The 238,158-nt window shown below is 36.9% G+C and overlaps 2 protein-coding genes and 1 pseudogene across 7 annotated transcripts in view; 2 read left to right on the top strand and 1 right to left on the bottom strand.

Moving 5' to 3' along the window:
* Window positions 1-4,880: 4,880 nt before the first annotated feature.
* Window positions 4,881-5,430, top strand: LOC104669073 (annotated as a pseudogene).
* Window positions 5,431-39,576: 34,146 nt separating this feature from the next.
* SYCP1 (synaptonemal complex protein 1) lies at window positions 39,577-165,030 on the bottom strand. Of its 4 annotated transcripts, XR_748928.2 has the most exons (33): window positions 164,815-164,968; window positions 164,267-164,396; window positions 163,184-163,268; window positions 162,628-162,671; window positions 162,406-162,459; window positions 161,193-161,357; window positions 160,107-160,174; window positions 159,127-159,200; window positions 145,190-145,248; window positions 143,919-143,988; window positions 143,243-143,316; window positions 141,846-141,954; window positions 134,540-134,634; window positions 133,856-134,040; window positions 132,492-132,559; window positions 124,626-124,687; window positions 106,598-106,702; window positions 105,402-105,505; window positions 103,877-103,994; window positions 102,989-103,059; window positions 101,898-101,979; window positions 99,180-99,242; window positions 98,957-99,019; window positions 89,990-90,106; window positions 89,468-89,578; window positions 88,231-88,323; window positions 87,285-87,359; window positions 57,506-57,565; window positions 53,485-53,661; window positions 50,140-50,283; window positions 48,731-48,829; window positions 40,161-40,250; window positions 39,577-40,065 (listed from the first exon to the last, which is right to left on the bottom strand). XR_748928.2 is itself a non-coding variant. In XM_010371950.1 (32 exons), exons 2-32 carry the CDS (start codon window positions 164,372-164,374, stop codon window positions 39,928-39,930), a joined length of 2,931 nt encoding a protein of 976 aa, XP_010370252.1. In that variant the 5' UTR covers window positions 164,375-164,399; window positions 164,815-165,030; the 3' UTR covers window positions 39,577-39,927. The 4 variants fall into 4 exon arrangements, 3 of the variants coding, with proteins under 3 accessions (XP_010370252.1, XP_010370251.1, XP_010370253.1); XM_010371950.1 differs by lacking the exon at window positions 48,731-48,829 and having other exon boundaries at window positions 164,267-164,399; window positions 164,815-165,030; XM_010371949.2 differs by lacking the exon at window positions 48,731-48,829 and having other exon boundaries at window positions 164,815-164,999.
* Window positions 165,031-234,984: 69,954 nt separating this feature from the next.
* The window catches only part of SIKE1 (suppressor of IKBKE 1), an 11,342-nt gene continuing 8,168 nt past the window's right edge, over window positions 234,985-238,158 (top strand). Inside the window, exons 1-3 of one of the 3 annotated variants that reach the window (XM_010371952.2) lie at window positions 234,985-235,236; window positions 235,458-235,563; window positions 236,388-236,530. In XM_010371952.2, the coding sequence (XP_010370254.1) occupies window positions 235,066-235,236; window positions 235,458-235,563; window positions 236,388-236,530 (420 nt within the window). In that variant the 5' untranslated portion in view covers window positions 234,985-235,065. The remainder of the gene's footprint in view (window positions 235,237-235,457; window positions 235,564-236,387; window positions 236,531-238,158) is intronic. The other 2 variants (XM_010371953.2, XM_030935718.1) reach the window with 2 other exon arrangements.

Below are 238,158 nucleotides of genomic sequence, written 5' to 3'. Positions count from 1 at the left end.
GTCATCTATAAATGTTAATAGAAATTGCTAACGTCTTCTGTAATAAAATTTTAGTGTTATAAAGTCAGATTGTTATCTAGTTTTCCTTACCCGTATGTCAAAATTAGTTTCTCAAAAAAAAAAAAAAATTAGTTTCTCTATCCCTTAGTATAATATCTTTCTTTTACTTATGTTACTTTATATAACCCCTGGTAATTAGATATTATTTCTCTGGCTGAATAATGTCAGCAGTATTAACCATACTCACAATAACAAGTGTAACCACTTCTCAGCAACTAATGAACAATATGCTGTTAATCTCACCCAAAAATTTTTAACTTTTCTTATCTTTTTTAGCACACCTTTTATTTCTGAAGAAGTTTGCAGTATTATTATATGCAAAAATCAATCAAAAATTTAGTTAGCAAATTAATCAGTGGTAGTCACAGAATAATAAATCCATAATGTAGTTAACGTGTCTCATTACATATGTGTGAGTTTTCCTAGTGTTTAGAATTATCTTCTATTGGGAACAATGGCTATTCATGAACTCATTAATCCATTTGTTCAACAAATCTATGATATTTCCACCTCATTCCAGACACTGCCCTCAAGAAACCCTTTCTTACCAGTTTGGGCTATTCTAGCCCAAAACATGAACCAGGTTTGGTGAACCTCCCCATAGGTAAAGTAAGTAAAGGAATAAGGAGAGGACCAAAATGTGTTTAGGTAAACACATTTTGATTTCAAGGAATTCAAGAGTAGGGAAAAGCTCTTCCCTGCCTGGCACAAGAGGAGGCCTCCCAGTTTCTACTCCAGCACTACCAACAACTGTTCTCATTGGTCAGTGCCCAGACTATTCAGCTTCTCCCGAAAGCCCCACATATTTCTGCTTTCACCCATCAAGGATTAACTGGTATAAGAATTTCTCTTCTACTAAAAACAATTAGAAAACAGGGCAAAATATATGAAACAATTATTCATAGACTTTGGATAATAGGAACGACAAGGCTGATACTGAAAGAAAGGAAACCATTAAGTTAACCCCTATGATTGTCCTAGAAACCTGAAGGCAGTTTCTAGGCTACAGCACAGAGAGGGGCAACCAAACAGAGATGATATTCTTGAGGAATTGTGAAGACACATATAGAAGTTCAGGGAGGCTGAAATGCCTAGAATTTTTAGGACAGAGAAATGAAGAGGAGGGAGCTGCCTAGAAAGAAAAGCTGGAGATCTGAAAGGGGTTTTCACTGAGTCTTTGACTGATGACCAATTTGTATATGATCGGGTTGAAACTATGAAGCCAAGGAAAGATCACTAAAAATCAGGAGGCTGAACAATTCCTAGAGCTTGCTTATATCTAAAAATAGTTTGTGGTTCCATAAGCCAGAGTGGAGAGGTACTATAATACATAATTAGGTAGAGTCCTCAGAAAAGTCATACTTTAAAAGTGAGGATAAATTAACTCTAGAGTTAAGGCTGCTCTGAACCTTCCTGAACAAAGATAAAAAGCAACTTTCAAAAAGATTGAGCGAACCAAGTAACATGAATGTCGGCCAGAATGAAGTTCAATATTCCTTAAAAAAAATACAACAAAATATAACTCATTTATTAAAATGTAAAATTAACAATGTCTAGCTTCCAATAAGAAATTACTAGGCAGGCAAAGAAGTGAAAAATGTGACCCATACCAGAAGGAAAATCAATAAATAGAAACAGGCTCAAAATGGCAGAAATAATGAAATTCAGGGACAAGAACCTTAAAAGAGTTTTACAAACATTTTTAATAGGCTTAAGAATCTAAATGAAAACACGAACATGAGGAAAAGCGAAATAAAAGGTATAATAAAAGACCCAAATGGAACTTCTAGAGATGAAAAATACAGTATCCAAAATGAAAAAAAAGTCACTGAATGAACTGAAAAACAGAGTGGATAGTTCAGAAGGAAATATCAGTACACTTAAAGACAGAACAATAGAAACCATGGTAGCCAGCTTCCAAGATGGTATCAATGATCTTCAATTCCTAGTACTTGTGTCATTGTGTAATACCCACCCATTGTGTCATACCTGGATTTGATATGTCTGTGTGATCTTCAGACTGGAGCAAAAGTGAAGTTACGCCCTAAAGCTGTCATAAAAGACATTTCCTCTTTCATCTTGCTCAGTTGAATCACTTGCTATGAGGGAAGTCAGCTATCAGTTCACAAAAACACTCAAATGACAGCAACTATGGAGCAGTCCAAATGGCAAAGGACAGAGACCTCCTGCCAACAATCAGAACCAACTTATCAACAATGTAAGTGAGCCATCTTGGAAGTAGATCTTCAGCCCTTATTAAGTCTTCAAATAACTGCAATCTTAAGACAATATCTTGACTGCAACTTGATGAGGGACACTACAAGCCAGAACCATTAGCTAAGTCACACCCAAATTCATGATCCACAGAAATCATTTGATGTATATTTATCATTGGTTTAACCTATTAAGTTTTAGAATAATTTGTTGAGCAGCAGCAAATACCTAATTCAGAGACTACTTAAAATGAATAGCACAGGGAAAAAAGTTTTTTAAAAAGCCTTAGTGGAATAATATCAAGCAGAATAAAATATATGTAATTGGAGTCCAGAATAAAAGGTGAGAATTAAAGTGGGGACAAAAAAAAATTTGAAAAAATGTGGCTAAAATATTTCCAAATTTGATGACTATAAAGCCACAAATCCTAGAAGTTCAATAAAACCCAAGTAAAATAAACATTTGAAAAACTATTCTGCTTTTCTCCTCCATGATGGAAGATTAGATGCTTTTCTAGCATCCTTCACCTACTTGGAAGAAGCAAAACAGTGTTTCGAGATTCACACTGTGATCTTTTATTCAAGAAGGAACCTGAGAATTAAACAGAAAAACAAAGGACACTTCAGATCTCAGGAAAGAAAAGGTAGGCAGGCAGGCAGTCTGCACAGCAGCATCTGGCTGAGAAATGTGAGTGAAACCCCAGTACATGAGAAGCCAAGACGGTGTCTTTCTATGAGTTAGTCCGTTCTCTCATTGCTGTAAAAAAGATGTGGGACTGGGTGATTTATAAAGAAAAGAGGTTTAATTGGTTCATGGTTCTGCAGGCTATACAGGAAGTATAGCAGGTTCTGCTTCAGGGGAGGCCTCAGGAAGCTTCCAATCATGGCAGAAATCAAAAGATGAACAAAGTGTCTCACATGGCAGGAGCAGGAGCAAGACAGAGTAAGAGGGGAGATGCTGCACACTTTTAAACAACTAGATCTTATGAGAACTCACTCACTATCACAAGAACAGTGCTGAAAGGATAACGCTAAACCACTCATGAGAAATCCACTCCCATGATCCAACCACATCCCCCCAGGCCCCACCTCCAACACTGGGGACTAGAATTCGACATGAGACTTGGTGGGGGACACGGACCCAAAGCATATCAGTCTACATTCTACCTTTCCACTGGGGAACTGTACCAAAAGCACCTTGTCCCTCCCAAGCCCTGGAGCTAACTGGGGGAAAGGCTTGGATACTGTGAGAAGAAAAGACACTGAGAAATGTCCTAGGCATTTTCTCAAATCTTGGACCCAGTTGGAGGATAGTATTCTCAATTCTGGCTCATCTCAAACTTGGTGGGATAGGGCTACTTAGCAGCAGTGCCTGCCGTGGGCATTAGAGAGTCTTGGGCTGGAGATTGGAGTCCTGGGTCTGGAGTGAGGGAGGAGCTCCCATAGTCGGAACTGAGGAGCAAGTTTGGAGTGTGCTGCAATTATGGGCACTGGAACTGGGCTCTGCCTCTTCATGGGATCAGAGACGGAGGAAATTTTCTGGAGAGCTGTGGTTTTGCACAGGTGGTGACATTTGCAGACATGAACAGCTTTGCAATCTAAAGGCAATCTGCATGCAACTTTACTGAGTGCCCAACCTTGCTCTCTTGGTCAAAATGAGGGATTGAGCACAGCTGGATCTGAGGAGTGAGAGATAAGTGAGTACCACACCCACTCACCTAGTCTAGGAGCTAGTGCCACTCCTCCCTTCCCATGCAAGGAACTTCGTGCTGTGGCTGTTTTTCACTCCTTACCTGGGAACATCCCCAGCCATTTGGCAACTGTCCCCTGGGCTCATCAGAGCAGATACTTGCGCCCACAATTAGGAAGCCTGAGCGCAGGCTGGGCTAGTCCATCTCCAACAGCTTCACCCCCACAACTCCCACTGAGGCTGAGCCTAGAACCCCAACCACTGAGCATCCCACAGCCCAGTCCAATGCCTGGGACACTGGAAAACTTCTCCTGGTAAACAAAGATCAAGATAAACCCAATTGCTGCCACCATAGCCATCTCTTACCTGCAAGTGCCACCTACTGGCCTGGGGGTCAAGCAGCACAACCAAATACAAAATCTGCTGACACAACTGCACAGCAATTGAAAATGAGAGAAGCTTCTTTGGCCCCCACACCTCCAGTTTCTCAGGAGACCATAAGCCTGTGGTCTCAACTGGTACACAACTACTACAGCTGGCATTTGAGAAACCTACCACACTAAGTTTATCTGTAACCAGTCTTTGCCACTGAACACACTCAGAAGCAAAGCAAAATGGCCCTACTCAACATACCTTATAGTCACATCTTCAAGGAAAAATTAAAAAGTTCCATCTGTGGCTGGGGAATTCTTGTGGAGGTCAGAGTGGAAGCAGGTGTGGGAAGCTCCAGCACAAGGAAACATGACTGCCAAAGTGTTTGAGGTCATTAGCAAGTTTGGCCCACCGTTAGATGTTGCAGGAGGTGTGGCGAACTCTGCCTTATATAATGTGGATGCTTGGTGCAGAGTTACTGTCTTTGACCAATTCCATGGAGTACAGAACATTGTGGTAGGGAAAGGAATTCACTTTTTTATCCCATGAGTGTAGAAACCAATTACCTTTGACTGCCATCTCAACAATGTAATGTGCCAGTCATCAGAGGTAGCAAAGATTTACAGAATGTCAACATCACACTCCACATCTTCTTCTGGCCTTTTGCTAGCTAGCTTCCTCACATCTATACCAGCACTGGAAAGGACTATGATGAGCATGTGCTGCCATCCATCACTATAGAAATCCTCAAGTCAGTGGTGGCTCACTTTGATGCTGGAGAACTAATCACACAGAGACAGCTGGTCTCCAGGCAGGTGAGCAATGACCTTAAGGAGTGAGCAGCCACCTTTGGGCTCATCCTGGACAACATGTCGTTGGCATATCAGAGCTTCTGGAAGGAGTTCACAGAAGTGGTGAAAGCCAAACAGGTGACTCAACAGAAAGCAGAGAGGGCCAGATTTTTGGTGGAAAAAGGCTGAGCAGCAGAAAAAGGCAGCCATCATCTCTGCTGAGGGCAACTCCAAAGCAGCCAAGCTGATTGCCAACTCACTGACCACCACAGGGGATGGTTTGATTGAGCTGCACAAGTTGTAAGCCACAGAGGACATCGTGTACCAGCTCTCATGCTCTTGGAACATCACCTACCTGCCAGCAGGCAGCCTGTGCTCCTCTAGCTGCCCCAGTGAGAGCCCACCCTGCCTGCACCTCCATGGGCCAACTGAGTCACAGCCCTGATGATTCTTAACACCACCTTCCTTCTGCCCTGACCCCAGAAATCACAGTGAAATTTCAAGATTGGCTTAAAGTGAAGGAAATAAAAGTAAAATCACTTCGGATCTTAAAAAAAAAAAAAAAAAAAAAAAAGTCCTGTCCAAATAAAAGTAAATGCAAAAATAAGAAATAAGAAATGATTGTTTCTTCAGATGAGAAGAAACAGCATAACAATATTAAAAGTATGAAAAAGTAGGGTGTTATCACACATCTCCCAAAAAATCACACTAACTCTCTAGTAATGGATTCTAACCAAAATGAAAATGAAATATTTGAAATGTCAGATAAAGAATCAAAATATTGATTTTAAAGAAGCTCAGTAAGATTCAGAAGACATCTGAAAACGAATACAAAAAAAAATCAGTTCAGGATATGAATGAGAAATTTACCAAGGAGATAAATATCTTAAAAATAGAACTTCCGGAATTGAAAAATATTGAAGGAATAACAAAATACAATTGAAACTTCCAACAGTAGACTAGAATACACAGAAGAGACAACATCAAAACTTGAAGACAGATTTTTTTAATTAACCCTGTAAAGCAAAAATAAAGAAGCAAGAATAAAAAAGAATAAACAAAGTCTTCAAGAAGTATGGGACTAGGTAAAGTCTCCAAGAAGTATGGGACTACGTAAAGTCTCCAAACATACAAATCATTGGTATTTCAATGGAATACCAATATATAGATTCATGGTATACAATGGAGTCCATGGGAATACCAATGATTTATATGGGAGAATAAAAAGCAAAAAGTTTTAATAACTGATTAAGGGAAATAATTCATGAAAAGTTCCCTAGTCTTGCAAGAGAATTAGACTTTTAGATACAGGAGGCCCAGTAAACACCAGGAAGATACACTGCAAGAAGGACTTCATCATGACATGTTGTCATCAGACAGTTTAAAGTAAACATGAAGAAAAAAAATCCTAAAATCAGCAAGAGAAAAGCATCCAGTCACCTATAAAGAAAACCTTGTCAGACTAACAGTGGAAATTTCAGCAGAAACTTTACAAGCCAGAAGAGATTTCATCTTCAAAGTGCTTTTAAAAACCTACAAATCATGAATTCTGTGTCCTGCCAGAATAAGTTCCACAAATGAAGAGGAAATAAATTCTTTCCAAGACAAGCAAATGCTGAGGGAATTTGTCAGTATTTGGCCAACCCTATAGGAAATGTCCAAAGGAGTTATAAACATGGAAAACAAAAGATTGTTATTCGCCATCATAAAAATTCTTGAAGTATAAAACTCACAGGTCTTATAAAACAATCACATAAAGGAGAAAGAGAAATAAATAAGTGGCAACATGACAGAACTCCACCAAACCACAGATGGGGGTGGTGGGGGAAAGAAACAAAGAATCTACAAAGCAACTAGATAACAATTAATATTATGACAATAATGAAAAATCACATATCAATGTTAACATTAAATATAAATGGATTAAACGAATTACTTAAAAGATATAGATTAACAGAAGGAATAAAAAAACATGAACCAACTATATGCTACTTACAAGAAACCCACCTTCTGGAAAAGACACTTATAGATTGATGGTAAAGGGGTGGAAAAAGATATTCCATGCAAACGGAAACCAAAAGCAAGAAGGAGCAGATATACTTACGTCAGACAAAACAGACATTAAGCCAACAACGGTTAAAAAAAAAAAAGACAAAAGTCATAATATGATAAAGGGATCAATTCAACAAGAGAATATAATGATCACAATACACGTGCATCCAACATTAGAGCCCTAAGATTCATAAAACAAATAATGCTAGACCTAAATAAAGCCACAGACTGCAATACAATAATACCAGGGGATGTCACTACCCCACTCATAGCACTAGACAGATCACTGAGACACAAAACCAACGAAGAAAAACTGGGCTTAAATTGGACTTTGGACTAAATGAACCTGAAAGACATTTATAGAACATTCTACCCCAAAACGGCAGAATAGACATTCTTCTCATCAGTTCAGGGAACATTCTCCAAGACAGGTAATATATAAAGCCACAAAACAGGTTTTAATAAATTTTTAAAAAGTGAAATTATACCAAGTATCTTCTCAGACAACAGTGTAATAAAACTAGAAATCAATGCCAAGAATAGCTCTCAAAAAGATACAAATACATGGAAATTAAACATACTCCTGAATGATCTTTGGGTCAATGACAAAATTAAGATAGAAATTTAAAATTTTTTGAAACAAATGAAAATGGAAACATAACGTATCAAAACTTCTAAGATACAGAAAAAGCAGCACTAAAAGGGAATTTTATAGTGTTAAATGTCTACATCAAAAAAAAAAAAAAGAAAGAAAGATAACAAAGTAACCACCTAACATTGCACCTCAAGTAACTAGGAAAAAAAAGAACAAACCAAACTCGAAGCTAGCAGAAGAAAAGAAATAACAAAAATCAGAGCAGCACTAAATAAAATTAAGAACAAAAGAATACTGAGGATTAATGAAACAAAAAGTTAGTTCTTTAAAAGATAAAGTTGATAAACCATTAGCTAGACTAACCAAGAAAGACAGAGAAGATCCAAGTAAACATAATCAGAAATTTAAAAGAAGGTGCCAAAACTGATACCACATAAATACAAAAGATAATCAGAGATCACTAGGAGCAGCTATATGCTCACAAACTAGAAAACCTAGAGGAAATTGATAAATTCCTGGAAACATACTACCAACCAAGGTTGATTCAGGAAGAAATAGAAATACTGAACAGACCAATAACAAGTAGTGAGACTGAATCAGTAATTTTTAAATCTCCCAAGAAAATAAAAGCCAGTGACCACAGAGATTCACAACAAAATTCTGTAAAACATACAAAGAAGAACTGGTACCAATCCTCCAGATACTCTTTCAAAAAATTGAGGTGAAGGGAATCTTTCCTAACTCATTATATGAATCTGGTATCATCCTAAATACCAAAGCCAGACAAAGATACAACAAAAAAAGAAAACTACAGACCAATATCACCAATGAACATAAATGCAAAAATCCTCAACAAAATACAAGCAAACCACATCCAAAAGTACATCAAAAAGATACTACACTATGATCAGGTGAGATTTATCCCAGAAATGCAAGAATGGTTCAACATATGCAAATCAATAAATGTGACTCACTACATAGACAGAATTAAAAACAAAAACGATATGATCCTCTCAATGGATGCAAAAAAAGCATTTGATAAAATTCAGCATCTCTTAATGATAAAAACCCTCAACAAACTAGGCATTAAAGGAACATACCTTAAAATAATAAAAGCAATATATGACAAACCCACAGCCAATATCATACTGTACAGGTTAAAGTTGAAATCATTTCCTAAGAACTAGAACAAGGAAGGAAAGCCCACTTTCACCACTCCTATTCAACATAGTACTGGAAGTCTTAGAGCAATCAGGCAACAGAAAGAAATAAAAGGCATCCAAATTGGAAAGAAGGAATTCAAATTATCTCTGTTGATGATGTGATCTTACAGCTAGAAAACCCCAGGGACTCCTCCAACAGACTCCCAAATTTGATAAATGAGTTCAGTAAAGTTTCAGGATAAAAAAAATCAATGTACAAAAATCAGTAGCATTTCTGTATAACAATAATGATCAAGCTAAGAATCAAATCAAGAAATCAATTCCATTAACAATAGCAACAACAAAAAAATACCTAGGAATATATTTAACCAGGAAAGTAAAAGCTCTCTGCAAGGAAAACTACAAAACACTGGTAAAGGAAATTATAGATAACACAAACAAATGGAAAAACATCCCATGCTCATGGGTTAAAAGAATCAATATCATTAAAATGACCATACTACCCAAAGCAATCTACAGATTTAATGCAATTGCTATCAAAATATGAATGCAATTTTTAATAGAAAAATACAATCCTAAAATGTATATGGAATCAAAAAAGAACCCATAGCCAAAACATTTCTAAGCAAAAAGAACAAAGCTGGAGGTATCAGATTACCTGACTTTACACTACAAGGCTATAATAACCAAAACAGCATCCTACCGGTATAAAAATAGATGCATAGATAAATGGAACAGAATAGAGAACCCAAAAATACAGCCACATAGTTACAGCCGACTGATCTTTGACAAAGTTGACAAAAACATACATTGAGTAAAGGACACTCTTTTCAATAAATGTTGCTGGGGAAATCGGATTGCCATATGCAAAAGCATAAAACTGGAGCCGCTCCCCTTTCAGCTTATACAAAAATCAACCCAAGATGGGGTTTAAAAATTTAAATGTAAGACCTGAAACTATTAAAATATTAGAAGAAAACATGGGAAAAACTGTTCTGGACACTGACCTAGGCAAAGTATTCACAACAATTACGGCCTCAAAAGCAAATGCAAGAAAAACAAAAATAGACAAATGGGCTTAACTAAAAAGCTTATGCACAATAAAAGAAATAATCAACAGAATAAACAGACAACCTGCAGAATGGAAGAAAATATTTGCAAACCTTTCATCTGACCTGGGACTAATATCCAGAATCTAAAAGGAATTCAAACAACTGAACAACAAAAAAGAAATAGCCCCATTAAAAAGTGGGCAAAGCAGTTAGAACAGCGATCACTTAAAAAGTCAGGAAACAACAGATGCCGGAGAGGATGTGGAAAAATAGGAATGCTTTTATACTGTTGATGGCAGTGTAAATTAGTTCAACCATTGTAGGAGACAGTGTGGCGATTCCTCAAGGATCTAGAACCAGAAATACCATTTGACCCAGCAATCCCATTACTAGGTACATATCCAAAGGATTATAAATCATTCTACTATAAAGACACATGCACACATATGTTTATTACAGCATTGTTCACAATAGCAAAGATTTGGAACCAACCCAAATGCCTATCAATGATAGACTGGATAAAGAAAATGTGGCACATATACACCATGTAATACTATGCAGTCATAAAAAAGGATGAGTACATGTTTTTTACAGGGACTTAGATGAAGCCAGAAACCATCATTCTTAGCAAACTAACACAATAACAAAACCAAACATGGCATGTTCTCACTCATAAGTGGAAGTTGAACAATGGGAACACATGGACACAGCAAGGGGAACATCACACACCAGATTCTGTCGGGGGCTGGGGGGCTAGGGGAGGGATAGCATTAGAAGAAAACTAGCCGGGCGAGGTGGCGGGCGCCTGTAGTCCCAGCTACTCGGGAGGCTGAGGCAGGAGAATGGCGTGAACCCGGGAGGCGGAGCTTGCAGTGAGCTGAGATCCGGCCACTGCACTCCAGCCCGGGCTACAGAGCGAGACTCCGTCTCAAAAAAAAAAAAAAAAGAAATACCTAATGTAGATGATGGGCTGATAAATGCAGCAAATCACCATGGCACGTGTATACCCATGTAACAAACCTGCATGTTCTACATATGTATCCCAGAACTTAAAGTATAATAATTAAAAAAAAAAAAAAAAAAAAGCAAAAGGTGGGCAAAGGACATGAATGGACATTTTTCAAAAGAAGACATACAAATGGCCAACAACCGTGAAAAAAATGCTCAACATCATGAAGCATCAGAGAAATGCAAATTAAAACCACAATGAGATATCATCTTACACTAGTCAGGACAGCTACTATTAAAAAGTTAAAAAATAATAGATGTAATGAGTATGCCTAGAAAAGGGAACACTTATACACTGTTGGTGGGAATGTAAATTAGTGCAACCTCTATGAAAAACAATAGAGATATTGCTCAAATAACTTAAAAAAAAAAAAAAAACTACTATTTGATCCAGCAATCCCACTACCGGGTATCTACCCAAAATAAAAGAAATCATTATATTAAAAAGATACTTACATCTATATGCTTATCACAGCACTATTCACAATAGTAAAGACATGGAATTAACCTAAGTGTCCATCAACAGATGACTGGATAAAGACAATACAGCATTCCATTGTGTGTGTACTCACGCATACACACACAATGGAATACTACTCAGCCATAAAAAAGAATCAAATAAAAATGCTGGCCAAGATGGCCAACTAGAAGTAGCTGGTGTGCACACTCGTGGAGAGAAATAGAAAGCGCAAGAAAATACAGCAAGGGCAGGTAAATACAGCATCTTCAATTGAAACATCCATGTACATGCATTGAGACTCATCAAGGAAACAACTCAACTCACAGAGAATGGAGAAATTCAAGGCAAGACGACCACCTATGTGGGAGCAAAATGGAGCCAGGGGAGCCTCCCCAGCCCAGGGAAGCAGTAAGTGAGTGAGCGACCCTGGGGATCCACACTTTTCCCATGCATCTCTGCAACCCTTGGCTCAGGAGATCCCCTCATGAACATACTCCACCAGGGCCTTCAGTCTGACATGCAGAACTCTGTGGAGTCTCAGCAGAGTAGCTGCTTAGGCACACACAGAACCCTGGGAGCCTTAGATATCTGGGGCTCTTTTTTCCCAGCAAAAAGCAGCTGCAACTCTGGCAAAGCAAGAGGTTACACACACCCCTGCCCCACAGATACCCCTAGGAAAGGGGCTGAATACAGGACGCCAAGCAGTGATGAGATGCAGGCCCTGCTTCCACAGTACCTTGCAGGATAAGACCCACTGGCTTGGGATCCAGCTAGCCACTGGTAGCAGCATTACTTCTCCCTGAGATGGAGCTCCCAGAGGGAGAGGCAGTCCACCATCTTTGCTGTTTCACAGAGTTAACCATTGTTGTCTTCTGTGCAGCCGCCCTACAGAAAAGCGGCCAGACTGCTTTTTAACATGGGTCCCTGACCCTGCTTCTCCTCACTTCGGGGGGCCTGCTGAGCAGGTCTCCAGCCACTGGCTCAGCAGTGTTTTCCATCCAAAGATGGCCGCCATCTTTGCTGTTTGACTGCCTTAGCTATTGTTGCCCTTGAACTCCAAGGAGTCTGCGATGACTAGTGACTGGAGTCATCCTCCAACATAGCACAACTGCCCTACAGAAAAGCAGTCAGACTGCTTATCCACATAGGTACTGAATCCCGTTTCTCTTCAGTGAGCAGAATCTCCCAACCAGGGCCTCCAGCTGCCCCTGCCACTGTTTTCCAGCCGGCAGCAGTTTCAAACCTCGCTTAGACAGAGCTCCCAATAGGAGAGGTAGGCTGCCATCTTTGCTATTTAAGCAATCTTAGCCATTGTTGCCTTCAGGCTTTAGAGAGTTCATAGTGACCAGGAGCTAATGTGACCCCAGCAAAGCACAGCTGTCCTACAGAAGAGCAGCCAGGCTGCTTTTTTACATGTCCCAGATCCTATTCCTCTTGACTAGGTGGGCTCTCCCAACCAGGGTCTCCACCCACCTCCTGCCAGTGTGCTCAGGCTAGCAACAGGTCTGTACCTCCTTAGGACAGAGCTCCCAGAGGGAGGGGAGGCCATTATCTTTGCTGTTTCATAGCCTTCAGTGTTGATACCTTCAGGTACTGGAAAATCTGAGGTGACCAGAGACAAAAGCAGGCTCCCAGCATACCACAGCAGCCCTATGGAAAAGTGGCAAGACTGTTTGTTATGTGGGTCCCTAATCCTGTATCTCCTCACTGGGTGGGTCCTCCCTGTCTGAGACTCCAACCACCCCTCACCAGGGCTATCAAGCCAATATCAGCTCTGCAACAACTTGGGAGACAGTTCCCAGTTGGAGGGGCATGTTGCCATCTTTGCTGTCTCACAGCTCTTGCCATTGTTATCTCTAAGCACTGGAGAGTCCGTGGGGTCCAGGGGCTGGTGCAGATCCCCAGCACAGAACACCAACCTTACGGAAAAGTGGCTGGACTGTTCACACAGGTCCCCGTCCTCACTTCTCACTGGTCAGGACTGCCTGATCTGGGACTCCAGCACAACCACCCTGCCCCTGCCTGACCATTTCAATCGGAAGCAGTCCAGAATTCCTCCAAGGAGGAAATCTCAGCGCCATAATCCCTCTGCAATCATGGTTGCGGTGTTACCACCCTCGCAGTCCTCGGGCTGGGGAAGGAACAAAAGGCCTAGAAACCACGATGGTACATTCAGCACACCACAGCCACCCTGGAGAGAAGTTCACCCCCAACTCTTCACCTCACCAAGCAGGGCCCCCAGCTCATGACCAAAGTATAGTCACCCCACCCACCGCTGAGCATATCTACTGGTAGCGGCCCAGAATTTCTCTGAGCAGAAGCTCCCAGAGGCATCCAACAGCCCCTCTGCCACTGCTACAACAGCAGATCTATCCTTGCTGCCCCTTGGTATTGGGAAGAAACAAAGAGCTACACCTGAGGCTACACCCAAGCTTTTAGCACAATCACCATATAGAGAGGAGATCAGTCTCTTCTCTCAGTGATGCCTTGACTCTCTGCTCCCTGACAGGCAGAGCCCAAGCTCACACCAGCAGGGCAACTGCCCCACTCCATTGGCTGAACACTCCTAGTAACAGCAGCTCTGTGTTTCTCCGTGGTGGAACCACCAGGGGCAATCAAAAGCCTCTCTGCCACTGCCTCTGCAGTGGTACTACCCCTGTTAACCTTGGACTAATGAAGGAGTAACAACCCCGAGTACCTTATCTACATGTCCAACAAGCTGCAATCAACCTAAGGAAAGGAGGCCAGTCTGTCTCCCATGGGTCCTACTCATCCTCACTTTTTATCACCAGGCAGGAAGCCCACAGTTTGGGCCCACAGCACAGACCACCCCCCATCCCAGGCTCTTCACACTGAGCAATTGCTGACCTGCATCTCTCTAGGAGATGAGTAAAAGACTCTCAGCCACAACCACTACTAAGGTCCCTTCTTCTACTGCCTCCAAGTTGTGGAGGAAATATAAACCCTGAAATCACCTTAGAGCTGCAGTGCATAGCCTGCACTGACTGCCTGCAGTGACTGCCAAGCCATGATCTACAGTCAGCACTCAAGTGGAACAGGAGCCCACACTTCCTGAGCATTAAAGGGAGCATGACTGCAACTGTGAGGAAATATAGGAGAGCAGCACAACTCAGCAGGAGCCTACCAACTGACCACTATGTTGAAGCACCACCTGCTAGATCAAACCCCAAAACTTCAACACCAAAAATACCTCACTAACATACCCCCATGTGAAGCCAAAGACAAGAATCAGCTATAAATAAAGACCCTGTACAAAGCCTTGGTCATGTGAAAATGTCCAGAAAAGAAGTCTATTGATTGTACTCAATCTATACCACATTTAAAGGAACACTCACACACAGAGATTTAAAAAAACAATGCAAGAACTCTAGCAACTCAAATGGCCAGAGTGTCTTATGCCCTGTAAACGACCTCACTGGTTTCCCAACAAGGGTTCCTAACCAGGCCAAATTGCCTGAAATGACAGAAAAGGAATTCAGAATGTGGATAGGAATAAAGATCAGCAGGATTCAGGAGAAGAGCAAAACTCAATCCAAGGAAACTAAGAATCACAATAAAATAATGCTGGGGCTGACATATGAAATAGCCAGTATAAAAAGTAACCTAACTGATCTGGTAAAGCTACTGATCTGAAACACACTACAAGTGTTTCACAATGCAATGGCAAGTATTAACAGCAGAATAGACCAAGCTGAAGAAAGAATCTCAGAACGTGAGGACTTGTTTTCTGAAATAAGACAGTCAGACAAAAATAAAGAAAAAAGGAATGAAAATGAATGAACAAAGCCCCTGAGAAACAGGGGATTATGTAAAGAGGCAAAATCTATGAATCACTGGCATACCTAAAAGGGAGGGGAAGAAAGCAAACAACTTGGAAAGTATGTTTCATGATATCATCCATGGAAACTTTCCCAATGTCAATAGAGAGACCAACAGTCAAATTCAGGAAATACAGAAAACTCCTGCAAGGTTCTACACAAGAAGATCATCCCCAACACACATAATTATCAGATTTTTCAAGATTGAAATGAAAGAAAGAATGTTAAAGGCAGCTAAAGATAAAGGGAATCCTATCAGGCAAACAGCATACATCTTAGCAGAAACCCCACAAGCCAGAAGAGACTGAAAGCCAATATTCAACATTCTTAAAGAGAAATATCCTCAACCAATAGTTTTATATCCAGTCAAACCAAGCTTCCTAAGCAAAGGAGAAATAAGATCCTTTTCAGATAATCAAATGCTGAGAGAGTTCATTACTATCAAACCCACCTTACAAGAGATCTTGAAGGGAGCACTAAATATGGAAAAGAAAGACCATTACCAGCCAATAAATAAACACACTTAAGTACACAGACTAGTTGCACTGTAAAGCAACCACACAAAAAAGCTGGCATAATAACCTGCTAACAACATAATGATAAGATCAAATACAGATGTGTCAATATTAACCTTGACTGTAAACAGCCTAAATGTCCCATTTAAAAGGCACAGAGTGGCAAGCTGAATTTAAATAAAAATAAATTTTTTTTAAAAAAAAGCAAGACCCAATGATATGCTGCCTTCAAGAGACCTGTCTTACACACACTAACACCCATAGGCTCAAAATAAAGAGATGGAGGAAAATCAACCAAGAAAATGGAAAACAGAAAAAAGCAGGGGTTGCAATCCTAATTTCAGACAAAACAGACTTTAAACCAACAAAGATCAAAAAGACAAAGAAGCAAATGGAAAACAGAAATAAAGCAGGTATTGCAATCCTAATTTCAGACAAAACAGACTTTAAACCAACAAAGATCAAAAAAGACAAAGAAGCAAATTACATAAGGGTAAAGGATTCAATTCCACAAGAAGACCTAATTAGATATGCACCCAACACAAGATTCCTACAGCAAGTTCTTAGAGACTTACAAGGAGACTTAGACTTCCACACAATAATACTTCACTTACAGTCTTAAACAGAGCATCAAGGCAGAAATTTTAAAAAGATATGCAGGACCTGAACTCAACATTGGACCAAATGGATGTGATAGGCCTCTACAGAACTTTCCACTCAAAAACAACAGAATGTACATTCTTCTCATTGCCACATGGCACATACTCTACAATCAACCACACAGTCAGGCATAAGACAATCCTCAGCAAATGCAAAAGAACTGAAATCATAAAAATAGAAATCAAGACTTTAAAAAAGCTCAAAACCATGCAATTACATAGCTATTAAACAACATGTTTGTGAATAATTTGGAGAGAAATAATGAAATTAAGGCAAAATTAAGAAATTATTTCAAACTAATGAGAACAAAGATGCAACATACCAGAATGTCTGGGACACAGCTAATGCAGTGTTAAGAGGGAAATTTATAGCACTAAATGCCTGTTTCAAAAACGTAGAAAGATCTCAAATTAATAACCTAACATCACAACTAAAAGAACTAGATAAGAAAGAGCAAATGAACCCCAAAGGTAGCAGAAGACAAGAAATAACCAACATTAGAGCTGAGCTGAAGGAGATTGAGACACACAAAAAATTCAAAGGATTGGGAATCCAGGAGTTGGATTTTTAAAAAGATTAATAAGATAGACCACTAGCCAGACTAATAAAGAAAATAGAGAAGATCTAAATAAAGACAATTAGAAATGGCAAAAAGAGGTGTTACCACTGACCCCACAGAAATACAAATAACCATCAGAAACTACTACAAACACAAACTAGAAAACCTAGAAGAGATGAACAAATTGCTGGACACATACACCTTCCCAAGACTGAACCAGGAAGAAATTGATTCCTTGAACAGGCTAATAATTAGCTCCAAAATGGAATCAGTAGTAAATAGTCTGCCAACCAGAAAAAGCCCAGGACCAGACAAATTCACAGCTGATTTCTACCAGATGTACCAAAAAGAGCTGATACCATTCCTACTGAAACAATTCCAGAAAATTGAGGAGAAGGAACTCCTCCCTAACTAATTCTATGAGGCCAGCATCATCCTGATACCAAAATCTGGCAAAGACACACCAAAAAAAAGAAAAATAAAAACTTCAGGCCAATATCCTTGATGTAAAAATTCTCAACAAAATACTTGCTAACTGAATCCAGCAGCACATCACACAGCTAATCCACCACAATCAAGTAAGCTTTAACCCTGGGATACAAGCTTGGTTCAATATATGCAAATCAACGAGTGTGATTCATCACATAAACAGAACATAATCATCTCAATAGATGTAGAAAAGGCTTTTGATAAAATTCAGTATCCGTTCATGTTAAAAACTCTCAATAAACTACATACTGAAGGAACATACCTCAAAATAATAAAAGCCATCTATGACAAAACCATAGCCAAATCGTACTGAATGGGCAAAAGCTGGAAGCATTCCCCTTAAAAACCAGCACAAGATAAGGATGCCTTCTCTCACCACTCTTATTCAATATAGTATTGGAAGTCCTAACCAGAGAAATCAGGCAAGAGAAAGAAATAAACAGAATCCAGACAGAAGGAGAGAAAGTCCAACTATCTCTGTTTGCTGACAGCATAATTCTATATCTAGAAAACCCCATATTCTTTGCCCAAAAGCTCCTTGATCTGATATAACTTCAGCAAAGTTTCAGGATACAAAATCAATGTACAAAGCTCACTAGTATACCTATACACCAACAACAGCCAAGCTGAGAACCATACCAAGAACGCAATCTCATTCACAATTGCCACAAAATGAATAAAATATGTAGGCATACAGCCAATGAAGGAGGTGAAAGATCTCAACAATGAGAATTGCAAAGCACTACTCAAAGAAATCAGAGGTGATACAAACAAATGGAAAAATATTCCATGCCCATGAATAGAAAAAATCAGTATCATTAAAATTGCCCTACTGCCCAAAGCAATTTACAGATCCAGTGCTATTCATATCAAACTACCAATGACATTTTCACCAAACTAGAAAAAACTATTTTAAAATTCTTATGGAACCAAAAAATAGCTCACATAGCCAAGACAATTCTAAGAAAAAATAACAAAGCTGGAGTTATCACATTACACAAGTTCAAACTATGCTATAGGCCTACAATAACCAAAACAGCATAGTAGTGGTACCAAAACAGACACATAGACCAATGGAACAAAATAGGGACCCCAGAAATAAGGCTGCACACCTACAACCATCTGATCTTTGGCAGAGCTGACAAAAACAAGCAATAGGGAAAGACTCCCTATTCAATACATGCTGCTGGGATAACAAGCTAGCCATATGCAGAAGATTGAAACTGAGCCTTTTCCTTATACCATATACAAAAATCAACTCAAGATGGATTAAAGACTAAAATGTAAAACTGAAAACTATAAAAACCCTGAAAAAAAACCTAGGCAATGCCATTCTGGGCATAGAAACTGGCAAAGATTTCATGATGAAGATACCAACAGCAATTGCAACAAAAGCAAAATTTGACAAATGGGATCTAATTAAACTTAAGAGCTTCTGCACAGCAAAAGAAACTATCAACAGAGTAAACAGACAACCTACAGAATGGGAGAAAATATTTGCCAACTATGCATGTGACAAAGGTCTAATATTCAGCAACTATAAAGAACTTAAACAAATTTAGAAGAAAAAGAAACAACCCCATTGAAAAGTGGACAAAGGACATGAACAGACACTTTTCAAAAGAAGACATACATGCAGCCAACAAGCATATGAAGAAAAGCTCAGTATCACTGATCATTAGAGAAATGCAAATCAAAACTACAATACCATCTCACACCAGTCAAAATGGCTATTATTAAAAAGTCAGTGGCTCATGTCCGTAATCCCAGCACTCTGGGAGGCCAAGGCAGAAAGATCACTTGAGCCCAGGAGTTTGAGACCAGCCTGGACAATATATTGAAACAGTGCCTCTACAAAAAGTTAAAAAATTAGCCAGCTATGGTGGCATGTGTCTATAGTCCCAGTTACTTGGGAGGCTGAAGTGGAAGAATCACTTGAGCCTGGGAAGTGGAGGGTGTAGTGAGCACCACTGCATTTCAGCCTGGGTGAGGTGACAGAGTGAGACCCTGTCTCAAAAAAAAAAAAAAAAAAAAAAAAAAGATAAAAAAATAACAGAGGAAAGGGAATGCTTATACACTGTTGATGAGAGTGTAAATTAGTTCAAACTTTGGGGAAAGCAGTGTGGCAGTTCTTCATAGAACTAAGAACAGAGCTACAATTCTACCCACCAATCCCATTACTGGATACATACCCAAAAGAATATAAATTGTTCTACCACATAGGCACATGCAAGTGTATGTTGATTGCAGCACTATTCACAATAGCAAAGACATGGTATCAACCTAAATGCCCATTAATGGCAGATTGGATAAAGAAAATGTGGTACATATAAACAATGAAATACTATGCAGCCATAAAAAGAATGAAATCATGTCTTTTGCAAGAACATGAATGGAAACTAGAGGCCATTATCCTTAGCAAATTAATGCAGGAACAGAAAACCAAATACCACATGTTCTCCCTTATAAATGGGAGCTAAATCATGAGAACACATGGAAACAAAGAGGGAACAACAGATACTGGGGCCTACTTGAGGGTGGAGGATGGGAGGAAGGAGAGGATTAGAAAAAATAACTATCAGGTACTAGTTTTAGTACCTGGGTGATGAAATAACCTGTAAGACAAACCCCTGTGATACAAGTTTACCTACATATCACATGTACACATGTACCCCTGAACTTAAAATGAAAGTTAGGAAGAAAAAAAGAATGAAATCATGTCTTTTGCAGCAACATGGAGGGAACTGAAGGCAATTATCCTAAGTGAAATAACTCAGAGACAGGCAAATACCACATGTTCTCACTTATAAGTGGGAACTAAGTAATGTGTACACATAGACATAGAGTGTGGAATAATAAACATTAGAGGGAGATTTGGAAGAGTGAAAGGGAAGTGAGAAATGAGAAGTTATTTAGTGGGTACTGCTAAATCAAGTTTAGCTTAAAGCTGCCCCCTTACATATTAAGTTTGACCTAAAGGTATCTCTGTACATTGTGAACTATACCCTAAATGGAGTTGTGTACAGACTGCAGTCTACTCTTGTGCCAATCACCAAGTTTTGACTAATCAAAGGGGGCCATTTGTTCAAACCATGTGCAAATAAAACACCAACCTGTAGCCATTCTGGCTATTTCTATACTTCACTTCCATTTTCTATCCATAAATCTTTTACCACATGACTGCACTGGAGTCTCTGAGCCTACTATGGCTCAGGAGACTGCCCAATTCATGAGTCATTCTTTGCTCAATTAAACTCTTCTAAATTTAATTTGGCTAAAGCTTTTCTTTTAAGAGTACAATGTATATATACTCTTTGAGTGATGGTTACACTAAAAGCCCAGACTTCATCAGTATGAAATATACCCTTGAAACAAAACTGTACTTGTACCCCTTACATTTATACAAGTAAAAAACTATTCCAAATTATCATAATCACCTGGCTGAAAATTATTGTTAAGAAAAATCTTAAAGGCAACTAGAGAAAAAGGACACATTAAGTATAGACAAACAGAGGTGATAATTACAGCAAACTTCTCATTAGAAATTATGCAATCCAGAATTCAATAAAAAATCCCCACTTAGAGTGTTGAAAGAGGAAAATCTGTCAACCTAGAAATGTGATTTCCCACCAAAAAAAGCTTTTAACAATGAAGGCAAATTTTTAAGATTAAAACAAAGGTGACAGATTGCATCATCAGCGGATCCGTATTACAAGAAATGTTAAAGGAGGTTCTCTGAGAAAAAAAAAAATAAACGGTAGAAAATGAGATACTACTCAATGAAGAGATGAGTAAATATGTGAGAAAATAAATTTTTTAAAAAATGTTAATATTGGCTAAAGATGACTGAAGTGAAAGAAGCCAGATACAAAAGGTCACATATTCTATGAGTGCATTTATATGACATATGTATAATAGGTAAATGCATGGAGACAAAAAGCTGACTGGTGGTTACCAGAGGCTAGAGAGAGTAGGGAATGGAAAATAACAGCTTAATGAGTACAGAGTTTTCTTTTAGGGTGATAAAAATGTTTTGGAACTAGAGAGAGGTGGTGGTTGCACAACATTGTGAATGTATTAAATGCCACTGAGCTCTTCACTTTAAAATGGTCACTTTTCTTGTGTAAAATTTACCTCACTTTTCTTAAAAAGACAATTGACAGCTTAAAGCAAAATTAATAATAATTATTGTGGTGTTTGTAGAAGTAAATAGTATGTCAAGAATAAAAGAGAGGATAGGAATAAGAAACAGAAATATATTTCTGTAAGTTCCTCACACTATATATTAGTTTGTTCTCACCCTGCTAGAAAGAACTACCTGAGACTTGGTAATTTGTGAAGAAAAGATACTTAATTGACTCATAGTTCCACAGACTGTACCAGAAAGCATGACTGGGAGCCCTCATGAAACCTACAATCATGGCAGAAGGTGAAGGGGAGGCAAGCACCTTCTTCACATGGTGGCAGCAGAGAGAGTGAGAAAGAGAAGAGGTAAGTGCCACACACTATTAAACCATCAAGTCTTGTGAGAACTTACTATCACGCGAACAGCAAGGGGGAATTCCGCCCCCAAAATCCAATTACTTCCCATTAGGTTCCTTCTTTGCTTCAACATGAGATTTGGGTGGGGACATAAATCCAAACCATATCATTCAACCCCTGGCCCCTCCCAAATCTCATGTCCTTCTCACATTTCAAAACCAATTATGCCTTCCCAACAGTCCCCCAAAGTCTTAACTCATGCCAGCATTAACTTGAAAGTCCAAGTCCAAAGTTTCATGTGAGACAAGGCAAGTCTCTTCCACCTATGAACCTGTAAAATAAAAAACAAGTTAGTTACTTCAAGATACATTGGGGGTGTGGCATTGGGTAAATGTTCCCCTTCCAAAAGGGAGAAATTGGCCAAACAAATGGGCTACATGCTCCATGCAAGTCTGAAACTCAGCAGGGCAGCCACTAAATCTTAAAGCTTTGAAATAATCTCATTTGACTCTATGCCTCACATCCAGGACACAGTGATGCAAGCAAGGGGTGGGCACCCATGGCCTTGGGCAGCTCCACCCCATGGCTCTGCACAGGATAGCACTGAGTGTCTTTAGCTTTTCCAGGCACACAGTGCAAGCTGTCAGTGGATCTACCATTCTGGGATCTGGAGGATGGTGGCCCTCTTCTCACAGCTCTGTTATGCAGTGCCCTGGTGAAGACTCTGTATGGGGGTTCCAATCCTACATTTCCTTTCCACATTGCCCTAGTAGAGGTTCTTCATGAGGGCTCCACCCCTGCAACACCACATGGAAGTCACCAAGGCTTGGGGCTTGCACTCTCTGAAGCAATGGCCTGAGCTATACCTTGGCCCCTTTTAGCCATGGCTGGAGCTGGAATGGCTGGGATGCAAGGCACCATATCCTGAGGCTGCAGAGAGCAGCAGGGCCTTATACCTGGCCCAGGAAATGATTTTTCCCTCCTAGGCCTCTGGGGTAATGGGAGGGGCTACCTCAAAAGTCTCTGAAATGCCCCGGAGATATTTCCCCATTGTCTTGACTATTAACATTCAGCTTCTCTTTACTTACTCAAATTCCTACAGCCAGCTTGAGCTTGAATTCCTCTCCAGAAAATGGATTTTTCTATTCCACCAAATGGTCAGGCTGCAAATTTTCCAAACTTTTATGCTCTGCTTCCCTTTTAAATGTAAGTTCCAATTTCAGACCATCTCTTTCTTTATACAAATGAGCATAGGCTATTAGGAGCATCCAGGCCACATTTTCAATGCTTTGCTGCTTATAAATTTATTCTACCAGATAACCTAAATCATCTCTCTCAGGTTCAAACTTACACAGATCTCTAGGGCAGGGCCAAAATGCTGCCAGTCACTTTGCCAAAGCATAGCAAGAGTGACCTTTACTCCAGTTTCTAATAAGTTCCTCATCTCCATTTGAGAAGCCATCCGTCAAGCCTCTGAGACCAAGCTAAGCCATCATATCCCCTGTGACATGCACGTATACATCCAGATGGCCTGAAGCAACTGAAGAACCACAAAAGAAGTGAAAATAGTCAGTTCCCGCCTTAACTGATGACATTCCACCATTGTGATTTGTTCCTGCCCCACCCTAACTGATCAATTGACCTTGTGACATTCCTTCTCCTGGACAATGAGTCTCAGAAGCTCCCCACTGAACACCTTGTAACCCCTACCCCTGCCCACAAGAGAAAAACCCCATTTGACTGTAATTTTTCACTGTCTATCCAAATCCTATAAAACTGCCCCACCCCATCTCCCTTTGCTGACTCCTTTTTTGGACTCAGTCCGCCTGCACCCAGGTGATTAAAAAGCTTTATTGCTCACACAAAACCTGTTTGGTGGTCACTTCACACAGACAAGCATGTTACCCTCAGCCTGGACTGCATTGTCCATATCACTATCAGCATTTTGGTCAAAAGCATTCACCAAATCTCTATGAAGTTCCAAGCTTTCACATATCTTCCTGTCTTCTTCTGAGTCCTCCAAACTGTTCCAACCTCTGCTCATTACCCAATTCCAAAGTCACTTCCACATTTTCAGATGTCTTTATAGTAGTGTCCCACTCTTCTAGTACCAATTTTCTGAATTAGTCCATTCTCACACTGCTAGAAAGAACTACCTGAGAGTGAGTAATTTATGAAGAAAAGAGGTTTAATTCACTTCATTAATTACCTGACCTCCATAAGCCACTACTTTAACTGGAGGACTGCAATGATGTTTTGGGTCCCTTGGAATCAATGTCAGCTCAGAGCCAGTGTCCAGCATTCCCTGTAAGGTCTTTTCCCAATGCACAATTACCCTGGTAAAAGGTTGAAGGTCAGGCTGGGTGCAGTGGCTCACACCTGTAAACCCAGCACTTTGGGAGGCCGAGGCGGGTGGATCACGAGGTCGGGAGTCCAAAACCAGCCTGGCCAACAAGGTGAAACCCCATTTCTACTAAAAATACAAAAATTAGCTGGACGTGGTGGCATGTGCCTGTAATCCTAACTACTCAGGAGGCTAAGGCAGGAGAATTGCTTGAACCAGGACCCAGGAGGTGGAGGTTGCAGTGAGCCGAGATTGTGTCACTGCACTCCAGCCTGGGCTACAGAGTGAGATCCTGACCCCCTCCCCCACCAAAAAAAAAGGGTTGAAGGTCTCCTTGGGGAAGGATGAGAGAAAGATTAACAGCATAAATTGTTAGTAGTATAATGGGGTCCTTCCTCAGGGGTTCTGGGTCTGTAAACTGGTTCAAGTCTGAAAATTGATTGAGGGGTTGTGATTCTCTGTTTTTATAATTCAAATTAGTCTTTTGTCCATTCGACCTGGAAGTTTTCTGCTTATATAAATTAAGGATGTAGTAGGCTTCCTATAAATTTCACTTCTAGCTACACCATGATTAGTTAGCCAATGACAGAGTTCTACATGCATCAGACTATTCTGATTGCTGCTTTGCCTCTGCTGTCCATTATGGTAGCTATGCCCACCTTACCTTTTACAGTCGACTGCCGCCACTTAGCCCCTGCCACTTTGGGATCCAAGTGGGGGTCTAACGTGACTAATCTACTCCAGCATCCCAATCTCCCTAAGCCTTTGGATCCTCTACATTAAACCAAAAGAGATCAGGCATTTCCAGCTTGCTCACAGCGGGCTTTCTTTTAATCCATATTTTAGCTAACCAAGCAAATAAACTATTCGAACCTTTTTCAACTCCCCAAGCTGCAACATTAAATGCAGAATCCCTGCTTAGTGGGCCCAAATCAATAAATTCAGCCTGATTCAATCCTATGTTCCTTTCATCATTATCCCACACCCTTAATATCCATTCCTTTGTCTGTTCTCCAGATTTCTGCTTATATAAATTTAAAAACTGAAGCAGATAATGGAGTTTTAGCTCAGGTCTGACTTACAGTGGGTGCAGTGGGTCCCTGGATTCATCCTGTGGTCATTTCCTCAGTGTCAGTATGCATAATTGGCATAGATATACTTAGCACCTGGCAGAACCCCCACATTGGCTCCCTGATTGGTAGGATGAAAGCTATTATGGTGGTAAGGGCCAAATGGAAGCCATTAGAGCTGCCTCTACCTAGGAAAATAGTAAATCAAAAACAATATCACATCCCTGGAGTGACTGGGGAGATTGGCACCACCCTCAAGGACTTGAAAGATGCAGGGGTGGTGATTCCCACCACACCCCTATTCAACTCTCCTAGTTTGCCTGGGCAGAAGACAGATAAATGTTGGAGAATGACAGTGGATTATCGTAAGCTTAACCAAGTGTTGACTCCAAATGCAGCTGCTGTACCAGATGTAGCTTCATTGCTTGAGCAAATTAACGCATCTCCTGGTACCTGGTATGCAGCCATTGACTTGGCAAATAACTTTTTCTGCATTCCTGTCCATAAGGCCCACCAGAAGCGATTTGTCTTCAGTTAGCAAGGCCAGCAATATACCTTTACTGTCCTACCTCAGGGTATTTAAACTCCAACTTTGTGTCACAATCTTGTTCAGAGAGATCTTGATCACTTTTCCACTCCACAAGATATCACACTGGTCCATTACATTGACGACATTGGGCTGATTGGATCCAGTGAGTAAGAAGTAGCAAACAGACTGGACTTATTGGTGAGATATTTTCATGCCAGAGGATGAGAAATAAACCTGACTGAAATTCAGGGAACTTCTACCTCAGTAAAATTTCTAGGGGTCCAGTGGTATGGAGCCTGTCAAGATATTTCTTCTAAGGTGAAGGATAAGTTGCTGCATTTGGCCCCTCCTACAACCAAGAATGAGGCACAATGCCGAGTGGGCCTATTAGGATTTTGGAGGCAATACGTTCCTCATCTGGGTGTGTTACTCTGGCTCATTTATCAAAGGACTTAAAAGGCTGCCAGTTTTGAGTGGGGTCTAGAACAGAAGAAGGGTCTGCAACAGGTCCAGGCTGCTGTGCAAACTGCTCTGCCACTTGGGCCATATGACCCAGCAGATCCAACGGTGCTTGAGGTGTCAGTGGCAGCAGATAGGGATGATCTTTGGAGCCTTTGGCAGACCCCCAGAAATGAATCACAGCTGAGGCTTCTAGGATTTTGGAGCAAGGCCCTGTCATCTTCTGCAGATAATTACTCTCCTTTTGAGAGACAGCTCTTGGCCTGTTACTGGGCTTTGCTGGAAACTGAACATTTGACTATGGGTCATCAAGTCACCATGCAACCTGAACTGCCTATCATGAATTGTGCTTTTTTACCCATCTAGCCATAGAGTGGGATGTGTGCAGCAGCATTCCATCATCAAATGGAAGTGGTATATACCTGATCAGGCTCGAACAGGTCCTGAAGGCACAAGTAAGTTGCATGAGGAAATGGTTCAAATGCTCATGGTCTCCGCTCCTGCCACCCTGCCTTCTCTCCCCTAGCCTGCATCAATGGTCTCATTGGGAATTCCCTATGATCAGTTGACAGAGGAAGAGAAGACTAGGGCCTGGTTCACAGATGGTTCTGCACGATATGCAGGAACCACCCAAAAGTGGACAGCTGCTGCACTATAGCCCCTTTCCAGGACATCCCTGGAGGACAGCAGTGAAGGGAATTCTTCCCAGTGGGCAGAACTTTGAGCAGCGCACCTGGTTGTGCACTTTGCATGGAAGGAGAAATGGCCAGATGTGCGATTACATACGGATTCATGGGCTGTAGCTAATGGTTTGGCTGGATGGTCAGAGACTTGGAAGAATTATTGGAAAATTGGTGACAAGGAAATTTGGAGAAGATGTATATGGATGGACCTCTCTGAGTGGTCAAAGACTGTGAAGATATTTGTATCCCATGTGAGTGCTCACCAACGGGTGACCTCAGTAGAGGAGGATTTTAATAATCAAATGGATAGGAAGACTCTTTCTGTGGACACCACTCAGCTTCTTTCTCCAGCCACCCCTGTCATTGCCCAATGAGCCCATGAACCAAGTGGCCATGGTGGCAGGGATGAAGATTATGCATGGGCTCAGCAGCATGGACTTCCACTCACCAAGGCTGACCTGGCTACACCCACTGCTGAGTGCCCAATTTGCCAGAAGCAGAGACCAACACTGAGCCCTTGATAAGGCACCATTCTTTGGGGTGATTAGCCAGCTACTTGGTGGCAGATTGATTATGTTGGACCTCTTCCATCATGGAAAGGGCAGCAGTTTGTCCTCACTGGAATAGATACTTACTCTAGAAATGCATTGCCTGTCCTGCACACAATGTTTCTGCCAAGGCTACCATCCATGGGCACAGAGAATGCCTTATCCAGCATCATGGTATTCTACACAGCATTGCCTCTGACCAAGGCACTCACTTTATGGCTAAAGAACTGCAGCAGTGGACTCATGCTTATGGAATTTACTGGTCTTACTATGTTCCCCGTTATCTTTAAGCAGCTGGATTGATACAACGGTGGAATGGGCTTTGGAAGTCACAATTACACCACTAACTGGGTAACAATACTTTGCAGGGCTGAGGCAAAGTTCTCTAGAAGGCTGTGTATACTCTGAATCAGCATCCAATATATGGTACTGTTTCTCCCATAGCCAGAATTCACGGGTCCAGAAATCAAGGGGTAGAAGTGGAAGTGGCACCACTCACCATCACCCCTAGTGACCCACTAGCAAAATTTTTGCTTCCTGTTCCCGCAACATTATGTTCTGCTGGCCTAGAGGTCTTAGATTTCAGAGGGAGGAATGCTGCCACCAGGAGACACAAGAATGATTCCATTAAACTGGAAGTTAAGATTGCCACCTGAACACTTTGGGCTCCTCCTACCTTTAAGTCAACAGCCTAAGAAGGGAGTTAAAGTGTTGGCTGGGGTGATTGACCCAGACTATCAAGAAGAAATCAGTCTACTACTCCACAATGGAGATAAGGAAGAGTATGTCTGGAATACAGGAGATCCCTTAGAGCATCTCTTAGTATTCCCATGCCCTGTGATTAAGGTCAATGGGAAACTACAATAGCCCAATCCAGGCAGGACTACAAAATGGGACAGACCCTTCTGGAATGAAGGTTTGTGTCACTCCACCAGGAAAAAGAAACCATGACCAGCTGAGGTGCTTGCTGAAGGCAAAGGGAATACAGCATAGGTAGTAGAAGAAGGTAGTCATCAATACCAGCTATGACCACATGACCAGTTGCAGAAACGATGACTATAATTGTCATGAGTATTTCCTCCTTCTTTTGTTAAGAACATGTTTGTGCATGTATACACCTGTACTAAGAAAAGATCATTTTATTTCCTTTTTCCTTTATCATGTGACATAAGATTTATTGACTTCATATCAGCATTTAAGTGTTAACTTTATGTAATAGCATTTGGCTTGGGGATTGCACATTTCCCATTGTATGAAGGACAGTATTATGTTAGGCATAATTATGATCTTATTATTGCCTTTATTTGAAGATTATGTGTGATTTCAGGAGATGTGTATGGGTTCAAGTTGACAAGGGGTGGACTTGTGATGGTTGAGTGTCAGGCTGGGCACAGTGGCTCATGCCTATAATCCCAGCACCTTGGGAGGCCGAGGTAGGCAGATCACTGGAGATCAGGAGTTTGAGACCAGCCTGGCCAACATGGTGAAATGCTGTCTCTACTAAAAATACAAATATTATCTGTGCGTGGTGGCGTGTGCCTGTGGTCCCAGCTACTCAGGAGGCTGAGACAGGAGAATCGCTTGAACTCAGTGGGTGGATGTTGCAGTGAGCCGAGATTGCACTACTGCACTCCAGCCTGTGTGACAGAGTGAGACTCTGTCTCAAAAAAAAAAAAAAAAAAAAAAAAAAAAAAAAAAAAAAAATTGTCGACATGGTTGGATTGAAGGATGCCAAGTATCGTTCCTGGGTATGTCTGTGAGGATGTTGCCAAAGGAGATTAACACTCTGGTTGGGCACAATCAAATCAGTTGCAAGTGCAGCCAAAATAAAAGCAGGCAGAAGAATGTGGAAATGGTAGACCGATTTAGTCTTCTAACCTACATCTTTCTTCTGTGCTGGATGTTTCCTGCCCTCAAACATCGGACTCCTCCTTGCTCCTCAGCTTGCAGATGGCCTATTGTGGGACTTCACCTTATGACCATATGAGTCAATACTCCTTAACAAACTCTCCTTTATATATACATCTATCCTATAGTTCTGCCTCTCTAGAGAACCCTGACTAATACATTGACTTTATCAAAGTTGCAAGATACAAAATCACTAGACAAAAATCTCATTACCGACTTCTCCCTGCCACAGGGTATCTGAAGGGTGATACCATGCCACACTCTTAACTTTTTTTGGATCTTGAGACCCAAACTTGAATCTCAAGATCCATGACATGCCAAGTGAACCTGTCATCCTTGGACCCATCTACTTTCTTGACCCATCATGCCCATCTGGCATGTCATATGCTGTAGTTACCTATCACTGGCCAGAGCCTCCCTGTGGTAGCCCTCATGTGTTAATTTGTGGGAACTACAGCCTGCAATCTACAGTTGATCTTTGACAACACAGGTTTGAACTGTATGGGTCCATGTATAGGCAGATATTTTTCCAACCAAACATGGATTGAAAATACATAATTCAGCCAGGCACAGTGGCTTATGCCTGTAATCCTAAAACTTTGGGAGACCGAGGTGGACAGATCACTTGAAGTCAAGGGTTCAAGACCAGCTTGGCCAACATGGTGAAACCCCGTCTCCAGTAGAAATACAAAAATTAGCAGGGCATGGTGGCACATGCTTGTAATCCCAGCTACTCCAGAGGCTGAGGCAGGAGAATCACTTGAACCCGGGAGGTGGAGATTGCAGTGAGCTGAAACCCCGTGACTGCACTCCAGCCTAGGTGACAGAGTGAGACTCCATCAGAAAAGAAAAGAAAAGAAAAGAAAAGAAAAAAGACAAAATACATAATTTGTAGGTTTCTGTATCCCATGAATTCTGCAACAACCACATATACTGAAACTTGTATACATGGGTTTTGCAGGGTGAATTGTGAGGCATGGATTTTTGGTATATCAGCAGGGAACAGAGGGTCCTGGAACCAATTCTCCAGGTATGCCAATATTCCTTTTGTGTTTTTTTTAGAGATGAAGTTTCCATTATGTTACCCAGGATGGTCTCAAACTCTTGGGCTCAGGTGATCCTCCACCTCAGTTTCTGGAGTGGCTCGGACAGTGCTGGGCTCTGTACTTCAATTTTTAAAGAACCTGGGAGAAGCAAGTAGGTAATAATAATGGCCACTTTAAGACACCAACCCAAAAAAAAAAAAAAAAGACACCAATCTGGTAATATGGGTTCTACTGACATTGCAGGTCCTTCCAGGATAGGAAAGGTTTCTGAGGATGGGGAGAGCACCCAGGACCAATTTGTAGCTAGGGAACTTCTGGAGCACCGGTCCTCCTATTTCACTGCCCCTGTTGAATTTTCAGTTTTATATGGTGAATCAAATTCATTACTACGTAACCACAATGGGTTAATGGGGGAACTTTGTTCTATGCAGTTTTCACTTCAGGAACTGAGGATGACAGAGACTTTGTCATCTATAATATCACGAATTGCTGCAACAGAAGAAGAGTGTGATAGAGGGTCTCACACCACAGAAGTAAGTAACACACATCACTTCTACCTAAAATTCATTTGCTAAAACATAGCATCACCAAGGAGGGAGGGAAGTATAATCTTCTCATGTGCCTGGGAGAAGAGTAGATATAAGTGATCAAGGTCTCTACCACATCTTTTAACAGAGAAATAGTGAATTATTATACACCCATGAAATATTATACAGCCACTAAAAAGAATAAACTGCAACCATACCACATGTTTAGAGAGATTTACCAGGTTTTAGAGAGATTTCCCTGACAGTGAGTAAAGCAAGACTCTGAAAAGTATACATATTATCCCATGTTTGTAATTTAACCATAACCAGAAAACCCTATGTATATGTATATATGTGTCAAAATACAACAAACTACTAAATAGATTATAACTATGTCTTTCTGTCATGGAGAAAAATAAGAAAGTTTACACATTAGATTCTTGTCGAGGGTAAAGTTCCCTAAGAGAGGAGAAGTTAGCAGAGGGGGACTCAAGTGTGTGGAGTGGGGAAGAGAGAGGTTGAGGGAGAAAGCAAAAGAAAAAAAAGGAGGGCACTAAGATTTTATATGCTCATATTTATGCATTAGTGTAAATTATGTATATACATACTGAAATTTAGAGTCATTTTTTAAAACTATCCTTTCCTTTTCATTTTTATTGCTTTTATAGGACTCAAATGACTGATCTTTTGAAATTAAATGATCCTTGATCCTTTTGGTTCCCTTCATCTCTAAACTCTGATTTTGTAACTTAAATAATGTTGTCTTATCTGTCTCTTGTTTGTCATTTTGTATTTCTAACCCATGGTTGACCTGTCACTGATGAAAGTTCCTGATGTACTACAATAGCCTGTGGAGTATTAATTATACTGAATTCAGGTTACCTAAATTATCAATAATTTATTTCTAACCTTTATATCAACCAAAGCAACTTGCTCTCTGACATCATTAATTTAAATTTACATGAAGTAAGAAGACATTTTATTACTGTTAGAGTGATAAAGTTATGAATATTTTTCTCAGGACAGGTATTAGATCTAATCCAAAAGTTTGGAACTTAAGCTTTCAGCCTAAGAAATTTTCCCATTGTAATCGAGTACCCCCATTTTCCTAAGAGGTGGTTTAATTTTTTTTCCTCTCTTCTCATTTCCCCTGTTCCCTACTTCCTACTTAGCCCTTTAGAAACACAAATATAACCTTTCATCTCCCACTCACCAGACATTCCCTACAGGGGAAGTTCATGTGTTTGCTCTTAGATGGATCTCTCCTTGAGAGTTGACAGTCAATTTGCAGACCAAAGCATGCCCCTTGCACCCCACTATGGAATTCTCACCTCCAGGAGGTCACCTCAGGAGGGCATGTCAAAAGCATGTCCACTTGGCCACTTTTACAACTTACTTCTTCCCAGGACGGCGCCAGTTCAACTGCCGGATAGATAAGGTACTGAGCTAGCAGGGGGACCCTTGCCCTTACTCATTTCCTCCCTTACCTTATGAAAGTGCCTGATTTCTACTCCCAAAGTGAAGCAGTATGGCAAGACATCTGTTTCAGACCTCCCATTTGTTATTTGGACTCTGTATGCGGCAAGCAACTTACCTGCATTTTGGTTACACCATCTTTTACCTGGACTATTTCAATAGCTGCAATTGCTTTATCCAGTTTCAATTACCCTTAGTTGTCTTCCAAAAGAAAAGTATTTTCCTCAAGTTGGGGGATGGATGACAGAGTTAGGAGACCTTATACTTTATAACCTTTTGTAAAATTTAAATTAAAAAATACTATATTTTTTGTTCCATATGAACTTTAAGATTTTTTTTCTAGTTCTGTGAAGAGTCATGGTGGTATTTTGATAGGAATTGCATTAAATATGTAGACTGCAAAAAAGAGCCCGCATAGCCTAAGCAACACTGAGCAAAAAGAACAAGTCTGGAGGCATCACATTACCCAACTTCAAACTATACTACAAGGTTATAGTCATGAAAAGAGCATGCAACTGGTAATAAAAATAGGCACATAGAACCATGAAACAGAATAGGGAACCCAGAAATAAACCCAAATACTTACACCCAACTGATCATTGACAAAGAAAATAAAAACATAGAGTGGGGAAAGACACCCTATTCAACAGATGATTCTGAGATAATTGGCAAGTCACATGTAGAAGAATGAAACTGGATTCTCATCTCTCACATTATGCAAAAATCAAGTCAAGATGGATCAAAGACCTGAAACCATAATAAGTCTAGAAGATAACATCAAGAAAACCCTTCTAAACATTGGCTTAGGCAGACAGTTCATGAAGAAGAACCCAAAAGCAAATGCAACACAAACAAAGGGAAATAGATGGGACTTAATTAAACTGAAAAGCTTCTGCACAGCAAAAGAAATAATCAGCAGAGTAAACAGACAACCCACAGAGTGGGAGAAAATACTTGCAAACTGTGCATCTGACAAAGGGCTAATATCCAGAATCTACAAGAAACTCAATCAAATCAGCCAGAAAAAAAAGCCAACCTCATCAAAAAGTGGGCTAAGGACATGAATAGCCAGTTCTCAAAAAAAGGTATACAAATGGCCAACAAATGTGAAAAAAATGGTCAACGTTACTAATGATCAAAGAAATGCAAATCAAAACCACAATGTGATACAGCCTCACTCCTACAAGAATGACCATAATAAAACAATCAAAAAACAATAGATATTGGCATGAATATGGTGAAAATGGGGACACTTTTACACTGCTGGTGGGAATGTAAGCTAGTACAATCACTATGGAAAACAGTGTGGAGATTCTTTAAAGAACTAAAAGTAGATCTACCATTTGATCCAGCAATCCCACTACCAGGTACCTACCCAGAGGAAAAGAAGTCATTATAGGAAAAAGACACTTGCACATGCATGTTTATAGCACAATTTACAATCGCAAAAACATGGAACCAGCCCCATGGGATACTATTCAGCCATAAAAAGGAACGAAATAATGGCATTTGCAGAACCTGGATAGAATTGGAGACCATTATTCTAAGTGATGTAACTCAGGAATGAAAAACCAAACATCGTATATTCACACTAACAAGTGGGAGCTAAGCTATGATGACACAAAGGCATAAGAATGATACAATGGATTTTGGGGACTCGTGGGGGAAGGACAGGGAAGGATGAGGGAGAAAAGACTACTCATTGGGTACAGTGTACACTGCTGAGGTGATGGGTGCACCAAAATCTCATAAATCACCACTAAATAATTTATCCATGTAACCAAATACCACCTGTTCCCCAAAGTTTATTGAAATAAAAACATTTTAATACCATATTTAAATAATAAAGTCTGATTTTTTTTGCGTATACTCTATTCCATTTCCCACACCAGAAAATCCAAGCTTTGCAATATAACACATAAAATCCTACATGAAAAGACTATGACTTTGTTCTCCTAACTATTCTTCACTTCATCCTTTATGGTGTGATTTCTTATGTCTTGGTTTTCTCTTATCCTTCTTATACACCTATAGCACTCCAATTTATGTCCAAAACCCAGAAGTCCTTTTCTGATGCCTGCATTTATGTCATGAAATTAACATTCACTTCTCTGTAGCTCTTATGTGTGTGTACTGTCAAATTAATTATAATTGATTCATTCATTTACATATAAAATTTTGCTCCTTGACTGTGAGTCAATGAGAGCAGAGATTGTATCATACAGATAGCCATAGGTCCAATTATTTATTTTCTGCTTTCATGCTCAGCAGGATTTCACACAGGAGAATATTCCCTTCTTCTTGAATCACTTTGTTCTGTAAGCTTCCATCATCCCTTACACTAGGTTTTTCCCTCCTCCAGCAGTCCCTCCTTCTTAGCTTCTTTGTGGCTCTTCCTTTATTGCTTCACTTTCAAATATTCCTTTACCTCAAGGCTTGGTACTAATTCCTTTCTCTTCTATAACTAACATTTATTACTGTAAAAAGAGTGCATTCAGTTATGTACTTTAAATAGAATCTATATGTCAATGATTACTAAATACTCTTCTGGAGAATTCTAGACTCATTTATCCAATGGTCTACTCAATATCTCTACTTGGATATCTAAAATATCTCAAATATTACATATGCCCAAAACCGTACTTCAAAATCAAACTTTGTACCTTCTCTTTCCCTCACTTAATCCTTATCTCCAGAAATCTTTTTGGTTCCATCATCAAAATATACACAGAGTATTATCTCTTACTGAGTCTCACCTCTTTGCCCAGTCTAGTGTGGCTAATATTTGTTTTTTAATAGCCAATAATTTGGCTGAGGCCCCTTCAGGCCGTGTATCTTCTAAAGTTTATGGCCTGCAGACATATTAAATGTTCATTTTTGCTTCAGATAAGGCTTATGCACTATTCACTTAAGATCCAGAACTTGCAACCTGTTTCTGTAAAAACAGTAACTCATGTAAAGATAAGGCTACCATAAGCTATAATGACCTAACAAGTGAAAATTCCTATGTGGCTATTTTCCAGATTAGTGCCACCAAAACCATATCAGAGTATCAATATTGGTATGTTAATTCCTCTGAATGCCACTCTATTTCCTTCTCAAAGTGTCCAGCCTATTCATCAAAATACTGGAACTTGCAAATATTCTTCTGAATTTTTATTTTATTAAACTTATCCCCTCACAACAGGACCACTCTTCCACCTGCCCTATAAAACTTGCAGCATAGAGAAGATCATGTGATTCCTGTAGGAAGCTCCACACTCAAGAGAGAGATAGAGAATAGTGTGTATCCCATATGCCTACTCCTAAACACATCTGATTGATCCTAAATGCATCAGATTAAGTCAATCCCACAAAGTGTGGCTAAAAGGTAGGAAGAGTTTCCTACCAACTTAAAAATAGGTTTTTTCAAAACCTTCTTCCTGTAAAACCTCCAAAATGCATTCAAAGTTTAAAAAGTCATTAGTTAATAATCTTGTAATTAACTTACAAAATTTTCATAATTAAATAATCAAATTACGAATTAGCCAATTGTTCATTAAGACTAGTGGTTTTTAAAGGAGTAGTTTAAAAGTAAAAACAATAACATTAGTTTTAAATTTTTGGGGGGCACTTTATTGTCAAAACTGAACTCTCCAGAGTGCAAAGAAGAGTCAAATGTAGTATACTATAATAATATGCTTTTAGAAAATTTCATTCTAGTTTCCAATATTTAATCTTATTTTTAAATCAGACACTCAACATTTAGGTTGTAAGATTTTACTTATTGTAAGAATCACTAATATGGTATATGTATGTTTTTCTTAAATATGTATTAATGTTTTACTTATTCAACAAATACTGAGTACCTACTATGGGCCAGGCACGATTCTAGCCACTTGGAATACATCAATAAGCAAAGGAAACGAAATTTCCTTTGTGAAGTTTACATTCTTGTGAGGAGAGATAATGAATAATAAACATACCAAATAAGGTATACAGTATGTTAGAAGATATAAGGGAAATAAATGCTAGAGGAAGGAGAGGGGTTATAAGGCAGGAACATACCCAGCATGTTCAAGTAAGAGCAAGGAAGAGCAATCTTCCAAAACTTAGGAGCCTTAACTAACTCATCTTATTTTAACTAAAAGCAAGAAAGAACAATATTTGAAAATTTAAAGACTGTGAACTAATTGTGGCAGACTGGCTAGTTGTTTACCCTTTCCCCAAATCTCCTGAGAGATAACTGGAGCATGGGTCACAGTCTCCCCTGAAGTTAGGTGTGGCTGTATTGACTTGGTTCTAGAAAGTGAAATGTGGGTGGAAGTGCTATATATCTCTTTCATGCCTAGGTCATTAGAAACTTCCCACATGGATCCTCCATGGTGTTTCCCTTTTAGCGTAAACCTGGAAGCCAGCTTCTGAAGATGGCAGAATTAGAAGTTGAAAGGAGCCGGGGTTCCTGAATTACTGCCTAGAGAAATGGTTCTCACTAAACAGAAACATTATGTTGGACCTTAGGTAAGTTAGAAGTAAATGAATAGTTAGCCAGAGCAGCTAGTCTTTTTCTAAATATTCAAAAATATATAGCTTAATAGACTAGTCCTGTTGTAAATATTTAAATCAAAAATACACTAAAGGTATAGATTAATATATTAGTTATTTTAATTTGAGAATATATTTATATTATTTATAATATTTGAAAATATATAGCTTCGAATGTGAAATTTCACATTTTCAAGACCAATAATTCTCCAAAAATGCTTGCTCAGGAGACTTATAAACTTTCAATTAAGAGATCAAAAGCTAGAAATCCCAAGACCATTGCCAGTTAACAGAGTATAGTTGTAGTCACACAAATTAAAGGAGGAACAAAATAATTTCTGTAAAGTTATTGCATTTCCATTTTTTTCTTGGTTAACCTTTCTTACAAACATAATCCATACCATAAGAGGATTCAAATTTTACTTCACTATAGTTATTTACAGATAACTCTAAAACCATTTTTACTCATGTATTCACTGTTTTCATAAAGCCCGTTCACTTTCCTACTCTGAGTCTTTCATACTTACTTTTCTCTCCACAACCTCCAACACTGTCTTCCCTATCCTCATTCTCAGTGCATGATCTTAATTCCAGCTTCACGGAGAAAACTAAAATTATGGAACCAAAACTTCTACAAACTCCCATACACTTACCATCATCTTGTGCCATATACTCTTCCTTTTTTCCTATTGCTATGGCAGAAGTGTCTATTCTCCTACTGAAAGCCCAACAGTTTCAATTATCCACTAAATTCCACCCCTCTTCCCTGTTACAAGACATTCTACAAAAAGTTTCCCTTTCTCTCCCACATCATCATTTTCCCCATTCTGAATCTTCCTCTAATTATTTGGATATGCTATTAATTCTTACATCTTAACAAAAAAACCTGTTAATCCACTTCCCTTTCCAGTAACTTCCCTATTTATCATCTTCTTGTGAAGTACAACTTCTTGAGTTGGTTACACCTGATAGAAATAGCTGTCTCTGCTTACTCTCCCTCTTTTTCCTTTAAACCCTTCCAATCAAGCTCCACTCTAACTAAAACTGACATTAAGATTACCAATGACCTTCATATTAATAACACATTAATCAATTTTACTTCACCTCTGGTTAGCATTTAACACAATTTATCACTCCCTCTTCTTTGAAATACTTTCTTGCTTGGCTTCCAAGAAACCATAGCCTACTTTTTTTACTACCACTCTGGCCAGTCCTTTGATGGCCCCTTCTCATCTCTCTGACCTGTTCTCTTTCCTAGGTACACTCACTCCCATGACTGTTAATGTTCTCATCCAGTGTGGTAGCTTTAAATATGATGTTGACTCCCAAATTTATATCACTAGTCTGGACTTGTCTCTAAGCCTACTTACTATCTCTGTTTGGATGTCTAACAGGTATTTCAAACCTAACATTTGCAAAACTACACTGTTCAGGCCAAAAATATTGCCCATTCTCTTTCTTTCATATTCTACCTATGTCTTCAAAATATATCCAAAAGTTAACTACTTTACTCCTCTGCTGCTCTTGCTCCTGTTTAAGCCATTATCATCTTTCACAGGCATTACTAAAATAATCTCCTGTTTATTTATGTCCCCTTTTCAATCTGTTCTCAATATAGCAGCCAGAAAGATACTGCTAAAACATAAGTCAGATCATGGTTCTTCTTTGCTCAAAATCGTCTACTAATGTCACATCATATTCAGAGAAGCCAAAGTTCTTATAGTGGCCTAAAGTGCTACATAATCTGTCCACTCAAAATCCTCATCCCATTAACTAACTCATCCCATTAGGCCCTGTCTTCCTTCTACTCTTCCTTTTGCTCACTATCCTTCCCAATACTGGGCTCTTTGCTGCTTCCCAGATATGCTAGGCACACTCCCACCTCTGGGCCTTTGTACTTCCTATTCCTTCTGTGAGAAATGTTATTCCCTTAGGTAGCCCCAGATTCAGCCGCTGTTTTAATCTTATCTTCATTCGAAATTCACTTCAGTAAGGGATATCATACCTAAAACGTAGCCTTCTTTATACTCCTTAACACTCTTCCCTGTTTTATTTTTCTTCTTAGCAGTTATCATTAACTAATATAATGTGTTTTTTTTATTTTTTAATTGTCTATTTCCCTCACTAGAATGTAAGCTCTAGGAAAACACAAGTTATTTTTCTGTTTTGTTCACTATTACATCCCCAGTATCTAGAACTGTTTGACTCTTAGTAAACATCAATAAATATTTGCTTAATAAATGTTGTATAAATGAAATATTTCAGGAAGTCATACTGGTATAGCCACTTTTTCCTGCCACTAAAAGCTATTTCTCAATTTCATAAAATAAAAAAGTCAAAGCTGCCTCAAAAGTACAAAACTCCACTACAATGCTCTCAAGACTTTAAAATGAATAATATTACCTTTAATTTACAATGATGAGCTGTTTATACGACCTAACAGAATCAATAAGAAGCACTTATTTGCATCCAAAATATTTTAATAGTAAAGAATAAAGAATGACCCTCAATAATGCATTCCTAGCATTCAAATGCTAACTTTACAAATTTGAAAACTTAGTAAAAACAGTTTTCATGAATACAAGAAAAAGTAACAACAAAATATAATCATCTAATTATCTGAATATAATGAGGTTTTCAGACAATATGTAGTTAACATTTAGGCTAAAAATATAAAGAAACACAAATCATTCACGCAAATATTTTTTAAAAGTCTCAACTTCCAGAAAAAATTTGGCTCTGGCAAATAAGAAGAAAACATTAACTATAAGTTTCATGTTATTAGGCTCCTTAACTACACTGATTCTCTGAAATTAAACAAATAACTTTTCTGCTTCTTTTAGTTTTTTTTTCCTATCCATTTTAGCAATTACAGCCCAACGGTCCTCCCGCATTTTTCTTATAGCTCCAATCTTCAGTGTAGATCCAGGGGTTGTTAGAGATGAAGGGGCCTGAATACAAAATAAAATTTAAAAATCATAACATGTTTAATTTTTTTAAGTGCAGCTTTTGAAATTTGCTTTCTAGAATAAAATTTAAAAGCTACCTTTTTTGGTGTTTTGACACAAAGATGAGAAGCTGGTGGGTTATTTTTCCTATATAGTGTTTTCAATGTCTCTTCTTCTGAAACCATGCTCTTGAAGAAAAATTAAAAAATATGATGTTGGGGTTACCATCATTAATATTATATTATTAACATTTTGTCAACATATCACATGTGAGGAGAACAAAGAGTGGAAAGAGGAAGGATGAAGAAGGGAGAAGGGCAAAGGGAGGAGGAAAGAGAAAGAAGATTATAGAGAGAAGAAAGAAGACCAAACAAAGAAAACAATAACAAAATAAATCAATGGGCCAAGAAATGACCTAGATTTTTATTCTATTAACTATATTACTGAAAGGCTATGTGAAATACAAGACATGTGTAGTGAGTAGCACTTCTCTACTGATTTCTATTTCAGTTTCAGAGTCTTGATAATACCATCTTGTCCTCCTTCCCTGACCCTGTTTATTCAAACTCACACTTATAACTTATAACAAGTATTTATAATTCTATAAAAAATTATAATATTATCTATGATCCAGCAATTCCACTTCTGGATATGTACTCAATAGAATTGAAAGCAGAGTCTTGAAGAGATAATTGTACAACCATGTTCATAGCAGCATTATTCACAATAGTGAAAACATGGAAGCAACCCAAGTATCCATCCATGGATGAATAAATAAGCAAAATGTGGTGTTTACATACAATGGAATATTATTCAGCCTCAAAAAGGAAGAAAATTCTGATATATGCTACAACATAGAAAAACCTTGAGGACATTGTGCTAAATGAAAAAAAAAACTAGTCACAAAAGAACAAATCCTGTATGATTCCACTTATATGAGATACTTAGCATAAGGAAAATCATAGAGACAGAAAGTAAAATGGTGGCTGCCAGGGGCTGGGGGAAGGTGGAATGAAGAGTTATTGTTTAATGGTAGAAGGTTTTAGTTGTAATGAAGAGTTATGGAGATGGATGGTGGTGATGGTTACACAACATTACAAATGTATTTAATAACACTGAACTATATAATTAAAAATGGTTAAGATGGTAAGTTTTATGTGTATTATACCAAAATAACAAATAAAAATTATAATTATAATGTTACTTAATTTACAATTATTGTAATTCTCCCAAATAATGATAGCTAACACTTATTTAGTACTTTCTAGTGCCAGTCTTTATTTTAATTACTTTGCATATTTCAGTTCCTTTTAATCTTTATAACAATTTTATAAAGTAGGTATACTATTATCCCCATTTTACAGGTGAGGAAACTCAGGCACACAAATATTAAGTAATGCACCCTAGATTATATAGCTAGGAAGAGGTGGAAGGAAATTCAAATTCAGGTAATCTGGCTCCAGAATCCATTCTCTTAATGAATATGAAACACAATTTAGTCATGTAAGCAGTCAGTTCACACAATTTTTTCATGCTCATTAAAGCCACATTTAACAAAAACTTCAGAGGCTTCGTGGATGAGGAATTTCAAACAGAGTTTTATAAATCTAAGATTTCAACAGAATTCAATAAATAAGTCATAGAGCTATCTTTACAGATATACTCAGAATCAGTGTGTACCAAGTGACCAACTTAAACAAGATAAATTATCTTTAAAATCATATTGTTAAACTATCATTACAATTTTACTTAGTGGCAGGGTAATTGATTATTCATCATGAATCTCCATATTAAAATTATTAATAAGTTAATCCAATTTAAAACAACAAAACCTTATCATCTGTCCTCATGACTCTTTGTAGCATTCATCTTTTCATGTGTTTATAGGCCTTTTATGTTTCATCTTTGGAGAAATGGCTATTCAAATCTTTTCTCCCCATTTTTCATTTGGGTCTTTTTGTGGTTGTTGAATTGTGGGAGTTCTTTATATATCCTAGATATCAATCCCTTGTCATATATATGATTTTTAAATATTTCCTCTCATTATTTACCTTGTCTTTTCACTTTCTTGATAGTCTCCTTTAATTCACAACCGTTCTTAATTTTGATGCAGTCCAATTTATCTTTTTTTCTTTCATTACCTGTTCTTTCAATGTCATCCATAAAAGTTGCTGCCAAATCCAATGTCATGAAGATTTCGACAGTGTTTTCTTCTACTGTTTTATAGTTGTAGCTCTTAAGTTTAGGTCTTTCATCCATTTTGAGTCATTTTTATATGATATAAAGTAAGAGTCCAACTTAATTCTTTTTACATGCGGACAGTTAGTTTTCCCAGCACCACATGTTGAAAAAATTGTTCTTTCCCCAAGAGTCTTGGCACTCTTTTCAAAAATCAACTGACTGTATATGTGAGGGTTTATCTCTAGGCTCTCTGTTCTATTCCATTGGTCTGTATGTCTGACCTTATACATGTCTGACCTTATACTTGTACTATGCTGTTTTAATCACTAGCTTTGTAGTAAGTTTCAAAGTTGGGAACTGTGAGTCCTCCAACTTTATCCTTATTTTTCAAGATTGTTTTAGCCATTTGGGGCCCTTTGCAATTCCATATTAATTTGAGTATTTTTTCCATTTCTGCAAAAAAGTTGTTGGAATTTTTATAGAAATTGCATTGAATCTGGAGATTTGGGTACTACCGACGTCTTAACAATATTTAGTCTTTCTATCCATAAACATAGGATGTCTTTCCATTTATTTAGGTTTTTCAAAATTTCTCTCACCAGTGTTTTGTAATTTTCAGTGTGCAAGTCTTTCACTTCCTTGGTTAGATTTGTTCCTAAGTATTGAAATTCTTTTAGATGTTATTGTGAATAGAATTGCTTTCTTAATTTCATTTTTGGATTGTTCATTGCTGGTATATAAAAACATAATCAATTTTTGTATGTTGACATTGTACCCTACAACTTTGCTGAATTTATTTATTAGCTCTAATAGCTTTCTTAAAGAGTCTTTGCAATTTTCTATGCATAGGATCACGTCATCTGTAAAGAGAGGCAGTTTTACCTCTTCCCTTCTATCTGAATGCCTTTTACTGCTTTTTCTTTTAGAGTGTCTCTAGTTAGAATTTACAGCACAATGTTGAATAGCAGCAGTGAAAGTGGACACCTTGCCTATTCTTAATCTTAGGGGGTAAGTCTTTCAGTCTTTCAACACTGAGTATGATGTTAGCTGGGGATTTCCATAGATACCCTTGTCATAGTGAGGAATTTTCCCTCTATTCCTAATTTTCTGAGAGGTTTTCTACCATGAAGTGTTGGATTTTGTCAGGTACCTTTTTTTGCATCAGGATGATGATATGGCTATTTTCTCCTTTGCTCTATTAATGTGGTTTATTACATTGCTTTCTTTTCTTATGTTGAACCACCCTGGCATTCCAGGGATAAACTCCACTTGACCATGGCAAATAATTTTTAATATGCTATTGAATTTGATTTGCCAATATTTTGCTGAGTAGTTTTGCATCTAATTCATAAGAGATATTGGTCTGTAATTTTCTTTTCTTGTGGTGTCTTTATCTGCTTTGATATCAGGGTAATTAATGCTGGCCTCATAAAATGAATCAGGAGGTGTTCCCTCTTGAACTTTTTGGAAGAATTTAAGAAGAATTGATGTTAATTATTTTTAAGGTCTCAACATATATGTCAAATTTTTATTCTGAAAAGTTTTACCAATGTATACTCCTCTATCAGTGTATTTGGATTCAAACTTCCAATAATAATAATCACAATTTTAATATTAATGGATCATTTGCTCTGTGCCAGATGATCTGTTAAACATTTTATAAGCATTATTTAGCTTATTCTCACAAAGTCTGTGAGGTGGTTACTAATATTATCTGCATGCAAGGGATGCAGATAAAGAGATGTGTAGGGCAAGATATGGGGGAAGGTGCATGGTGCTTTCATGCCCTCCTTGGGTGTGCCACCCTGCAGGAACCTCCCTGTGATCAGCTATCCAGAAGCTCTAGTGTTAATTCTTTAAATATTTGGTAGAATTTATCAGTGAAGCCAACTAGTCCAGAACTTTTCTTTGTTGAGGTTTTTGATTACCAATTTAAACTCTTTACTTGTTATAGGTCTATCGAGATTTTCTATTTCTTTTTGAGTTCATCTAAGGAATTTGTGGGTTATAAGGAATATTTCCATTTCTTCTGGGTTATCTAATTTATTGGCATACAATTATTTATAGTATTGTCTTTTGATTTATTTTATCTCTGAAAGGTCAGTAGTATCCCCACTTTCATTTTTAATTTTACTCTCTCTCTCTGGCTAAAGGTGTGCCTATTTTGTTGATCTTTTCAAAGAACCAGCTACTTTTGGTTTCACTGACTTTATTGTTTTCTATTCTCTAACTTATCTCTGTTCTAATCTTTATTATTTCCCTCAATCTACTAGGTCTGAGTTTAGTTTGCTCTTTTTTTCTAGTTCTTTATTAAGGTATAAAGTTAGGTTACTGATTTGAGATCTTTCTTAATGTAGACACTTATAACTATAAATTCCCCTCTGAGCACTGTTTTTGCTGTATCCTATAAGTTTAGGTATAATGTGTTGTCCTTTTCATTAATTTCTAAGTATTTTCTAATGTCCCTTGTGATTTCTTCTTTGACCCACTGGTTGGCTAAAAGTGTGTTGTTTAATTTCCACAAATATGTAAATATTCCAGTCTTCCTTATCTTATTGATTTCTAACTGCATCCCATTGTGGTCAAAGAAGATATCTTGTGTAATGTCTATCATTTAAAACCTATTGAGATTTGTGACCTAACATATGATCTATCCTGGGGAATGTCTCATGTGCCCCCGAAAAGAATATGTGTGCTGTTGTTGTTTGGTAGAATGTTCTATACATGTCTGTCAGACCTAATTAGCTTATTGTGTTGTTCAAGTCCTCTATTTCCTTATCTTCTGTCTGGTTGTTCTATTCATTATTGAAAGTGGGTTACTGAAGTGTCCAACAATTATTGTAGAACTGTCTATTTCTCCCTTCGATTCTACGAAGTTTTGCTTCATATATTTAGAAGGTCTGTTATTAGGCATGGACATGTTTAAAATTGTCATATCTTCTTGCTATATTAAACTTTTAATTATTATATAATGTCCTTTGTATCTCTTGCACTTTTTAATTTAAAGTCTATTGTGTCTGATAGTAGTATAGACACTTCAGCTATTTTTTGGTTACTATATGCACAGAATATCTTTTTCCATTCTTTCACGTTTAATCAACTAGTGGCTTTGGATCTAAAATGAGTGTCTTGAAAACAGCATATAGTTGTATCATGTTTTTAAAATATAGTCTGCCAATCTATATCTTTTGATAGGAGAGTATAATCTATTTACATTTAAAGTAATGATCTGTAAGGAAGGACACAGCTCTGGATTTTGCCATTTTTTTTCAATATGTCTTATAGGGTTTTGTTCCTCATTTTCTCCATTACTGACTTATTTTCTGTTTAGGTGATTTTTGTACTTAAACATTCTGATTCCATTCTCATTTCTTTTTGTGTATATTATATAATTTCATTGTAGTTACCATGGAGATTACATTTAAGTTTCTAATGTTATAAGAATTTAATTCAAATTTATACCAACTTGACTTCAATAGCCTATAAAAGCTCTGTTCCTACACAGCTCCATCTTCCCTGTTTTGTTTATGGGGTTTTTTTGTTTGTTTGTTTTGTTTTGATTTTGGTTTTGTTTTTTGGCAGGATCTCATTCTGTCACTCAGGCTGGAGGGCAGTGGTGTGATTATGGCTCACTGCGTCCCTGACCTCCCAGCTCAAATGATCCTCCCACCTCAGCCTCCCAAGTACCTGGGTCTACAGGTGTGCACCACTATGCCTGACCAACTTTCATATTTTTTGTAGAGACAGGGTCTCATTGTGTTACCCAGACTGGTCTCAAACTTCCACCTGCCTCAGCCTCCCAAAATGCTGGGTTTACAGGTGTGAGCCACTGTGCCCAGCCCCTGTTCTGTTATTGATGACACAAACTACATCTTTATACATTGTGTGCCTAGTAACATAGATTAACCATTTATACGCATTTGTCTTTAAAATCATATAGAAAATAAAAACTGAAGTTACAAACCAAAATAACAATACTAGCTTTTATAAATTGCCCATGTATTTACCTTTACTAGAGATATTTATTTATTCATACAGTTTCACTGTCTAACAGCCTTTCCATCTGATGGTTTCCCTTTAGTACTTTTTGAAGAGAAGGTTTAGTGATAACAGACTCTTTTGGCTTTTGTTTATCTGGAAATATCTTAATTTCTACTTCATTTTGAATGACAGTTTTGCTGGATATAAAATTCTCAGTTGATAATTTTGGTCTTTTGCACTTTGAATATATAAATTTGCTGTCTTCTGGCCTCTAACATTTCTGATGAGAAATCAGCTGATAAGTTTGTTGAGAAAAACTTGCATGTAATGAGTTGCATCTCTCTTGCTTTCAAGATTCACTTTTTCTCCCCACGGTTTGATTATAAAATATCTTGATGTGGGCCTACTGGGGTTTGTTGAGCTGCGTGGATTTGTATAATCATGTCTTTCATCAAAATTTGGAAAGTTTTTAGCATTTATTTCTTCATATAACACTCTCTCTCTGTGTGTGTGTGTGTGTGTGTGTGTGTGTGTGTGTGTGTGTGTGTATCTAACCCAACCCCTCTTCTCCCTCTTCTCCCTGTGGAACTCCTACAATGTATATATTGGCCCAGATGATGGTGTCCTACAAGACTCTGAGGCTCTGTTCACTTTTCTTTTCTTTTTTTTTTTTTTTTTTTTTTTTGCCCTTTATCAGACTCAGTAACTTCAATTGTCTACCTTTACGTTCACCAATTCTTTTTTCTACTTACTCAAATCTGCTTTTAAATCCCTCTAGTGGGTTTCTCATTTCAGTTATTGTACTTTCAGTTCCAGAGTTTTTTTCTGGTTCTTTTTACAATTTCTAACTCTCTATCAATATTCTCATTTTATTCATACACAGTTAGAGTTTTGTTTTGTTCTGTTTTGTTTTTTTGTCTTTGTCCATGTCTTCCTTTAGCAATATGAGCTACTTTAAGACAGTTGTTTTGAAGTCTTTGTCTAGTAAGTCCAATGTCTGAGCTTCCTCAAGGATAATTTCTGTTGGTTTGTTTTGTTCCTTTGAATGGATCATATTTTCCTATTTATTTGTATGCCTTATGATTTGTTACTATTGGTTTTTTTTTTGGTTTAAAAAATTTTTAGAGACAGGGTCTCACTCTGTCACCTAGGCTGGAGTGCAGTGACATGATCATAGCTGACTATAACCTTGAACTCCTGGGTTCAAGTGATCCTTCCACCTCAGCCTCCTGTGTAGTTAGACTACAGGCCATGTGCCACCACACCTGGCTAATTTTTTAAATTTTTGTATAGAGAGGGTCTTACTGTTGTCCAACTTAGTCTCAAACTCTTGGCCTCAAGAAATCTTCCTACCTTGGCCTCCCAAAATGGTGAAATTAAAGGCATGAGCTATTGTGCCTGGCCCTTGTTGTTGAAAACTGGACATTTGAATATTATACTTTGGTAACTCTGAAAATAAGATTTTCCCTCTTCCTCAAGATTTCTTACTTTTGTTTGAATTCTGTTTTCTTTTGTCTTACAGTTGAAAGTCTCTCTGTGCCAGGGATCAGCCTGAGATAAAAGCTTATGGTCTTCTCTAGTCTTTTTAAGCCTCTTTCCTTGAACATGTGCAGCAGCTATTCCTTTTTGCTTTGTTTTTGAATATCCTAATCTTTAAACGCCTGGCTTCCCAAAGGGTAAAGATGGAAAAAGAAGAAAGGAAAACAAAAAAAAAAGATATGCTTCGTGTAAATTCCTGGAAGTTGCTTCAGTCAGTAGGGGTTGAAACACTGAACCCTGATGTTTGAAGGCCAAGTCCTATTGCCCCCTCTGGCACCAGCAAGTCACTCAAGGAACACGAGCATGGTTTCCTGACACAGGACTGTAGGCTGGAGAGACTGGTAGCTGCTATCATACTTTAGGCTGAAATCAACGTAAATTAACCGCAATTTACCAGCTGACTTTTCCCCTGGAAGCTATAAACATTCAAATAACACTGCATATTTACAAAATAGTTACTTCAGACAGTTTCTGCCAATAATTTGTTGTCTATGTAGAGAGATGGATTCCTGGCACTTCCTACTCCACCATCTTCCTGAGGTCATGCTCAACAACCCATTTTTAAATCTTAATTTTTATAATTTGAATGTTCAAAATTTAACTACATGAGCTAAGAAAATTACAAAATGACTAATAGGTTCATATAATAATTATAACCACAAAACTCATTGTGAAATGTGTTTTTAGACTAGTTTGAACAATTGTGTGCAATTCTATAATACTGTAATATGTTTATTGTGTTGCAAGTTTGTGATGCTCCTTTTAGAAATGAAATGAAATCATGTTGAATCATTCTGAATCTCAGATCAGCTAGGAAATTGGCCTAAACTCAAACTGCTAGAATAATAGCAGGGATTACAACCCTAGAATGTTCAATTCTAAAGCTTATTTTCTTTCTAATTCTCATTACATTTTTATATATCTGGACTACAGTTTGAATTGGCAGTTATTATTTGCAATGCCTTACATAGGCTATGAAGCCAGACTGTGTTCAAATTTTGGCTCCATGTCTTACTATGTGATCTTGAAAAAAATACTTGGGTGACTCAGTTTCCTCATCTGTAAACTGGAAAGAACAGTATATACTGTGATCTTTTAGTATCCATGGGGGATTGGATCCAGGATGCCTCCATGCATACCAAAATGTGTGGATGTTTATATAAAATGATATAATATTTGCATGTAACCTATGTACTTTCTCCTATATACTTTAATCATCTCTAGGTTACTTATAATACCCCATACAATGTAAACACTATGTAAATAGTTATGTTGTATTCCTTTCTTATTTATATTATTTTCTATTGAATTTTTATTTTTTATTTTTTTCAAATATTTTTGGCCTGTAGTTGGTTGAATACACACATGTAGAACCTGTGAATACAGAAAGCCAACTGTATTTCTAAAGGCTGGAATTGTTATAAGAAATAATTAAAGTAATCTTCATTGTATAAAGTGTTTACAATAGTACCTGGTTCACAGTTTTAACTGTTAAGATGCTAATCATTATCTATAAAACAAAGTGGTTCTGAAGTAGGGACTCTGTAAGTTAACTTCAATAATTAGGGTTTTAAGACTTCAATTACTCATTATTCCAGAAGAAAATGAAAATAGAGGGTCCCAAAGCAGCAGAAAAGCTTGAAGGATCTTCTAGTTATAAATGAGAATAACAAAACAAATGAATTTAACTGGGATTTTGTCATTAAGAATTTTTGGTGCACTGCTCCATTTACTCTGGTATGGTTTACCTTTTTTAAAAAAATTAAATGAATCTAAGCTTAATTATTCTCAATAAACCATTATTATGCCTTCAGAAAATAGTGGTATATGTGAATGGGAGTAATTAGGGATACAAAGTGCTAGAGGAAGTAGTTTGCTTAAATATGTTGTCCTTAATACATTAACTTCTTTAGAGTGATGGAAATGTTATAGTCGTCAACAAATACCTTGATATAAATATCAACCAGTGATGTAAAATGAGCATGTATAATACGCAAAATAGAGGGGATGCCTAAATAACAGATTTGGCTACAGTAAAATATTCACTCAATCTCTCTTTTTAAAAATATAGTAAGAACTCCTTTATGACATTCTGCTGGAAAACAAGACAATGATTAATCATATCATATGCCCATTGTGCTATATCAAGTATTTTCAAAGTGTCAGGTTTTCTGAAATTTACAGGGAAATTATTTGAACCCTAATTTCTCTAAAATGCTGCAAAAGCACAAGGATCTGCATTTTAGCAGAGCTCCACTGTATATCAGTATTGCAATGGTAGGTACTATGTAAATATATTATACATGTATATCAAGGAAAATTGTATACAAATAAGTAATATAAATAAATACTAAATATTACTTGTAAAATTTTTACCAAAAGATCAGTAGTTTCTGAACTATCTGAATTAATATCAAATTCAAAGGCCATTTTTCTCTTTTTATTACTTTCTTCAATGGGTATATTCAGGTTTTCTCTTTGCTGTAGTTTTGGTTTTGTTGGTGTCTTCACTGTATATGCCTATCCAAAAATAAAAAACAATATATTATCATATCAAAATATGCTTTATTAATAAAGGATTTCACAAATAATTTTAAGGCAATTTGAGTCCTTAGCAATCAGAAACTTCCATTATTACTGGCAAGTATATGAGGCAAAAATTTTGAGTAAGAATTAAATCAGATGTTTTTGATACCGTAAGTTGTCTTTCTTCAAAAATTTTATAATGGTAGACTTTCTTTGCCCTTCCTTTAACTTGCTGAAGAAAATAAGAAAGAGAAAGAGTGAAACAGAGAGACAGATATACTTCAGATTCAGCAATCAACAATCTTAGGGGCCTTAATATTTCTAATCATGATCTCAAAAAATAACTGAGTGAGCTTTTCTCACTCCACAAAACTCCTTATTACTTTGTAAGAAAATATGCTTGCTTATTTTTATATTGGTAAAGTGATTCACATTAGTCAATGTTTCACATTCTAATTTTTATAATTTGTAAAAGTATCTTTTAAAAGTAAGGTCAAAAGCCAAGCACAGTGGCCCATGCCTGTAATCCCAACACTTTGAAAGACCAAGGCAGGAAGATTGCTTGAGGCCAGTTCAAGACTAATCTGAGCAACATAGCAAGGCCCCAGCTCTAAAATATTTTTTAATTAAAAAGACACAGCCAGGTATGGTGGCCCATCTCTATAGTCTCAGCTACTCAGGAGGCTGAAGCAGGAGAATTGCTTGAGCCAGTAGTTCAAGGTAGCAGTGGGCCATGATCATGTCACTGTAACCCAGACCAGGACACAGAGCAAAAGCCTGACAAAAAAGACAAAAACAAAGCAAACAAACAAAAAAAGTTAAGGTCAGAGACATCAGCAAAAATGGCAGAGTAATGAGCTCTAAAAATTCACTCCTCCATAAAAAAAACATAAAAATACTGGTAAAAACTTGTCAGAATCAGTTTTTTTCAAGAACTCTGGAAATTAACCAAAGGCTTGCAGCCACCTGGAGAGCGCTTATTCTTTAAAAAAATAAAATAAAATGGTTGAACCTCTTTAGGAACCCCAAACTTTGTGGTGTCTTAACTTCCCCGGTCCCATGCCCTGTTCTAGCTCTATGTTATCCTTAAAGAATAACAGCCCACATTCCTGGTGCAGCCTGGCAGCCACCAGACAGAACAGAACAGAATTGAAGCTCTTTCAAAGCTTTATTCCCAAAGAATTGTCATTATTTGATTTGTCTGGTGGGTCTCTGCAAGATCCCACTTAAAGGCTGATGGCTGATTACATTCAACCTGAGCGCTCACTAGTGAAAAAATGCCTTCTCCTTGGTGTGTGTGTATGTGAAGTAGGGGGTAGAATTTGTCAAAAACAACAACAAGCATTTTAACTTTGCAGCAACATGAAGCAGTGATGAATAGTTGGGACAAACAAAAGACTTACCAAAAACTTTAAAAGAAAAGCTAGGAAATGAAAAACCCATGGGGACTTTGAAAAGCTCTGACATATTCCTGGAAATATAGAGTGCCATACATATGTGTAAGGCTATCTACAGGCTCAAGAAAGTCCTGAAAAGGCCCTAAGTTTTCACCACGGGCTAATCTTGAGATTCTGTACAAGCAAGAATGGGAAGCTAAGGCAGAGTTGTCAACTACCTGGCTGAGTGTTGAAGGCATGCCCTTACACACAGATAATAGAGACTTTTGACAAACATTGGGAAATTTATTGATTCTAGGCATTTAAAGAAATTTCTGTCCAAACATTAGCTAAAAACTAAGCTAATCAAGGAGAGCCTTTAGTGGCACTCACAACAAAAAATACAAACTTTACAGAATTAGTCTAGAAAAGTTACAAAACAAACAATAAGTACAACAAGGAGCAACAACAAATAATGGGAATAAGAGAGAATCTGATTTCCAGAGTTGTTATATTTTAAATGTCCAGTTTTAAACAAAAATTATGAGACATGCAAAGAAAGAAGAAAGTATGGCCCAAATAGAAAAGGAAAAGAACAGACAATAGAAACTGTCCCTGAGGAAGCCTTGACATTGGACTTACTAGACAAAGCTTTAAAGTCAGCTATTTTAAATATATTCAAAGAGTTAAAGAAAATTATATCTAAAGGAATGAAGAAAAGCATGAAAACAACATCTCACTAAATGGAATATCAATAAAGAGAAACAAATTATAAAAAGAACCAGATAGAAATTCTGGAATTAAAAAATGGAATAGCTGAAATGAAAAATTTACTAGAAGGGCTTAATAGCAGATTTGGGCAAGCAGAAGAAAAATCCATGAGCCTGAATATAATTCAACTGATATGGAATAGAAAAAAATAATGAAGAAAAACAAAGTCTCAGAGACTTGCAGACACCATCAAACACACCTGAGAAACTGAGAAGGAAAAGGCATGACATTTAAGCTTAGTGGGATGGAGACAATTGAGATCCTTTTCCTTTCAACTCCCAAGACAAGTGAGGCAGGAACTCCAAGAGCATCTTTATAAAGAATACTAGGAGTGCTTCCAAGGAAGAAAGACTGGCATCTCATTCCCCAGTTAGATACGAACCTAGGCAGCAAATTTGTCTGTCTTTGTATCTAGCTGAGGAGAGGAAAAGGAAACGAGAGAGAGGAAAGAGAGATCAAAGGTAGAGCATCTGCACTGCCATTTAGCATGGCAAAGTTGTATGAATTCCCCATGGATTAAGTGGATGTATGGAAGACATCCAGAATTGGGCCACTTTGCTAGAGGCATCTGCTCCAAGATGACTGCTGAGGACTACAGATGCAAGATGATGTGGGGTAAACAGCAAATGGAACTAGTAACTGTGGTGGTGCTATAAAATGTCAGGTCAGAATCAGATTTCCTGTGTCAGGGCCTTAAACACTGATAAATAACTAGTAAGTTATGAAATTTGCCCACGATGACATTAAGTTGTGGACAGTGATAGAAAAAAAAGAAACAATTTCATATCGAAGGCCAGGCACAGTAACTCACACCTATAATCCCAATACTTTGGAAGACCAAGACAGGAGGATCAGTTAAGGCCAGGAGTTCAAGACCATCCTAGGCAACACAGCAAGATCTTGTCTTTACATTTCATGCTGATACCACAAAAAAATTGAAACTTTCAAGAAACTAGTTATATATGTGTGCGTCACGCCAGGTATATGGTGATAACAGAACTTTATTTATTAAAAAATTACTACTAACTTGGAAAGTTTAGACACAAACCTTTGGTAATGGTGTAGATAAAGTATTTTTGGCAGATGTCCACAGATAGTCTCTTTTATCTTTCGATTTGCCATGATCAACTGATGGGAAATTTCGAGATATAGTTTGTGAAGGAACTGCTTTAGAATCAAATTTCCAGTAAATTTCAGGTGTTTCCAATAAAGATGTCTGGGTTTTCTGCATTGAACAACAAGAGTGAATAAAACCATCACTAAATGTCATTTTAATTATTTATTTCTTTAATTAAAGTGCAGCAACTAGTAGAATTAACAATGAAATATGCAAATTTATCCCCAAATTTATCATTGACTAGATAAGTTTGAATAAATTACAGTTATCTCCTTTGTCGCTTGCCCATTTAAGATGCAAATGTTATCTGCCCCTGCCTGTCTTCACAGAGCCTCTATGAAAACAAATAAGATAGGCCGGGCGCGGTGGCTCAAGCCTGTAATCCCAGCACTTTGGGAGGCCGAGACGGGCGGATCACGAGGTCAGGAGATCGAGACCATCCTGGCTAACACGGTGAAACCCCGTCTCTACTAAAAAATACAAAAAACTAGCTAGGTGAGGTGGCGGGCGCCTGTAGTCCCAGCTACTCGGGAGGCTGAGGCAGGAGAATGGTGTAAACCCGGGAGGCGGAGCTTGCAGTGAGCTGAGATCCGGCCACTGCACTCCAGCCTGGGTGACAGAGCGAGACTCCGTCTCAAAAAAAAAAAAAAAAAAAAAAAAAGATATCTTAGAGGTTGTTATTCTCAGCAAACTAATGAAGGAACAGAAAGCCAAATACCACATGGGCTCATTTATAAGTGGGAGCTAAATCATGAGAACACATGGACACATAGAGGGAGACAACAACACAAACTGGGGCCTATCAGAGCATGCAGGATGGGAGGAGGAAGAGGATCAGGAAAAATAACTAACGGGTATAGTCTTAATACCTGGGTGATAAAATAATCTGTACAACAAACCCCCATGACAGATGTTTACCTATATAATAAATCTGTACATGTACCCCTGAACTTAAAATAAAGTTAAATTTTTAAAAATGAAAACAAATAAGATATCTCAACTCTCTGACCAAAAGTTGAGGATTCGCTTTAAAAAATAAAAAATCTGTACTCCTAGTGGCAAAAAGCCCTAATCTATGGTTCATTACAATAGCCTAAAAGTCAAAAGGAAATCTATTCTAATTTTCATTCATTCTCTTTCATACATTGATACTTCTTTTTCACCTATAAAAATATCAGTCTTTTCCTATCCACCAGCCTACTTTGCCTCCAAAAGCAAGGAGAATAATTATGAAAGTAAAAAATGAGACAAATTTTCAGGGAAAAATACTGAGAAAATGGCTATTTGCTTTAAATCTAAATAAATAAATTGCAAGTTTACTCGAAATACTTGACACTTTTTTCAACTCTATTTCCTCAGTTCTCTTTCACTCTACCTTTGTATACAGCTTCTTTTAGTACCTGACCTAGCTTTCCAGTAAAAGCTGGTAATAGTTGCTTTAGTGGGATTCTACATGAAAATGAAACTCATGCTCATCACTTTCTATTTCACCACTTTCTTTGGTCACCACCATCTCCACGAATACAATTGTGGCAATTACTCATATGAAAGAAACAATAGAGCACACACACACACAAAGGGACTACAAGGACAAAATTTGAAAGCATGGTGGCTAAACTTTCAGTGCGTTTAAATTAGGGTATATGATAAAGAGGCAACTATATGTACTATACAAAAATCATTGAACTAGGAGCCAAGTACATAACATGGTCTTTTCTCCTAGATCTTTCCTATGTTTCCAGATTATTTAAGTAAATCTTCAAGTATCTCCAAGCTTAAATTTATTCATCTATAAATCAAGGGGCTAAATGAGATGGCTTATATCTTTCCTGCCCAGTACTAGTGATCTGTCATTTCATAATCCTTTCTCCAGCAAGTATGAATTTTTTCAGAGTTGCATTTCTGTATCCTTTTCCCTACATATTTATATATCATAGTTGATGACAAAATTTTGATGAAAGCACTTTTTTTTACTGCTGTCTGGATTCATCAGGGGTAAACTTTGGAACCTCCAAAATGTAACTGCTTTCATGGACAAATTGTTCCTCCCTACAAATAGAATGACAATTTAAGGTCACTGCACCACCTTGTGGCCATATCTGGAATTTGACATTTCCCTGGTAGTCTTTTTTGGAAGGATGTAACATTCATAGTTATGCATGTAAACAGAAAATTCACAAATTTCTCTGCTGTATTTTTCAAACAAACGTTTATAAGGCATGTGCTATGTGCCAAGCACTATTTTAAATGTTTTACAAATACCATCTCATTTAATCCTCATAACAACTTTAGGAAATAGGTATTATTATTATCCCTTTATAAATGAGGAAATTGAAACATGAAGAAGTTAAGTAACTTGTCCAAACTCAGAAACGTTTGGTAAATTTAACAAGGCTTATGTTTCAATAGTGTTGGAATAAAGTATAGTAAAAAAAAAAAAAAGCCTAGTTAAATTTCTTCATTTATCATTTTTTTCATTTTGCAACATACATATGGTTCATTTTCCAACATATATATCTAGACTCTCAGATAAAATATATGGCAATTACTAATCCACTTGATAATGGAAACATATAGAATTATACATGAATCAAAACATCTCTATAAGAATGTGATACAAACTTTCATAATATGAACACATTCTAAATTTAGAAAACAATATTGGAGATTAACCAATTTGCTTATATTCATTAGATACTTCCGTAAGTCTATATCTAACCATTCTGGCTAGTTTTATTATGATTATAATTTCTCCAAATATAATGTTTCCAAGTGTCTAGCACAGTGTAGGAAACATACAAAGCACTCAATATTCACTCACAGGTTCAATACATCTTTTCTTTATTCTCTTTTAACCTAAATGTAATAAAATGTAATGAACTGTTCTCAAACTACTCTGAGTGTCATTTCCTTCCAGTTTAACTATAATCGTAGCAACCTCTGTGGGAACTTAGAAGACTATATCACTATATGTAAAGAAAATTCTTAATCATTTTAACCAAAAATTTGCTAAATCAAAATTATTCTGCAACAATCCTATAGTATCAGCTAGGTTAGAAGCTGAGGGGTATTCTTCTTCTCTATGACTGATGTTTCCTTCCATATGCAGGGAGTACTACCAGGGTAACATTCCAAACCTCTTCCTGATTCCTTAGGGGAGAAAAAATTACTTAATGTGATTGGTGAATTTAAAGAAAGGGAGAAGTTGGTCACATACAGCTCAATCTCTTCCTTATTCCTCCTCTTGAGAACTAAAAGAATTACACATAAATTCTGCTCTACTCCTTTATAACCTAAGTTTTACAAGACCAGACGATCGAGTGGGTAGACCTATGCTATTTAAGCTCTACTTGTGACAGTAGATAAATTTTTCTAATTTGGGAGTTCAAGATTAAGAGATCCTCTTGCCTTCAAATATAAACTGCATTCTCCAGTATTTAAAATATTGATCCTTTTTAATAAAGTCTTCAATAATAAAAATATTATTTTTATTCTCCCTTGTTTTTCGCAGTTGGTTTGGAACATGAGGAAAACAGGATGTCATTTGTTATGCCCCCTCAAAACCCAAAATTAGACATAATCTAAATAAGTTTTAGAATTGTTTATGAAAATATTTTGCCTCTAACATTAAAAAAATTTTAAGAAACACAGAAGTACCTAATTAAATTAAAACTATAATAAGAATTGTAGAGAAAAACTGAAATCTTTTTTTCTTCTTTTTTGTTTCTGCATTAGGAAACCTTCTCTAAATCTCCAAATGACAAAAATTTTGAAATTTTTAGCTAAAATGTTTTTGAATTAATAAATAGCAAGAAATAATTTCGGAAATGAAATTGTATGAAATATTTAAAATACTATTGCTATTTTCCCTCTTATAAACAAAAAATCATTTCTAAGTAGATGTTAGAAAATAAATTTGTATTTTAAAACTATGAGAATTATATGCTCTTACCTTGTCTTTTTTTTCTTTAAGAGTAGCTATGTTTTCTTTTGCCTCTCCTTTGAGTTTTTCCTATTAAAAATAAATATCAAGTACAAATAACATAATCATCACCATGATCACAAATGAATATTATCAAAATCTTTTCTAATGAGTATTAACAAAGAAAGATGACTAACCTCTCAATCTTATAAAGTAATAAAAAGAAAAAAAGAAAAGTTAGTTCCTTTCTACAGAGGTATTATTTGGTTTTGACTATCTTTTCCTTTATTCTAATCAGTCTCTAGTGTGTATCTGTAGACTTTTGAATAAGTCTGTTAAAACTCTGAATGTCTACTCTCTAGAGAGTAGATAGTGACATTGTCCAATAACTTATAAATTATATCTGGACATATTGACAACAGTACAGTTGCAATGTAAATTGATGCTGACTTCCTTGTTGCATATATTTCCCACACCTACTGTTGAGGCAGGAGAATAGGGTCTGGGGGCAGGGAACCTAAGACTGATTCACAGACTTCCTAGAACTGAATAAAAAAGAAAACCCCACCTCTCAACACCCAAGTAACAAAAGGATCAGAGGCTACTCCATATGCAATGTCCCCCACTCCCACTCTTTGTTTTCTGTGTTGTAGATGGAAAAATGAAAGTACCTCTGATTGGTTCTGTCCTGCAACTAATCAGACTGGTCACAGACCAAGTCTTCATATGTAACTCTGTAACTTTACTTTAGCCTATGATTGGTCACCTTATGCAACCAATGAGACTGGTTGAAGGTCACTACTTCATTTACATAGGATGTAAACAAAGTAACCAATGGTAAACCACTAGAGGGTATTTAAACCCCAGAAAAACTCTGTAACCAGCACTCTTGAGCAGCTGCTTGAGCCCTTTCCTAGTTCGTGTAGTTTCATTTCAATAAATTTGTGCTTTTCTCTTAAAAAAAAAAAAAAAAAAAAAAAAAAACTCTGAATGTCAGCTTTCTTATTTGTAAAATAAAGTTAATGGAACAAATTACAGAATGAGAGATACGCAGAAGTAACTAAGCTGTGAAAAGTTGCAAAAAGATCTAAAATATTGTGAGCCTTTACAGGTAGAATTAGATTTTTCCATGCATGTTGAGAAAAGGTGCAGTTCAGTTAGACTTTCAATAATGAACAAGTTTTCAACAGGGGATAAGTAGAGACGAGGGGTAAAAGGAAAAACTGAGAAGCAAAAATCATCACATGAATAAATACAGAAAAGAGCACAATACTTAGGAAATAATACGTAACTTTTGCTGAAGAATAGGGTATATGTATAGTCAAGATAAAAACGGAAAGGAGAGCTGTTGTCAGAGCGGAAGGAGTGATGTGCTAATATCACTAGATAGAATTTACTCAGTAAGATAAAAGAAAAGCCTGGCCTACATAAATGAATACATAGGGTGCCTGTAATATGACAACCATCTGAAGAACAAAATTTTTTTTTTTTTTTTTTTTTTTTTTTGAGGCAGAGTCTCGCTCTGTCGCCCAGGCTGGAGTGCAGTGGCCGGATCTCAGCTCACTGCAAGCTCCGCCTCCCGGGTTTACGCCATTCTCTTGCCTCAGCCTCCCGAGTAGCTGGGACTACAGGCGCCCGCCACTTCGCCCGGCTAGTTTTTGTATTTTTAGTAGAGACGGGGTTTCACCGTGTTAGCCAGGATGGTCTCGATCTCCTGACCTCGTGATCCGCCCGTCTCGGCCTCCCAAAGTGCTGGGATTACAGGCTTGAGCCACCGCGCCCGGCCTGAAGAACAAAATTTTTACAACTCCGGGGAGTACTAGATGTCTTAGAAAGTAAAAATCTCCAAGTGTGCAGAACTTTAGGCAGTAAAACTTGCCCTTGATGTCTAGGCCAGTATCTATCCTCACTGAATACCTTGCATACACCATGTTATCTCTCCCACAGCATTGCTCCTAACCACAGAACTCACTTCACTATGAAAGAAGCTGGCTGCAAACTGATGTAATAGTATTTGCTACTGTTCTTATTATGTATCCTATCATCTAGCAATGGTTGATCTTCAGTTATAGTAACAATTGGAGTGTACTCTAAGGGGCTGGCATGCTTGTCTTTTAAGACAAAGTACATTTCCTAAACCAGCAATACCATAATGACTCTCAGAATGTGTATCTTGGCTTCTAGAGGACAGAGAGATAAACCATTGCCCACAACTGCACTGTCTCTGCAATTCTGACTTTTCCTGGTCTGAAGATCTTGGTAAAGTCTGTTCTAATAAAATATATGTTTCCAAGGTGTGAAATAGCTCATACAAGAATGTGCATCTTTAGTGGTAACTAAATAATTCCCTTAGACCAAAGAGACGGCCATACCTCTAAGGTTCCTATTTAATCTGAATAAGTAAAATATGCCTGTAATATGGCCTGGCAAACACAGGGTTGACTTGAGCAACCAGAGCAGATAATGACAGCCTTGTGACCAAATTTTGGATCTAAATAAATTTATCAGCCTATAGCCATTTGAATAAAAAGGAAGCCTGGTACTCTAGTGGAAAAGTTCTGAAATAATATAACACATACTACATCCTTCCTACTATATTATGCACCAAGGATTAAAATATTAAGACATGGGTAATTGCACATCAACTAACTTAATTCTTGGGAATCTATAATGCCACTATTTTTTTCACTAGTCAGAGTGCAAGCATATCAGTGTCAAGCAATAATTAGAATTTTATCAGAGTCTACCTCATCGTGAGCCCATGGAACCATAAACCTATCTTGTGCTCATTTTTTTAGATTCTAAGTATATAGTTTGAATAAACTCAATAAAAGGAATAATCCCCATGTTTGTTCTGACCACAGAGTAAGAGATTTTAAGGTTGAAAGGACCAACTAGAACACTTTGAATCTCTCTCTCCATATCAAGATAGTAAACAAATTTCACATTGCTAGGCAGAGATTAAGGCCCCATTAAATTAATGAAATATACAGGAAAAATGATTTATCATAATCCCCAAAAGCCAACCTATTTTAATTAGAAGTTAAGACGGTCATCTAGTAACAGTTTCCTATACCAATTGGTTTATAGGTAAAGTGGGGATTGTCATATTAACTGAGAACTTGGAAAAAAGTTGCATATAAAAGATGAGCTGAATCTATGTAAATATAAAGCTCAAGTTAAAGAGATACAGGAATCATAGTTAAATAACAGAATATACATTTTTAACAATCTTGACAATGTAGAATAATAAATACTAAAATTGTATATGCAGGGGAATATGAAACAGGAGACAGTATTAGATACACTATTTTAAAATATAAAGGTAATCAATAAACTAATTTAAAAGGCTACATACACCTTCCAAATCAACCAACGTAAGACACACACACACACACTTTAGAGAATAAGAAAGAAAATAAGTATTACTATGTAATGAAAAATAAGATGATAAAAACTTTATTAAAATATATAATCAATGAAGAGTTAATATCTAGAATCTATAAGCAATTCCTACAACTCAACAACAAAAAGTTGGATTAAAATTATTATTAACCCAATTCAAAAATGGGCAAAAGACTTGAATAATTAAACCACCAAAGAAGATATACAATGTCCAATAGGCATATTAAAAATAGTCACCATTGCTAGTCATACAAGAAATGCAAATCATAGCCACATGAGATAATGCCTACACACACTAGGATGGCCACTATCAAATGAACAGGACATAACAAATGCTGATGTGGAGAAATTAGAATCCTTATGCACTGTTGCGTGGGTATGTCAAATGGTACAGTCACTACGGCCAATATAGAGGTTCTCAAAAAATTAATGATACAGTTGCTGTATGATCCAAGAATTCCACTTCTGGAAATATATCCCAAAGAATTCATAGCAAGATCTTAAAGAGATAGTTGCACACTCACTTTCATTACAGGATTATTCACAATAGCAAGAGGTAGAAGCAACCCAAATGTCCATCAAGAGAAAAATAATAAGGAAAATATGGTATATACATATAATAGAATATTATGCAGTCTTTAAAAAGGGCATCCTGTTACATACTACAACATAGATAAACCTTGAAGACATTATGCTAAGTGAAATAAGCCAGTCATGTAAACACAAATACCATATGATTACACTCATATAAAGTATTCAAAATCAGAAACAGAATGTACAAATGCCAAGGACTGGGAGGAAGAGGAAAAGGGAACTCGTGTTGAATGAGTATAGACTTTTAGTTTTACAAGATGGAAAACTACCGAATTCTGTTGCACAAGGTGAATATACTTAACACTGCTGAATGGTACATTTAAAAAGTGTTAAGATGGTGCACTTAATGTTATATGTTTTTTATCACAATAATGAAGTTAAAGCACAAACCATTCAACTTATGCATATCAACATAAAAATGCTAAATAAAATATTGGCCAGCATAATCTAACATTATATTTTAAAAATACATTATGACCAAATAGAGTTTATTACAGAAACATAAGAATAATTCAAAACTGATACATATCACATCAACAAATACAATCAGGAAAACTAACCTATTAGTCAAAAAAAGACTCTCGGGTTACAGATTCAATCAAGGTTAATAAAAAATAGACAAAAACACAGGAGACAAATACAATAAGAAAGTGAGGGTCACAATATGAATACCAGATAAAGCTGATTTGGGGGCAAAAAGACAAAAATAAAGTATACTATTTCCAAAAAAAAAAATGAATTAGTATAAACTTTTATACAACAAATAGTATTCATCAAAATATACAAGGCAAAATTAGTGGAGAATTCAAAAGGAAGAGAAAGATAGTAGTAATAGAACCCTTAACTCCTTTTAGCTCATGATTGATCAAACAGAAAAATTATATAAGAAATTTAAAGTATATATAATTGAAATGCAATAAATCAAACTTCTTGGTAAAGACGGTAAAGTCAGATTACAAAATCTTCCTTCTCCTAAACTAACAACAACAACAAAAAAAAAAAAAGCAAGAGAGGAAGAGAGGAAAAGAAACAAAAGTAGTTAAAAACTGGCAAAAATACATTCAACAACAAAATCATACAATCTCATGCTATAATCTCTAATACTAGTGAGGCTTAGTAAGAGCCACAATATACAATTGTGCTCATTTGACCCCACTCACTGTGGCTCCTCACCCTATTACTACTTGTAGAGTATTGGTGAAAGAAAATGAAAACATATAATAATGAAAGTAAAGGTCACTAATATACCTGAATTTTCTAAGAAGAGATTTGAGGACATAAATAGGCAATCCAGGAAAAAGATGCCTAGAAAATGCATAACAAGTGATCAGTAGGAAAAATCACTTAAGTTTATATTTTGGTCTCTCTCAATTGGAGACAGGAAGCACAACCATAACCATAAAGAATTAGTTATCCTTGCCAATAAACAGAACATACTAGAAATAAAGTCAAAAGATAAACTTCTTGAACAGAAGATTCCCCTATAAGAATACAAAGCACAAAAAGAGACTCACTAAGAGCACCAGGTAAATTTTATCTTTTTCTCTGGGCTCCTCTCATCACCCTGTAAGTGGAATATTCCAAATCATGATATTTATATCTTTGCACTCACAAAGCTGTGCAAGTGACGTAACAGAGCTTGAAAAGACTGGTAAAATGACCAAAATAAATAACCACAGCTTATCCTATCAGACAGTCACACAGGCCCCAGGGCTCTACACTGAGCTGGTAAAAAGATCTGAAGCCTGAGGAAAACATATAACAAGAAAACTACAAAACACTGGACTTAATCTGCACTATGGACCAAAAGGATCTAATAGATATTTATAAATATTTCATCCAACAGTTGCAAAATAAACATTCTTCTCCTAAGCACATGAATCAATCTTAAGGACAGACCACATGCTAGCCGCAAAACAAGTTTTAAACATTCAAAAATGGAAATCACATCAAGTATCTTGTCTGACAACGAAATAAACCAGAAATCAATAACAAAGGGAATTTGGGAAACTATAAAATCACATGGAATTTAAACAATATGCTCCAGAATGACCAGTGGGTCAATGAGGAGATTAAAATGGCAACCAAAAAATTTATTGAAACAAATAATTGGAATAAAACACAACAAAATCTATGGGATACAGCAAAGGCAGTACTAAGAGGGATGTATACAGCTATAACCATCTACATCAAAAAAGAAGAAAAACTTCAAATAACCTAATGATACATCTTAAAGAACTAGAAAAGCATGAGCAAACCAAACCCAAAGTTAGAAGAAGAAAAGAAATAATAAAGATCAGAGTAGAAATAAATGAAATTGAAGAAAATGATGCAAAAGATCAATGAAACAAAAAGTTTATTTTTTTGAAAAGATATACAGAAGGACAAACCGTTAGCCAGACAAACTTTTTTTCTCTCTTTTTTTTAAAGAGAGAAGCCTCAAATAAATAAAATGAGAGTTGGAAAAGGAGACATTACAATCAATACCACAGAAATTCAAAGGATCGCTAGAGGTTACTATGAGGTAAATATATGCCAATAAATTTTAAAACCTAAAAATAAATTAATTCCTAGACACATACAATCTACAAAAATTGAACCATGAAGAAGGTCCAAAACTTGAATAAATCAATAACAACTAGCAAGACCGAAGTTATAATAAAAAGTCTCCCAACGAAGAAAAACCTAGGACCCAATGACTTTACCGCAAAATTTTACCTAACATTTAAAGAAGAATTAATACCACCCCTGCTCAAAGTATTCTGAAAAACAGAGGGGAGGGGGATACTTCCAAATTCATTCTATGAGGCCAGTAGTACCCTTAAACCAAACCCAGACACAAAGACATGTTAAAAAAAGAAAACTAAAGGCCCATATCCCTGATGAGCATTGATGCAAAAATCCTCAAAAAAATATGGGCAAACCAAATTCAACAACACATTAAAAGATCATCATCATGGCTGTGTGATTTATCCCATGGGTGCAAGAATGATTCGACATACACAAATAAATCAGTGTGATATATCATATCAAACCATACGATCATTTCAATGGATGCTGGAAAAGCTTTTGATAAAATTTAACATCCCTTCATGATTAAAAACACTCAAAAAAACTGGGTATAGAAGGAATGTATCTCAACATAATAAAAGCCATATATGACAGACTCACAGCTAGTATCATACTGAATGGGGAAGTACTGAAAGCTGCTAAAGCAAGATCTCAGCCCTACACACTGGAGGTCTGGATATAAATTTGGCTCTGTTGGCTGTTGTGGGAGTACAGAGGGAGTGAAACTGGCCTTGCTGGCTGTGTGGGAGCTGGGTGAGGCCTGTCAATGCCAGCTTTCCCCCTACTTCCCTGGCGACCTGTACAAAGCATCACAGGCAGCCATAATCCCCCTTGGAACTTAACTCCATTGGCCTGAGAACCACTACCCCAACCCTCACAATGGTGGCAGCAAGCCCCGACCAAGTAAAGTCTGAGCTCAGAAACGCCTAACCCTGTCCCTACCTGATGGTCTTTCTCTACCTGACCTAGTAACTGAAGACAAAAGAAATAAACTCATGGGAGCGCTACAGCTCTGCCCATTACCTGAGAAACCCGAATACTTATCCAGGTGATCTTAGGCCAAGCTTGTATCCCTCCACACTACCATAGATGATGCTCTCTTGAAGGCAACACCACGTGGCTGGAGGCCAACCAACTCAAAGCATTACAGCAACTCTTAACAGATCAACTCTACTCCAAGGAAGGGGAAAACAACAGCTAATTCCACCACCTATAACACCCTGGCTAACCAGAGGTCCTGAATCTGTTCACGTCACAACTTCACTGCCAGCATAACCAGCATTTGAGAAAACCAGCACACTAAACAAAACTACAAGCAGGGACTCTCACAGAGTCTACTTCACTGCCCTGCTACCTCCACCAGAGAAGGTGCTGGTAGCCACGGCTGAGAGACCTGAAGACGAATCACAACATAGTACTCTTTGCAGACACTCCCCACTACCAGCCTGGAGCCTGATAGCTCTGCTGGGTAGCTAGGCCCAGAAGAGCAATAACAATCACTGTAGTCATGCTCTCAGGAAGCCCCATCCCTAGGGGAAGCAGGAGAGCACCACATCAAGGGATCATCCCATGGGACAAAAGAATCTGAACAGCAGCCCTTGAGTCCCAGATCTTTCCTCTGACATAGTCCATCCAAATTAGACAAAAAAAAAAAAAAAAAAAAAAAAAAAAAAAAAAAGAACAATTCTGGTAATATGCCAAAACAAGGTTCTATAACACCACCAAAAGATCACACTAGCTCACCAGCAATGGATCAAAACCAAGAAGAAATCTCTGAATTGCCAGAAAAAGAATTCAGAAGATCGATAAGCTACTCAAGGAGGCACCAGAGAAAGGTGAAAACAAACTTAAAGAAACTTAAAAAATAATATAGGATAGGAGTGAAAAAAAAATCTCCAAAGAAATAGATATCATAAAAAAAGAAAATCACAGCTTCTGGAAATGAAAGACACACAGAAATGCAAAATACACTGGAAAGTTTCAACAATAGAACTGAACAAGTAAAGGGAAGAACTATAGAGCTCAAAGACAAGGCTTTCAAATTAATCCAATCCAATAAAGACAAAGAAAAAATGGGGGCAGGGGGCTGGCAAGATGACCAGATAGAACAGCTCTGGTCTGCAGCTGCTAGCGAGACCAACGCAGAAGGTGGGTGATTTCTGCATTTCCAACTGAGATACCCAGTTCATCTCACTGGGACTGCTTAGACAGTGGGTGCAGCCCACAGAGGGCGAGCAGAAGCAGGGTGGGGTGTTGCCTCACCCAGGAAGCACAAGGGACCAGGGAACTCGCTCTCCTAGCCAAGGGAAGCTGTGAGGGACTGTACCATGAGGGATGGTGCTATGCAGCCCAGATACTACACTTTTCTTACGGTTTCTGCAACCTGCAGACCAGGAGATTCTGTTGGGTGCCTACACAACCAGGGCCCTGGGTTTCAAGCACAAAACTGGGTGGGTATTTGGGAACCTAGCTAGCTGAAGGAGTTTTTTTTTTTTTTTTTTTTTTTTTTTTTTTTTTGTACCCCGGTTGCACCTGAAACTCCAATGAGACAGAACTGTTCACTCCCCTGGAAAAGGGGCTGAAGCCAGGGAGCTGAGTAGTCTTGCTCAGCGGATCCCACCCCCATGGAGCTAACAAGCTAAAATTCACTGGCTTGAACAAACTAAAAGCTAAAATTCACTGGCTTGAAATTCTCGCTGCCAAAACAGCAGTCTGAAGTCAACCTGGGATGCTTGAGCTTGTTGGGGGAGGAGGAGGGGAGTTCATCATTACTGAGGCTTCAGCAGGCTGTTTTCCCCGCACAGTGTAAACAAAGCCACTGGGAAGTTCGAACTGAGCAGAGCCCACTGCAGCACAGCAAAGCTGCTATAGCCAGACCGCCTCTCTAGATTCCTCCTCTCTGGGCAAGGCATCTCTGAAAGAAAGGCAGCAGCCCCAGTCAGGGGCTTATAGATAAAACTCCCAGCTCCCTGGAACAAAGCACCTGGGGGAAGGAACACCTGTGGGTGCAGCTTCAGCAGACTTAAATGTTCCTGCCTGACAGCTCTGAAGAGAGCAGAGGATCTCCCAGCACAGTGCTCAGCTCTGCTAAGGGACAGAATGCCTCCTCAAGTGGGTCCCTGAACCCTGTGCCTCCTGTCTGGGAGACACTTCCCAGGAGCTGACAGAAACCTCATATAGGAAAACTGCAGCTGGTATCTGGCAGGTGCCCCTCTGGGATGAAGCTTCCAGAGGATAGAGCAGGCAGCAATATTTGCTGTTCTGCAGCCTCCACTGGTGATACCCAAGTAAACAGGGTCTGGAGTACACCCCCAGCAAACTCCAGCAGACCTACAGAAGAGGTACCTGACTATTAGAAGTAAAACTAGCAAACAGAAAGCAATAGCATCAACATCAACCAAAAGGACGTCCATGTAAAAACCCCAGCTGAAGGTCTCCAACATCAAAGACCAAAAGTAGATAAATTCATGAAGATGAGGAAAAACCAGTGCAAAAAGGCTGAAAATTCAAAAAACCAGAATGCTTCTTGTCCTCCAAATGATCACAACTCCTCACCAGCAAGGAAACAAAACTGGATGGAGAATGAGTTTGATGAATTGACAGAGTAGGCTTCAGATGGTGAGTAATAACAAACTCCTCCAAGCTAAAAAAGCATGTTCTAACCCAATGCAAAGGAGCTAAGAACCTTGATAAAAGGTTACAGGAACTGGTAAATAGAATAACCAGTTTAGAGAATATAAATGACCTGACAGAGCTGAAAAACACAGCATGAGAACTTCATGAAACACACACAAGCATCAATAGCCAAATCAATCAAGAGGAAGAAAGGATATCAGAGACTGAAGATCAACTTAATGAAATAAAGTATGAAGACAAGATTAGAGAAAAAGAATGAAAAGGAACAAAGACTCCAAGAAATATGGGACTATGTGAAAAGACCAAACCAACATTTGTTTGGTGTACCTGAAAGTGACAGGGAGAACAGAACCAAGTTGGAAAACACACTTCAAGATATTATCCAGGAGAAATTCCCCAATCTAGCAAGACAGGCCAACATTCAAATTCAGGAAATACAGAGAACACCACAAAGATACTCCTCAAGAAGAACAACCCTAAGACACATAATTGTCAGATTCACCAAGGTTGAAATGAAGGAAAAAATCTTAAGGGCAGTCAGAGAGAAAGGTCAGGTTATCCACAAAGGGAAGTCCATCACATTAACAGTGGATCTCTCTGCAGAAACCCTACAAGCCAGAAGAGAGTGGGGGGCCAGTATTCAACATGCTTAAAGAAAAGAATTTTCAACCCAGAATTTCATATCCAGCTAAACTAACCTTTATAAGTGAAGGATAAATAAAATCCTTTACAGGCAAGCAATGATGAGGGATGTTGTCACCACCAGGCCTGCCTTACAAGAGCTTCTGAAGGAAGCACTAATTAGGGAAAGGAAAAACCGGTACCAGCCACTGCAAAAGCATACCAAAATGTAAAGACCATCAACACTATGAAGAAACTGCATCAACTAATGGGTAAAATAACCAGTTGGCATCATAATGACAGGATCAAATTCACACATAACAATATTAACCTTAAATGTAAATGAGCTAAATGTCCCAATTAAAGGACACAGACTGGCACATTGGACAAAGAGTCAAGACCCATCAGTGTGCTGTATTCAGGAGACCCATCTCATGTGCAAAGACACACATAGGCTCAAAATAAAGGGATTGAGGAATATTTACCAAGCAAATGGAAAGTAAACAAACAAAACAGCAGAGGTTGCAATCCTAGTCTCTGATAAAACAGACTTTAAACCAACAAAGATCAAAAAAGACAAGAAGGGCATTACATAATGGTAAAGGGATCAATGCAACAAGAAGAGCTAACTATCCTAAATATATGCACCCAATACAAGAGCACCCAGATTCATAAAGCAAGTTTTAAGAGACCTACAAAGAGACTTAGACTCCCACACTATAATAGTGGGAGACTTTAAAACTTCACTGTTAATATTAGACAGATCAATGAGACAGAAAATCAACAAGGATATTCATGACTTGAACTCAGCTCTGGACCAAACGGACCTAATAGACATCTACAGAACTCTCCACCCCAAAGCAACAGAATATACATTCTTCTCAGCACCACATAGCACTTATTCTAAAACTGACCACATAATTGGAAGTAAAACACTCCTCAGCAAATGCAAAAGAACAGAAATCATTATAAACAGTCTCTCAGACCACACTGCAATGAAATTAGAACTCAGGATTAAGAAACTCACTCAAGGCTGAGCACAGTGGCTCACACCTGTAATCCCAGCACTCTGGGAGGCCGAGGAAGGCCAGTCACTTGAGGTCAGAAGTTCAACACCAGCCTAGCCAATATGGTGAAAACCCATCTCTACAAAAAGTACAAAAATTAGCCGGGCATGCTGGCACATGCCTGTAGTCCCAGCTACCTGGGAGGCTGAGACAGGAGAATCGCTCAAATCTGGGAGGCACAGGTTGCAGTGAGTCAAGATGGCACCACTGTACTCCAGCCTCGGTAGCAGACTGAGACTCCATCTTAAAAAAAAAAAGGAACTCACTCAAAAACACACAAGTATGTGAAAACTAAACCTGCTCCTGAATGACTACTGGTTAAGTAACAAAATTAAGGCAGAAATAAATAAGTTCTTTAAAACCAATGAGAACAAAGACGAAATGTACCAGAATCTCTGGGACATAGCTAAAACAGTGTTTATAGGGAAATTTATAGCACTAAATGCCCACATCAGAAAGCGAGAAACATCTAAAATCAATACCCTAATATCACAATTAAAAGAACTAGAGAAGCAAAAGCAAACAAATTCAAAAGCTGGCAGAAAACAAGAAATAACTAAGATCAGAGCAGAACTGAAGGACACCAAGACACGAAAAACCCTTCAAAAAAATCAATGAATGCAGGACCTGGCCTTTTGAAAAGATTAACAAAATAGATAGACTGCTAGCCAGACTAATAAAGAAGAAAAGAGAGAAGAATCAAATAGACACAATAAAAAATGATAAAAGGGATATCACCACTGATCCCACAGAAATACAAACTACCATCAGAGAATACTATAAACACTTCTACACAAATAAACTAGAAAATCTAGAAGAAATGGATAAATTCCTGGACACATACACCCTCCCAAGACTAAACAAGGAAGAAGTCAAATCCCTGAATAGACCAATAACAAGTTCTGAAATTGAGGCAGTAATTAATAGCCTATGAACCAAAAAAAAGCCCAGGACCAGATGGATTCACAGTCGAATTCTACCAGAGGTACAAAGAGGAGCCAGTATCATTCCTTCTGAAACTATGCCAAACAGAGAAAGAGAGACTCCTCCCTAACTCAGTTTATGAGGCCAGCATCATCTTGATACCAAACCTGGCAGAGACACAACAAAAACAGAAAATTTCAGGCCAATATCCCTGATGAACATCAATGTGATAATCCTCAATAAAATACTGACAAACCGAATCCAGCAGCACATCAAAAAGCTTATCCACCACAATGAAGTTGGCTTCATCCCTGGGTGGTAAGGCTGGTTCAACATATGCAAATCAATAAACATAATTCATCACATAAACAGAACCATGTAAAAACCACATGATTATCTCAATAAATGCAGAAAAGGCCTTTGATAAAATTCAACACCCCTTCATGCTAAAAACAGTCAATAAACTAGGTAGTGATGGAACATATCTTAAAATAATAAGAGCTGATTAGGACAAACCCATAGCCAATATCATACTGAATGGGCCAAACCTGGAAGCATTCCCTTTGAAAACCAGCACAAGACAAGGATGCCCTCTCTTACCACTCCTATTCAACATAGTATGGGAAGTTCTGGCCAGGGCAATCAGGAAAGAGAAACAAATAAAGGTCATTCAAATAGGAAGAGAGGAAGTCAAATTGTCTCTGTTTGCAGATGACATGATGGTATATTTAGAAACCCCTATCATCTCAGCCCAAAAACTCCTTAAGCTGATAAGCAACTTCAGCAAAGTCTCAGGATGCAAAATCAATGTGCAAAAATCACAAGCATTCCTATACACCAATAACAGACAAACAGAGAGCCAAATCATAAGTGAACTCCCATTCATAATTGCTACAAAGAGAATAAAATACCTAGGAATACAACTTACTAGGATGTGAAGGACCTCTTCAAGGAAAACTACAAACCACTGCTCAAGGAAATAAGAGAGGACACAAACAAATGGAAAAACATTCCATGCTCATGGATAGGAAGAATCAATATCATGAAAATGGCCATATTGCCCAAAGTAATTTACAGATTCAATGCTGTCCCCATATCAAGCTACCATTGACTTTCTTCACCATATTAGAAAAAACTAATTTAAATTTCATATAGAACTAAAAAAGAGCCCATATAGCCAAGACAATCCTAAGCAAAAAGAACAATGCGGGAGGCATCACGCTACCTGACTCCAAACTATACTACAAGGCTACAGTAACCAAAACAGCATGGTACTGGTAACAAAACAGATATATAGACCTATGGAACAGAACAGAGGCCTCAGGAATAATGTCACACATCTGCAACCATCTGATCTTTAACAAACCTGACAAAAACAAGAAATGGAGAAAGGATTCCCTGTTTAATAAATGGTGTTGGGAAAACCGGCTAGCCATATGCAGAAAACTGAAACCGGGCCCCTTCCTTACACCTTATAAAAAAATTAACTCAAGATGGATTAAAGACTTAAACTTAAGACCTAAACCCATTAAAAACCCTAGAAGAAAACCTAGACAATACCATTCAGGATATAGGCATGAGCAAAGACTTCATAACTAAAACACCAAAAACAATTGCAACAAAAGCCAAAATAGACAAATGGGATCTAATTAAATGAAAGAGCTTCTGCACTGCAAAAGAAACTATCATCAGAGTGAACAGGCAACCTACAGAATGGGAGAAAATTTTTGCAATCTATCCATCTGACAAAGGGCTAGTATCCAGAATCTACAGGAACTTAAACAAATTTACAAGAAAAAAACAACCCCATCAAAAAGTGGGCAAAGAATATGAACAGACACTTCTCAAAAGAAGACATTTATGCAGCCAACAAACATGAAAAAAAAGCTAATCATCACTGATCATTAGAGAAATGCAAATCAAAACCACAAGGAGATACCATCTCACATGAGTTAGAATGACAATCATTAAAAAGTCAGGAAACAACAGATGCTGGAGAGGATGTGGAGAAATAGGAATGCTTTTACACTGCTGGGGAGTGTAAATTAGTTCAACCATTGTGGAAGACAGTGTGGTGATTCCTCAAGGATCTAGAACCAGAAATACCATTTGACCCAGCAAACCCATTACTGGGTATATACCCAAAGGATTATAAATCATTCTATTATAAAGACACATGCACACATATGTTTATTGCAGCACTATTAACAATAGCAAAGACTTGGAACCAACCCAAATGCCCATCAATGATAGTCTGGATAAAGAAAATGTGGCACATATATACCATGGAATACTATGCAGCCATAAAAAAGAATGAGTTCATATCCTTTGCAGGGACATGGATGAAGTTGGAAACCATCATTCTCAGCAAACTAACACAGAAACAGAAAACCAAACACCACATGTTCTCACTCGTAAGTGGAAGCTGAACAATGAAAACATATGCGCACAGGGAGGGGAACATCACATACTGGGGTCTGTCAGGGGGTGGGGGGCAAGGGGAGGGATAGCATTAGGAGAAATACCTAATGTAGATGACGGGTTGATGGGTGCAGCAAACCACCATGGCACATGTATACCTATGTAACAAACCTGCACATTCTGCACATGTATCCCAGAACTTAAAGTATAATAAAAAAGAAACAAAAAAGAAAAAATACTTTTAAAAAATGAACAAAGCCTCCAAGAAGCTTGGGATTATGTTAAACAAACAAACCTAAGAAAAATTGGTGTTCCTGAGGAAGAACAGAAATCTAAGACTTTGGAAAATTTATTTGAGAGAAGAATCAAGGAAAACTTCCCTGACCTTGCTAGAGATCTAGGCATCCAAATACAAGAGGTTCGAAGAATACCCAGGAAATTCATTGCAAAAGATCATAATCTAGGCACATAGTCATCAAATTATCTAAAGTTGAGATGAAGGAAAGGATCTAAAGAGCTTTGAGGCAAAAGCATCAAGCTAACCAATAAAGGAAAACCGATCGGATTAATAGCAGACTTCTCAGCAGAAACCTTACAAGCTAGTAGGGACTGGGGTCTTATCTTTAGACTCCTTAAACAAAATAATTATCAGCCAATAATTTTGTATCCAGTGTAACTAAGCTTCAAAAATGAAGAAAAGATAGTCTTCTTCAGACAAACAAATGCTGAGAGAATTCACCACTACCAACCTAGCACTACAATAACTGCTAAAAAGAGCTCTACATCTTGAAACAAAACCTAAAAATACACCAAAATAGAACTTCCTTAAAGTATAAATCTCACAAGGCCTATAAAACAATAACATAATGAAAAAAAATCAAGGATTCAGGCAACAAATAGCACAATGAATGGAAGAGTACCTCACATCTCAATACTAATGTTGAATGTAAATGGCCTAAATGCTCCACTTAAAAGATACAGAATAGCAGAATGTATAAGAATTCACCAACCAAGTATCTGCTGTCTTTAACAGACTCACCTAACACATAAGGACTCACATAAACTTAAAGTAAAGGGGTGGAAAAAGATATTCCATGCAAATGGACACCAAAAGCAGGCAAGAGTAGTTATTCTTATATCAGACAAAAGACTTTAAAGCAACAACAGTTTAAAAAGACAAAAAGAGACATTACATAATGATAAAAGGACTTGTTTAACAGGAAAATATCACAGACCTAAAAATATATGCACCTAACACTGGAGCTCCCAAATTTATAAAACAATGACTACCAGACCTTAAAAATGAGATAGGCTGGGCGTGGTGGATCACACCAGTAATCTCAGCACTTTGGGAGGCTGAGGCAGGCCGGATCACCTGAGGTCAGGAGTTCGAGACCAGCCTGGCCAACATGGCAAAACCCTCTCTCTACTAAAAAAATACAAAAATTAGCTGGGCATTGTGCCAGGTGCCTGTAATCTCAGCTACTCTACTCGGGAGGCTGATGCAGAAGAATTGCTTAAACCTGGGAGGCAAAGGTTTCAGTGAGGCGAAATCGTGCCACTGCACTCCAGCCTGGGCAAAAGGGTGAGACACAGTCTCAAAAAAAAAAAAAAAAAAATTAGATAGCAACACAAATAATAGTGGGGGACTTCAATACTTTACTGGCAGCACTAGACAAGTCATCAAGACAGAAAATCAACAGACAGAAAATCATTTAAGAAAAAATGGACTTAAACTATACCCTGGAACAGATGCACTTAACAGCTATTTACAGAACATTCTACCTAACAACTGCAGAATATACATTCTATTCATCACCACATGGAACATTCTCCAAGACAGACCATATGAAAGGCCACAAAACAAGTCTCAATGAATTTAAGAACATTGAAATTATATCAAGTACTCTCTCAGACCACAGTGGAATAAAATTGGAAATCAACTCCAGAAGAAACTCTCAAAACCAGGCAAATACATGGAAATTAAATAATCTACTCCTGAATGATCTTTGGGTCAACGATGAAATCAAGATGGAAATTTTAAAATTCTTTGAACCAAACAATAATAGTGACACAGCCTATCAATGCCTCTGAGACACAGCAAAAGCAGTACTAAGAGGAAAGTTCATAGCATTAAACGCCTACATCAAAAAGTCTGAAAGAGCACAAAGAGACAATCTAAGGACACACCTCAAGGAACCAGAGGAACAAGAATAAACCAAACACAAATTCAGCAGAACAAAAGAAATCACAAAGACCAGAGCATAGCTAAATGAAATTGAAACAAAAAATACAAAAGGTAAATGAAACATATTCTCCATATGTATATGTCATACACCAAATGGGATTTATTCTAGGGAATAGCATTCAAAAATCAACCAAGGTAATTTACCATATCAACAAGCTAAAAAGAAAAATCATATGATAATATCAATCAATGCAGAAAAAGCATCTGATAAAATCCAGTACCAATTCATGATTTTTAAAAACTCTAATTAAATTAGTACAAGGAGATTACATCAACTTGATTTTTTAAATCTAGAAAAAAATATATAGCTAACATCATACTTGATTCAAAAATTGAATGCTTTTCTCCCTACATTTATCAATACTGCAAGCATGTATGCTCTCACCACTTATTATAATGTCTACCACATGGTGCTGGAAGTTCTAGTCACTCACTGCAATAAGTCAAGAAAAAGAAATAAAGGCCAGGCATGGTGACTCATGCCTGTAATGCTAGCACTTTGGGAGCCCGAGGCAGGTGGATCACGAGGTCAAGAGATCGAAACCAACCTGGACAACATGGTGAAACCCTGTCTCTACTACAAAGACAAAAATTAGCTGCGTGTGGTGGCATGTGCCTGTAGTCCCAGTTACTCGGGAGGCTGAGGCAGGAGAATCTCTTGAACCCGGATGGTGGAGGTTGCAGTGAGCTGAGATCACGCCACTGCACTCCAGCCTGGTGACACAGCAAGACGCCGTCTCAAAAATAAATAAATAAATAAATAAAAATAAATAAAAAGCACACTGTATGGAAAGGATAAAATAAAATATAATAATTATTATTGTATTTATTAATATTAGTGTTTTATCCTTTCTAGTCATCCTGCAGATGACAAATGTCTGCACAGAAAATCACAAAGAATAAAAACAAGCATTATAGAGCTAATAAATAGGTTTAGCATGGGCACAGGATACAAAATAAACACAAAAATCAACCATGTTTCTACACACTAATGATGAGCATATAGGAAACAAAATTAAAAACACAATCTATTGCACTGCATGATGACCACCACTAATAATAACATATTGTGTATTTCAAAACTGTTAAAAAATTTTTAAAGTTCTCACCACAAAAAATGATAAGCTGGTAAGGTCATAGACATGTTAATTAGCTTGACTGAATCTTCTATAATGTACATGTACGTATATCAACATGTCACATTGCACCTCATAAATGCACACAATTACTATTTATCAATTAAAAATTAATAAAAAGAATAAATTTCTACTTTTTTCAATTGCATGAAAGGAAATGAAATAGATATACATTTAACAAAACAGGTTCAGAGGCTATATAATGAAAATTGTGAAATGCTTATGAAAGAAATCAAATATGTAACAAATGGAGAAAAATACCACACTATAGATTTGAAAACTCAACAAAGATGTCAATTTTCCTCAAACTGTGATCTATAGGTTTAATAAATTTTCTAATCTACGTCTGATCGGGGTGCCTGAAAGTGAGGGGGAAAATGGAACCAAGTTGGAAAACACTCTTCAGGATATCATCCAGGAGAACTTCCCCAACCTAGTAGGGCAGGCCAACATTCAAATTCAGGAAATACAGAGAACGCCACAAAGATACTCCTCCAGAAGAGCAACTCCAAGACACATAATTGCCAGATTCACCAAAGTTGAAATGAAGGAAAAAATCTTAAGGGCAGCCAGAGAGAAAGGTCGGGTTACCCACAAAGGGAAGCCCATCTGACTAACAGCAGATCTCTCGGCAGAAACTCTACAAGCCAGAAGAGAGTGGGGGCCAATATTCAACGTTCTTAAAGAAAAGAATTTTCAACCCAGAATTTCATATCCAGCCAAACTAAGTTTCATAAGTGAAGGAGAAATAAAATCCTTTACAGATAAGCAAATGCTTAGAGATTTTGTCACCACCAGGCCTGCCTTACAAGAGACCCTGAAGGAAGCCCTAAACATGGAAAGGAACAACCGGTACCAGCCATTGCAAAAACATGCCAAAATGTAAAGACCATCGAGGCTAGGAAGAAACTACATCAACTAACGAGCAAAATAACCAGTTAATATCATAATGGCAGGATCAAGTTCACACATAACAATATTAACCTTAAATGTTAATGGACTAAATGCTCCAATTAAAAGACACAGACTGGCAAACTGGATAAAGAGTCAAGACCCATCAGTCTGCTGTATTCAGGAGACCCATCTCACATGCAGAGACATACATGGGCTCAAAATAAAGGGATGGAGGAAGATCTACCAAGCAAATGGAGAACAAAAAAAAGCAGGGATTGCAATCCTAGTCTCTGATAAAACAGACTTTAAACCATCAAAGATCAAAAGAGACAAAGAAGGCCATTACATAATGGTAAAGGGATCAATTCAACAGGAAGATCTAACTATCCTAAATATATATGCACCCAATACAGGAGCACCCAGATTCATAAAGCAAGTCCTTAGAGACTTACAAAGAGACTTAGACTCCCATACAATAATAATGGGAGACTTCAACACTCCACTGTCAACATTAGACAGATCAACGAGACAGAAAGTTAACAAGGATATCCAGGAATTGAACTCATCTCTGCACCAAGCAGACCTAACAGACATCTATAGAGCTCTCCACCCCAAATCAACAGAATATACATTCTTCTCAGCACCACATTGCACTTATTCCAAAATTGACCACATAATTGGAAGTCAAGCACTCCTCAGCAAATGTAAAAGAACAGAAATTATAACAAACTGTCTCTCAGACCACAGTGCAATCAAACTAGGACTCAGGACTAAGAAACTCAATCAAAACCACTCAACTACATGGAAACTGAACAACCTGCTCCTGAATGACTACTGGGTACATAACGAAATGAAGGCAGAAATAAAGATGTTCTTTGAAACCAATGAGAACAAAGATACAACATACCAGAATCTCTGGGACACATTTAAAGCAGTGTGTAGAGGGAAATTTATAGCACTAAATGCCCACAAGAGAAAGCAGGAAAGATCTAAAATTGACACTCTAACATCACAATTAAAAGAACTAGAGAGGCAAGAGCAAACACATTCAAAAGCTAGCAGAAGGCAAGAAATAACTAAGATCAGAGCCGAACTGAAGGAGATAGAGACACAAAAAACCCTCCAAAAAATCAATGAATCCAGGAGTTGGTTTTTTGAAAAGATCAACAAAATTGACAGACTGCTAGCAAGACTAATAAAGAAGAAAAGAGAGAGGAATCAAATAGACGCAATAAAAAATGATAAAGGGGATATCACCACCGACCCCACAGAAATACAAACTACCATCAGAGAATACTATAAACACCTCTACGCAAATCAACTAGAAAATCTAGAAGAAATGGATAATTTCCTGGACACTTACACTCTCCCAAGACTAAACCAGGAAGAAGTTGAATCCCTGAATACACCAATAGCAGGCTCTGAAATTGAGGCAACAATCAATAGCCTACCTACCAAAAAAAGTCCAGGACCAGATGGATTCACAGCTGAATTCTACCAGAGGTACAAGGAGGAGCTGGTACCATTCCTTCTGAAACTATTCCAATCAATAGAAAAAGAGGGAATCCCCCCTAACTCATTTTATGAGGCCAACATCATCCTGATACCAAAGCCTGGCAGAGACACAACAAAAAAAGAGAATTTTAGACCAATATCCCTGATGAACATCAATGCAAAAATCCTCAATAAAATACTGGCAAACCGGATTCAGCAGCACATCAAAAAGCTTATCCACCATGATCAAGTGGGCTTCATCCCTGGGATGCAAGGCTGGTTCAACATTCGCAAATCAATAAACGTAATCCAGCATATAAACAGAACGAAAGACAAGAACCACATGATTATCTCAATAGATGCAGAAAAGGCTTTTGACAAAATTCAACAGCCCTTCATGCTAAAAACGCTCAATAAATTCGGTATTGATGGAACGTACCTCAAAATAATAAGAGTTATTTATGACAAACCCACAGCTAATATCATACTGAATTGGCAAAAACTGGAAAAATTCCCTTTGAAACTGGCACAAGACAGGGATGCCCTCTCTCACCACTCCTATTCAACATAGTGTTGGAAGTTCTGGCTAGAGCAATCAGGCAAGAGAAAGAAATCAAGGGTATTCAGTTAGGAAAAGAAGAAGTCAAATTGTCCCTGTTTGCAGATGACATGATTGTATATTTAGAAAACCCCATTGTCTCAGCCCAGAATCTCCTTAAGCTGATAAGCAACTTCAGCAAACTCTCAGGATACAAAATTAATGTGCAAAAATCACAAGCATTCTTATACACCAGTAACAGACAAGCAGAGAGCCAAATCAGGAATGAACTTCCATTCACAATTGCTTCAAAGAGAATAAAATACCTAGGAATCCAACTTACAAGGGATGTAAAGGACCTCTTCAAGGAGAACTACAAACCACTGCTCAGTGAAATAAAAGAGGACACAAACAAACGGAAGAACATACCATGCTCATGGATAGGAAGAATCAATATCGTGAAAATGGCCATACTGCCCAAGGTTATTTATAGATTCAATGCCATCCCCATCAAGCTACCGATGAGTTTCTTCACAGAATTGGAAAAAACTGCTTTAAAGTTCATATGGAACCAAAAAAGAGCCAGCATTGCCAAGACAATCCTAAGTCAAAAGGACAAAGCTGGAGGCGTCACGCTACCTGACTTCAAACTATACTACAAGGCTACAGTAACCAAAACAGCATGGTACTGGTACCAAAACAGAGATATAGACCAATGGAACAGAACAGAGTCCTCAGAAATAATACCACACATCTACAGCCATCTGATCTTTGACAAACCTGAGAGAAACAAGAAATGGGGAAAGGATTCCCTATTTAATAAATGGTGCTGGGAAAATTGGCTAGCCATAAGTAGAAAGCTGAAACTGGATCCTTTCCTTACTCCTTATACGAAGATTAATTCAAGATGGATTAGAGACTTAAATGTTAGACCTAATACCATAAAAACCCTAGAAGAAAATCTAGGTAGTACCATTCAGGACATAGGCATGGGCAAGGACTTCATGTCTAAAACACCAAAAGCAATGGCAGCAAAAGCCAAAATTGACAAATGGGATCTAATTAAACTAAAGAGCTTCTGCACAGCAAAAGAAACTACCATCAGAGTGAACAGGCAACCTACAGAATGGGAGAAAATTTTTGCAATCTACTCATCTGACAAAGGGCTAATATCCAGAATCTACAAAGAACTCAAACAAATATACAAGAAAAAAACAAACAACCCCATCAAAAAGTGGGCAAAGGATATGAACAAACATTTCTCAAAAGAAGGCATTCATACAGCCAACAGATACATGAAAAAATGCTCATCATCACTCGCCATCAGAGAAATGCAAATCAAAACCACAATGAGATACCATCTCACACCAGTTAGAATGGCAATCATTAAAAAATCAGGAAACAACAGGTGTTGGAGAGGATGTGGAGAAATAGGAACACTTTTACACTGTTGGTGGGATTGTAAACTAGTTCAACCATTATGGAAAACAGTATGGCAATTCCTCAAGGATCTAGAACTAGATGTACCATATGACCCAGCCATCCCACTACTGGGTATATACCCAAAGGATTATAAATTATTCTACTACAAAGACACATGCACACGTATGTTTATTGCGGCACTATTCACAGTAGCAAAGACTTGGAATCAACCCAAATGTCCATCTGTGACAGACTGGATTAAGAAAATGTGGCACATATACACCATGGAATACTATGCAGCCATAAAAAAGGATGAGTTTGCGTCCTTTGTAGGGACATGGATGCAGCTGGAAACCATCATTCTTAGCAAACTATCACAAGAAGAGAAAACCAAACACCGCATCTTCTCACTCATAGGTGGGAACTGAACAATGAGATCACTTGGACTCGGGAAGGGGAACATCACACACTGGGGCCTATCATGGGGAGGGGGGAGGGGGGAGGGATTGCATTGGGGAGTTATACATGATATAAATGATGAATTGATGGGTGCTGACGAGTTGATGGGTGCAGCACACCAACATGGCACAAGTATACATATGTAACAAACCTGCACGTTATGCACATGTACCCTAGAACTTGAAGTATAATAAAAATAAATAAATAAATAAATTTTAAAAAAAAATTTCTATCAAAATCCCAGCAAGGTTTTTTGTAAAAATAAACAAATTTATTCTAAAATATATGGAAAGTAACAGGTACTAAAACATCTAAAACAATCTTGACAGAGAAAAATAAAGAAGGAGAATCATTTTACTTGATATTAAGGCTTACTATAATCATGACAATGATATTGGTGAAGAGACACATAGATTAGTGGAACAGAATAAAGACCATAGAAATAGATCCATAAGAACATGCCTAACTAGTTTTTGACAAAAGTTTGAAAGTAATTCAATGGAGATAAAGTAGTCTTTTCAACAGCTGGTGATAGAGCAATCTGAGATCCATAGGCAAAAAACTGAACGTCATGCTTTATGTAACAATTAACTCAAAATGGATCAAAGACATAAAGTATAAAAAATAAAATTCTAAAGTTTTTACAAAAAGACACAGGACAAAGTCTTTGGGATCTAGGGCTAGGCAAAGAGTTCTTAGACTTGGGATCAAAAGTACAATCCGTAAAAGGAAAAACTGAAAAATTAAAATTTATCAAGATTAAAAACTTTTGTTCTGCAAAAAAAACTGCTGGAATAAAAAGGCAAGCTATAGACTGGGAGCATACACTGGCAAACCACATATCTGATGCTACGGTTTGAATGTTTGTAACCTCCAAAACTCATGTTGAAATTTGGTCGTCATTGTGGCAGTGTTAGGAGGTAGGACATTTGGAAGGTGACAGGGCCATGAAGGCTCTGCCCTTATGGGTGGCAGGAATCCCATCATAAAAAGGCGTTGTTTGACCCTCTTTTTATTCTTTGCCTTTTTGCCTTCCATCATATGAAGACAGGGCATTTCTCCCTCTGGAGGATGCCACAAAAAGACCCTCACCAGATGCTGGCACCTTGATCTTGAACTTCCCATTTTCCAGAACTCTGAGAAAAATACATTTCTGTTCTTTATAAATTACCCAGTCTCAAGTATTCTGTTATAGCAACACAAACGGACTAAGTCCTCCGACAGAGGACTAATAATTACATTGTATAAAGAATTCTCAAAATTCAACAGGTAAAAACAAGTCTAATTAGAAATTTAGTTAAAAATAAAAACACAGATACAAATCTCATCTTGAATTGTAGTTCCCATTATCCCCACATGTTGTGGGAGGGTACCCAGTGGGAGGGTACCAAGTGGGAGGTAATTGAATCATGAGGTTGGTTAACTCCATGCTGCTGTTCTCATGATAGTGAGTTATCACAAGATCTGATGGTTTTATAAGGGGCTTTCACCCCTTTGCTTGGCACTCATTCTCCTTCCTGCTGCCATATGAAGGATGTGTTTGCTTCCCCTTTCACCGTAATTGTAAGTTTCCTAAGGCCTTCCCAGCCCTGGGGAACTATGAGTCAATTAAACCTCTTTTCTTTATAAATTACCCAGTCTCAGGTATGTCTTTATTAGCAGCATGAGAATACACTAATACACTGTTCAACAGCAGAAAAATGCAAATTAGAACCACAATGAATTATGACTACAAATCTATAAAAATAACTAAAATAAAAATAGCAAGTTGCTGCTGGTAAGGATGCAGAGAAACTGGATCATTTATACATTGCTTACGGTAATGTAAAATGGTACCAGCACTTTGGAAAATAGTTTGGCAGTTGCTTATGAAACTAATATGCAACTGCCATACCATTAGTTGTTTCAGAAAAATGAAAGCAGGTTCACACCAAAACCTGTACACAGGTGCTCATAACAGCTTTATTTATAATAGCTCAAAACTAGAAACAACTAGGTACCCTTGACTGGGCAAACTCTTAAACTGCGGAACATCCATACCACAGAATACTACTTGGCAATAAAAACTAAAAAAATTATTTACATTTTTCTATCTGCTTTCCAACTTTCTACATACTCAGGTTGGACTAACAACTTGGATAAATCTCCAAGGAACAAAGCCAGTCACAAAAGGTTACATAGTATATGAATCCATCTATATAACATTCTTGAAATGGCAAAATTATAGAAATGGAGAACATGTTAATGATTGCCGGGGTGGGGGAGGGAGGTGGATGTGGCTATAAAAGGGCAACATGAGGAATCTTTATGGAGACGGAACTGTTCTGTACCTTAATTGTGTCAATGTCAAAATCCTGATTGTGATATTATCCTACAATTTGCAAGATGTGACCATGGGGGGAAACTTAATAAAGGATACATGGGATCTCTCTATATTATTTCTTACAACTGCATGTGAATCTACAATTATCTCAAAATAAAAAGCTTAATTAAAAGAAACTACACTGGTACCTACAACTTTCCTCCCTCTTCAAAATGCTTTTCAGTCTGTTTTCTTCACCTTAGAATCTAAGCTCTTTCAAGAACTATTAAATGTTTTGTAAAGAAATATCTATCTTAAGTTTAATAATTCTGCAATTCCAATTTCAAATTATTTTTCTGATAAATTCAAATATAATATGTACATTAAAGTTTAAAGTAACTAATATGGCATTTTTTTCAAAGGTATTCTTTCTTTATCTTTCTTGGTATGTGTAAGTGTATCTGACCATGGTTCTTTTTGTTTTTGTTTTTTCATAAAGGAGCCATATGAAGTGATACACGCCCAAAATAGATAAAAGTTATTCTGGGATGTAAGCTCTAGAATTCCATCAACATTTTCCTTTACATTTGTATGTATTACTTACATTCTTAAAATGTGTATAAAAGTGTAATTTAGGCTAGGCGTGATGGCTTACGCCTGTAATCCCAGCACTTTGGGAGGCCAAGGCAGGTGGATCATGAGGTCAGAAGATCAAGACCATCCCGGCTAACACAGTGAAACTCCATCTCTACTGAAAAGACAAAAAATTAACCAGGCATGATGGCGGGTGCCTGTGGTCCCAGCTACTCGGGAGGCTGAGGCAGGAGAATGGCATGAACCCGGGAGGCAGAGCTTGCAGTGAGCTGAGATCACGCCACTGCACTCCAGCCTGGGCGACAGAGCGAGACTCTGTCTCAAAAAAAAAAAAAAAAAAAAAAAAAAAGTGTAATTTAACATGATAATGTATATATGTAGGTATAATTAGCATTCATCATTAGCTAGATAGTCTATAGATTATAACTATACCTTCATTTTATGTCCTCATGTACATTCATAAATACTTAATATATTTTACAGCATTAGAAAAAACACCAAAGAAATTTCCAAAAAGTAACAATAGTATAGACAATGCAATAAAAGTGGACACTTTTTAAATAGAAGAAGAACACCTAAAGGTATTATCTCTATAACTATTAGTCCAATCTGAGTATATGGAAAGTTGGAAAGCAGATGGAAAAACAGTAAACTCTGAGACATGGGTTTGTAGGCTATTCTTACCCTTTTTGTGGTTTTCTGCATTCATATTTTATGAAATATAAACATAATGTGTTTTTATTAAACAATATAAATTTGTGTACAATAAATCCTGATATCAATGAGTTTAGACTAAATTATACTGTAGTAACAACCCCAGATCTTAGTGGATTACAAGAGAAGTTTATTTCTCAATCACATTACATGTCAATTATAGACTGGTTTCTACCCTACTCCTTGTCATCTCCAGGAATCTAGGCTGAAGAAGCAACTTCTATGCCAGTCTCAAGGCCAAAGGAAAAGAGAGGCTGGGAAGACCATGTGGTGTCTCTTAAAACATCCTCTCAGAAATGCCACTTTTGCTCATATTCCATTGGGCAAAACAAAACATTTGGCCAAATCTGAAGTCAGCAAGGTGGAAATATATAATTCTTCCTTTGGGAGGGACCCTAATAAAAAAGGGCAGCATACATTTTGAATAAAACAATCTATTACAAGCCCAAGTTTTTTATATATATCTATGTACAGGCATATTTGTGTGTGTGCATGTGTACGTGTGTGTGTTTATGTATTTTTTCATAGATAAATGATCAGAAAGAAAAACAACACGATGTAAATGGAGGTCCTAAATTATTTTTGATATGCAAATAAAAAAGAAGCCCTTAAGTTTGTTAATAAGGAGTTCAGTGTGACCCAAGTCAAGAAAGCAGTTAGGCCAATAGCTAAATTGTAATAGGTGAGGAGATAATAACTGAAAAAATAGACTGCTACTTAAGAAAAGAACAGAGATAGTATAGCAGCTTAAGCAGTTTAATGGTTTAAGTTTTTTTAAGATGATAGAAATGAGACAGTATAGGGAAGGGATTCAGCCCTGGTAGACCACAGACATGGTAATCAAGACCCCATGGGCCTCACATATCAAGGCATATTCTCTCCCCTACCTTTCTGTCTCCCTTAATAAGCTGACCCAAGTCACAGAGCAGAAGGAAGACCTCTCCTAACTTAGCTGACTGGGCTGAATTCCTAACTATCAAAAGAAGAAACTAATTGTTTATCTCCTTGAAGTGATGTCTCCCAAGGTTACTAAAAGTGAGAAACTAGTATTCCTGATAAGAACCTGACCATCTTTCAAGTTGAGTGAGGCTCTGGCATTCCCGATAAGAACTGGACCAGATCCAGTCTGCTGAAGACAAGACAGGCTCCTACACTGACCTTTCACTGATTTTTTCCTCATTATAATATCATTTTAATACTAACATCTCCAACAAAGGCAGGGCTTATCCATCATTTTCTGATCATGCAATGTATGTCAGAGCATGATACCCCATTGTGCAAACACAAAGAAAATTTCGCCTAAACATGCTTGTACATTATTTCATTTTCTGCCTCAGCTTCTAAAATGACAAGAGTTGAGGTTCAGGGAGATAGCACTGAGATACCTTTGCCGTAAACTGCTCCCTTGCTTTGACTGAGCCACAAGCCTATTAAACCTTCCCTGAGAAAAATGTCTCTTTGGCCTGGCGTTAATTTCTACTTATGTGAGAGCCAAAGAACTTGAGATACAAGCTACAGTAATATAATTCTTATTTATGTTTACTGACTAGAGTAAAAAGTAAAGATTGCTGAGGGTTTAATAGCATCGAGAGTTAAGCCACAGAAGAATTCCTCTTCTACTGAAACAGTAGGATAAAGGTAAGCATGAATCTTATTATTGCAGATGAAGGGAAAGCCATTTTGTTAGTCCTATAATTGAAAATATAAAAATTTCAAAGCCCTGTACACAGATAAAGGGAAAACAAAGATAAATAAGGCATAATTAGCCCTTGCAGAGCTTGCAATATAATAGGGGGCACAAAGTGAAATAACCATTCTAACATTAAAAACAGTGCTTTGAGAATACATACGAATATAGTAAGCTTACAACTATAAGATGAAAGATGTGTGAGATTTTCCGAGATAGAAAAGGATGAAAGGAATTAAATGCAGAAAACAAAGTAAACAAATTCTTAGAGGCTTGAAATTGAAAGTGTATGTTATCTAAGTTGTTGCAGAGTGATTAAGAGAAAAGGTTGGAAGACATGCAAAAATAGACCTAGGTTTGAAATCTAGTCATTCTGCTCTCTTACTATGTAATCCTGAATAAGTAATGTAACCTCTGTCAAAATAAAGATAATAGTAAAGTATTGCATATAACATTGCTGTAAAGATTAAATTAAATGTAAGTAGGGTACTAAACACAGTTCCTATCTCATAGAAAGCAAAAAAAATTAGTATTTGTCATTTATAGTGTGAATCAATTCACTTTGCAAACTGTAAAACACTACAGAGATAGCCTTTTTTTCTGAAACATGATGAATCTCTTCAAAAAAAGCATATCTAAATATATATGTTAGGAGGACCTCTCCTAACTTAGCTGGCTAGGCTGAATTCCTGACCATCAAAAGAAGAAACTAATTGTTTATCTCGTTGAAGTGACGTCTCCTAAGGTTACTAAAAGTGGGAATCTAGCATTCTATATAAGCATTTTAATATGAGATATAAATATTTTATATATGTAAGCATTTTAATATCAGATAATGTTACTCAAATGCAGTATATTTAAAAGTGTTTCTTTTCTTAAAAGTACACTTATATTTACATGTATTTTGCATTTACATTAGGAAATATTCTAAATGTTTCTAGAAAAAAGCTTATGGGGAAAAACTATTTTCTCATCCCGTTACTGAAATTTATCAAATTATTTTATAACATGACATATTTCTAAAAATGCAAAATTGCCCTAAACCTTACAATCATTTTATCTATAATGCCAAAAAAACCTACTTTCTCTTCTCTTTCAATTTCAAGTTGTTTCTTAACAGACAAAAGTTCAGTTTTGAGATTGGATAGTTCAATCTCCTAAAGAAAAAGAAACATGAAGTTTAGAAGAGCTTCCATATATTTCTCAAGACAATGAAAATATAAACTAGTGCTCTGAGTAAATTCCATATTACAGAGAAATAAATTCACTCATAAAATATAGATACTTTTAAAGTCAACGGATATAAAGGCTGCTAGCTTAACATAGCTAAAAACCTCATTCAAACAAGTTTTTGGGCTGGGCGCAGTGGCTCATGCCTGTAATCCCAGCGCTTTGGGAGGCAGAGGCAGGCATATCACTCGAGGTCAGGAGTTTGAGGCAAACCTGGCAAACGTGGTGAAATCCCGTCTCTACTAAAAATATTAATACAAAAATTAGCTGGGCATGGTGATGCACACCTGTAGACTCAGCTACTTGGGAGGCTGAGACAGGAGAACTGCTTGAACCCAGGAGCTGGAGTTTGCAGTGAGCCAAGATCATGCCAGTGCACTCCAACCTGGGGGACAGAGAAAGACTCCATCTCAAAAAAACAAAACAAAAACAAAAAAAAAAAAAACAAAAAAAAATCAAGTTTTTTACAGTTTTCTTTAAAGAAAAATTTAACACAAAGTATATCTCTCCTCGTTCTCTCCCAATTTATCCCAGCCTCCTCTCCCAATTTCAATCAGAGCTCCAAACTTATTTGTTAACTGGAGTTTATAAAATTTCACTTGAAAAAATAGTTTGTTCCCTATTTCAAAAACTAAATTAGAAAAAAACATATAACTAGAAGATCTATAAGATCAGTTTCAGATTTAAGACTCCGATTCTATAGCTCAAAATTTAGTTTTACTTAATATTATTCTTTACCACCAGTCACTGCTGACATTATGAAAACTGGCCGTTACTGCTATTTTTTCTGTATCTCACCAAAGATGCTCTCAGTGATGACTGTTCTTGTTCTTTGCTCTTATAAAGTCCTAATTCTGAGTCTCTTTCTTCAATGATCTTATCATATTGGTGCTATATTAAACAAAGAAGACATTTTAGATAATTAAAACTGAATAGATTATAAGATTGGTATCCTAACATATTTCAATACTTAATTTAGTATTTAATTAATTATTTAGTATTTAATTTAATTTTGCAGAAAATTATGTTTATAAATTCAGTAAGATATATGGATATATATTTTTAATGTTTCAGTTATATTTTTTCATTCAAACAACCTCAACAGTGAAACACACAACAGTCTTGGAAATGACCTAAGAGCAAAAGATAATCCTTTTACTGGAAACATTGAATTTTAACATTTAATAATATGCCAGAAACACCAGGACTTCTACAAAACTGGCTGATTTCAAATCTGGGACAGAAAACATAAGCCTTAAACATCTCGTCATAACTCAAAGAAAGCTATCAGAGAAAATTAGAGTTAAGTCAAAAGGACTTGCCAGTCAGTTTGAAGAGGCTCCTGCTGGCCAAAGGTGGTAAAATGTGAGTTATCAATAAGGACAGATGCTGCACTGGATTGAAACATACCAAGTGTGTTTCAATCTATGAGTTCACAATGTTATTTAAATTTGTTTTTAAATCCTCACTGGTTCCCTCATAATAATCTCGTATTCCAGCAGCTTTTTTTTTTAATGAATAGGTAGGTATACCCTACCTCTTCTCCAAATCTTAAGGGGAATGAGGCTTAATTCCTTAACAGATGGATACCCTAAAACAACAATTAAAAACATAAGACACAAAAACATCAAACACTAAGTATTCATCTATTTATTCCTTTGATAAAAATCTATTTAGCCCATTATGTGTTAAGATATCAATGAGATACTTACCCTGGTTATGTACTTAAAAATATGTAAGGTAGAAAGTGCTATAAGAGACTACTAGGAGAATCCAGAAAAAGAGTGATTACTTCTATTCATCACAGATAATAAAGAGTGATTTCCTCATGGATGTGATACATAGGCTCAACTTTGTATGGTTAAGATCTGAACTTGGAGAAATGGGCATCAAGGGTACTCTAGCTATAGGAAGTCACTGTTGCATAGACAATAATCTTCTCTGACAAATTAGAATACTATCTTGATTTCACCATTATTTAACAGAAATATGGCTCCAATTAATAATTTTCATTATATAAGGAGAAAAAAATTACCTTATGTTTTTCCATAAGTGCTACCATTTCAGCTATTTTATGTTGACATCGTTTATCAATTTCTTTCTGTAATTTTACTGCTTCATCAGCTATTACTTTTGCTTTCTCAACCTATCAAATAAGCAAAAAAAAAGTTTCTTAAAATAAATGCACAAAAAACAAACAAGTGTAAAAAGTGTATGTTCTACTTAAATAAAAGCAAATCTCAAACACCAGGAAACTGGAAAAACAAGTAGAAAATGCACTGTTTGGGGTTTTTTCAAGGTGTTCTATGAAGTAAGATGACAGTATACCACTGTGGCAATCATTTAACCCTTTCAAAATAAATATATATTCAAATACTTAGAATAACAAGGATACTTTTAGCTTCTATAAAAACTGATACACTGACCCTAATATAAACTTACGAAACCTTTTTTAAAATCATAATTTAAAAATTAAGAATTTTTTTTACTTTTCTCTTAAAATCCTAATAAAAATATAGATTTTTAGTATAACAAGTTAATACTAAGTTTTTCCCACCTCTTCCAAAAGATTTTCTTCTGATCTCTTTTTATCCTCAATTTCTTTCTGATAGGTGTCAGTGATTTCTCCAAATTTCTGTTTGGCACTTTCTAGTTCTAACTCTAATTTATTGACCTTTAAGTAAAGAAAAATAATATGAATATTAGTAAATGTTATGGATTACTTAAAAATATTCCATATTCATTTTGTGGTTTTGTGAATCTTAAAAGATTACTTATTCATGGAAATTATGGTTGGATCACTCTCCTTACATTTTCATATGGTGAGAAATGTTTTATCTTCACAAAATCTATCTTCTCCCCTAAAATATGTATTTTGTCTTGACAAGTAACATAAAATAAACATCCATGCATTTATTTTTAATGAATTTCTCAACAATATTTACATTGGTTACTGTTTAATATGCTTTATTAGAATAAGTATTTCCATTGGACAGAAAACTCATGTGATTCAAAGAAAAGGCATATTCTTAATGAGATTAATTTTCTATAAAGAAGCAACAACTTCCATTTATATTATTTTCACATACTTTGTATAAATATTTACTGAGTTGTGTAGATACAATTCAAATATAGAAATTATCAAGAGGGAAGGAAAGCCCTGAATTAGCACCCTTCATATTCACTTTTATCTTAGGGCTAACTTAATACTGGAAAGGTGTTATACAGCAGGGACAGGAATTGGGAAGAGGGTTATGGGTAATATAATGATGAATCAGACTGTATTTTGTATCCATGAGTCAATCATTGACTATATATAGACCATTACCAATATTGATAAAAGCTACTAAATGCCCCTCCCTCTTCATTAGCTTTCCCCTACTGCCCTTTTAAGCATAAAAAACACTCTTAATTTATATTCCCTTATTCTTCTTTATAGATTCATTGCATAATTATGTATCCCTAAACAATATTTCAAGATGTTTTTTGAACTTCATATAAATGTTGTCATAGTACATTATTTTTCTGGCTTGCTTTTCTCATTGAACAGTTATGCTTGAGATATTTATGTGTAAAAATACAGTTCGTTCATTTTCACTGCTGAGTAGTGTTTTATTGTATGAATATAACACTGTTTATTTATGTAATCAATTGTTCAGGGCACTGAGTTGTCTCCATTTTGGGACTGATACACACAATAGTGCTATGAATGTTCTTGTAAACATCTCATGGTGAAAATGTAGAATTTCTCTATAGTATACACCTAGGATTGGAATTGCCGGGTCATAGGGCAGGTTACATATACAACTTTACAAAATGACATTATTTTCCATATGCGTTTATACCAATTTAAATTCCCAGCAACAGGGTTATGACTTTTCCTGCTTCAAAACCTCACCAAGAGTTGATACTGTCAGACAAAAGTATTCAACTGAAGTTTTGTTGCATTATTTGCATTTTCCAGAAAATTATGTAACATGTTTAACTCTTCATGTTTTCTGTTCTGAGATCATCTCTGTTCATATATTTTACTCGTTTATCTACTTGGTGCTTCATTTTCTTCTTACTTACATTTAATGGGTTCTAATCCTTTGTTCATTATATATGCAAAGTGGGAATATTTCTCCAACTTTGAGGTTTGTTGCTCTACTTTCCAAGTAACCAGAAATTGTTATAGACTATATGAATTTATCAATATTTTCAAATATGGTTGTGTTTTTTAATCTTATTTAGGAACTTTTTCTTTACTATCAGGCCACAAAGATCTTGTCCCACATCTTCTTCAAATGTTTTGAAGCCCTGCCCTTCACATTTATTTACATCCTTAAGGAATTTGTGTTTGTATGTAGTGTAGAGGTAGACTTCCATATTTTTACATGTAGATAGTCAAATGTTCTAGCACTACATATCCGCAATATCACTTCTGTATTGTGTTTAGTTCCATGTACTCCTGGATCTTTGTCTCGGTTTCTCTTTTATTCAATTGACTTGACAGCTTCTGTGCCAGTGTCATACTGTCTTAATTACCTTAGCTATACAATTAATCTTCATATCTGGTAGGGCACATTTTCCGACTTTGTTCTTAAAGATTGCTTTATTTATTCTTGGCCTATATGATCATTTTTGTTAAACAGTCCAAGTGTTCTTGAAAAGCACGTTTTCCTCACTTTTTAATATAAAATTATGCTTATTTCTCCAACATTCTTAAAAGATAGGTATGTTGTGGACAAAATTTAATGTTGACAATAATTTTCTCAGCCCATGAAAATACTTTCTCATTGTTTTCTGACTTCTATTGTTGTTTGTTGAGATGTTCATGACCAATCTGTCATTCCTTCACTGGTGATCTTTCGTTTCTCTCCCGCTACTTTTAATACTTCTACGTGTCCAATATTCTTTAGTTATACCAAGTCTAGATGTGGATTTCTTTTAATTTTTCTTGCTTGGTATAAATTTCTCTTTCTGTATCTGTGAATTCATGTCTTTCATCAACTCTAAATATTCTCAGTAGAGGCTGAGTATTCCTTTTCCAAAATGCTTGGGACCAAAAATGTTTCAGATTTCAGATGTTTTCAGATTTTGGAATATTTATATATATCATATATCTAATGAGATATCCTAAGGATAGGACCTACACCTAAACACAAAACTCATTTATATTTTGTATATACCTTGCACATAGCCTGAAGGTAATTTAATACAATATATTAATAATTTTGTATATGAAAAAGTATGTGTTAAGTACTTATCCATGGACTTCTCCACTTGCAGCATTATGTCTGTGCTATACAGTTTTGGATTTGGGAGCATTTTAGATTTTGGATTTTCAGGTTAGAAATATTCAGCCTGTAAGTACTGCTCATCCCCAGTTCACTCTATTTTTTTTTTCTTCTTGGACAATACAAAACCCTAAGAAAAAAAATCATCAAAGTACATGACAACAATAATAATATACTAACATATAAGTAAGACATAAGAGATAAGGGAGATAATGTAATCTAAGGCCAAATATACCAGTAAAAGAGACAAAGATTGTCAGAGTGCATAAAATTATGAACTCTGGCTACATGCTATTTAAAAGAGTCATTTAAAACACAAAGATAGAGGATAAGAGTGAACAGATTTAAAAGATATAACAAGCAAACACAAAACAGAATAAAAAATGGTATAGTTATAATAATAACATAAAAACTTGCTCTAAGGCAAGTTTATCTCTATTAGAGATAAAGGAGGTATCTTGTTTTAACAGCAATTTCCATTATATATAAATATATAAGATACATATTACGTATACAGTTGACCTTTGAACAACATGGGTTTGAACTTCATCCACTTACATGTGGATTTTTTTTCAACCAAATTTAAATGGACAATACAGTATCCACAGGATATGAAACTCACATATATGAAGGGCCAACTTGTTGTTTGCATGGGTTCCACAGTGCTGACTAGGGGATATGAGTATGTACAGATCTTGGTATTCTTGGGGGGTTCTGGAACCAATCCCCCATTTATAAACCAAGGGAATAACTGTACATATAAAGTTCTACTGTATGTAATAAAAAGTTGCACATATTCTAAATAATGTATACCCAATAATATGACCTTAAAATAAAGACAAGTTAACAGAACTGCAAATAAGAGTACAGAAATCCACAATCATTGTGTAAAATTTTTAAACACATCTATCTCAGTCACTGCTTAATAAAAAATAAAAATAAGCAGAGGTACAGAATCAAAACAAGATACACAAATATAAAGAATATAACTGGTAATCTTTACATAAAGGAACACTTTACCCAACAACTATACAATATACATTATTTTCATGTATGTAAGGGATGTTTATAAAACATGACCCCATATATTGGGGCCATCAGGCAAATATTGATAAATTTCAAAGTACTAAAGTCATACCAGAGTGTGCTCTCTAATAACAATTCAATTATGCTAGAAATCAGTAACAAAAACACAATATGTCCCCTTAAATTTAGAAATTAAGAAATACAGGGGGGCATTGGGCTAAACAACACTAATTTACTATATATCAAAACCTATAGGACACAGATACAGCAATACTTCTTGGGAAATTTATAGCCTTGAAATGTATACATTAGAAAGACTGAAAATTAATGATCTAAGAATTCATCTTAAGATAGGTCCAGGTGCGGTGGCTCACACCTGTAACCCCAGCACTTTGCAAGACCGACGTGGGTGGATCACTTGAGGCTAGGAGTTTGAGACCAGTCTGGCCAACATAATGAAATCCCGTCTCTACTAAAAATAGAAAAATTAGCCGGCGTGGAGGCGCACGCCTGTAATCCCAATTACTTAGGAAGTTGAGGCAGGGGAGTTGCTTGAACTCAGGAGGTAGAGGTTGCAGTGAGCCGAGATCACAGTTACTGCACTCCAGTGTGGGTGACAGAGGCAGACTCCGTCTCAAAAACAAAAATGGAAGAAAACTTCCCAAATTGACAAACTCCTGGTGACACTGATAGAGAAAAAAAAAAGAAGGAACAAATAACCAACATCAGATTAAAAACAGGATATTACTGTTTTTAACAGTAAAGACTACAGACAATTCTGAAACTGTAGAAAATGTAGATGAACTGGATGAAGCCCAGAAAAATATTATCAAACTTGAAGAAATAGAACAACTAAGTTATACTGTAACGATGATTAAGTTGTTTCAGAAATTAAAAGCCTTGGCATAAAGAGAACTCTAGGCCCGGTAGCTTTCATGGATGACTTCAACTTCAATGAGACATAATTTACATGTAATAAAATGCAAGGTTTTAAGTGTAAGTTTAATAAGCTTTGACAAATTGTTTTTAAAACCATGTAATGGCAATACCAATCAAGACATAATTTCCATAATCCCAGAAAGTTCCCTCATATCCCTTAACAAACTAATAGTACCCTACTGAGGCAACCATCGTTCTGTCTCCATAAATTGGTTTTGTCGATTCGAAAACTTCATTTAAATGAAATCATGCCAAACACACTCTCTTGTATATAGGTTATTCATTCAGCATATTACAAGATTCATCCATGTTCCTGTGAGTATCAGTAGGTCTTTTTTACTTCTGGGTAGTATTATATTGTATGAATATACCAAATTTGTTTATCCAGTCTCTTCTTAATGAACATTTTATGTGTTTCCATTTTTTATCATTGTGGATAAAGCTACCACGAATATTCTTGTACAAGATTTTTAGTGGACATGTTTCCATTTATTTTAAGTAAATATCTAGGAAAATAATTGTTGGATCACACAGTAGATGCATGTGTAGTTTTAGCAGAAACCATCAAAACATTTTCCATACTGTATGGAATACTGTATGTAGAGGCCACCTTTAGTCTACCCATTCTTCTGTCAATGGACACATGGGTTGCTTCCAACTTTTGGCTATTGTGAATAATGTTGCTATGAACGTAGGTGAACACATATCTCTTTGAGACTATGCTTTCAATTCTTTTAGGTATATATCCAGAAGTGAAATGAGAGGATCGTATAGTTATTCTAATTTTATTTTTTTGAGGAGCCACAAAATTGTTCTCCACATTGACTGTACCATCTGACATTCCCATCGTCAGTGCTCGAGAGTTCTAATTTCCCCACAACCTCATTAACATGTTATTTTCTATTACTTCATTAGTATCCATTCTAATGGATATGAGGTAACATCTCATGAGATTTTGATTCGCAATGATTAGTGATATTAAGCATATTTTCATTTTTATGTGCTTATTGACCATTTGTGTATCTTTGGAGAAATATCTATTCAAGTCCTTTGCCCATATTTTTTTTCCAGGCCAAGATGAATTTATTGACGAATTCTACAAAGCTATTGAGGAAAAAATAATACCAATTCTAAACAAATGGTTCCAAAATATTGAAGAGGAGGGTATAGTTTCCACTCATTCTTTTTTTTTTTCCTTTATCAAATGTATTTATTTACTTATTTATTTATTTTCAATTTATTTTTTTAATTATACTTTAAATTCTAGGGTACATGTGCACAACGTGCAGGTTTGTTACACACATATACACGTGCCATGTTGGTGTGCTGCACCCATCAACTCATCATTTACATTAGGTATATCTCCTAATGCTATCCCTCCCACCTTTCCCCACCCCACAACAGGCCCCGATGTGTGATGTTCCCCACTCTGTGTCCAAGTGTTCTCATTGTTCAATTCGCACCTATGAGTGAGAACATGAAGTGTTTGGTTTTCTGTCCTTGCAATAGTTTGCTGAGAATGATGGTTTCCAGCTTCATCCATGTCCCTACAAAGGACATGAACTCATCCTTTTTTATGGCTGCATAGTATTCCATGGTGTATATGTGCCACCTTTTCTTAATCCAGTCTATTGACTTTTTTGCTATTGTTATGGACTAGATATTTGTATTCCCCCAAAATTCATATGTTGAAATCCTACCTCCAATGTGATAGTATTAGAAGGTAGGGCCTGTGGGAAGTGATTAGATCATAGGGGTGGAGGCTTCATTAATGGGATTAGTGTCCTTATAAAAAGGATCCCAGAGAGCTCTCTTGCCCCTTCTGCCATTTGAGGACACAATGAGAAGTTGGCTGTTTATGAACCAGGAATCAGGGTCCCACCAGACACTGAATCTGCCAGTGCCTTGATTTTTGAATTCCCAGTCTCCAGTACTGTAAGAAATAAATGTTCATTGTTTATATGCCTCCCAGTCTATGGTACTTTGTTATAGAAACCTAAACTAAGACAGCTATACTTCTTTGCATTATTTTGTAGTGGTTGCTCTAAGGAGGATAGTATATATCACTAACTTATCAAACTCTAAGTGTTAATATTGTAACTATTTCATATGCAATGTAAAAATGTTACAACAAAACAGTTATATTTACTCCCCTGTCCTTTGTGTTATGGAAGTCACATCGATTATAAACTCTATAATAGCAATTTGTTTTCCTTTAAGCAGCCATATATACCCTTTTAAAATTAAAAGAAAAATATGTTGCCTTTTAAATTCATCTCAGTATTTACCATTTCCAGTGCTTTTCACTTCTTCTATTGATCAAAGTTTCCATCTAATGCCATTTTTCTTCAGCTTGAAGAAATTCCTTTAGTATTGCTTAGGGTACAGCTTTTGATGTCATGTTGTCTTCATTTTATAAAGATTTTTGCTGCATACAGAATTCTTGGTTGATGGTTTATTTTTGTTAGCATTTTATAAATGTCATTCCTTTGTCATCTGACCTTCACTGTCCTGATACAAGGTCAGTCATCATCTATGTCATTGTTGCGCAATGTGACTTTTTTTTGGTCTGCTTTTAAAAGTTTCTTTTTATCTTTGGTTTTAGCACTTTGACTAAGATATGACTGCCTGCATATGGTTTTGTGTCTATCTTGCTTTGGATTTGCTGATGGCCATGGATTTGCGAGTTTAAGTGTGATAAATTTTTGAGAAATTTCTCAATTAATTTTATTTGCCAAGGTCAGGCACAGTCACTCATACCTATAATTCTAGCAATTTGGGAGGCTGAGGCAGGTGGATCACTTGAGCCGAGGAGTTCGAGATCAGCCTGGGAAATATGGCAAAACCCCATCGCTACCAAAAATACAAAAATTAGCTGGATGTGATGGCATACACCTGTAGTCCTAGCTTCTCAGGAGGCTAGGGTAGGAGGATCACCTGAGTCCAGGAGGTCGAGGCTGTGGTGAGCTGTGATTGCTCCACTGCATACTCTAGCCTGGGTGACAGGGTGAAACTCTGTCTCAAAAGGGAAAATTTTATTTGCCCTATTCTCTTTCTCTTCTTACTTGGGGATTTCAATTACACACTTAAAAACACTTGTTATTGTTCTACAGGCCACTGAGGCACTATTCTTCTCTTTTAAAAAATCTTCTTCTGTGTACCTCTGACTAGATAATTACTACTTATCCAGCTTCCAGTTTACTGATACTTGATTCATTTGTCTTCCATCTACTATTAGGACCATTTGGTTTTGGCTTTGGTTTTGGTTTTGGTTTTTAAAGACATTTTACTTTTCAGTTCTAGAACTTCCATTTGATTATTTTCAGTTTCCATTTCTTCACTGACATTCCCCATTTGATCTTTCGTTATGACCATATTTTCCTTTCTGTCTTTGAAGATGTTTATAATAGCTGCATAAAAGACTTTATCTGCTAATTCTAACATCTGGATTATTTTGGTGTTATTTTTTATTGACTGATTTTTATACTATTGATTAACATTTGTGTTGTCTTCTGTTTGGGGCTAATACAAAGAATGCTGCTATAAATATTTTTGTACCTTTCTCCTTACTCTACCTAAGAGTAGAAGAGCTGAATTATAAGATATATGAATCTGTTATGTTTATATAGAATGTCAACAGTTTATGAAAATCCTTACTTGACTTAATTTTTAATCACATTTACATATTTTTAATTTCAAATACCATTAAAGGAAGGTATAAGATTTTTATGTTTCCTCCCAAAAAGCACATAATTAACACAATGAGAACTGCTGTTTTCCATTCATAATTCAAAAACTATTTATTGAATACTTACTGTCAGTCATTGTTCAAAGACATAGGAATAAGGTTACAAAATATGGCTCTAATATTAGGAGCTTATACTGTAAGGCTTTAATTTGTTTTATACAAGTAAATGGTTCTCAATCCCCTTCTGCAGCAGGATAATCACACACAGAGCTTTTTAACATGTAGATTCCAAGAATCCATTCTACTTACTCAATTTCACTTTTTAATATGGAGGTAGGGAATATGACCACACACAAAGAGCTCATGCATGCACATATATTCTTAAGCTGCTTGAATCCAAGCTTAAGAAGATATGTGCATGCTAAATCACAGATGTGTACTCTATTACAACTAAAAGAATTGATCTCCCCTATTTAAAAAGATAACAACCTTTCAACTTTTCAATTTATACTGTATAAACAAGTGGAATAAAATATCTAAATTCTCATCTATCTATTAATATTTAAAAAACAAAACTAAAGATGCCAAATACCTTTATCTCATAAACATTCAGTTGCTTGCTTTCTGCTGTACCTTTCTTTTTCAAGGCCTTATTCTGTTAAAAGTAAAAATAATTATATTTAGTACTAAAGTTATTCAAACTTACCTTGCCACTGACTTAGACTCAAATTACTAAAGGAAGAGAAAGCATTATTCTCTAAAACTGCGATGAAAATATCAGTTTGATTTTGAGAATATTTATAAAAAATACATACCTCCTGCTGAAGTTCTTCAATATACTTGTTTTTATTTTCAACTTGTTTCCTTAAATTGTTACACTAGAAAATTTTGAGAAATTATAGCTATTTTATTCAGTATTCCAGTCAAAACAGGCAATTTCAGACTAATAAAAATATTGCATAAAGTACTGATAAATGTCACTTCAAAATCATGGTAATTCCATTAATATAAAAATTATACTAAAATCACAAATTTTAATAAAGATCATCTAAATACAAATGTAATCATAGCTCACTGCAACTTCCAATTCCTGGGTTCAAGTGATCCTCTCACTCCGGCCTCCCAAAGTGCTGGGATTACAGGTGTGAGCCACTATACTCAGCCTCAGTATCCCTTTTTTTAAAAAAACGCATCTTTGCATGTGAAGTGATGAATATGTTAACTAGCATGATTTAATCATTTCACAATGTATACATACATCAAAACATCATTTTGTATACCATAAATATATATAATTTTTCTCAGTTAAAAAATCATTTTTATGTTACTGCTTATATGTCAACATTCACCATTCTTATCTTTGCAATGTTTAATTCTGAACTTTGCAACAATCCAATGAGATAGAAAGGATATAGGTATTATCTCCATTTGAGAGATGAGGAAACTGAGGCTCAGTAGGTAAAATATATATAAAATAAAAAATGTTGGAACTAAGGTAGCAGATTGAGGGAAGAAAAGTGTAATGAAATTCAATGTCACACAAAATATCTGGGAAGTATTTACAACCTGGATTCTTTCTGGGAAACTGTTTTAACAGGTAAGTTGGAATCGAAATATGGGAAACTGAAATTGCTAAAAATTTGTCATGCATTTCATTTTTTTCCTTAAATCGTCACTAATATTTTCTATATTCGCAATATAAATTGTGTTTTAAATTCTTAATGGAGGATCTTATTTTACATTAAAAATTAAATTCATGTTTTTCTCCATGAACAAACAATAGGCTTAATGATCTGCAGTGGCCTCTGATACAAATTTTAAAGTAGTGAATTATATACCAAGTATTTAGCATATTAAGTTCATTTTTTTCAGGCTGAATTTAACTAATAAATATGAACTAAAAGAAAAATAGCTTTTCAGGGAGGAGAATGTGGTATAGTTTAAAGAATGTAGAAGACCAGCTCTAGTACTTCTTTCTTAGTCATGTAACCTTTTGAAGGTTTTTATCCTTTGGAGGTCTGATTTCCCACTTTGAGTGAAATAACACATAGAAAGAACCTAGAACGTGCTTGGTCTATTGTAAGCCCTTTAAAATGGTACCTTATCTCATCCTTGAACTGTTCCAATAGTTTTACAGCTCTCAAAAGTGTAAATATAATTTCAACAATCCTCATGTCAAAATTCTTCAATGGCCTCAAACTCCTAAATGCAGCTTAAGTGGCCTTAAATGATCCACCCTCATCTTTCCCCACCTTCATCTCTCCATGCTTACCTCTCCCTACCCTCATCTTTCCTCACTCTGCCCTGTACCACCACTGCCTTAAACTCCATCTTTTAGTTACAATGAATTTTTTGTACTTAAATATGCCATGCTCTGATCCTTTCAGACTTACACATACAATGTTTATGTTTTTTTAACTTAGAATATTATCCTCCCTGCTATACTTGTGTCCACCACCTGTCCTCCACTAATTCCTATTAATCTAAAGCTTCACACTGAATGTGACTTCTTTCAGGAAGCATGCCCTAACTTAAGTTTGAATTAGATGTCCTTTCTATAGACTCTAATAGTATCCAAATAGAGGACCTATGTTGTGGTCTGGCCAACACCCTTTCCTGCAAGAATTCCTCTACTATAAAATTCACAGTAGTCCTGCTCAGCTCATGTAATTTGATGGGGGCTAACTCTATCTCTATGAGTGGACATGCAGCTCAGGCTTAGCCAGGTTACTCTATCCCCTAGCCACAATGATTGACTCAGGAATAAGTATGAATTGAACTAGGCCAGAGTCTTCTCCAAGATTTTTTTAGAATTTTGAAGATGACTTTTAACAGCTTTCCAACTGATTCCAATGCCTTTCATCTCTCCCCATTCCATTCGCAAATATTAAACGGTGTCACCTCCTCAATAAAAAACTTTAATTAGATCACTACTATCTACCAAATAAATGAAATCCAAATATAACACCCAGAACAGTGCCTGACACATAGTAGGTGGTCAATATTTGTTGAATGAGTGAAAAAAACACAATCAAAGACCTAATAATCTAGATCGATCTTTCTACTTCGGCACAATTTTCTTCCATTCTGTATAATATATACTATAATCATGTCACATATCTTGTACTATTCCATTTTCATGACACTCTTCCCTAAAAACCTTATTATCTTAATTTGATATCATATTCACCAAAGCATGACACAAAATTATTACACAATTTGTCATCCATATATTTTATATTACTGAAGTATGAGCCTTTTGTTTAGCCTAAAAGATGTTAGTCTACATTAAATATTGAACATATGTTAAAAGAAAATCAGAATTATGCCACTATTTCTTCTAGATATAGATAACAGATTAGTAGTAAAATAATCCAACTTTTCCTAAATATTTAAGGTTGATGGCTGATGACAGTCTCTAGATTACTATTATTTTTACAACAGTATACTTCCCTTTATTTTAGTTTAGACATGTGGTGTTGCTTTTACGATTTGAAATTTTGTGATACAATCCATTATTAAATACAACATACATTTTCTTCACTCTTGTCCAATTTACATTTAACTTCATCTCTTTTCTGTTTTAGCTCTTCTCTCACATATTTCAGTTCATTTCTAAAAGAAAATGGAAGAGTGACATTATAATAAAAATTATTAGAGCTCAAATAACTCAAAATAAAGAAGTCTTAAAGACCACATTCTTTAACCAAATGTAAAAAGCCAAAACTGAATACTTCAGAATATAAGTACAAACAAGAGGCCGGGTGTGGTGGCTCACACGTGTAATCCCAGCACTTTGGGAGGCCGAGACGGGTGGATCACAAGGTCAGGAGATCAAGACCATCCTGGCTAACACGGTGAAACCCCGTCTCTACTAAAAAATATAAAAAGCTAGCCAGGCGAGGTGGCGGGCGCCTGTAGTTCCAGCTACTTGGGAGGCTGAGGCAGGAGAATGACGTAAACCCGGGAGGCGGAGCTTGCAGTGAGCCGAGATCGCACCACTGCACTCCAGCCTGGGCGACAGAGCAAGACTCGGTCTCAAAAAAAAAAAAAAAAAAGTGAAAAACTAAAAAACATAAATATCCAAAAGTAAAAATGACAAAAATAATGTCATTACATCCACCTGAATGACTGGTAGATGGACATAAAATAGATGACTGTGAAAAAACATAAAAACATTAATAATGCTAAAAATAATATTAAATGGAAAAACCACATATAAAATTATGTGTGTATGGTTATAAGCAATAACCAAATACATTCTTTAAAATAGAGTGGGTATAAATACTCCAGTATTATAATCATTCATATGATTAGAAGTAATTTTTAAGATTTCTATATTTTATGAAATGTGATTAATATATTTTCTTAAATATTAAAGAATGAGAAGGTTTATGATGTTTTAAAATTTCTGTCTAATCTCACTAGCTTTTAACACTAAGCACAAAGTAGACATTATTATAATTTTATTTTAAGCAGGATTCCACAACAGTGATTTATGTCTAATTTTTACTTTATACAATATTCAACATCAGTCCAATTTAAATTAATGATAACAAGTTAATAGAAAAGAAATATCAAAATATTTTGCCAGACCAAAAAAAGGCCAATTTGTTAGTCTTGCCTTAACTGGGTTTCTGTTTCTTCCAGATTTTCTATTTGTTTCAACATCCTTTCTTCTTGCTTTTTGTTATTCTAAAGAAATAACGTTGTTTATATCAATTATTTTGTTTAAACAAAAATAAAATTAAACTACTATTTAAGACCTTTATCTGTCAGTATAAAATTTATTTAGTTATATATAAAGCAAAAAAAAATAGGCTTTTCAACTTGTATAGTTTCATACTACATTTTAAGCCTTACTTTAATTATTCTCCCAACAATCCCTATACAATAGTTAACAAAACAAGTCTCATTTGGTTTTCCAGTGTTACTTTAAGTCTGTATCCTTTATTCATATTGTCACTTCAAGTAATGTTTTCCATTCATTGTTACCTACTGAACTCATAATTCATCTTTTAAGACCAAAATCAATGCTATATTCTCTCAGAAGCCTTCTTTTTATCCAAAGCAGAAGTGATCCTGCAAACTCTGATAACACTTTGTCCCACTAACAACACATATGACACACTGTTTTGCTTAAGCTATGTGAGAAATTACTATTTTTATTAAGTCAAAAGTTCTTAAAGAGAAAGGGTGACATTTTATTCATCATTGTATCCTCCACAATCTTATATGACTTAATAAATACCTATTGACTAGATGGTTTTTAAAAATCCTGATGCCTAAAATTAGATTAACTTGTTCTAGGAGTCGCCTCCACACTAATCAGAGGGTAGCCTCTGTTACCCATTACCACCCTATAAGACCAATATGCATATTTTTCTTCTAAAACAAAGTTTTAGCTCTAAAGTAATCAGACTTTAAAGTTCAAAGGATCTTTCGAGGTCATCTATTCTAACCTACTAATTGGAAGAAAACTAAGTCGCCAGCACTTTCTTTTTCAACTCACATTAATATCTTCTTGCTGATTCTTGAGTTCTAGAGTCATATCACTTGTTTCCTGTGTGAGTTCTTTGTTTTCTAGTGAAAGCTTGTTGCAGTGTGAAGTTAATTCAGTATTCTTAAGCCTATTTTTTTTAAAAAAGGCATACCAAAATATTTACAAATGAAATGACATAATATGGAATTTAATTCAACATAATGATAGGGGAAAGGGATGATGGACGGGGGGAAAAACATGAAACAAAATTGACTATTGGTTTATAATTCCTGAAGCCGGGTGATAGGTTGATCATTACATTATTCCCTCTAATTTATATATTTTTGAAATTTTTCTTTACTAAATTTTCAAATGTCACACAATATATTTCCTTGCATGTTCCCTGTATGCTCATCCTTTCATACTTTCCACAAATTTTGAAAAGTACATTATTTTCTTCAATAATTTTTTCCTCTCCATTAGACTGTCCCTTAGAAGTTAATTCAAATTTCCTATAACTTGATTAAAGTAGTACATGAGGCATGAGCTGTGTTTAATTAAGATATTTTCATTAAAAAAAAAAACCTAAGTTTAACTTTTGTGCACAACACCTAATTTGCTCTTAAAAGATTTCAAATGTTCTACCTTGGAAGAGAGATTATTGTTGTATTGGTTACATCCAATATCAATTTTAAATGAAGGCAGAGGAGTATGTGGCTCTACGGAGTGATTTTAGGAGCATCTATTATCTATTTCTATTTAATGATACTGGAAATTCATCAAAGAGGAGATAAAGCGTTTCACTAAGCCATGAAAAGTTGAAAAGCAAATATACTAAGGATAACAAATGTACATTAAAATACAAATAACTAATCAGTCCATTCATTAAAAGGGACATTAGTTAATAGGTGAGTTTTACCTAGGGCCCTTAAAAAGGTACTATTGAAAAGGTACCAGAAATAGAAAATTAGATAAAAAGGAAAGGAGAGGATGCTGCATGAACTGTTTACTTTTCTTATTTAACCTAGTACTGAGAAGCCACCAAAAGGGGAAAATCATGCTCACCACCACTAGACTGGCTACTTGAATTTACTTTTCTCTGAGTAATAATACAATAATAATTTCCCCCGCATTCTCTCCAAATTAAACTTACTGAGTAGGTAAAATCATCCAATTCAATATTTTATTTGGATAATATAAGAAATAAATTTTTATTTTGACACTTTATCAACAAAAACCTATAAAATAATTTAGCAAAACAACCAAAACAACTAGTTAGAACTGAAAATGATTACTTTTATGAGGAACTAAATACCTCTAAGAAAAGGAGCACATTGATGTAAAGTGTTTCTAAGCTTTGCGGTGTACTCTTTTTCATGTCAGTGATATGTACTTTCCTTAGCAATGAAATTAGCACATTATTTAGATCCTTAAGAATAAAAATACAATTTCAAATACATTCAAATAAATATTAAATATAATTAAATTATTATTTATCACCAGAAAGCTTAGGAATTGAGTACATAAGCTATTCTTAGATAAATGGAAAACATACTTCTCATTTTCAAGCTCAGTTTTCAGATCTTTAACCTCTTTTGAATAATACTGTTCACTTGTGGTAATGGCAGTTAACTGTATTTCCAAATCATGTACTTCTTTCTGCAAAATAAACATATATAACTATGGCAAGTGTTTTTCCAATTTTCTCATTTAAAAGGTATATTCACTGAGTAATTAAATCATATATTTGGCAAAAATTGGGCAGGTTATGTCAAATATTTTAAATGAGTAAATTTAAAGTGAATAATCACTATAATCACTATAATTTTAAACCAATGAACAATGACATATTCAATGTAAGTAAATTCTATCTTGATATTGTAAAATTCAACCAGAAAAAGTTACATGTTATAAAATATTCTTATCACTCTGCCAAGTAATTAATTTCAATTAAAATTTTATATTATCAAGGAGAAATATATTAATTGATGAAATCAGGTAGTATCTTAAAAAACTAAAACATTATTACAAAAAGACAAGATGTAATTCTGTCATGGACTGGAAACATACTTTAAAATACAAATTCTAAAACTATAACATGAGCACTATAAAAAGTACTATAAACTAAGAACCTAACTTAATGAAGGCTAAATTTCAAATGTACCAATGACGAGTTGATGGGTGCAGCACACCAACATGGCATAAGTATACATATGTAACAAACCTGCACGTTATGCACATGTACCCTAGAACTTAAAGTATAATAAAAAAAAAAAAAAAAAAAAAAAAAGAAATGCAAAAAAAAAAAAAAAAAAAAAAGAAATACTTGGCTAGGCATGGTGGTGTGCCCCTATAATCCTAGCTACTTGAGGGGATGATCCAGGAAGCACAAGGTTCAAAGCTAGTGTGCAATTACTGTGCATTTGAATTAGCTACTTCACTCCAGCCTGGGCAACATAGCGAGACTCTGTCTCAAAAGAAAAAATACTCAAGACATCAAGAAATATAACTATTATAAACCACAGCATAATGCATCATATTGATCTTTTAAATGCTGATCTTTCTCACATTATAATGTGGAGGTTGTCTAGATGTGTTTTAAATCAATCATAAACACATTAATGTAATAACAAATGCTTTGAAAGGAATTTTGTGAAGAAATCTTTAACAAAACAAATACTTATACCATAATTCATAAATCTATATTCTATTAACAAAATATTTAAAATAAAAATGTTTCCTTAAACAAACCTCTCTGGCTTGGAGAAGACCAATTAGTTCTTGTTCTGTTCCTTTTAATTCTTCAGCAATCTTCTCAAATTGTTTGTTTTCATATAAAAGCTTTTCCTTTTCTCCCTATTTATAAATATTAACAAATCAGGAGTACCAAACCATACACATATTCAAAGTAATCAAACTGGCCAAATGGAGCTATGGAAAGATCTATGAGCTTCCCCCTGGCTAAAATTCTTTAAAAAGAGAAATTAGTCAATATTAAGTAAATTCAAAGACTAAACATGATGACAGACAATTCAATAGACACAGCCCCGGAACACAATAATTAATTCTTTAGTTACAGATGATTAATTTCTCATCATTCCTTCTACTATCCGACACAGCATATATTTATGAACTCACTTTTTACTTTGTCTTCCCAAGCACAACATCACAACAATTTTATAAAAGGCCTCACAATAAAAGGTCCTATATCATTAATTATAAAAACTACTAATTGTAGTTAAGGAGTTTGAATTTTATCTATAGACAGTGTGGAATCATCATAAATTTTACTGTAACAATATAACATCATCATATTTGTAATTTTAAAAGATAACACTAGCAACAGTGCACAAGAAAGCTTAAGTAGGGTGAACCTAAAAACAAGAAAGCCAGTAATGAGACTACTGTGCCAAAACAAATGCAAGAAGAAAAGTGTTTAAATTATGTCAAGGGCTGTGGAGACAGACTGATAACAATAACCATGGTTTCATGCTTTCGAATGACTTCTATATGAGCAGCCCTCACTAGATGCTTAAAATATATTTTCATTCTTTACACTACCCTATGGAAGTCAGATTTTTGTGTCTCAATTTGACAGAGCAAAAATAGAAGCAGTCTTTTAGCTTTTAGTATGTCACTATAATCTCATGCTCAAAGACCAACTCTCCCACTGAAAACTTCTATAAACTCTGGACAAAATACATAAATACATATAAATATATGTATGTGTGTGTGTGTGTGTGTGTGTGTAGATGGCAAGGGAGAAAGAGAGAGAAAGAAGGAAGGAGGGAGAGAGAGAGAGACAGAGAGATAACCTAAGGATTTTAACAAGTGAAAAAAGAAAAATTGGCTCAAGCCTGTAATCCCAGCACTTTGGGAGGCCGAGACGGGTGGATCACGAGGTCAGGAGATCGAGACCATCCTGGCTAACACGGTGAAACCCCGTCTCTACTAAAAAATACAAAATACTAGCCGGGCGAGGTGGCAGGCGCCTGTAGTCCCAGCTACTCGGGAGGCTGAGGCAGGAGAATGGCGTGAACCCGGGAGGCGGAGCTTGCAGTGAGCTGAGATCCGGCCACTGCACTCCAGCCCGGGCGACAGAGCGAGACTCCGTCTCAAAAAAAAAAAAAGAAAAGAAAAGAAAAGAAAAATTAACACAAGTGGCTGAAGAGGAGTGAGTTTGTCAGTTTGTGGTAGCTTTGTCCCAATGGTGAAACGTCACTGCTAAGCAGTGTGGTATAGGCAGCTTAAACTACAATAGAAATCCCACCATCTCGGCCGGGCACGGTGGCTCAAGCCTGTAATCCCAGCACTTTGGGAGGCCGAGACGGGCGGATCACGAGGTCAGGAGATCGAGACCATCCTGGCTAACACGGTGAAACCCCGTCTCTACTAAAAAATACAAAAAAACTAGCTGGGCGAGGTGGTGGGCGCCTGTAGTCCCAGCTACTCGGGAGGCTGAGGCAGGAGAATGGCGTGAACCCAGGAGGCGGAGCTTGCAGTGAGCTGAGATCCAGCCACTGCATTCCAGCCTGGGCGACAGAGCGAGACTCCGTCTCAAAAAAAAAAAAAAAGAAATCCCACCATCTCACTTGCTAGAGGAACCTGGTAGAACCAGGGAAAGGAGCCCTGGGAACCATGACCAGCTGTCGGAATATAAAGGAGAAATCATACAGAGCAAAGAACCACCGAAAGTAATCTCCTGATTCCATGTATGAATACTATACAAATTTAAAAACAACCCATGAAGCATACATTCATATACAGAGTCAAAAAAAGTACACCAAAGGCTTAGAGAATTAAGATTTGAAGCACCATTCATAGAAGGTGAGATAAAGTTTATTTCTTAATCTAGCAAGCTAATTGATAGATAAAACAAAAACATTTACATTATTCAGAAGAATATAATAGAACCTACATAATATAACCTTCACAATGTCCTGAATATAATCCAAAATTATTCAATATACAAAGAACTGGTAAAATGTCAACATTCTCAAGGGAAAAGGCAACAAATATATACTAACCCCAGTATAATCAAGATGTGAGAACTTTATCAGATGAGAACTTTAATGCAGCTAATTCAAGTATGCTCAGTCAGGTATAGGAAATACTCTTAAAATGAATAAAAAGATAGAACATCTAAGGAAAGAAATAGAAAATAAGCAAGATGGAAATTTTAAAACTGGTAAAAAAAAAGGTCATTGGACGCTCATAGGAGCACAATGGAGATTACAAGGAAAGAGATAGTAAATCTGACTATCAGAACAACAGAAATGATAGTCTGAAGAACAGAGAGGAAAAATATTGAAATAAAATGAATAGCACCTCAGGAACCCATGGAACAATATAAAAAGATCAAATCAATGTATAATTGTAATCTTAAAAGGAGAAGACAGCAAAAATAGGGCAGAAAAATATTTAAATGGCCAAAACTTCCCATATTTGAAGAAAGTTAAAAATTTACAGATTTATGAAGTGCAGTGAAACTCAAATATAATAATTCAACTTCCCTTACATACTGCTGAAAAATCAAAGTTAAGGAGAAAATCTTCAAAGTATGTGGGTCTCTCATTAGAAAACATGGAGGATCAAAGACAATAAGACATCATCTTTAAGGTGCTGAAAGAAACAAAACTGTCAACCCACAATCCTATACCTAAAAAATGAAATAAAATTCTTCCAGAATGAAGAGTAAATACATAATATATTCAAAAAGAAAAACTAAGAAAATTTGTCAGCAGCAAAACCGCACTACAAGAAATACTATGGGAAGTTCTTCAGGCTGAAGGAGAACAATATTAGAGGTAAATGTGGATCTTTAGGAAAAAATAAAGAATATCACAACTGATAAATATTGGAGTAAATATAAAAGATCATTTTTCCTCAAGTTATTTAAAAAAACATATGACTACTAAAGCAAAAATTATAGCTGTCTTATGAAGATGCAAATGCATGTAGGTGTAATATATATGACAACTCTGGCACAAAGGACAAAGTGGGAAAAGGACATAAATAGTCAAAAAGTTTCAACATTCAACATGAAGTGGTACAATATTAACTCATTATAGACAAGGTAATGGATACACATTGTAATCCCTAGAACAGCCACAAAAATAAATGTAGAGAAGTATAGATAAAATACCAGTAGATACATTAAAATGGAATACCAAAAAATATTCAAATAACCCAAAAGAAGGCAGAGAGTTTAAAAGAGGAACAAAATGAAAGGAGTAAACAGAAAACAACTTTTAAATAGTAAATCTAATCTAGCCATATCAACACTTAAACAGCAATTTTTAAAGGTATCTATGGCCTAAATTCTCCAATTAGTAGTGATTGTCGAAGTGCATAAAGAAGGAAGACCCAATTATATGCAGTCTATATATAAGCACATATGTACAAGTATAAAGTCAAATGTAGGTTAAAGATATACCATGCAAACAACAAGCATAAGAAACATGGAGTGGCTATAATAATATGTTAAAACAGACTTTAAAACAAAAAAGTATTATCAGAAATAGAGGGCATTTAATTATAATCAAACGGTCAATTCATCAAGAAGATACAGCAGTTATATATAAATGTGAAATTTATAGCAGAAGTTCAAAACACATGAAGCAATCACTGATAGAATTAAAGAGATAAACAAACAATTCCAAAATTGTACTAGTTTTAACACTCTTCTCTCAATAAATAATAGAATTAGACCCAAAAATTCAATTAAAAACATATATTTGTACAACACCATCAGCCAACTGAACCTAATTGACAATTATAGAACACTCTACCTAACAATAGCAGAATACATATTATTTTCAGTGCACATGGAACATTCACTAAGATATATCATATCCTGATACATAAAACAAACCTTAATAATTTTTTTAAAAGTATATTCTCTGACCGTAACAAAGTTAAACTAGGAAAGAATAACAAAAAATAACAGGAAATTCTCCAAATACATGGAAATTAAACAACAGACTTCTAAATGGGATCAAAGGAAAATCCTCAAGAGAAATTTTAAAATATTTTAATCTAAATGAGAATACAACATATAAAAATTTGTGAAATACAGTTGAAAAGGTGACTAGAGGAAATTTACAGTATGCAAATGCTTATAGAAAAGAAAGGTCTCAAAACAATCTAAACTTCCACCTTAGGAATCTAGAAAGAGAGCAAAATAAACTCAAAGCAGCAGAAGGAAGGAAATAATAAAGACATGAGCAGAAAACAATGAGATTGAAAACAGAAAAACAATAGAAAGAATCAATGAAATATAAACTAATTATTTGAAAAGATCTATAAAATTAAGAAACCTCTATCAAGACTAACAAAAAAGGGGCCAGGCACTGTGGCTCACACTTGTTCTTTGGGAGGTCAAGGCGGGTGCATCATTTGAGGTCAGGAGTTCAAGATCAGCCTGGCCAATATGGTGAAATCCCATCTCTACTAAAAATACAAAAAATTAGTACGGTGTGGTGGTGCATGCCTGTAATCCCAGCTACTCAGGAGGCTGAAGCAGGAGAATCACTTGAACCCAGGAGGTGTAGGCTGCAGTGAGCCTAGATCATGCCACTGCACTCCAACCTGGGTGACAGAACAAGACTCTATCTCCAAAAAAAAAAAAAAAAACAAGACAAAAAAGAGAAATGACACAACAACCAGTATCAGTAACAAAAAGAAGGTAATCCTATAGACCGTACAGATATTAAAAAGGATAACAGGAAAAACTACAAAAAATTCTATGTACAGAAATTTGACAACTTGGGTGAAATGAACTAATTCCTTTAAAACCAAAAACTACCAAAATCATTCAAGATTAAACAGGTAACCTGCATAGTTCTATAACAATAAAGAAAAATAAATCCATACTGAAGACCTTGCCAAAAAGAAATCTCCAGGCCCAAGTGGTTTCACTAGAGAATTCTACCAAACACTTAAAGAAGAAATTATAACAATTCTACACAATCTCTTCCAGAAAACAGAAAGAAACAAAAGCTTCTATGGAGCCTAAAACAACTCTATTTTGGAAGCTAATCTACCACGTTGGCTTCTACTTAACCCCTGTTCCAGAAAGGCCTCTAAGATTTCCAGTTTATCTATTGTTCCTTGTGTACAAGAAGGTACTTCCAGTAAATTCTGCACTTAGGGCATATTCCTAGTATTGCCTCTGAAGCACATGTGCCCCTCCTTTAAGGTATATAATCCTTGGGTCTGGAGGATAATGATGCAGGGGTTCATTATCTTGTCTTGCCCCCACTTGAGACACACATGGCTTCTATTTGTAAGTCCCTATTAAACTTTTCCAAGAAACTGGATTTGTAAGCTTCTTTCTTCAGCCTCTAAGCTTCTTTGAACTTTGGGATAGGTTTGCAAAGACCTGCCTCTGTGAAACAGCTTCTCAGTTCATTTTATAAAGCCAGCATTACTTTGTCTCCAAAACCAGACATAGAGAGCAAAACAAAAGATATCTATAGACCAATATCTCTTATGAACTCAAATATAAGAATCCTCAGCAAAATATTAACAAATAAAATTCAGTAATACAGAAAAAAGTATAATACTCAACACCAAATGGGGTTTATCCTGGAAATGCAAGGCTCATTCAATATTTGTAAATCAATGTCTATACCACATTAATGGTCTGAAGAAGAAAAACCACATGATCATATAAATTGACACAGAAAAAGCATTTGACACAATTCAACATCAATTCATAATAAAAACTTTCAGTGAACTAGAAATACAAGGGAACTTTCTACAAAAAACCTGCAAGTAACATCATAACTTAATGGTAAAACACTGAATGTTTTTCTCTTAAGATCAGGATATCAAAGATTTATAAGCTCACCACTGTTATTCAGCATACTGGAAGTCTGAGCCCAAGCAATAAGGCAAGAAAAAGAAATCAAATGCCTATTTGGTAGTTATTTAAAATACCTGCAAAAAGAGAAGTACTTAGGTATAAACCTAATATAACATTTACAGTACTGTATGCTGAAAACTGCAAAATGCTAATGAAATAAATTGTTATAAAGAATATCTATATAAATAGAAACAGGCACTATGTTCATGTACTCAACATACTAATGATGTCAGTTCAACCCAAATTAATCTATATATTTCACACAATTCCAACAACAATTTCAGCGAGTGTTTTTTAAGGTATAGAAAAGCTAATTCTAGGCTGGGTGTGGTGGCTCACGCCTGTAATCCCAGCACTTTGGGAGGCCGAGGCAGGTGGATCACGAGGTCAGGAGATCGAGACCATCCTGCCTAATACGGTGAAACCCCATCTCTACTACAAATACAAAAAATTAGCTGGGCGTGGTAGTGGGTGCCTGTAGTCCCAGCTGCTCGGGAGGCTGAGGCAGGAGAATGGCATGAACCCAGGAGGTGGAGCTTGCAGTGAGCTGAGATCACGCCACTACACTCCAGCCTGGGCAACACAGCGAGGCTCCATCTCAAAAAAAAAAAAAAAAGAAAAGAAAAAAAGAAAAGCTAATTCTAAAATTTATATGGAAATGTAAAGGAACTAGAATAGCTAAAACAATTTTGAAAATGAATAATAAAGTTGGAGGAATCACATTACCCAATTCTAAGACTTAGTATTAAATCTAAAGTAATCAAGACACTACAATATTGGCAAATGAATAGACAAATGCACCAAGACAATATATGAGAGCCCAGAAATGGACCCATGCAAACATGGCCAGTTGATTTTTTTAATAAATGTGCAAAAGCAATTCAATGGAGAAAGAAGAGTATTTTTAACAAGTGGTAATGTCATCCTACGTCACTTTTTCTTACTATTACTACCACCACCTCCCAGAGGAAGCCACCATCATCTCTCCTCTGGCTACTGTGATTGTCTGTCTACTCTTAACTGTTTTACCTGAATATACTTTTCTCCTTCAGGCCAAATGTGCTTTTTGAAATGCAAATCTGATCAAGTCACTCCCTGCTAAAATTATCTGGAGTGTCCCATTCCTCTTAGGATAAATACAAAATTCCTTTGATATGATTTACAAGGCCATGAATTGTAAGGCTCCTATCTAACTCTCCAGCAGCATCTTTCACTTCATCATGTATTCACCATACTCCCTCCCATGAAAAAAATTCTTAGCATGTTTCCTCTATCTGATATGCTGTATTTTTTTCTCCAGAATTCAGTTCAATCCTTACTTCTTCAAAAAAGCCTATTCTAATGGAACTACTTCAAATCCTTTTATCATAGGCCTCATCATACTATGAACTAATTCCTTAATGCCCTTGTCACCATTGTAATGTTACATTTCAATGAGTGACTGAATTTAAGTGTGACTATTTGATCACTGTCATTCCATGAAGGCAGTATATGCATTCATTTGCTCCCCACTGTATCCCCAGAGTTTTAGCATAAATACAACTCAACAAATGTTTGTTTTTGTTTTTCAGACAGGTTCCACTCTGTTGCCCAGGCTGGAGTGCAGTGGTTTGATCTCCGCTCACTGCAACCTCCACCTCCCAGGCTCAAGCAATTCTCATGTCTCAGCCTCCCGAGTAGCTGGGATTGCAGACATACCACCACCACGCCCAGTTAATTTTTGTATTTTTAGTAGAGACAGGGTTTTGCCATACTGTCTAGGCCAATCTCAAACTCCTGGCCTCAAGTGATCTGCTCACCTCAGCCCCTCAAAGTGCTGACATTACAGGTGTGAGCCACCATGCCCAGCTGAAAAACTCAACAAATGTTTGTTAAATGAGTAAATGAATTATTGTATTTATTCCTCACAATCACCCTATGAAATATGTACAATTATTTTCTCCGTTTCATAGATGGAAAAACTGAGGCATCAAGAGTTTAAACTGCTCTTGGTCATATAGCTAGCAAGTAAAGAGCTGCACACCAATCAAGACATTCTGATCCTGAGAATCCGGATATTAATTGTTGTTCATATATAATGAGACGGCCAAGTAAAAAGAGCACCCTGGAGAACTTCCGACCAGCCTGCCTACTGGAAGGACAGGACGGGGCCTCAGGAAGTTCATGCCGTTTGCATGGGTGGATGAGCTTGACCCCTTCTGCTCTTATGTGGCATCCAGGGATTCATTCTGTGATACAGAAAGCCTGCTAGCAGGACTCTCTTTGCTGAGAGTCCCTGTGGGCCTTTTTGTCCTTTTCACCCAATAAACCCTGCCCTACTCACCCTTCAAAGTGTCTGCAAGCCTAATCTTTCCTGATCCTGTGACAAGAATCCAGTTTTTTCCTACAACATACTGTTTGCAAAACATAAGGCTTGAGAAAGGGTTAGTGAGATACAAACCAAAAAAAAAAAAAAAAAACTTTTTCTCTTTTGCTTCTAAGTCTTTTTTCCTTTGGATTTCTTCTGAGGATAAAGGAAACTGTGCCCCCACTCCTATTGCTCCCGGAGATGCGGAATGTCGGCCTCAGTCCAACCCAGCCTTTCCATGGCCTTTTCTGTCTTTTTTTGGTACAGATGGGCGAGCAGCAGTTCCCTGCCACCCTCCCCTCCCTGCTAGGGCTGGGATGCATGACCCAAGGGCCTCGCGAGGCTGGCTAGCATTCCCTGCCAAGCACCCGTGGAGTCTCCCACTCTCCCAGCCAGGGAGTCCAACTCCATCCCACAGCAATTATGCTTCTCTCCCTAGTGGAGGAAAAACTGGCATAAGAATAATAGGTTCTTCCCCAGGCATCCTTTTCTCTTCTCCACCCTGTCAGCAGTTAACATAGCCCTGCATCTAAGCTGTCTCATCCTTTTCTCTACCTTGTCAGCAGGTAACTTTTAAACGAGGTTTTTTTCTTTTTGGAAGACATTTTGCTGGGCCGGGAATGATGGGGATCACTATTTATATTTTCTGTAGTTTTAGTTGTGAGAAAGGATTTGTGAGGTTCGTCTTAAGCTGCAACCAATCTAGTGTGCTTTGCATGACTTTCTGTATAGTCCGCAGCAAACTTTGCTGCAGGCCTCCATCTTGTTGTCCTTGGGAGCAAGACCTGTAACCACATGGCAATGTTTTATTCTAGCCTCTGCCATTTTACAATGGTGGCCCCAGATTCAATCCTAGCTTAGCAAATGAGTCCTTTATGGTTTCATATCTGCATAACCTTTTGCTGCTTACTGACTCTCTTTCCCTCCATGAACTGCCTTGGATTTTCCTTTCTCTAAGCCTTTAGTAAAGTTTGAAAGCCAAAAGTATTGGCAGCTTGGCCCAACTAAAGTTGGCTAATAATGGAGTTAAAAGGATTTTCTTAAGGAGCACTCAGCTTAATTAAAGTGGATGTCCAAGTTATAGTTCTATTTATAAGGCCTTTTATGTTTTCCTTTTATTGGACCTTGTTTTTCTGGAAAAAAGGTTTTTTTCAGTTCACTGAATTATTTTTCTTGATTTTGCTTTGCCACTTTTAATGCACATCTGAGTGGGGAGAGACCTCTGTCATCCTCATGGAACCCCAGGAATTAAAAATAGGTAGATCCCTCTCCCCATTTGAAAAAATCTTATGACAACTGGGGTTTTCTTCTGCCTGCCTATGTAGTTACATATGTGTGATGTCTCTAAAAAGAGCTCTAATTAATTGGCCTAAAGGAAGATAAGTGCTTGTATCAAATATTTTTAAAAAGGAAGATAAAAGCTGTGGTACCTTTCAGTTCATATAACTTTAATCTTTGTAAAATAAAGAATGACTTAAAGATTATTGGTAAAAAGCAGATGTCATCAAAATATAAATAGGTGGACTAAATTACGCAGGTCAGATGCAAGGTTTGTTAAGTGTTTTAAGGTTATAAACTGCTTTTTGGTTTTGAGAACTGTTCAACTTGGTAAGGCATGGGGACATATGGAACTAACCACACCCTTAATTATGCAGGAAGGAGTCAAACCTTAGCTGCTCCTAGCACATACTCAAAACAACTTCCAGATTTTACATTGAAGTTAAAAATTGCTAAAAGTTGCCATCATGACATATAATTGAGACTACTGGAAATAGATTTACATGTGAGGTGTGTAAGAACAGTAAAATGTGTTTTTAATAAAAGGTTATAAGAGGCTACATACAGTGCCTCATGCCTGTAATCCCAGCACTTCGGGAGGCGGAGGGAGGTGGATCACTTGTGGTCAGGAGATTGAGACCAGCCTGGCCAACATGGCAAAACCCCATCTCTATGAAAAATACAAAAATTAGCCAGGCATGGTGGTGGGCAACTATAATCCCAGCTACTAGGGAGGCTTAGGCAGAAGAATCACTTGAACCTGGGAGACGGAGGTTGCAGTGAGCTGAGATCATGCCACCACACTCCAGCCTGGGTGACAGAGCGAAATTCCATCTCAAAAAAAAAAAAAAGTTTATAAGAAGGCATTAAAAATCTAAATTCTTACCTAAGATTAAAGAATTGTTTCAAAGTAGATAAAAGTTCATACAAGTGGTGGAAGGATTGTAAAAATTAATCTTGCAAAAATTCTGTGTGTGCATATATTGACTAAATTTAAAAGGGTACTATAAGGTTTTTCTGTAAATTGAGCTTTAAAATAAAAGCACAAGAAGGTATCCGTAAGGCACTAATCTGCTCTTTAGCAAAATTTGTAACAGGTTATAGAAGTTTCTGAATCATGATTTTGGCAAAATAAATGATTTATGTAATCTGGAATTCTATTTTATAACATTAAGTGTTTTAAACCTCTAACATATTTAACAGGCTTCCCAAAATCAAACTTCCGTTTCAAAATTGCCTTTCCTGATGCCAGACTTTTCCGATGCTTCAGAAGGGCCTCTGAAGTATCCAGAAAAGAGGTAAACAGGATTATGTGACATGTTTAGTTACATAGGATTGCCAAAATGGTGTTCAATATTCTTTTTTTTTTTTTTTTTTTGAGACGGAGTCTCGCTCTGTCACCCAGGCTGGAGTGCTGTGGCCGGATCTCAGCTCACTGCAAGCTCCGCCTCCCGGGTTCACGCCATTCTCCTGCCTCAGCCTCCCGGGTAGCTGGGACTTACAGGCGCCGCCACCTCGCCCTGCTAGTTTTTTGTAGTTTTTAGTAGAGACGGGGTTTCACCATGTTAGCCAGGATGGTCTCGATCTCCTGACCTCGTGATCCACCCGTCTCGGCCTCCCAAAGTGCTGGGATTACAGGCTTGAGCCACCGCGCCTGGCCTCAATATTCTTTAGGTTACATTTTGGTGAATAATACTAATATATGTTCCCAAATTGTATGGGATTTCTGAAATTCTAATGTCTGAGTATGCTATCAATCACAATTAAGGTTAAGTTATTGTAAACCAAGGAGATACCAAACTTCTTTGTCAGTTGTGTTTCTAATTGTAACTACCCTGGGCATTTCATTATTCACAATTGTTGTCTTGTTTTAATTCTTTTCAAAAGATGGTTTATAATAAGCTATAGAACTTTGACAAGTGCTCTCAAATACAGGTCTGATAACTTTGAAGATTATGACACAGGAATAAAGGGAAATGTACAGAATTCAAAAAGAGCTAAAATGTTCATGAGTATCAAGGAAAACAAAAGCTAACTGAATGAATTCAGAAAACTGAAGCAATCTTTTTGACTTTTGCTTGGCATATTGCTGATACTTGTTTTGTTTTTCAGAATGAAGGAAACATTCTGGACTATTTACAGCCTTTAATAATTGAGTAAGGTATACTCTTGTGAACAAAATTTAGAGCATGTTTGTTTCTCTCTGCCTGGTTCCTCTAGAATTTGGAAACTATCTGTGAGTATTCTTAACTTATGGCAATATAGTTGTTTGCATCAGTGCAATAAGAATCCATTTTCTTTTGCAACAGGATGCAATTAAAGAAACTGGTTGTTTCACCAAGGCTTTGACTGGAAGGGTATGCTTCCCATTAAGGAATCAAACTTGACTTGCAGAGCCAATAAAAGCCCCTTGGGAAAAAAACTGGCCTTACACCCTTGTCTGCACAGCCCCTGTACAGGGTTCCTGACCTGTGGTCAGTAAAGAATGTCACTTTCTAACAAGCCAGGAGTTCCAAGTGTATCTTGGGACCTTAGGAGGAGAGGATCACCCAACTCAGAGGTATTTGAGGATAGAAACCCATGGCTGGGCTTAGCTTTAAAAGGTCTTGTCTGAGATTCCTTGTGGAACACAGTACCATCAAAGTCAATCTGGAAGTCCTATGTAGAAATAGTTATTCTTGCTGTACTTTATGCAAAAAATCAGGCCAAGTATAAGACTAAAGTCTATTTTGCAAACAACTGAGTCCTGTCATGATTTGTTTCTTTAACAAAAATGAGGACTAGAGAGAAATTATGTTTCAAAACTTATCATACATTTGTCATTACATTCTAAATTCATTAGTTGTTTTTAAGTTTTGCCTACATTTTAGACTAACCCTGCTTGTTCCTATGAACCAACCAGCATTCTCCAGATGCAGTTCAGAAGGAAGAAAGGGGGATGGGTAATGTAAAAATCTGGATCAATATTCTAGCTCTGAGCAACTATCTTGCAAATCCAGACAGATGATGGGAATAAATAGGGTGCCCATCACCTGGAGGTTTCTTTTTTGGGAAAGTAAGACCAAGGGAGCTAGCCAAAGCCAAGCACAATGCACCCAAATCTTAGCAAGCATAATGATACCCACCAGTTATCTGGGCGTGTCACAAGACATCCTTTTCTCTTCTTTGTTGGAGGAAAACTTAATTCCACAGTGTTACCTTAGCATTCAGCTTACAATAAGGAGTCCATGCAACACCCCTGAGACACGTTTTGGTCCCAAACTCAATTCCAAGGTTTGGGTCAAAGCACTAGGAAAGAAAACTGGATCCAGAGGCAGACAATAATGGAAGTTAAAAGGCATACTACAGGTGAGTGTGGCTGATTCCTGCCAATTAAGCCAAGCTTCCCATTTCATAGATAAAGTCTACGCTAGTATCCATGACATAAATGAGGTCTAGGGAATTCAAAGGCTACTGACAGCAGGAGAGATATAGCATATGTGGGTAAGAGCTGATACTTCCACCCTCTAGGTTCCCCTGTTAAAATGAGTGAAAGCCACTAAAACACCAATGGGTGGTACCCCATCATGCCTGCCAGGACTCAGGGATGCAAGAACAGAGGAAAGAAACAGGAATGCCTCACTTTCCCTCCCTCACATATCCCAGGTATTTGCTAGGAAGAGAAAGGAACCAGGGATGCCTGCTCTCTTTTTCTAGATGAATAACCATTCATCTTCAGTCTGCACCCCTTTCAAATGCATCCTGAATTCCTGGGACTCCTTTGGAAAAAAAAAAAAAACCTTCTTTTTTCCTTTTTCCTCCTCTCTTCTCTCTTCACTGATAGGTAATTGTGTGTTCATACTATGGGAGACTCCCCTCAGATGCATCCTCCAAATTGGGAAGTTAATTTCTCAAACCTTAAACTGGTCGGTTTAGGATTGGGCTCAGGGGAAGGGAACCCAGAAGCCTGACATACCAGCAAAAAGGTAAAAGCTTTTCTTACCAGTCAGGCTTTTGGCCCCCCTTTCCCCATGCAAACTGGTAAAAGGCCTTGGGATTTTTGAGCTGTCCTTACTGCCCACCCCACATTTCATTTTGATACATATTTTCTAATAACCCTGTTTGTGTCTTCTCACCTTCAGGCCATCAAACTCCAAAACGGTCATGCAACTCAGACATTGGCCCCTTTTGCCAGGAATCCTTAGATATGTCTCTGAGGGAGATTTGACTGCTATTTTCCCAAAACAGAACCTCCTGTCAGTAGGAAGCAGTTAAGATTGGTCTTTGTCCATATCCTTATCCTTATTCTAATGGCAGTTAGATGTACTTCTTTAGAGTGGAGAATGAGACAGCCAAGTAAAAAGGTCTTCCCGGAGAACCTCCGACCAGTCTGTGCACTGGGAGAACAGGGTGGGGCCTTGGGAAGTTCATGCCATTTGCAAGAAAGAGGCGCCTGGCCCCTTCTATTCCTGTGTGGTAACTGGTGATTCAATCTGTGAGGCAGAAAGCTTGTTAGCAGGACTCTCACGTTGCTGACAGTCCCTGATTCCCTTTTTTCACTTTTCACCAAATAAAAACTGATCTACACACCCTTCAAAGTGTCTGCGAGCTCATCGTCTCAGCCCAAAATCTCCTTAAGCTGATAAGCAACTTCAGCAAAGTCTCAGGATACAAAATCAATGTGCAAAAATCGCAAGCATTCCTATACACAAATAACAAGCAGAGAGCCAAATCACGAGTGAACTCCCATTCACAATTGCTTCAAAGAGAATAAAATACCTAGGAATCCAACTTACAAGGGATGTGAAGGACCTCTTCAAGGAGAACTACAAACCACTGCTCAATGAAATAAAAGAGGACACAAACGAATGGAAGAACATTCCATGCTCATGGATAGGAAGAATCAATATCATGAAAACAGCCATACTGCCCAAGGTAATTTATAGATTCAATGCCATCCCCATCAAGCTACCAATGACTTCCTCACAGAATTGCAAAAAACTACTTTAAAGTTCATATGGAACCAAAAGACAGCCCGCATTGCCAAGACAATCCTAAGCCAAAAGAACAAAGCTGGAGGCATCACGCTACCTGACTTCAAACTATACAAGGTTACAGTAACCAAAACAGCATGGTACTGGTACCAAAACAGAGATATAGACCAATGGAACAAAACAGAGCCCTAAGAAATAATACCACACATCTACAACCATCTGATCTTTGACAAACCTGACAACAACAAGAAATGGGGAAAGGATTCCCTACTTAATAAATGGTGCTGGGAAAACTGGCTAGCCACATGTAGAAAGCTGAAACTGGATCCCTTCCTTACACCTTATACAAAAATTAATTCAAGATGGATTAAAGACTTAAATGTTAGACCTAAAACTATAAAAACCCTAGAAGAAAACCTAGGCAATACCATTCAGGACATAGGCATGGGCAAGGACTTCATGTCTAAAACACCAAAAGCAATGGCAACAAAAGCCAAAATTGACAAATGGGATCTAATTAAACTAAAGAGCTTCTGCACTGCAAAAAAAACTACCATCAGAGTGAACAGGCAACCTACAGGATGGGAGAAAATTTTTGCAATCTACCCATCTGACAAAGGGCTAATATCCAGAATCTACAAAGAACTTAAACAAATTTACAAGAAAAAATCAAACAACCCCATCAAAAAGTGGACAAAGGCTATGAACAGACACTTCTCAAAAGAAGACATTTATGCAGCCAACAGACACTTCTCAAAAGAAGACATTTATGCAGCCAACAGACACATGAAAAAATGCTCATCATCACTGGCCATCAGAGAAATGCAAATCAAAACCACAATGAGATACCATCTCACACCAGTTAGAATGGCAATCATTAAAAAATCAGGAAACAACAGGTGCTGGAGAGGATGTGGAGAAATAGGAACACTTTTACACTGTTGGTGGGACTGTAAACCAGTTCAACCATTGTGGAAGACAGTGTGGTGATTCCTCAAGGATCTAGAACTAGAAATACCATTTGTCCCAGCCATCCCATTACTGAGTATATACCTAAAGTATTATAAAGACATATGCACACGTATGTTTATTGCAGCACTATTCACAATAGCAAAAACTTGGAACCAACCCAAATGTCCATCAATGATAGAATGGATAAAGAAAATGTGGCACATATACACCATGGAATACTATGCAGCCATAAAAAAGGATGAGTTCATGTCCTTTGTAGGGACATGGATGAAGCTGGAAACCATCATTCTCAGCAAACTATTGCAAGAACAGAAAACCAAACACCGCATGTTCTTATTCATAGGTGGTAATTGAACAATGAGAACACTGGGACACAGGAAGGGGAACATCACACACCAGGGCCTGTCATGGGTTGGGGAGACAGTTTTACGTACTCCTTTCTAATTTGTATATATTTATTTTTCTTGCCAGAACCTCCAATACAATGTTGAATAGGTGTAGTAAGAGCAGACATTGTTCTTGACACTGCCTTTCATCAGTAAATAGGATGCTAGCTGTAGGTATTTTGTAGATGTTCTTTATCAGATTGGAGAAGTCCTCATCTATTCCTAGTTTGCTGAAAGTTTTTTTTTAATCATGAATGAGTGTGAAATTCTGTCAAATGTCTTTCTGCAACTATTGAGATAATTATATTATTTTTCTCCTTTGTTACTTGATACAGTAAATTACACAGATAGCTCAAATTTTAAACCAACCTTACATTTCTGATAAATCCCATTCTTGATCAATTGTTTGATGTAATATGATCTTTATCATGTATTAAAATCTAGATTAGATTCACTAATACTTTATTAATAATTTTATATTTATACTCATATTCATAGGGATATTGGTCTGTAATTTTCTTTTATTCATAGGGATATTAGTCTGTAATTTTCCTTTATTATAATATCTCTGTTAGGATTTGGTATCAAAAACCTACTTGAAAATTGTTTTCACTCTTCTATTTTTTGGAAAGATTTGTGGAAGACTGGTATTATTTCTTCCTAAAGTGTTCGACAGAATTTACCAGTGAAATCGTCCATGCAGAAGTGAATCATTATATAAAAGCCAATGCTTTAGTATTCATTCAACAAATATTTATAAAGTGTTACAAAGTGTCCCTTTCTCTACTAAGTACTAGAGTCACAAGGTAAACAAGACAAACGCTCCTAAACCTTATTGAAACATACATTCATTCCACTATTTATTTATTGAGCACCTACTATGTGCCAGCCACTATGCTAGATAAGGAGTCTAAAGGGTGAATAAAGCCTTAAATAGTAATACCAAAAATAAGTGGATTTCATTTGTGATAAGTGTTATAAAGGAAAAATTCAGGGTGCTATGGAAATAAGCCATACAAAGACCTAAACCTAGCCTGGAGTATCAAGAGAGGTTTCATAAAGCAGTGACATTTAAGCTAAGACCTGTATAAGCATGCATTAATAAATCTGAAAGCACTGAAAACATTATTATTAGTTGCAAACAGTTTGTCCCAGAGCAATTAAATGGAGAAAAGAAAAGTATTTTAAAATAATGCTTCCAAGGGACAGAAGAAGTAGGAGCTGCAAAATCAGGTAGAGATGTGATAGGTAAACACAAAATCAATTAATCAGTCATCATAAACAATATTATTTTCTACATCAGGGGCCAGAAAACTGCAGTATGCAAGACAAATTCAAGTCTCTTTTCCTAGATCCTTAAGCTAGGAATGGTTTTTATATTTTTACAAGGTTCTTAAAAATAAAAGAGAGAAGGCAAAAAGGAGGAGAAGAAGAGAAGAGAGACCATGTATGACCCACCAACTGTAAAATATTTACTATCTAGTCCTCTAAAGAAAGTTTGCTGACCCATGTTCTATACACGGCAATCAATTAAAATATAATGAAATTTTACCCTACATCTTCACTGTAGGTAGAATAAACATGATTCTACCTGAACATTAAACATAGGTACTGAATATATATCATACACCTTTTTCAAAATTGCATCTTTATTGTTCAAAGGGTACAACATCCAAAATTACCAAATTTACAATCAGTTACATAACATGCAAATTTGATCTTAGTGTGCTATCAGCACATATTCAAATGATATAAACAGCTTGATGAAGACAGTTAACAAGGTATATAAAAATTGGTATAAAAATGCATCTTTACTTAAAACCAAATATAATTTTTACATTTTTGCTGAAAAAATTAGTATAAAACATCTATAGTGTGAGAGTCTGTAAGTCAAGGGATTCAATATTCTTCTGAAAAGTAATTGCTATATATTAATAGGAAAGACTATACTTACCAAGGCTTTTTTCAATTCTTCAAGTTCTACTTCTTTGTTATTTGTAAGCTTAGTCATCTCTTCTAAAATAAGCAAAAAAAAGTGTTAAAAAGCTGGATTAAAATAATAGGAAAAGAGACAGAAGGAACAAGCATAATACTATGCAAAAGGGAAAAATCAAGAGAGGTAAATGCAACTAGAGCAATGTAAAGCATAGAGGAAGTCCAAATCTAACTATGCAAAGCTAATTAAAGATAAATATTAATAGTGATGTTTCTATAAAGTTAATGCCATTGCCAAATAACCCAACATTCACAAAGCAAAATAAGCAATAAATCTATATAAAATATATTTGAAATGAGGTCAGAATGCACATTTACCTTCAGCTCATCACTGTCTAAACATCTGACCTTTTAATCGTCATTCCAAACTTAAAAGAAGTGACTCTCTTTTTTCAAGCTAATTCTGAGCATTGTACTTTGGATTTCAACATTCCCACCTCCTGTGAGACTCTGCTCTTATACTACCAATATACACAGATTCTATGTAGAGGAATCTTTAATTTCCCCTATCTCGTCCAAACATTCTATTTGAATATAAAACAATATCTGACCTTTCTGCTCTTTCAAGCAACTATCAAATTTCTTAGTTTGTTTTGCCAACAAATTCCTATTTGTTACCTACACATCTCATTTTGAACTCCAAGTAAAACTAATGCCTATCACCATAATAATAAAATTATCATCTTAAAGATCACCAATAACCATTTTGTGATACAATTCTTAAGTCTTCATCATTGTGGAAGTTTGTACTATTTGATACTATTAACTTTTCCCGTTTTTTCCTCTTTGATTTTGCACTATTCATATTTCCTGTTTCCTCTCTAACTCCTGCTGTTGTTTTCTTTGCTGACAGCCTTCTTTCTTGCCATCCTAAAAAATAAAGCCCAATGTTTTTCTTTCTACACTTCCATGAGTTCAACATTATGCTAATAAATTGAAAAATCTTTCCAGCCCAAGCCTCCCCCATTTTTCAACTTTCTTATATTTTTAACCTGCCCACAAAAAATGAAACCAAAAAAGAACTGCTTACAGAGTTCCCTAATATGGCCAGCTGTCAGCTAAAACTTTATTATGTCTGAAATATTGTCCTTCCTCACTGTTAAGGGTCATTATTGATTACTGGAGATGTAATAGACTTACTGAAAATTTCTCAAACTCTGTACATTTTTAAAAACACTTGTAATAATTGTCCACAGTCTTTAAGGAAAATTAACAAAATATAAAATGTCAATATAGAATCCAAAAGAAAAACCTGACATATACGTAGCTTATTTAACCAGAAAGTGTTATTTCAGGTCAAAATACTTAATTTTTAAAAACTCAAAAACTGATTAAAGACAGTGGACTGAGCATGTTTCTATATGCTCTCTCACCCCAATCCCACAAAATTAGGAAAAAAGGTACAAGAAAAAATATATATAAAAGAACAACATTAACAAAATAAGAGAATATCATTAACAAACCAGAAAATTAAGGAATCATTGGAGGAAAAAAAAAGTCACACTAATTCAATGAAGGCTATATGGAACAACAAGACCAAGTGACCATACCTCTCACCACAAAGCCTACCTCAGGATAAAGTAAGGATCCTAGGAATTTGGGTGGCAGACGAGGTAGTGTTCCAAATAGCTCATTATTCTTAAGCAGGATAAACATCCCCTATAGTAAAAGACAAGCCACTATGTCCACCTTTCCACACAGCAACTCCCACTCACTCCCATAATCAGAAGAATTAGATTGTAATACACAGTGGGAAAAGATGAATACTTATACATAGATGAGTCAACAATCAGGTACCAACAATTTGTGAAGAAAAGCAAAACAATGAAAAAGAAAGCTCCAAATTAAACTGTGAAAAAAACTAAAACCCAAAGAAAAAGAGTTAATAGAGTAAACAGAAACAGATATTTAACTAAGTATAATGTTCCAATAGGATACCAGATCCCTGAAATAGATTACCTAGAGCTCTTAGAAATTTAAAATTTGACAACTGAGATTTTTAAAATAGCAAAACAGACATAAAATTTAAAGATTGAATTAGCAAGGGAGAAACAAATTTAGATAGATAGAGATAGAGATAGAGATAGAGATACAGATAGAGATACATATAGAGATACAGATAGAGATACAGATACAGATACAGATACAGATACAGATACAGATACAGATACAGATACAGATACAGATACAGACACAGACAGAAATAGGATAGAGATATCTCCCAATTCAGGAAAAAGAACAAAGTGGTAGAAAATGTAAGACGAACGTTTAAAAACCAGAGAGGCTTCAAGATGGCTAATTAGAGGCATCTGCCCACTCACCTCCTCCACAAAGAAGAACTAAATTAGTGAGTAGATAATTACACTTCAAATAGATCCTCTAAGAACACTGAAATTCAACAGAGATGTGTCAGGAAACACCTAAGGCAAGGAAGGAGAGGGAAGTGAGGCAGCCTGCTCAGGATGGGCTGGGAGCCTGGAAAGACTCCCTAATCCAGGGAAAGGGTAAGTGAGAAAGCCCCAACTATCCACAGTCCCACTGCAGACTCCTGCAATCCTAGCCATTGTAGACTCCTTTGGGCCCTGAGATTAACATAGGTAGCTGACTAGAGATCTCACAAAGGCATTGCTCCAGAGAGGGAGTTCATGTTGAGTCCCACCCACCCTCTGAGTTCTAAGCAGCTATAGCACAGTGCCATTTTGAGAGCCCAGCCCCCAGGAGTCTACATCTTACTCTGAGGCCCAACAACCCCTGCATCTTCATATCCCTGGAGCCCCACTGATATACCCCCCAGCCAATACTCACTGCTGACTACTGCCATCAAGACTGAAGTGCACCCCACTGGCAGCAACCCTGCCCCCTACCAACAGCAGGACTGCTGCACATCTTCCCGTGCCCCAGGGAAAGTCTCCCCCTCCCGCAGCTGCTACTACTGGCTGCTGCTGCTGGAGCCATAGCATAAGCCAATGGCATCAATCCCATGTCACCCCAGCAGCAGGGCCATCACACATTTGCACACACCCCAAGGACAAGCTACCTTGCTCACAGCCACAACCACTGCCACTGCCAGCTACCAGGTGAAGCCAGAGCCACTAGCAGCAACCTCATTGCTCCCAGCAGTGGGGTCACATACCCTGAGTACAGGCTCACAGACAGCTGATGCCTGGGGCTGAAGTGCACACTCCTCAGAGGCCTGCCTATAGCTGCTGCCATCTACAACAATCCCATCATCCCTGGCAGCAGGGCCATAGCACACTTGCACATACTCTTAAGGGCAGGCTCCCCCAGCTCACCACAACTGCTGCAGCACTCACCTGAATGCTCCACCAGGGGCGTAGGAACCACCCCACCCTGCCCACCCGAGCCAGCACCTATAAACACAACTAGGAAGCCTGAAGAGAGGCCCACCATGACTACCTCTGCTCCCTCAAGTGCCTGAGTACACTGTCCAAGAGCCTAGGGGATCACACTGCCCCATCCACCACCATTAGCACCTAAGCACTCCTCCTGGGTGCCTGACAAAGGGTCAGCCAGGCCTGCCACTACCACCACAGCTGGCACTCACCCACATGCACTTGCCTGTAGGCTGGAGACTGGCCCACACAGTCCATTGCAGCCACCGCATTGCATCATTTTTATTTCCTTCATAGCACTTATCCCAATTTATAATTAAATATTTATTTGTGATTATTTGTTTTGTATGTTTCTCCAAGAAGAATGCAAACCTCGTGAGAACAAAGACATGTCTGTTACATTCCTCATTACGTATCCAAGGCTAAATAAGGAATAAATATCTAAGCCTTACTTCAATAGTTATTATATTATATATCTAATAATCAAAGCAGAAGCAATAGAACGTACTAGGAGGGGAATCTGTTACATAACCAAATTGAAAGCAAAGATGGATCCAGATATGGAAAAATGAGTACAAGAATAAGACACATTTACAGCAACATTAGATTAAATTGAAGATGGGCAATGTATGAAGCAGCAAAAAAAAAAACTGTAGCAAGTTAAGAAACTGGGAAAAAACTGCCAAAGATTTCCTATTGCAATTGACTTCAACTCACTTGGTATGCAGTACTCCCACTCTTTAAATGAACAATGAAAAGATAACTGATATCTAAATAGTTTGAACTTAGACAATGAGATGCCGCTTAAATTTGCCACATAGAATAATCAGATTTGTATTTTTAAAGAAACACTCTAGCAGCAATGTAGAAAATGATCAAAAGGTGGCTATCCTAGAAACAAAAGGACTGATTCTCAAGCTATTGTAACTATAATAGCACTGGTCAAAGATGTCTGACCTAAAAGAGCAGTACATAGGTTAAAAGTGTTTTGAGGATTGAGACTGCTGAAGAAATAATGGAAGACCGCTTTAACCAAGATGTAAGCCTAAGAAAATACCATCAAGGAAGAATGTAAAGTGTAGCCAGGAAACAAAGAAGAATGAGAGCTGTTGGGGTAAGAAAAGGGATTTTAAAGAAAGGTAAAGCAAACAGAAGCTTAGTTAAATATAGCAAGGGATGAACAAAGATTAGGACAAACGGGGGTAATGTGAAGCACGGATTGATGATTAATCTTACAAATACAATTTTGGTACCATTATGTTCTTTACATGCATCCTGAAATTCTAAAACCAAGAAAGAGAAAATGAGGAATTGAACTGCTCTAGGACTGTGGAAATCAAGAAAAGGAAGATATTCAAATGATAGTTAAGAGGAACTTTTAAGTTAGTTATATTTTATGAGTTAGGTGTCAAGGAACACCAGATAACCAATTAGCAGTAAAGCATAAGGGAAAGAGAATAGTACAGAATATCCTTCAAGATTTCTGGTTTTGAGACTATATTGTCACCCAAAGAAGTTCAGTACCTATGTCATTGTTAATGCTACTTTCCTACACATGATGTTTCCTACACTCCTTCATTCTCTACAACTATCCGAAGCCTTAAAGCCTACTTTTAAATTTAAATCTACCTTTTCCATAAAGCCTTTTCCAACTATGCAGTACACATTGCTATCTCAGGCTTCCTCTTGGTATCAGTATTAACATACCTCCATCAATAAGAAATCTATAAGCATTCACCAAAAATATATAAGTATGTATAAAATACAAATGCATATTTATATTTACATAAATGTATAATCAATGTTATAAATGTTTGTAAATATAAATTTATAAAATAATATGTATTATAGTATTCATTATAAAACAAATTTAAAATATAAAAATAAATAAAAATAAAAATTCTAATATTTTCTTCCCTTTTCCTAAAGGAAATTTTGCTCACTCCTTCATTTTGGACACCATTATTCTAAGGGTTTTATGTGTTTAACCTTTCTCCAACAATAATCAGAGGTTTCTCAAAAGGATGGTATTTTACTTCTATACATTCCTACAACATCTAAGGCAATGCTAAAAAACACACATGGTTCTATTTCATAATTCTAGAATACTTTTTTCAAATTTGCCAAAATATATTGCTCTACTATGAGAAAATCATATAATAATACAAAATAGCAGTCACTTAATGTCAATACTAGACTGAATTATTACAAATAAATATCCGTTAAAGACATTTTAAGAAACAAAATTATTACTTAGTCTAAGACATTAAATTAAACAATTCTAAAGAAAATAAGTATAGGTATACAAAAATTAACTCGATGGATTAAAGACTTAAATGTAAGACCTAAAACCATAAAAAACCTAGAAGAAAACCTAGGTAATACCATTCAGGCCATAGGCATGGGCAAAGACTTTATGACTAAAGCACCAAAAGCAATGGCAACAAAAGCCAAAATTGACAAATAGGATCTAAACTAAAGAGATTCTGCACAGCCAAAGAAGCTATCATCGGAGTGAACAGGTAACCTACAGAATGGGAGAAAATTTTTGCAATCTACCCATCTGACAAAGGGCTAATATCCAGAATCTACAAAGAGCTTAACAAGTTTACAAGAAAAAAACAAACCCATCAAAAAGTGAGCAGAGGATATGAACAAACACTTCTCAAAAGAAGATATTTATGCAGCCAACAGACATATGAAAAAACACTCATCATCACTGGTCATCAGAGAAATGCAAATCAAAACTACAATGAGATACCATCTCACACCAGTTGGAATGGCGATCATTAAAAAGTCAGGAAACAACAGATGCTGGAGAGGATGTGGAGAAATAGGAACGCTTTTACACTGTTGGTGGGAGTGTAAATTAGTTCAACCATTGTGGAAGACAGTGTGGCGATTCCTCAAGGATATAGAACTAGAAATACCATTTGACCCAGCAATCCCATTACTGGGTATATACCCAAAGGATTATAAATCATGCTACTATAAAGACATATGCACATGTATGTTTATTGCAGCACTATTCACAATAGCAAAGACTTGGAACCAATCCAAATCTCCATCAATAATAGACTGGATAAAGAAAATGTGGCACGTATACACCATGGAATACCATGCAGCCATAAAAAAGGATGAATTCATGTCCTTTGCAGGGACATGGATGAAGCTGGAAACCATCATTCTCAGCAAAAATATCACAAGGACAGAAAACCAAACACTGCATGTTCTCACTCATAAGTGAGAGTTGAACAATGAGAACACATGGACACAGGCAGGGGAACATCACACACCAGGACCTGTTGAAGGGTGGGGGGCTGGGGGAGGGATAGCATTAGGAGAAATACCTAATGTTAATGACGAGTTGAGGGGTGCAGCAAACCAACGTGGCACATGTATACCTACATAACAAAACTATGTGTTGTGCACATGTACCCTAGAACTTAAAGTATAGTAATAATTTTTTTAAAGTAAGTATAGGTATATATGATGATTTAAAACAGTACTTTATGCTCGAAGGAAGAATAAAAAATGGAATGGTTTATATTATAACCATTCTACTTTAAACTTATCCTAAGAAGATAAAATTATTTGCATTTGATAGTACAATTTTAGATGATAAAGGGTTAATCTATAGTGGAAAATTAAGCCTTACCAAAAAAAAGCATAAATATGGTCCAAAAGTTCAACCAAACAACCTAACTACTTGTGAAATGTAAAGCACACATTTCAGATACTAGATAATATTTTAGTTGACAATTATTTTAATTATATAAGTAGTTAAATCTAATAATAAAGCTTACATAGTTATGAAAATATTTTATAAAATATTTGCCAATTCATGAATATCTTTAATTTATAAAAATTTTGTTTTCACTAAAATTGGAAAATATTTTATTCTTTGTAATTTTCTACATTTATAGATATGAAGATTTATGAATATGAAGCATAGGTTATTAGAATTATGTAATTACATGGCCATAAATTATAAAATAACTACTGTAGAGAATATCTCTCTCTTTTGGCCATGAAAGTTGTTGAATCTTAATAACACCTTATGATAAAATAGGATCACATTTTCCTGTAAGTAGTACATAATCTAACACAACAAAGCAATTAAATTTCAAAATTCAATTAAACAATAACAGACATTTCTCACTAAGAATTATTAAGATCTCTGAATCCTAAAATTAAAAAAACAGAATATCAACTTCTCTTAGTTGTATTCTGTTAGGAGCCTCAGGCCTCTCTTAGGCTCCCCACACTTCTAAATATCTATTAACTGCATAATAAAATAGTCTTTCTTAAGGTTTAAATTTTCTACCTTCAAATATTGAAATAAAAATATTATCAAGCAATCTCTACTGGCAAATGATAGAGGGGAAATTATATTTTATTTCAAAACAGTGTTCATGATTTTATAATAAGCTAGTATTATTAAGGAACACACATTATTCTCTAAGTCTTACCCAGTTCACTTGATTTCTTTTGAAGCTCCACGGTAAGTATTTTCAATTGATCTTCATTTTTTTCCAATCTTGTAAAATATATCATTTTCAATACAAAATATTATTTTAGTCAGAATTCATCTCATAACTAAAATTGGTGCAATTTAGCAACTGATACATCTTAAAATAGATTCACCCACTGGATTCTTAAACATTTATTAAGTACCTACTCTGTGCTATATAGTGTAACATTTTAAAATAAGATATTACTATTATAAATACATAATCGTATATTACATTTATGTAATATACACATATATCTTAAAGCTTATGGTATAAGCTTTCTCTTAGCTGTTGATGATAATCAGATTAACACATCCTAGAATTCTGAAAGAGATTGAGTATGTAACTACTATTATACTGAATTCTGCCTTAGGAACAATATAATTATGAGAACATGTATAATTTGGTTAACTTCTCTGGCTTTCTGTTTCCTCAAAGTATAACACTGAGGTAATAGGGATAGATGAATCTTAGGTAACTTACCATTTTAAAAATGAAAAATCACTGGATAGGTCAATCAAAAATATACAAATTAGGGGAGCTAGAAAGGCTAGCTTTTCCCTCACCATGCACAAGCAACGGAGAAAAAAATATTGCTAGGCCCCGGCTATGGCTTCAGAGAGAAACGTATTCTCCTTTATCCTACCAAACTTAATTAACCCTAATGCTAATGAGACAAAAAATAATTATCTAGGCCTCCTAACACAGCTTTATATAAATATTTCCTTAATATAAAGTAGTGAAAAATAGAGTCTTTAACACTCAAGTGTTAGAAAAACCGCTATTTAGATGAAATGAAAATACTAGTTTTTTTCTGTAATCACATTTATTAAACCATTTATTAAGTTAATAATAATTATATTAATTAAATTGATACAGATTAATTGGTTAATTTAATAAATATAGAGTAGTACCTATACCAGGCTAGCTGCTAAACTTATAAATCAGAAAGGTCTACAGACCTCAGTAAGATAAACTCTACAGTCTGGAAGTTACTTCTAGGAAGCTAATAATAATCTACAGAGTCATTAAATAAATCACCACATCAACCCTTCATGAGTTTTTGTATATAACTAAATTCTATGGCAAAGCACACATGGGAACTATCCTAGAGAACATCTTCTTTTACATCTTTTCCTAAGATATCTGTCTATCCAAAGAAACTTTTAAAATGTATTCCCACTTTATACATAAGAGACCTGACTACAGTTGTTATATGAATAACACGTCAGTTGGCAATGCAAAGAAAATGGCATTGAATATTAAAAGTAAATTGTTTTTTATTCACTTATTTTATGTATTAAAAATAATAAATATTTTACCTTTGCTGTTCTGTTCTCAATAATTCTTTCAAGCTGCAGATAGTAGTTTCAAATTCAGTAACCACAAATGAATGAGCAGCTCTAGCTTTATTAAATGCTTCCATTTCAGCTTCTTTTTCTTCAGTTAGCTGACAAATTGTTTTTGTTGCTATCTGTAAATCTTCCTCTAAAGCCTTTTGAGTACTCTAAATGAAATAAAGTATAAAATAAGAGCAATGATCCAAAGGCCTTAACCAAAAAAGCTGAACTTATCTGCTTCTATACATTTACTACCCCTTTCCCACCCTCATATTTTCCTAACTATTATTCCTCCTCCCTACCCTCAAATGCCCACCCACTACTCTTATTTCAATTCACTGTTCTCCAAATCCCACCTACAGTTCCAACTCCTCCATGGAGCCTTCCTAGCCAACTCAGCCACACTATTCTTTCAATTCTTAGAACTATTGATTTATTACCTAAACAACCCTGTTGGCACCTGTCCAGGGTCTTGTATTTTAATTATACTTTTGATGTGTTTTTATGCAATGTCTCTAAACTATAGCATTTTTCAGACTAGGATTGTGTCTTCTCTATCTATTTGAAACTCCAGGTCCTTGTACATTGTATTAGTATTTAATAAATATTTGTTGACTGATTGATAGTGTGAGACTTATTACACACTACTGAGTTTTTAAATCATACCACACTTCTTTGTAATGACACTTTAATATCTTCTAGTTCTTTAGTCAAATGATGCTGCTTCTCAATTGATTGTTTTAAGTTTTCACTCTGTAATTCTAAAAGAGAAAGTTATAAATAGATCGTACTTAGCAGAAGATATATACCAAGAAAACTAATTATTATTTGTGACAATTAGTCTTTTTCCTCCATTAGATAATAGTACAAAATGAGGGGGAAATATGCAAATATAAACACACAAATATTGGTCACCATCAAGCTTTACTGACTTTTCAAGACCATTATCTCCCAATAACTCAAAAATAAATATTTAAGGATTTACATTTTTTAATACAAATTTTATTGATTGATTACTAATTTGGATATTCACAAAATGTAGAATAAAAAGAGTGGGTTTAAAATGATATTTAAATACTGTATGCAAAAGGAAAATATACACACTAAAATATGAAAAGTAATTTATCTCCTGATGGTAAAATTATTCACGATTTTATTTTCATTATTGATTATCTTGTTTTTTTATTTTTCAAAATATTCTCTTTATTTATTAAATGATAACTAAAAGCTTTTGACTACACTTAAGAGCCCATTTTTAATAAATACTAAGTCTCAGGTATTAGTCTATATGGTTCATATTTATGCACTCATTTTTAAACATCATAAAAACAATAGAAAAAAGAAGTTCATTATATTCTCTGGATTCAAATTATACAATTTCCTTTTACTAAGCTACCTGGCCTCGGGCATGATACTTAACCAGTCTGACTACTTTTCCCACCTGGAATATTAGAATAATGATAATTATTCATATTATGAAGAGTTACCTGCTGTTAGAATTAAACAAGATAATGCAACTTAAAATGCTCAAGCACAGTATCTAATCTATAATCAATAAATGATAACTGCTATTAACATGATGATAATGGTGATATATGGTAGAAACTGGACCTTAATATTCATGATAATTTACAGTATATTGGTCAGGCAGGCAAATAAACAATGATTGTGTTGATGGGTTGAAACATTTGAAAGACAGTAAGAATTAGCAAAGGTAATGGGAGTTAGGAGAGAAAAGGTTACAGGCAAGTGTAAGAGCATGGAACACAGAAGCGATAGAATGACACATTCTGGCATCTAAAGAAAATGTATTTTAGGAGCATAAGGCTTGAAGTATAACGAATAAGTCACAGGAGATATGATTGGAAAGATAATAAGGACAAGATCATAACAGGACTTACACAACTTGTTCAGAGTCTTCTGGTTTATAATTCATGAAGACCATGCAAAACAATGAAGGATGTTAAGCAACAGAAGTATGTGCCAAGTTTATATTTTTAAAATTCCATTCTGAAAAAACTACATAGAATGAAAGGGTCATTGGTCCAACTCTGAGGAAAAAATAGAAAAAGTAAATCTGGGCCGGGTCCGGTGGCTCATGCCTGTAATCCCAGCACTTTGGGAGACCAAGGTGGGCAGATCATGAGGTCATGAGGTTCGAGACCATCCTGACCAACATGGTGAAACCCCGTCTCTACTAAAAATACAAAAATTAGGTGGGCATGGTGGTGCGTGCCTGTAGTCCCAGCTACTGGGGAGGCTGAGGCAGGAGAATCACTTGAACCAGGGAGGCAGAGGTTGAGCGAGCCAAGATCGCACCACTGCACTCCAGCCTGGTGACAGACTGAGACTCTGTCAAAAACAACAACAACAACAACAACAACAACAACAAAACAAAACAAAAAAAATGAAAAAGCTAACCAGGAGAGAGGGAAATGTTGACTAATGATTGTGGTATCCATTATGATACTATTTCTTATGGTCTGGTAATAAATGTTTCCCCTGAAAAATCATAAGCACAAACTAGCCCTTAGTCATGTATGGGAACAGAACGTATACTGCCAGAATGTTCAAAAGAGCTCCAAGCCAAAATTTAATTTGAAGTGCTCCTAAGTTTCCCCAGGATCCTAGAAAATGGAACATGCAAATTTTCTCCGGGCCTAATATACTGCTAATCCAGGCCTTAAAGAATTTACACAAATAAAGTTACATGACCTCACAATCAACAAACACAATGGGAAACAAAGCACCATGAACAGAGTCAGCAAAGTGAACAAAAGGCCAACTTAGATCTGCAAAGATTTCAGATTTTGGAATTATTGGTTATGAAATTTAAAAATAAGTATTATCACATACTTTGTAAACTAAAGGAAGATATCAGTAAATCAGTAAAACTACTAGAAGTAATACATAAAAGTGAAACTGAAAACTCCAAAGGGATAATGATGAGCTTTGTCATTTAAACACTCCTGTAAACGGGAATAAAAATTCAAGATCAAATATTAAGAATATTAAAGCATTAAGCTCCTGACAAAATAGGAATTTGCCAGGCCAAAAATGAAGAGAAAATAGAAACCTATAGAAGTAAGGTACCCACAAAACTTGTTTGTGTCCAGAGGGCATTTGCAAACCCTTGCAAAGCTGGACTTTTGGTTTAAACTATGATGGGATAAAGAATTTAAGATATATGAAAACCCAAAGACTACAGAGAGTAGAGGAAGTCTAAGAAGTAAACTTTTGTACAATAAATTGGGACAGTTTTGATGTAAGGAGCAAGCAAAAGTAAATCAACTCAGAGGCAGATTTGCAGCCCAGGTTGAAATCACCTGAGTGGTTCAGGACACCCCAAGCCTTCAAGCTGACTTAAGGTTGTCCCAAATGGATAGAAACACCATGTGCATGGGGGGAACAAAAAGCAAATCCTCCCAGGGGGATGTTAAGCAGGGCTTAACTTATTCCTATAAGTAATCTTTTTTTTCAAGTAAAAAAAATTAGCATAAAGTCAAAAACAATAAGGCACACAAGCAAACAAGGCACTTTGACTAAAAACTATCATAAACAAGACAGAATGAGAATCACAAACATTTAAAATAAAAAATTATCAGAAAAGGACTATAAAATAGCTATGATTTGTATATTTAAAGAAAAGACAACCTTGAAAATAAGAAGAAATAGAAAACTAGATAAAGTAGAATGGCAGCTTAGAAAAAGAAGAATAACATCTTAAAACAAACATCTTAGTAACTAAAAATAAAATGGAGGAATTTCATAATGTGTGAGAAATAAAAGAGAAGAAAATTAGTAAATTACAAGATAGGTAAACAGAAATTATCTAGGATAAGGTATAGAAAGGCAAAACTGTTGAAATAGGAAAAAGAGATTAAGAGTCAACGAAGAATTAGAAAATTAATGTAGGTTTTTACTTTGGTTTCGGGTTTGGTTTATTTTGTTTGTTTTGTTTGTTTGTTTGTTTGTTTGTTTTGAGACAGGGTCTCACTCTGCCACCCAGGCTGGACTGCAATGGAGCAATCATAGCTCACCGTAACCGCAAACTCCTGGGCTCAAGTGATCCTTCCACCTCAGCCTCCCAAGATGCAACACGGGTTTTTTTCCTCAACATTTTTTTCTTACTCAGAAAATGAGGAAACAGAAAGTAGAGTAAATACAATATCTGAAGAGATTATTGTTGAGAATTTCCAAGACACAATAGTAACAGACAGTAATTTATAGATTGAAGAAGCCATTAAACAAAACTAAGCCTATGAGTAAACATATTATACTGTAAATGCTAAAAATCAAAGATGAAGAAAATCTGAAAAGATATTACTGACTTCTTAAAATCAACATAGTAAGCCAGGCGTGGTGGTTCACATCTGTAATCCCAGGACTTTGGGAAGCCAAGGCAGGAGGATTGCTTGAGCCCAGGAGTTTGAGACCATCCTGGGCAACATAGTGAGACCCTGTCTCCACAAAAAATTTTAAAATTAGCCAGATGTGGTGGCATCTGCCTGTATGCCATTTACTCAGGAGGCTGAGTTGGGAGGATCACTTGAGGCCATGATTGTCCCACTGCACTCCAGCCTGGGCAACAGAGCAAGACTCCATCTCAAAAAAAAAAAAAAAAAAGAAAGAAAGTAAAATAATACCTTTCATGTGCTAAAGGAAATGTCTAAAAACAACATATGGTGTGCCAACCTAGAAAGACATATCATGCAAACATATCCTTTATGGATGAGAATGAATACATAAATTTTCAGACAAATGGAATCTATGACAGCTAGTCACAAACATATTCTCACTAAAGGAGATTTTAAATATTCCTATTTAAAGCAGAAAGAAAATGATCTGAATGAAAAGTTTAAGATACAAAAAAAAAAAAAAAAAAAAAAAGCAAAGAAATTGAAAAAAAAATACATGGGTAAAATGAAATAAATACTGTCTGTATAAAACAGTAATAATAATGTCCTGTCTATAGAACTAAAATACACATATTGTAGCACTATTCACAATAGCAGCAATATGGAATCAACTGATATTCATCAACAGATGACTGGATAAAGAAATGTATATACAACAGAAAAGAAAAAAGAAAAAAACTTAAAAAAAGATAAAGAAATGTATATATATATATATATACACAAATTGGAATACTGTTCAGCCACAAGAAATAATGAAATCATATAAAATATTATTGTTATCTGCTTAATTTTTGATAATTAATACTCTTTAGGAACCAACTATTATTAGCAAGTGACAAAATAAATTAGGTAATATCAAGCAAACATTAAAAAGAAAAACAAAAATTAGTTGATCATAATTAATTTAAATGAATATTTCTAGGCAGGATGGAGTAGTTAGTAGCATACCAACTCTCACGCTGGAAACAACCAGAAAAGACAGAATGACATAAAAGGACTAAATGGGATAAGATTCTTAAAAGAAAACTGCTGAAAGTGAACTGATAAAGTACAACTGACATCTGCCGATCTGGGTATAAACAAAAGACTAAGATGCTGTCTTAACCCAGGCAGAGGCCTGTTGCTAAGGAACAGAAAAGCCAGCTTACTTTTGAGAGGTCTCAAAGAGCTAAAGAAACAAAACTGAAGACTTGAAAAACCTTATATACTTGGCCAGTTTCCTTTCATTTAGCTCAGTCTCTAACTGGATTCAGATAATCAGCCCAACACACACCCAATTTCTCTCTAGCAGAGAAAAGACAACATCTTTGGGAAGCTCCAAGATTTTTCTTATTACAATGTACAGAATTTAATTTTAAAAATTACTGGGCACACCAAAGGATAAGAACAAATGCCCAAAGAGCAAAATAAAAAAGTAAAAGTAAAAAGAAAGAAAATCAAATAGTGGTTGCCAGAAGCTGCAGGAAGAAAGGAATGGAATGTTATTTTTTAATGGGTACAGAGTTTCCATTTTGCAAGATGAAAAGAGTTCTTGGATGGTGAGTTCTTGGAGAAGACAGATGGTGGTTATGGTTGCATAACAATGTGAACATACTTAATGCTGCAGAACTGGACACTTAAATATGATTAACATGGTAAATTTTATGTCACACTTATTTTCCCACAGTTTTAAAAAAGAAACAATAGAAATAAACCAACAGATGAGACATATATTAAAATAAACAGAGAATAGCTATAAAATATCAATGATGAATATATATTTAAGAGGTGAAAAATGAGATTTTTAAAAGAGGAGAAAACTTAACCAGAGAATTGAACTCTTAAGTAATCAAATGGAAACTTCAAAATGAAAAATATATGATTCATTTAAAGTAAAGAATTCAGTAGATGGGTTTAAAGCAAATTAGACACATCACAGGCAGGATTAGATAACAGACCAGTAAAAAATATCCACACTGAACACAGAGAAAAACAAGTGGAAGATACATACATATGGGAAACAATGAAAAATCACTTAAATGAACACATTTCAGTGGGTATGAGTCTACAGAAATCATATAGAATTATAGCTATGTATTACTTTTTTCAGTTTATAAGATTAAATATTATTTCATTTATCCAACTATTGAACTCATATTATGTGCATAACAATATACTAGGCACTATAGTTACAAAGATATTTAAAACCCAATCCCTCCTCAAGACACTTCTAGTCACAGGGGACAGACAAACAGGTAATGCTTATGCCATTACTAACAATTTAGCCAACAGACTTGGGGTGGAGAGAAGAGATTCATTCTGAGCAGAGGTAGTAGCCAAAAGCATGGGGTGGGATCGAAAGATCACAAAATATAGCTGAAGTTAAATTATTTCAATATATCTGGAGAATATCACATAGTTATGACAGTAAGATGAAATTAGCAGGTATAGATTGGCAGAAACCAGATAATTATTTGCCATGTGAAGAAAAGAGAATGTTTTGAAGAACAGAAAAACATAAGATCCCTATAATGTTCTGCAAGGTGCATGGTGTTTCACAAACACTATGCCTTCTAAGTGTCCTGTCTTTTGGAAAAGTTTGAAAAATATTCACTAATAAGACAGTCTAAACATGACACAACACTCAGGATCCTTCATAAAGGGATCCAAATCTTTTACAATTTCATCTGCCTGAGTTCAATAAGATATTGCCACACCAGTCAGTTTACTAAAAATATACCCTAACATTCCTACTTCCATGACTTGCACAAGCCATTTATTCCACCTATATTGTCTCCTCCAGTTCACTGTCTACTAAACTTTTAAACAGTTCAACAGTTTTTTCCTACTGCCTTTCTAAAGGTCTCTCTCTGGGAAAAATTAGTAACTCTCTCCATCGTGCTCCCATACGATTTGTTCATTCAAAAAATAATTTTTGCTAGGCACAGTGGCTCATGCCTATAATCCCAGAACTTTGGGAGGTTGAGACAGGTGGACCACCTGAGGTCAGGAGTTCAAGATCAGCCTGGCCAACATGGCGAAACCCTGTCTCTAAGAAAATACAAAAATTAGCCGGGCATGGTGGTACACACCTGTAGTCCCAGCTACTAGGGAGGCTCAGACAGGAGAATCACTTGAACTCGGGAGGCAGAGGTTGCAGTGAGCCAAAATTGTGCCACTGCACCCCAGCCTGGGTGATAGAGTGGGACTCCATCTCAAAAAATATATATTATTAATTTTGAGTGCCTTATATGTGCCAGGCACTGTTCTCGACACTTGGAATGCAACAAACAGTTTCAAGTCAGTGAACAAAAAAGACAAGGTCTCTGTCTTTGTGGAGCATATAGTTGAAACATTTGAAAAAGGTAACAGCATGGAAAAGGGAAAAGAAGAGTATATGTATTTTACAAAAGCTTCCCAGATTAATCTATTATGCCCTCCTCCAACCAAACCAACTCAGATTGAGAATTACAGTACTAGAAAGCATTAAAACAAACTTGTAATGAAAGCCAACATTTAGAACATAACAAGAGGAATACATAAGGTACATTATACTATCTTATATGAATTCTTACTTGTCTTTTCCTCTAATTGATTAACTTTATCTCTGGATTCCTCTAGCAGAAATGTGAAATCTTTCATTTTATTTTCTTTCTCAGTGATTTGGATCAATAGGAGTGACACCTAAAATATTTAAATAATACATTATCAATATAAAAAGTTAAATATGACATCTTAACATTTATAATACCTACAATTATTTTATGTACTCATCTACATGCTTTTCAGCTGGTCCACTTAACCCTTCTACGCTGGTCTCTACTCCCTGGCAGCCGATGTAGTCAGAGAACTGGCCCTATTATCTTTGTAAGAGACAGTGGCATATCAAATTGAAAAAGGCAATCTCTAAACATGGGTATTCCAGGCACAGGGATGGGTGGGGGTATATATAATGGAAAAGTCAACATATATAATGGTAAGATTCAGTCTGTCTTTGCTATCCTGCCCAATCCAGCTCCAGAATGCCATCAGCCAAGTTTGTATTCGCAAGCAAGAATTTAGAAAGCCCCAGCAAAAAAAATTGTTACAAATAATGACATTTAGGAGTCCTCAGCAAAAGCACTAGCTGGCCATGCCATCATTTTACAAGGAAACCCAACAATCTGTAAGCTCTGCCCATGCACTTAGAACACCAAAAACCATTTTAGTACTTCACTCTATTTTTGTAGTTTTTATTATCCTCTCTGTACTGTGAATTAATTTTTTAAATTATTAAGCAGATATCCCTGTTAACCATGTTAGAAGACATCCTGTGGCAAATCAGACAAGAAAAACTGCAAATATAGTGAGAAATAGAAGAGGATTCTATTATAGATATTGCTTTCCATTTGAGAAGCAGAAGACTTGAAACTGATAGAGATGGCATAATAATAATCTGAAACATTCTTGTGAATGCCAAAGGATATAGAGTTAACATTTTCAAGTCTTCCACTACGTGACATTAATATAAAAAAGCATCTGTGTCTTGTTTTCTTAGGCTAAAAAAGAAAAAAGAAAGAAGCAACAGAATATTTTAGTTCCTCTTCATTGGTATTATGAATAGCACATTTCAAAACAAACTGCAAAATGTAAGTTGAGTAGTCAATGATCATTTATACATTTTATGAAGCTTTGGTCTGAGCAAAGGTTCTCACAAAATAATATATTTTGAGGCAATATCCTATTACTCACTGATATAGATATTATAGAATAATAATTGATTAAAACCCAAAAAAAGCTAGAGTGAGTACATATTTGAGTCAACAAAAATTAAGTGAGTCTAAAGGTTAAATATTTAGATATGTATAATGTTAAAATTCTCTCACAGGAATTTATCATACATTCAGCAAATATAAACTTCTTTTGAAATTTTAAGTATTTAATGAATTAGCAAACATAAAGAATACAAAGAGTTGTTTTTTTAAAAAAAAACCTGCTTTTCCTTGTCATTTACTTCCTTCTTGTATTCTTGTTCAAGGTGTTGGATTTTTTCATAATCTTCCTTTACTTTAAAAATAAAACAAATATACTGTAATGTCATAACATAATTGTATCACATTTCTATTACAAACAAAATTTAAAGTTTATTTCACCTCTTTATTTATCTCTAAATTATATTAAACTCTAAAAGTTTGTAATGGGTTAAAATTGCTGTTTTCATCCTTATTTTCTGTTTAGTAAAATAGTAAATATAAATAATATCAGTTACAATAACCTAAAATTTTACAATTCTTATATATAAAAGTTTATTCTCTAAAACACACTAATCTGAAACAACAGGTTTTAAGTATATATAATATGATATATATAAAATCATTTTAACATGCATACTATATACCAAGATATGTAAAAAGAGACCAAATCACATTCTAAAAAATATATAAAATTAGTTTGATTTCATGAAAGATGTAGTTTTAAAGCCCAAAACTATTTTTAACAAATATTAATTCCCTGCCACATTCCACAAGATTTAGAGGGCTTACAGAAATAAAGAAAATAGAAAATAGTTGAGAGCATCAGGCAAAAGAGATGAAAACATTAATGGAATCCAATACAAATATAAATAGCAAAATAGTAATATAAAAATTAAGTAAGATCCCTATCCCTACACTTAAAATGCATTTCCAGTCTGGAATTCTCAGCTTGCACACGAAGCTCCTCAAAAGCTGTTATCATTTTCTGAAATATAAAGTTTAACTTTTAAGAATCACACTTAGATTTTTTCAAATAGCTTTCTTCAAACTATGAAAATATTATCAAATTTGTATCATGTGATCATTAAATTTAAAACCACACAATTTGGAATAATTAAAACACTGTAATTTGAATTACTTACTAAAAATGTATTAAGAGGGCCTTATGTTAGTTTCCAGGTGCTTAAATGCACTGGCAACATGTTATACAATACAAAACAGCAGCAAATGGATTGTTGGTACACCAGTTATTTACTTAATAGCATGTATCAAAATCTGTAATTTTATATTTATTTGTGCTTATTTATTTATGTCTTCTCCACTAAAGTGAGGCCTCTCAACATGAATCCGAAGTTACACTTCCATCACCTGGCAGCATGTGTTCATTCAGCATTCAACAAATCTTGCTTTGTAAAATCAGGTTAATTAATTAATTAATTAATTACTGAGTGCCTATTATGTGCCAGGAACTGTTTTAGGCAATAGGGATAGAAGACAAAGTTTCTACCCTACTGGAACTTATAATAAAGTATAAAAAAGAATGCAAATACACACACACACACACACATATATATCAAATAAATGCCAAGTAGCTTTATGTGCTCTTAAGAAAAGTTAAATGAGGTGGATATATATAGAATAAGCAAATAGAAATTTTAGATAAAGTATTAAGGGGAGAATAACAAAAAAGAAGAATGAACTTTAAAAATGTGCATAAGACCTTAGACATAAAAGTTCTGAAAAAGGTACAAATTCAAAGAACCACCATCAGAAAGAGCTTAGCAAATTTGAGAAACATAAAAGAGTGACTATAGCAGAAAAGCAAAGTGAAGAATGACAGGAGATGAGAAAAAAAAGGTAAACAGAAGCCAGACACAGATGAATAATACTTTATCTGTTTTCAAATTAATGGTTATATGTAACAATGTGCTGATTTCTGACAAGAGTCAGCAAATATTTGATAAATTAAGTGATGTCACTAACATGTAAATCAAAAAGCTACTACATAACAAAACATTAATGCTCATAGTATAGAACCTTAGGAATTTTATTAGTGATACAATAATATATCAACAAATAAATAATCATCTTTTCAGTAAGAATAGTTGTCCATATCTTTGTGGTAATCACTATAATTTGCTTAGAAATTTCTATGCTTAAAATACTCAGATTTCATTAACACTCACCTCAATGTTATTATTTAGATCCATATAAACTTGCCTGGTTTCTTCCCGTTCATATTCATCTGTTGTTAATACAAAAATTTCAAAATTAAATTTTAAAATAAGGTATCAACAAGACAATGCTCAAAATGCCTCCGGAAAACATTAAAATATTTAAAATTCTGTGTTAATGATGAACATTGGGTTATCTAAATCATTACTGGGTCTTTTTAACTTGCATCAAAAGCTGTTTAGGTCCAGTCTGGTGTGAAGAAGCTTAGAAGTCACTGCTCCATCCTAACGACAAGTAAAAAGCTGAACAAACTAAAAAATTAACAACTCTTCTCAAATCTTAAGAGAAGTAAAGTCGCATGGCAAACTACTACCCCAAAATTGGAGAGACGGGCAAACACAGAGAGAATCACAACTTACCAGGGCAGAAACCCATGAGCAGAAAACTCTGTGGGCACCAGAGTCAGGGAAAGAAAACCTGAACTATAATTGATGCATTGCTGGAAATTCAGTGTAAACAAATCTGAGAGATACACTCTGTGGAAACTGGGTGTGGTGCCTCATGCCTGTAATCTTAGCACTTTGAGAGGCAGAGGTTGGCACGTTGCTTGATGCCAGGAGTTCAAGACCACCCTGGCCAATGTGGTAAAACCCCATCTCTACTAAAAATACAAAAATTCTCCAAGCATGGTAGCACATGCCTATAGTCCCAGCTACTCATAAGGCTAAAACATGAGAATCGCTTGAACCCAGGAGGCAGAGGTTGCAGTGAGCTGGGCAACAGAGCAAGACTCTATCTCAAAAAATAAAAATAATAAAATTTCTGTGGAGAACCAGTCATCAGAGAGGGCCCAGATTCTTGTGAGTTTTACCTTCTGGAGCTCTACCAGGTTTCTCACAATGAACATAGGAAAAACATCCCCTTGTGCTTCTGGCAGGAAAAGCCATTTTGAACTATGCCAATGTGTCCTGTTCTTAACAAGGCCTCCCTTGGGAGAGAAAAATCTGTTGGAAATTTGTCAGAGCCTAACTAACCTGGGGGAAGGGAAATACCCAATTCCAGACAGCTCTAGCCCTCCATGTGAAGTAAGGAAAATATCCAACTCCATCCCCCTCTAGCCTTCCACATGGAAAATGGGAAATTCCCGACTGCAGCCCACTCTACCCACCCTGTCCCATCTAAGGAGGAGTGGGATGCAAGGGCTGAGAAGTATTTATGAAGTTCATAGTCTGGAGGCAAAAATTTGCTGAAAAACTGAGACCTAACTATAGGTCTATGGAACAATCTTCCCCCTATACTTTACCAGCACATTACAACAATTCCTTTACCCGGTACATCATGTGTAGCTATCCAAAACAATAAAAATACAAGCATACTAAAAGGCAAAAAATACACTTTGACAAGACAAGACAAGCATCAGAACCAGACTCCAACACAGTTAAGGATGTCAGAATTATCCCAGACCAGTAATTTAGAACAACTGTGATTGATATACTAAGGGCTCTAGTGGATAAAGTACACATCACACAAGAATAGCTAAGCAATTTAAAGAGATAGGTGAAAATTCTAAGAATGACTCAAAACAAAAATGCTACAGATCAAAACCACTGTAACAGAAATGAAGGGCTTGTGGGTGTGGGGGCTCAGGCCCATAATCCCAGTCACTCAGAAGCCTCAGGCAGGATGATTACTTGAGGCCAGGAGTTGGAGACCAGCCTAGACAACATAGAAAGACCTTGTCTCTAAAAAAAATTAAAACGAATAAATGAAGGGCTTATTAGTAGACTAGACACAGCTGAGGAAAGAAATCTTTTTAAGTTGAAGATATTTCAACAGAAACCTCAAAAACTGAAAGGCAAAGACAGAAAAGACTAGAAAGAACAGAACAGAATATCCAAGAACTGTGAGACAACTACAAAAAGTGTAACGGGAATACCAGAAGGAGAAGAAAGAGAAAAAGGAACATAAAAAAAAAATATTTGTAACAATAATGACTGAGAATTTCCCCTAAGTTAATGTCAGACACCAAATCACAGATCCAGGAAGCTCAGAGAACAGAAAGCAGGATAAATGCCAAAAACACTATACCCATGCATATTACATTCAAACTACAGAAAATCAAAGATAAAGCTAGAGGAAAAAAACATTTTACCTGTAGAGGAGCAAAAAGAAAGATTATATCTGACTTATCCTCAGAAACCATGTAGGCAAGAATAGAATGGAGTAAAATATTTAAAATGTTGAGAGGAAAAAAAAAGCAACATAGAATTCTGTAATTTGAGAAACTATCCTTCAAAAGTGAAGAAATAAAGACTTTCTCTGACAAAAGTTGACCGAATGTGTTGCCAGCAGACCTGCCTTCCAAGAAATGTTAAAAGAAATTATTTAAAGAAAAAGAAAATGGTTTAGAAATTCAGATCTCTATAAAGAAAAAAAAGAGCAACAGCTGGTCTCAGTGGCTCACACCTGTAATCCCGGTGCTTTGGGAGGCTGAGGTGGGAGAATCACTTGAGGCCAGAAGTTCATAGTTAAGACCCCATCTCTACTAAAAAAAAAAACAAAAACAAAAAGAAAGAAAAAAAGAGCATCAACGCAGAAATAAGTGAAGACTAAATAACTTTTATTTTTCTTATTCTTAATTGGTCTAACATATAAGTTTGTCAAAAATAGCAATATCTACAATGGGCCGGGTGCAGTGGCTCATGCTTGTAATCCCAGCACTTTAGGAGGCCACGGCAGGTGGATCACTTGAGGTCAGGAGTTCGAGACCAGCCTGGCCAACATGGCGAAACTCCATCTCTACTAAACATACAAAAGTTAGCAGGGTGTCATGGCACATGCCTGTAATCCCAGCTACTCAGGAGGCTGAGACAGGAGAATCACTTGAACCCAGGAGGCAGAGGTTGCAGTGAGCTAGGATCATGCCACTGCACTCCAGCCTGGGCAACAGAATGAGACTCTGCCTCAAAAAAACAAAACAAAACAAAAAATAGCAACAATGTATTAGATTATAAATGCTTATTTTTGCTTTATATAAAAGAAATGAATGACAGCAATGATACAAAACATGGGAGGAGGCCAGGCGTGGTGGCTCAAGTCTGTAATCCCAGCACTTTGGGAGGCGGAGGAGGGTGGGTCACTGGAGGTCAAGAGTTCAAGACCAGTCTGGCCAACATGACAAAATCCTGTCACTACTAAAAATACAAAAATTAGCTGTGCTTGGTGGTGGGCACCTGTAATCTCAGCTACTCAGGAGGTTGAAACACGAGAATCACTTGACCCCGGGTGGTGGAGGTTGCAGTGAACTGAGATGGCACCACTGCACTCCAATCTGGGCAACAGAACAAGACTCTGTGTCCAAAAAAAAGGAAAAAAAAGATGGGAGGAAAGAATTATAAGGTACCCATAGTAACCTTGAAGCAGTAGAGGGTTATTTGAAAGTGGACTTGGATTACTGTAAATATATATTGCAAACTCTAGTGAAATCACTTTAAAAAGTAAAAAAAGAAGTATAACTAATATTCTAAGAAAGGAGAGAAAATGGAATCACATGAAAGGCTCAGTTAAAACCACAAATAGCATAAAAAGTGTAAAAGACAAAAATAGGAACAAAGAACAGGACAACAAATAGAAAAACAGTAATAAATACGGTAGATAATAATCCAACTATATCAATAATCACTTTGAATGACAATAGTCTAAATGACCAACTAAGAGATTGTCAGGGTGGATCAAAAAACAATACCCAACTACATGCTGTCTATAAGAAACTCACTTTAAATGTAAAAACACATCTAGAATAAAAGTAAATGGATAAAGATATGCCATATTAACACTAATCACAAGAAAGCATATTAACACTAATCAAAAGAAAATTTAAAACTTCCACTCTACAAAAGAGAATGTCAAGAAAATGATAATACAAACCACAGACTGGGAGAAAATGTCTGCAAAAGAAACATCTTTTAAAGGACTGTTATCTATAATATACAAAGACTCAAATACTGTTAAGTCTTTTCTCTTATTGTTGATTAAAATTCAACAATAAGAAAACAAGCAACTTGATTTAAAAAATGGGCCAAAGACTTTAACAGACACCTTACAAAATGAGACGTACAGATGGCAAATAATCATATAAAAAAGAGTAGCTATATTAATTTCAGACATAGTCAACTTCAAAGCAAGGAAAGTTGTCAGATACAAAGAGGGCCATTTCAAAATGCTTTTAGAGCTGAGCACAGTGGCTCATGCCTGTAATCCCAGTACTTTGAGAGGCTGAGGATGGAGGGTCACTTAAGTCCAAGAGTTTGAGACCAGCCTAGGCACCGCAGCAAAATCCATCTCTACAAAAAATAGAAAAATCAGTCAAGCATGGTGCTACACACCTATAGTTCTCACTACTCAAGAGGCTGAGGTAAGAGAATCCCTTGAGCCCAGGATTTCAAGGCTGCAGTGAATTATGATCACATCATTGCACTGCAGTCTGGGTGACACAGCAAGACCCTGTATCAAAAAATAAATAAATAAATAAAAATAAAATGCTTTTGGGTCAATTCTCCAAGAAGATATAACAATGTTTAACATGTATAGGTCTAACAATACGGTGTCAAAATACATGAAGCAAAAACTGGTAGAACTGCAAGGAGAAATAAATTAATCCTCTATTACAGCTGAAGATTTCAACATCTCTATCAGAAATGGACAGATTCAGCAGGCAGAAAATCAGTAAGACATGTAAGGTTGAGTGTCCCTTATCCAAAATGTTTGAGACCAGAACAATTAATATACCAGATTTCAGATTTTTTCTTAGATTTTGGAATATTTGCATTGTGTTTACCAGTCGAGCATCCCCAATCTGAAAATCCAAAATTTGAAATGCTCCAATGAGCATTTTCCTTTGAGCATCAATTTTGGCACTCAATTGGATCTTGGAGTATTTTAGATTTGGGATTTTTGGATTAGGGCTGCTTAACCTGTAGTTGGATTCAATAAAACCATCAATCACCTTGACATCTACAGACTGCTTAATCCAACAATAACATACATAGTCTTCTGAAGCTCACATGGAACATTCATCAAGATAGACCATATTCTGGGCCATAAAATATACCTTAACAAATTTAAAAGATTATAAATTGTACAGTATCTGCTCTCAGATCACAATGGAATTAAACCAGAAATAAATAACAGAAAGACAGCTGGAAAATCACAAAATGCCTGGAGATTAAACAAGACACTTCTAAATACCACCTTAGTCAAAGAAGAAATCTCAAGAGAAATTCAAAAATATTTTGAACTAAATGAAAATTAAAACACACATTATCAAAATCTGTGGGATACAGGAAAAACTGAGAGGGAAATTTATAGCATTGAATGCATACATTGGAAAAGACTATCTGAAATCAATCATCTAAATTTCCACTGTAGGCAACTAGAAAGAGAAGAGCAAATTAAATCCAAACTAAGAAGGAGAAAAGAAGTAATGAAAATTAGAGTAAAAACCATGAAAGTGAAAACAGAAAATCAATAATTTTAAAAAATCAATGAAACCAAAAGCTGGTTATTTGAAAAGATCAATAAAATCAATAAATTCTAGCCAGGCTAAGAAAAAGAGAGAAAAGATTCAAATTGCTAATACATAAATGAAAAAGGAGACATTAATACAAACCCCACAGATGTTAAAATGAAGACATATTATGAACACTTTTATGCCCACGAATTTGCTGACCTAAATGGAATGGACCAACTGTCAAAAGACACAACTGCCAAAACTCACAGAATTAAAAATAGACAATAAATAAGCCTATATCTATTAAAGAAATTAAGTCAATAATTAATAACCCTCCAAAACAGAAAGCACCAGACCTGCCAGCTTCACTGGTGAATTCTACAAACATTTAAGCTAGAAATTATACCAATTCTCTACTATCTCTTTCAGAAGATAGAAGCAGAGGGAATATTTTCTAATTCATTCTGTGATGCCAGCAGTACCCTAATACCAAAACCAGACAAAGACATTATAAGAAAACTACAGACAAATATCTCTCACGAACACAGATACAAAACTACTCAACAAAATATTAGCAAATCAAATCCAACAATGTATAAAAGGAGCCTGACACAGTGGCCCACACCTAAAATCCCAATTCCAGCTACTCAGGAGACTGAAGTGGGACGATTGCTTGAGGCCAAAAGTTTGAGACTAGCCTGGGCAACAGAGCAAGATCCCATTTCTAAAAAGAAATTTTAAAAATTATCTGGGTGCAGTGGCACACACCTATAGTCTCAGCCTCTGAGGAGGCTGAGGCAGGAGGATCACTTGAGCCCAGTAGTTCAAGGCTATAGTGAGCTATGATCATGCCTGTGAATAGCCACTGCACTCCAGCCTGGGTGACAGAGCAAGATCCTGTCTCAAAAAAAAAAAAAAAAAAAAAAAAAAAGAAAGTATAAAAAGAATTATACAACACACAACCAAATGGAATGCAGTCAAGGTATGCAAGGCTGGCTCAGCATTTTAAATCAATTATTGTAATCCATCACATAACAGGCTAAAAAAATTACATGATCATATCAATAGATACAGAAAAATTATTTGACAGAGTCCAACACCCATTCATGATAAAAACTCCTAGTAAACTAGGAATAGAAGGGAACTTGCTCAACCTAATAAAGAATATCTACAGAAATCTATAACTAATATCATATTCAATGGTGAGAATCTAGAAGCTTTCCCACTAAGATCAGGAACAACGCAAGGATGTCCCCTCTCACCATTCTTTTTCAACATTGTACTTAAAGTTTCAATTAATACAATAAAACAAAAAAAAGAAACAAATGGAATCAGACTGAGAATAAAGAAATAAAAACTATTTTTGTTCACAGATAACATAGCTGTCTGTACAGAAAATTTGAAAGAATCAACAACAAAAAAATCCTGGAACTAATAAGCAATTACAGCAAGGTTGCATGATACCAGGTCAATATACTATACAAAAGTCGATCATTTTCCTATATACCAGCAATGAATAAGTGGAATTTGAAATTGAAAACACAATACCATTTACATTAGTATACAAAAAAAATGAAATACTTAGGCACAAATCTAACAAAACATGTGTAAGAGCTATATGAGGAAAACTATAAAATTTTGATGAAAACAATCAAATAATAATTAAATCAATAGAGAAATAGTCCATGATCATGGATAGGAAGATTCAATATTGTCAAGATGTCAGTCCTTCCCAACTTAATCTACAGATTCAATGCAATCCCAGTAAAAATCTCAGCAAGTTATATTGTAGATCTCTACAAACCGATTCTGAAGTTTACATGGTGAGGCAAAAGACTCAGAAGAGCCAACACAACATTAAAGGAGAAGAACAAAGTTGGAGAACTGATACTACTCAAATTCAAGACTTACTATAAAGCTACAGTAATCAACATAGTGAGGGATTAGTGGGGAAAAGAGACATAGAGATCAAAGGAACAAAATAGAGAGTCCAGAAATAGACCCAAATAAATATAGTCAACTGTTCTTTGACAAGGGAGTAACAAATAGACCCAAATAAATATGTTCTTTGACAAAGGAGTAACAGCTATAAAATAGAGAAAAGATGATCTTTTCAACAAATGATGCTGAAGCAAGTGGACATCTACATGCAAAAGAAAAAAAGAATCTGGACATGGATCTTACACCCTTAACAAAAATTAACTCAAAATGTATCATAGACTTGAATGTAAAATACAAACCATAAAACTCCAAGATAAATAGTAGAAACCCTGGATGATCTTGGGTATCATGATGACTTTTTTTTTAGATACAATAACAAAGATACAATCCATGAAAGAAATAATTCATGAGCTGGACTTCATTAAAATTAAAAACTTCTGCTCTCCAAAAGATAATATCAAGAGAATGAGAATATAAGCCTCAGACTGGGAGAAAATGTCTGCAAAAGAAATATCTGATAAAGGACTGTTTTCTATAATACACAAAGACTCAAAATTGTTAAGTCTTTTTTCTTATTGTTGACTAACAATAAGAAAATAAGCAACCTGATTTAAAAATGGGCCAAAGACCTTAACAGACATCTTACCAAAGGAGACATACAGATGGCCAATAATCACGTGAAAAGATTCCCATCATATGTCATCAGAGAAATGCAATTTAGAACAACAATGAGATACCAATACACACCCCTATTCGAATGGCCAAAATCCAGAACTTTGACGACACCAAATGCTGGTGAGAGTATAGAACAATAGAAACTCTCATTCACTGCTGGTGGAAATAAAAATTGCACACCCAATTTGGAAGACAGTTGGCAGTTTCTTACAAAACTAAACATACTTTTACCACATGATCCAGGAATTGTGCTCCTTAGTATTTACCTAAAGGAGTTTAAAATGTCCACACAAAAGCCTGCACATGGATACTTATAGCAGCTTTGTTCATAACTGCCAAAACTTGGAAGCAACCAAGATGTCCTTTAGTAGGTGAATGGATAAATAAGCTGTGGTATGTGCGAACAATGAACGGAATATTATTCAGTGCGTAAAAAACGAACTATCAAGTGATGAAAAGACATGGAGGAACCTTGAATGCATACTACTAAGTGAAAGAAGTCAATCTGAAAAGGCCACATACTGTAGGATTCCAACTTCATAACATTCTGGAAAAGGCAAAATTATGGAGACAGTTAAAAGATCAGTGGTTACCAGGGTAAGGTGTAGAAAATCAACAGGCAGAACACAGAATTTTAGTGCAATGAAACTATTCTGTATTATACTATAATGGGGGACATATTTGTCCAAACCCATAGAATGTACAACACCAAGAGTGAACACTAATGTAAACTATGAACTTTGGACAATCATGATGTGGCAATGTAGGTTCATCAATTGTAACAAATGTGCCACTCTGGTGAGGTATGTTGATAATGGGAGAGGTTATACATGCATGGGACAAAAGCTTTGCAAACTGGACTCTACATAAAACACTACCCAAGACCCAGAACTATCCTTGAGTAGAGCATACATGAAATAGACCCAGGGCAGCACAGCAAAGGCATTGAAAATTGAACTGATATTGGAACTTCCACACTGAAAAGGCAAGACAGAACCTATTATGAACCTAAGTGAGCTGACTGCCTGTTAGAAAATAAACAAATAAACATTCTCTAGGAAATCTGAAGAGGACTCAGATTCTCACAACATAATATTCAAAATGTTCAGGACATAATCCAGAATTGCTGAACATTCAATGAACTAGGAAAATTTAACCATTCTAAGTCTCATATTATTAATTATTATCTAAGATAGCTGATGACATAACCAGTAAAACTAGGATCTATGGGGGAAAAAAATCTCAGAAATGGACCCCAAGATATTCCAGACAGTGGCATTACTGGATACAACTATGGTTATTATGTTCATAGAGATAAAAAGTAGAGCTTTAAAAAGTCAGCAAAGAACTTAAAATTCTGGAAAGTGACCCTACAAATTTTTAAAGAACCAGCTAATACTCAACCAGTAAATACAGTAACAGAAATTAAGACATCAACTGATAAATTTTAAAACAGACAAGAAGTAACTAAATAGAAAATCAGTAAACTGGAAGGGAGGTTAGAAGAAATTATGTGGGCCAGGGCAGTGGCTAATACCTATAATCTCAACATTGTGGGAGGCCAAGGTGGGAAAATCACTTGAGCCCAGGAGTTTGAGACTATCCTGGGCAACATGGTGAAATCCTGTCTCTAAAAAAATACAAAAATTAGACAGGCCTGGTTGTGTGCGGCTGTAGTCCCAGCTACTTGGGAAGCTGAGGTAGGAAGATTGCTTGAGCTTGGGATGCGGGGGTTATAGTGAGCCAAGATGGAACCACTGCACTCCAGCCTGGGCAACAGTGTGAGACCACCCCCGCCCAAAAAAAAAAAAGAAAAAAGTATCCTGAGTGGAGTATAGTGAGAAAAAAGATGAAAAATACATACAAAATCAGAAATACAGAACAGTGGCCTCATTATTGTGACCTGAAAAGATTGAATAGGCTCTCATCTCAGGGACTTTGCACGTAACTGCTTCCTCTGCCTGAAATATTCTTTCCCAAAATAGATGGCCCACTCCCTTACTTTATTCAGGTCTCTACCCAATGTCACTTAATCAGAAAAAACTTCCCAATCACGCTGTCCCAAAATATTATCTCCTTAAGCAGTTATCACCTAACATATATTTTATTTATTCACTATGATCTGTATTCTCCCCCCTCACTAGACTGTATACTCTTTCTTTTTAAAGTTCTGCGATACATGTGCAGAATGTGTAGGTTTGTTACATAGGTATACATGTGCCATGGTGGTTCGCTGCACCTATCAACCCATCATCTAGGTTTTAAGCCCCATATGCATTAGGTATTTGTCCTAATGCTCTCCCTCCCCTTGCCCCCCATCCCCCGACAGGCCCCGGTATGTGATGTTCCCCTCCCTGTGTCCATGTGTTCTCATTGTTCAGCTCCCACTTATGGGTGAGAACATTTGGTGTTTGGTTTTCTGTTTCTGTATTAGTTTGCTGAGAATGATGGTTTCCAGCTTCATCCATTTCCCTGCAAAGGACATGAACTCATTCTTTTACAGAAAAAAGAACCCCATTCAAAAAGTGGGCAAAGGATATAAATAGACATTTCTCAAAAGAAGACATTTATGCTGCCAACAAACATATGAAAAAAAGTTCATCATTACTGGTCATTAGAGAAATGCAAATCAAAAACCAGTGAGATACTATCTCACGCCAGTTAGAATGGCGATTATTAAAATGTCAGGAAACACCCGATGCTGGCGAGGCTGTGGAGAAATAGGAACTTTTTTCTTTGAGATGAGCTCTTGCTCTGTTGCCAGGCTGGACTGCAGTGGCGTGATCTCAGCTCACTGCAACCTCTGCCTCCCAGGTTCAAGCGATTCCCCTGCCTCAGCCTCCCAAGTAGCTGGGACTACATGCGCCTGCCACCTCGCCCAGCTAATTTCTTTTTTTTTTTTTTTCTTTTTTTTTTTTGAGACGGAGTCTTGCTCTGTCGCCCAGGCTGGAGTGCAGTGGCCGGATCTCAGCTCGCTGCAAGCTTCGCCTCCCGGGTTTACGCCGTTCTCCCGCCTCAGCCTCCCAAGTAGCTGGAATTACAGGAGCCTGCCACCTTGCCCGGCTAGTTTTTTTATTTTTCAGTACAGACGGGGTTTCACCGTGTTAGTCAGGACGGTCTTGATCTCCTGACCTCGTGATCCGCCCGTCTCGGCCTCCCAAAGTGCTGGGATTACAGGCTTGAGCCACCGTGCCCGGCCGCCCAGCTAATTTTTTTTTGTATTTTAGTAGAGATGGGGTTTCACCATGTTGGCCAGGCTGGTCTCGATCTCTTGACCTCGTGATCTGCCTGCTTCAGCCTCCCAAAGTGCTGGGATTACAGGCGTGGGCCCCTGTGCCCGGCCTAGGAACACTTACACTGTTGGTGGGAGTGTAAATTAGTTCAACCATTGTGGAAGACGGTGTGGTGAGTCCTCAAGGAAATAGAACCAGAAATACCATTTGACCCACCAATCCCATGACTGGGTATATACCCAAAGGATTAAATATCATTCTACTATAAAGACACATGCACATGTATGTTTATTGCAGCACTATTTACAATGTCAAAGACTTGGAACCAACCCAAATGCCCATCAATGACAGACTGGATAAAGAAAATGTGGCACATATACACCATGGAATATATACTCTTGTAAGAGTAGAGACTTTGTTCACTGCTGTTTTTCATCAGCATCTAGAAGATTTCGTGACATAGCAGGCACTAAAAAAAATATTGAATGAATGAATAAAAGAAAGAAAAAAGCACCACAATAACAAAAAGACTGGTCAACAACTTAAGGTAAGAATCTGTATAGAGTTTACACTAATAATAAGGCAAATATCAAGACTTTAAAAAAAAAAAAAACTTTCTACATGTCACATCAAGACAAACCTCAACTTTAGTCTATTAAAGAGACAACCTTGAAAAATGTTGGGATCTCTAAACCTTCCTCACCATCTGATCTCTAACTTAGCTAAAAACTAAATATAAGAAAGAACTGTTGTCAGGTGCAGTGGCTCATGCCTGTAATCCCAGCACTTTAGGAGGCTGAGGCGGGTGGATCACGAGGTCAAGAGATGGAGCCCATCCTGGCCAACATGGTGAAACCCTGTCTCTACTAAAAATACAAAAAAATTAACCGGGCATGGTAGCAGGCGCCTGTAGTCCCAGCTACTCAGGAGGCTGAGGCAGGAGAATCACTTGAACCTGAGAGGCGGAGGTTGCAGTGAGCCGAGATTGTGCCATGCACTCCAGCCTGGTCACAGAGTGAGACTCCGTCTAAAAAAAAAAAAAGAAAAAAAAGAAAGAACTATCAGACTTGTCTCTCTAATCCAAGTTATTTTCTGCAAGACAGCCAATGTACTATACTTCTACCCTATCACTGTACTTTTTACCACTTTTTATATCTAGGCAGAAAAATTAATCTTGAATGTTGGATACACAGGATATAGCAGAGGAGCTGGTAGTGGCATGGTACATTCTGGAAGATATACATAGTTTTAAAAAGCAAGGTACTACAGGCAGGGACTAAAAATAAAAAACCCGGCCGGGCACAGTGGCTCATGCCTATAATCCCAACATTCTGAGAGGACAAAGTGAGAGGATCACCTGAAGTCAGGAGGTCAAGACCAGACTGGCTAACATGGTAAAACCCCGTTTCTACTAAAAATACAAAAAATTAGCCAGGCGTAGTGGTGCACGCCTGTAATCCCAGCTACTCAGAAGGCTAAGGAAGAAGAATTGCCTGAACCCAGGAGGCGGAGGTTGCAGTAAGCCAAGATCGCACCATTACACTCCAGCTTTGGCAACAAGAGCGAAACTACATCTCAAAAAAAAAAAAAAAAAGAATAAAAAAACCTAACAGTCAATGTTAGAAATAACGACAATAATAATAATAAAATACCCAACATTCATTGAGCACTTTGCACTGTTCTAAGCATATTTATTAACATTTAATTCTCAGGACAATACTAAGAGGCATTTAATTAATAAACAGAGTGACAGAGAGACTACATAATTTACTCAAATTATTCAAGCTCCCCAGGTGGACAGAGACTGAAAGTCTAAATTTGAGCACAGGCTGTCTAATCCTTAAGCCCAAGCTGTTAAGTAGTAAGCTGCATGATACAAATTAAAATTTTTACCGAAGAAAAATAGAGACTATCCTGAAAAAGCAGGTAGACAGTATTTCCCAATGGATTCTTGGCAGAAACAAAGTAAAGTCAGTGTCAAATTATGGCAAAAACACAGACTATTATTTTTTATAATCACACATTTTTATTTTTCATCAAAACGGGAAAAAAATCCTACTCTACAATTTAAAAAAATGAAAACATGCTTAAAAATTTCTAAACTGTTCTTTCACATATACAACACAACCATATTATAATATTTCAAAAGAATGTTTCTTTAGGAAAAATTTGGTAATTCTATTTAGATTGAAAATAAACATTGCACCACTGTTCATAAATACAATGGCTTTAGCAAAGCCTCTACTGGTATTTTCTATTATGAGCATGGCTATGTATCTTATTCTTGATTGAATTTCCTAGTTGTTCCAGACAAAGATTAGTCTCAAAATCATACCTTACCGGAAACCAGGATTAACTATAAAGACAAAGAATATACCTTTTGACATATATTACCTTTCAAAAATTTTTGAGCTTTCAAAACTCAAAAAATTGTGACTCTCCTTATTACTTACATAAAAATAGTCTGAGGCACATATAATTTGTTCAAATCAGAATTGGTTCCAAAAATTAAAAAGACAATTTCTTCCCCTCTCCACCTCTACCAGTAAAATAAATGAATAAAATCACATAAAACAAGAAAGATATTTACATTTCTTTGTCTTTTCTGCAGATCTAGCACAGGTTTCTTTGAGTAGATTACATAAATGCCTTGTGGCATTATTCCTGAAACAAAGGAAAGAGTTCGCCTGTGTGTAATCTGATCCCAAAGCAAAATCACAATATGTGTTATGAAATATATTGTTACAATTTTAAGAAATTTTTAAAATATTATAATATTTGGTATATATCACCTTATTCATAAATGACTATATGAAGAAACAGTGGGTTGACTATACTACTAACAAAGATGATTTAGTAATTGCCTCCCTTTAAAAGCAAAAGTTCTAGTAACTGGCCACTAAAATAAACAAATAAAAGTGACAGCTCCTTAACAAGTTTCTACCCAAGTTGCTATCAATAAATTTTCAGTAGACAGGTCTAGATTTGCCTAAGGAAAATAATGAGAATAGGTTGGGCCATTCATTAACAAATTAACATATGTCTAACCTTCAAAACACAAAATAAGGTAACTTTCTGATTAAGCATTCATTATGTGAATAATGAGACCTGTGACTATCTTGAAGTTACTAACACATATGGCAGTTAGACTTAATTTTCTAACTTATCATTTTTCTGTAGAAATAAACTGTTACATTTTCAAAAACAGGAATTTGAGTAAGAATTAACTTGGAACTAAGTTAAGCCCTATTTTATAAGTACTGTACTCAAGGCAGCAGTGAAACAGACAACATATATAGGTAGGTGTAGATACAGAATTATCAGGCATCTTACCAAGGAATGTTTATTCCTGATGCCTGACATTTTAAAAAGTGAAGTTATTAGTCAGTGACCACAGTTTGCCAAACACAAGAATGTATGTCTTCCTTTTTCCGTAGCACTCAGATATAATTCTACTTATAAATTCATATTATATAACATATAGAAAGTGCTCAATATGTTTTGGAAATTATTTTAGTAGTAAATTTGGAATAAAGTGTGAAAGAACAAATTCATTAAATTACTACTTACTCTTTTATTAAATCTTTATTTTCTTGAATTCCTTCTTCTAATTTCAAACTTACTTTTTCATTTCCAAACTAATTTATAAAACAGAACAGTTCATCACATTTTGCTTATTAGCAAAATAAACATGAATATAATCATTAAGCAGTATTTCTTTACTAATGCACAATAGTCGAAAAGAATTATTTTCTTTCCACATAAAAAGGAAACATTTTTGTAATAGCTTATGATTTCCCTTAAGAATATGGCCTTCATCAATCTAAAATAAAGATGGCTAAATCATCTCCAAAAAACATTCAACAATATTTTAATGCAATATTATCTTCTCTAAATATTTTGAAGTAATGTTTTATTTTTGTCCTAACACAATGTCACATTTTCTCAACATTTTTTTCACTTTATGCTACACAAAAATTTACACAGTTTCAGCCAGGCGCAGTGGCTCACGCCTGTAACCCCAGCACTCTGGGAGGCCGAGGCAGGCAGATCACAAGGTCTAGGAGTTCGAGATGAGCCTGGCCAATATGGTGACATCCCGTCTTTACTAAAAATACAAAGATTAGCTGGGCGTGGTGGCAGGTGCCTGTAGTCCCAGCTACTTGGGAGGCTGAGGCAGAAGAATCGCTTGAACCCAGGAGGCAGAGGTTGCAGGGAGCCGAAATGGTGCCACTGCACTCCAGCCTGGGTGACAGAGGGAGATTCTGTCTCAAAAAAATAAATAAATAAAGTTACACAGTTTCAAATTTAAAGTGTTATCTGCAACTATTGTACTCTAAGAGAATATATTTATATAAAACATCAATAGGAATAAAAATTGAAACTCTTTATAAAAATTAGAATCATTAAATCAATTTTATATAAAGTGATTTATTATTTCCCTAATCATTTGCACTAAGCATTATACAACTTGTCCTCTATGCTCATTCTTAAAGTTAAAATGTAACCAGTATTGATGTAACTTTTAAAAAGCAGTATTCTTAAAATATTCATCACAAAAACAAGATCAATCCAATTTATCCCAAATAATACTCTACTTTCAACAGTATTATAAGATTTACTATACTATGTTTACAATTCAAAATTTTATCATACCTGCAGTTCTTGAATGGCTTTTCGCTGTGCTTCAATTATCTTTCTGTTTTCTTGCAACTTATTTTCTTTCTGTTTCAGTTCAGCTTCTATACTTACTTTCCATTTTTTTATCTTTTCAGCCTCTTTATACAGTTTTGAATACACTCTGCTCAATGCCTCTGAATTCTATTAAAATAGGTTTTCAAAAATTAATTGTTCAAAATTCTAATATAACCAAACTACGGCTGCCTACTGAAAATATCCATATACTAATAGTTGAGACCAAATGTTTCCTCAATTTAAGCACTAATAGCATACTGAAAGCCACATTAACTCTTTTAAACTACTAAGGCAATATTTACTTCATTAAAGTTATTGGTCATTTGACTAAATTATACCTTGCTGAATAAAATGAAATGGCTCCATAAAAATATTTTAGTTAGTGAGAGAATTTGGCTGGTTAAAAGCTAAAATAAATCAAACTATAAAAATCTATAAATCTTAACAATAGTCTTGAAACACTTTGATTATACAATCAGTTTGAAGATTCACTAAAGGACATGAAGTTTAAAATATAATGACAAGAAAAATAAAAGTTAACACAAGATACAATTTTCATCAAGTCTGATGTTTTATATAGATTTCCTGCCTTTTTTAAAATCCACATTATATTATAAATATCACAGATTTTTAATCACATCAATTTCTGCTGGTTGATAACTTTTTCTTATAAAAATATATAAATAAGTTCTATATATTTTAAATTGTTTGGTACTATAATCACAGCCTCAAACATATAGTACCTTACCAGGCTGTGGAATTTCTCTTCATTTTAAAGACATCTATATGCCATAAATAAGAAATACCTTTGTAACTAAAATCAAAAGTATATAGCATGTCCTACAAATTCCTTATACAATAAACCAGCCAACCAGTCAATTTCATGTATTAATTAAAGGCTGATTTTGTAAAATACTCTCTTGATACTATACTTTTCACGTATAGTACCCATTTCCCCTCTTCTTGATTTCATGGTTTAAAATGAAATTGCCTCTACATAAATGGAACTTTCATAACCCAAAAAATACAGAAGCAGAAAAAAAGGTTTTAAAGGATATATTTTAAAACATTAACCAAATAATAATCCTTTTCAAGCTTCAAAAGAAATATACGTATAGGTAATAAGTTATATTCCAATTGTAAGAAATTTAATATGAATGGGAAATCTTCTGACCTCCAAATCAGAGTCTTTTAGTCCTTCCTGATAGTGACAGTCAGAATTACCAACCTAAAAAAATAGATGTTTCTATAAGAAAATACTTCTGATAAGAGCTTCCAAATAATAACAATTAAATACAGAAGACTAGTAATGCAGTAACTAAAGACATTTTTCTTCTTCAAATAAGCAGTTCATTACCTAAATAGGTTATATCTGTTTGTACTATGCTTAACTGACCTGCTCAAGCATGGGCAAGAAATTAACTTTTTGTAAAGCAGGATCTGCAAGATAAAAGACGACAGGTATTAAATATGCCAACATCTTTTTTTCTTTCTCTTTCTTTTTTCTTTTTTTGAGAGAGAGAGGGCGTCTGGCTCCGTTCCTAGACTAGAGGGCAGTGGCGCCATCATGGCTCACTCTCTAGGGCTCAAATGATCCACCTTAACCTCCCAAATCGCTGGGACTGCAGGCACATGCCACCACGTCCAGCTAGTTTTGGGGGTGGTGGGGTTTGTTTGTTGGTTTTTTTGTACAGACAGGGTCTCCTTATGTTGCCCAGGCTGGTCTCAAACTCCTGGCCTCAAGTGATCCCCCTCTCTCAGTCTCCCTCCCAAAATGCTGGAATTACAGGTGTTAGCCACTGTGTCCAGCCTTATTTTTTATAGTAAGTATTATATCTAGCTTTTGTGTCAAGAATACTGATATAATACTTATGTTACATTTTCAATAACTAGCGATATATATAACACAATGTTTCCATATAAGCTGATACACTGCTTTTCCAGGCCCTTACCTGAATCAATGTTTTCCCCATTTTTGGAGAGGTTAGTCATTGCAAATGGAAACTCAAAATCATCTTCAGTACATTTGTTGAAACTCTAGAGACACAAAGAAGTTCTTAAATATGCTGTTTCATACCACTCTGATACTAATAGTGTAATATATACATATGTAATATACACCTGCTTAAAGAGGTCAACTATAATTGCAAATCCTTTAAAGTACATACATGTTTAAAATATCAAATGCCTTTTCTATATTAACAAAGAAAAAATCTAATTAGATATTTCCACTTGTAAGAAGAAGCTAAACAATAAATTACTCAATATATGGCTTTGTAGGTATTCAAGAATAACAGTAAATCTAACTAGTAGTATAGAATAATATTAGCAGATTGCTTCAGTTTATGATTTCCCTTGATAGAATTAAAGATTGTCTTTATTGAATAGCATTTAATAATATATTATTGCCTATAGCAGCAACAAGAATTTTTTTACAGCATGTACAAGTAAAATATTCATTGCATCATTGCATCTCCAATATAAGAATCCAGATGATAAATTTTTTAAAATAATTTTTTAAAAGCTCTGTTTCATCTGGGAAACTTGGTATAATTCCGCCTATCCAATGATAACTCCATTACACAAATGAATTTCCCTCTTTGTCCTATCCACTAGGAAGCTCAGAGTCAAATCTGAAGCCCAGTCACAACACGAATTATTACTCATATATAGGCATGTGTCCAAATAGTCCTCATTTTTCTTGATAATTTTCCTAATTTTCTCCTAACATATTTTACTATCTCATAGTATCTGTCCTATAGTTGCCTCGAATCAAATACGGAAAGAAGGAGGATTAAAATAAGCAGGTTCCACTATGTATGCAGAGTTCTACGGCAGCAGTTATTATTTAAATGAATGATGCCTACATAATAATGCTCACTGTTCATTTAAAGTAATGGGATTCAAAATTCTTGGGTAAATGAGACCATTTATTGAGAAGAAATAATTATAAAACACCACCAGGAAGAAAGGACACTTTTCTTCATTTCCCTAAAGTTAAGAAGAGTCCAATTAAGAGTCACATGGAAATTTACCTTGAGGAAAGTGGAATCTCCTCCCAGGGTCTGAGGTTTCACCGCAGACACCTGACTGCTGCCTAATCTCGGTGGTACGAACAACGTAAAGGGCTTTTGCTTTTCCATTTTCTGTTACGGTTGTAAATATCTACTGCCCTGGGGGCGGGAGGGGAAGGAAAGTTTTTTTCACCGTGTGCCGTGAATACACTATGTATTCTTTAAAGTGATGTTTACAAACTAAATGGCTAAAAAAAAGAAATCCACGGGGCTCTCGCTACAGTGGAGCCCTACGACGTCGTTTACCGCGCAGTGGGCACAGGGATAAACCTTCGTTTCCTTCCCCCTTTCGCCCCACCGCCCGCCGCCACGCTGGCCTGAAAAGAAAGCCCCTTCCCTTCTCCTGCCCTGTTAAATTCCATCACATCGCCAGGAGGAACTGTCTTAAGTTCCTGGACCACTACCCAAAAGAAAACGGCGGCGGGCTGCGGTGGGGAGGTGCAGTAGCACAATATCGCCCCGCTCTGGGCTCAGTCCCCAAGAAAAGAACTCGGGGCACCTGCCCTCACCTTTGAAGAACTAGCGGGAAACCGTGGGCTCGGTGCCCACGCGAACTGCTACCTATGGTCTATGAGGGCAACAGAAAGAACCAATAGCTCCCGCCTCAGAACCTCAGAAAAGGCGGGAAATCGCTCAGGCTGAGCGGCCCGGAGCGCGTGGGCCACGGGCGGCTGGCAGTTCAACGGCTAAATAACCGTCGCTGCGTGGGCTTGCCAGGCTCCCAGGAGCTGAATCTCGCGAGATTTCCCTTCTCGTTAGGAACAATTCCTTCCCAGATTCTGTATTTCCTTGGAGTGGAAGTTCTTTAGGCTTCTGCTATTGTCGAAGAATGCTGGGGAAACTGTCAGGCGCTATGACAGACTGAAGCTGAGAGTGAAAAATCCATTTCTGTCCTCCAAGAGGTCACAATCTTAGGAGGGAAACAGGCAAACAATTACAAAGTCGTATAATCATTTAGGGTAATTCCTATGATAGGGACGTAGGGAAAGTGGCTCTTAGGGTGGCTTGTGGAGTCAGGAGAAGCACCACACATGTGGTATGGTTCTGTTACTGCTTCACATAAGAATGAGTGAATGGAGAGTTGGCTAGGCGGGCTATTGGCTCATGCCTGTAATCCCAACACTTTGGGAGGCCAAAGCGGGAGGATTGCTTGAGCCCAGGAAGGAGTTCAAGACCAGTCTGGGCAATGTAGTGAGACCCTGCCTATCCTAAAATAGCCGGGTATGGTGGCGCGCACCTGTGGTCCCAGCTACTTAAAAGGCAGAGGCGGGAAGATCGCTTGAGTCCTGGAGATAGAGGCTGCAGTGAGCTAATGATCCTGTCAATGGCTCCCGTCTGGGCAACAGAGCCAGATTCTGTCTCAGAGAGACAGAGAGAGGAGAGAGGAGACAGAGGAGAGAAAGGGGGCAGAGGGAGGAAACGGGGGAGAGCGGGGAGAATGGAGAGAGGTGGGAGAGCGGGGAGAAGGGGGAGAAGGAGAGGGAATGGGGAAAGAGTATTGCTGGCTGACAGAAGGCTAGCAAAGGCCTTGGAGTTGTGAAAGAGATTAGTACGACTAAGCCCAAGAAGCGTACTATGTAAGGATTAAGTGGAGAAAATGGCAAGAGATGACACTAGAGATTTCAAGAGCATGGTGGCTCACTCCTGTAATCCCAGCACTTTGGGAGGCCAAGGAGGGCGGATCACTTGAGGTCAAGAGTTTGAGACCAGCCCGGCCAACATGACGAAATCCCGTCTCCAGTAAAAATACAAAATTAGCCAGGCACGTGGCACACGCCTGTAGTCCCAGCGACTGGGAGGCTGAGGCAGGAGCGCCTGAACCACCGGGGAGGCGGTCGTCGCAGTGAGCTGAGATCGCGCCATTGCACTCCAGTCTGAGCCACAGAGTGAGACTCAAAAAAAAAAAAAAAAGAGAGAGCGAGAGAGAGAGCAAGAATTATAGAAAAGCCTTGAAAAAGTGTCTGGATTTTAGGTTTTGCGAACGGAGATCCCGAAGAATTTTGAGCAGAAAGGATTACATGATCGAGTTCAGAAGAAAACTTGTAGTATGAGGAATGATTTAGGCTTAAGAGACCAGAGTAGGGAGACAGTTTTAATAGCCTGGGTGAGACATGAGGACCTGAGCTATGACACGGACAGTGGAACTGAAGAGGAGATGTCAAATGTAAAAGATATTTAAGAAGTAAAATTAATAGAATTTGATAACTTTTTAATAAAAAGTGAAAGAAAGGGAGCAGTCTAAGATGACTGCCTGGTTTCAGGTTTGAGTAACTACCTATTATTATTATCCTAGTGCTAAGTTACTTAATTTTGAGCAATAAAATAATGAGCTCCATTTTGAATATACCATTGACTTTGTTTTCCAACTTTCTCTGGGCATCATAATATAATTGATGCTTTTTCTAAGGGCTTTAGCAATATTTTTAAGAACTCATTTTGTATAATCAGAAACAATCATTCCTCATAAAATTTTTGAGCAGTTAAGGATGATCCAGTTTAACTCCTTCATTTTGCTATTTAAGGAAACTGAGTCTAGATACTCCGAAAAAGATAAGGTACTCCCTCAGAGAGATGATACTAAGAATATACACAAAGTACCACCAGAGGCAATAATCGATCTAATTAAAATTTTTCATTCAATTGAGAGTATAAATCTAATATCCCAATATTTTCAAAAGTTTTACAACAGTGAAAATTTCAACTATGATCACTTTTTTCTTTATTGAAAATCAAAATGCTACTCCTAGTGTTATATTAAATTTACCATATTTTATTTACTTAAAATCAGTCTTTCAAAGCAATGGTGCCACCATAGAATTTCTCACTTCCATGTATTTCACATGAAATTTAATTTAGCATATTAACATCCTGTCCATATAAGGACTTAAATATTTGTAGAAAGATTTCTGGTTTTAAGAACTTCGTTTTTTTCCACAAAAGATGTTGGCAAAAATGTTAAAATATTCTGCCAGAATGAGAAGCAAATTATGTTTAATTTCCAAATATATGTTAAAATATTTTAATAATTTGTATTTTAATTTTTCATTATTCTCGCCATCACACAATTTCTACTTTTTTATAAAGCATCTCTTTTTTTAAGGCATTTTAAGACATGATAAGATTTGAACAGGTTTTGCTTGTCTTTAATAATTCATAAAATGCTGTAACAGGAATAGGTTTAAAATGTTACTTCCTTATTCCATCAGTCTGGCTTTAGTTAATGAGACTCACAAACTCTTTATTCTGTTGTTGTTGTTGCTGTTGTTGTCACTGTTATTGCTGAGACGGAGTTTCACTCTTGTTGCCCAGGCTGGAGTGCAAGGGTGTGATCTCGGCTCACTGCAACCTCCACCTTCCGGGTTCAAGTCATTCTCTTGCCTCAGCCTCTGGAGTAGCTGGGATTACAGGCACGCACCACCATGCCTGGCTAATTTTTGTATTTTGTTTTGTATTTTTAGTAGAGACGGGGTTTCACCATGTTGGTCAGGCTGGTCTTGAACTCCTGACCTCAGGTGATCCACTCCCCTCAGCCTCCCCAAAGTGTTGGATTACAGGTGTGAGCCACCACACCTGGCCAAACTCTCTTTATTCTGATTACAACCATTTCCACTAGCTAGCCTTTCTTATATCCATAAATTTATATATTTTCATTCAATGTTTTACTCAATGAAAAAAGTGAAGCTTCTTTAGGTAATAACTGTCTGGCTCCTTTTGAAGGAACCATCATGAGGAAACAACTTTTGCTTTTTTTGAGTCCAATCATAAAAAGAATCCTAGATATCCCTCAGTGATAGTTCTATATTCCACAAAATTTTGATAAAATTTCGATGAACATTGATGATGTCCATTTTATGGTGATATGTTGGTAACACAGCAATAACGTTCGTGTTGTCCAAATCAGTCATCCTATGTGATAAAGTAAACAATTCAGATTTAGGAAGTTTAAAACAAACTACAACATTCTAAAACTTCAGCAAGAATACAAATTTCACTTCTCAGAGAGTAAAGTAGCCAATTTGGGGTCCTTTGTTTTCCAAGTGCTAAGTATTTCTGAACGGTTGTAATTCAGAGTTCTCAGTTCAGTAAACTTCCATATGAGATGAGCAAAAAGCTGTGGGTCTTTTGGATGATACATATTTGAATATTTATACATATTTGTAAAACTGGTTCTTGTAAATTTTCCATATATTGCTTATTCTTAAGGCATGGACGATCTGAAAAATATCATCATATTTATCTTAATGTATATTGGAAAGTAGCAAAATATAAATAATCTTTTAAAACAATGCAGCTTTTAAATAATAAAAAACAAATATTTACTGAGCCCTTAATATACGCTAAATTTTATGTTAAGTGACTTGCCTCTATGCATTATTTTATGTAGTTGCCACAATACTGTATGAGGTAAGTTCTATTATTACCACCATTTTCCAGATGAGCTTCTTGAAACTTAGAAAAATAAGTAATTTCCACTAAGTTACATAGGAAAGAAGGGTCAGTAAGTAGTTATAAGAATATAAAAGCAGCCAGGCCAGGCACGGTAGCTCAAGCCTGTAATCCTAGCACTTTAGGAGGCCGAGGCTGGTGGATCACCTGAGGTCAGGAGTTTGAGACCAGTCTGGCCAACATGGTAAAACCCCATCTCTACTAAAAATACAAAAAATTAGCCAGACATAGTGGTGGATGCCTGTAATCCCAGCTCCTCAGGAGCCTGAGGCAGGAGAATCACTTGAACCCAGGAGGCAGAGGTTGCAGTGAGCCAAGATCACACCCCTACACTCCAGCGTGGGTAACAAGAGCGAAACTCCGACTCAAAAAAAAAAAAAAAAAAAAAAAAAAAGAATATAAAAGCAGCCAAGGGCTTACTTGAAACTAAGAAAAATTCAGTAATTTTCCCAAGGTCAACAGTAAATAAAAGGCAAAGCTGTTCAAGTATCCAGCTGTAAAATATAAGAGCCAACCAATAATTTATTAATGTTTAGACAGCATTCATTCATCCATCCAGTCATTGTGCTAGTGATACAGCAGTGAACATAACAGACAAAATTTTCTCCCCTCACTGAGTTTATATTCTGGGTCTGAGAGGAGTCGAGGAGGAAAGAAACATATACACATTTTTTAAATGTGTATATGTAATACACATTTAAATGTAATAATGTAATATAACAGAGTGGTGTGTTATAGAGGGAAAAAAACAGGGAAGAGGATAAGAATTTAGTGTAAGGGGTGGTAACTAATTTTCAAAGGCAAGTCAGAGATAAAATGGCATTTAGCAGAAATCTAAGATAGTGAATGAGGGAGTCATATGACTATCTGGGGAAAGAGGTTTCTAGGCAGAAGACTTATCAAATACACTAGAACCTGTATCAGGAGCCTGCTTGAAATTTTCTAGGAATATCTACCTCAAAAGCAGCATGGCTGGGATGGAATAAGCAAAATGAATAGTAAATAGGCAATGACGAAAAGAACTTTGGCTTTAATCTGTGTAAAATAGGAAGCTATTTAAGGGTTATGAGCAGAGGTGTATCACATGATCTGACTTACATTTTTGAAGAATTACTCTGGCTCCTGTATAGAGAATAGACTCTAGAGAGGCAAGGGCAGAAACAGAAAAAGCCAGTTAGGAGAGTAGTTTAAATTAGGATTGTAAGGATAGAAATAGTAAGTTCTGGTTTAGTTCTGGATATATTTTGAGAGCAGACCCAGTGGGATTTGTTGTATATTTGATATGGGTATAAGAGAAAGAAAGAAGTTAAGGATGACAAAAAATTTTAGCACATACAATTTCAAGGATGGAAAATACCATTTAGTAGAGATGGAGAACAAATATAGAAGGATGGAGGGGGAGGCAACTAGGAATTCACTTTCAAGCATGTTAAATTTGATATGCCTACTAGATATGCAAGTTAAAATCTTGAATAGGCTATTCAATGGAGTTTGGGGGAGCACTTCAGGTTGGTATGTCTAATAAATTTAGGAGTGGTCAGCATATACATGGCCTTTAAATCCATGAGATAGGATGAAATTGCAAAGGAAGTGAGTACAGAAAAAAGAGAACTGAGCCCTGGAATATTCTTGTCGTTTGTCACTGTGGGAGATGAAGAGGAATTAACAAAAGAAACTGAAAGTGCAACCACTAAAGAGAAAAATCAAGAGTGTGTGGGGTCTTGGAAATCAAGAAAAAAAATGCATGTCAAGAAGGAAGAAGTGATCAACTGAAGCCAAGTGATGAAAATGTTCTAAGAGAGATGACGTGATCTGTTCTGTCAAATGTAGCTCATGGGTCAAGAAAGCTGAGGACTAGGAATTGACCACTGGAATCAGCAATGCCAAGATCCTAAAGATATTGACTAGTTATGGTGGTATGGAGAGGAGAGGACATAATCTTACTGTAGAGGGTTTAGGAGTTAACAAAAGGAATGGAGACAGGAGTATACACAACCCTTTAAAGAAATTTTTTTCTGTAAAGTGGAACAGAGAAATAAGAGAATAAATGAAAGTGGATATGAGGTCAAGAAAGCATTTTTTTAAGCTGCAAAAAATTATAGCACATATATAAGCTTAAAGGAATGCTCCTGTAGAGAAGGAAATTGTGATAAAACAAAATTGGTACATTTGGCTGTAATTAATAATTTAGTAACCACAAACCTCATCATTTCATTGCCAAATTTAATACAGATTTTTACCACTGAATGGTTTTTACATGGAAAAACTTTTTACCTGAAAAAACAATTGTTGCTGCAATCAGAGCATATTCAGTATTAGTAATATCAGGTTTGCTCATTCTTCTGTAGAAGTAAAACAGTGTGGTAACAAATTCTTCAGTAACACCTAAAAAATTGATACAAAAGTGTATTTTCATCCAAACATAGGGTAGAATCAAACATATGGAAATTATCATTGTATCTCAAAGCAGTATATGAAAGTGAAACATTATAAATTTTTCCATCCAATATAACATTTCATATTGAGTCATATCACCAGTTAGAGTAGTAGAAGGATATTCTTCATTGTAACATTTTTCCATAGAACAAATAAGACTTCTGTCACCACTCCTACTGTGACAATTCGGTGTATAATCTGAATGATTTAATATTCTCACAGAATCTAGTTAAAAGGAAAAATATAAAGCCTGAATTTTTTTCTAATCTTTAAACTCAGTCTTTCAGAATCCAGCATAGTTGTTAGATCAGAAATACTCCCAGCAAATGATAGACTTATAATTTTTATTACTGAAACATGAAGTTAAATTAATAGTTTGTAGTTTATGGAAAGATTGTATAGGAGACCCTTCAAAAATGTGTTTTCCATGATGCTATATAATAAAAAATAGCTTTTTATAAAACAACTTGTAAAGAGCTATTATGAAGTATTTTTGCCTATAGTAACTGGTAAAATTAAAATAAAAAATAGCTCAATGTGATACAATGTATTGCTAAATTTAACTAACTATTAACATTGAAGTTAGAAAGAAATCCTTTTTTACTTTCAGAGTCTGGTTCTTTCTGACTGTAAAGTTGGGCCCCACGGAGAAACATCACTTCAGTTTTTGATCCCTTCTGTAGTGCAGTTTGATCCACATTGGTCAAATTTTCAAATCCTTTAAAGAGAAGATCACATAATTGTTTGAAATCAATAATGAAAAGATAATTTTCAGATGTAGCATTTTAACATTTTAAATTATTCATATAATAGTATGAATCCTAAATGCTCCCTTAGAACAATCATAATATCTTATTTCAAATCTGAAATAAAATTTTGATTCCACATGGTAATATTTTGGGACACTTTTATCAGAACTACATAATACTTTTCCTATGGCAAGAGCAAATTAAACATAGTTGATTTAGCCTTGAAGAATTTATGTTTACAATGAGGTATCTGTACATGTAAATAGATAGCTAAGTTTTGGCCAACAGTGGTTTGATATTTCAGTATTGTACAGGGAATTTTCTTTGTTACATACTTTATTGAAAAAAAAAAAAGTCATTTTCCAAAAACAAACAACTTTTTGTTTGTCTTAACTCTCAAGTCTTTGAAGTCATTTGAATAATTTTATTTTTTTATTTTTAATTCTTATGGGTATAGAGTAGGTATATATATTTATGGGGTATATTTCGATACAGGTATACAATGTGTAATAATCACATCAGGGAAAATGGGTATCCATCACCTCAAGCATTTATCATTTCTTTGTGTTACAAATATTCCACTTATAGTTTTGTGAGGTTTTTTGTTGTTGTTTAGAGACAGCGTTCTCAGTCTGTCGCCCAGGCTGGAGTGCAGTGGTGTGCAGTTCACTGTAACCTCAAACTCCTGGGCTCAAACAATCCTCTAGCCTCAGCCTTCTGAGTAGCTGGAACCACAGGCATACACCATCAGGCCTGAGATTTTTAAATATTTTGTTGAAATGGGGTCCTCCTGTGTTGAGCAGACTTGTCTCAAACTCCTGGGCTCAAGTAATTCTCCTGCCTCGGCCTCCCAAAGTGCTGGAATTACAAGTGTGAGCCACTGCACCAGCCTTTTTTAGTTATTTTTAAATGTACAATAAATTATTGTTGACTGTAATCAACATGTTGTGATATCAAATACTAGATCTTATTAATTCTAACTATATTTTTATACCCATTAACCATCCTCACTCCCCTCACCACACTACTCTTCCTAGCCTCTTTATCTGAATTCTACTCTCTGAGCAGTATTTTTAAATATTTAGATTTTCACCCATCTGATTAAAGCAGACAAAATAAACATGTTTTTGCATTGACAGGCAGCTTTGTGAGCCCAGGAGTTTAAGATCAGCTTGGGCAAAATGGTGAAACCCTCTGCACACAAAAAATACAAAAATTAGCCAAGCATGGTGCTGCATGCCTACATTCCCAGCTACTCAGTAGGCTGAGGTGGGAGGATCATGTGAGCCCAAGAAGTCAAGGCTGTAGTGAGCCATGATCATGCCACTGCACTCCAGCCTAGGCAACAGAGTAAGACCCTGTCTCAAAAAAAAAAAAAAAAAGAAAAAGAGAAAGAAACAAAAGATTGGTGAAAAACATAGAGAGTTTTTTTTTCCTTTTCCTAAAATACCCACTTCCCTTAAAACAGGGAACTTTTTATAAAATTAGCTTAAGTATTAAATTAATTTTTCCCAAGGGTAATTACCTGGGAGCCCCTTGGTAAAATTCATTAGCCCACATATGTGTAGGACTGCTATCTCTGAGAGTCGCAAAAAGCTTAGTTCAGAATTTGCATGTTCCTGCAGCTAACCCATAAAAAAGCAGTAAGATTAATAAATTTTATTTTTTCAAATATCTTTTGAAATTTTAAGCTGTTATGCTTGTGCCTTTGCTTCCTAACATAATTATACATTATTTCTTTCAGTAATGAACACAAACAAATTTGTTTCTTCTAAAGGAATGGTATATTTTTGATGAGCAGCCACAATGCTATTAATGAGCTGATGTTCCTCTTGAGTTAGTTCCATGCTTTCCTGAATCTATAAGAAAACATAGGAGGAAAATTATAAATATAGAATTCACAGTTATTAAACAAAATATCATAATTAAAGAAACAAATTTTATAAGAAAAACCTTGCCACTTTTCCAGATCTACTGGTGGATGATAGAAATGTGTTGTCTACTCCTTCCTCTTCCACTTTGATGTTAGAGTAAAATCAATTATTCTGCTTAAAGTTCTTTTGAAGTCTCTTCGATTTACATTGGATTTCTGTGAGCAAACCCGTGTTATTACAAAATTCATATAAAATGTTTTCAGTATGACAGATAACATGGTAGGATTAAAATTCTCTTATATTGTACCTGTATATATACATATATCATCATAGACTTGTCTTTTTACAAAGAAACCTTCTTTTGGGCAAGTATGTACATAGCAATTACATTTACTACATTACTTTCTCCTTTTCATTCCACAACTGTCTTGTCTACTTAAAAGTACATAGTCATCCTAGACATAAATTATACATGAATTTTGCATCTCCAAATTATAAATTTAGACTTTTTAATATTAGAACAATTTTCACATTAATTATATTTTGGAAATAACATAAAATATCAACTCATAAAGCAGTTGAACTACCTTAGCTACAGGCTTTTATCTTTGATTTTGACATCATACAGTCAAGAGAGTATCTTGTGATGTTGAAAATCAGCTCAATTTCTTTCTTATAATCAAGACAAGGCAGTGGACACTCTTTATAAAGTGAATAATTTTTATTTTTGGCTTGCCACCTTTACACATCTTTGAATCTTCAACTAGAACTTCTACCTGAAGAGCAACAATTGTTGCTAAAACTAACCAAATATTAATCTTTATCATTTGTTATGTTTGTCATTTTTTCATAAGTATTTAAAACATACCAATCACATAAAAAGTATATCAGGAGCTGAGGTAGAAAAAAACAAAAACAAAAGTGTTAGCCGCTTTCTAAATTATTTTATTATTTTGTTGGGAAACAAGAATACATCAAAACATAAAGCCGTTTAAAGAATAGTAAATATTAAAATAATTAGAACTGAATACACAAATGCAAAAATTATATAAAGAAAAGGAGTCATTAGAATCAGAGAGAATTAATTGTGGGGAGGCTTACTAAAGAGGTATATTCAAAAGAGGTTTTAGTTATGAGAACGAAGAGTACCCTAAAGGAAAAGGGAATGGCAGAGAAGTGAAGATAAGTCATGAAAGGGTGAAAAATAAATTCATAAAATCTTAGACAGGCACAAGACAAAATGGTGGTAAAGAATTTCGACTACAGAAAGATTTCAAATTAACAAGAATTAACTGGTTGGAAAGAGAAATTATAGACTCCTTTAAAGAAAGGAGCCATGCAGGAGTTTGAGAACAGCCTGAACAACATGGTGAAACCCCATCTCTGCAAAAAATACAAAAATTAGCCAGATGTGGTGTGTGTGTCTGTAGTCCCAGCTACTCAGGAGGCTGAGGTGGGAGGATCACCTGAGCCCGGGAGGTCGAGGCTTCAGTGAGCTGTGATCACACCACTGCACTCCACATACTGAGCAACAGAGTGAGATCCTGTTGAAAAAAAAAAAAGGAAAAAGAAAGAGAAAAAAAATAAAGAGCCATGTCAAAATGGAGTCCGTGATATGTGGGAAAAGGGCATGTTTATAGTTACATTCAAAGCAAGAAATGAGACTCACAACTTGGTGCCTGTATATAATATTGATGACAACTTAAAGAAAACAAGTCAATCTTTTTGGACAGCACAAAATAAAATGGTCATCTAAATGGTTGAAGAAATTATTTATAAGCAAGTGTTCTTAATGCATTTATATCTCTTCAACTGAAAAACATTAGTTTCTATAGAATTGAACCTATAGTCTGATAGTGGAGGAATAGTACATAATAAGAGAAATGTCATTAGAAGTCAGAACACTTCATAATGATTTTCAAAAAGAGGCAGAAAGATAAATTTCATACAAACTACACCTGAACAATTTGTTTATGGAAGCTCAAAAGGAAAAGCAATAATCAGTGAAACCCAGTATAAATTAACAGAACAACTAATCATGTCAGCTTAATTTCAGTTCTATCTTGGACAGGATTCTTAAAATGGCAGATCAAGGAAATACTTTAGACAAAGTATATATGGAATTTAACACGTCATTTCACAAGTCCTCTTAATATGTGCTTAGAGGCAGAATTGAGATGTAGGTTGGATTCAAGATTGTTGGTGTAAAGTAATAACTACTTGAGGAACCATATTCTAAGAAAGTTGATAAATAGATGAATGCCAGTCTATAAGAATATTTTTAATGGTAAGTCATAAGGTTTCATACTTCATCTAGTTCTAGACAATATTTTAAACCACAATATGGATCAAATTTGTCAATGTTATCTTAAAGAAATAACCCAAACATCATATGACAAAAAAATAATTTTAAAAGTTCTTCAGACTGAATATTATGCTGAAATGTAACAAAGGAAAAGTTTACTGAGGATAGATATTAGGACCTGCACATGATGTCAGTCCCTGACTTTTCCAGTGCTCCTTAGCAGGAAGTGCTAGTATCTTTAACCTGCAAGGTCGGCTTTGCAATGTTTTTGAACCAATCTTGAATAACATGAAGGGGGACACAGTCACACACATTGTATTTCTGACTATAACACCACATGTTTAACATAACCAATACTGGAGCTGGTCAGCATGCCTGGGTTTGAATGTTGGCTCTACCACCTAGTTAGCTATGTGACTCTATGACTTGCTTTCCTCCTCCATAAAATGGAATGGTAAAATGCCATTTTCGTTGTGGTTATAGTGAGAATTAAGTAAGATATGTGGAAAAATGTTTGGTTCTATTTTTTATTTTTATTAGCTTTCTGTTCAGCTCCCCAGTGAGAGTGAAACCTTCTCTTGAGCCGTAACCTATTTTTCTAGTGGCCTATAAACATTCTTAGATCTCACCAGCTCCCCTGAAAGTATAGGACTTGGTCTCCTATGTCCACAACCTTTGACTAGGATGTTAATTCACTGGAACCATGACATTACAACTCATCTGACTTCAAATGACTCCCACTACCTGGGATATCCTATGGTAATCATACCTCAGAGTGTGGTCAGGGGACACCCTTGCTAATAAATCAAATTTGTCCTTGGCATACAACTTTTGAACTTTGTAGAGTGAACTGGTTAATAACAGTAAATTAATAGCAGTGCATGTACAAGCAAAAGGAGGCTGTCATCTCTTAGCTCAATATGAGATAATAGTTTCAGGGTCCAGACTTACTAGCAACCAGTAAGATTGAGCTGAGATTAAAACAGAGAAAAAGGGATCTATAGTGTAGCCACCTTTAAAAGCCAATGTGCTCTTAAACTATATTAATATACCCATAGTATCTAGAAAGACAGAAGTATTTGAATTCCACTCTGCTTTGCACATGTTTGATTACCATGTTTGATAGTGGACATGATACTTTAAAATGAGAGAAAGGAATCCATGAGGAACAAGATAGCTATATTCAGACACTTAAAGTATCATCACGTGGCAAGGGAATTCGGGCTGCAAAGGAAAGAAAGTAATGCTATACAGGCTCTGTTTGTACAGACTTCTATAACTATTTATGAAACTGAAAAAAAATTAAACAAAAGTATATTAGTTCAATTTAATGGTAAGTGTGTAGTATGAATATCTATGGTAATGGTGGCAGGATCATAAAAACCAAAGTCATGCATTACTTTAGGGCAAACTTGGGGCAACCCTCAATTCACTAGGTCTTGACAATTTCAAATTTTACCTGAGCCCCATGCTCCTGTAAAATAGCAAAAGCTAAAGGAATCTTCCCATCCTTTTATGTTCTGGAAAATGGCTTCCTGCAAAGAACTACCTTTCCCAATCTGACTTAGGTAAGACTCATGGATGCCCCTTTGTTTACCTATGACAAAGCCAGACACAGACCATGAAAATTCACATTCTCTGCTTCCTGAATGATTATCTCAACTGTTTTATCCCCACTGATCAATCAAAACAAAATATGCATTAATCAAACTTTGGCTAACCTTCATTTCTTGCTCCAGGCCCTGAAACTTTGATCTACCCTAAGCCTGAGCCAGCAAACATAGCTTTCTGAGACTAGGTTGGACTCAGAGTAAAACATTCTCTGGTACATTTTCTGATCATATCACCTTTTTATCCTACTCTGTAATCAGTTCTTTCTAGCTTTATTTATTCCTTTCCATAAAACTCTTTTTTGCCTAACTTTTGAATTGCCTGTATATCTTTTAACTACAGCATTCTTCCTATTGCAGTAGTCCCCCTTGTCCTGTTGCAAAAGTCCATTCCCTCCTTGCAATGCACCTTTCAAATAAAATCTCTCCATTGTTCTGTGTTTTATTTGACAGATATAGACTTAAGCAGACCTAAGTCTAGAGAGATATGCACATTGTTCTGTGAACACATCTCTCAGATAATAGGCACCAAATGTTTGAGAAGCAAGTGGACTAGCTTTGTGTACTCCATAGGAATCACAAAGTTTTAATGATATATCGATTACTTTACTGGGACTCCTGTATTCTATGAAGATAAGAATGTACTGTGTATTTAATACTTTTGGTTCATCTTTTTCCAGTTCCATCATTTCAGTTCATGATCATGTAATGAAACCAAGCCACATAAAAATCCAGGGCTTTCCTGATGAAAACTCATTTTACCTAGAATATGGGGTCTAGACACCCAGAAATTCAAATATAGAAGGATAAACATGAGAGAGAGAGAGAGAGAGTGAAAGATTCAGTGGGAGACTGGAAAGCATATGAATAACATTTGAATAATGTTTATATTCACATTCCATGACAGCTACACTCATATCGATTCTCTTTTTTCAATTTTGGAATAATTCCTTCAAGTTTAGAGGAAAGGAGGACTGATTTCACTTATGGATTGTCTTGGAAGAAAATGAGTTCCCTTTCACATAGGTTTTCAGGCATAGGTTAAAAGACAACTTACCAGGGATTGCTAGGAACTGAATTGTATCCTTCAAAATTCATGTATTGAAGCCCTAACCCCCAATGTGATGGAATTTGGAGATGGGGCCTTTGGGAAGTAATTATGTTTAGATAAGGTCATGAGGGGTGGAGCTCTGGTGATGGGATTTGTGCCCTTCTAAGAAGAGATTAACAAAGCAATGTTAACAAAGGTTAAGTGTAAAACAACCTCAGGCAGATCCTTCAAGAGGTATTCCAGGGAAGGCATTGTTATCTTAGGAGATGATGGTTCCCTGTATATTTATTGCCCTTGAAGAACTGCCAGAGGGACAATGATGTGGAGGTGGAAGATGACTGATGATTCTGACCCAGTGTAAATCTAGCTAATGCATGTGTTTGTGTCTTGTCCTTAACAAAAAAGTTTTAAAAGTTTTTAAAAAATTTAATAGAAAAAAGTTAAGAATAGGAAACAGATATGAAGAAAGTATTTTCATACAACTGTACAATGTGTGTTTTAAGAAAAGTATTATTGCCAAAGAGTCAAAAAGCTAAAAGAATTAAGTTAATAAAGTAAAAAAGTTACAGTAAGCTAGGATTAATTTATTATTGAAGAAAGAAAATAATTTTTTATAACTGTAGGGTAACCTAAGTATACAGTATTTATAAGTTCTATAGTAATGTACAGTGATGTCCTAGGCCTTCACATGCACTCACCATTCACTCACTGACTCACTCAGAAAAACTTCCATTCCTGCAAGCTCTATTCATGAGTACCCTATACAAGTGTATCATTTGTTATCATTTGTACCGTATTTTTACTGAACCTTTTCTATGTTTAGAATAATCTACCAAATACTTACCATTGTGTTACAATTGCCTACAGTATTAACTACAGTAATATGCTATACAGGTTTTAGCCCAGGGGCAATAGGCTAGGCCATAGAGCCCAGGTATGTAGTAAGCTATACTGTCTAGGTTTGTGTAAGTACATTCCATGATATTCACACAATCATGAAATTGTCTGACAATGCATTTCTCAGAAAGTATGTAAGCAGCACATGTTATTAAGTAGCACATGACTATATGTAATTAAAAGCATGTATATGCTATACTATAAAATGATACGTAATGTATATCATTATTATCAGAAGCTCCCAAACACCAACTTACTTCCTGTTTTCAGGAGAATTACTAAATTTAAAATTTTAAATTTGGCTGCAGAAAGATCCAGGAATACTTCATTGTTCAATGTCCATAACTAGTAATATGTGTGCTTCCCCTGGTGCTGAATCATTAGATGATTAGACTTATTCTTATCCTCAAAATTCTGCCACCAAGATTGGTAAACATCATAATTTTAATTAATTTACATAAATCATTTACAATCTTACAGTATCCAAAGCAATGCTAAATGTTGAATGAATACCAAATGACAGCTTTATATAAGAAAAAAGGTTAACAGTAAAACAATGTAGCTTTCTTTAAAAAAAAAAGAAAGAAGAGGACCTTTCTTGGATGACTGTCAAAAAAGACTGTCTCTTTTTCACTACAGTAGAAAACTGGCTGATGTTCTGTTGGCATGGAAAATCAGAGTTCAAACTATAAAAGAAAGCTGCATTTAAGGTTAAATTTATCTTATGATCTTAGTCTTTTTGCAAAAATTCCTGTTTCTCTTACATTCTGTTTTCTTTCTCTTTACCTTTTATAAGAATCTTATGTTAAGATTAAAATGTCAAGCATGTGAAAAGCTGTTGCAAACTGCATTTACTAAATGGCATGAAAACTAGTTTGAGCCAACCCCTAAAAATAACTTCAAATTTGCATGTTAATTCTCTTTTTTAAAACTGAATAAAATTTTAGACTATTGTGGTTTTCCTTCCTTACCTTTCATTTTGGCTTACAATATTTTAGTATTATTGAGTTTTGAAGTTAATTATTTTCTTTCAGAGAGAATAATTTACAGTCTTTTGTTCATTTGTTAATTTATTTTTTAAATCTCTGTAATTAGCCATAATTCTCACAAAAAAAGGCTTATTAACCATTTTTTACTGTAGTTTTTTGTTACATATCATAGCAATGCACTGACTGGTTCAGCAAGACAATACCTATCAGACGCAGTGACATAAGTATTTGCCATTCCCTGGCCTAGTTCTCACTTCTTCATTCATTTCAGTCAATGCTGGACTTTTAGAGTAAAACATGAAGGAAATAAAATTTTTGCAGACTATTTGAAAGTATGGTTATCAAATCGTATGGTTTGATGAAAGTACAATGCTATTTTTTAAACTAAGGATTTAGCAGAATTTATACAAGACATTCATATTTATACTTTAAATGGGAAAATGTTGATTTTTTTCATCTCTAAACACTAATTTATTTAATTCTGTTACAGTAGATAGGCGGATATAAGCAGGGCAGGAGAAGCTGCTGATCAGCAGCTTTCCAGTAAGATCTCAGGAGTTAGGTGAGTGGGCTCAAGCATGCGCAATTAAGAGGCAAAATGGCAGAGTTTAACTGGTATATGACCTTCTAGGGACATTCAACTGGTAAGGAAAGAACACCTCAAGTGAGCATTCATACAACTCTAGTAAACTGTGTATGCTCCCCTCCCAACTGCTAGCAGGCCACTATACATGCAGACAACCCACCCCAAGGCAAGAATCAGGGGAGAAGGGATGCAAGAACCCAGAAGTATGCCAATGTATAAGACCCCATGTCAAAGGTCAAAAAACATCTCTCAAATTGCCTGCTTGGCCCTCTTCTAAGTGTACATTACTTCTTTTCATTCCTGCTCTAAAGTTTCTTAATGAATTTTCACTCCTGCTCTAAAATTTGCCTCAGACTCTCCTCCACCTTATGCCCTTCAGCCAAATTCTTTCCTCCAAGGAGGCAAGAACTGAGGTTGCAGCAGACCCATGCAGATTCACCACCACTAGCATACTTGGGTGCTGTGTGACTTGGATACGATCTGTTGCTAACACATTTGGTGCCACGTGACTTGTATACATTCCCCAGTGGTAAGACACCTCTATGCCTTGCCTTCTTCATCTGGAGGCATTTCACCCCCATACACTGTTTTCTTCTCCCCTTTCCCTGTCCTGCTTACTAACTAACACCCAGAACGGTTCCTCTCAGCCACAGTGTTCTGCTTCCCCCGCTGATTTCGCAGTTCACCCTGGCTCATAGGGGTGGCTCATGGGGGTGGGAAGGACTTTGGGGTACACACCGAGTAGAACTGAGGCACTAATGGCCCTTCTGGACAGGGGGCTTTCAAGAGTGAGAGGTCTAAAGCCTAAAACCAGGCAATGTCTGGGGTTTCTTCTGCCTTTTCAACTAAAATCAGCTCTTTCCAAGAACCCATACTGCCTATTCTCCTATTTTCTCTGTGTGTTTTCAGAAATGATCTTACACACCCACCAGACCATCCACCACAGGGGCAAGTTTGCCTGTTTTGCTTTTACTTCACATGCCACATGGCTTCTTAAACACACACTCCCTGTTATTTGTGTGCCCACAGCTCTTACTGTGTTTATGTGGCAGCAAAGACACGGGCTCTCTTGCAGATATCCCCTGAGATTTATACTTGTTTTTACCCTACCAGCTTGCATGACCTCCAAATCTTCCCCTGTCTGCTGGTGACATTGCTGGGACAGACACTAATTGGAACATCTGCTCTGACAGCTCCTTATGACTTACTGAGACAGCCAAGTCCAACGGGCTTGTGCACTGGGAGGAGTGCACACTGGGATGGAGCCACAGAATTTCACACGATTTGCAGTGGGGAGGAGCCTGGCCCCACCTCTACCTGGGTGGAACCCAGGGTTCAGTTTGTGAGGTGGGAAGCACAGTAGCAGGGACTCTGGCTTTGCGGAGAGAAAAGCCCTGTTTCCCTTTTTGCCTTTTTGTCCAAAAAATTCCATTAGCCTCACCCTTCAAATTGTCTGGAAGCCTAATTTTTCATGGTCATGTGACAAGGACCCAGCTCTTAGCTGAACTAAGGAGATAGTCCTACAACATCTTTGTCACCCAACATGCGGCTCGAGAAGCAGTGAAGGAGATGAAAACAAAAAAAAAATCTTTTACCCTCTTGTTTCTAAGCCTTTTCATCCTCGGACTTCTGAGGGTAGGGGAAACTGTGCCCCCACCCCCATCACTCCTGGGGGTCAAGAAGGTCAGCTTCTCTCTCCATGGTCTTTTCCTTCCTTTTTTGGGATGGACAGGCCAGCAACTGTTTCCTCCTCCCCTCACCGGAATTCCCCTCCCTGCCGGGGCTGAAATACATGGCTCAAGGACCCTGAACAACCAACTAGCTGGCATTCCCTGCCACTTACTGCCAGAGACTTTCCCCTTCCCTGGCCAAGGAGTTCAAGTCCATTGGACAGTAATTAAGCTTCTCTCCCCAGTGGAAAAACCACTTGCATAAAAATAAGAGGTTGTTCCCCCAGGCATCTTTTTCCCTACCCCATCAGCAGTTAAAGGTTTTTTTCCTTTTAGAAGGCGTTTTACTCAGCTGGAATGATAGGATCACTGTTTATATTCTCTGTAAAGTTTTAATTGTGAAAAAGACTTTGTAAGGCTGGTCTTAAGCTGTAGACAATCTGGTGTGCTTTGCATGACTGTTATAGCAAACTTCGCTGCAGGCCTTCATCTTGTTTTACATCCTGGGGTTGTGGCCTATAACCCGTGCCAAGGCTTTCTTTAGCAATCCTGCTTTAGGAAATAAGTCCTTTCTGGTTTGATATCTGCATATTTTCCTAGCCCTCTCTCTTAAAGGGCTCCACCTGGGGACTGGGTTTTCTTCTGCCTGTTTGTGCAGCAATATGTGTGCTGTGTGTAATGTCTGTAAAAAGAGCTTTAATTAATTGGCCTAAAAGAATACAAGCAATTGGATCAAGTAGTTTTTAAAGGAAATATAAAAGCTGTGGTACCCTTCAGTTCACATGACTTTAATCTTTGAAAAATGAAAGCAGCCTTTAAGATTATTGGTAAAAAGCAGATGTCATCAAAATGTAAATAGGTGGACTAAATTATGCAGGTCAGATGCAAGGTTTGCTAAGTGTTATAAACTACTTTCTGGGTTTTGAGAACTATTTGACTTGCTGGCTTCATAACTGGTAAGGCCTGGGGACATGTAGAACTAAACGCGCCCTTAATTATGCTGGAAGGAGTCAAACCTTCAAACCTTGGCTGCATATAGCGCACCATTAAACAAGTTACCAGGTTTTACATTAAGGTTAAAAATTGCTAGGAATTACCATTATATCATGTAATTGAAACTATTGAAAATAGATTTACATGTGAGATGTGTAAGAACAGTAAAATGTGTTTTTCAGTAAAAGGTTATAAGAAGGCATGGAAATATAAATTCTTGCCTAGGGTTAAAAGATTGTTTTACATTAGGTAGGATAAGACTGAAAGTTCAAACAAAAGTAGTGGAAGGATTGTGGAAATTTATCTTGCAGAAGCAGTCCTCTGTGTGAACATATTGAGTAAATTCAAAAAAGGTATTATATGGTTTTTCTGTAAATTGAGCATTAAAAGCACAATGAGGTACTCTTTAGGCATGAATCTGCTCTTCAGCAAAATTCATAAAGGGTTATAAAAGGTTTTTGTTTCTTTACAATTTCTGAGTCATCATTTTGGCAAAATAAATAACTTATTGTAATCTGGAATTCTATTTCATAACATCAAGTGTTTTAAAAATCAAACATCTTTAACAACCTTCCCAAAATGAAACTTCAGTTTCAAAATTGTCTTTCCTGATTGTCTGGCTTTTTGGGTGGATCAGAGGGCCCCTGAAACATCCAGAAAAGAAGTAAACAGGATTTTTTACATATTTAGTTACATGAGATTGCCAAAATGATGTTCAATTTTATTTAGGTCATATTGTGGTGAATAATACTAATATATGTTCCAAAATTGTATGGGATTTCTAAAATTTTAATGTCTAAGTATATGCTATCAATCATAATTAAGGTTGTTAAGTTATTGTAAACCACGGTGATAACTAAACTTTGTCAATTGGGTTTCTAACTGTAACTACCCTGGACATTTCGTAATTCACAGACAATTGTTGTCTTGTTGTAATCCTTTTCCAAAGATCATTCATAATAGGCTATAGAACTGTAACAGGTGCTCTCAAATACAGGTTTGGTTTTGATGATTTTGGAGATTGTAACATTGGAATAAAGGGAAATGTACAAGACTCATGAAGAGCTAAAATGTTCACAAATATCAAGCAAAATAAGAGTTAACTAAATGGACTGAACTCAGGAAACTGAAGGAAATCTTTTTTACTTTTGTTTGGAATATTGTTGACCCATGTTTTTTTCAGAGTCAAGGAAACTTATTTTGAACTATTTATAGCCTTTAATAATTGAGTAAGGTATACTTCTGTGAACAAAATTTGGAGCATGTTTGTTTCTCTTTGCCTGGTTCCTCTAGAATTCAGAAAGTATCTGTGAGTATTCTTAACTGTGGCAATATAGTTGTTTGCATCAGTGCAGTAAGAATCTATTTTTCTTTTGCAACAAAACACAATTGGAGAAACTGATTGTTCTATCAAGGCTTTGACTGGAAAAGTATTCTTCCCTTTAAGGAGTCAAGCTCAAGTTTCAGAGTCAATAAAAGCACAGTGGGGAGAGTAGCCTCATACCCTTGTCCAATAAAAGCACAATGGGGAGACTGATCTCATACCCTTGTCCCTGTACAGGGCTCCTGACCAGTGGTCAGCAAAGAATGTCACTTTCCAGCTAGAGGAGACAAGTCCTTCTCTCTTTATGGAGGTGTGGAGAGGCGGCACTCTTCATACACTCCAGACACACTGCAGAGCCATGCATTAGCTCTCAGAGACAAACTTCCCCCACAGAATTGAACAATGAGATCACTTGGACACAGGAAGGGGAGCATCACACACCGGGTCTTATTGTGGGGAGGGGGTAGGGGGGAGGGATAGCATTAGGAGATATACCTAATCTAAATGACGAGTTAATGGGTGCAGCACACCAACATGGCACATGTATACATATGTAACAAACCTGCACGTTGTGCACATGTACCCTAGAACTTAAAGTATAACAATAAAAAAAAAAAAAAACTTCCCACACAATCATCTCTTGGGTCAAAATAAGGGCAATTACAAGCTGACATAAATCAGATAACCAGATCATCAGGGATAGAGGCCTTTGGAATCTCCAGGTCACACTCTCCCAGAGTTCCTTGTTTACTTAATAAATATTTTATTTGCTTTATTGAATTTGACCTTCTTCCACTTTGGTTACAAAACATTAGAGCTCTACAAACTAATGAGTAAAATACAGAGGAAGCAGAAAAAAAAACCTGATTAATTCAAACTTCATTAATGCAGATGCTAAAATGATTCACCTTGATGTTTATCTTTGCATTACCTACAAATAAAGTTTTCAGCCAATTATAAATATGTGGTGCACACCTGTAATCCCAGCACTTTGTGAGGTTGAGACTGCTGGATCACTTGAGCCCAGTAATTTGAGACCAGCCTGGCCAACATGGCAAAACGCCAGCTCTACAAAGAAACACAAAAATTAGCGTGGCTGTAGTGGTGAGGCCTGTAATCCCAGCGACTCGTGTAGCTGAAGTGGGAGGATCACTTGAACCTAGGAGCGGAGCCGGATGTTGAAGTGAGCCAAGCTCGCGCCACTGCACTCCAGCCTAGGCGACAGAGAGAGACCTTATCTTAAAAAAAAAAAAAAAATTAATCTCTTGGTTAGTGCCATGGCTGTAATCCTAGCACTTTGGGAGGCCAAGGTGGTAAGATTGCTTGAGCCCAGGAGGTTAAGAGCCTGGCAACATGGCAAGACTCTGTCTCTACAAAACATTAAAAAAAAATTAGTCGGGCATGGTGGCATGTGCCTGGTCCCAGCTACTTAGGAGACAGAGCTTGGAGGAGGATGGCTTGGGCCCAGGAGGTCAAGGCTGCAGTGAGCCACAATTGGGTCACTGTGCTCCAGCCTGGGCAACAGAGTGAGACCCTGTATCAAAAAAATTTTTTAAAAGAAGATGAAGAAGAAAAAAAGAAAGAAATATGAATAATCCATAGATTGATACAATGTTAGATTTGAACATTCTAATCCAACTTGCTCTTTTTTTGCCTAAGAAAAATTGCGACACAAACAGATGTTACAACTTGTTCAAGTTCTCGTAGCTAATTAGTAGCAGAGGTGAGAATCAATGAAAATCCAAGCACTTGTACAGAATGTATAAATAACTTGGTCATGATTTTTTTTAACATCACTTACAATAACAAAGTCTGTTACATACTAAGCTCATAGTCTCATCCCTTTAAGGGGCAAAGTTTCAAACAGGTTCAGCCAGTAAACTCTGACTCTCCTGGTTATGTCTCCTCTGATCTGATGACTCACTTTTTTTTTTTTTTTTTGAGATGGAGTTTTGCTCTCTCACCCAGGCTGGAGTGCAGTGACATGATCTCGGCTCACTGCAACCTCTGCTTCCCAGGTTCAAGCAATTCTCCTGCCTCAGCCTGCTGAATAGCTGGGATTACAGGCATGGATCACCACACTCGGCTAATTTTTGTATTTTTAGTAGAGACAGGGTTTCAACATGTTGGTCAGGCTGGTCTCTAACTCCTGAGCTCGTGATCCACCCGCCTCGGCCTCCCAAAGTGCTGGGATTACAGGCATGAGCCACCATGCCCTACCGACTAACCTTTTTTATCTGACTGTAGGGTTTGGTCTCAGTCCTGCCCAATTCTACGTTCATAGGAACAACACACTGTTTCAGTATACGCCTCGACTTTCCCTGGCATATGGTCTTAGCCCTCATCCTGTTTCTGGCTTCCCAATGACTATATTCATGTTGAATTCTTCAAGGGTCCTCACTGTAAGTCATGTTACACAGAGTTTTGTTTACTTTTTAAAATAATAGGCCCGGTGCCTGTGAATTTTGGTCAGTGAGCCAAAAAATAATAATCATAGCATTACAATTCCTTTGTGTTGATTAAAAAATATTCCAAAAATAGGCTCCAAATTATGCCTTAAAAGAAGTGACACTCTACTGACAACCTCACATTGAAGAATAGCAAAAGAATTCATAGTACTTGATATTTTTTTAAAGCAATGCTCAACTTCTAAAGTACTTATCAGAAACATTTGTTTCTTTTTTAAAAATATATTTTGTATTGTTTAGTTTTTGCGGAGATGGAGCCTCACCATGTTGCTCAGGCTGGTCTCAAACTCCTGGGTTCAGGAGTGATCCTCTTGTCTCAGCCTCCCAAAGTGCTTGGATTACAGGTGGGAGCCACCATGCCCAGCCCATTTGTTTCTTAAGAGAACATTTTTTTTAAGTTTAATTATTAGTACACTAATATCAAGGTTAAAATTAGCCTTGATAATTTTATGATGGGCTTTTTTAAACCAGGGGCCTTTCAGTCCAAATAGGATTGCCTTTTTTAACTCAGCATAATTCCCCAGAGAGTCAACCAAGTAGTATTTATCAAGTCGTATATATAAGTTACTTAGATAATTCCCAATTTTAACCTTTACTTATAAGCAAAATTATTAGTTTATGAATTCAAATGATATACCTTCAAATACTCCAGGATTCAAACTTTTCACTAATTCATATCATCTTGGCTAGCCATGCCCTCAGTACCACCCATCCACAACCCCAAATTAGTTTGAAATTATCATCACATAAATAAAATGAATTAATGAAGCCTATCACAATAAACTTCTTTGGAAATACAAGATACCAATATGGCCATTACATTTAAGCTGGAACTAACCACATCTTAAATATTATACATCGGGAATAATGTAATTCATCAGGACCCAGATTATATCTGAGATACTTCAGTTCATTATGAATCAGCTTCCTTGTTTAGTTTTACAAAAATAATCCATTCAGAATTATGCAGCTATAGATTTTTACATGTATTTCCTTGATTTATAACACTCTAGACTTACTGTGAGATTGTATAGTTAACTTATTCCAAGGTACAATATATGTCTAAGATATACAAATACATGTCAATATTTTAAAATAATAAAATAGAACATATACATACATTTTTGTTGAGATGGAGTCTCACTCTGTTACCAGGCTAGAGTGCAGTGGCACAATCTCAGCTCACTGCAACCTCTGCCTCCTGGGGTCAAGCAATTCTCCTGCCTCAGGCTCCTGAGTAGCTGGGACTACAGGCGCACGCCACAACACCCAACTAATTTTTGTATTTTTAATAGAAACGGGGTTTCACCATGTTGGTCAGGATGGTCTCGATCTCTTGACCTCGTGATCCACCCGCCTCAGCCTCCCAAAGTGCTGGGATTATAGGCGTGAGCCACTGCACCTGGCCAGTAGAACTTTTTTTTTTTTTTTAATTTGAGACAGTCTCGCTCTGTTGCCAGGCTGGAAAGCAGTGGCGCAATTCCGGCTCACAGCAACCTTCGCCTCCCAGGTTCAAGCGATTCTCCTGCCTCAGCCTCCTGAGTAGCTGAAATTACAGGCATGTGCTACCACGCCCGGCTAATTTTTGTATTTTTCGTAGAGACGGGGTTTCACTGTGTTGGCCAGGATGGTCTCGATTTCTTGACCTTGTGATGCACCCGCCTTGGTCTCCCAAAGTGCTGGGATTACAGGCATGAGCCACGGTGCCCGGCCAATAGAACATATTTTTAAGTTTTGCACAGGCTACTACCGCCTGAGCATTTTATTTATGATCACATATTTCACTGACATTCCTTAACAAGCATGAATGGGGAAATCTCTTACAGTTTATTATTTTTATAATGTCACACAATACACAGCTAGCCTACATAGATAGATACATGCCATTTAAAATATTAACATTATTGCCTTATAAGTAATGATATAAAGAGTTACAGATCTAATCCACTTGTTTTATTTATTTGTGTTTAATATTTACTTTATTTTCTTGATTGACTGATTGCCATTAGGGAAGGGACTTTGAGGAGGTAACATCCAAGCCATGATCTAAAAGATGAGAAAAACCAGCCACAGTAAAAACTGAGGGATGAGTGTTTGAGTGGGAACAACACACACAGAGTTCCTAAGTATGGAAAGAGTTTGGCCTGTGTGAAGAGCAAAAGAAGTCCAGTGTGGTGAATAATGAGAAAAGACAGGATTAGAACAAAATGATACTGGAGAGAAAATATGAACCAGACTGTATAGGGCCTTACAGAGAAGTCTGAATTTCATTCTGAATGTAATAGAAAATCACTGAAGGGTTTTAAGAAGGCACACAATCTGAAGTATATTTTTTGTTTTGTTTGCTCTTCTTGTTTTGTTTAATTGAAATTTTTATTGAGATCATTGTAGATTCACTTGCAATTATAAGAAGTAATACAGAGAGATCTTGCTTACGCTTTATCCAATTTCCTTCAATGGTAATATTTTGCAAAACTATAGTACAATACCACAAGCAAAACATTGACATTGATACAAGCCACCTATCTTATTCAAATTTCCCCAGTTTTATTTGCAGTTATGAATGTGTGTAAGTTCTATAACATTTTTGTCACTTGCAAGTTTATGTGTCCATCACCACAGTTCAAGTACTGAACAGTTACAACACCACAAGGATCCCTCATGTTGTACTGTTTTAAAACCACACCTTTCTCCCTCCACCATCTGCCCATTGCCAACCTCTGGAAACCACTAACAGTCCTCTATTTCTAAAATTTTGCCATTTCCAGGTTAGCACATTATGTAATCTTTCATGAATGGCTTTTTTTAACCAGGAGCCCTTTTAGTGCAAATAGGATTGGCTTTTTTTAAATTCGGCATAATTCCCTGGAGAGTCATCCAACTTGTATATATCAAGAGCTCACTCCTTTTCATTACTGATTAATATTCCATTGTATGGGTGTACCAAAGTTTGTTTAAACATTCACCCATTGAAGGACTTGGTATTTCATTCTAGTTTCTGGCTATTGCAAATAAAGTTGCTATGAACATTCATGTACAGGTTTTTGTGTTAACATGTGTTAATACATGTTTTCATTTCTCTAGGATGAATGTCCAAGAGTGCAATTGCTGAGTTTTATTGGTAATTGAAAATTTTATTTTATAAAAAGCTTCTAAACTTTTCCTGAATAGCTGTGCCATTTTACCTTTCTACCAACAATGTACGAGTGATCCAGTTTCTTTACATCTTTACCAGAACTCAGTATTATCACTATGTTTTATTTTAGCCATTCTGATAGGTTGTGGTTTTAATTTGTATTTTTCTCATGGCTAATAATGCTAAGCATTTTTTAATGTGTTTATTTGCCATTTATATAACCTCCATGGGGAAATGTCTATTCATGTCATTTTCTCATTTTCTAACTGGTTATCTTTTTACTGTTGCCTTTTTATATATTCTAATTCCCAGTCTTTTGTTGCATATATGATTTGCAAATATTTTCCCAGTCTGTAGCTTATCTATTCATCTTCTTCAGAGGGTCTTTTACAAAGTGAAAGTTTTTCATTTTTATGGAGTCTAATGTATCAACTTATTCTTTTATGGATTCTACTTTTAATGTCAAATCTAAGAACTCTTTCCCTAGTCCAAATCCTGAAGATTTTCTCTGTTTTTTTTTTCTAAAAGCTTTATATATTAAATTTTATGTTTAATCTATGATTCATTTTTAGTTAATATTTTTATAAGGAGTGAGAGTGAGTCTTAAGGTTCTTTTTCTTTTCTTTTCTTTTTGCCTATGGGTATCCAACCAATTGCTCCAGCATCATTGATTGAAAAGGTGATCCTTCCTGCATTGAATTGCTTTTGCACCCTTGTCAAAGTTCAGTTGGAAATATTCATATAGGCCAATTTCTGGATTCTCTATTCTCTTCCATTGTTCTATGTGTCTGTCTCTCCATCAGCAATAAACTGTTTTGCTGTTTTGATTACTATAGATAGTAATCCACAGTATTAAGTAGAGGGATTTCTCCCACTTTTTTCTTCTTTGTTATGATTATTTTAATTTTTCTATGACTTGTGCTTTCTTCATGTAACTTTCAATATAAGCTTGTCTATTGCTAAAAAAAATTCACTGGGATTTTTATAGGAATTGTATTAAATCTGTGAACCCTGAATATCTGAGACAGGTCTCAGTTAATTTAGAAAGTTTATTTTGCCAAGCCTGAGGACATGGACCCATGACACAGCTTCAGGAGGTCCTGACAACATGTGCCCAAAGTGGTCAGCACACAGTTCGGTTTTGTACATTTTAGGGAGACATGAGACATCAATCAATGTATGTAACATGAACATTGGTTTGGTCTGGAAAAAGTGGGGCAATTCAAAGCAAAGGTGAGGGCCGGGCACTGTGGCTCAAGCCTGTAATCCCAGCACTTTGGGAGGCCGAGACGGGCGGATCACGAGGTCAGGAGATCGAGACCATCCTGGCTAACACGGTGAAACCCCGTCTCTACTAAAAAAATAAAAATAAATTAGCCGGGTGAGGTGGCGGGCGCCTGTAGTCCCAGCTACTCGGGAGGCTGAGGCAGGAGAATGGCGTAAACCTGGGAGGCGGAGCTTGCAGTGAGCTGAGATCCGGCCACTGCACTCCAGCCTGGGCAACAGAGCGAGACTCCGTCTCAAAAAAAAAAAAAAAAAAAAAAGCAAAGGTGAGATAACTTGAAGTATGGAGGGAGCTTCCAGGTCATAGATAGAGAAGAGACAAATGATTCCACTCTTTCGAGTTTCTTATTAGCCTCTCCAAATGAGGCAATAAGATATGCATTTATCTCAGTGAGCGAAGAGTTGACTCTGAATAGAATGAGAGGCAGTTTTGCCCTAAGCAGTTCCCAGCTTGACTTTTCCCTTTAGCTTAGAGATTTTGGGGCCCAAAGATTTGTTTTCCTTTCACAAACCAGTTGATTAGTTTGAGACATTAACTAACTACTCTGTTAGTTATAGTAACAGTTATTATAGTAATAGTTAATAATAAAAAATTATTAACATTTTTACTCTGTTGAGTCCTCCAATCCATGAACGTGATGTATCTCTCCATTTATTTAGGTCTTCTTTGAGTTATTTCTTCATAGTTGTTAGAATACAAATCCTGTACATGTTTTGTTAAGTATGTACTACATGTTTCATTTTCTTTGGAGTGATTGTAAATGGTACAGCTTTTAATTTCAGTTTCTTCATGTTCATTGTTAGTATATAGAAATGTGACTGTATTTTTCTGTATTGTCTTATATCCTGCAACATTACTGAACTTACTTATTTCCAGAGTGAATTTTTAATTCCTTGGTATTTTTTTTTACAGACCATCATCTCATTGGCAAATGGGAACAGTTTTATTTCTTTCCTTCCAATCTATATGCCTTCTATTTCTTTTTCTTGACTTATTGCAATGGCTAGAATTTCAAGCATTATATTGAATAAGGATGATGAGAGAAGACATCCTCACTTTGTTCCTAGTCTTAGAGAGAAAGCATTCAGTTTTTCATTCAGTGATGTTAGTTGTAGGATTTTTATATATGCTCCTTATCAAACTGAGATAATTCTCCTCTACTCCTAACTTGCTGAGTGAATTTAATTTCCAAATAACTCAGGATGTTATATGGGGACTAGAATGGAGGAGAGAAAGAGAGAAAGTGAGGTGACTAGTTAAGTGACTATCACAGTATATAAAACTAGGACGATGGCTGTCACTTGAAGTAGGGCACGGAGATAAGTTGACAGATTCAAGAACATTTTGCTGTAGAATCTGTAAGTTTTTCTAATGATTGGATGATTAGAATGAGAAATTGCATTTGGCAGCAAATAATAGAAAATTCTACTACAATGACTTAAATAGAGAAGTGCTTCTCCCATTTAACAAGTCTGAATCTGAGTAGTCCAGGGCTAGTATGGTAGTTCTGTGATGTCATCAATGTCATAAGATCGTTCTATCTTTTGCTCTCTCATCATTAGTGTATGGCTTTCAAACATATGGTCACAAGATAAATGCCATACTTCCAGGCACCACTGCTGAGTTCCAGTAAGGAAGATAGAGGCAGAGTTACAAAGATTTTCTTTTAGTGAGATTTCATTCAGAAACATAAGCACTTCTAGAAACATCCATCAATAGGTCCTTGATCAAAAGTATGTTATTAACCACTCAGATTCAAGGGAGGCTAGGAAATGAGTATTTCATTTTCCAGCCCCTAGAAAGTTTATTACAATAGTGTCAGGTGAGCCAGTTCATAGTATCTGCCACGGTAGGAATGATGGAGAGTAATGAATCACGGATGACTTCCAGGTTTCACAATGATGGATTACTGGATCAATTTACAGTTTATTAAAGATAAATAAGATTTGAATAACAACAGATTTTTAATGGAAATCAATAATTCCATTTCGGACATGTTGAGATTAAAATGAAGTAGTAGGACATGGCCTTGTGGAACTTCAACATTTAAATGTTAGTTTGAGAGTAAACTCATAAAATAGATTGCATAGCTAAAAAGGTAAAAGAAAAAAACAATAGCATGGTATCAAAGAAATCAAAAGGGACATATGTTTCATGGAGAAGGAACTCAACAGTGTGGAATGCTACTGAGAAGCTAAATAAAATGAAGAAAAAAATTTTCTATTGGATTTGGCAAAATGAAAGTTGCTGATGATTGTATTCATTAGAACTTATTTCAGAAGCAAGAAACAAAAATCCAATTAAACCCAAATAGGGCTCTGCTTTTTTATCCCCACACAACAGAAAGTCTTTACGTAAGCAGCTAAAGACATCTGTTGGCAGCTGAACATCAGGGCCTGCTTCTCTGGGATTTCCTTGGACTTTCTCTACTAGTTGCAAGATGGGTGTCATTGCTCTGGACTCATATCTATGTGCAAGACAGGAAAAAAAGGCAAAGGTGTGGTACCAGCAACATGTGTCCTTTATCAAGAATAGAAAAACTTGACATGAATCCACATGGAATGAATCCTGAGTAGTAGGAGAAGGAAAGTCCAGAGCTCTTCTTTTCTGAGGCTTTAGGCCTGTGTGTGAGGGTCTGCCCTCCCAGATCAGTACAGTGACCCCAACGGTGATCATGTCCTGAAGGGGGGATGCTGAGATTGTTTTGGCAGCTGAAGTAGCACCAGCCTCTTTGGTAATACATGGAAATGATAATCTTTAATTCTTAGGCCTAGCTTGTCCCATAAAGTGTTAGGTAAATTGAACAACATCATATAAAAGTGAAGTTACATTACATTCTTCACTAGGTTCTTCATCCATGGACACATTAAAGATGAACTGAATCTTGGTCTAAGAATAGGTTTTCTAAACAAAACCAATGGAAGAAATTTTTTAAAATTTAGAACCTTGATATGGTAATTATTTGTAAAGATAGTTATCTGTAAACATCTAAAATAAAATAAACTAAAATAAACTAAAAAAAGAAAACAGAACAACTTTCCAAGAAGCCCTTATCCCCAGAATTCTTTTACATCTCATTAGTCAGAACTATGTCACGTGACCACCCTAAACTGTAAGGGAAGCTCTGGGAAAAAGACCATTTAATTTTTCTAGTCTCTATAGTGAAAATGGACAAAGGAAAAATGCACTAGAATTGGATGATTAGAACAACCAAAAGTGCCTGCTGTGATGACCTTGATCACAGCAGCTTTACTGGTGTGGTGAGAATGAAATCAGATTCTAAGGATTAATAAGAGTAATTGGGAGGTGAGGTAGTGAAACACAATGAGTAGAAATGTTTTCTATCTGACCAGAGGTTTGTGAAAAAATAAAGCAAAAAATTTTCCCAGGCCCCACAACTCAATCTAGATACCATTCCACTTCTCTGCCTCTCTTCGCATGAAGCAGTAGGCTGTGTTTGTAAGATGATGGAAATTGTTTTGTAGTGAAGAGGGGGAAAGACTAATGATGCAGGGAGGCAAGAGGACACAAAAGAAGACTCCAAATGGTTCATACCTGTGGGTTTCAGCCTGCTTGTAATCCCTCCCTGACCATCAGACTTTCAACTTGCTTAAACAGCGTCCACAATTGCAATTGCATAAGCCAATGCCTTGTAATAAATCTCTTAAAATTCCTGGTTTGGCTTCTCTAATTGATCACTAACTGATAACAGAATTTGGTCCCTGAAAAGTCCTTGAAAAGGCAATAAAGTTATGTACTGTTTTCCGTGAAAGCAGAGAAGAGGGACACTTGCCTGTAGAGGTGAATGAAGTCTTCTGAAATGTAGTTTTATTTAAACTAAGTCTTAAAGAATTATTAAAAATGACTAAGACAAGGAAGGAAGAGAAGCAGTGGTGTGCTGGCAAAACAGCTCACTGGAAAAAATCAAACTTTATCTGTAGCATTTGATAACTTCCTGGTATATATACTCCCACCATGCCCAATTTTAAGCTACCAGTGTAATGTCACAGAATATAGAGTTGGAAAAAGGTGTACACAATCAGCTTTCATAAGTGGTATGAGTTTGCATCACTGATTAGAAGGGCATAGGAGGAACATCATGCACAATAGAAAAGTAAACACCAAACTTCTTTCTTCCACAATATACTTTATCATGGAGAAAAAAATCTAGTGGACACCCTTCTTCACCCAGTTGTCTTTGCAGTAAAAAGCAAAACTCAGAAGCATGCCTGAGGTTTTTGACAACATGTAATAATGAGCACCATGATGATTAATTCAAACAAGAAACTTCTAGACATTTTCTTATAAAGGCAGATATTATTGTTTGGCTGGGGTCAATGACTAGCAAACTCACAGATGTGATTCAAACCTAGGCAGCCTAGAGAGAATGCTGTTTCAACTATAGAATGCTTCTTCCCTACTGCTTCCTATTATAAGAACAAAGTCAAGAGACCAAAATATGTACCTGGAAAAAACGTACATACCCTATTAATCTGGAGTTAAATTTTTGAGCATCTCTGTAGTGAGATTAAGATGTCCACTTGGTGGCAGGGCACATTTAATGCCCTGGATTACAGTGGATCTGTAATCCCAGGACTTTGGGAGGTCAAGATGGGAGGATCACTGGGGGCCAGAAAGCCCAAACCAGCCTGGGCAACATAGCAAGACCGTGTCTCTAAAAAAAAAAAAAAAAAGGGAGCTTAGATTTGCAATAATTTAAAAGTCAGATTCTAACTCATACATCTATGGCTAATTGATTTTAGGCAAGGGTACCAAGACCATTCAATGGGGAAAGAATAGTCTCGACAAATGGTGCTAGGACAAATAGATCTCTACATGCAAAAGAATGAAGTTGGACTTCTACCTCACACCATATGAAAAAAATAAACTCAAAATGTGTCAATGAGAACTAAAATCATAAAACTCTTAGAAGAAAACATAGGGGTAAATCTTCATGAGTTTGGATATGGGCATGGTTTCTTAGATATGACATTAAAAGAGTACAAGTAATACAAAAATAGATAAATTAGACTTCATCAAAATTAAAAACTTTTGTGCATCAAAGAACATTACCAAGAAAGTGGAAAGATAATCTACAATCTACAAAATGGGAAAAACATATTTGCAAATAATATATTTATCAGGGTCTAGTATCCAGAATACACAAAGAACTCTTACAACTCAACAACAAAAAGATTAAATTTAAAAATGAGCAAAGGACTTGTATAGACATTTATCCAAATATATACAGATAACCAAAAGCACATGAAAAGATACTCAACATCATTAGCCATTAGGGAAATGCAAATCAAAACAATAATGAAGTACCACTTCACACCCATTAGCATGACTATAAAAAAAAAGAAAAGAAAAGTACTGGTGAGCATGTAGAAAAGTTATAAACCTCATACACTCCTGGTGGGAATGTAAAATGGTTCATTGCAGTGGAAACAAGTTTTGTGACTACTCAAAAAGTTAAATAGAGAATTTACCATATGATCAAGCAATTCCACTCCCAGGTCCATAACAAAAAGCATTTAAAACAGGTATTCAAAGAAACACATGTTCAGAGCAGCACTATTTACTATAGTTGAAAGACAGAAACAATAAAATGCCCATCAAGAAATGAATGGAGACCATCACAGCAGCTCACACCTGTAATCCCAGCACTTTGGGAGGCCAAGGCAGGTGGATTACTTGTGGTCAGGAGTTCAAGACCAGCCTTGCCAACATGATGAAACCCTGTCTCTACTAAAAATACAAAACCTAGCTGGGCAATGGTGGTGCGCTGCTGTAATTCCAGTTACTCAGGAGGCCAAAGCACAAGAATCACTTGAACCTGAGTGGCGAAGGTTCCAGTGAGCCAAGATCATGCTACTGCACTCCAGCCTGGGTTACAGAGTGAGACCCTATCTCAAAAAAAGAAGGAAGAAGAAGAAGAACAGAAGAAGAAGAAGAAGAAGAAGAAGAAGAAGAAGAAGAAGAAGAAGAAGAAGAAGAAGAAGAAGAAGAAGAAGAAGAAGAAGAAGAAGAAGAAGAAGAAGAAGAAGAAGAAGAAGAAGAAGAAGAAGGAGGAGAAGGAGGAGAAGGAGGAGAAGGAGGAGAAGGAGGAGAAGGAGGAGAAGGAGGAGAAGGAGGAGAAGGAGGAGAAGGAGGAGAAGAAGGAGAAGAAGGAGAAGAAGGAGAAGAAGGAGAAGAAGGAGAAGAAGGAGAAGAAGGAGAAGAAGGAGAAGAAGGAGAAGAAGGGGAAGGGGAAGGGGAAGGGGAAGGGGAAGGGGAGGAGGAGGAGGAGAAGGAGGAAGAGGAAGAGAAATGAAAGGATAAACTGTGGTATGTACATCAAATGGAATACTACTCAGCCATAAAAAGTAATGAAGTACTGATACATATGGATGAACCTCACAAACATTACATTGAGTGAAAAAAGCTAGAAACAAAAGGTTACATATTATATTATTCTATTGGTATGAAATATCCAGAATAGGTAAATCTGTAGAGATATAACACACACTGGTAGTTGCCAGGACTTGAGAATGGGGAGTACACAGCTTATGGGGTATGGACTTTCCTGTTGGGGTGATGAAATGTTTAGAACTACATGGAGATGGTAATTGCATGGTGAGTATACTAAATGCCACTGAATTGTTCACTTTGAAATGGTTAATTCTATGTTATATGACTCTCACTTAATTTTTTTTTAAGCCAGGCCCTACAGATGAAACTCAAGTTATGCAACCAGAAATAATGTCTCCTAAAGTACTGATTTTCACTTTATGTTTAGATCAAGTGAATTCTATTTCATATTTTGGACTTATTTCACTGAATTTAAAAGCTAAACTAGATGTAGCTTTCAATCTCCCAAAAAAGCAGTATAAATTATAGTTACAAGATAGATGGTTGAGTGGTTTTTTTCCTCAAGTAGTTTAAAACATATTTAAGGTTCATAACAGGAAAGGTAAGTAATATTTAATATAGTTGGATTATTTCTACATAATTGGCTTTTCATTTGTGATCTGGTTTGGGACTGTTTATTTCAGTTTAGTAATTAACCATTATCATCCTTATTAATGAAACAGAAACCACCTCTTCTAATCATTTATGAAACACTTGTCACACAAAGTCTAAACAAAAAACAGGATCTGGGCAAAGTAACTGCCCTTTAAAAGCTACTGCCACTAATTATAAGGTTATTCAGGTTATTTTGTTGTTGTTTTCCATTTATTATGATAAAATCCTAGAGACCTACAGCATTTCTTTTGGCATAGCTCTTCTAGAATCTATCTGAATTCTTTTATACAAGGGTAATTATTTTAACAGTACTTTTATCCACTAATGTGAAAAGTTGAGTTGTCAGCTGCTTATTTATGTCTATTAAGTTATTTTTTAAAGTTTCCTATTAAGACACCCTTAGAGACATTTTTTTTTTTCTATTCTACTTAATTTTTAGTTGACTGAGTGAAAACGCATGGGAGAGAGTTTAAGATACATTTCTCAGTTTAAGGTATATCTCTTGCAGCCAGGCACAGTGGCTCACACCTATAATCCTAGCACTTTGGGAGGCCGAGGTGGGCGGATCACTTGAGGCCAAAAGTTCAAGACTAGCCTGGCCAACATGGTGAAACCCAATCTCTACTAAAAATACAAAAATTAGCTGGGCACGGAGGCGGGTGCCTGTAATCCCAGCTACTATGGAGGCTGAGGCTGGAGAATCACTTGAACCCGGGAGGCGGAGGTTGCAGTGAGCCAAAATGGCACCACAGCACTCCAGCCTGGGCAACAGAGAGATTCTGTCTCAAAAATGAATAAATAGGGCCGGGCGCGGTGGCTCAAGCCTGTAATCCCAGCACTTTGGGAGGCCGAGACGGGCGGATCACGAGGTCATCCTGGCTAACATGGTGAAACCCCGTCTCTACTAAAAATACAAAAAACTAGCCGGGCGAGGTGGCGGGTGTCTGTAGTCCCAGCTACTCGGAGGCTGAGCCTGGAGAATGGCGTGAACCCGGGAGGCGGAGCTTGCAGTGAGCCGAGATCGCGCCACTGCACTCCAGCCTGGGCTACACAGCGAGACTCCGTCTCAAAAAAAAAAAAAAAAAAAAAAAAAAAAATACATCTTGTAAGATGGTACAAGCAAAATGTCTCAAAAAAAAAAAAAAATACATCTTGTAAGATGGTACAAGCAAAATTATCAATTTATGTACCCAAAACCAAAATTAGATTTAAATTTCCAATTTTAAAAGATTATTTACTGAGATTTAATGAGAGTGCCACAAAGTTTTAAATGGTTTATAGAAAAATATATTGCACTGTTGTAATTCTTTCTTTCCAAAGTTTCGTATTTTATTGAGTTGAGAATATTATTAAATTAGGAAGATGAGGCAAAAAACTAGAATGCTAATCAGAATATAAGGAATAATCATGGGATGCCAGCTTTGTATACATATGATGCTAGTGACTGGTCATCAATTGAATACGTTCTTTGAGCTGCTTTTCTGGCACTTTTCACAATTCACAGCTGCACTTTGCTAGCATAAGGGGTCAATCTGAAGCTGTGAAACAGGAAAAGGCTCTAATCTGTGATTGGTGATTCAATTCATGATCTTTTTTTCATTATCATCCCATTAGACTCTTGGTCTGTGACTATCTTCCTTACTGTTGTGTCTCCAGTGCCATCACAAGGCCTGGCTCACAATAGGTACTCAGTAAGTATTTATTGTATAAGTGAATAAATGTTCAAGAATGAATGGCTATGTTAATCAACTGAGCTGCCTCTAGGATTCAAGAAAGTCAGAATACTCAAGGCGTTCTTTATCTTATACCTTCTATTTTGAATTCAAGACTTATTCTCATTTCGTAGAAGAAAAACTAGTAGTTGACAATTTGTTTATGCATCTGTTAGTACTTTATCTTGCTGGGCTGTAATTGCTTTCATTCATATGTATCTAACCAATTGATTGTGTATAGCTTGCAAGCAATGGTCATTTTTACTTTTATTTCTCTGGTACTTAATATGGTGACTTGCATGTAAGAGATACTTAACAGACGTTTATTGAATCTGAGGTTGATACTTTTTAGAAAATATTATCTTCATTTTATGTTGTTTCTAGTACTCTAATGTAGTACAGACTTCAGAATTCAGAAATCTATAGAAAATGACAGAGGCATTTCTACCTATGTATAACTTTAATATATTTTCTAAATCTTATTGATTAGCACTACATTTTAAAAATCATATTAATAAAATCACCAATGAATAAATAAAATGAATAAATAAAACCTCATGACAATCTCAATTTCAAGGGCAGGAAAATTGTCTAAAGTGTTCTAGTTACGGTTTTCCTATCTAGAGAATTTGGGAAACAATACTGCCCAATATATTTCCATAATACCAGTTAAAATCTTCTGGAAAAATAGTACTTTTTCTCCAAAGTGTCAAGGTATATGAGCACCTGTTAAGGATCTTATTCTGGGGAATGGAGAGTGGGCAGAAGGAACACCTCGTTAAATGACCAGGTGAATCACCCTTGTATGAATCAAAGAACTGAACAATACAAAGGAGAACTTGTGGTTTCACCATTTATGACCCCGACAACCTTCACCTGGAAATTTCACCATTGATTTTGGACTGTCAGATATTTTGTATAAATGCACTTTAAAATGTAGAATTAAATACTCTAGGACTTTTTTTCATTATATCCCCCTTTCTTCAAGCAATCATATGTTTGATATAATATTATAGAAATACACATCATATGTGGAGACTGTTTCATTGTCGTTGTCTGTTTGTGTAATGGGGCACTGACAGACCAGCTCAGGCTCTAATTGTAAGGGTAAAAATTTATTCACATTTTTAATGCAGTGTTTATGACTATTTGGCACTTCTCTTTATATTAATTCTAGAGTTAGAATGGGTATTTTAAAGATTATCTACGGAGAATGATGGTTGCTCTTTCTTATTTTTTAATTAAATCAAGTAATTCTTTGTTTCTGGGTCCTGCCAGAATGAACTTGTATCATTTTGACAAGATGCAGAAGTGGCACTGATAGTTATTAAAAGCACCAAAGCATTAACCTCAACAACCTCATTTTTCACTTGGAATACACATTTAAGTATTTTATCAAGCTGAAATCAAACACTAAAAATTAGAGTGAAAAATTGACCCATTCTCTTTAGCCTAAAAAGAATAAATGTGATCAAAAGTAAGGGCATTAGTATAAAGAGGGTGTTCATAGTTGTTTTAGTGTCAGTTAATGTAATCCTATTCACTTATGGTTGGTGTAACTTAAGTGTCAGGAAATTATTTTAGAAATATTCACTACAATTATCATTTAGTTATCAGTATTTCAAGATTATAGAACACACCTATGGTCCTAGCTACTCAAGAAGCTGAGGTAGGAGGGTCTCTTGAGACTGGGAGGCAGAGGTTGCAGCGAGCCGAGATCATGCCACTGCACTCCAACCTAGGTAACAGAGAGGGACCCCCATCTCAAAAAAAAAAAAAAAAAAAAAAAAAAAAAAGAAAATAAGAACAAAGGTTATAGAATTTGTAGTACTAATAACGGATTTATTGTGCATTACATAAGAATTCTAGATTCAAGAATTTTCAGATCGGAGTACTGAGATAGCAGGCCCCCAATGACAAATTTAATTTAGTTCAATTTACAGCCATTCACAACACACCTCAATAGTAGATTCTCAACAACTACTAATGACTACCCCAAACCTCTTGCCACATGACTATACCCCAGGCACTTCACTGGCCACTAAAGGAATGCAGAGATGAATGCAACGTAAGTCCTTTCCAGGTGGGAAAGACATGTATTCAAGGAATGCAACACAGGATAAAACATGGTAAGTACTATGCAAACAAAGAACTATGAGGACATAGCGAAAGGAGAAATAATTAGCATGGCCACAATAAACATTCGTAATTGACATCTATCGTACATTCTAGCTACCTAGTATCTGAAACTTCCTTGTTTGTAAACTCCCCTCATCTTATGATTCTTGGTAGGGCAGAGCCCAGCCTCCACTATGAAAACTAAAAATGTGACTTTTCCATCCTCCCTTGAAGCTACAGCATAGGCCTATCCCATGATTTAAGCTCAACTGACCAAACTGCACCCCCCAACTCTGCCCAGTAGTAAAAACTTCCACAAAATTCTGTCTGTGATAGTAGCTACAATTGCAAATAAAGTTCCTGAAGCAACTACAGCAGTTGTTTTCAAGCAATCCCTGCAGAAAAAGCTGAAACATCTAGTGATGAGAGGATAGTGGTTGCAATGTCCTCACTAGGTCAGCTCTGCAACATAATTTTTTTTTTTAGGCAAAGTCTCGCTCTGTTGGCCAGGCTGGAGTGCAGTGGCACAATCTCAGCTCACTGCAACCTCCATCTCCTGGGCTCAAGTAATTCTCTAGCCTCAGTCTCCCGAGTAACTGGGATAACAGGTGTGTGGCACCACGCCCAGCTAATTTTTGTATTTTTAGTAGAGAGGGGTTTCATCATGTTGACTAGGCTGGTCTTGAACTCCTGACCTCAGGTAATCCACCCACCTCAGCCTCCCGAAGTGCTGGGATTACAGGTGTGAGCCACCGCACTGACCTCCAACATGGTTTTGAATGTTGCTCCTGGTTGCACAAGTGTAATCTGATTCTCCAGTCTTCCTAATAATTCTGTAGGAAACTAGGAAACCCAACATCCTTAAAATAAATGATCCTTCACTCAAACCCACCAGAATTTATTTCTACAGCGAGCAACTAACAACGTTGGAAGACACAGCAACTAATAACTAATAAGTAGTTGGCTTTTCTTCTGTCATATTTCTACATATTGACTCAGCCCAGAGTATTAAGCACGACCCTCTATCACATATCACAGCAATGATCCCCAAACGTGGCTGGCTATCAGAATCAAATTGGGGAGCTTTCAAATTCAAAATAAGACTATTTGATCAGGAGGCCCAAAGAGCACCATTCATTCATTCTATTTATTTATTGAGTTCCTGCTACTTTTTAGGCACTCTGCAGGTGCTAGGGATCAAAGGCAAAAAAAAAAAAAGTCTGTTGTCTCTACTGGAAATGACTACCTTGTGGGAAAAGAGAAAGTAATCTTATAAGCACTCTGATGAATATGTAATTATAAATGAAATAAATGTTTTTTAAAAACACGACTTTGTGACAATAATAAAGGAATCTAACCAAAACTGAAGGGTTACAGAAGGCTTCCCTCGTGAAGGATGCTTGAGTTGAGATCTGAAGAATGAGAGACATTTGAGTTGGCCCATAAGGGATCTCAGACTGAAATGCAAGAATGAAAATGTCAGATCAGTGACCAAATTAGATTGTCTCATCTCCTGGAACTATGAGACAGTGCGAGACCAAGAGATAGCAACTTCCTCTTGAGAGTGTTCAAAGGGACTATTATCAAAGGAAAGTCAAGCTTCAAAAAAGGAAAGATGGAAAATATGTTTGAAGAATCCAGATAGCCAGTGAATCTGTTCACAAAAGAAAGTGTGTTCTGGCCGGGCGTGGTGGCTCAAGCCTGTAATCCCAACACTTTGGGAGGCCGAGACGGGTGGATCACGAGGTCAGGAGATCGAGACCATCCTGGCTAACACAGTGAAACCCCGTCTCTACTAAAAAAATGCAAAAAACTAGCCGGGCGAGGTGGCGGGCGCCTGTAGTCCCAGCTACTTGGGAGGCTGAGGCCGAGAATGGAGTAAACCCGGGAAGCCAAGCTTGCAGTAAGCTGAGATCCGGCCACTGCACTCCAGCCTGGTTGACAGAGCGAGACTCCGTCTCAACAAAAAAAAAAAAAAAAAGAAAATGTGTTCTTAGGGACACAATGCAAGGCAGCAGTCTCCAAACTGGGATACTGATAACCCTAGACACACACAAAAACGTTCTTATATCATCCAGTGATGTTTTTGAGAAATCAACCTTTAGATCCACAAGAAATGTTTTTCTGCAATTGATCTTCCTGATAATATGCTTATAGTCATAAAAGTCTTTCTCCTACTTTCCAAAATAAATGCATACCTCTCAGCCAATCCAAATCTTAACGTGCTACTTTCCCCTGGCTTATGCCTCCAGAGTATCAAACAACAGCATACACGAAAATTCTGGTTTGGAAGAAATCTCCCTTAACAATGAACCAAAGCACCCTAATCCATAAGGCTTTCTATCTTTTTTATAAGGCTTGGCATTAGAGATTGGGCATTTGGGTCCACATTGCACATGAATTCAGAACAGATAAAACAAGTATATTTGTCAGGATTATTCTTTTCAATATAAATGGAATATTTTGTGGGACTCCCAAATTTTTTCAGATGCACTGACTAAAATCTGTAGATACATGGTGTGCTTTATTCAATTGGGCATTAAAACCAAATTTATCAAATCATATAATTAAGTGTTTATTCCAATTAGTCAATTCTAATCTTATAAAATGTTTATTTTCTACTTAATATTAACAAAAATTAAACTTATTTAAATGTCTGCTGAAAAATCATTGAAGACAACTTAAAAATTATCAGTAGATGTCAGGTAAAGTGGCTAATGCCTGTAATCCCAGCACTTTGGGAGGCTGGGATAGAAGGTTCACTTGAGGTCAGGAGTTCAAGAACAGGCTGGTCAACATAGTGAGATCTCGTCTCTACAAGAAAATGTTTTACATTAGCCAGACATGGTGACACATGTCTATACTCTCAGCTACTCAGAAAGTTGAGGAGGGAGGATCACTTGAGCCCTGGAGGTTGAGGCTGCAATGAGCTGTGATCATACGACTGCACTCCAGCCTGGGCAACACAGTGAGGCTCTGTCTAAAAAAAAAAAAAAAAAAAAAAAAAAAAAGAAGAAGAAGAAGAAAAAAAAATATATATATATGTAGCTATACATTTTTTTCAAGATTCTTGTAGAAGGTACACAAATACAAATGTGTAAGGAAGGGATCATGCTCATCACTGAGTGTAAACAGTGACTATACTTTTATTTGACAAGCACTATTATTTAAAGTTTATTTAATCTGTCTTCAGGAAATGGGGATAAGGAGAATCATGCTCTCTTGAATTCATCTTCACCACAGAGCCTGCCATCCCACAGAGCCTGCCACTCCCTGTTGTTAGCACTTAGCTCAATAAACTTATTTATAATACCTTTATGCACCCCACCCCTCACCTTGGCCCTTTGAGTTTACAATCCCCATAAGGGAATAGTGTGTATTTGTAATAATACAGGAAGGTGATTGTTGAGAAACAATTCTGCAAGTGTCTTACACATTTCTGCACTTACTTCCCTTTATTCATACTATATTTTCAAAGATGTTTGAATAGCAAACAGCCTTCAAAGATGAGATAGTGCCTCCCTCCATACCAAAAGGGAGACACGCTCACTAGCCTTGGGAAAAAGATTTGGGTTTCCTAAGCTCTGGATTTCTCTCCTGTCACAAACCCACTACATGCACTGGTGTCACCTAGCCCCACTTTACATCATCCTCTGGTAATTATGGATTGGAGAACCAGTGCAACAGTGATACTCTGGCTATTGCTACTGTAAAGAGTGTAAACCAAAAGTATCTAAGATGGGTCTTAATCAATTTAGGAAGTTTATTTTGCCAAAGTTAAGGACATACCCATGACAGCCTCAGGAGATCCTAACAACATATGCCCAAGATGGTCAGGGTATAGCTTGGTTTTATATTTTTTAGGAATGCATTAGACATCAATCAATACATGTAAGATGTACATTGGTTTGGTCCAGAAAGGTGGAACAACTTGAAGCAGGGGCTTCCAGGTCACAGGTAGATTTAAAGATGTTCTGATTGGCAATTGGTTGAAAGAGTTATTATCAATAGAAAGGAATGTCTGGGTTATGCTAAGGGGCTCTGAAAAAACCAAGGTTTATCATGCAGATAAGGCATCCAGATAGCAGTCTTCAAAGAGAACAAACTGTAAATGTTTCTTATCAAACTTAAAGAGTGTGTTCTATCAGTAATTTCAAAAGGGAAAGGGGTATAATGAGGCATGTCTGGCTCCCCGTTACAATCATGGCCTGAACTACTTTTTCAGGTTAACTTTGGAATACCCTTGCTGAGAGGAGGGTCCACTCAGATGGTGGGGGGCTAAGAATTTTATTTTTGGTTTACAAGAGTAATACACTTCCCTTAGTCTCTACTTCAAGAGTTTCAAATATGGTTCCCTCTAATCTTTTTAAGTGGTCTTTGTCCAGCCTCATGCAGTTTTCTCACCTGCTTGTGCTCAAGCAAGTACCTAAATATGAGTGTCTCCTTACAGTTTGTGGTCTAGGTATCTCCCTTGCCTCATCCTAAACCCAGCTCTGTCCATATCTCCAGAGCTCACTCTCTCTCTCTCACTTATTCTTGCTTTCTGTCTTGGTCTCACTGAAACTTTTTTCTCTCTGGTATTCTAACTTGTGAACTCTGGGATGCCTGGGCCTCCCTCAGGCTCCTAGTTTCTTCTCAACTCAGGGAGACCACTAGGCTCTGCCTGTGTAGCTCCTCTCCATGCTGTGCCTGGAATCTCTCTCTAGGTTGTCAATTGGGCAATCACAGGTCTCACCTTGTTTGTTTCCCCTCTCAGGATCACTCTCCAGTGCTACCTGATACACACTGTCTTGAAAATCATTGTTGCACATACGTTTTGTGCAATTTTTTAGTTGGTTCAAAACAATCAAGCAGGCAGGAGAATAAATCAAGTCCTGGTTACACCATTTTGGCTGAAGGTTGGAAGCAGAAGTATTATGTTTTGATGGCATGTTTTGCTGTCCTTTTCTCTTTCTCTCTCTCTCTATTTTTCTGAGACAAGGTCTCTGTCACCTAGGCTGGAGTGCAGTGGCAGGATCATAGCTCTGCAGTAGCAAACTCCAAGGCTCAAGTGATCCTCCCTTCTCAGTCTCCTGAGTAGCTGGGATTACAGGCACCCACCACCACACCTGGCTTACTGTCCATTTTAAGGCACAAAAGATGTTTAGTGGATGCTGGTACTTGGGCTGTCTGAAGCATAAGGCTCTAACAATCTCAGACAGATGAACTGCCTTTAAGAGGTGCAGTTGCTACATGGCACTTTTGGGCAGAGACTTCCCAGGAATCTGGATGGATAACTGTACAGAGTAAGCTGATATCTGCAGTAATGCCTGAAGAGTATCATAGCAGGACTCAGGCTTCCAGTACAATCGTCAGTTTTTCTGCTTCTGCCTCGCCATATGGCTGTTTCCATTGAGGTTTTCGTTGTTGTTGTTGTTGTTTCATTTTTTTGTGAGAGTCTCATTCTGTTGCCCAGGCTGGAATGCAGCAGCACGATCTCAGCTCACTGCAACCTCTGCCTCCTGGGTTCAAGCAATTCTCATGACTCAGCCTCCTGAGTAGCTGGGACTACAGGCACGCACCACCACACCCAGCTAATTTTTGTATTTTCAGTAGAGACGGGGTTTTGCATGTTGCCCAGGCTGGCCTTGAACTCCTGACCTCAAGTGATCTGCCTGCCTCGGCCTCCTAACATGCTAGGATTACAGGCGTGAGCCACTGTGCCAGACTGAGTCATTTCCTTTTTTTTTTTTTTTTTTTTTTGAGATGGAGTCTCGCTGTGTCACCCAGACTGGAGTGCAGTGGTGTGATCTGAGCTCAGTGCAACCTCCACCTCCAGGGTTCAATCGATTCTCTTGCCTCAGCCTCCGAAGTCGCTGATACAACAGGCTTGCACCACCATGCCTGGCTAATTTTTGTAGTTTTCATTGAGACAGGGTTTCACCATGTTGGTCGGGCTGGTCTTGAACTCCTGACCTCAGATATTCCATCCCCGCCTCGGCCTCCCAAAGTGCTGGGATTACAGGCATGAGCCACTGCACCCAGCTGTCATTTCTTAATAAACTGACACATTCCATAGCTTAATTTTCTGTGCTGTTTAATTTTGCAATCATCCCAAACAGATTGGCACAATCTATTTATGGCCCAGGCACTATAATTGTTTTTTTCTATATATTGCCTCTTTAGTTTTCACAAGCACCACATTACACAGGTACTGTGTTATTCTCATTTTACAAATGAGGAAACTGAGGCTCAGAAAAGTTAAATGACTTTTCCATCATCACATAGCTGGTAGGTGTGTATACAATTAAAATGTATACACTCCTAACCTCGTGTAATGGTTCAAGATGAAATAAATTTACACGGGAGATAAACTGGACTATTCTTCTCAAAACACTGATCACAATATGTATGGCCAGATGACCACAGGAAAGAAAGAGACCTAACATAGAAATCATAATCCTCATGTTCTAGGAGTAGTAACCTGTTGGGACTTCTTGACTTGTCCTTGAACATGGCCCATATCATACAAGACCATCGAAAGAACTGGCAGAGTGAGTGCTGCCAGGGGCAGAACCATAGCATAAATGTAAAACTAGCACTTAGGTCTCATCTACTGGGACATGCGACCATCCGTCAGGGAGAAGACCATGAAAATGGGCAAAAAGGAGTAGCTAGAGACAGAATTCCATATATATCTTGCAAATCCCAAAAGGCCAAGGAACTGCCCCATTAATTTTTAGTTCGATAAACCAAGTTAAGTTTCATAAAGGTATTCAAAACTACTAACTGAGTTAGAGGGGGTTTAAACCTGGAATGAATCTCTGTTCCATGAGAGTGATAGAGTTTCAGAGGATACTTGCTTATATCCAAGATATGCTAGAAAAAGCATTTCTTCAATAACTAAACATAGGAAGATAAAAGATCTTCAGATTCTCTTAAGAAATTCTCTGACAGAGATTGCACTGAAGTCTCAAGGAAACACTAACATAAATAATCTAAGTAAATGGCTCAATTGTGTTGTCTACAACTTAAGCATACATCGTATTTCTTTCTCCTAGATAATTTAGATTTTTTTAAATTTTTTACTTATTTATTTACTTATTTATTTTTTAAACAGAGTCTTGCTCTGTCACCCAGGCTGGAGTGATCACGGCTAACTGCAACCCTGACCTCTAGGGCTCAAGCAATCCTCATCTCAGCATCCAGAGTAGCTGGGGACCATAGGTGTGTGCCACCACACCTGGCTTTTTTTTTTTTTTTTTTTTTTCCATAGAGATGGGGGTCTTCCTATCTTGCCCAGACTGGTCTCAAACTCCTAGTCTCAAGTGATCCCCCCACTTGGCCTCCCAAAGTGTTAGAATTACTGGCGTGGGCCACTACACCTGACCCAAAATAATTGTTTAACAATTGAATTGAATTTCCACTATGCTTCCATCAATTATATTACATATTATTCCTTGAGTGAATTTTAAATGGATAAGAACATCAGATTAAATATTCCATATGTCAGTGGTCATTTAAATTTCAATGAATATACTAAACAACAATAATGTTCAGTGAAATTAGTAATACTTTAAACTTTTAATAAAACTGTGTAAATTAATTACTTAAACGGTTAATGTTCTGAAAGTAAAGCTTAATTGGACATTTTAAAAAAGTAAATACCAGGGGAATCTTCTGGCAGAAAATCAAGAATAAAATCAATTCAAAGAAGTTCTGTTATTTTAATGTGAATAATATCATTGACAAGATGGCATAACAAAAGATTTTTATCATACGGTTTTTAAGGAATATCTGAACAGAAAATTTGAATCTCTTTTGGTCAAAGACGGCTTCTCTGTTTTAAATTCATACTAATTTAATAGTTAATTAGTATGAGTGAACTTACCACTATTACATTTAAAGAACATTTTAGAAAGTTTTAAAACACACCAATGCCCTTTACTAGTAGTCATTTCATAAAAAGTTGTGAAGAATAAATGAGCAAATACCTGTAAATGCTTATCAGATGCCTAAAACATATAAAGAGTTCAATAAATATTCATATGTTGTGATTGTTATCATTTAAGATATTTTTGTGCTGGTTGGAGATATTAGGTTTAAGTTTTGTTACTACTTTCATTTTGTTTAACAAAGATGTGTCATTAAATCAAATTCACCAAAGAATCCCCATAGCACATTTTGTGTTTTATTTTATGTACTTATTTTAGAGATAGAGTCTTGCTGCGTCACCCAGGTAAGTGTGCAGTGGTGCAATCATAGCTCACTGCAACCTGGAACTCGTAGGCTCAAGCAATCCTCCTGCCTCAGCCTTCTGAGTAGCTACCACACCACCATGCCTAGTTATTCTTATATATATTTTTTGTAGAGGCAGGGCCTTTGCTATATTGCCCAGACTGGTCTCAAATTCCTGGCCTCAAGCAGTTCTTCTGCCTTGGCTTCCCCAGGCATACTGGGAGTACAGACATGAGCCACTGCACCTGGCCTTATAGCATGTTTTAAAGGGAAAAAAAAATGTCTAGTGATACCTGAAAAAGTTCACATTGTTTAGAAATTACATTACAATTATAAACCTTTATTAAAAACATATACAACCTTGTAAATGAAAAAGCAGAAGCCTTGGCATCAGTCCAGTAGAGAAATTTGACTATACCATCACTATGAACCCATTCAGGAGTAACAAAGCTAAAGTATAATCCTGCCAGTACTTCTCATATGTACACAAACCACTCACAAATTTTTAAAAAGAAATGAAAAGAAATAAAGCAAGCATGCTTATCTAACCCAACTTTCCAATTTATTAAAAATTGAAGCCACTCTCTTACTGGGAATTGTGGTTTATATTGCACACAGAATTTTAAGATTTAGTGTTTCTCTGGCTTTTGCCCTCACTGTCTCTTCAAGTCACCTGTCTTCCACACTCATATTTATGGATGTTCTAAGGAATGCATCACATGTGACAACAAAAATGACTGGTCAAAAATAATCTGGAATTCTTGTTGTTTAGCTTCATCTATCTCACTAAAATAGTGATCTCTACTCGGTACCTTCTACTGCATGGGACTGCCTTTGTTAAGCACCAGTTCCACCTCAGGTGGGTATTACCCTGTCCACGAAATACCATATCCCTTGGTCCACTGCCACCTTCTCTGAGTGAGCACCATGACTAATTCCCAAAGGCCTCACTCTCTTCCACCTCTAATACTACAATCTGCCTTTAAGAAGCTGAGCCATGCTACAGAAAATGTAAAATCATAGGGATTGTGCTATGACAAAAGTATAATTTCTAATTTTAGTTAGACCCTTAACACCCCTCATTAATCTTTAACCATTGTTACCTCTCCTTCTACAGCAGATTGCTAAAATGGCCATGCATTCTTTCCCTGCCTTAAAGAAGTGGGATTTATTTCTCCACACCATGCTTCTCAAAGCAGGGGATTTGAAATAACAATAATAATAACAAATACTTATCTACTTTTTGAATGCAGGTTGACCACAGGATTTGTTTTGGCCAATGAGGCATTTTGGCATACATGAGGAAGCAGAGATTTAAAAAACATTTGCATGTTGGAACTTAGAATGATCTTGTAATCCTGTAGCCATGTGAACAAGCTGGGGCTAGCCTGATACAGGATGAGAGACACATGATTCAGTCACCCTCATCACCACAGTTGACAGCCAGCCTATCACCAGACAGACATGTGAGTGAATCCTTCCAGGACCAGCTAGACTCGGCCAACCAACCAATCACAAACTAGAATCAGATGAACCTGACCCAGACCAAAGCTATCCAGCAGTTTCATGAACAAAATAAATGGTTTTCGTTTTAAGCCACTGCATTTTGGAATAGTTTATTATGCAACAATAGATTAATGATACACCCTTTGACTCACTTCAGTAATTATTCTAAACATTTGCATCATCAATGACTGCTCCTACTCTTATTCTTAGCACCTAACTTTATCTCCTTTTTTTATGGGTAAAACAGACACACTTAACTTCCCACACTTCCCCAATAGCACACTATAGCACAGTGGTAAAGAGAACTGGTTTTGAAGCCAAATTACCTGCTCTTCTCTTGACTCTGGGCACATATAAGCTGTAAGACCTAGAGAAAATCACACAACTTCACTGCGTCTCATGTTTCTTTTCTGTAAAAGTAGGGATAGTGATAATATCCACCTCATAGAGCTGTTATGAGAATTATAAATGAAGAGTTTAGATCATTATATTGTATACAGTGAATGCTATATAAACTACCATTTTTTTTTTTTTTATTGTGCACTGGTCAGTGATCCAGAGCTTAATGTTTTTAACATACCATACTTATATATTCACCTATTACTACATTCACACATTTAAACTATATGTTTCAGACCAGACGCGGTGGCTCATGCCTGTAATCCCAGCACTTTGGGAGGCCGAGGTGGGTGAATCACCTGAGGTCGGGAGTTAGAGACCAGTTTGACCAACATAGTGAAACCCCGTCTCTACTAAAAATACAAAATTAGCTGGGCGCGGTGATGCATGCCTGTAATCCCGGCTACTCGGGAGACTGAGGCATGAGAATCGCTTGAACCCGAGAGGCGGAGGTTGCAGTGAGCGGAGATTGCACCATTGCACTCCAGCCTGGGCAACAAGAGCGAAATTCCGTCCCAAAAAAAAAAAAAAAAAAAAAATTATCCAAGCATGGCAGCATGCACCTGCAGTCCCAGCTACTTGGGAGACTGAGGCAGGAGAATTGCTTGAACCCAGGAGGTGGAGGTTGCAGGGAGCCAAGATCACACCACTGCACTCCAGCCTGGGCAATAGAGTGAGACCATCTCAAAAAAATTTATATAAATTAACAAAGTATATGATAAAATATATGTTTCAGTGGTTTTTAGTATGTTCAGAGTTGTACAACCATCGCCACTATCTAATTTTAGATAATTTTTTATCAACCCAAACACAGCTTGATTTTGAGACCTGAAGTCCTAAGGGGGATCTGAAACAACTCCTTGGGAAAAGGCCAAGAATACAACAGGGAAGATCAAATATGAATGCTGGTCCAATGAACAGATGCAGAACTGTAAACAAGAGATGAAACCAAGAATCAGAGTCAGATGGGAATATGGTTAGATATATTTTAACTAATAGTGAAAATTGGGAGAGGATAGGATACAAGCAGCATTAGACTGTCTACAGCTGACATTACCATGTATGCCAGACTGGCTTAAAGATGTGGATTCAGGGGAGGCTCCTTACTCCCCACATTCAGGTCTCCCCTGCCAAGGCTGGCAAATCAAGGGTTTGCCCCAGATTTTTGCCCTCTAAAAAGTCCTAACATATCTTGGTATGCCTTAGTCAACGTTCTTTGGGTTACAAGTATAACCTTCAAATGTCCCCCAAGTTCAGAATCAAAGGGATTGCTTTTCTTTTTTAATGTCCTATTAACATAGTCTTTTTTGTTGTCATTTTGGTTTTTGAGTCAGGGTCTCACTCTGCCACCCAGGCTAGAATGCAGTGGCATAATCACAGTTCACTGCAACCACAATTTCCTGGGCTCAAGCAATCCTCCCACCTCAGCCTCCCTAGTAGCTGGGACCACAAGCACACACCACCACACCCAGCTCATTGTTAAATATTTTGTAGAGACAGAGTCTCTCTATGTTGCCCGGGTTCTGTTAACACAGTCTAAGCCCTCATCTTATGTAACTTCGGGAAGTTTTGTCTACTCTTCAAGTATTTCTAAGATTCCCTGGGAAATGTTTGCATCTTCCACAAACATATCCTTACTGTTTCCTGCCATCTCTTACTCCAGATTACTTCTTTGTTTCTCACAATATCTCTTCCTACTCTCTCAAAGTCATTTCTCCATCCTGCCAGAGTTATCCCTTTAATACCTTACCCCAAGTATAGACATAGGCATCTCCCTAAAATCCCAAATTACAGGAAATGTTAGGCTTTAGTGTTATAAATTTAACTGCTGACTTTAAGATAAAAGCACTACAACAACACAGGAAAGATGATTATTTAAAACAAAACACAGCTATCATTACTCTAGAATCTACTGGCCATACTTGACCCCAGAGGGTTTCTCAACAGTCATCTTTCCCTTTACCCCTCATTTGGTCACAGAATTATAGAATACAGCTTCCCTCTCAAGGTCAGGACTACAGGAGTAGAAGTCCTTTCAAGTCTGTCTTTTCCTCCCCAAACCATGGTTTCTCTTTCTCACAGACCCAGCCAGGGAAAAAAATCTGTCCTTCTCTACCTATGGGCCACATTTCTTCCTTGAGGATGATTGACAGTGGGAACATGCATTGTATTCAGGAAAGCACTCCTATTTCCTGCCATGCAAAGTATGATATGGACCCTGGCTCCAGGAAGCCAATACATTATAGTTGACAGTACAGTTCCCAAAGTCTGATTTATTCAGCCTTAACTAGGACCATGTTGTTCACTGACTGTTCTGCTTAGGCCCTGCTATGACAGACACAGTATAGTTCCTTTTCACACACTGTCCTCCAGGTTACAGTGAAAAGGACTTCAGATCTGTATGCTTCTCTTCTGGTCTGTTCTCCCAATCTCTTTTGAGAAATTTTTTGTTTGTTCGTTTGTTTTTTAGACAAAGTCCCGCTCTGTTACCCAGGCTAGAGTACAGTGGTGCAATCTTTGCTCACTCTGCCTCCCAGCTTCAAGTAATTCTCCTGCCTCAGCCTCCCAAGTAGCTGGGACTACAGGCATGCACCACCACACCCGGATAATTTTTTGTATTTTTGGTAGAGATGGAGTTTTGCCATGTTGGCCAGACTGGTCTTGAACTCCTGGCCTCAAGAGATCCAGTTGCCTCACTCAGCCTCCCAAAGTGCTGAGATTACAGGCATGAGCCACTGTGCCCATCCTGAGCAACTATTTAAACCAAAGATACACAAAACTCCCAGAGAAAATAATGATTATCGTCTATCACAGAGCAGCCTAAGTCTGGAATTTGAAGAAAACAATCAACTTTGTAGGCAACCAGCCTGTAAAAGATGAAATTACAGGCAAAAGATGCACATAATTCATACTACTAACCCTAACATTTATCTAAAATGGAAGCATATTAATTTGTTTTCTATCACTGTGTCAGGGCCCTCCCCAAAACATTAAATAGTATTATTCGTCACTCAATGATATGGTTTGGGTTTGCATCCCTGCCCAAATCTCATGTCAAATTGTAATCCCCAGTGTTGGAGGAGGGGCCTGGTGGGAGGTGACTGTATCATGGGGGCAGATTTTCTCCTTGCTGTTCTCAAGCTTGTGAGTGAGTTCTCACAAAATCTCATTGCTCAAAAGTGGGTAGCACCTTCCCCTTCTCTCCCTTCCTCTTGCTCCAGCCATGAAAGATGGACCGCTTTCCTCTTTGCCTTCTGCCATGATTCTAAGTTTCCTGAGGCCTCAGGTGATTTGTCCATGTCTACTTTGACCAGCTGTGACCAGGGGACAGGATAATACAAGCTCACAGTCCCTTAAATATACTTCCAAAATCCAAAAACGTATTAAAATTCAAAGCTTTTTTATAATTCATTTGGCAGCAAACTCACTACCTGATATTATATACAAAAATTAACTCAAAATGGATAAGAAACTTAAATGTACAAACTAAAACTATAAGACTCTGAGAAAGTAACATTTAGCCTAGAGGTTTTCAAATGGGGAATTGTTTGCCCACTAGAAAATATTTGGTAATCTTGTGAGACATGTTTATTGTCATGGCTAGAAGAAAATGCCACTAACATCTAGTGAGCAGAGGTTAGAGATGGCGTTAAACATCTTTAAGCCCACAGAACAGACTCCGTAACAAGGAATTGTTAGGTCTAAAGTGTCAATAGTGCTGGGGTTGAGAAATTCTACTTTAATCTCTAAAAATTATCTATATGACGGGGAGTATATGGGAACTTTCTATTCTTCTCATTTTTGCTGTGAACTTAAAACTTCTCTTAAAAAATAAAGTTTTTTCATAATTAAAAGTCATCTACATCTCTCATTGATTGCTCAATGATAATAATGTTACATTTGCCTAAGTAAAAATTATGTAATTATTACTCAAAAAAGGTATTATAGTATTTCCTTTTCAAACCAAAAGAAGATTGTTCGCTCGCTCTTCCTGCTTCTTTCACATACCTGAGGGGAAAATTAAAACCAACGACTCAGCTAGATTTCTTTTTAAACAAAAAGTCTGCTATCTGTGTCTAATTTTAATTAAAAGAGAAAGACTCATTGCTAGCTACCCCCATGACCATCACTGCTGCTGCCACCACATAAAAGGAAAAATGGTGGTAACAACATGGAAGACACCCAGAGGGTCTCACAGGCTCTGCGGAGATGAGAATGGTAGCTGAGAATTTGGCTAGGGATCTTACCAGAGGAGTTCACTGCAACTTCAGGAGGTGCCCAAAGTGGTCCTGGAGCTGAGGAGTCCAAGGAGCATTGCCTAAACGTGGGATAACATGGGTGGTACAGCTCTGGGGAAGTATGAGATCTTTTCCACCACCATCGCCAGTATGATGACGGAGGTCTGCCAGATCCTCAGTGAGCCTAGAGAGGATGGAGCACGCTAGCCCAGGAATGGATTCAGACCAGCAACACCTCCACAAGGCTAGGGTTGGGTTGAGACAGAGGGGCACTCTTCACCCCCAACACCAAACACCCACACTCCATCACAGATTAAAGCAGGGAAAAGAGGGGGAAATCCGAAAGACTGAATCATACATAAGAATACTATTCACCTTAAGAGACTGTTCAATTACTTAACCAGACCAAGTTTATCAGACTCAATTAAAAGCTAGGGTTTTTTTTCCCATATCACCTAATGGGGTGGGTATGGGGGCTCACAAGAAAAAGCAAATTTGTTATAGAAAATCAGTTAAAGTTTCTTTGCACATCCATGTGCTAAAAGTAAATTTGTGACTCCACTGCACACATTTTTACATACAACATTTTTCTGCATGCTTGTGAAAGATGTGGAGCAAAATAGATGAGAAACAGTGTAGTGAATGAAGAAATGTTTTTAAAATGGATAAATAGCCAACTCCATTAAAATAAAAGTACAGCTACCCACCTTTTGATTCCACACCAACTCTGCCATTGTTAATAGGATGTAGGGGCTGCATTGATCTGTCCTCCTACTCTACCCAGGAAGAAGCTTCCTTGTCTTGTGTCTAACCCACCAGGAGGTTTCAGGTTTTTTAGTGCCTAAAAACTAGTGTACTTTTAATTTTTTTAATTTTAAAATACTGACAAATTATATTCAAGGTGTGCAACATGATGAGCTATGTGTATATATTGTGTAATGATAACCACAATCAAATGAATTAATGCATCCATCGCCACCCGTGTTGTACGTTAGATCCCCAGAACTTGTTCATCTTATAACTGAAAGTTTGTATCCTTTGACTAAACATTTCTCCATTTCTCCGCCTACCCAGATCCTGCAAACCCTCATTCTCCTCTCTGCTTCTATGACTTTGACTTTTTAAGATTTCACACATAAATGAGATCATATAAGTATTTGTCTTTTTGTGTCTGACTTCACTTAACACAATTTTTCCTGGTGCATCCATATTATTACAAGTGGCAGAATTTTCTCTTTTTTTTTTTTTTTTTGGCTGAGTAATATTCCATTGTGTATATACCACAATTTCTTTATCCATTCAGGCACTGAGGGACACTTGTCTAATGTGAATAATGCTGCAATGAATATGGAGTACAGATATCTTTGGGATAGTGATTTCATTTCCTTTGGCAATATACCCAGAGTGGGAATCCTAGATCATGTGGTAGTTCTATTTTTAATGTTTTTAGGAAATCAGAAGGAGGTATTTTGGTTTTCATAACTAACAACATCCATCTTGCTGTCTCCTCCAGCAGGCATAATACAAATAATGTCTGTTTTTTGGATTCGCTACTATTAATTTGAATGAGAGTAGCTTATTTGTTTACTTTAGAAATCCACCAGTAATAGCTTTTGCTTATTTGTTTTTAAACTCCATGAATGAAGGAGAAGAGGGCAGTACCAACAAAATTCTTCTGATTTCATTTAGAGAAATCAACCTTATATGTATATATTAGTTTCCTAGGATTGCTATAACAAATTACCACTGTGTGGCCTAAAACAACAAAAAATTTATTCTCTTGCAGTTATAGAAACCAAAAGTCTGAAATCAGGGTGTCAGTGGGGTTGGTTACTTTGAAATTTCTGAATGAATTCATTCCGTGCCTCTCTCCTAGGTTCTGATGGCTGCAGGAAATCCTTCACATTCTTTGGTTTATAGACACCACTCCAGTCTCTACCTCCATCTTTACATGACATTCTCTCCTGTGTGTCCCTGTGTGTTTTCTTCTTTTGTTTCATAAGAACATCTGTCATTGGATTTACAGCCCACTCTAATCCAGGATGAGTTCACTTTGAGATCCTTTCCTTAGTTACATCTGCAAAGACCTTTTTTCCAAATAAGGCCACATTCACAGGTACTGGGAATTATAGCTTGGACACATCTTTTAGGGAAACACAATTCATTCCACTACAATGTGTATTTAAACCTTTTAGAAAATAGGGAACTCAATTAAAATATTATTACCAGCACAAGCAATTATTAAGACAACCAACCAGAATTACATAATTTTAGATATTAAAGGTTACTTTCAGAGGCCACAGCAACAATCTCTGAAGTCAGTGTCTTACAAGACTCTTAATTAAAATTAATATTTACAAGGAGAATTTTATGATACAAACTAGTATCTATTTACTGACCCTCTTGGAGAAGACTAAACATTTCTCCTTATCTTGTTAATATTTCTTTCACCATAATTATGAAGGCCTGTGGTTTTTCAAGCCTAAGTCTTAGAAAACCAGCCATTAATTGGTGGCAACAGGGGAAAAAATCAGCTCTGAGAGCTCAAAACTGACCATATGGGAAAGGAGAAAGGATTAAAATAGGATACTTAATAAATGCAGTACAGGACATGAAATGCTTTCCATCTATGCTTCCCAACCATAGATTCTAAGTTTCTATAAAGATTTGCATTTTGAGTTATTGAAAATTTTTTCCAGAGGTGGCATTAACAGGTATGGTATGGATGTGTGGACGTGACTCAAGGGAGCTATGTGAGTGGTACTGGCCAGATAAAGTAGAGTAGCTCTGGAGTGGTACTGGCCAGATAAAGTAGAGTAGCTCTGCCCTTGCCTCTGTTATTGGACCAATGGGTTCACCTTCTACTCGCAGAGCCCTGTACTCCCATACTTCTGCGGCATTTCTCATGTTCAGTGACCAAAGTAAGCCAGGTATCCTGTCTATGTGGTATGGCTATAACAATGGTCATGGTATTGGAAGAGGAATTTGCAATAAAATGTACAAGTCCCTCCCTCACTGGAGTTCAGGTATGGCAGGAACACTGCCTTGTGGGTCAGATTTGGCATTTCAATCCTCAAAGGATCACAGGGGTAAGGTATATACCCAAAAAGAAGTAGAAGTGGAATTGTAAATAGGGTAGTCTGAGAGTTGAGCATAAAGTTAGGGAGACCCACAATTGCTTTCTGGCCCAAAGAGCAACAGTGAAATAATAAGGAGCAAATGTAACCAAGAAACAGGAGACAGATGGAAATTAGACCAGAATGAAAATAATTCAGAACAAGTAAAAGAGGTCTTGGATAATTTGTATAATTTCCACAAAACAACACTAAAGATTGGATTATTGATGGGTGAGGTAGACGTGTTGGATTATCTTGAAATTTAAAACTCCCTTCAACTTCATGCCTCCCCAGTTATACTTCTGTGTATCTACCCAGAAGAACTGAAGGCAGGGACTTAAAGAATATTAGTATATTCATGGTCATAGTGTGACTGGCTTAAGTCCCACTGCTCAGCACTCAGAGGCCAAATACAGGAGAAGCAAGGTGTGGTGAAAGGAAAGCAACTTTATTTAAATGCTAGCAGTTGGGGAATGGCCAAAGGCCATTTCGGTTACGAATTTGGTGCCCCAGGTGAGGAGTTGTGTATTTTGATCAACTCAGCCTGTACACCTGGTTTCCAATGAGTGGAGCAATTGGCTGTGGCAGTGCACCAGGGCTTACCCACCCATGCTACCAGGCAGGACAGAGTCCACTTGCAAACTCCAGCTTCTCATGGCTAGCTGACCCCACAACTGGGACCTTAGGGAATTCCCAGCAGTTGCCAAGATTTTCCCTTCTCTCCCCTTCATGTCTCCTCAACATTGGACTGGGTATAAGTCATCTGTGGTGCCATGTGGGCCTCTGTGACATCTGGACTGAATGCAGGTCACTCTGTGGTGCCACCTGGGTTTCAGACAAGATCTCAGGACTTTTCTTGAGTCTTCCCTCTTTAGGATCAATTTGGAGTGCTCCGTCTTCATCAGATCTGTTTGTGTTTGTCTCTCTGTTTGCTGTTACTCCTCCCTCCGAGGGTACTTTAGCACAGTCTCTGTCCCACCCAATAAGACCAGTCTCATCTGCTTGTCAGAACACAGCAAGATAGGCTGCTCCTGTCCTCACTCGGGGAGAAACAGTTTTCAACCTCCTGGTCCCTGATTTTGTCATCCTTTTTGGGAATCCAGAGTATTTCCTGTAACTGTGTCAAGCTTTGGGGGATGTAGTGTGGAAGCATGTGAACTCTTTTCCTAGGCTATCTGGGACTCCAGTTCGTTATATATTATTGCCACTTTTTGTGCACATTTTTAACTAATGGGCAAATTATGCTAAGGAAAATTTGGAGTTCAAATGGTTAGCCTGCAACTATAAAGTTAAGAAGTCTTCTAAAGCTATCAATTTATTTTCTTTTCCGCCTACTTTCAACCTGTTATTAAGCTACTGGTGTTGAGACAAAACTTACTGTTTCAAGGTTACTTGGAGATTTTGTTTTTCTCATACAGGTCAGCCAGTTCTGGCTAAAATGGAAATATTAGAAACTCATTTGAAACTGAGAGAAAAAAAGAGGTAAAAGATGTTTTTAAAATCAAAACTGCCATGAAAACTACTTTACCCAAATTCTGGTCCACAGCTTTCCTTAGATTATCTGTCAGGGCAAACAAGGTTTAACCATGCGAACAGGTTCCAATTTCATCAGAGAAATAAGTTGGATTCAGCTATCTTTTATAAAGTGGTGAGTTTGTATTGCTATCTTATGGCTAGAGTTCTGAGGTAAAAGCTACTGGATCTTTGTGCATATACGTATACACGTTTTCATATGCTTATGTGTATATATATGTATTGTTATATGTTGTGTCTAGCATGCTACAAAATTGGCTTATAAGTAAATGGGTACTCATAAATTAAGTCCAAATGCTTTTCAAATTTACATGAATCTTTGGTAAATAAAACTGGCTTTAAAATTATTGATAAAATTAGGCCAGGCATGGTGGCTCACATCCATAATCCCAACACTTTGGGAGGTCAAGGCAAGAAGATTGCTTGAACCCAGGAGTTTAGACAAGCCTGGGCAATGTAGTAAGACCCAGTCTCTACAAAAAATAGAAAAATTAGCCAGGTGTGGTGGCAAATGCCTATAGTTCCAGCTATTCAGGAGGCTGAACTGGAAGGATTACCTGACCTTGGGGAGGTCAACGCTGCAGGGAGCTGTGATTGTGCCACTGCACTCCATACTGAGCAACAGTGAGACTCTGTCTCAAAAAAATTATTGGTAAAAATAGAAATGTCATCAGAATTGTCAGCATACATTTTTGTCCGAGTATATTGAACAAATGGTTTTATATTTGTCTCTGTCTCTCTATATTAAGGTGTCAGGGTTTGTCACAAAGGTTGTGAGACTATAAACCCAGCCAAAAACAGGATAATCTTTGTTTGTGCGATTTTTTTTTTTTGTCAAATAAGACTAATTTAATGTTGTTGGTTCAATGAAAATAGCTGAATCTTCTGAGTTAACAGCAAAAGGCATTTAACTTTAAGGTTCTTACTTAACTGTTCACCTGCTATTCTGACTTTAAAAATGATTAACTGGGAAATGACTTTAAATAATAATTAGTTTTGTATAATGTCTCGGTTTTCAGAAGTAATCTAGAGAAACTGTTACAATGAAAATGAGTACATGTAAGTAAGATAAATGCTTATAAGTGGATTTTATGTATAATTTAAAATTTTTTAATTATTTCGAATTAGGTAATAAATTCTCATTAAATGTCTGGGTAATTTCCAAGAATGAAAAGGAACGAACAGCTGGGCATGATGGCTCACGCTTGTAATCCCAGCACTTTTGGAGGCCAAGGCAGGCAGATCACCTGAGGTCGGAACCTTTAAGAAAAGGTTATGATGTAGAAAAACATATTTTTAAAATTGTGGAATGGTTTCATCTATAAAATGCTAACATCCATGAGACAGTTCAGGGTTTTCTGCACTAAAATTTAAGGTTTCAAAGGATAAGTATTCTAACTGATATATACTTCTGTAAGTTGTGTTCTTATTGAAAATAAATTGTGTCATTTGGAGGTTATTTGAAAGTTATTTATTGAAGAAGGTTAAAAAATCAGAAAGTAGGGGAGCGAGATGTGAAAAAAAAAGTTATGGCATATTTTTGGTAAGGAATGCTACAAAGAAAAAAGAATAATTTTGTATGAAAAAGGATCTTGTATGGTAAATTTTTGTCCTAAAGCAAAATGACTGATTATTTAAGAAAGAGGACAAATTAGGAACCCCAAGCATGTCGTAGTTATGTGTAAGTTATGACAAGGTTAGTGAAGGAGAATTTATCAAAGGAATTTTGTGTGTGATTAACTTAGCTATAATTTAAAAGGAAGTGTTTACAATAGTCTTTCTAAAGAATGATCCCCAGCTGGGCATGGTGGCTCACGCCTGTAATCCCAGCACTATGGGAGGCCAAGGCGGGCGGATCACGAGGTTAGGAGATCGAGACCATCCTGGCTAACATGGTGAAACCCCATCTCTACTAAAAATACAAAAAAAATTAGCCAGGTGTGGTGGCAGGTGCCTGTAGTCCCAGCTACTCGGGAGGCTGAGGCAGGAGAATGGCATGAACCTGGGAGGCGGAGCTTGCAGTGAGCTGAGATGCACCTGCACTCCAGCCTGGGCAACAGAGGGAGACTCCTTCTAAAAAAAAAAAAAAAAAAAAAAAAAAAAAAAAAAAAAAAGAATGATCCCCAGAGATTGGCAAGACAGTCAAATAGGAATAGCTACAGTCTGCAGCTCCCAGCAGGACCAACACAGAAGGCAGGTGATTTCTGCATTTCCAACTGAGGTATCCTGTTCATCTCACTGGGACTGGTTAGGCAGTGGGGACAGCCCACAGAGGGTGAGCAAAGGTAGGGTGGGGCATCACCCCACCCAGGAAGTGCAAGCCAGGGACCTCCCTACCCCAGCCATGGGAAGCCGTGAGGGACTGTGCTATCCGGCTCAGATACTATGCATTTCCCATGATTTTTGCAGTCCAATCTGCAGACCAGGAGATTCCCTCATGTGCCTACACCAACAGGGCCCTGGGTTTTGAGCACAAAACTGGGTGGCTATTTGGGCAGACACCGAGCTAGCTGCAGGAGTTTTGTTTTGTTTTTTCTTACCCCAATGGTGCCTGGAACCCAGCAATACAGAACCATTCACTCACCTGGAAAGGAGGCTGAAGCCAGGGAGCCAAGTGGTCTCTCTCAGCGGGTCCCACTCCCACAGAGCCCAGCAAGCTAAGAACCACTGGCTTGAAATTCTCACTGCCAGGCCAGCAGTTTGATGTCAACCTGGGATGATCAAGCTTGGTGTGGGGAGGGGTGTCCACCATTACTGAGGCTTGAGTAGGCGGTTTTCCCCTGACAGTGCTAACGAGGCCAGGAAGTTGAGATTGGGCGGAACACACCACAGCATGGCAAAGCAGCTGTGGCCAGACTGCCTCTCTAGATTGCTCCTCACTGGGCAGGGAATCTCTGAAAGAAGGGCAGCAGCCCCATCAGGGGCTTATAGATAAAACTCCCATCTCCCTGGGACAGAGCACCTGGGGGAAGGGGAGGCTGTGGGCACAGCTTCAGCAGACTTACACATTCCTGCCTGCCAGCTCTGAAGAGTGCAGCAGATCCTGACAAGGAGCATTCTCCCAGCACAGCACTTGAGCTCTGCTAAGGGACAGACTGCCTCCTCAAGTGGGTCCCTGATCCCTGTGCCTCCTGACTGGGAGAGATTTCCCAACAGGAGTTGACAGACACCTCATACAGGAGAGCTCCAGTTGGCATCAGGCCGGTGCCCCTCTGGGATGAAGCTGCCAGAAGAAGAAGAGGCAGCAACCTTTGCTGTTCTGCAGCCTCTGCTGGTGATACCCAGGCAAACAGGGTCTGGAGTGGACCTCCAGCAAACTGCAGCAGACCTGCAGAAAAGGGGCCTATTAGTAGAAAAACTAACAAACAGAAAGCAACAACATCAACATCAACGAAAGAACCTCCACACAAATACCCCATCCAAAGGTCATCAACCTCAAAGATCAAAGGTAGATAAATCCACAGAGATGAGGAAAAACCAGCGCAAAAATGCTAAAAATTCCAAAAACCAGAAGGCCTCTTCTCCTCCAAATGATTGCAACTCCTCTCCAGCAAGGGCGCAAAACTGGATGAAGAATGAGTTTGATGAATTGACAGAAGTAGGCTTCAGAAGGTGAGTAATAACTAACTCCTCTGAGCTAAAGGAGCATGTTCTAATCCAATGCAAGGAAACTCAGAACCTTGATAAAAGGTTACAGAAACTGCTAACTAGAATGACCAGTTTAGAGAAGAACATAAATGACCTGATGGAGCTGAAAAATATAGCACAAGAACTTTGTGAAGCATACACAAGTATCAATAGCCGAATCAATCAAGCAGAAGAAAGGATATCAGAGATTTAAGATCAACTACTGAAATAAGGCTTGAAGACAAGATTGGAAAAAAAAAAAAAAGAATGAAAAGGAACGAACAGCTGGGCATGGTGGCTCACACCTGTAATCCCAGCACTTTTGGAGGCCAAGGCAGGCGGATCACCTGAGGTCAGGAATTTGAGACCAGCCTGACCAACATGGAGAAACCCCGTCTCTACTGAAAATACAAAAATTAGCTGGGTGTGGTGGCACATGCCTGTAATCTCAGCTACTCAGGAGGCTGAGGCAGGAGAATCACTTAAACCCAGGAGGCGGAGGTTGCGGTGAGCCAAGATCATGCCATTGCACTCCAGCTTGGGCAACAAGAGTGAAACTCCATCCAAAAAAAAAAAAAGAAAGAAAAGAAACAAAAAAAGCCTCCAAGAAATATGGGACTAGGTGAAAAGACCAAAGCTACGATTGATTGGGGTACCTGAAAGTGAAGGGGAGAATAAAGCCAAGCTGCAAAACACACTTCAGGATATTATCCAGGAGAACCTCTACAACCTAGCAAGACAGGTCAACATGCTGATTCAGGAAATACAGAGAACATCACTGAGATACTCCTTGAGAAGAGCAACCCAAAGACACATAATCATCAGATTCTCCAAGGTTGAAATGAAGGAAAAAATGTTAAGAGCAACCAGAAAGAAAGGTCAGGTTACCTGCAAAGGGAAGCCAATCAGACTAATAGCAGATCTCTCTGCAGAAACCCGACAAGCCAGAAGAGAGTGAAGGCCAGTATTCAACATTCTTAAAGAAAATAATTTTCAACCCAGAATTTCATATGCAGCCAAACTAAGCTTCATAAGTGAACGAGAAATAAAATCCTTTACAGACAAGCAAATGCTGAGAGATTTTGTCACCATCAGGCCTGCCTTATAAGAGCTCCTGAAGGAAGCACTAAATATGGAAAGGAAAAACTGGTACCAGCCACCGCAAAAACACACCAAAACATAAAGACCAACAACACTGTGAAGAAACTACATCAACTAATGTGCAAAATAACCAGCTAGCATCATGATTACAGGATCAAATTCACACATAAAAACATTAACCTTTAATGTAAATGGGCTAAATGCCCCAATTAAAAGACACAGACTGGCAAAATGGATAGAGTCAAGACCTATCTGTGCTGTATTCAGAAGACCCATCCCACTTGCAAAGACACACATAGGCTCAAAATAAAGGGACGGAGGAATATTTACCAAGCAAATGGAAAGCAAAAAAAAAAAAAAAAAAAAAAAAAAAAAAAAAAAAAAAAAAAAAAAGCAGGGGTTGCAATCCTAGTCTCTGATAAAACAGACTTTAAACCAACAAAGATCAAAAAGACAGAGAAGGGCATTACATAATGGTAAAGGGATCAACGCAACAAGAGCTAACTATCCTAAATATACATGCACCCAATACAAGAACACCCAGATTCATAAAAACAAGTTCCTAAAGACCTACAAAAATACTTAGACTCCCACACGATAATAGTGGGAGATTTTAACATCCCACTGTCAGTATTAGATAGATCAACGACACAGAAAATTAACAAAGATATTCAGGACTTGAACTCAGCTCTAGACCAAGTGGACCTAATAAACATCTACAGAACTCTCCACCTATCCCAAAGCAACAGAATATACATTCTTCTCAACACCACATAGCACTTATTCTAAAATCGACCACATAATTGGAAGTAAAACACTCCTCAGCAAATGCAAAAGAATGGAAATCATAACAGACTCTGAGACCACAGTACAATCAAACTAGAATTCAGGATTAAGAAACTCACTCAAAACTGTACAACTACATGGAAACTGAACAACCTGCTCCTAAATGACTACTGGGTAAATAATGAAATTAAGGCAGAAATAAGTTCTTTGAAACCAAGGAGAATAAAGAGACAACAAAGCAGAATCTCTGGGACATAGCTAAAGCAGTGTTAAGAGGGAAATTTATAGCACTAAATGCCCATATCAGAAAGCAGAAAAGATCTAAAATTGACACCCTAACATCACAATTAAAAGAACTAGAGAAGCAAAAGCAAACAAATTCAAAAACTAGAAAAAGACAAGAAATAACTAAGATCAGAGCAAAAAAGGAGATACACACACACACACACACACACACACACACACACACACCCCTTCAAAAAATCAATGAATCCAAGAGCAAGTTTTTCAAAAACATTAACAAAATAGACAGATGGCTGGCAAGACTAATAAAGAAGAAAAGAGATAAGAATCAAATAGATGCAATAAAAAATGATAAAGGGGCTATCACCACTGATCCCACAAAAATACAAACTACCAGGCTGTGCATGGTGGCCTACGCCTGTAATCCCAGCACTTTGGGAGGACAAGGCGGGTGGATCACGAGGTCAGGAGTTCAAGACCAACCTGGCCAAGATGGTGAAACCCCATCTCTACTAAAATACAAAAATTAGCTGGGCGTGGTGGTGCACGCCTGTAGTCCCAGCTACTTGGGAGGCTAAGGCAGGAGAATCGCTTGAACCCGGGAGGCAGAGGTTGCAGTGAGCTGAGATCATGCCATTGCACTCCAGCCTGGGTGACAAGAGCAAAACTCCATCTTAAAAAAAAAAAATACAAACTACCATCAGAGAATACTATAAACACCTCTACACACATAAACTAGAAAATCTAGAAGAAATAGATAAATTCCTGGACACATACAACCTCCCAAGACTAAACCAGGAAGAAGTCAAATCCCTAAATAGATCAATAACAAGTTCTGAAATTGAGGCAGTAGTTAATAGCCTACCAACCAAAAAAGTCGAGGACCAAATGGATTCACAGCCGAATTATACCAGAGGTACAAAGAGAAGCTGGTACCGTTTCTTCTGAAACTATTCCAAACAATAGAAAAAGAAGGACTCATCCCTAACTCATTTTATGAGGCCAGCATCATCCTGATATCAAAACTTGGCAGAGACACAACACAAAAAAAGAAAATTTCAGGCCAATATTCCTGATGAACACTGATGTAATAATCCTCAATAAAATACTGGCAAACTGAATCCAGCAGCACATCAAAAAGCTTATCCACCACGACCAAGTCAGCTTCATGCCTGGGATGCAAGGCTGGTTCAACATACACAAATCTATAAACATAATCCATCACATAAACAGAACCATGTAAAAACCACATGATTAACTCAATAGATGCAGAAAAGGCCTTCGATGAAATTCATCATCTCTTCACGCTAAAAATTCTCAATAAACTAGGTATTGATGGAATGTATCTCAAAATAATAAGAGCTATTTATGACAAACCCATACCCAATATCACACTGAATGGGCAAACACTGGAAGCATTCCCCTTGAAAACCAGCACAAGACAATGATGCCCTCTCTCACTGCTCCTATTCAACATAGTATTGGAAGTTCTGGCCAAGGCAATCAGGCAAAAGAAAGAATAAAGGGTATTCAAATAGGAAGAGAGGAAGTCAAATTATCTCTGTCTGCAAAAGGCATGATTGTATATCTAGAAAACCCTCTCATCTAAGCTCAAAAACTCCTTAAGCTTATAAGCAACTTCAGCAAAGTCTCAGGATACAAAATTAATGTGCAAAAATCACAAGTATTCCTATACACCAATAATAGACAAGCAGAGACCCAAATCATGAGTGAACTCCCATTCACAATTGCTACAAAGAGAATAAAATACCTAGAAATACAACTTGCAAGGGATGTGAAGGACCTCTTCAAGGAGAACTACAAACCACTGCTCAAGGAAATAAGGGAGGACACAAACAAACGGAAAAAAAAAATTCCATTTGGAATTTTTTCCACTGTTCATGGATAGGAAGAATCAGTATTATGAAAATGGCCATACTCTCCAAAGTAATTTATAGATTCAATGCTATTCCCATCAAGCTACTATTGACTTTCTTCATAGAACTAGAGAAAACTAGTTTAGATTTCATATGGAACCAAAAACGAGCCCATATAGCCAAGACAATCCTAAGCAAAAGAACAAAGCTGGAGGCAGCACACTACCTGACTTCAAACTATACTACAAGGCTACAGTAACCAGAACAGCATGGTACCGATACCAACACAGATATATAGACCAATGGAACAGAACAGAGGCCTCAGAAATAACACCACACATCTACAACCATCTGATCTTTGGCAAACCTGACAAAAACAAGAAACGGGGAAAGGATTCCCTATTTAATAAATGGTTTTGGGAAAACTGGCTAACCATATGCAGAAAACAGAAACTGGGCCCCTTCCTCATGCCTTAAATAAAAATTAACTCAAGATGGGTTAAAGACTGAAACATAAAACCCAAAACCATAAAAACCCTAGAAGAAAACCTAGGCAATATCATTCAGGACATAGGCATGGGCAATGACTTCATGACTAAGACACCAAAAGCAATTTCAACCAAAGCCAAAATTGACAAATGGGATCTAATTAAATTAAAGAGCTTCTGCTCAGTAAAAGACACTATCAGGGTGAACAGACAACCTACAGAATCGGAGAAAATTTTTGCAATATATCCAGCTAACAAAGGGCTAATCTCCAGAATCTAAAAGGAACTTAAACAAATTTACAAGAAAAGAAAACAAACCCATCAAAAAGTGGGCAAAGGATATGAACAGACACTTCTCAAAAGAAGACATTTATACCTGGCACAGTGGCTCACGCCTGTAATCCCAGCACTTTGGGAGGCTGAGGTGGGCAGATCATGAGGTCAGGAGATCGAGACCATCCTGGCTAACACCGTGAAACCCGGTCTCTACTAAAAATACAAAAAAAAATTAGCTGGGCATGGTGGTGGGCGCCTGTAGTCCCAGCTACTCTGGAGGCTGAGGGAGGAGAATGGTGTGAACCCAGAAGGCAGAGCTTGCAGTGAGCCGAGATCACACCACTGCTCTCCAACCTGGGGGACAGTGCGAGACTCCATCTCAAAAAAAAAAAAAAAAAAAAAGAAAAAGAAAAGAAAAGAAGACATTTATGGGGCCAAAAAACATATTAAAAAAAAAAAAAACCTCATCACCACTGGTCATTAGAAAAATGCAAATCAAAACCACAATGAGATACCATCTCATGCCAGTTAGAATGGCAATCATTAAAAAGTCAGGAAACAACAGATGCTGGCGAGGATGTGAAGAAATAGGAACGCTTTTACACTGTTGGTGGGAGTGTAAATTAGTTCAGCCATTGTGGAAGACAGTGTGGCGATTCCTCAAGGATCTAGAACCAGAAATTCCATTTGACCCAGCAATCCCATTACTGGGTATATACCCAAAGGATTATAAAACATTCTACTATAAAGACACATGCACATGTATGTTTATTGCAGCACTATTTACAATAGCAAATATTTGGAACCAACCCAAATGCCCATCAATGACAGACTGGATAAAGAAAATGTGGCACATATACACCATGGAATACTATGGAGCCATAAAAAAGAATGACTTCACCTGGGCAAAGTGGCTCACGTCTATGATCCCCAGGACTTTGGGAGGCTGAGGCAGGCAGATCACCTGAGGTTGGGAGTTTGAGACCAGTCCGACCAACATGGATAAATCCTGTCTCTATTAAAAATACAAAATTAGCCAGGTATGGTGGCGTATGCCTGTAATCCTAACTATTTGGGAGGCTGAGGCAGGAGAATCACTTGAACCTAGGAGGCAGAGGTTTCAGTGAGCTGAGATTGCACCACTGCACTCCAGCCTGGGCAACAAGAGTGAAACTCTTGTCTCCAAAAAAAAAAAAAAAAAAAAAAAAGAATGAGTTCATGTCCTTTGCAGGGACATGGATGAAGCTTGAAACCATCATCCTCAGCAAACTAACACAGGAACAGAAAACCAAACACCAAATGTTCTCATTCATAAGTGGGAGTTGAACAATAAGAATGCATGGACACAGGGAGGGGAGCATCTCACACTGGGGCCTGTCGGCAGGTGGGGGCAGGGGGAGGGACAGCATTAGGACAAATACCTAATGCATGTGGGCCTTAAAACCTAGATGATGGGTTCATAGGTGCAGCAAACCACCATGGCACATGTATACCTATGTAACAAACCTACATGTTCTGCACATGTATCCCAGAACTTAAAGTAAAATAAAAATAAAAATAATGAACGATTCCCTAGGTTTAAATAAGGTTTTCCTAAGGTATTGGTTTACTCTTAATGAAATTAAAGGAAATTTTGCTTTTTAATTCTATCACCTATTTCTTTTCAAAACTTCTCAAATTCATATCTTAGACGTTCAACTTTTGTTGTGCCTGGCTGTTTTCAGCTTTTTCCTCCCTTTGAAAAGGACTCTCTCCTTCAACTTTTTCCATCACCTCCTCTAATTTTTTTCCTCTGATTCTAACTTTTGGGGCCTGATGCTGAAATGTTTTATCTTAGAATTCTATAAAAGCATTGTTTTCCTCCAATATAACTTGATTCTGTACTCTTGGCTTTTCTTGATAAGTGTGATTTTCATTGTAATCAGGAAACTTCTCACACAATTGCTCAGAGTGATGTATTCCCTTGCTGTACTCATAATCGTGAATACGCTCTTCTTGTGTCTGATTAAATTCAAGCACTTTTTTCAAGTCTGACTTTCAGGTTATCTACATGGTCTTCCCATAAGGAGAAGCAGTCACACAGCAGAAGGGGTTTTTTGACTGTGTAGTAACTTGCTTAAGAAACAAGATTTTTATGTTTTATCAAGATAATTCCCATGCTCTCTTTAACGGGTTTTTAATTGCCTAGAAAAACAGATTTAAAAGGGTTTGGGTTTTTACGTCCGGGTACCCTTCTGAATTACCTTTAAAGTCTTTAATTATCAGTTTGGTTAAATGAGTAACCATTTAACCAAATTTATTTATAAAAATAAATACATTATTTTTACAATGAATATTATCTTGTTTTGATCAAATGTTTTGAGACTTTTGAAATCTTTGACAGACGTCCTCAAAATCAAAATCATAAATTAAGTCTCTGACTTATTGCTGGGGTTTATCAAAGCTATAAAAATTAATCACTGCAAGGTTGTAAAATCTTTTTACAGCTTCCAGTCAGGTCATAGACTCCAGTATCACACTTCCAGCTCCTTGAAAAGGTCCTTATCAGGTGATATTAACTAATCTTTGTGCTTTCAAGTTACAGGGCTTTACACATATCTCATCCAAAGAAGGCACCAACTCCTGCCAGTATCTGACACTAAATTGCAGTTAACCAAAGCCTCATCTTTAGACTCAGGCAAAGGCGACAAAGTAAACTGCTTTCATGAGACACAGGGGCAGTCTTGTGTTCAAAAATATTGAGATTCACTTAACAATTTTGCCTCTATCTGAACTAATCTAATGTATTCTGTGCCTTGATAGTAAATAATTTTTTAGCTCCCTGTGAACTTCCTTTCCTGTTATTCTCAAAACTAGGCAGGGTTTATGACTTTGTGTTTGAAATGTTGTTAATTCTTTCTGTTTTGTTTTATCTACAATAGTTAAAACTCTTCAATCCCCTCAGGCCTAGAGACTATAACATAATGTTGTAAGGGACAGTATTGAGGGCTAAAATCAGTTCAGACCCTACAAATCAAGGATGACACACAGATGCCAAAACAGCTAAACAAAATGCTTGCATTTCATATAGCTAATTGCAGCAAGCCAAGATTACAGCAGCTCAATGCATAGAATTTATAGATAAGTCAAGTTTGTAACCTTGCCTTTTGGCTTTTGGATTTTGGCTCTTAACATTGCTTAAGAGGAGTTTTAAGGTTAATGAGTGCCTGCCCACCTCCTTCCCCATCTGGCCTAGAACGTTTAATTGGCTGTAACTCTTTTGACTCTTAAGTCGGTTGGCCGCAGGAGTGACATGATGGACTCAGGGCAGGTAGCACACCACCCTGGCATTGATACGGGACAAAATTAAAGTTTGGACACTGATACTGTCTCTGGGATACCTTGACAAAAAAAAAAAAAAAAAAAAGGTGGAATGCTGTTTTGAAGGCATGAGCGTAGCCATTCCCCATCTGCGAGTGTTTGATTAGTAAAACTGCTTTCCTTTCACCACCCGTCACTTCTCATGTTTTTGGCCTCTAGGCAACAAGCAGCCAGACATGAGCCAGTTGTAATAGCAGCATTATTTACAATAGCAAAAGGCGGAAGCAACCCAACTGTCCAGCGGATGAATGGATAAACAAAACGTGGCATATACATATTATTCAGCCTTAAAAAGGAAGGAAATTCTAACATATGCTACTGTATGGATGAAACTCGTGGACATTACGCTAAGTGAAACAAGGCAGTTATATAAATATAAATGCTGTATGATTTCACTCATGTCAGGTACCCAGAATAGTCAGATTTGTAGAGACAGAAAGTAGAATGGTGGTTGCCAGGGGCTGGAGATAAGGAAGAATGGGGAGTTATTGTTTAATGAGTGCAGAACTTCAGTACTGCAAGACGAAGGAGTTCTAGAAATGGACGCTGATGGTGGCTGTATAACCATATGAATATACTACTAAACTGTACACTTACAAATGGCTGAGATATTAAATTTTATGTGCATTTTGCCACAATTTTTAAAAAACCAAATGCAAGTAGGCCAGGCGCAGTGGTTCACACCTGTAATCCCAACACTTTGGGAGGCCGAGGCGGGCAGATCGCTTGAGGTCAGGAGTTCAAAACCAGCCTGGTCAACATGTGAAACACCGTTTCTACTAAAAATAGAAAAATCAGCCGGCTTGGTGGCGCATGCCTGTAATCCCAGCTACTCGGGAGGCTGAGGCAGGAGAATCGCTTGAACCCGGGAGCCATAGGTTGCAGTGAGCCAAGATCGCGCCACTGCACTGCAGCCTGGGCGACAAGAGCAAGATTCCGTCTCATAAACGAAAAAAAAAAAATAAAAATTAAATGAAAATAAAAAGAAAATAACTGTGACTGAATAACAATCCACATCAATGAAAACCAGTGGGGAAAAGAGACCTTCCTTCTGCCCAGCTCATCATGGCCTGACCACCAGGCTGTGGCAAATGGAAACCAAGAGCGTGGCAACGGCAGATCTGGGGCTCTGCGTAAGGCAGGACTGCAAGCAAGCCACAGGTAAAAGCGGGTGAACCCGCAAAATAGGCTGCCACTGCGCAGGCGCCCCTTGCGTCTGCCAAGACACCTTTTAAACGTGCCCGGAAGTGACGCCAGTAATGCTGAGACAGACTCCCAGAAGATCTGAGCGAGTCGCGTAGTTTAGCCCGGCAGGGGCTGGGGTTGTGCTGCTGCTATGAGCTGCACCATCGAGAAGATCTTGACAGACGCCAAGACACTCCTGGAGAGGCTGCGGGAGCACGATGCGGCCGCCGAGTCGCTGGTGGATCAATCGGCAGCGCTGCACCGGCGGGTAGCCGCTATGCGGGAGGCGGGGACAGCGCTTCCGGAGCAGGTCAGGCAGAGGGTAGGAGTCCAGTGCTCTCGGATTCTGGGCACTGAAGGGTGGAGAGCGAGGTAAAGTGGGAACTCGGCCTGAAATTTATTCCCAGTCTCAGAGGGCGGCGGTGAGACCTTTTTCCTGGGTCGGAGCTGAGAATCCTGCCCTAGAGCCCTGACTTCTGCCTCTTGAGTTGCATCTGCCGCTGTTCTCTTTAAGGCATGCTTAGATTGTCTCTATTTGTCCAGTATCAAGAGGATGCATCCGATATGAAGGACATGTCCAAATACAAACCTCACATTCTGCTGTCTCAAGAGAACACACAGATTAGAGACTTGCAACAGGAAAACAGAGGTTAGTCAGGCCTTTTCATATCTGGTAATAGTTTAAAGTTATTGCAAAATTGCCCTAAACATTCACAAGGGTGTGCATATATTTCCAGGTCAGTACTTTTAGTAGGAGAGTCCTCCTGTGCTGGCTCAGTAACAGTAAAGTTTGTTAGATTACCTATTTCAAGGTCATCTGACTGATTTTGTAGCAGCTTACCAAAGAGGGGCTATGTAGAGTTAGAATTATTGCATGGTTTATTTTTAAGCATCCCCAGATGTGTAACAAAAGAGTTCATATCCTCATGGACTTAAAATTTAATGTTTAAGTATTAATATAAACACTGAAGGTAAGATTTAAGGTTTTGTTTATGTTCTTGTTTGTGCAAGGTGAAGCAGCAGAATTTTATTCTAAGGGTATATATTCTTAGGCTTGATTAGTACATTATTAATGACTGTAGTATTAATAGTTGTTTACCAGAGGGGTTTCACATATATCATTCTACTGTATGCTCATATCTTCATTTTTATCTATCACAATGCTGTTAAGAAATAGGCTCAGAGAAGCTAAATGATTTACTTATGAATATTAACCAAGCAAGTTACAGAACTGAACTCAAATCCATGTCTTCTGATGACATATCCATTGTTGTTACTGCAAGACTTTGCTTCTCTGCCTAGAAAGTTACCTTTAACATAGACTTTAACTGCTCAGTTTTGTGGACTGAAACATTGATTTACAACCTTGGATTCATATTATCTCTATAGTATTACAAAATTCCAACTGTTAAGACTTTGGATTTGGGAACTGTCTCTCAAACATCACTGCCAAGTTATTTTATTTTTTGACAGAGCTGTGGATTTCCTTGGAGGAACACCAGGATGCTTTGGAACTCATCATGAGCAAGTACCGGAAACAGATGTTACAGTTAATGGTTGCTAAAAAAGCTGTGGATGCTGAACCAGTCCTGAAAGCTCACCAGTCTCACTCTGCAGTAAGAAACTTTGAATAAATTTGAAATGAACCAAATTGAAATCTTGAGATTGTTTTAGATTGTGTGCTTGTTTTTTTGCTTTTTGAGATAGGGTCTGGCTCTGTCGACCAGGCTGGGGTGTAATGGCACAATCTTAGCTCACTGCAACCTCTGCCTTCTGGGCTGAAGCCATCCTCTCACCTCTGCCTCCTGAGCAGCTGGGACTACAGGTGCACACCACCATGCCCTATTAATTTTTGTGGGGTTTTTTTTTATTATTATTATTATTTTTTTTTTGTAGAGATGAGGTTTCGCCATGTTGCCCAGGCTGGTCTGAAACTCCTGGGCTCAAGCCATCAACCCACGTTAGCCATCCAAAGTGCTGGGATTATAGGCATGAGCCATTGTGCCCGGCTATGTGTGCTTGTCTTTGAAGAAAAGTAAGCTTGTTTTCCTTTCATGTTTATCACATTTGTTGTTTATTTTGCCATGGCTTTGTAAAGATATGAATAGAAAGAAGGATAGTGGTTGCTCAGGTCCTTTTATTTGAGTGGGACTAACATTCCCCCTCCCTCACCAAGATCTCTTTTGAAAATGTTCATTAATTCTTAGCCCTCACACCAAACGTAATGTCAGTTAGTGTTGAAGGTGCCCAGTAAATACTTGGTTGGTTATTATACATTTCACTTAAGCTCCTTGGTTGTGAGGCACATGAATTCACATTTTATTCCTAACATAGTACCTGACATATAGCAAGCAGTCAATAAACCTTTTATAAACTGAACCACATAGCATCATACTATGTTAGGGGATAGAAGTGTGGTTTTTAAAAAAAAACAAACGGCATAGTTTCTATGCTTTGATTGCTTATTATCTAATTTGGGAGACTCGGTAACTGTTCTTATGTTTGTAGGTGCTTCATGGTTGTCATTGTACATTCGTGTGTACTGTATCATTTAATTCTAGATGTATAGGTTGGAGCCTACTACTTCTGTGAGATGTAGTGAAATATAAGCTTCATCTTAAATTCCATTGAATGCATTTTACTCACTTAAAAGTTTTAGGAAACAGATATTTTAAATATTTGAATGGCTTTCAACTGGAAGAGAAAAATAGATTTTATTTGTTCTCATATGGAGGAAAAAACCTGAACCTTGAAAGAAAGAGACAGTTTACTCAGAGAGATAAACTTTCTAAGTGATATGTCCAAAGATAGAATAAGGCACCTTGGAATGTAGTAAGCTTCCTGCCAGTGAAAGTAGTCAAATTTAAGTTAAATAGCCACTTAGAGATAGTATCCAACATCCAATGGGTAGTTAAACTACAACTGATTTTTTTTTTCCGTTTCAAATATTTTTATTGGAGTGTGGACCTATTGGGTGATTGATGCACTGGACATAGATAATTTTCAGAAATGAAAATAACATTACTTGCATCGGATCAGGTTTCACCCACAGAAATGACTAAGGCCTTATCAGAGTTGGCATTGGATGAAAACTTAATCCTTTATGGAAAGGGAATCATCTGGCCTTCTATTTCTGAAATAGACTAAAGATTACTCATTTATTCTCTGCAATTACAGCCATCAGATCCTTCGAAATCTTGGAAGGCGTGAGATGATAACATGACTGTAACACAAATCCATATCG

The sequence above is a fragment of the Rhinopithecus roxellana genome, chromosome 8 (assembly GCF_007565055.1).
Source record: "Rhinopithecus roxellana isolate Shanxi Qingling chromosome 8, ASM756505v1, whole genome shotgun sequence".
NCBI classification, from domain to species: domain Eukaryota; kingdom Metazoa; phylum Chordata; class Mammalia; order Primates; family Cercopithecidae; genus Rhinopithecus; species Rhinopithecus roxellana.
Note: the sequence above shows the minus strand (reverse complement) of the source record. Positions and strands in the feature narration are given on the sequence as shown.

Coding starts and splice junctions, on each gene's coding strand:
- SYCP1 (XM_010371950.1), bottom strand. CDS start 164,374: ATGGAAAAGCAAAAGCCCTTTACGTTGTTCGTACCACCGAGATTAGGC. Junction 143,317..143,918: donor ACTGGAAATGCATTTTAAGT/GTAGGGATAGGG, acceptor TTATTTTTAAAG/TAAAGGAAGATTATGAAAAA. Junction 134,635..141,845: donor TCAATTAGAGGAAAAGACAA/GTAAGAATTCAT, acceptor TTTCTCTTTTAG/AATTACAGAGTGAAAACTTA.